The following is a 288,358-nucleotide window of genomic DNA, read 5'->3' on the forward strand; positions in this document are numbered from 1 at the left end:
AATGGTGTTGGGAAAACTGGAAATCCATATGCAACAAAATGAAACTAAATCCTCTCCTCTCACCATGCACAAAAGTTAACTCAAAATGGATCAAAGACCTTGATATCAAATCAGAGACTCTGCGTCTGATAGAAGAAAAAGTTGGCCCTGATCTACATATTGTAGGGTCGGGCTCCAAATTCCTTAATAGGACACCCATAGCACAAGAGTTAATAACAAGAGTCAACAAATGGGACTTACTTAAACTAAAAAGTTTTTTCACAGCAAGAGAAACAATAAGAGAGGTAAATAGGGAGCCTACATCATGGGAACAAATTTTTACTCCTCACACTTCAGATAGAGCCCTAATATCCAGAGTATACAAAGAACTCAAAAAATTAGACAACAAGATAACAAATAACCCAATCAACAAATGGGCCAAGGACCTAAACAGACACTTCTCAGAGGAGGACATACAATCAATCAACAAGTACATGAAAAAATGCTCACCATCTCTAGCAGTCAGAGAAATGCAAATCAAAACCACCCTAAGATACCATTTCACTCCAGTAAGATTGGCAGCCATTATGAAGTCAAACATCAACAAATGCTGGAGAGGATGTGAGGAAAAGGGTACTCTTGTACATTGCTGGTGGGACTGCAAATTGGTTCGGCCACTTTGGAAAGCAGTATGGAGATTCCTGGGAAAGCTGGGAATGGAACCACCATTTGACCCAGCTATTGCCCTTCTCGGACTATTCCCTGAAGACCTTAAAAGAGCGTATTACAGGGATACTGCCACATCAATGTTCATAGCAGCACAATTCACAGTAGCTAGACTGTGGAAACAACCCAGATGCCCTTCAATGGATGAATGGATTAAAAATGTGGCATTTATACACCATGGAGTATTACGCAGCACTAAAAAATGACAAAATCATGGAATTCGCAGGGTAATGGATGGCACTAGAGCAGATTATGCTTAGTGAAGCTAGACAATCCCTAAAAAACAAATACCAAATGTCTTCTTTGATATAATGAGAGCAACTAAGAATAGAGCAGGGAGGAAGAGCAGGAAGAAAAGATTAACATTAAACAGAGACATGAAGGGGGAGGGAGAGGGAGAGGAAAGGGGAATTGCATGGAAATGGAGGGAGACCCTCATTGTTATACAAAATTACATATAAGAGGCTGTGAGGGGAATGGGAAAATAAACAAGGAGAGAAATGAATTACAGTAGATGGGGTAGATAGAGAAGATGGGAGGGGAGGGGAGGGGGGATAGTATAGGATAGGAAAGGTAGCAGAATACAACAGTTACTAGTATGGCATTATGTAAAAATGTGGATGTGTAACTGATATGATTTTGCAATCTGTGTTTGGGGTAAAAATGGGAGTTCATAACTCACTTGAAGCTTATGTATGAAATATGATATGTCAAGAGCTTTGTAATGTTTTGAGCAACCAATAAAAAAATGAAAAAAAAATAATATTGCCATTTGATTTTCTAGCAGCAAACACAACTTATAGCATACTGTAATTAAATACTCTAAGATGTAAAAGAATACTGAGAGGACCAACATGGAATGCTAGCTTTAATAAGGTGAAGAATTAGTACATTCAGTGAAATGTAATGAAGACATATTGAAAACTTACTAACCTATATCCAGAATTATAAGTTAGAAAAATTCCTTAAAAAGAGCTGTGCCCCTTTATCAATACTCCAGTCTCAACAACCTAGAAAATTCCATTGATACCTAAAAAATAATCACCACTGTGGGATCCTATTTCTAACTTCTATCCCAAATCAAATAAATGTACCAAATCTTTCCTAGTAATCTATAGGTGAATTCAAATATCCACTTGGAAAACCATTTGTAGGGCATTTCACCAATTCCCATTTCTACATTTACCCCAAACTCAATTCATGAAAAGGTCTGTACCTGGCCCTTGAGTCAGGCTCTGGACGTTTGAGTCTTATGTGCACTGGGCTAATTTACAAAGAATCAAGACATGCTATACAACAGGTCTGAGCACAAACTCCTACCCATTAAAGCTTACTTAAACGTTCCTTGATCTCATAAGTCTGTCCAATGTAGCAATGTTATCCAGCCAAGAGTAAATTTTTACCAGACCAGATAATTTTTTTTAACTTTATGTCTTTTTCCTAGTTTCCAAATATTCATTCTTGATGCTAGCAAGATCATTTGTGCCCAGGGTGATTTTTTTTCTGGATTTTTTTTTACTTATAATGGATTATTAGGCTCAAGAGATGAGCTCTGGATTTTTTGTCACTTCTCTGAGCATGTGTTTTTTGGCTCCCCAGCCCATCCAGTATATATATAGTATGTCACCACTCATGAATGTTCATGCATTTTTAAAACTATCATATTTATTGAGCTCCTACTATGTGCCAGGCACTGTGCTGGATGCCAATTAAGTTGCCAACATCCCATGAAAACAAATAACATAAATTCAAAAAAAAATACTGAGTTGAGAAACTCAGTAGCCACAGTTGAAAAAGAAAACTGGTATGATCATCTAGAGTACTGAGGTTCTAAATTTGAATCTGCCTTTAAAAAAAAATCTGTCTACATTTTTGTTTTTTATATAAAAATTAGGGAGCAGGACTAAATGAGTAATGCTCCTTCCAGCTCTAAAATTGTAAATTTAGAAATCTATTCAAGATTCCCTGAAACTATTCATTTTTCATAGCATTAAAAAAAAGCTTGCCATTTATCTCATTGCAATTCAATAGGTCCTCCACGAACTATCAATGACCTTCCTGATATAACCCTAATTTATCCAAGAAAATCTTCTACAACTTACCTCTTATATAAGCCATAATTTTTAGACCCATTTGGCTCCCATGTCCTGAAGTCATCCCATAGTCTTGCTTCCAAATAACTTTGTTTCCACTGTTCTCTTGACCTGAAATGGGTTTTTTTTTCCTATCATCTCCACCTATGGAAAGGACCCTCATTTCTGTGTCATTCAAGGAAAATGCTTCCTAATCCATAAACTTTTCCCCACTTGTTGGTTGTGATTGTCTTTATCACTGATTTCCATAGCAATTTTTTACCTCCCTAATGAAACTTGTCCTCTCATGTTCAAGTATCATATTGCTGCTGTCTACTGCCATTGTGTACACGACCAGTGCAGCAATAGTCCCCACTCCACTCCTGAGCTTTGTGCCCTTCTATAGTGAGTGTCTTTCTTAGTGAATGACAACCTAAGAGTCATGACATGCTGGCACATGTTTAATAACTGGTTCTCAAGAGAAAAATTAAATGTTAATAATATGGGAGTAAAACCATAGAATAGTTGGTGTGAGATTTTTTGGCTCAATCAGATGGTTGTTTTTTAATAGTAGGAGAATATTTTCTCAAATTTGTTGCATTATGATGTAATGACTATAGAGACAACACACTTTTAGGCTTCATTTGCATTATCATCATCTTCACTAATATTTTTGGAATCTAGACAATTGACAAAATAATAAATCAAGACCTGATTTGTAGTTTTTGCTGATTTCCATGATGAAAACATGCTCACTGTAGCTACCTTTAAGATTCCATTGTGTTGTCACTGCATATAGAGCTCATGTTTCTAGACCCTACTCAAGCATTGTGTACTCTAAGAAAGATTTTTACTCTAAGAAAGATTTTCTGATCCCAGACCACCATCTCAGCTTTCCAAGCCACCTCTTCGATCTGTCTACAACATAGGACTGATAGGATGTCCTTTATCTTGGGTATAAACTTCAAGGCTCTAAACAATGTACCTTCACTTTATGAAGGCTTGCTCTACACACACATACACACACACACACACACACACACACACACACACACAGAGAGAGAGAGAGAGAGAGAGTTAAATATTAAAGAGATAAACAAGGAGACTTCAAGAAGTAGAAGATAGAGTGATGGTACACAGCCTCTTAACCATCTCTTAGCTCCCCTCTATTAATAGCTGAATGGTAAGCATGTCCTCCCTGCTGTGGGTACCAGGAAAGGTCACTGAGCTCTTGTACAATTGATCAAACAGCAGGGTGCCCCTCTTAAATTTTGAGATGAAATCTACTCCATCTTCAAGAGGTTTGTTCTACATGCCCATCCTCTCAATTGAATGAACTACTAGAAGTAATTACAAGAAAAATGGAGTATCGGGTTAATCTGTGTCCCCCATCTAAAAGTAGCATAGAGTGGAGCTGGTCCCCTTTGTCAGTCCTGCAGTTTTCCCACTCAAATTCATCAGGTCTCTTCTGCCTCTTGATAGATGGTTGCCTGTGTGGTCTGGGCATTAACTCAAGCTTCAACTCTTAAAGTTTTTGCTAACATTCTACTCCATCCTAGTTTTCAGCAGTTGACAGGGAAACTTAAATATTATAATACATTGGTATAATGATTGGATATCATTATGGTATAATGATATAATTACAATATAATAATTGATATTACACTTGGACTAATATAAATAACTTCCCACTTTGTAATTTTCACTCACAGAAATTTATTCTCAGGCACAATGTACCACCTCAGATGATTCTGTAGGTGGAAAATGTAGGATTGCATGCTAATAATAGGTGCATCAAGTTAGCTGAGTGCTAGTGCAGCCCTCAACTACCACTTATAAGTTAACTGAGATGATCTCATCCTTCCCTGCTGCACAAATTTGACCCTTCAGTGTCTTAGAACTTATTCACCTCTCTCTGAACCTTTTGGAGGGATCAAAAAGAAAAGCATTTTTTATGACCAAAAATGAAAAAATAAAAAGAGATCATCTTTCCCTTAGTATATCTACTTCCAAAATTCTTTGTGCTGTTCTGGAAGATCCAGAATAGATATCTAAGATTTTCAAAACTGGAGGTAATTCCTCTGTCTCAAACTATAAAGATTCAAAGGATGTGCAAGACTGGCATGGTTGAAATCAATTAAATTTTTTTATTATTATATCTAATAATTGTACTCACCCCTTTTACTATTAAGTTTCATGTGTTAGCTTTAGCCTTGCATAAGTTACTTATGTGACAGCATTTCTGTCTGGTTTTCAGACAAAATCAGGGAAGTGAGATGCCCACATTTATCCATTTATTGGTGAAGCCAAATTTGGAGGGCTTCCAATTCTTAAACCAAGGTGCTTCCATTTCACTGCAATTCTTTTTTTTTCACAAAAGGTTTGCAATGGTAGGGGAGAGAATTTATGACATTGCAGAATTTTGGAATTGGGAAAGGTACTGGAAAGACATCTGAAATTTATAAGAAGCAACCTTAAAATAAAAGCTGCTATTGAAGCAGTTTAGCATAGATGTCATGCAGATAAATCCTACAATCAGAATACCTGCATCAGAATCCCAACATTTTTACTTATTCTAAGTGTGCCCAAAGACAAAAATACCTCCCAAAAAGCTGCAATGTAGCCAGTGTAGTGACACATACCTTTAATCCTGTGACTGAGGAGGCTGAGACAGGAGGATCACAAGTTCAAAGCTAGCCTCAGCAATGTAGTGAGGACCTGTCTCAAAATAAAAAAAAAAAAAATAGGGCTGGGGATATAGCTCAATGGTTAAGCATCCATGAGTTCAATTCTTGGTATGTTTATGCACATGTACAAAAAGACACACACAAACATCTTCTATGTGATCAGCTGGAAATTGGGGGCTATCAGAGTCTCATCCCTCTGAAAGTTATTATAAGGATATAGTAAAAGGGGATGAGTACAATTATTCGATGTAATAATTGTAATGCATGTGAAGTAAGCAGTAGAGTAAAGCATAATACATAACAAAATCTCACAAGCTATAATATCAGTTAGAAATTTTAAAATAGCATTTAATATGCTATCTAGATAGCAGAACTAGAGCTTTTTCTTGAGAAGAATCAGGGTATTTTGGAAATGATTCTAACTCTGTGATTCTAAAAAGAAGAGCTAGGGGCTGCCACAATCATTTTGTGACTTGCTAGGATAAATTCTAGGTGATGAAATACATATGTATTATGTATAGAAAATTTGTGTCTTGGTTAATACACCCATGAGACTATTGATTTCTGGAGGGCATGGACCCTGTCTTCTTCAGATCATCTGCAATCCTCCCAAAGACCAATACACTGCTTCACACTCAATAAAATAATTTTAATCCCTTATTTATTGAAGGAAAAAACATGAGGTATTTGGAGAGATTTGCCCACAGCAATTGATCTTGGAAAACAAGCAATTAAACCACCAAGCAAAGTCAATGACAGACAGAAACTAAGAAAATAAGCACTGAGAAAAATGGGAAACTGAGGCAGCAACTACCTGGCAAAGAAAATACCTCTAAAAGAACATTTTCACTATAATTTCACAGTGAGCATTAATCTGATATTAAGCACTGTATTTGATCATCTCGATACTCCTGAAAGCAGGAGATTTCTACATACGACAACTCTGAGATTCAGAAAGATAAAAAAGCTGGCTTAGAGGCACACAGTTAATAAGTTAATATAAAAAGGTAAAGCCAAAGTCTTGGATAAAAAAAAAAGCAAAAAAAAAAAAAAAAGCAAACAGTGTTTGGAGAAATGGTCCTGTTTCAAATTTCTGTGTCTGAAAGCAGTTATATTGACAATGATTTTCTGACACTTCTCTATCAAGAAAATAATACTTTTGCATCATCAGCGAGTTTGTTTTTTGATGGAGCTATAGTTGCTAAAATATAATATTTGAATATTTGCTGACTTACTGGCATAAATCTTGAAAACCTGAGCCCATAGCCTCAAGTGTGTGTGCACGTGGGTTTGTGTCTGTGTGTGTTCTCATCTATCATCAGTTTGGCCCACTATTCATCTGGGGGAAAGTAGGTCCTGGGATCAAGTCTTGCTGTGAAAAACCCAGGAGTCCCCCAGCAGAATAATCTGAGCAGTGAGATGTCCAAGTTTCCCATGGAATCTTCTTCTCTCCTTGGTCCCCACAAACCTCTCCTGTCTCTGAAGAATGTGCGTCTCAGTGCTCATCATTCAACAACCCTTAGGAGTCCTCCCAGCAGAGTTGTGTGAAGGTCCGTATTGGTCTGATCTATCTGCCAGTTGTCCTGAAAGTCCCTTAAGATCAACTTCAATTACTTCTCCTTGTGAAAGAGCAGGTGCTTGACAAATATTTACTGATGAATGTATTTGGGCTGGGGAATTGTAATGTAATTTAATAACTGTTTGAGAATAAATATGAAAAAAAAATCCATCGAAATACAGAGAAAGAAAAAATTATTTCTGACTGGAAGAGACAGACCAGACATTACAGCATAGCACTTAACTTAACCCATGATAGATGAGTAGATCACTCCAGAATTACGATAATCATAGTTAGATAAACATAGGACTGGATAGAATTTTAGTGGTAATGTAGTCCAGCAACCCTTTATGTACAGTAAAATCCCATCATAATTTGAAAATATTTCAAAATTTTCTATCGCATAATGTCACTAGGTACATGATTGTGAAATTAATGAAATAAGTGTGGCATATCATTTGATAGTACAATCTGGATCGATCCAGATTCTATTTATGGTTTAGTGCTATGATTGTGGTTATATATTCCAGATTAAAACTGATGGGGTTGGCTGGGACTTTTTAGATAACTAAAGCAATTCTAAGAATAATTTAATTAGATAACACCATTTCCACAAACCTGGTAGGAGATAGTGGACCTGGGAAATATAAACCTATTTCCCCTGATGGGGTTGTCTATTATTTCCCTGTTTAACTTCACTCCCCTGTTCTATCCCAGTGGGCTCCTCCACTCCTTCACCCTTAAAAGATAAAATTTGGAACTGGGAATATAGCTCAGTTGGTAGAGTGCTTGCCTCATAAGAATAAGGCCCTAGGTTCAATCCCCAGAACCACAAAAAGTAAATAAATAAAAATAATAAAATAAAATTTACCCACCTTCTTTTTAGGAAAAAAAATGGACAGAGGAGCCAATTGTCAAATACATTACATGAAAATCACCAGGGGCTCATTATCACAAGATTTTGCTGTATTTGATTTCCTTCTATGGCCTATGAGAGATCAATCAACATATGCTTCTGTGCTCCAGTTGGAAAGCAAACAATCCATCCATGAATACTTTTAATCAACATAAATTTATATCCCAGACAATACACTATTTTAACATAAGTGTGTGTGTGTGTGTGTGTGTCTGTGTGTGTGTGTGTGTGTGTGAGAGAGAGAGAGAGAGAGAATCTAAAAAGATGCTAGAACCTTCAAATTTGGGAAAATACTATATATTTACCAAGTTCATTCCCTGGACTGCTTCAAAGATTATCTTCCTTATTCACTAATTCCTAGTGCCAAGAGAAGTTCTGGGAATGTGATATGCACTGAGAAAAGGTATACCAAATGAATAAGTAACGATCCGCTAAATAAATAAGTAAATGAATGAATGAATGGTTCCAAGTGTTCTTGTCCTATGATGTCCATGTCCTCATATGTCTCTGTCCCTGCTAAAGTATTGGACCCAACACAGAATGAAAACTCCAGGTATTGTCCAGCAAGCACAAAGAGCGAAATTGATTACTACTCTCATCCTGGATGCTAAACATCATGGATGCAACCCAAGACTGACTTATCTTTTTTGAACAATCCTGTTACTATGGATTCATATCGAGTTTATAGTCAGCTAAGACCCCCCTTGAGATTTTTTTTTCACAAATCTGCTGTTAAACTATGTCTCCCCCAATTGAGTTTTCTGGCTGAAGTGCAAGACCTCACATTATTCCCTGTAAGTTTTGTCTTATTGGATTTAGGCCGTTACTTCAGCATCTAAAGACCTCTTTGAGCCTTGATTTTGACCCCTGACATATTAAATATTCAGCCTAGCCTTGTGCCACTTACAAATTTGATCAGCATTCTCACTGTCCTCACACAGGTCTTCAATAAGTAGCTGGACAAGGTCCTGCATAGAGCCCTGAGATTTGCTTCAAGGGACTTTCCTCCAGATTAGTGGTCATTTATCTTGCAGCTGCATTATTGCCTGAAAGCACATGGGAAGACACAGAAAGAGAAATAATATATCATTGGAGTTTAGACAGACCTACTTTGTAACCCCAGCTTATCATTTACTAATTGTGTTCATCCTAGCAAGAGATGTATGTTGAACCAGACTTCAGGGCAGCCAGGCTATTCCAACAGATGCAAACAACAAAAGTAGTGACTCCAAGTTGGGAAACTAAGGCAAACCCAGAGGATAGGGGGGAAAATATTGCTTTGAAATAGAGATAAACTACAAAAGCATTTTTTAACTTTTATGTTTGTATAGAGGTTGCCTAACACTTTTTTTCATCTGCTAGCTGAGCTTTATTAATTGGAGAAAACAACCATTTTAAACAACATAATTTATCTCATAACAAGTATTTACATGCAATTTGGTATATCAAAAGAAGACTGGGATTCTTGGTTCTTCATAAACTTTCTTTGTGACATTGCTTAGGTCATTTAATTAGCCTCTTGGCTCTCCTCTTCTACAAAATAAGGAAATTAGACTAAGTTCCCTGTCATTTCTACTAGGGTGGTGGGAAGGGTGTGTGTAAAAGGGGAAAAGTCTATAGAACCCAAAAGCAATACGTTTCATTCAAGTTCATGCTGATGCCTGTTTTTCCTTCTTTTAATCTCATTGCTATTAGGTTTAAACTCCAAGAAATCTTTCTGCCATTCTATTTTTGGTCCTTGTTAGGAAGAAACATGAAAGAAGAATGTTGGCAGGCCCAGGACCTCACCAGTTATCACAGTATTTAAGAAAAAAAAAACCCAGAGGCTGGTGAAAAAATAATTCTTTGTTTCCTTATAAAATGTAGTAAACTGCTGCAAATATTATTTGATTCTGTTCTAAATACTACCTCTTACAGGAAAAGCTAATACTTGTGTGCTTCAGGTCATGAAGTGATAATGAGTCAAGATGAACAAATTAGAATTATAGTTTTATTTTCTTGCACAGATACTCACTGTTATCTCTATTAGAATCAGAACACATACTGCTCTAAATGGAATTCATATCAGCATTGCGTGTGTCATATTAGGAGACTCAGTTGGACTGGCTGAGAAACATACTAATCAAAAAAAATCCTCCAGGTTATCAGTGATGGAAACCCCACTCAATATAGTTTGAATTAAAGGGAACATATTGGATCATTTGACCAAGAGGGTCAGAAATGGACCCATTTTATCGCGTCTCCCTCAGCCCAACTCACATCTCTGCTTTTTTCTCTACAAATTCGTACAGTCTTTCTCCATCAAGCAAGGGAAAGAGATAGAAATACTACCAAAAGTCCCAGGATTCCCTCATTCCAGCCTTGCAGCTCAAGATAAAAAGATAGTATTTTGACCCAAATAAAATCCCAGGAAGAGCTATGGTTGGTTTTGGACCTTAATCCAGTTATGTACCAGATACTATGATTGATAAGTTCTGACAACATGCTTAACTTGTAACCAGAATATTGACACACTATCTTTGGCAGACCCAAAAGAACCACACAGGGTAGAATAAAGTCAAAGGAAGAAATATCCACAGTTGAAGAAAAAGGAAAAATAGCTGGGCAGAGAAGGAATAAAAGTCCAGTACAAAAAGCCCTTGGAGTCTGCAAATGACCATTTCTCATAGATGACCTGAATCCACTTCATTTTACATAGGAATCTTCTGGTTATTTCTTTGGTTTTCACTGATGATAATAATAGCAAGGATTTCCCATACAAATATTTGTTTCTTCTTAAATTTATACATTATACCTAATACCCAGGGTGTCCTCAGAGGTAGAGCCTTTGGAATACATTTGGTTCATGATGGACAAGCCTTCACTAACGGGGTTAGTGGCCTCATAAAAGAGGCCCAAGAGAAACTCCTCATCCTTCTGCCCTGTGAGGACACAACAGAAAGAAGTTATGAATCAGGAGATAAGCCATAACCAGACAGCAAATCTGCCAGCAACTTGACTTTGACTTCCCAGCCTCCAAAATGGGAAAAAAAATGCATTCTGTTGTTTTTAAACTACCTAGTCTAGGATGTTCTCTTATAACCCTAATAGACTATGGTAGACAATTGGCACTGACAAGTGGAGCAGCTGCTATAACAAAAACCCTAGAATGCAGAAGCAATTTTGGAACCAGATAATGGGTGGAGGCTAGAAGAGTTTTGAGATGCATACTAGAAAAAGATGTTGCTGTCAAGGGGCTGCTGAGAACAGATTCCTGGCTTTGAAAGGAAAGAAGAGAGCAGTAGAGAAGACTCAATCAACTTAGAGAATATCTAAGTAAATAATACTGCACAGAAACATTGGTAGCAGTATGGATGGTGAAGTTCATTTTGATGTGATTGGACAACACATAAAAGACCATCCTTTTTATTAAGAGGACAAAGAATTTGACTGAATTGCTTTGAGCCCAAAAATTTTGTGGAAGGTAGAACTCCCAAGCTATGAAATAGCTGAGGAAATTGGCTGAGGAAATAGCTAAGTGAAGTGTTGAAGGAGTGTCCTGGTTCCTCTTGACTATTTATAGAAAGAAGGCAGAAGAGATAAATGATTTAAACATGTGATTGTTCACCAGAAAGGAAGCAGAACGTCTGAAAAATTGTCTACATATCCATACTGAAAAAAATAAGAAAGGCTGGTCAGGAGAGAAAATGAAAGTTCTGATGAGAGAGTGTTTAATAAGATCGTTCCCACTCCGCCATCTAAACAGAAACTGGGAGCTGATGTCCCAGGCAATGAAAGGATGACCCCAAAGGCAACTGAGACACAATGAAGGCTGACCTTCCCATCATTGAACTAGGGTGAAAAAACCCGAGCAAGCCCAGGACCACCACAGAGGAACCTCCTTAGGACAATGCCCAGAGGAAATTTAGGGCCACTTATCTGTGATTCTAGCTCCGGGAATCCTTGGGCATGTGACGTGGGTGCAGGACCACTGTGGAACTGCAGACACATGGAGAGCTGCTGCAGGGGCAGGGTTCAGGCACAAAGCTACTACATGAAAAAAGGCCTCTCAGAGCCACAGGGATGTGACTCCCACCTCAGTGGTCCAGGAGGGCAGAGCATGGAGCCCAAAAGGATTATTCTTGAGCTTTAGAGTTCAATGTTATTTGCCCCACTGGGTAATGGATCTGTGGTTCTGACTTCTTCCCCCCCCCCCCCGCCCTTTGGAAATGACAATGCCTGTTCTATGTCTGTCACACCATTGTATTTTAGAAGCATTCACCTAAGTTCACAGGTATACAGATGAAGAACAATTTGCCTTGGAATGAATCCCACTTTGACTATCGTGCATACCTGATTTAGACAATATTTGTTGTTTGTATTTGTTCTTAAGACTTTTGGGTTGACGCTGGACTGAGTTAAGATTTGGGGATATTGGAATGGAGTAAATATAGTTTGCATGCAAGAAAGGCATGAATTTGGGGATCCAAGGAAAAAATGCTGTAATTGGAATGTTTGTGTTCTCCACAATTTGTATATTAATATCTAATTCCCAATATAGGGCAATCAGAGGTGGGGCATTTGATAGATGATTAGATTTTAAAGACTGATCCCTCATAAATAAAATAAGAGTCCTTAAAGAAGGGCCCAAACAATGAAATTGACTAAATTATATTGTTATATTATTTACATGTATGTATTCACTATTACATATAATCACCATGCACCAATAAAAAAATTTAAAAGCCCCAGAAAAATCCATCATGGCTTGGGGAGACATAATAATAAGAGGTCATCTATGATCCAGGAGGTAGACCAACACCAGACACTAAATCTGGTGTCTTGAACTCCCCAGCCTCCAAAAGTGTGAGAAGTAAGTTTCTGTTGTTTATAATTTATCAAGTCTACAATATTCTGTTATAGCCACCCAAACAGACTAAGATATCAAAATCTTCAGACTTTCTTTGAGCAGTGCTTAATGCCTATGTGTTCAGGACCACCATGCTAAGTTAGGATGACTAACAAAACAGGAGGCAGATGAGGCTCCACCCTTCAGCCAGCTCACTGTATCTGACAGAGTTTGGGGTCATCGGGGTTGTTTTACACTGACCTTGCTAGCTCTAGAAACTGATGGCCTATTGAACCTGTGACCCCTGCTTTAACCTTCCTTAAATGTGATTTTTTTTTCTTCTATAATGTTAAGGGAAATTCTGTATTGCCTCAATTCAGCTGGACTCCAAGCCCCTTTGTAGTCTCCAGGTCCTAATGATCCTCTAGCATTCAATGCATCATCATCAAAGTATATTCTTTTTTTTTTTCCATGTTCTCATGTGTGGCCCTCTCCCAATTCCATCACTTTTCCAGTAACTTGGCTCTATTTATTTCCTCTATAAGTTGAGTATATTTGGTTTGATGGAAACTATAATGCACACCTATAATCCCAGCTACTCAGGAGATTAAAGCAGGAGGATGGCAAATTTGAAGCCAGCCTCAGAAACTTAGTAAGACTCTGTCTCAAAATAAAAGGAGTTAGGGATGCAGCTTAGTGGTAGAGTGCTCGTCGAGCATGTGCAAAGGCCTGGGTTCAATCATGTGTATCACAAAAAAGAAAAGAAAAAAGAAACCAGAAAGTCATCTAGGCTCCTGTTCATATATTAATTTATGTGCCTAGGGCTAATTTTTAGTAAAACCCAAATTATATAGCTTCAATGGTGTCTTCACAAATGAAAGGACACTATCTTTGACATTGCTTGCCAACATTTGCATTCCTACCACTAGGATTTGATTCCATTGTTTTATGAAATCCATGCTTTGTCCCCTGTTAAGCTGAAAATCTTTAGTTAGAATTGGTTTATCAATCCTCTTCCTAAGGTAGAATTTTAAAACTCTGTCAGGAAAAGAGCAGGCAAGCTCCAGGTAAGCAAGAAGAGGACCAGAGATGCCATCCTGAAGGTCAAAGACACAGGTCCAGAGACATCAAAGAGAGGTCATGTGTCTGGTCTTGCACATCCCCAGTACCTACATTTTTGTTTCTGATTTCTTTTACACTTATGACCCAATCTGCTCTTTTCTTTTTGCTCTTTTTGGATTCCCTGACCTTACCCTAATCTTCTTTAGGACAGATGTCCCTTTTATATCAGATCTGGTGATGCTTCAAAGCATGTGCTTATAGCAGCTTAGGCTAAACAGGAGAAAGCTGAGGCTACTGAAAGGCCAGATTAGAGGAGCCCTGAGAGAGATCAGCATCAGCTCAGTGGTGACAAGCTAATGGAGTTGGCAAAGCTGTGACTGGCAGATTGCCAGCATCTTACCTCCCAGACAAGGATTCCTGGTTTCCTGGATGGTTCTAAATGTTGATAACAGCTCCAGGGCCAGAGAAATGAGAGGCACAGGTCAGGCAAAATGTCATAAACTCTGGACCCCCACTGAAGTGTCTTAAATCATTTGTGATTTTGTTTCTTTGTTTACTTGCCTCTTGCTTATTGTCGTCGTTCTTCTTTTGAAGATGTATCCTAGACTAGTCTCTCAGTATGACAATTGTGGATGACATTCACAGTCGCCATCACTGTTTGCATCATCTGAAAATGTCCAGATGAGTAGACAGCAGCAATGAACAACCAGGCAGACAACTCTCATGAAGATGAATCAAACTATGGTGATCTGATAAGAAGACTTGTGAGATCCATTTTTTTTCCCCCATCCTAAGGGGTAAGAGTGATTACAGCATCTGAAATCGTCAGTGTGATAAAGTAACCAATTGGAAGACCCACTCTTCATGCTTCACCCAAATGCGCTAACTGGGTAAATAGAGAACCATGGCTCATACCAGCAACCATAAATTTAAAGTTCGTATTTCAGGTCTATATCTAAAGAATGACAGAACATCATCTCTCCTGATTCATCTAGCAAGAATACTTCATCCTTTTTCTCCGGATCTAATCAGGAACACTTCTGCCATGTTCATTTTTCTTTATAAGTGAAAAGGCACAGAAGAGATTTAAGCTTTCTCTCCTACACCCTTCTTGATGCAGGGTGGGAGAGGAAGTGGGCTGCATAAGAGCAAAACCTCAAATTCTAGTCTCACCGCAGGTTCTCGGGTTTTCATTGAAATCAATTTCAAATGCTGTACACAAGTGCCATCTAGTGGCCACCAATAAACTAACATGGCTCTTTAAGAATAAACAAGGAAAGACTTAAAAGCCTTTCATGAATAAGCAAATGTGTTTTTATCTTTCTTATTTAAACAGGGCGATTTTTCCATATTTGCATTCTTTTTTAGAGGAAACTATTTCTTCCATCTGTTTCTGTTTGGTCAGGATAGAAGTATCTTGGCTCAATTTCTGTTAAAGTACACTTCGAACCATAAAATGTAGGCTGGGGTTTATTACAAGGAAGCACAGCGAGAATGTGTCCTTTATTGCCAGTCACTACTTTGTGAAATGAAATTGAGTCGGTTCTACTGCCTCTGTTACTCTAGCAAACACCCCAGGGCTCAGTGGTGGCTGGAAGGAGAGGGAGATGTGAGAATGGAGGTTGAAGAAGCCACACCCATCCCTCCATGTGGTTGCTCCAAACTGAAGTCCCTACCATCTGACCCAAACTCACCTTTCTAGCCTTTTTCTCTTGCACCCTGCCAAAAAGTTTTATCTGCACATTAACTTACCTCTTGACTCCTGAATAAGCACAAATTTTAGCCTGTCTTCCTTTTTTTACTCTTGCTCTCTCTCTCTCTCCAATATGGTATTATTCCCCTCCCCTTCCTGCTTATTCAACCCTGCTCACACTGCAAGCTACATTTTATTGTAGCAAGATGATCTGGGTTTTATTGAGACCTGTAGTGATTAGTTTTGCTACATAACAAATCCTCCCCAAACTTAGTGGCTTTAAACTACAAGTTTCTATTACAATTCACAAGTCTGTAGATTAGCTGGGTAGTGAACTCTGCAAGAACACTCGAGATCCAGACTTGGAACCAGCACCTTGTCGCTGACATCTTATGCAGTTGACCAAAGAAAATTAGAAGATCGGTGCAAATTATGAAGAATTAGAATCCATGTTCTGATAGGATAAAGTGTAAAGATACATGGCATAGGGTTTGGATAAGTAAAGAAAAAATGGTTATTTCTGCAATCAATTTACCTCAAGGGCTCAAAGGGTGCTTCATTTCACAATGAGGTGAAAGCCCATCTGCAGAACCTGTTATTAATTCGTCCCTCTCATCAGGAGTTGGAGATCAGGTGAGGTGCTGTACTTAGAATATAACTCACACTCCTGCAATACCAACACAAAGATGAAGGGCAAGGAATGCCTGTCCTTAAACTAAAGTCTAGAAAGATAATTTATTGAGATCCCACCTCTATTTTATTTATTTATTAGTTTTCGTAATGCAGATTGAAACCAGAGGCACTTTACCACTAAGCTACATCCCCAGCCCTTTTTATTTTGTTTTTATTTTGAGAAAGGATCTTGCTGAATTACATGGGGCCTCACTAAGTCGCTGAGATTGGCCTGCAATTTGTAACTCTTCTGCCCCAGCCTCCTGCCCCAGCTTCCCAAGTTGCTGGGATGACAGATATGTTCCACCAGGGCCAGCTGGGGAGACCTCTTAAAGAACTCCATGTGTCTCTCAAATTCTTTCTGTGAAATAGATGTGAACCAAGAGTTGCAGAGAGATCACCTGAATTTGTCTTCGATACTTATCAAAAGGGCAATGAAAATCTAACAATGAGAAGAACATAGGCAAAAAGAAGCAAAATGTGTACCACAGGATGCCTAAAAGCCAAGTGACCAGTTGTAAAAGAAAACCAATTGCTCATTTTGAAAAAGTTGAAGTTCCAAGATCCTTAGATTGGCAGAAGGAGGGATGGATGGGGTTCTAGATAACCACAGAGCACCCCTAAAAGAGAATGCCTTTGGTGCAAAAGCTTACATCACAGAAATACCATCAGTCAAGTAAAAATGTTCTTATTGCCACTGAGTCCTTCACTACCACCACCTGCAGCTCCCTCCATTATAATTTGTGTTAAGGAAGGTGACCTGAGAGCAGCACACTAGGGGGAAGAAAAAGATACCAGCTACCTCACCCTTTGCAAGACACAACTTATCTTGCAGTAGAGTGGTGGAGACTCTGTAATTTCAAGAGAAGTTTTGCCTTTTTTTTTTTTTTCCTCCTAGAAATACCAATAACTGAACTGGAACCACTTTTGCAGCTGCAGATTTGCCAAGAATCAACATGGACCAGGCTTCAGTTTTCATTCAAACTTAAAGACAACTATAGGTTCTGCAGTGCATGTTTGAATGGGTGTTGAAAAATAAGTCAAGTTGTTTAATAATTATGTCTTGTGGCATTGGAAGTTCCAAATGATTCCCTTCTGTTTCCCCCTTAATGCAGCAGATTTAGGTACCCGTTCAACCGTTGTCCTCTCTTTTTTCTCTAAGTTGATTTGGCCTTTGCTCATCAGAAGTCATAAAGTCTATCTGGAGTTAAAGACAATAAACCGGAATAAATTTTTTGACTCACTGTATGACCTCAAGAATGTCCCATAACCTCTCTGAAGCTCTTCCTTATTTTTACAAAAAAAAAAAAAAAATATGATAATAATACCCAAGCCCATCATTATCAAAAATATTAAAGAATTAACACAAATCAAGGGGATTTTTTAAAAATATTTATTATATTAGAAATTAAAAAGCTTTAGCCAGGTGCACTGACACATGCCTTTAATCCCAGTGACTCAGGAGTCTGAGGCAGGAGGATTCCAAGTTCAAGACAAACCTCAGCAACTTGGTGAGCCTTTGTCTCAAAATAAAAAATATAAAGGGCTGAAGGTGTAGCTCAGTGGGGTGCCCATGGGGTCAATCTCCAGCACATCCATACACACAAAATTAAAATTATTTAAAATGTTTTAATTCATTTATAATAATTATTTTATAATAAATGTATTGCATAGTTATATAATAATACATTTGTGTGAAAAATATTGCATTTTTCAAAATAAAATAATTTAAGAAGACAAGTGGCATCATTTGTTTGTTTTTTCCCTTGCTTTTGCAGTGGTTTTTTATATATTTGTATACGTTAGGGTTCTCTAGAGGAACAACCAACAGAATATATATTTATATATAAATATGTATACATACATACACACATACATATGTATGTATATATACACATGTGTGTGTGTGTGTGTGTGTGTATATATATATATATATATATATATATATAATTATTAAAGGAGATTTATTAGATTGGCTAACAAAACAAGAGGTTGAATAACCCCTACAATGGCAATTTGCAGGCTGGAGTGTTGGAGGAACCAGGATCTGCTCAATTCAAGAAGCTGGAGCCTCAGAACTAGAGGGATCAATGAAGTCTCAGACTGAAGGCCTGGGAAGAAATCTGCTTTGAAAGAGTGAAGGGGCTAGAGTCTGATGCCCTCAGGTAGTCACAGCAGCAATCAAGAACTAGCTTGAGAACAATCAAGCTTCCATCTGCAGCTTCTTGTTCTTCCAACATTTTTTTTCACCCAGGTCCCCCACCTACCAGATGGTGCTGTCCACACTTAGTTTAGGTCTCTACCTCAGTTTGCTATCCCACATGCCAATCATTTCTAGAAACAGCCTCATTGATATACCCAGAAGCCTCTTAATCTTAGGCGTATCTTAATCCAATCAAGTCGATAATTCAAATTAACCATTTCAGGATTCAATCTATTGCAATACATGATTTTGCTAATAGAACCTAAAGAAAATTTGGCCTCAAACACATATGAAGTTGAATGAGGGAGGAGTGATTTTATAAAATTTTGGATATCTTAATATTCCATCAAAACTCAACAGGTGTGTAATCTAAGATCATATCAACATTTTTGTTATGTGTTACACAAAAATTTCATTGGTTTACCGTGCAATTCAAGTGGATCTTTCATGCATGCATCATTTTATATCTTTTTACATATTAGTCATTTGAAAAATCTTTACTCATTGAGTTATACAGGTCATTCAAATGTGGCAAATTTGGTTTCATAGTATCAAACAAGTTACATTTGTTAATATCCCTGGTCTCATCAAAAAAATCTTGTACTGGGATGCTATCATGGTCATGTGGCTGCTATAAATGCTCCCTGCAATTATTTATTTATTTATCTATTTATTGATGGATCTATTTATTTATTCAGTACTGGGGATCAAACCCAAGGGCACTTAACTACTGAGCCACATCCCCAGCCCTTTTCATTTTCTATTTTGAAACAGGGTCTTCCTAAGTTACTTAGGGCCTAGCTAAGTGGCTGCAGCTGACCACAAACTTGAGATCCTCCTGCCTCAGCCCCTGAATCTCTGGGATCACAGGCATATAGCTAATTTTTGCTTAAAATCACAAGTGTTTTCATTAGCAACAGCTATATTCATAGCTTCCTTGAGGTGACAGACTCACATTGCTCACATTTGTCAAATTCTCAAGTCTGAATAGTCAAAATTTTTCTGTCAGTTTGATTTCATACAAAATGGTGTCTTCTATTTTAAAAATCTACTAATTAAATGATTGTAAAGGTGTGCTTTCAGTTGGAAAAGGGGTGGTTGTGATTGACCATACTCTTTATGTCTGGGCCAAGTTGACAGTATCCACCTGCAGTCATATACCTCAATAGAAATTTCATTTTGGCCTGAATCATCCAGAAGAGCCATAGTAGTCATGCAAACTGACAAATCCTAACATGATACTGTGATATAATAAGAAATACATATTTGGTTTCTGTCTCTGGCCCAAAGATCTTAAAAGGCTCATAATTTTCTGAATGACAAGAGTCACAGGAACTCCTTTTATTACTACATCTGGTCATAGTTCTTGATTTCTAACACTAGAGTTTCTAAGACTCTTGGAGTCTCTGAAGTGACTAGTGTCTCTTATATGCTAATAAGATAACTGGTGGCTTCCAGTGTCTAGATAGCTGCAGGATGGGGTCTGGCTGTCAGAAAGACCAAGATCTGAGTTGAGGGTTGGAATTATCTGCCTTTACCTCTCAATATCCATGGAAGCCATTATGAATGGTCAATGATTTAAACAATTATGCCTATTCAATAAAGTCTCCACTAAAACTCTCAAACTCCTGGGCTTTGCAAGTTTACAAATGGGTGAACACATTGAGGTAATAGGAGGATGGCAATCCTCGAGAGGGTATGGAAATTCATGATCCTTATTAATTTGCTCCAGGTGTCTCTTTCATTTGGCTCTTCCTGAGTTGTATCCTTTATAATAAATAAGTAATAAATAGTAAGTGAAATATTTTCCTGAATACTATGAGTCATTCTAGAAAATTATCTAGCCCAAGGACAGGGTCATACGAACCTCAAATGAACAGCTAGTTAGTCAGAAGAACAAGAAGCCTGGGATTGCAACTGACTTTTGAAGTGGAGGCAGACTTGTAGGACAGAGCTCTTAGCCTGTGGGATCTGCTGCTAATTCTGATAAATGTCATAATTGAATAATTACAATTGTATATAATTATAATAATTGTTGGACACCCACTTGGTATCCGAGGAGTTGGAGAATTGGTTGTTGGTGTGAAAAAAAAATCCCATATATTTCATCAGAAGTGTTGGGAGTAGAAATGGTTCACCTAGAATTAGAAAACATTTTAAGCATCATCTGGTCGGCTCTAAAAGGAAAATCTGCAGCATCCTTGACATGAGGTCATTCAGCTTCTGATCAAGCACTTCCAGTGATGTGAGTCTCAATAATTCTCTAAGCAGCCCATTCCACCATTCTTGGATAGCTTCAATTATTATGCAGATCTTCATATTACGCCAAAATGATCCTTGGTTCCATGATGCAGAAGAGAATGAATCTATTCTCTCTTCCATATGGCTAACCTTCAAGCACTTAAACTTTAAATTTCTTTGAATTTTAAAGACTACTTTAATCTGTACCTTTTCCACTTCTCTCTCTCTCTCTCTCTCTCTCTCTCTCTCTCTCTCTCACACACACACACACACACACACACACACACACACACACCCTTCTACCATTATGGTAGCTCTTCCTTGAGACAGAACCTAGCTTCTTCACTGCCCTTGTTTACACAATATGGTTTCTAGATCCCTCTCATCCTAGACTTCTTCTTCCTCATGTGCCTCTTAATATTAACACCAGAATGCTATTAAAACATGTTGAATTAAACATTTCTGGAGCAGAATCCATTTCCTCCCTATATACGTGTATTATGCAGCCTATAATTGTATTCACTATTTCACTTGTTTCTGTGTTTGTTTTTAGGAACCACATCAGACTGTGAGCATATGTTGAATTAGTTTTCAAACAAAATCTCCAGGTCTTTTTCCCCATGAACATTAATTTGGCTTATTCAGTACATTTTTTTTAGCCTCAATGAAATAATTTATATACTATAATGATAAATCTTATAAGTTTAGACTTGTTTAGAATTACCTAGATTACATAAATTTTTATCAATGTCAGTGTTGCATCTGTAGCAGAGGATGTTTGCTGACAACCAGAAATCTATTTTCTTCTTCTGGCTCCATGACCAGATTGCCTTTCCCAGCCTCCCTGTATTAAATACTACTATGAAAATTGCTTCTAGCCCACTGAATATGAGTGAAAATGTGTATATTGATTTAGAGAGTGTTTTAGTTCCATTTGTGCTGCTTAAACAAAAAAACTAAGTAATATATAAACAACAGAAATTTATTATCTAATAGTTCTGGAGGCTGGATGCCCAAGTTCAAGGTGTTGGCAGAGTCAGTGGTTAGTAATTACTATTCCCTGATTCCAAGATGCTACCTGGTTGCTGCATCCCACAGAGGGGTTGGATGCTGGGTCCTCACGTGGCAGAAAGCAAGAGGACAGAAAGGCACAAACTCTGCTCCTTCACATAGTAGAAGGTGAAAGGACCAAAGGAACAAATGCTAGGTTCTTAATTTGTAGAAGAGATGAAAGGGCACTAATCCTGCCCATGGGGGCTCCACCCTCAAGATATAGTCCTCTGCTAAAGGGGCCACCTCTTACTACCATCACATTGGCAGTTAAGTTTCAACACATTAATTTTAAGGGAAACATTCAGACCACAGCAGGGAGCTTTAAGGCAGCAGCAGCCTACTCTTGACCATTTCTTTCCCTCCTGAGTCTTGAACCTGGACATGGTGACAGTATTAATGATACTGTTGACAAGAAATTATTGAATATGACAGAGCCATAGGCAGGAGTTGGGCCCTTGAATCTGTGCAGAGAAGAGCTACCTTCTGCCCTAGAATACCTACCATGGAATTACACGAGCAAGAAATAAAAGGTTTGTTAAGCCAATGAAGCTAAGTCTACTTATTACAATAGCTTAACTTACATTAACTAACATAATATTCCACATATTTACGAAAGAGATGAATTAGGATATGCCTTCAGCCACGTGTGGATGTGTCTTCATTCTCACTGATACTTTTTCTATGTTTAGAATAATGGTGGGAAACACAGTATCTACTAATAAAACTAGGCCTTCCATATGTCTAGGCTTCATCTTAGTTGAAGAAACCTATTTTTTTTTCCTAAAAGGTACTTTAAGTGCCTGATTCTGGCCCTTTTGTGCTTTTACCACAAGTAGCTCCTGCCTTGAAGTTCCCTCCATCATCCCTAGGCAGAGTTGTCTCTCATCTCTAACATGCACTAAAGTTTTGCACAACTTCATGGATGCTAATTCCATTAATATTGTTTAGATATTATGTTTTCACTAGACTATGTGGTCCTGAACATAGAGACCTTGTCTTGCTTTCCTGTATATGCTTAGTACTATGTAACAGTATGTGACACATAGTAAATATTAATAATTGATTGAGAATGAATATACAAATAAGTAGATGGATACTTTTATATTTGAACCTATAAGAAAAAGAAATCATCCGGGCACAGTGGTACATGCCTGTAATCACAGTGGCTCAGGAGGCTAAGACAGGAGGATCACGAGTTCAAAATCAGCCTCAGCAAATGTGAGGCACTAAGCAACTCACTGAGACCCTGTCTCTAAATAAAATCTAAAATAGTTCTGGGGATGTGGCTCAGTGGTCGTATGTCCCTGAGTTCAATCCCTGTACCAAAAATTAAAAAAAAAAAAAAGAAAGAAAGAAAAATAAATCATTAAGAGGTAGTGGTCCTAACATCACTAAGTTTCCATTAGTACCAAATAAAACCTAAACCTGTAACTCTAACTTATGAGAACAGAGTAATGAATGATTATCTGGAGGTTGTTTCTAGCATTCTGAAATTTGTGAATTTTTTACAAACATTTTTTTTCAATTTTGGTACTGGGGATTGAACCCAGGGATGCTTAACTACTGAGCCACATTCCCACCACCCCCCATTTTTTTTTTTTAATTTGAGACAAGGTCTTGCTAAGTTGTTTAGAGCCTTGATAAGTTACTGAGGCTGTCCTTGAACTTGCAATCCTCCTGTCTCAGCCTCCCAAGTTGCTAGGATTACAGGAGCGAGTCACTGCATCTGAGTTGCAACCCTATTTTTGCTTTGATTCTCTACAGCCGTCATGGTGTCATAATTATCTATGACAAGTCTATATTCCACATCGCGATGAACAAGCCCCTGAAAACCAAAGCATGTTTTATAAACTTTGCACATTCTCTTAAACTCAAGTAAGATGGAAAGTACTGTCTTCTTATATTTCTTACTTTTGGTTCGATTTATTTAAGACTATTCATGACAGCCAGATGGTCCACACTAGTTTCAGACAATTTATCACAGTGCTCAGCTGTTGCATTAAATTTATTTCTTAAAGGAGAAAAATAATTTACAATTTTAACAGGAAGATAATAGGAGATCCAGACCTATACCATAGCCCAGATGTCAGCTCAGGGATCCCTGTCCTTTAGAATCTATGTCTTTTATGAATGTAAGTGGCCCCAATTCCATTCAGTATACTATGGGAATCCAAAACCCTCACCATATTTTCTCTAAATTCTTGAGCTGATGGGAGTGGATAGGACAGGGAAATGTCCTCTTGGTGACCCATAGCTTGGAAGTTTTATTCCTGCTTCTCAAGTGTACACTCTTCATTCTGTACCCCACCAACCCAAGTATGAAGGCTTGTTAACCTTAAAAAAGTCACATGAGGTTTGGGGAAAAGAGAAAAGAAGCTTATACTACACAACTGCAAACAACCTTGAAATGAATGTTGGCCTTTCCGGTAGGCTTGTTCTTAAATAACTTTTACTTCATTCCACAGCAAATTTTTTCCACAGGCCACTTTTCCCTGTGATGCCTCAGCTCTGTGTCATCTCCCTAACTCCTCCCTCCTCTTTCTCCTTTCTCTTAATTCAATCTCTGGTTAATTCCAACTCAGATCAAGGAAGTCATCTCATTTGCAGCTCGGGTTTCTGCAGAACCAGTAAAGGTCTCACTTTTGTCTCTGAACCTTACTCAGATATTTTCTTTTTTTTTTTTTTTTTTTTTAATTAATTGTTTCCCCAAAGACTAAATAGTTATTAAACTGTAACAGCCTTTGTTTTTGTTTTTTTTTTTTTTTGAATTTTTTAATCTTTATTTTTTAGTTTTCGGCGGGCACAACATCTTTGTTGGTATGTGGTGCTGAGAATCGAACCCGGGCCGCACGCATGCCAGGCGAGCGCGCTACCACTTGAGCCACATCCCCAGCCCAGATATTTTCTTAAATAATGACTTTTCTTTAAGTATAATTCTGGCACCAGCTGTAAGACAATAAAATTTTAAGTCCCATTCACAAATACATGCTGGGGAAGATTTCTCCCAAGTAACTCAGAAAATGTGAATTAAAACAAGATGCCTTGTAAGTATTTTCAACAAGTGGGAAGTGGGAATCGGGAGAAAACTGCTGACATGCAGACCTCAGTCATGTTGTATAGACTTCTCCAAGGCTAGCTGCCACAGGGCATAAGCTGCAGAAACAGCCCTGCCTCCAGACTCCAGAGTCAAATGTTTTCTTCACCACAGATCCTATCACTGCCTCTACCATTGGGTAGTGTTATGATTTGGATTGAGCCAAGGGGCACTCTACCACTGAGCTACATTCCCAGTCTCTTGATTTGAGACAGAGTCTCCCTAACTTGCCCAAGATGGCATCAACTTTGCAATCTTCCCGCCTCAGCCTCCCAAATTGCTGTGATTCTAGACAACTTCCATCACACCCAGTATGTTTGAATCTGAAATGTCCCCCCAAAGCCATATGCTAAAAGCTTGCCCAATGGTCTGCGGCACTATTTACCAGTGGTGGAATTTTTAGGAAGTGGGGTCTAGTGGAAGGAAGCTAGATCTCTGGGGGCATGTCCTTGAAGAAGATACTGGGACCCCAGGTCCTTCTCCTCTCTCTCTCTTTCTTCCTGGCAGCCCTGAACAGACCTCTTCTGTCACTCATTCCTACTGTGATATACTAGTGTTGTCACAGGCCCAGTACAACAGGGTCAAATAATAGTGGACTGAAACTTCTAAAACTATGAGCTAAAATAAACTTTTCCTCCTTTTAAGATGTTTCTCTCAGGTATTTGTCACTGGGATGGAAAGCTGATGAACACACGGAGTAAGTGTATTTTAGACTATTCTTCACATGAAATCAACTCCCATTTGCCTTCCTCTCTTTAGGACTTGCTTTGGTAACAGATCACCTTTCGTGTTCCTTGATTCTATTTCCTGGCTTCATAACCTGCCACTCACTACCTCTGTCCAAGTAAGATTGGGACTCTGAAATTCCAAAGTGTCTAAGATTAAAACTGCAGCATCAGTTTTCAGTATTTTGCTAGACTAGTCTATTGTAATGTTTCCAAATACCAAATTATCATATTTTGTTCTTATATTTTGGAGGGAGAAGGGGAAGAATGGTACTGAGGAATTAAACCCAGAGGTGCTTTACCACTGAGCTACGTTCCCAGCCCTTTTTATTTTGAGCAGGTCTCATTAAGTTACCTAGGGCCTCGATAAATTGCTGAAGCTGGCTTTGAACTTGCGATCTTCCTGCCTCAGGCTCCTGAGTCACTGGGATTTTAGGCCACTGCACCCAGCTGTTTTATATCTTGAACCAAAGTTTTAAATAGCATTTTGGCCATATCTGCCTCCTGTTGAAAATACTTACAACACATCTTGTTTTAATTCACATTTTCTGAGTTATTCAGAAAAAATCTTTATCATTTGAATTCACTGAGAATGAGATGACCTTGGAATAGAATAGTTGAAGGAAGTCAAAAACAAAAACAAACAAAAAAATAAAAACCTAGCAGTAGGTACAGTGCTTAGTAAACCACAGCAAGGAGGAAATGATCAATATTCTATATCTAAGTTGGATCAAACATTGGATAATCAGCATTCATTAACCTGACATAGAACAGTCCACATTTTGTCATAAGACTAACATATTATATGAATTCTATGCAAACATCCCTCTAAACTATATCATACATACTTTAATTTCAAAGTTGGGCATTTAAAGAGGGATTAAAACTGTTTCAACATGATATCACTGTATCCCCTCAAAAAGTTCAAATACACACACATTCCAGATGAGTTGCCTTTATGTTCCAGGCACCTGGTTGTTTCAAATAGCTGGGTGTGTGGCCTCCTGCAGGAGGAACATCTGGGTGATTGACTGAAATCTTCCCTATTCATCCAAAAGTTTTGGCAGCTAGTTGCAGACAGATTGAAAATATTCTCTCGAAACAAGCAAGAGTAGCCTCTGTCAGCTGAATATTGACAGGAACTGTGGTGAGTTGGATTTTTTTTTTTGGTTGTTGTTGTTATGGCTATTGTTTTTTTCCCCAAAATTTCAACTACCATCAAAATGTTATTTTCCAGCTGCTGAGTATCAGTCTTTTATATTCTAACTCAAGACCAATTATATCCAGAATAAAACATTAAAATATTCATTTAGTAAAATTTCAGTCCTGGTTGAGGTATTTAGATTACAGATGAAGTTGTTGAATGCTATACAGGGCAATAAACTTGTGAGTATTGGAGAATTTGACAACTGAAATGATTCCTCATGACTCATTTGCACGTTAGGTACATAAGGAAAATTGGACCTGATCATCTATTGACATTTACCCTTACTGTGTTCCAGACCTACATGCATCCATTTATTTTAATGAACAATGGAATAATGAATTAATAAATTTTCTGAGTTCTAAAGAATAAATGTGGATTTGATTGTCTTAAGATTATCTGACATTCGTCATCACAGGTAATGATGTGAAATGCACCTCTATGGGAACAAGGACCTTTGCCACAGTCTTCTGCAGCCACAAAAGGAAAGCAGAGGAGATGGTAAAATTTAGATAAGAAGTAGGTATGGGGGCTGGGGATGTGGCTCAAGTGGTAGCGCACTTGCCTGGCATGCATGCGGCCCGGGTTCGATCCTCAGCACCACATACCAACAAAGATGTTGTGTCCACCGAGAACTAAAAAATAAATATTAAAAATTCTCTCTCTCTCTCCTCTCTCACTCTCTCTTTAAAAAAAAAAAAAAAGAAGTAGGTATGAACAAAGAAGACAGAGGAGGTCCATGGAAAGCATAATAGCAAAAACACCTGTCCAACCTTGCTGTATGTCTGGGAAGCATTAGTTAAATTATTTCTCACTACCTGTCATAATGCCACCTCCAAGTTTGTGCCTTCACTCATGTGACTACAATGTCACTCCTCCATCCACCAAGTTCGAATCCTCAATTTTTTTTTTTTTTTTTTGGAGGGGGAAGGGGTTGGGGATTGAATTCAGAGGCACTCAACCACTGAGCCGCATCCCCAGCCCTGTTTTGGATTTTATTTAGAGACAGGGTCTCAGTGAGTTGCTTAGTGCCTTGCATTTGCTGAGACTGGCTTTGAACTCGTGATCCTCCTGCCTCAGCCTCCTGAGCCCTGGGATTATAGGCATGTGCCACCACAAGCAGCCAACTCGTCAATCTTTACCTGCTGGATTTTCCAGTTGTGAGTCCTTCAATTTCTAGCTTTCTTTTATCTTCACACCCCTTCCTGATTTCCCTGTGCTGCACAATCATGTCCAGTTTTACCATGCACTTTATATTTTTGTACTTAATAAAGTTCTATAATGATGCTTTTGTGAGCCTTAATATCAACCTTGGATTCTGATAGATATTTTCTTCCACATTCCAAGACTAAGACTTCTCTTACTCTATCCTAGAGTCAAGGCTGTCTGCTTGCTTGCTTCCTCCTTAACTTCTAAATATTCACTTTATTTTCAAAATGATACAAAAGAGAATGCTTAGGGGGAGAAGACAGAATATTATACTAACACTGTTAATGTATACTTAAAATACAAATAAAACACATGTGATAAAAGCACATAGAAATAAAAAGGTATATATTAAGCAAAATAAAGTGGCTATGGAAAGACATGACAGGAGTGGGGAATGGGGCCAACTAATGATGTTATGCTGCAAACTGAGAATGATAATGGTCAACCCTCTGCATCTGAGTTCCTATTATATAAATTCATAAATATATACCTATATACAAGATCAAGTGCTAACAAGTTCCTCCACAGTTTAGAGAAATCAGAATCTTCCTCAAGCACATGTTTCATTGTATATTCCTTGTTAACACAATGAAACAAAAAGGTTGCACATGAATGGTGTCAAACTTTTAAAAGACCACATAAGAAAATATGGACACCTAAAACATCAAAAATAATTGCTGGGCAGCAATTATTCCCATCTTTAAAAAATGTATGCTATTCAATAGGTAACTTGCTGCAAAGTAAACTCAAAATGGAACAGCCTAGCTACATGTGGAAGCATGCTTCAATTAAAATGTTCTTCCTCTGACAAACACTTACCTCATGCCAATATTGCATCAAGCAGCTCTGTTTTGTGTGTCATTGAATCTCAGCGTTTCCAACCCTAATTTACACGTCACATGGCTGAACAATGAATGGCATATGTGTGGTAAAATATATACCAGAGAACTCCAACAGAACTTATTTGAAAGTAAATTAACCAATTTAAAAATATATTTTCTACGTATGTGTTGAAAAGTATTTGGGGATTTTTTTGTTTTGTTTTATGTTGATGTTGACAAGAATGTAAGGCCCTGAAGAGCAGAGATACATAGTGTTCTTTTGGTCTGTGATTCCCAGATTTTCAGGATCTGGTGATGGCAGAGATCAAGCTAATGATTTTAATGATAGTAATAATGTGGAAGGCAGGGTATTTAAGACAGGCAAAATGAAAAATCATATTTTTGAAATGGGCCTTTTAAATTTTTCATTTCCTCCTTTTATTTTCTTCTTCCTCCACTGGCAACAATAAGTGGAGAAATGAATAATTTCAAGCTACACTATTTTCCTTGACACGGAGGATCAGAATGAACACCACCAGTTCTCAACCAAGGTGTCATGACATGCTCATTTGATCTTAACAGGAAGGAAGTACTTAAGGAGTAGTCTTAGTGTGTGATGTAATTAGGTGTTAATAGAGAAAATGCCTTTAAAATGTGATTTTAAACCAGCTTATTTGAGGCTCTATCAGGAGCAATATCAGCACTCACTTTCTTTCAAATTATGTTCGCCAAGAGCAGGAAAAAGAAGATATAACTAGTATGTTGAAACTTGCACATAAATTCCTTCTGTTTGGTCCATACTTCAATCCCAAGGTGACAAACTTTCATATGTCCTCATTTCAAATGGCTTGTCATCTAATAAACAAGGAAAGATCCCGGCATTCAAATCTGTCACAATCTGAATCCAGCAATGTGCTTCCCAGTGGCAGAATTGGCACAAAGTCTTTTGTCAAAAATTCTGAATCCTGAATTTTTGTTTGCAAAATATGGTCACCATAGAAATATACTAAAAATATAATGTTTTCTTATTGTCATATGATATACAAATGGAACCAGAGAACCATTACACAGACATTTAATCAGATACAAATCAGATATACACCAATAATATGGAAACCCAGATCAATTAAAATTCTCCTTCATAATAGCAAGACATTTAAGTCATAATTTCAACATTTTCCCTCTCCAAACTCTTTTTTTTTACCATATCTGTTAACAGAAAGAAAGAGAGAAAAGGAGAGAAGGAAAGAAGGAAGGGAAGGAAGAAGGGAGGGAGGGAGGATGGAAAGAAGGAATGAAGGAAGCAACTGCAAAGGGCATCCAAGCTTCTAAGAATTTAAAAGGCCCAAAGGGGAGACATTTGGTTATATTCGTACCTGCAATAGATTGCCAGTCATTTGGAGTGCACTGAATAAAGAATTGCCATTTTCAATTCACACTGGGAGAGAGAACAGGAAAATTCTATAGGTAAAAAGGAAAATGTCACATTCACACAAAAATACTAAAAATACAAAGTTAAGTGAAGAAAAAAGTGAGAGGGAAGAAAAGGGGAAAAGAAATCTGTGGGTGTCGGGGCAAGACTGAAAGAGCAGGGAGACCAAATTGAGTTTTTAATTTTAAGAGGAGTAGGAATTAAATTCTCCACCAGAAAAATAAATCAAGGGAACTTTTATAGGGTGACTAATACATTAATAACCTACAGAAAGAGCTGAGCTCTCAGGTGAAGCCGGTTCAAGGACAAAAGGGCAAGCTCCCTCTCTCCGGATACTGTCAAGGGAACTCTAATGAATTCACAGGGCAGAATCGTGGAATCTGGATTTCTTAGAGACGCTCATCCACATCCAGAAAGTCTCTTATGTGCATCTCTGAAAGGCCTTATTATTGACTAATGAGCTTGTCTGAATCACCTATTTGCTTTATTATTTGCAAGCAAACATACAATTATGCCTGAGCTAATTTGAGATTCCAACTTTTCATTTTTAACGCTGCTTAGTTAACACAGAAAACCTTTCAGTGTTCATGACAAAAGGTTACTCTTTATTCTTTTGTGCCAGTGAGTTTTTTTCAAAGTATGCTGCGCTGGATGTCATTTTCTCTAGAAACTTCTTTCCCTCCTTCCATTAGTGGAACAGTCTAATTACCGCATAATCAAACAGAAAAGCATACACGGCTGCCTAGCTTCACCACATCCACACAATGGTGCAGAATGCGTCTTAACAGTCCAGTGAACTGTCAGCAGCAAAAGTAATTGGAAATTGGGGGCTATTTCTTCATGTACTGGTAGTGGGAGTTGTTCTTGTGCTTTGTTAATAGGCAAATCACTCTCGGGAGGTTGGGAGTCCAGAGTTAGTTTGTAAAGACTCTTTATAATTTTTTTTTTAAAGTTAAGATTCTGCCTTACTCCCTTCTAAATTTTTTTTTTCAATTACACATTAAATGACTTGGCATTTGAGGTAATGTTATCTAGTGTTAATTCACCTGTTAGGAAATTGCCTCTCTCTAGAACCTGGGGTTAATAGAGTGCAAAAGACCATTCTTATCAAGGGGTGGGAGAAAGGCGATTAATTTACACTATAAATTAAAACATAGAAAATGGAAAGAAAACAGACTCTGAGTTCTGGCCTTGCTCCTAAAAAGCTATTATGTTTTGTTGTTTTTTCTGGTTTTAATTTGTTATTTTTATCCACGTTAGCAGGTCTCTAATCATTCCAGGCAGAACGCACAGCATGGATGAAACTATACATGAAAGAATATGCTTCAGGAAGCAAAATTAATTGACATTGCAGGGAACATATTCACAGAGTCCATGAAGTTACAACTGTGTGGCTTCTATTCACATCACAGTAGAATTATTTGTCTGGTTAATATTTGCAAAAGCACATTTGAAAAGAAAAACTATGCAGTGCTAAGTAGCCTTGTTGACAAGCATTAATCTTCTTTGTCATATTTCACCTTTAATAAAAACAGTGATGATAATAATGATAAAATCCTTTTGTGTCACATTCAGAATCCATTGCAAAGCAATGTAGATCAAAGAACAGCTTCCAACAAGTGAGCCTGGACATAATAGTTTATGAACCAGTATGTGGCTCTTTGTTAAGATCACTTACTATAAATAAAATCTCTGGTGGATTAATAGTAAAATAATAATAATAATAATAGACAACTGAAGATATATGCATAAGTTATTCATTTTCATTTAAGGAGCCAAGTCTTAGTTCTCTATTCCACCCACCTCCAGCAACTAACGGTAACAGCAGATATTGTTAGATGCAAAATTCTAACAATAGAATTTTGAGCTTATCTTTGCTTCCCCAACTTCTAAGCCTCAGAATCTACAATGCTGGGCTAAGCAATTTCCCAAGTGCCTACCCTCAGATGCCTCAAGTTTGACCTAACCACTTCATTTCTCATACTCTAGTGGTACTTACCTTTTCATAGTACTGGGGATTGAACCCAGAGGTGCTTTACCACTGAGCCACACCCAGCCATTTTTATTTTTTTATTTGGATACAGGGTCTTGTTAAGTTGCTTAAAGCCTCACTAAGTTGTTGAGCCTGGCTTTGAACTCTCAAGCCTCCTGAGTTGCTGAGATTACAGGCATGTACCACAGTGCTGAGCTTTCCTCTTCCTGTCTTTCAAGACTCTGACAGAGGAAATCACATGCAATAATTTGACCTAACAATAGCTTACTGTAGAAATCAACTGAGTAATACATGTAACTGATCAAGTGCTCACTACCTACACATTTTGTACCCTTGATCATATTTGCCCAGTATCTTAAGCCCTAGTTTCATCATTTGTAAAAAGAAAAAAATAAAATTGGGTCAATAACTCTCAAGTGACTGGAGAAGTTTAATATAAAGCACCGATCCCACTGCCCCGCACATAGCAGATACTCACTAAATATTAGAGAAAGGATTATTATCCTCAGAACTATACACAGTACCTGTCACATAATGGGAACTAAATATTGGTTTGTTGAATAGAATTAACGAATACAGACAAGTTAAGCCATATTACCATCATTACCTAAAAATACCAGAAAAATCATAATCACATATCAATTACCCTATGCATAAAATGTCACACAAGCATCAACGTGGTTTCCAGAAGAACACATCATTTTAGACTGGTAGAGATACTCCCTATGATTAAGCACAGATCACAGTTAAAAGAGAAATGTGACGTGAATTTCAGTAAGGTGTTAGAGGAGATCCCCATGTTAACACTCAAGGAAGCATGAAACTGTTTCCATCAGTGCTACCTGGGATTGCTTGAATTGCCTTTAGTTAACCATGATTCACTCTTCACCTGACAATTCCCAGTGGTGTCCCTAATGACCCATCATTGGTACCTGTTCTATCCAATATACTTTTTGGAAACAATTACCAAATTTTTACAAAAGTCTACATTCAAAACCATGGTTAAGAAATTTCAATGTACCTCAAAGTATTCGAAATCTGAAGGAAAATTTGAAATGTCCTTGGCAAATTTGAAAAGTTGTTTATGAACAGAGTCAAGTTATGTCCTATTCATTCTCCTGTCTTTCCTATTCCTGTCCCTCTCCCTTCCCTTCATTCTCCTGTGTCTAATCCAATGAACTTCTATTCCTCTTGTTGTGTGTTAGCATCCACATATGAGAGAAACACACCCCCCCTTTTGTGTGTTAGTATACACATCAGAGAAAAACTCTTTTCTTTTAAAATGGAAATTGTAATACCCACTGACATTCCTTAAACCAAAGTATCTGAAATCCAAAATGCTCTAAAATCTGGAATATTTGAATTCCAACATGATGCCACAAGTGGAAAATTCTACACCAGGGCTCATGTGGAATTGTCATCAAAATGCAGGCACTCTAAAAATATTGAATAAAATTACCCCTGTGCTCTGTATATATGGTGTACATGAAATAGAACATGAAGTCTGCGTTTGGATATGGATCCTACTCCCAAACATTTCATTATGCAGATGCAAATACTCCAAAATGTTTTAAATGTAAAAACTGAATTACTTCTGATTGCAAGCATCTCAAATAAGGGGTGCTCCACCTGTACATCTCTGAACATTTCTGTTGAGAATTACAATATAAGCAGCCAGGCATGGTAGCACATGCCTGTAATCTCAGCAGCTCAGGAGGCTAAGAATGGAGGATCGCAAGCTCAAGCCCAGCTTCAGCAGTGGCAAGTCGCTAAGGAATTTAGTGAGACTCTGTCTTTAAATATAATACAAAATAGGGCTGGGAATGTGACTCAGCAATTGAGTGCCCCTGTGTTCACTCCTTTGTATCAAAAATAAATAAATAAATAAATAAAATTACAATATAAGCATTCTGGGCACCTAGCAGTTACTCAGTAAACAATAGTAGCAGACATGTAGGTGGTGGCCCCAGCAGCAGCAGCAAAACAGCAGTCACAATAGACTAGTCTTTGTGGAGTCAGATTTAACTATAGGCTAAATAAGAAAAGCAATTTCATGTTGTGTGGGGAAAAAATCCACAATATTCTGCAATGTGTTTTTATTAAGCATGCAATGGGAGGCAAAAAAAAAAAAACAAATAGCAAATAAACATGAAAAAAGTTCAATTTTATTAGTGACCAGAGAAATGCAAATTAAATCATGAGATAATATCATGCGCCCATTGAAAGGCAAACATTAAAAAGGGTGATACTATATGAGAAAAATGGAGGAAGTGATATTGGGCAAAGGGGAGGGAAGAAAGGGGAGGAGGCATGGGGGCAAGAAAGATGGTGGAATGATACAGACATCATTACCCTAGGTACATGTATGACTGCACATATGGTGCAACGCTACATCGTATACAATCAGAGAAATGAAAAGTTGTGTTGCAATTGTGTACAATGAATCAAAATGCATTCTGCTGTCATTTATACATAATTATAATGAATAAATAAATTAATTAAAAATAAGAGTAACACTAAACAATACCAGTGAGGATGGAAAAGCAGGAGTTGTGATAAGAACTTCAGAGACCAAATTTTCAGCTACTGTGCAGTGACATTTCTCCACTACAGATACTGTCACACCTGAACTTGAGGACTTACTACAGCATTGCTTATAACAGGAAAAAAAAATTGTCTTTCAACAGAATGGATACATAAAAGTGGTATATTCATTAGATGGCATATGATAGAATTTTTAAGTGAATGAATGAAAGCTCTGAGTATCAACATGAATAAATCTTACAAGTTGAAATAAGAAAATACAATGCTGAATAATAAAAAGTATTATACTACTTTGTAATGGTTCTTTAAAGAACAAAAACATGAAATAATGGTAGGTTTTTCTCTGGAATGAGAATAAGAACAGAATTAGACAGGAATGCTGCAGTCTACATTATTTGATCTCTTTCACAAAAAGCTGAAGCAAACACGACAAATGGGTTAGATCTCCTTAACTTGGTGTTATGTATACAGGAAGGCCCATGTAATCACATCACGTAGACAGGTCTCTGGGGCTTAGAGTCACCATCTGTAAAATGAAGTGACTGGACCAGCTAATCACCAAGTTCCTTTCCAGCTGAGAGAATCCATAACTCTGTGATAAGACGAATTTATAATGATGGGGTGAGCCAGTCAAGTTGTTCTCTCTGTTAAAGAAAGAAGAAATCAATTTAAATTTAAGGAGGAATACTACAAAGTCTCCAGTATCAAGACAGTGTGGAACTGGCATAAGGGTAGACATGTAGATCAATGAAATAGAATTGAGAGTCCAGAAATAAACCCTTATGCTTAAGATCAATGGATTTTCAACAAGGGTGCCAAGACCATTCAGTGGAGAAAGACATGAGTCTTTCAACAAATGATACTGGAACAACTGAATGTTCACATGCACAGAAATAAAGTTGGACTAATACTTCATTTATTCATAAAAACTAACTCAAAATAAGCCCCTATACATGACAGAGATAAAATTGTAAACCTTCTAGAAAAAAAAATAGGACTAAATTGTTGTGACCTTGAATTTCTTAGATAGGACACTAGAAGAAAAGATATAAAAGAAAAACAAAATGGATTACATCAAAATTTTAAAATTTCATGATTCAACAGATACAATCAAGAAAGTTAAAAGAGCCCAAGCAGGGGCCTGTAATCCCAGTAATTCAGCAAGCTGAGACAGGAGGATTACAGTTGGAGGCCAGCCTCAGCAATTTATAGAAGCCTTAAGTAACTCAGTGAGACCCTGTCTCAAAATAAAAAGTAAAACGTGTTGGGGATGTGGCTGAGTGGTTAAATATTCCTGGGTTTAATCCTTGGTACAAATAAATAAATAGGTTGGAGAAGTAGCTCAGTGATAGAGCCTCCCTGGGTTCAATCCCCAATGCCAAAAAAAAAAAAAAAAAGAAAGAAAGAAAAAGAAAAAGAAAGAAAGAAAAGGGCAACACTTAGAATGAGAAAAACACTTGTACGTCCTATGTCCTATATCAAAAGTATATAAATAATTTTTACAAGTCAGTAATATAAAAACAAATAACATGAAACTTAAAATGGGCAAAGTTTTTAATAGACATTTCTCCATATGCAAATATAGTACAATTTATATACAGATGAGCAATAAACACAATAAAAGATGCTCAATGTGATTAGTCATTAGGGAAACTCAAAGCAACTATGAGATACTACTAGCATGTCTACAATCAAAAAAGATAAACAATAACTAGTGTTGCCAATGATAGAAACTAGGAACCTCTTACACTGGTGGCAGGAATTTAAACTGATGAAGTCACTTTAGAAAACAGAGTGGTGGCTTCTCAAAAAGTTAAATACAGTGTTGGGGTAGGGGTATAGCTCAGTGGCACAGCACTTGCCTAGCATGCATGACATGTACAAAGCTCAGAGTTCAACCCCCTACTGCAAAAAAAAAAAAAAAAAAAAAAGAAAAAGAAGTTAACATAGTGTTACCATATGACCCAGAAATTCCATACCTGAGTATGTGCCCAAAAGAATTGAATAATACACAAATGCTCATAGCAGCACTAGTCACAAATAGCCAAAGTAGAAACAACCCAAATGTCTATCAACTGTTGAATGGATAGACAAATGTGATGTATCCATGCAATGCAGTATTACTTAGCCATATAAAGTAATAAAGTACTGATACACACTACAACATGAATAAATCTTAAAAACATTATGTTAATTAAAATAATCTCAGCATATAAGGCTATTGCTGTAGACTGAATATTTGTGTCTTTCACCACTCCAAATTTATGCGCTAAAAAACTCACCACCACAGTGATGGTACTAGGAGATACGGACCTTGTGAGGTCATAAGTTCATGCACTGGTGAATGGTATTAATGCTTTTATAAAAGAGGCCCAAGACTACTTGTATCTTCCACCATGGGAAGACACAGATTAAAGATGACATATGTGAACCAGAAGATAGGACTTTACCAGACACCAATCTCCCAGTTCATTGATGCTGGACTTCCCAGTCCCTAGAGCTGTAAGAAATGAATATCTGCTGTTTACACAGTTTATATCTTTGTATGTATATGGTAATGAGAATTAAACCCAGAGGACCTCTATCACTGACCCACACCACCAGCTCTTTTTAATTTTATTTTTGAGACAGGGTCTCACTGAGTTTCCCAAGCTGGCCTCGAACTTGGGATCCTCCTGCCTCAGCCCCCTGAGTAGCTGGATTACAGGTGCGTGCCTTCATGCCTAATTATTTTATAATATTTTGCTATAGCAGCCTGAATGCACTATGATAGTCATATATTGTATGATTCAATTTATATGAAAAGCACAAAATAGATAAACCTATAGCAAAATAGTTTATGATTTTCAGTTAGTAAGGAAAGGGAGTGTGGGGAGGGACTAATAGTGGGTAGAAGATGTCTTTTGAAAATGATTAAGATGTTTAAAATTAGATAGTGGTGTTAGGCACAATGTCACATGCCTATAATTCCAGAAACTTGAAAGTCTGATCCAAAGTTAAAGTCAGCCTGAGCAATTTAGTGAGACCCTGTCTCAAACTAAAAAATAAAATTACTGGGGATGTAGCTTAATGGTAAAATGCCCCTGGGTCCAATCTTCATTCCAAAATATAATAATAATAGTGATAGATGTACAACTCAATATACTAAAACTGAATTGTACACTTTAAAAGGGTATGTGTTGGGCTGGGGCTATAGCTTAAAGGCAGAGTGCTTGCCTAGTATGCATGAGGCACTGGGTTTGATCCCCAGCATCACATAAAAATTAAAAAAATAATAATAATAAAATAAGGGCATTCTGTCCATCTACAACTACAAATTTTTTTTTTAAAAAAGGGTATGTGTTAAGGTATGTCATTGATATCTCAATAAGATGATATTTTAAAATTTAAAGAGGAAAATTTTAGGTTAGGTTTTTATAAAGAATAGCTTGATTACCACAATTATTAGAGTTTCCTTGCAAAGCTATAAGAAAATGTATGGGGTTATTATCATAGAAGGCTTCCAGAAGAGAATGTGTTACAACCTGCCTTGACATCCTTTAACATTTTTTGTCTAAGGGTATGAGATTCATTCATACAATTTTATGAGATTTCTTCTAGTTTTATTCAATAATAAACCTAAAACTTCTATTACCAAATATTGACTTTTCTTCCATTTCCTTCTTGGGATTTATTTCTAAATACAAAATGTATTTTCTTTCTCATGAGATTTGAGGAAAACCTTTTGTGGAAATCCAAGTACCCACCATTATTAAGGAAGAGGTGTTCCATATAGGCGTCTACACAAAGTAACTGAAACTTACCTGCAACCAAGCCCATATTGTGTTTTCCTAAGTCGTACTTCATAGCAATACCTTGAAAATGCTTCTTTGACCACGTATGGTGCCACTCCCTTGTAATCCTGCAACTCAGAAGGCTGAGGCAAGAGGATCACAGGTCTGGAGCCAGCCTCAGCAACTTAGCAAGGCCCTAAGCAGCTTAACACAACCTTGTATCAAAATTAAAAAAATGAAAAGAGCTGAGGATATGGTTCAGTTCCCAATACAAAAAGAAAACGGGAAAAAATGCTTTTCTTCGATGACTTTTGAAGCCAAGAACCACACCCACTTTTTTTTCATGAAGTGGATGGAGTCAGCATTATGATTATGCATTCCCTGAAATTCACTATTTATTATGCACTGACTCTGTACTAGATTGGGTGTCATCTCCTCCCAGGCTGTCAGTTATCACTGACTGCTGCTGTCATTCCAGGATGAGCTCCATGAAAGCTTTCATATGTTTGGGATTGTTTCATGTCTCCCTATCCCTCCACAAATGTTTCAGTCAAACAAATTCTTTCATCTCAGTCCCATTTTTTAAAAGTATTTTTATATAAAAAAATGAAAATAAAGAACCACTGCCTTTATTCCCACAATTCTATTTCACCCACATTTAACTGACAGCTGGGGGATCTTAAGTACCATCAGTAATTCCTCTGTATGTATGGCTTTCGGTGGACTCAAGGCTGAAGGATGGACAGGTCCACATCTTTTTCAGTACCAAGGATATCCAGGGGAATTGTGATGTGTACTAAGATTTGATTTTCATAACATGGGTAAAATACCACTCCCAGCAGCCACATTCTGTGACCAAACTCCCTTCTCCCATCTCCTCCCTTCTCCCATCTCCTCCCTTCTCCCATCTCCTCCCTTCTCCCATCTCCTCCCTTCTCAGTAATATTTTTTCACTAAAGATGGTAAGGGTGATGGGAAAGTATTTTAGGAGATAAGAAGGAAACTGGAAGTCAGGAGTAAGGGTCCTTATCTTGACTTATTTCCTTCAAAGGCTTAAGCAAAAATATGGGAAATTATCATACTATTAGTTTCTTAATCTTTCTTAGATATATAACATAAATTAGGATATTTGTCTGACTGCATCATGTCGCCCAAATAGGGTTCTACTTTTATTCCTGTAGTATCTTTCATCTTGGAAGGGGCTTGACTTCTATTTTTTTATTAAAGGAAAAAAAATATCTGCAGCTAAGCACAGTGGCACACACCTGTAATCTAGTAGTTTGAGAGGCAGAGGCAGGAGGATTGAAAGTTCAAAGCCAGCTTCAGCAACTTAGTGAGGCACTATGCAATTTAGTGAGACCCTGTTTCAAAATAAAATATAAAAAGAGCCAGGGATGTGGCTTAGTGGTTAAGCACCCTGGGGTTCAATCCCTAGTACCAAAAAAAAAAGAAAAGGAAAAAAAACTGCAGATAAAAATTTCCCCCCAACTCGTTCCTTTTCCTTTTTTGTTTTCCGAACATTTCAGTCTTAGACTATTACAAATAAAACTTAAATTGGCATTTGTTATCACAACATAATCTACCAATCCAGACAAATATAGGTTATGAGTCTAAAAGATGGAGCAGATCTCTATGGAAAGGATGTTCAACTTGAGCAATGTCAAGAATGGTTGTTATGTGGAAGAGCATTCTGGGTTGGGATATGCAACTTGAGCAAGAAGAATGAAATGACATCCACATAAGTGGAGAATGAAGTATGTAAAGAATGCATAAAAAACATCAGGGAATATGGCTGGCCTCATAGGATAGGTCCAGACTTACAGAGCCTTTACGATCCACAGAATTACATAAGACCCACTAACTGCAAGTGATAGAAGCCAGTTGAGATAGCTTAAAATAAAGCTGGAAATTATTAAGATGATATGAAAGGGTTTAAAGGAATACAAGTGCAAGAACATCTCCAAAACTCAGAAAAGGTTGAGAATCAGACCTAGGAAAAACAATAGAAGTATTTCCATACTTACCTCTATCCCTTTGACTTCTCTCTCTCTCTCTCTCTCTCTCTCTCTCTCTCTCTCTCTCTCTCTCAACTGGCTTTATCAGTTTCTGTTTATATTTTTTCAATTTCAGATATAGTAGATTAGACAATTGTAAATTTCACTGCCAAATCTACAGAGAGATGAGTGTTGCCCAGGTCAGGCATCCCCCACCAACCCAATCAACTGCACTCCAGGAGGGTGGATCCTGAGGTCCCCATACAGCTGCTGGAAGTTCATACCCAAAAGGAGGTGGCCCATGGGCTCCACTAGCCCTCTGCATTTGTCCACTATGCACTGTAGAAGAATTAGCAAATGATACTTTATACAACAAGAGAAAGGTAAATAATACGATATAAGCTATTTCAGGAAAATTATCTTGATAATACGGAGCAGAATAGTTCAAGATCAAAATAGATCAGAGCAGAGAAGATTTAAAAAGAGATACTGTTGGTCATGGTGGTGCAAGCTGGTAATGCCAGTGGCTGGGGGGCTAAGGCAGGAGAATGACAAGTTCAAAGCAAGCCTCAGCAACCTAGCAAGGCTCTAAGCAACTTAACAAAATCATGTCTCAAAAAATAGAAAAAAAAAGAGATACCATTGAACATGTGTCCTAGTAAAATCAACTTTCATTTTAAAACAAAAATAAGTATCAAGAGAAAATCAGTTAAATCATGTCAACACTAATGATTATTTCTTGTTTGATGTCACTGGACCTAGAAACGGGTGATTGCTCTATTTCTTATCCCATCACAGGAGTATTGAGGGTGACAAAGGATATTTTTAAATGGAGCTGATCCAGTTAGTTTCTCAAATTTTAAAGATAAATACACATACACCTCATAACATTAGTAAATAAAACATTGATGCCTTCTCTCTGGTTATTAATGGGAATTTCCCTTCTCTTTAAACATTTAAGTCAGAAGAGTTTGCTGTTTAACTTTTCAAGCAATGAATAATATATTTTCTCATATTTTTTTTCATTCAGAATTTATGTCCTCTTTGGATTCAATCCTGCAAGGAATGATATTTTAATGAGGTGAAGAGGACCCTCGCTGGATAAGTGAAAAGATTACTCTGAAATTGTAATTCTGTGTCTCTTCGTTTAGAGACCTTGAGCAAAGGATTTAGCCAGTCAGAATCTCTTTTTCCCTATAGAGATAGTCATTTCTAGAGATATTTAACAAATAGGGTTTTAAACAACACCAGTGAGCATTGCCTGGTTCAGGCTTAAGAGCTGGTGACCATGTGTCTCCCCAGTCCTATGCCACTGTGTGGAGTGGCATTCTTAGCTAGGCATCACTGGTTCTACCACAAGGCTGAGCCCAAAGAGAAGAATTCTGCCCTCTTCTGTGCTCCCTCTGTGTGCTCTGCGTTGAAAAGGACATAACAAAATCCAAGGGTGGACATCAAAGAATCTGAACTTGGGTGCAGGTGTTAGCCAACTTACAGGAAGATGATGTTTGGGAAGTTGACCACTACTTATTTACTGATCTGATTCATTGTCCTGTACTGGGGTTATGTTATCTGTAACCACCTATTAGCCAACAGAAAGGTTTCCATACATGATAATAGTCCTTTCCGCCATCTTAATAGTAGGTTTGGTACCCAAATGTTCAAATATATGTTTTCCCACAAGAACCAAACCTTCGTTAGTATAAACAATGACTCTCTTTGACACACTTTTAATGATATCTCTTACCATATGGTCATATTAATGCTGGTCTCCCTTATTGAACTCTGAAATTCTAAAATGAAGGTATTTGTCTCCCCCCCCACCACCATCCTTTTTTTTTTTTTTTTTTTTTTTTGGTCACTCAAATATTTTACATTGACTAACAAAAAACAAATACTCAAAAAAAGAAAGAAAGAAAGAAAAAATGAAGGAAGGAAGGAAGGAAGATAAACAAAAATTTGAAAAGTAATTATGCCGTTTACTTGGGAGGGTTAGGCAGGAGGTTTACAACTTCGAAACCAGCCTGGGCAACCTAGAGAGAGCCTGTCTCAAAACAAAACACACAAAAGGCTGGGGATGTAGCTCAGTGGTAGAATCCTCCTGTCCTGTGTTCAGTCTCTAGTACTGAGAAGAAATAGAAAGGAAAAAAGAAAAGAAAAGTAAACATGCAAATGAGTAGCTTGGAATGAAAGTTCCCAGTGAACCCAAGGACAGGGGTTTTTTGTTGTTTGTTTTTCTATAAACAAACAAACAATAAAACAATAGGCATCATTGAGCAATACAATATGCCTTTCTCTCTAGGCCAGGTGATTTTACTATCCATACCTGTATATCACAGGTGGAGGCTCAGTCTGTGTTGGCCTGCCTAGTATCACACCCCCTGTGTAATAATGCTCTTTAATGTGTAGGTTTATGTCTTTTCACCAAATCTGGGAATATGTTAGCCATTGTTTCTTTGAATAATTTTTCTGTGTCTCCTCTCTTTTGAAGACGCTAATGCTACAAAGGTTAGCTCAGACCCCTGAGACTCTGTTTATTTTTTCAGCCTATTTTTCAGATTAATAGTTAATAATAAGTGATACTCTTTACCCTATCACTACAGAAAAGTAAAACAATGTGTGACTTATAAGAAAATACAGCAGATGCAAAAAGTGGACAAATAATCAATGCAACCATTGCAAGAAAGATAATAAATGTAATACTTTGGGGTATGAATAGAAAGTCATCAGCAGCATGTAGAACCAGCCATTTGATCAAAAGACAAAAATGTCAGACTGTCTTAGGAAAACAACAACAACAACAAACAACCCATGCCTCGAATACACAAGGCCCTGGGTTCAATCCCCAGCACCACAAAATAAATAAATAAATAAATAAAACAAAGGTATTGTGTCCAACTACAAAAAAATAAAATAAAATAAAAAGTTCAATTCATCAAAAAAAAGACAATTCTTTATGCATGTGCACCTGATGTCATGACCTAAAAAGACATAAAGCAAGAATTAAGGACCTAAAAATACAAAAGAAGATCCTTACTTATAATGGAAGATTTTGTTTTATTATTGGGTAAAATGAAAACTGTAATAATCAGTAAATTGACCAAGTTGCCACCTTTCTGAATAAGTGGAACAACACTAGTACCACAGCATTGCCCCCACTGGGACATAAACTCACCTCCAAGCTGGGAAGCCCAGAGTATAGGAGAAAGCATGGAATGCCAAACACTTCTGCCTCTCACTAACTCCTTCTGTTCTGGTTGACGCCAGGTTTGGGGAGGCTAGCGGCAGGAGGGGAACTCTCTTACTCTGCCTCGTTCAGTCTCATCACCAGTGCCTCACTTGGCCCTGGGTTCAACAGTTGGACTGCGGAGGAGTAAAGTACCTGGTGATTGAACCCTCTACCCTGCCATCTCAGTGTCTTGCAGCAGCCTGGTGATGGTAGAGGCTCAGCCTGCCATTGGGCCCTGCTGCTGAGCAGGATCACTGTTTGTTTCATTGTGCAGAGGATGGGGGATCCAACACTCATGGGGTCTCATAGGAGAATTGCAGAACTGGGGCTGGAGTGAAAGATTAGCACCCTGCTCAACCCCACTGAAATTCAAAACCTCAGTGGGCATCTGCATGGGTTTTGTGTGTTGTTCCCAGTTGTTTGGCTAGGGGAAACAGGCTTTTTTGTGCCTGATAGTGGTTCCAGGTTGAAGGCTTCTGCAGGGCCTCATCCTAGGTATATGAGGAACAATAAGGAAATCCAGGAAACTCACTGAGTCTCAAGTCTTGAGGTCCCCAGGCAGTGGCCTCCTTTCTACCTTTCATGTTTTATGTGTTATTGTTTTGTTGTTGGTGCTGAGGATTGAACACAGGGGCACTTTACCACTTTACCACTTTTGAGACGGTCTCACTAAGTTGCCCAGACTCACCTTGAACTTTCTCTTTCCTCAGCCTTCTGAGTCGCTGGGATTACAGGCATGCACCACAATGCCAGCTCAAATCTTCTGTTTGTTCAGTGACATACAAAGTTTCCCAATTGATGTCTATCTTGGCCAGATTCAGAAGTTCCAGGGATAATTCCTTAATTGGGACATCTGAGACATTCCCCAGATTCATAGGAAGGAGCAGGCCCAACTAGCCATCTTCCCAAGCCAACATGTTTGGAGGAATGAATGAATCAGTGAGTTAAAATTTCAGTCATTGCCACTTGATTTACCGAGAAGTTTTATCTCACTCTCATCCACTTTCATGTGATTTAACGTAACCAGTCTTTATTTTCATTTTAAAACAAAAAGACATTTTACTAAAACAACTAGACAAATGAGCATAAAACAATTCTATACTTAATTATAATTTATACATTTCAAAATTTTAAAGAATAAATACTAACTTATTAACCTAATGCTGGTCTTCAAATTTGCTTTTAAGATTTTTTAAAGATTTTTTTAGGTGAAAAATTCTTTTTATCATATTTAGAATCAAAATATCACTTAAAATATTTACATTTTATAGTAAAAAGGATAGCAAAACACAAGGTTGTGTACAAGCTTAAGTATTCAAGTTTCTGAAGAGCTAAAAATGAAAATCATAGCCTACAAAAAAGCTGTAGTATGTAGTAATAAATGCCTTCAATGAGATTAAAGCAATGAAAGTACTCTTTCGACTTCTGATTCTCAGTCAAAAACTGCTCCATTAAATGATTAGTGCAATCTCATTATGAACTTGCTTGGCTTTTTGTTGGTCCTCTACAGTTTCTTTAAAAACAGTGAAAAGTTACAGAGCACACATTACTCTCAAATTAGTCATTATATAAAGGACATTCACTTGAGGCAGTAAATATATTCCATAGTTAACCATATTTACCAATTAAGGAATAACAACTAAAATTTCTAAGCCCTTATTGCATATTAATAAAACAAATCTTTGAATATACAGCAATGTAAAACTTCACAAATATTTAATTCCTATAACTAGGGACAGTTGGTATGAAGAAAGAAAAGCAATATATGCTTATTATGGAAAACTTTAAAATCTAGAAAGATTTAAAGAAAAAAAACTAAAAATATTTTAATCTTACTAATGTTATTATTTTGGAATATTCTGTTTGTCCAGACTGTTTTGTTTATTCTACAGAGGTACATTAATTGCATTCATATAATATAGATATAAAGATATGTATGTGTGTGTGTGTGTGTGTGTGTATATATATATATATATATATATATATATATATATATATATATAGTTTTAAATTCTGCTTTTTTCATTAATCCTGTATCCTGACCATTTTATTATAAGTTGAGAACATTTATTATACTGGTGGCAGGGTTTGCTATCTTAGGGATGACTCTGATTTTACTTGGACAATTCTCTCTGAACATCTAAACAGCTTCTTTATTTTTATTTTTAATACTGCTGCAAAGTGTAATGTTTTGAACAAATGTTTAGAGTTATACAATTATATATAACTTCTTTCAGGAAGATTGTTTGTCTTCCATCTTTATTTTGAAGGACAATCTTATCCCATATTGTTAATGCCCATATTTTGGTGTGTTCAGAAAAGGTGGAGAAGCAGTCAACTTTCTAGTTTTTCTCCAATGTACTTTTCAGTAAATGTAAAATCATATAAATGTGTATAAGCACTTACATTGAAAGTAAAAACTTCATGATTCTAGTACATATTTATATCCTTATTATTATGATATTCCATGGCTTTATTAGAACTTGCAGATTTTTCACTGATCTCCATTATTATACTGAGTGAATCTTACCTGACATGCCTAATTTTCCCACTAAAAGGTGAAGATTTCATTTTATCCTAAAATAATGAACAGCATCTTTAAAATATACCTGAACCTGTGATTGTTGTCATTTTAGTTTGTGGGGGTTGTTGTTTTGCTATTTGCAATGTTAGGTCTTTATCATGAGAAAATACATGCCATATGAATTGTTTATTGTCTAGTAGAAAAAAACACTGTTGAACACACAATTTGTTTGAGAATAGACATAAGCATCATATAAATTAGTGAAATTTTTAAATATCTTTGGCTTTTAAGAATTGCATGAGGTCGGTAGCTGCCACCCCCTCGGGCAGCTACAGCTGTTCCAGCGGCTCCCGGTCGAGCTCAAGAGCCCGGAGCCGTGGCTGCCACGGGCGGTGGGCGGGCGGGGTATCACCAGACCACCAGCGAAGCTGCCCAGCAAGGGGCAGCCCCCGCCGGGCAGTGGCGGAGCGCGGGAGCCGCCAAGGGACCGCCCGCAGCGGAGTGGCGAGGACCCGGGCTGGGCTTTTCTCAACCCAGTTTTTGAGTTGTTTGCATATCCTGAGTATCAATGCCCTATCTGAGAAGCAGACTGCGGCGGAGGAGATAACTTCATTGAAACCTGCGGCTACAGCATCAAATAAATTTATAGGAGTAAACAGTAACTCAGCAGTCAAACAGAACAAGAAGTAACAGGAGCAGCTTCAAAAAGCAAGGAAGAAAAGGAGTACAAACAATGCAGGACAGCCTAAATATTCAGGAGGACCTAGAGTCATCAGAAAAAATGGTCACATAAAGAACTCAAGGAACACCTTAAACAGATGGAATGGAACCTTAAAGAGGATACAAGACAGCAAATTCAAGCAGCAAAAGAACACATTGAGAATGAATTACATAAACAGATAAAAGGAGAAGTTAAGCATCTTTATCAGGAGATAGAGATTATAAAAAATAATCAAACAATAATTCTAGAAATGAAGGAAACGATAAACCAAATTAAAAACTCAATTGAGAGTATCCTTAACAGAGTGGAGCAAGTAGAAGCCAGAACGGCAGATAATGAAGACAAAATATATCATCTTGAAAAGAGTCTAGCCAACTCAGAAAGGCTGGTAAAAAATCACGAGAAAAACATCCAAGAGTTATGGGATAACATAAAAAAACCAAACTTACGAGTCATTGGGATAGAAGGTACAGAGACTCAAACCAAGGGAATGAGTAACCTGCTGAATGAAATAATTTCAGAAAACTTTCCAGAAATAAAAAAGGAAACAGATATACAAATTGAAGATGCATACAGGACACCGAGCACACAAAATCACAGTAGACCAACGCCAAGACACATTGTTATGAAGATATCCAATATACAGAACAAAGAGAAAATATTAAAAGCTACAAGAGAAAGGAGACAGATTACATTCAGGGGTAAACCAATAAGGTTAACAACGGATTTTTCATCACAGACACTGAAAGCAAGAAGGTCATGGAACAATGTATTTCAAACACTGAAAGACAATGGATGCCAACCAAGAATTCTGTATCCAGCAAAATTAAGCTTCAGGTATGACAACAAAATAAAAATCTTTCATGATAAACAAAAGTTAAAAGAATTTGCAGCCAGAAAACCAGCATTGCAAAGCATTTTGAGCAAAACACTACACGAGGAAGAAATGAAAAACAATAACCAAAACCATCAGTGGGAAGTGCCTCAGTAAAGACAGAGGGCGAGGGGAAAGATAATCATGGAGAAACAAACTAATTTTTTTCAAAAAAAGGATAAATAATCAAACATGGATGGAAATACAAACCATATATCAATAGTAACTCTGAATGTTAATGGCTTAAACTCTCCAATAAAGCGACATAGGCTGGTATCATGGATTAAAAAAACAAATCCAACAATATGCTGCCTCCAGGAGGCACATCTGATTGGAAAAGATATACACAGGCTGAAGGTGAAAGGATGGGAAAAAATACACCACGCACACGGTCCTCGTAAGCAAGCAGGGGTGGCCATCCTCATATCGAATAAAATCGACTTCAAGACTAAGTTAATCAAAAGGGATAAAGAAGGACATTATACACTGTTAAAAGGAACCATTCACCAACAAGACATAACAATTATCAATATTTATGCACCAAATAATGGTGCTGCGACATTCATAAAACAAATTCTCCTCAAGTTCAAGAATCAAATAGACCACAACACAATAATTATGGGTGACTTCAACAAACCTCTCTCACCATTGGACAGATCCTCCAAACAAAAGTTGAATAAAGAAACTATAGAACTCAATATCACAATCAATGACCTAGACTTAACTGACATATATAGAATATATCAACCATCATCAAATGGATATACTTTTTTCTCAGCAGCACATGGCTCCTTCTCAAAAATAGACCATATATTATGCCATAGGGCAACCCTCAGTAAATATAAAGGGGTGGAGATAATACCTTGCATTTTATCTGATCATAATGGAAAGAAACTGGAAATCAATGATAAAAGAAGGAAGGAAAAATCCTACATCACATGGAAAATGAACAATCTGTTACTGAATGATCAATGGGTCACAGAAGACATAAAGGAGGAAATCAAAAAATTCTTAGAGATAAATGAAAATACAGACACAACATATCGGAATCTATGGGACACAATGAAAGCAGTTTTAAGAGGAAAATTCATCGCCTGGTGGTCATTCCTCAAAAAAAGAAAAAAACCAACAAATAAATGAGCTCACACTTCATCTCAAAGCCCTAGAAAAGGAAGAGCAAAACAACAGCAAATGTAGCAGAAGGCAAGAAATAATTAAAATCAGAGCGGAAATCAATGAAATGGAAACAAAAGAAACTATTGAAAAAATTAACAAAACTAAAAGTTGGTTCTTCGAAAAAATAAATAAGATTGACAGACCTTTAGCCATGCTAACGAAGAGAAGAAGAGAGAGAACTCAAATTACTAACATACGGGATGAAAAAGGCAATATCACAACAGATGCTACAGAAATACAGAAGACAATTAGAAATTATTTTGAAAACCTATATTCCAATAAAATAGAAGATAGTGAAGACATCGATAAATTTCTTAAGTCATATGATTTGCCCAGACTGAGTCAGGAGGATACACACAATTTGAACAGACCAATATCAATGGATGAAATTGAAGAAGCCATCAAAAGACTACCAACCAAGAAAAGCCCAGGACCGGATGGGTATACAGCGGAGTTTTACAAAACCTTTAAAGAAGAATTAATACCAATAATTTTCAAGTTATTTCAGGAAATAGAAAAAGAGGGAGCTCTTCCAAATTCATTCCATGAGGCCAACATCACCCTGATTCCGAAACCAGACAAAGACACCTCAAAGAAAGAAAACTACAGACCAATATCTCTAATGAACCTAGATGCAAAAATCCTCAATAAAATTCTGGCGAATCGAATACAAAAACACATCAAAAAAATTGTGCACCATGATCAAGTAGGATTCATCCCTGGGATGCAAGGATGGTTCAATATACGAAAATCAATAAATGTTATTCACCACATCAATAGACTTAAAGATAAGAACCATATGATCATCTCGATAGATGCAGAGAAAGCATTCAACAAAGTACAGCATCCCTTTATGTTCAAAACATTAGAAAAACTAGGGATAACAAGAACTTACCTTGACATTGTAAAAGCTATCTATGATAAGCCTCAGGCTAGCATCATTCTGAATGGACAAAAGTTAAAGGCATTCCCTCTAAAGTCTGGAACAAGACAGGGATGCCCTCTATCACCACTTCTATTCAATATAGTTCTCGAAACACTGGCCAGAGCAATTAGACAGACGAAAGAAATTAAAGGCATAAAAATAGGAAAAGAAGAACTTAAATTATCACTATTTGCAGATGACATGATTCTATACCTAGAAGACCCAAAAGGGTCTACAAAGAAACTACTAGAACTAATAAATGAATTCAGCAAAGTGGCAGGATATAAAATCAACACGCATAAATCAAAGGCATTTCTGTATATCAGCGACAAAACTTCTGAAATGGAAATGAGGAAAAACACTCCATTCACAATATCCTCAAAAAAAAAATAAAATACTTGGGAATCAACCTAACAAAAGAGGTGAAAGATTTATACAATGAAAACTACAGAACCCTAAAGAGAGAAGTAGAAGAAGATCTTAGAAGATGGAAAAATATACCCTGTTCATGGATAGGCAGAACTAACATCATCAAAATGGTGATATTACCAAAAGTTCTCTATAGATTTAATGCAATGCCAATCAAAATCCCAACGGCATTTCTTGTAGAAATAGATAAAGCAATCATGAAATTCATATGGAAAAATAAAAGACCCAGAATAGCAAAAGCAATTCTAAGTGGAAGTGTGAATCAGGCGGTATAGCGATACCAGATTTCAAACTATATTACAGAGCAATAGTGACAAAAACAGCATGGTACTGGTACCAAAACAGGCAGGTGGACCAATGGTATAGAATAGAGGACACAGAGACTAATCCACAAAGTTACAACTATCTTATATTTGATAAAGGGGCTAAAAGCATGCAATGGAGGAAGGATAGCATCTTCAACAAATGGTGTTGGGAAAACTGGAAATCCATATGCAACAAAACGAAACTGAATCCCTTTCTCTCGCCATGCACAAAAGTTAACTGAAAATGGATCAAGGAGCTTGATATCAAATCAGAGACTCTGCGTCTGATAGAAGAAAAAGTTGGCTCCGATCTACATATTGTGGGGTCAGGCTCCAAATTCCTTAATAGGACACCCATAGCACAAGAGTTAATAGCAAGAATCAACAAATTGGACTTACTTAAACTAAAAAGTTTTTTCACAGCAAGAGAAACAATAAGAGAGGTAAATAGGGAGCCTACATCCTGGGAACAAATTTTTACTCCTCACACTTCAGATAGAGCCCTAATATCCAGAGTATACAAAGAACTCAAAAAATTAGACAATAAGATAACAAATAACCCAATCAACAAATGGGCCAAGGACCTGAACAGACACTTCTCAGAGGAGGATATACAATCAATCAACAAGTACATGAAAAAATGCTCACCATCTCTAGCAGTCAGAGAAATGCAAATCAAAACCACCCTAAGATACCATCTCACTCCAGTAAGATTGGCAGCCACTATGAAGTCAAACAACAACAAGTGCTGGCGAGGATGTGGGGAAAAGGGTACTCTTGTACATTGCTGGTGGGACTGAAAATTGGTGCGGCCAATTTGGAAAGCAGTTTGGAGATTCCTGGGAAAGCTGGGAATGGAACCACCATTTGACCCTGCTATTGCCCTTCTCGGACTATTCCCTGAAGACCTTAAAAGAGCATGCTACAGGGATACTGCCACATCGATGTTCATAGCAGCACAATTCACAATAGCTAGACTGTGGAACCAACCCAGATGCCCTTCAATAGATGAATGGATAAAAAAATGTGGCATCTATACACAATGGAGTACTATGGAGCAATAAAAAATGACAAAATCATAGAATTTGCAGGGAAATGAATGGCACTAGAGCAGATTATGCTTAGTGAAGCTAGCCAATCCCTAAAAAACAAATACCAAATGCTTCTTTGATATAATGAGAGCAACTATGAACAGAGCAGGGAGGAAGAGCAAGAAGAAAAGATTAACATTAAACAGAGACATGAAGGGGGAGGGAGAGGGAGAGGAAAGGGGAATTGCATGGAAATGAAGGGAGACCCTCATTGCTATACAAAATTACATATAAGAGATTGTGAGGGGAATGGGAAAATAAACAAGGAGAGAAATGAATTACAGTAGATGGGGTAGAGAGAGAAGATGGGAGGGGAGGGGAGGGGGGATAGTAGGGGATAGGAAAGGTAGCAGAATACAACAATTACTAATAGGGCATTATGTAAAATTGTGGATGTGTAACCGACGTGATTCTGCAATCTGCATTTGGGGTAAAATTGGGGGTTCATAACCCACTTCAATCTAATGTATGAAATATGATATGTCAAGAGCTTTGTAATGTTTGTAATGTTTGTAATGTTGGCGGGGATGTGGGGAAAAGGGCACACTTGTACACTGCTGGTGGGGCTGCAAAATGGTGAGGCCAATTTGGAAAGCAGTATGGAGATTCCTGGGAAAGCTGGGAATGGATCCACCATTTGACCCAGCTATCGCACTTCTCGGACTATTCCCAGAGGACCTTAAAAAAGCGCTCTATAGGGATACGGCTGCATCAATGATTATAGCGGCACAATTCACAATAGCTAGACTGTGGAACCAATCTAGATGCCCCTCAATAGATGAATGGATAAAAAAATGTGGCATATATACACAATGGAGTATTATGCAGCACTAAGAAATGACAAAATCATAGAATTTGCAGGGAAATGGATGGCATTAGAACAGATTATGCTAAGTGAAGCCAGCCAAGCCCTAAAAAACAAATGCCAAATGTCTGCTTTGATATAAAGAGAACAACTAAGAACAGAACAGGAAGGAAGAACAGGAGGAAAAGACTATAGTAAACAAAGACGAATGGGGGGAGAGAAACGGGGAGAGAAGGGAAAGCACATGGAAATGGTAGGAGACCTTCAATGATACACAAAATTATAAGAGGTTATGAGGGGCAAGGGGGAGGGAAAAAGAGGGAGAGAATTGAACAACAGCAGGGGAGGTAGAGAGGGAAGATGGGAGGGGAGGGGAGGGGAGGGGGGATAGTAGGGGATAGGAAAGGTAGCAGAATACAACAGTCACTAATATGGCATTATGTAAAAATGTGAATATGTAACAGATGTGATTCTGCAATCTGTGTTTGGGGTGAAAATGGGAGTTCAAAACACAATTTGAGTCAAATGTATGAAAGATGATATATCATGAACTATGTAATGCTTTAAATAATCAATAAAAAAATAACGGGAACAAAAAAAAAGAGCTTTGTAATGTTGTGAACAACCAATAAAAAAAATAAAAATAAAAATAAAAATTAAAAAAAAGAATTGCATGATTTTTTAAGGTGAAACTGTTTAACGGTATAAGGCATAATAATTAAGCTTCAGTAGACATGGGTGCAAAAAAATCACAAAAAAAAATGAAACAAATTGTTTGCATTCAGATTATTTGAAGAAAAGAAACTGGTCGTGGGTAAGTTCATTTTCTAAAATGTTCCATGGTAGAATAAATATTTGAATAAAAGAATTTAAAGATTAAATTTTCTTAAATTGCCCTTTCTTCCTTTAGAAAATAGATACAACATGGCTCCTGGTAACAACAGATCTCTTCTGCAATTGAAATGATAAATAAATGGAGCAGGGCAGAACCCGAGGTGGTTTGGAGTTTGAGCTGGGAGGATTGCATTTGCACTTTCCAAGTTTCCTTTCTTAACTTGTGACTCTGGGGCTGAAATAATGATCTCTTTTTTTCCCTTTAAAATAAATCTTTCCCTGCTTCTCACTACCAGGGGAATATTATGAAAACATTCAGAACTAACATTACAGAACTAACATAGCTAAAAACCGTGCATCAGCATGGTGAAAAGGCCTGTAATCCCAGAGACAGAGAAAAACTCCAAACATTGTCAGCAGTGCAGGGTTCTTTACTGTTGATTCTGAGAAGCAGTAAGTTTGGGGGTTCTTGCTGCTCGTTTAGCAAAAATAAACTTACACAAAGAGAAGGGGGAAAAAAGAAACTGTATAGGAAGCACTTCTTTGTGTCCTTGTGTTATCCTTCACTCCTATATATAAGGACCCTGGGGCTGGTTCTGCAGCTCACTGGCAGAGCAGTTGCCTAGGAAGTGTGAGGCCCTAGGTTCAATTCCCAGCACTGCAAACACACAAACAAAACAAAAATAACACATATCTCATGACCAGGTACTGTTGGGGGCTACCCTGAACAGGAGCTGAGAATGTCCCCTTAGCCTTGAGTAATGGGGGTGTGGAACTGGCAACCCACTGCAAGTGGGCATCACCTTCAAGGAAGTGCAGCTCTGGGAGTAGGCGTCACCCAATGGGACTGGGCTACACCTCTATGTTTGCTGTAATACAATTCCTTGCCCCATTTGGGTGGAATTTTCTAGTGAATGTCTCCCCCTTATATAAAAACAAGGGTTCAGGGTGTGCTCACTCTCTGGCCTCTTCCCTCTTGCCTCCCTTGTTCCCCTTGCCTTCCAGCATGAGAGCTAAGGCCTCAGAGCCATCCTTGAACCCGGAAAAAGGAATTTCTGTGTTTGTGTGGTCTTTTCATTGCCAGCCCAGTTCACCAGAGTGTCTCTGACTCCATCGCCCACAAAGGACATGGGTGATAAGGTACTCTGTTCCACTCTCATAGGGTGACTGCCTATAAGAGAGGAGGATGGGAAGAGGAGGAAGGGCGAAGAATGAGGCACCAAGTGAGAACTGCAAGCTGCTGGGGTGTTGCTTACACCTCCATGCTTCTCACTTCATCCAGAATAGACCAGGAAACAAGCCATAATGGCACAGCTCAGGAGGCTGACCCAGGAGGATTGCAAATTCAAAGCTAATCTGCACAATTTAGTGAGGCTCTAAGCAACTTAGCAAGAGCCTGTCTCAAAAATAAATAAATACCATAATTTTATTTCCTTTTAATGCTGAGTAATATTCCATATGTAAATATACCAAAGTTTCCCTATCCATTCATCTACTGCAGGGCATCTAGGTTGGTTCCATAATTTAACTATTGTGAATTGTGCAGCTGTAAATATTGATATGGCTGTGTCCCTGTAGTATGCTGTTTTTAAGTCCTTTGGGTATAAACCAAGGAGTGGGATAGCTGGGTCAAATGGTGGTTCCATTCCAAGTTTTCCAAGGAATCTCCATACTGTTTTCCAGATTGGTTGCACCAATTTGCAGTCCCACCAGCAATGTATGAGTGTGCCTTTTCCCCTCAGCATTAAAAAAGAATAAAATCATGGCATTTGCTGGTAAATGAATGAAGTTGGAAAATATAATGCTAAGTAAAGTAAGCCAATCCCAAAAACCAAAGGCCAATGTTATCGTTGATATGAGGATGCTGACTTATAATGGCGATGGGGAGGGAGAGTATGGGAGGAATGGAGGAACTTTAGATAGGGCAACGGGGAGGGGAGGGGAAAAGAGGGGACAAGGGGGTAGGAATGATGGTGGAATGAATTAGATATCATTACCCTAAGACACCAGTGGTGTGAAAATATTCTGTGTATAATCAGTGTCTTGAAAAATTGTGCTCTATATATGTAATATGAAATGAATTGCAATATGCCATCATGTATAATAAATTAGAATAATAAAGAAATAGTTTTAGCATATAACTGATTAGAACAAGCAAATTTTAAAAAACAGTTTTAGCATTTTTCATTGCTGTTGTCTATTGAAACAGTCATCCCTTTTCAGACTGTTTTGATTTTTGCTAATATATAGAAATAAAATTAATTTTACTCAAAAAATTAATAAATAAGTAAATAAATAAAAAGAGCTGGGAATGTGAGCACTGCTCAGCTCAATCCTTGTTATCAGAAAACAAAACAACAACAAACAAACAAAACAACAATTAAAAAAAAAAACAGAGAAGACCACAAATGGCAGACATCAGTTTTCTTCTATTTTCTTTTCTAATTGGTGTGGGACTGGACAGGGAATCTTAAACAGCTCATATTAAAAAGGTCAATATCCTCAGGATAGTTATGTCACCCCATGCCTGAACACACAAAATTAAACTAATTGCCACCATATTACCAAGAATTCTCTGGCTCTTTTTTTTTAATTACTTCCACTGTAGTGTGCAAGTCTGCTACGTACTTCCATCATATCCTTGTGGGAAGGAAGTGATAAATTTTTGGTTTGACTGTCTCTTCACTTGATTATAAACTGCTCAAGAATTTCTTTGAATCCCTAAGACCTTACAGAATACCCATGATGTTGTTGGCATTCAACAGGAATTATTATTGCTGATACTTATTGAGCTATACCCAGGAACTCTGTTAAGTGATTTTACATGGATAATACACACAGAGGTCGATTAAGTAATTGGTCCAGGGTCACCAAGTACTTGGGTAAAGTCTAGCCCCTAGAGCAGTCTTCTGACAAGCAATAATTCCTTCCACATATGTCCAATGAATATAGAAAGCTCCCTTGATCTCTCCTCATTGTGATAACCAGCTATTACTACAGGTAACCAATAACTAATAATTTTAATATAAGAAACTTAAAAATGTATCTTTTTACTATCACAAAATATTATTTAACATTTATGTACACTGAAATTTCCTTCCTTCTAGGAAGTTAGAATCCAGGGCACTTACATTATGGGACACACAAATATGTAAAATATATATGTATATATTTTGCACATAATTATATGTGTATATATATATATATATATATGTTTTGTATATAATATAAGTATATATATTGCATGTGTGTGTGTGTGTATACGCAGGGTGCAGTAGCATGCCTGTAATCCCAGTGACTCAGGAGACTGAGGCTGGAGGATCGTGAGTTCAAAGCCAGCTTCAGCAATGGCGAGGCAATAAGCAACTCCGTGAGACTCTGTCTCTAAATAAAATACAAAAAAGGACTGGGGATGTGACTTAGTGGTCAAGTGCTCCTGAGTTCAATCTCTAGTAACCAAAACAAACAAATAAACAAACAAACCATATAACCTTGAGAATAAAAACATTTCACTAATATTTTAGTAGACCATAAAATAATACTTAGTCCCACTTTCCATATTGCACTTAAAAGCTCATATTCATATTCATATACATATATATACATATATATATAAATATGTATGTATATGTGTGTACATGTTTGTAAATAGGCTTTAGTGAGAATTAAATTAGATAAAGTGTAAAAAGTGCTTTTATCGGTCATTACACACATCATCGTACCAAGAGGAAGCAGTCCCTCTGAGGCCGTGTTTAGCATTACAGAGCGCTGAATTCCCAGAGCAGAGCTCTCACCAACTGTCCACATACTTCTAAACAATGTTTATAACTAACCCACCCTAATCTTCACATTTATGTTTGCCTCTAATGGTTCAGGACTCAAGGCCTCACAATATGGTGCCATGCATCTGAGAACACAGCAGAAGCAGGAAAGTCACTCTCCCCTTCCCCTGCTCCTCTACCATAAAGCATGCCATAAAAACCTAGGAAAGTTTTCTGATCTCCTCCTAAAGCAGAGAACAAGATCTTCACATGGGATATGCCTTTCCAACTCAGAGGAAAGGCTCATTCTGAAGGCAAAGGGTCACAGAGAAGAATTTGAACAAATAGCTCTTATGTGTGTTATTATGTGTGTTAGTCAACGTTTCATCACTGTGACCAAAATACCCGACATAAACAATGTGGAGGTGGACAGGTTCATAGTTTCATAGTTTCGGACTATAGTCAACTGAGTCCATTGCTCTAGGTCTGAGCTGAGATAGAACTTCATGAATGGAAGGCTGTGGCACAGGAAAATTGTCAGTTAATGGCAGCCAGGAAGCAGTAGGGGGGAGCAGGGACAAGATACAGTCTCCAAGGGCATGCCCCAGTGACCACCTTTCTCTAACCTTGCCCCGCTTGCCTAGTTCCTACCTCCTCTCAGAGGTCCATTCAAATTATCAATCCATCAAATGATTGATCCACTTGTAAGTGTAGAGGCCCCATGACACAATCACTTCTCAAAAGACCACTTTGGACATTACTGCACTGGGAACCAAGCCTTCAACACATGAGCTTTTGAGGGACATTTCAGATCTAAGCCCTAATGCTAAGTTTCCTCGAATCTATTATCCTTAGATCATTTCTTTTGCTCAATTATAATTCTCCATATCTGTTCTTTTTCCATCAGACCAAACATAAAAATTCATAATTTAAAACATTTCTTCAGGCTAGAGCTATAGGTCAGTGGCAGAGTGCTTGCCTAGCATGTGTGAGGCACTGGGTTCAATCCTTAGCACCATATAAATACAAACAAAGAAATAAAGGCATTCTGTCCATCTACAACTACAAAAAAAATTTAAAAAAACAGTTCTTCAAGATTTTATTTACTTTTAAAGACTCTAGTATCATGTAAAACAGAGACTTTTTAAATATTTTAATATTAAATATGCTTTTTCTTATTAGTAAGTCTGTTGTTCTATAGTTCTCAGCCATAACCCTAGGATGGGAAGAGGAAAGATGTTTTTGGTCAGTTGCTGAGGCACATGTCTGTAATCTAAGCCATTCAGGAGGCTGAACCAGGAGGATCACCAGTTCCAGGCCTGTCTGGGCAACTTAGTGAGATCCTGTCTCAAAATAAAAATAAATAAATAAATAAAAAGGACTGGAGATATAGCTCAATGGTAGAGTGCCCCTAATTCTGGGTTCAATCCCCAATATCACTCTACACGTGAAAGAAAAGTGGCTCAGGGCTGATCAATCACACACACACCTGGAATAAGAAGCTGGTTTATTGTCAGTAGCCTGACAATAATGAGAGACAGGGAGAGACAAATATGTCTCCAGGAAGGTAGGTTTTATCCTTTCTATTTCTTGGGAATAAGAACCGTATTCATAAAGTGAGGATGGGGGAAAAGAAGATGGCTACAATTATGCTAACACGTGTGTGTGTGTGTGTGTGTGTGAGAGAGAGAGTGAGTGTGTGTGTGTGTGTGTGTGTGTGTGTGTGTGTACATATCACTCCTTATTTCTAGAAGTCCAGGTCATCCATCATTACCTGAATTTTCATTTCCATTTGGCCATACCAGCCCAAATCTAACTCAGTTTCCTCTCTTTGTCCTCCCAATCCTTTCACTGGGCCTTCTGGAACTTTAGTATGAAATCAAAGTAGAAACCTTAGCCTTGTGCCTTGTTTCGGAATGGTTCTTAATCTTTGTGTTCTAAGGATGACCGTCTCCTTTTCAGATGGATGCTGTTGTTTTGTAACAGAAGTTCACTTGATGCTTTGACTATATCCCTGTGGCTTTGAAACTTACATTTTTTTTTCTTTTTCCCAATCTTCTTTTCCCTAAACTTCGTCCTGATCTCTCCTCCCTAATCTCATTTTCTCTGAATCACTTCTATAAAAGTCCCCTGTTCCTACAGATGGGCAGAATCACAGCCTTTGGAACAGGAGTCCCCTGTGTTTCTCCTTTGCTAGCAAAGCAATAAACCTTCTGTTTCCTTTTTCTCAAAACTGTGTCCTTGTTATTGGATTGGCATGGGGAAACAAGGACCCAGCTTTTGGCAACAATTTCTTTCTTTCTTTCTTTCTTTCTTTCTTTCTTTCTTTCTTTCTTTCTTTCTTTCTTTCCTTCCTTCAGGAATTGAATCCAGGGATACTTAACCACTGAACGACCTATCCAGCCCTTTTTTGTATTTTATTTACAGACAGGGTCTCACTGAGTTGATTAGGGCCTCGATAAATTGCTGAGTGTCGCGAGCAGCTCCGAAGCTAGAGCGGGCCTTGGTCTCGGAGGTCAACCGCAGGCGGGTCCCCGGCCTGTCCTACCCGGACCAGAATCCCGGCGACGCGAACACACCACACCGACTCACGGAGATGTCTTTCCAATGCTTCGTTTATTCTCACAGCAGTCCACACAGCAGCAGCGGAGCAGAGACCGGACGGACCAATCAGGCGGCTGGTGTCAGTGCCTAACCTGAGAGGTGCTGCCTGTCCTCCGTGCCTTATATTTATACTAAGCCTAACTTGTTTACATCTTATTGGGGTTTTTCCTTTACATCATTTGTTTTCCACTACCTTATCCATACTTAACACACTTCGCACTCATCACTATCTTATCCACACTGCGCACTTGTAACACATTTGCCTAGAGTTAATATTATCTATATCTAACACGCTGTATACTTGTCCCAACATGTTTTTACAACAGAGAAACATGTTTGCCTGAAGCACATTTGCTATAGCTAATGTCAAAGCGTTTTTACTTAAAGCACATTTTACCTAAAGTACCTTAATACCTAATACTAATACCTAATACTTATTAACTAATATTCACTCCACACACTATAGTAACTTAATATCTAATGCTTATTGGCTGATATTCACTCCATATAACATCTAATACTAACATTCACTCCATACAGTCCACCCCCTTGATACTGAGGGTGTTAAAGTACCCGAGAGTATCAATTAGAAAGCATACAATGTCTTGACGTATCACAGCAAAATCCAATCATAGCAAATCTCAGATAATGACAAATCTTAGTCCAAAGTTCACAGCATACAGGATACGGCACGACAGGAGACACCGGTGAACAGTGCTGTAGTCTGGATTGTACGTCACGTGGCAATCTTCTGATTTTTACAACGGCTCCGTGTATAATGACACACTTCGCTGGAACAATTGCGGATTGGTACAGGTGTATCCGTATCCTGTCGTCCACTCTGCCAAAAAGGTTTATCTTCATCTCTCCCCAGGACATATTGCCCTAGAAAATGCTAAAGAACATTCCTTTGTTAGAGGTTAATATTTGGTAGACGAGGGAGGCGCAGATGTTCTATGGTTAGAGTCCATGCATATCTGAACATAGGTTCAACTAGTTGTCTTAAAGCAATGTCCTGTAGGGACCTTGGTTGGAATGGTGGTTGGTTACACAATGGTCGTCTACAAAAAGTTTTCCTATATATGCCATCTGGTCTGTAATTTAAAATAAGAGATGTGTAGCGGTACCATGTCCAGGCACATGTTTCTTTAACATAGTTAAGGTTTTGTGTATGGTTGGCCGAATAATTTGGATAGTGTGAGTCATGGTTAGTTCTCAAAATTTCAGTGAAAAATCCCATAAGGACCTTATTATGTTCTGGGTATTTCTCTAATTTGGATACATCAGCAGCATGTACAGACATATAATAAGTATGGTTCCATACATGATTCAGGAAGCAAATCAAGTTAGGTAAAATACAAGGTGCATTAATAGGGACATGCATCGAACAGCTGGGTCCGGCCCAAACCTTCACCAGGTGTCGCAGCATGTAAAAATTGTCAGGTCCCAATGAGTTATACCCCACATAACTCCAAAAGTCTCGCACATGGTACTGCAGACATAGGCGACAGCAGGAGAAGTGCTTCTCCTCAGCGGAGTTCCCAAGACGTCCACGTCTTCGATTTTTACGCTGTCTCCTGGTCCTTGTATACATGATGCCTAGTTTCTTGTCAGAAAATGCTAGAGAAAATAGAGGGATCATCAGCTGGTTCTACATAATCTATAGGTAATCTGTCTAGTTTTACGTGTATTATAGTCAGTTTCCATGCATAAGTCAACATAGGATCTATTAGTCGCCTTAAGGCTAAATCCTGTAAGCTACGTGGGGAGAACGGCGGTTGGTCGCAAGAGGCATGTCGCCTGCATAGTGTTTTGTTAGATAATATAGAGGGGCGCTTCTGAAGTAGAATCATCGTATTAATATACCAGGTCCATGCATATGTTTCTCTGGCATCGAGAGCATGAGTGAAGCTAACATTAGAACAGATGTCGTGGTTCGTTCTCATAATTTCAGTAAATAAACCCAATAAAACCTTATTGTGTTCAGGATATCGATGTCGAAGTGACACATCCATGGCGTGTACTGGCATATAATACGTATGATTCCATACATGGTTTAAAAATGAGATTAGGTTGGGTAACACACAGGGGTTTGACAGGTCACAATGTAGTTCACAGCTTGGTCCTGCCCATACACGGACCAAGTGTCTTACTGTTTTAAATGTATCTTCTCCTAGTACATTGTACCCTAATATGGACCAAAAGTCCCGTATATGACATTGTATGCACAGTTTACAACGTGCAAAGTGGTTGAGTTCAGCTACTTTCTCACGCAGCTCACGGCGTCTTCGATTACAGCGCTTCTTCATGGTTCTTGTATGCATGTTTCTTAGTTTGTTGTATCACAATCTTTTCTGTTGAGGAGCTGTGGAGTCTGCAACAGATTTTAACACCAAAGAAGAGTAACACAATTATACAAAGATAAAATAGTAATTCCTTAAACCAATGGAAAGGGTTCCATCTCATTATACAAGCAAAATCAGCATGAACAAGTTTCCTAAATAAGCCATCAAGAGAACAATCATAGGCATACTTAAAATCTCTTGGTTGTAAATAACCAGAGTCTACCAGCATCTTAATCTTGTGGGTTTCTCCCTCAAAGGTTTGTAGCAACTGTTTAGTCTTATTATGTACGTTTTCAATGATTTTGCCATGGTTCTCATAATAGGTCTTTAAAATATCAGTAGATTTAAGCATTTGTTCGTAAACTCTTCCTTCGGGAGGCATATTAACGAAAATATTTAGTCCAAAAGTATGGTTACTAATATAGGTGATATGAGTCAGTTTTCTCCTGGTATAATCGATCTGATGTCGGGTTACATTTTTGCTGCTGTATTTATGCCTCTGTACAGTCAAATTATGGTGCTCCACCATCATCACATTGCTGTGTATGTGACAACCAGCTTCCAATGTGATATTAGTGCTGTAGGTTATATTTTTCCATCTCTGCACCACATAATTCACAGGGTGGCAAGTAACAATTCTATAATTGCCTAGGTCCATTAACAAGCTCTGAGGAGTAGCCACTGTAATCTCAGAAGTTAGTGGCTCATCAGAAAGCATGTTATATGCCAGAAAGGTTTGTTTTCCTATTTGCATCACATTATCTTCAGACACATAGAAAGAAGCATTATGCCAAGTAAGCCAATAAAACTTATCATATGGAAAGACCCATTGTCCGTTGTCCAATCTTTGTGGAAAAGCTTTGGTTGGATATCCGATGACAGGTTGGTTAGTAGTAATCTGCCATAGACGCAGTTCACAAGTGCCGGAGTCACAATAAGAATCTGCAGATGGGTCCAAAATGGTTAAGTAGGAGGAAGTCTCCCTTCCCATACCAGTTTGGAAAAGGAGCTTAATATCATCAATTCCAGCTTTTATCATATCTTCAACCTGATCACATTCTTGAGTTTTTTGTAGGGTTTCAATCTGTTTTGAGAGAAATCTGTCTCTGGCTTCGTGGAGAGTTTCAACAGCCTGAATATGTTCTTTTAGTAGTTTTTGCTCCAGTGCTAATACTTGCAGAGTGTCACAGCAGTCCACACAACAGCAGCGGAGCAGAGACCGGACGGACCAATCAGGCGGCTGGTGTCAGTGCCTAACCTGAGAGGTGCTGCCTGTCCTCCGTGCCTTATATTTATACTAAGCCTAACTTGTTTACATCTTATTGGGGTTTTTCCTTTACATCATTTGTTTTCCACTACCTTATCCATACTTAACACACTTCGCACTCATCACTATCTTATCCACACTGCGCACTTGTAACACATTTGCCTAGAGTTAATATTATCTATATCTAACACGCTGTATACTTGTCCCAACATGTTTTTACAACAGAGAAACATGTTTGCCTGAAGCACATTTGCTATAGCTAATGTCAAAGCGTTTTTACTTAAAGCACATTTTACCTAAAGTACCTTAATACCTAATACTAATACCTAATACTTATTAACTAATATTCACTCCACACACTATAGTAACTTAATATCTAATGCTTATTGGCTGATATTCACTCCATATAACATCTAATACTAACATTCACTCCATACACTGAGGCTGGCTTTGAACTGGAAATCCTCCTGCCTCAGCCTTTCAAGCTCCTGGGATTACAGGTGTGCACCACCGTAACTGCCTGTTATTTCTGTTTTCTATTTTATACAATCCATTTAAGGGCCATGAGTGGATTAGTTATATTCTTTTCCCCCATTCCTGCTTCCAACAATCTCTCCTGCATCTCCCTTTAAATGAAGGCCAATGTATCCACTTGGGCATAATAGGTACAGAGAGCATGATATTTTTAGAGGACTAGGAAAATATTTCAATTTCTTTTAAAATTGTAACAATTTTAAAAAGCCCTCATTGCTCTGAGGCTTATTTTTTTAAAGAACATATTTTGTTTTCCTCTCCCATCTCCCCCTCCCTAATAATATTAGGGAGACAGTGTTATCTTTTTCTTCCCCTTTGAACACACCCACTACAGGAAGGAGATGCCTGCTGAGGATCTGGGAAGTGAATATCTCCCAAATTAACAAGTGAATCCTAACATGTCATCAGGGAACTCTGGTACCCCCTACCAGAGCACACCTGGACTGTAATCCTTGAAGAGTTCCTTTAAAAGCCCCCTGTCCCTCCTGATGGGGAGAATCATAGCTTTTGGAACAGGAGTCCCCTGTGTTTCTTCTTTGCTAGCAAAGCAATAAAACCTTTTTTTTTTTCCTTTTTCTCAAAAAACGTCCTTGTTATTGGATTGGCATTGGGGACAAAGACCGAAAGAACTTTTAGTTACAAATTCAGAAGAAAAAAAATGCATATTATTCAACCTGAACTACATTCATCCTATCCTAATACAGTTGTAAAAAACCTGTTAGAATTTTTTTCTCGTGAAGGGAGTGGCTGATGTGCTTAGGGCCAAGGAGTCACAGCTTCTCTTTCTAAGCTTCAGCCATCAGGGTCAACACCTCCATTCCATTACTCACTATTTAAGGAACAGAGATCTGCCTCTACTTATTGAGGACCTGAGTTCCAGGCCATTATTTTTACCACTATCCAGACTGTGTAGTTTCTAGGGTTGGGCCCACTATGTATTAGAAGAATGACTTTGAGAGACCCCCATTTCTAGACTAGTCTCTCCACTGGACTGGAGAAGGGATGTATGTGTGTTCATAAGTGGGTGCAGAATTGAAGGATAAGGATCGGGTGAGGGATGACATTGAAACAGTATTTCCTGTTCATTCAGGATCATCTCAGACACTGGGAAGAGACTGAGCCTGTAAGGGCTTACTTAGTAAGGCCTGATGAGAAGAACAGGAAAAGGCAGAGAAGAGGGTAGCAAAAAAATTGAGGCTGTTCTGCAATCTGTATTTGGGGTAAAAATGGGAGTTCATAACCCACTTGATTCTAATGTATGAAATATGATTTGTCAAGAGCTTTGTAATGTTGTGAACATCCAATAAAAAAGAAAAAAAAATTGAGGCTGAGGACAACACAACCCAGCTTGGGGTTTTCACCATTTACATTTTCTGGCAGGGCTGGATGAGGGAAGGGAGGAACAGATGGCTTCACTCAAGGCCTAGCTGCTACTCTAGGGGCTAGAGGTGTAGCCCAGTGGTACAGTGTTTGCCTCGGTTCAATCCCCAGCACCACCTCCCCCCTCCTCCTTGCAATCCATCCTTGGCTCAGCAGACCACAACCCACTGCCTCTGAAAGCAGCATGTGGGTTTTTCAAGGTGTCTCAACACATCCTATAGGGAAAGCAAATGCTCATCAAAATGGAGGTAGAAAAAAAGTGATCCTGAATCCTTATTTCCCCTGAAGCTTCCTAAGTTCTTGAAGTGCAAAATAGAGAAGAGAGTGCACAACGTGTGCAGGGGGCCCTTGACTGCGCACAAGCCAGCCCGAGAGTGGCAGGCAGCTCATTAGGCAGGAGAAGGAGAAACCTCTGCTTCAAAAGGCAGGAGGCACGTTAGAGCCCTTAGAGCCGCTGATGGGGCACTTGTGTTTGTTTTAGCTTCAGCTGGGTCCTGGGCCTGTTCTGTAGGGAAGAAGGATTGCCTGGGGTCAGAGAATGACCCTGCCCCAGGCATCTCTCTCCATCTCTCAGTCTGTCTTCCCCCTTTGTTAAAATACAGATTTACATTAGGAAGCAGCCCAGCTTCAGAGTGTTGGAGCTGCCTCTGTGCAGATACAATCTCTGACTGATGGAGTTTGGGAAGGAAAAGAAAAACGACTAAAAGAGTTTATGAATTCATTCTGAGATTCTGATCACATCAGGGCCCCCCAGCCCCTGCCTTCTTCAGTATAAAATTGGTCATCTCAGAGATCAGTACTATATATGTGGATGTCTCTCTTTCTCCTAATCTGTGGTCCAATCTCTTAACCTACTGAACCTGCAAAATCAAGTCTCATTACTGCCACCCTGACCTTCTTCCATAAGGCAAAACAGAAATGAAAATGAAAAAAATCCCTGTTTATTTTATTTTGTTGTGTTTTGTTTTTAATTACCACTCATCCCTAAGTCACCGGGAACATTGAACTTATTGGCTCACCATTTTTTATTTATTTATTTATTTATTTTTTTATTATTATTGGCTGGGAATTGAACTCAGGGGCACTTTAGCACTGAGCTACATCTCAAGTTCTTTTTATTTTTATTTTTATTTTTTTATTTTGAGACAGGGTCTTGCAGAGTTGCTTAGAGCCTCACTAAGTTGCTGAGGCTGGCCTCAAACTTGGGATCTTCCTTTATCAGCCTCTCTAGTTGCTGGGATTATAGGCGTATCTCACCTTGTCTGGTTTACTGGCTCACTTTTGAAAAAAAACTTTCCTCAGAGTGTCTTCTGTGGGTTGCTCTGAGGGTATTTAGTTTACTACTGGTCGCACTACTTAAAAGATTAATGATTAATAAATGGGGATTCACGAATGTTCACTGTCACCCACCTAGAAGCAATTACTTCAAAAGATGAACAATTTTAACATCAATACTTTTTTTTAAAAAATTTTTTCTCTTTTTTTTTAAAATTTTTAATATTTATTTTTTAGTTCTCGGCGGACACAACATCTTTGTTGGTATGTGGTGCTGAGGATCGAACCCGGGCCGCACGCATGCCAGGCGAGCGCGCTACCGCTTGAGCCACATCCCCAGCCCAACATCAATACTTTTAAGTGTCAATATCTGTCTGACACTGTTCTGGGATATTTAGTGAACATTAGAAAGCAAATGTTATATTCATGCTGATCAATGAAGGGTAGAAAGGTAAATATATATGTAAAAATAGCAAAAGGGAATAAAAAAAAGGCAGCATGCTAATTAAAAAGCACCAACAGGCATAGTAACACATCACGCACTCAGAGATCAGATCCATGTGTTAAATAATTAAAGCTTATAGTTTGTATGGTAGCACTCACCTGAAATATACCATTTTGTAGTTCTGTTCATCTTACCCAAATAGCATGTAAATCTCAGGTTTCAGTGAAATAAAAAAGGGTGAGGTCTTTTTCCTGTTGAGCTGAGATCATTTTCTTTAAATGAAAGAAAGAATAAATCAATAAACCACAAAAAAATTCTAAATCACCACTTGACTAGTAAGTGTGCTAAAAATTAGCCTTTAAAAAGGAAAATCCCTGGGAGGCTGAGGCAGGAGGACCAGCCTCAGCAATTTAGTGAGGCCAAACAACTCAGTAAAACCCTGTCTCCAAATAAAATATAAAAACGGGGTTGGGGATATGGTTCAGTGGTTGAATGCTCCTGAGTTCAATCCCCAATATCAAAGAAAAAGGAAGGAAGAGGAGGAGAAATCCAGAGTGTCTTTACTTTGCACTGAAAAAAAGAAAAAGTTGAATAGAGTTGAACTAAGGTTGGAAAGGAAAGAATAATCTCACTGAATCCATAAATTGTTCATTAAGTCCTAGATCTTACTCCAGAGCTACTTGAAGGATCTTGGAATATGGAATCAAAAAAAATTAAGGAAATTGATTTTACCTGAGATATTGCAATAAGGAGAATACCCCAGACCTGAGTTTCTCAGCTGGACAGTTTAATCTCAGACTTCTACCAAGAGGAGTAGACAACTTATAGGTGGAGTGATTTTTAACCTTTGGGATTATTTTTATAATCAGGAGTCAGCTGAATAGGAAGTATTTCTTTCTGTGTCTAGCTAATTTGGGAAAGACATGCATTTTAGGTAATCATTTATGAGATAATGGGAATTTGGAAGTCCTATGTCTGGTCTTGTCACAGTTAAAAAGGGTTTAATTAGCAAGTTTTATCAACTCCTAGGGGAAGGGATGGTTCTTGGCAGTAAGCCATTTTCTCAGATCATAAAGAGAGTGTTTTTTTTTTTTTTTTAAACCATCCCTGTTTTCCTAAAATGTGGAGCTCAAACAAGTTCAGTATTGTCATATTGAGTTTAGTGTTAACTAGAACTAAAGTATCTTTTCTCTTTTGTGTTTGCCTAGTATGAAACCTGACTTGGTCTACAATTGTTCATTTGTTAGTGGATCACTCATTGAAGACTTATATTTTCTTTTTTTAATATTTTTTAGTTGTTGATGGACCTTTATTTATTTATATGTGCTCATGGGAATTGAACCCAATGTCTTACATGTGGTAGGCAAGCGCTCTACCACTGAGCTACAACCCCAGCTCTGAAGACTTCTTGTAGCTATGAAAGATAACTTTCAGGAAAAGGCAAAACGATGACTCTAACTCAGATATAAAACGAGTATGTATTAATAAATTCATTTCAATTGTTAATCAATGAGGTAAGGGGAATAAGGCGACTGCTATAACAAGCTAAAAAATGAATTCAAACCAGGCATGGTGAGGCACGTCTGTAATCACAGGGGCTCTGGAGGCTGAGGGAGGAGGATTGCAAGTTCAAGGAAAACCTCAGAAATTTAATGAGGCCCTGAGAAGCTTAGTGATACCTTGTCCCAAAATAAAAAGGGCTGGGGTGTGGCTCAGTGATGAAGCACCCCTTGGTGTAATTCCCAGTACCAAAAAAAAAAAAAAAAAAAAAAAAAAAGAATAAATAAAAGTGAATTCAAAGAATATCATTAATAATTTTAAGTCAGGAATATTGAAATGATATGCAAATTATAGCAAAACTTATTTTTCCAAAGGTATTTAAGGGAAATCAATGGAATTTGGCTATCAGGATTATTTTGCATTGTAAATCATGGTTGTCTTATATTTGCAAAGCATTAAAATAGATCAAGGACAATGAAAGACAAGAATCAGATAACTTGAAAGTGTCACTAAGCAGTGCATAGCTCACTAAAGCACATTTTCTTTCTACATTGTCTTTAAAATAAAGACAAAAACACTTTTTAGAGTTGTCTTCCAGGACCTGGCTCCTACCTCTCACCCCTCTTTCATTGTCTTTCTTCCCTTGTATGGGTTGAATTGTATTTCTCCCATGAAATTTTTTGGGGAGAGGGTACTGGGGATTGAACCCAGGGGCGCTTAACCCTGAGCCACATCCCCAGCCCTTTTTATTTTTTATTTTGATACATGGTCTTGCTAAGTTGTTAGAGTCTTGCTAAATTGCCGAGGCTAGCTTCAAACTTGCCATCCTCCTTCCTCAGTCTCCCGAGCAGCTGGAATGACAGGTGTATGCCACCACACCCAGCTCCCACCAAATATTTATGGTAAAGTCCTAACTCTCAGTTACCTCCTAATGTGAGCTAATTTGAAAATAGGATAATTGTCGTTGTCATTAGTTAAGATGAGGTCATACTGAATTAGGATGTTTCCCTTTTCTGATATAACTGCTGTCCTTTTATTTAAAGGGGAATTTGGACCCCAGCAAAAACAGGAAGAACACCAGGTGAAGGTGAAGGTGAAAATACAAATCAGGGTAATACTTACATAAGCCAAGAAACACATGCTTTTTAAAAAGGCACCAGAAGTTGAAGGAACAACAGGAAAACAGATTCTTCCTCAGAATGCCAGAAAGAACTTGTTGACCCTTTGACTTTGGTCTTTTAGCCTCCAGAACAATAAGGCAATACACTTATTGTTTTAGTTAGCTTTCCTTTGCCTGTGACCAAAATCCCTGATGAGAACAATTTAGAGGAGGTAAAGTTTATTTGGGGCTCATGGTTTCAGAGGCATCCATCTATAGATAGGGACTCCATAGCTCTGGCCCCAGAGCAGGGTAGCGCATCATGGGTGAGGTGGGTGGCAGAGGGAAGCTGCTCCCCTCCTGGCAGCAAGGAAGCCTAGAGGGAGTGGGAGGGGCCACCGGAAGCTGCACCCTTCCAGGGCAGCCCCCACTGCCCCACCTTCTCCAGCCACGCCCCTCCATTCAAACTAAGATGGACTGATTGAGTTACAGATCACATAATTCACTTTATCTACCATCATTTCTGTATTAACACAGGAGCTTCTGAAGGATATTTCACACCCAAACCATAACACTTTCATTGTGGATGCCTCTTGTTTTATGATACACTGTTGCATCTACCATAAAAAAAACTGATATATTCTATTCCACCACATTGTGATTCTTTCAAGCTAAAACTCCCTTGAGGAACCCAGACTCTTTTCTCTGCCCAGAATACTTTTCTTTCTTCCTGACCTTCAATGTTTCTCTCTATGCACCAAGTCATCTTCTACTCATCCTTCAGACCACTGTTTCATTCTTTCTTCCTCTGAAAGGCCTTCCTTGTCTCACCTGCCCATCACAAATGCGGAGTACTGCTCTGATGTGTTCCCTTGAAACACTCTAGTACTTCCCACATTTATCACAGCTAACTATAGATGATTCTGGTTATTTGTTAAGGACATGTGCTATAAACTAATTTTGAGCACTAAATAAGCAAATACTAAACCATTGTTCCTAGGGAAAATTCAGGTTCAGATTCCTGCAAGTCACTGATTACAACATTTTCACTAAATGATGAATATATAACCTTGCTTTGTATGCAAGGTTATATATTCATAAATAAGTTAACAACTTATTTACTGTTAATTAACTAATATTTAACTTTTAGCCAGCAGTACTAAATTAATACCTGAAGGAAGGTTACCTACCACAGGAATTTTTCCCATGACGCACATCACAGCCTTTATACTTAGGAACACTACACAGTGGCCTCTAAGTATTATACTTGGACATCATTTTGAACAGTGAAATTTCCAACAAAAGACACAAAATGCAAAAACAAAACAAAAACTCTAAGTAGATGATAGTGAACATACTTGTTTATTGTAAGAGAACTGAAATAAGTAGATAGAGCTTTGCCTTTTTATCTCTTTTGGTAATATGTGCATTGGGCAATTCAAATTCTTTGCTGCTTATCATGTATCCATGAATAACTGCTAAAGCTTTATATATATTCATTTTGGCATTACATACAAATTGTAGCAAGATAGAAATTAGCAAAATAAATAATACATGACTAATGAAGATCAATTCATCATGTGTTGCATAACAATATTTCCATCAATGATGGACCACATGTATGTTGGTGTTCCCATAAGATAACAGAGCTGAAAATTTCCTATTGCCTTGTAATAGTATTGCCTATGTTATGTTTTAAGGTACCCAAAAGCTCACGTGTGAAACAATGCAAGAAAGTTCAGAGGTGAAATGATTGGGTTCTGAGAGCCTTAACCTAATCTGTGCATTCATCCCCTGATAGGGACAGACTGGATGGTAACTGTAGGCAAGTGGGGTACAGTTGGAGGAGGTGGGTTATTGGAGCCTACCTTTGGAGTATATATTTTGTTCCTGGTGAGCAGAGTGCTCTCCCTCTCTACTTCCTGGTGCAATGTCTGACTGCTTTCTTCCAGCACATCCTTTTGCCATAATGTCCTGCCCTTACCTCAGGCTCCAAGGAATGGAGTCCATTGTCTATGGACTGAGATCTCTGAAACCATGAGCCCTAAATAAACTTTTCCTCCTTTAAAATTGTTCTTGTCAGGTCTCTTGTCACAAAGGTGAAAAAGTTGACTAAAACATGCCCCGTGATATTCTATCCCTCATTAACATTGGGGAACAGCACAATAATCATGTGGTTTGTGGGGACACTCATGTAAATAAACCTTCTGCACCACTCGTCATACAAAATACAGCACATACATATCTGTACAGTACATAATACATGATCATATAAGACTATTTTACTGGTTTATGTACTTACTATGCTATACTTTTTTCATTATTTTGGAATGTCCTCCTTCTACTTACAAAAATTGCTAAATAACAGTATGGTGTTTTCACCAGCAGCAGTCTCACACAGCTCATGTTTCCTGTACCCCTTGATTGCATCATTTTATTTGGTGCTCAATTTAATCTCACTTTATTTTTGCTTATCCTGGTCCTAGAGGTAATAGTCTATCACAAACACACAGACACAGACACACACACACACACACACACACACACACACCCCTTATAGTCAAGTTATATTGTAGGCTATACCATCAACATTTGTGTAATTGTACTCTGTGATGTTTGCACAATGACAAAATTAGTATTACATTTCTAAGAATATATGCATGACTGTGCCTTTCCTATTAGACTACACTCAAAGAGACAAGGGGCTTTATTTATGTAACTATGCTTTTTTCCAGTAGTGTGACTGGTCCATAGTCAGTAAATATAGACAGTCAGTAAATATTTGGGGTTAATTTTTGGCATATTCAATAATAAATACAAAGATAAATTAATTTTATCCCAGCTACTTATATAAGATACCAAAAGCACATGTAGCTAGTGTGGTGGTGCAGGCTCCTGTTTCCCACATCTCTCAGTGACTAGGGAAGCTGAGGCAGGAGGATCAGCTTCAGGAAATTAGATCCTGTCTCAAAATAAAAAAAAAAAAAGATGGCTAAGGATGTAGCTCAAGTAGTAGTGCATCCTGAGTTCAATCCCCAATACTGCAAAAAAAAAAAAAAAAACCATAAAAAACTCAAAATGCATGTGTGTGTGTGTGTGTGTGTGTGTGTGTTCCTATCTACATATATATGCCTATAAGTATAGGGGTTTCAAAGATATATATATAAGTTTGGAATATTTGTGGCTGAAGATCAAAGAAGGCTAAATAGAATGAGTTGATTCTTAAAGTAAGTGGGACAACGAGGAACAGAAGAATTTGGGGGTGAAGATAGAGTGTTAGCAATAGATACATGGGAAGCCTGCCTTGCATAGAGGACTGCAGTTGTTTCAACAAATATTTACTGACTGTCTATTACTAACTATGGACCAGTCACACTACTGGAAAAAAGCAAAGATCCATCCTGAGCCAGGTCTATAATCCCAGCAGCTTGAGAGGCTGAGACAGGAGAATCATAAGTTTGAGGCCAGCCTCAGCAATTTAGTAGAGCCCTGAGTAACTTGAAATGAGATCTTGTTTGGAAATAAAAAGTAGAAAGGGCTAGGGATGTAGCTCAAGGGTAAAACACACTTGAGGTCAATCCCAGTACCTGAAAAGGAGGAGGAGGAGGAAGTGGTGGGGAGGTTGTCAGAAAGTCAACAATGGGAAGCAAAGGGGAAAAAATACAACAAAAGAGGAAGAGATAAAATCTGGAAGATGAAATGTTCCCAGAAAGGAGAAATGGCTTTTACTCCATCAGATGTGATTAGCTATTTAGTTTCGATCAAGGGAAGGATAGACATGATATTAAAGCTTACTGTGAAGTCACCTCTTTTTTTTTTTTTTTTTTGTACTGGTTATTGAACCCAGGGTGCATTCCTACTGAGCTACATCCACTGAGATACATGCCCCGGTGGGTTGTTTTTTTTTTTTTTAATTTTGAGATGAAGTTTCACTAAATTGCTTAGGGTCTTACTAAATTGCTAGGCTAGCCTTGACCTTGTGATTCTCCTGCTTGAGTCTCCCTCACCACTGGGATTACAGGCATGCACCACTGTGCCTGATGTTTTGTTTTTCCTCTTTTTAAGAAGTGAAAGAAGACCCTCCCTAGCTTAGAGATGGCCTTCAAGAAACTCAAAGAGATTTTGAAAATGGATGGAGAAAGGAAGAAGCAAAAAGTAGCCAAATCTGGTCAGAGGTTCCTAGCATGACCTGAACAGAAGTGTTTGTCAGCATCACAGTGGTCCAATCTTTTCTAGGAAATCTTCCTGGAAATTGCAGTGAAGTTCCAACTCCATAGTTATCAGTATGATCCTCAGCATTTACTTTACTTGCTACAAGATTTAATTTCTAAATACATTTCTAAACTAACAGCAATGGGCGGCAGAGATTAGTGCTACTTAAGGCAATTTGAACCTCTCATGAGAAATGCAGACTTCAGAGCCAATTTTGGTGGTGCTCTCTGTAATCACAGTGACTTGGGAGGCTGAGGCAGGAGAACTGCAAGTTTGAGACCAGTCTCATAAATTAGAAAGGCCCTAAGCAAGACCCTTCTTCAGAATAAAAAATAAAAATAAATAAACAGGAGCCCAGGATGTGGCTTAATCCTCACTACCAAAAAAAAAAAAAAAAAAGAAAGAAAAAAGGAAATGAAGACTTCAGGTCTACTGAAAAGGTCCACACCTCCTGAAATGATCTTCACTTTAGTAAGATCCTCTAGCGAACACTGTGCACACTGGTCTAGAGAAGTGCTTTGTTCCCTTCTGAGTTGATTCTCATTATTCCCAGATTCCATCACTACAAATTTACCTGCTGGATAAAATGCATTTGTGACCCACAATCAATACTTACAGCCATTTGTGGGCATGTCCAAAGTGGCAAAAAATTTAAGCATGATGGGCATGTTCACAGCAGAGGTCAAATAAAGCAATGTTATACTTTCGCCTACTCTCATTCTGTAAACAACTGTCCTTTTTGTGTTTGTTTAGTGCCATGTACGTGCATTTTGTGCTGAGTGTTGGTGATTTAATGAAAATGTTGTGGACAGAGGTTCACAGAACTGTAACCCTTTATTTCTCCTAGCAACAATGGCTCAGTATTTGCTAATTCATGGTTCACTATGGCTTTATAGAACATCTCTATCACAAAGAGTGAGTCAACTCTACTGCTACTGGGTAAGGATGAAGGCAAGATGTGAATACAGGATAAGAGAAAATCTACTAGAGCTGGTGTCCTCAAACACTGAGGAAAGAAAAATAGCAATAATTTCAAAACAGCTAAAACTTTGCTGAATTTTTGTGTATTCCTCAAGTTCAGGAAAGCCTCTGTTTTCTCCGAATCACTGAGGAGAGGCCTAGTATAAAATAACACTTTTGTTTTGTCTTGTCATTTGAATTTTTCCTTTTCCCTTATGGAATCTCACCTTAGCCCTGACAAGCATTCTGTCTTCACAGAGGGAGTATTAACTTTCAGAATTCTTAAACTAGTTCAGAGCTGAAATTCAAACAGATTCCCAAGCCAAAAAAAAAAAAAAAAAAAAAAAATCCCCCCACCAATCCCCTTTTCATTTCAAGGTTAATACAGAAGCTTTTGGTTCTTTTTCTCACCAAAAATTCATTCCTACAAAGTGAAGGTCTTACCTTCTTTTTAGGGCTTCTGTCACTGTTTTCTATGCACTTACAGAATCTGGATAGGTGGCAACATACTCATAATGATGCCAGTGATCACAAGGAATTATTTGCATCACTAATTTTCATCTGTGGAGTCACACGCTCTAATTGCCCTTTTTCCTTCTGGCTCAGAGATGCAAATCTGAGTGGTGGGTCAGCAACCTTTTCATGATTAAATATTCATGCATAAACACAATTGCACACAGGGCAAGACTATAAGAAGTACCAAGAAATAACAACAACACCTCTGTTCTGTGGAGCATGTAGATGCAAAAATAAAGAGTGCACACAGAACAGAATGCAGATCAAACATAATGTGGACTGAGGAGATGCTCTGGGCAACAGGTTCCCTGACAATAGTGAGTTCTCAGAAATACCCAAAATCATTATAATCCCACAATATTCATAGAACAAAATAAATTACTCTTTCTGGCCTATGATCTTCTAGGATAGGTTGCTGATGACACAGAAAAAATACACAAAGGGATATCAGGAGTGGTACCATACATAATGGGATAGATATTTTCTCCCTTGTGAGACCATAGGTCAATGTTAGTATAGTGCTTAGTGTAGGTGGCGGTACATTTTAAGTACTCAGTAAACATTTGTTAAATAAATGGATGACCTGCAAGATTCTGAATGGACCCAAATCACCTTCCTCCACAAAGCTAAAGAATAAGTCAAGATGTTTACCTGAGAAAATAATCTGTAGAGAGGCTGACACTGAAGGATGCTAAAAATACTAGTGATTTATTTTCTGTTCCAAAAAGCAAGTTTGGAAATTATTCTGCAATATTCTCTTATAGTTGGATAAAAATAGCATGATTTTGAAAATCAGACACACCTGGCTTTGCCACATATCACCCATTACTCCTATACAAATCACCTAACCTACCTTTCAAAATACTTTTCTGTAAAATAGGGTAATATAAACACATACTTCACTAATTTGTTGAAATAATTCAATAAAAGAATATACATGAGATCATCTAAAATGAAGAGTGATGTTTCAAGTGTTATTTTATTTCCTACTTTCCTAATTTTCACCAAGAACTAAAGTCAACAACAGGGTACAGTGGTATGTTGGTCAATTTTGGCTAGTATAATAAATTACCATAGATTTGGTATCTTAAGCAACTAATGTTTATTTTTCACAGAATCCGAATTCTGGAATCAAGGTGCCAACAGGGTCAGATTCAGGGGAGGCTTTTCCTGCAGGCTGCAGACTGCTGACCTCTCGTTGTAGCCTTACGTGGCAGGACTACAAGAGTTTTCAGGCCTCCTCTTAGAAGTACACCAATTCATTCATAAGGGTTCCACCTTTCTTACTTAATTAACCCCCAAGTCCCTGCTTTCAAATACAATCACACTGGGGGTTAGATACAAAATAAGAATTTGGGGGGGGATACACACTTTCAGTTCACAATAGTTAGTAGATAAAATTAACACAAGCCCCCCTCACAGATGTGCAGTCCAGAGGAACAGTTCCATCAACCAAATTATTATGATAGATACTCTTGAAGAACACAATAAAGAATAGTTTATCTATCTATCTATCTATCTATCTATCTATCTATCTATCTATCTATCTATTTTTGGTACCAGGAATTTAACCCAGGGGTAATTTACTGCTGAGCCACATCCCCAGGCCTTTTCTTTCTTTTTTTTTTTTTTTTAAATTTCTGAGACAAGATCTCACTAAGTTGCTGAGGCTGTCCTTGAACTTGGTGATGCTCTTGCCTTGTCCTCTGAGTTGCCGGAATTACAGGCATGCACCATTTCGCCCAGCCAGGATAGATTTTTGAGTGAGATAACCTAACTAGTGTTGGGGAAAGAAAATAACCTCAAAAGAGGCATCCCTAAAGGAGCAATCTTAGACTTGCAATTCATAGATTAATGATTTGCAGGAATAGAGAAGGAGGATAAAAATTCTCCCAGGGTTCAGCATAACTTTATAAAGGCTCAGATTTGCCAGGAACAGTAATATGCAGCCTGTAATTCCAGCAGCTCCAGAAGCTGAGGCAGAGTGGCAAGTTCAAGGCCAGTTTCAGCAATTTAACTGAGATCCTGTCTCACAAGAAAAAATTTTAAAAGGCATGGAATGTAGGTTGGTGTTAGAGTGCCCCTGGCTTAATCCCCAGTATTGTAAAATAAACCAATGAATTAATAAATGAACTAATTAATAAAAATAAATAAACAAATAAAAGTTCAAACTAGATGGAACTTACGAGTTGCTCATTAGGTTGAGACAAGTACAGAGTGCCTGAAGAAAGCAGTGTGAGAACATAAATTTTTTGTTTTGTTTTGGAGACTGATCCCAGTAGTGCTTTACCACTGAGCTACATTCTTAGCCCCCCGCTGTTTTTTAAAAATCATTAATTTTGAGAGAGGGTCTTCCTAAGTTGCTTAGAGTCTCACTAAATATCTGAGCTGTCCTGGACCTTGAATACTCCTGCCTCAGCCTTCTGAATTGCTGGGATTACAGGTGTGTGCTGCTGTGCCCAAGTTAGACCACTTTTCTTCTAAAAATCTTTTCTATTACATATAGCTGAAAGCATACTGATCTTCTTTTAATTTTTTTTATTCTAATTGGTTATATATGACAGAAGAATGCATTACAATTCATATTGCACATATAGAGCACAATTTTTCATGTCTCTGCTTGTATATAAAGTATATTCACACCATTTGTGTCTTCACACATGTACTTAGGGTAATGATGTCCATCTCATTCCACCATATTTTTTACACTCCTTGCCCTCTTCCCTCCCCTTAATCTCCAAACATACTAATCTAACACAGCATTAAAAGTTATGGTCCACTCCTGTAATTCCAGTGACTCCAGGGACTGTAGCAGGAGGATGGCAAGTTCAAGTCCAGCCTCAGCAACTTTTCAAGACTCTGAGGAATTTAGCGACACCCTGACTTAAAAACAGAAAATAAAATTACCTGGTAATATAGCTCAGTGGTAAAGCACCCCTGAGGTTCAATCCTCTGTACCCTAAAGGAAAAAAGTGAAAACAAAGAAATCAGGCGAAGATGACTCCAGAACAAAAGCTCCAGACTTCATTTTATTACCTCAGCCTTCAGTGTAAGAAAGGAAGGTCCCCCCCACCACCTCCCCAAATGGAGCTCCCTTACCAAAGGATAAAGGGAATTAAAGATTGGGAGGAGACAGCTGGGCTTGGTGGTAGATGCCTATAATCCCAAGGACTTGGAGATTAAAGAAAAAGGATGGCAAGTTCCAGGCCAGCCTCAGCAAATGAGCGAGACCCAAAGCCATTTAGTGAGACTCTGTTTCAAAATAAAAAATCAAAAGGGCGTGGGATGTAGCTCAGTTGTAAAGCACCCCTGGCTCAATCCTCAGTAACCACACCCACCCACACACACACACAAAAAAAAATTCAGAAGGGACAGGTGACCAAAAGTATTGGCAACACCATATGGAAGTCTTGGGTCTTTGTCTTTAAGAGACTGAATATACAGATGATAAAGGCCTGACCTTACACACTCTGACCCACATTCTGCACTAACATAGTTCAAGGAGCTTCATCACAACGCTCATTGCAATCCGCCCCAAATAGTCAGGAGTTCGTACCTGCCAGCTTCCTAACTTTTGTTCCTTCCTCCAATTCAGGACCAACCACAAAATGATAAATATATTCCTCTGACCTTTCACAAATAATGTCCCACTTCTAGTTAATTGGACTCCAGCTTCCTCTTACCTCCAACTAGGGTATGTTGAAAGCCTTCCCTTTTTGCTATAGAGCTTTTACGTTACTTGTTTGCATTTGAGTTTTTACTAACCGCAAACCATGGGGGTGAAATCCAGTGCCACAGCAAGTTCTGAATGAACTGTTTTTCTTCTTCTTCTTCTTCCTTCTTTCCTCTCCTCCCGCTTCTTCTTTTAATTACTGGGGATTGAACCCAGAGACACTCTGCCACTAAGCTAAATCTCCAGGGCTATTTATTTATTTATTTAGAGACATGGTCTCACTAAATTTCCCAGGCTGTCCTTGAATTTGTGATCTTCCTGTCTCAGCCTCTTGTGTCACTGAGATGACAAGCATGTGCCACCATGCTAGACTCTTAAGTTCTTATATGTGTCGGTCTTTGTTTATGGTCACATTCTAAAACAGGAACAGTATAAGAAGATTTTCAGCAAAGAAGTGACATATGAGATTGTCAGAAAGAGGGGATATGAAGCAACTAATTAGGAGGTATATTAGTCAAGGTAGCTAAATGCTTTAATAATTTAATCCTACATCTCATTGCTTTAACGATCTTAGAAAATGCATTTTTTGTTCATATCCTACCCCAACAGGTGTTTGTAGATGGTCTTCCAAGTAGTGATTTGGAGAACCCAATTTTTCTTTTTTTTTCTTTTTTTTTTTTTTTTAAAGAGAGTGAGAGAGAGAGAGAGAGAGAGAGAGAGAGAGAGAATTTCAATATTTATTTTTCAGTTATCGGTGGACACAACATCTTTGTTTGTATGTGGTGCTGAGGATTGAACCCCGGGCCGCACGCACACCAGGCGAGCGCGCTACCGCTTGAGCCACATCCCCAGCCCAGAACCCAATTTTTCTACATTTTGGTTTGCCCAATTTTAAACTTTCAGAGACCACCACTGGAACATATCCATCTGAGTATATAGATATAGAGTCACACAATGTGATAAATTGCACTGAGGTTTTATGGCCAGGTCTGGAAAAGTTATACTTTCGTTTTGCCCAAATTCCATCTCCCAGATTGTATAAGGTCAGGCCTTTATCATCCATCACTACAGCTTATATACCAATGAGGTCAAGAAATGTACTTTTTCTGTATGTCTGAAGGAAAATGAAGGAAGTTCTACATTCACACAATATTGTCTCTATTGAAGGAAGCCATTAGAATAATGTAGGGAAGAAGTGATGGTACTTGGATCAAGGAGAAGGTACTGGAGGTAGAAAAAAGCTGACAAAATTACAAATATTTAGGGGTTAAGTTGATAGTGTATACAAGGGTAAAGGGTTCTGCTATATTAGTTCATTGAAAGTTCTAGAATTGTTAATTCATAGTAGCTTGTGATTAATAGTGGGGATTAGAAGACTTTTAATTGTTCAAATGGAAAAGTCTTGGGCAAGATTAAACACTAAAAAGAAATAAGCAGGAGGAAAAAGATCTAAGGTATGCCTCTAAGTTTCCTAAGAAGATGAAAATTCAGAAGATATTAGAATTCAGAGCACAGGTGTGCTGAAAGCTGGATCCTTGTCTCTGATGCCAATCCAATACCAGGGACATGGTTTTGAGAAAAATGAAAAAGAAGTTTTATTGTTTTGCTAGCAAAGGAGAAACACAGGTAACTCCTGTCCTAAAGGCTGTGATTCTGCCCATCAGTAGGAACAGGGGGCTCTTAAAGAGGTGATGCAGAGAAAATTAGATTAGGTAAGGGACATCAGAAGGAGAAGATCCAAGAAAAGAAGATCAGGGAGGAGAAGGTCAGGAAGAAGAAGGTTAAGGAAAAATTTAAAAAAAACATGTAATTTTCATAGTGATAAGAGATATAGGCAAAGCACGTATATCTCTTATAGGTGAGCCCCTGTTACACAGTTATAGGTAATGGCTTTAAATGAAGGTATTTATGCCAATTTTATTGTAAAAAAGAGAGAAAAAAGAGCAGATTAGTGCATAGACAGATGGCTATGTTTAACTTTTTGAAGGAGGTGGTTGGCAGGGGGAAGTTGTTTGAGTTCTTATTGTTATGGGCCAGGCTATATGGGCAATGACCAAACAGACTCCATTTTACCCTGAGACTCCATATCATGTAATAAATGCTTCTCCCATGGGAAAGCCCCACCTCTGTTCCCAGTAATAGTTACCTAGCATAGCATACTTGGCAACACAAAATCGCAATTCTTATACAATGCAAAATTGTTCTCTTTGGTTTCCATTTTTCTTCAGCGATATACCCTGTCAGATTGTCTAGATGCTAGTAATCATTCTCTAACTTGTACTCAACTAGGGTCATTTTGACCCACTCCCCTTCTGATTGCTTGCACCAACCTGGAAGGTTCCGAGGGAAATACCAATGTACCCATTGCATTGTTCTGCTAACTGCTGGATTCAGCTTCTGTACCCCTGCTTGCTTGCAGCTACCTCAACTCGGATGTGGTTTTTGCCTTTAAATACCCTAAAATGTTAAAGCTGGAGGATGTTTTCTGCAGAGACAACTTGGTCCTGTAGGAAGCAGTCCTGGCCAGTTGGAATAAAGACTCTTCTGTGTGTTTGCTGAGCGACCTGCCCCACAACATTATATCGTAGCTTTTCCCTTCTTGGAGAAGTAGGAGGCAAGATCATGTGCAGAGAATGAGGAAAGCAAGTAGAAAAATCTAAGGATTGAAGATAGGAGAAAACAGTTGTTGCATGGTCATAGAGAATATAAAAAGAGGTTTGATTCAATGAGGAATTTATAATTATACCAGATAGTCCTGTTATGAACTTTGTTCACTAGTGACGTGCTGCCCGGGCACAGGTATGAAGCCCTGCTGTTATGTTGTACTTGCAGAGCTGGTATTTTACCAGCTAAGTGCTGTTAAAAGAGAGGTAAAGAGATAAATCTAACCATGAGTTCCAAACTAAAATGCCCACAGATAAATGTGAACTAGTAAAACAGATCCTGCTTGAGGCAACTGGGAATTTGGGGACTTATGGTAAATGAGAAAATGCATGCCACACTTGAGCCAGAAAGAGTACACAAAAAAGGCAAATTATACTCAGAAGAAAGTTTGTGGAGCACTAAATCAACAAAATAGGAATTAACTCTAGTAGTTAATTAAGGGAATTCTTGTCAACAGTCAGTGAAAATGCTCTTTTATTTATCAGATCTTCAATCTTTTTAATCAGTGACTAAAATAATTCAGAGCTATAAAAACATAATCAAACAAAACGTTTTCAACATAAATATTTTTAAATCTTGACTCAAAATAATATAAATAACAGTAAGATCATTCCAATGCTGTTATCCAGCTATCCTTTCCAAGGTCTGAATATCAGGAGTAATTTCCCATAAGGAAGAGGAGACACCTAGAGCTCTATCCACCACCATGATCCTTGGCACAATCTGATCATATATCCTAGGGAAAAATATGACCTAATTTTATTGCTTCTTTATAGGCTAACATGCTTGATAGTTTTGCCATTCAATTCCAAGTTTTCTTTTCTCATTTGTGGGGCTGGGAGGCAGAGCTTCTTTATATAATTGGGCAAAAGCCAAGGAACACACATGCAAGAAATACTTTTTTTTTTTTCAGGATAACTCATTTTTTAAATCTTTCCCTTTAGTAGAGACATAAAGGTATTTTTGATTTTTTGAAAAGGACTCCTTAGGTCTTGGAGGTTGCTGCACTAGGATGAATCATAGTTATGCATTAAACCTACCTTTTCCACATTGTCCTTTCACAAATGTCCAAGAGTCTAAGATAAAAGTAGGATTTGTCAAGTTTCTCAGCATTATTGTCTTTTCTATTATGTGACTGAATTCTAAAATACTCAGGGTTATAAGAAAACTTATAGGGGAAATTTTAATAAAAAGGATTTTTAGGGGCTGGGGTTCTGGCTCAGGGGTAGAGTGCTCGCCTAGGACATGCGAGGTCCTGGGTTTGATCCTCAGCACCACATAAAAATAAATAAATAAAGATATTGTGTCCAACTTAAATATATATATATATATATATATATATATGATTTATAAAATAGTTTTTATATTACAATATCATATTCATTTGTTCTTGATGGAAGCTCAATAATAGATGGTTGTTTTTAAAGCTCTAAGTGCATTTTTAAAATTACAAGCTAAAAATAATAAATTGGGTCATAGAAACTGGCAAAAACAAACCTGATTATCACTGAACAATTGAAGGAATGGACTACAATCAACCAATTTCTAAATCATTATTAAAATATGCAATTAGAATAATTAAACATGAAATTGAAACAAGATGACAAAGGAAGCACAAAATCAAAACTGTGATTTCAAGGGCAAATTTAGTATGGCATTGTGTAGTCAAGAAATAGGCTATTACATACACAAAAGAATACTGATGTCAATACATTATTTTTCTACAGACAGCCCATTGTTGTTTCTTGTAGTACAAAGTCTGTTCTATAATTATATGTGTATGTTGTATTTATGAATGGGAAGAAAAAATCATTTCATTTTCAGAATAAGATGCCTGAAACTTCCATTTCTCCTATAAACGTAGATTTGCCAACTGGACTATAGAACTGAAATCTACCAATTAACACCTCCCTGACCTGTGGTTGTTCCAGGAAAGGCACTGTCATTTTTGGCTTCTTTTGACTCTTACCATGCTTCTATGACTTAGCAAAACTTTCCTCCTTATTATTGCATTTGCTTATCTTGATGCATTAAAGTATGTAAAAAATTATATTAACATTGCCTAGAATTTCTCAACAATAAATTTTGAATATTGTTAGAAATTCGATCTAGAATTCTCTGAATGAGTGTAAGTACTGATATTTTATTTTCATGCCTTTTTCTGCATTGTTTTTGCAACCCTTTGGGGGAAGGGCAATTAATATTAATTTAATCATTATGAAGTAATGAGAAAAGGACAGAGTTAGGCTTTTAAAACAAAAAGATGCTTTGCAGCTACCTTGAATCCAAAAGACCTTTTGGTGATTGTACTAATGAAGACTTCAGGAGGCCCAAAAAGTGAATTTCCATTTGGAATAGAAGAGTATAGATGTGCTGAATTTCAAAGAACCAGGCCTGTAGGAGTAACCAAAATCTTATGCCATATTCACACTGCAAGCAATAGCTTTTCAGCCAAAAGACATTATCTGTTATATTATTACTTTATATTTTATTTGAGTTCATACATTAAGTAACAATATAATGAAACTAATTTAAGTAAGAACCGTAATTAGATAAGTTAGTTCTTTTCACAATATCAAGATGTTATTGAAGTTTTAGAAACCTGTTTTAGATCAGACCTCACACTCATTGCTGAAATTATGTCATAAGCAGAGCAGTTGTGACAATTTGTTTTACTATTACATGCCTCTGATTATTAGAAATTTCAATTTTTATTTTTTGTTAGAATTACATTTTACGTAAGTTATTAATTTGGATGTAGTTATCTAAGGAACAAATCAAATCTGTTCTTTTTTATAACCTTCAGTTATAAGAGACGATCACATTTTTCTTTTGTCAGCTTGCATCATTTTCTGGCTTCAACAAGTATTTTTGAGAACTTGCTTTAAGCAAAATATTGTGCACTAGGCATTTCCATTCCTTTCCAGGTTAAGTAGTTCCTTGTCTTTCAACCTATCTCTGAAAGTTTTTTTTTTAATCTTTTTTTTTTCTCCGATTCCTCAATATTCTATTTGCCCTAATTTGCACATACTTGGACTACGTCTTTCTTAAAATGAGGCATTTAAAAATAAACATAGAAAATGGAGATTTTCTTTCAATGTCATCAGTAACAATCAATAGTACGAGTTGTTAATTCAGATACATATTAGGCTGCGGGGAGGGGGGCGGAATACAAAATACATAGCACACTATCCTTGTTTTCAGAATATTAAATATTATTGGAAAGGAAGATTACAATTTTATATTATATTAAATATAACTATAAGCATTCTAGGAACTCAGTGCTCAGAAATCTGTGTGCTGCAGGTAGTACTGGAAGTTTCTAAGTACTAACTAGCATTGGGTCTTGAAAGCTACCTATTTTGAATATGAATAAACCTCAGTACTTCGGCCAAGTAGCATAAATCTCAGTAGTATCAAGAATAAAATCCACATTTCTTTGTTCTTTTATCTTTTCTGTACTCTTTGTAACAGAAAAGAGAAAGATCTTGGCCTGAAATTGGACAACAGTGGTCAAATCTACCATTTTTGGAAAGGCCACTGTAATTTAAACTTAAAAAAAAACGTTCTAATTTTTGCGGTCGTTGCCTGTTTGCTATGCGATCAATGAAAGTCGTCCGGAATCAAATTTCCTTTAAAGTGTTTCTAGGTACTGCGCAAACTCAAATGGATTCTGTCTCTTTAAAAAAGGAAAAAGACTTGTAAAGGCAGGAAGACTGGAATGTAACCAGATAGGTTGTGTTTCCAGCATTCTATTTACCCTTAAGCAAGATGGCGAGCGATGGTTTGCACACGCGCAGAGGCAACGTTTGGGAGGGAAGTTCCGGCGCGTTAGTATGCGCTCCGGGCAGTGATTGGTAGCGTGAGAAGGGAGGGCGGAACCGGAAGCACCTGTGTTGTGAAGCTCAAGTGGTTCAATTCTGGCGTCTTTCCTGTGCCTAGCTTCTCGCTGCAGATTCTGCTTTTACTGAGGTTATCATGGGCGAAGCCGAGAAGTTCCACTACATCTACAGTTGTGACCTAGACATCAACGTGCAGCTTAAGATGTAAGAGTACCCGGGAACAGGAGTGGGATTGCTAGGGTGTAGGGACGGGTAGGCAGAGACTTGTAAGAGACGTGGGACGGGGAGAAGATGGTGACTTTCTGAAGACCAGGATTGGGGACATCCCGGCGAACTGTGGCCAAAGAAGTGGAGGAGAGCGGATTGTGAGGGGCCGTGTGGGAGAAAGTTTGAGGACTTGGCTTCTGTAATAGATTGAGAGATAGGGACAAGCTCTAACTTCCACAGTGTTTTCAGTCTTAAAAGCATTTTGCTTTTCAACTTTTTAAAGAGTTATTACTTTCTCATTTTACACATGGACAATCCAAGGTGTAAAGTCATCTTTCCGCCATAAACAAGAGGAATATCTTTATAGAGTAGGGTTTAAGGTTGGAGATGTGGCCCAATGTTAGAAAAGTTTCCCTGCGTGCATGAGGCCTTGGGTTTGATCCCCAAGACTCCCCAAAACAGCAACAGCAACACCAACAAACAGAAGGCTTGGAGGGTAGAATAGAGACCGTAGAAATTATGAAGAGATAGACACTTTAGATGTGATGGTTGTCAATAATATGAGCTCATGTGTGCCATATTAACAGCACTAGAGGTGATAGAAGCATAGATTAAATCTTTGGGCAATCTGACGTTGTTAAGGCAGAGTTGTTGTGAGAAGGTCTCAGATGAGGGTGCCAGTTGCAAAGGGACCATGAAGATATATGAGAAAACATCTTGCAGGAAAAACCCTGGGGTACTGTGTTTTATTTCAAGTAATGGATTTGATACAATAATAAGGAATAGAGTTGGAAATTATGTCCTTAAAAGGTAGAAGTGTAGAGCTATTGTTAAAACTATTATAGATTATTAATTGCAGTATAATTCATAATCAGTAAACATTTATTGTGGGCAATTTTTTTGGGGGGTACTGGGGATTGAACCCAAGGAGCTACATTCCCAGCCTTTTTTATTTTTTATTTTGAAAATTTTTAAATTTCTCAGGGCCTCCCTAAGTTGCTGAGGGAAATCAAATTTTTGATTTTCATGCCTCAGCCTCCTGGGTTGCTGGGGTTACAGGTGTGAGCAACCATGCCTGACATTGTGTATTTTTAATCAGTATTATCAGGTACATATTTGTCAAAGGGCTGAATCATGTGATAAATACATTTTCTTAGGGCCCTTAGAATATGGTTACTTCAGTTATCCAAAATTATTGTAAAGAAAACTTGTCCAAACCTGAGTTCATCATTAGCTTACCTGTCTTAGCTGTAATCTTCCTGTGTTTTCTATTTGGTGATTGTTAGCATGATCGAAATTTGTTAAGACAGGAAACTGAGTGTTAATGATACCCCTTTCTCACAGTTTCTGTTGTGTAATTCAGCAAGATATTTTAAATCTGACTGCTAAACTTCTTTGTTCGATTCTCCTTTTTCTGTCTCAGTGCTCCAGTAGTAGGATACTTATTTTCTTTCTATTTTAATACCAGGTCTTCTGAATTTCCTGAATTTCAGTCTTGCTCCTCTGGTTTGTATGTTTTTATGTTTATGCCAAAAGTATAAATACAGTCTGATCATGTTATTTTCTCACTTAAATTAACAGGTTTTTTTTTCTTTAAAAAAAAAAATTAAACTGGAGATTGAACCTAGGGGTTCTTAATCACTGAAGCATATCCCTAGCCCTTTTTATTTTGAAACAAGGTCTCATTAAGTTGCTTGGGACCTCACTAAGTTGCTGAGGCTGGCTTTCAACTTTTGATCCTCTCCTGCTTCAGCCTCCTGAGAGGCTGGGATTATTTTGAGCCACCACACCTAGCTTACCAGTTCTTAAATGTTTATTTTGTGAATTTGATGGCTACTTCTGTTCACTGTCTAGCTCCTATATTTCATTCAGTTTTATCTTTTGCATTTACCTGTACTAAACAATTTGGCATTTCTTGCCACATACCATATTGCCTGTTTGCATTTGCTTTTGTATGTGTTGTTGTTTGTTTCTTGTTTTTAACAATAAGCAGGTAATTTTTATTAAATGTGATAATGTGCTCTCTGACAGGAGTAACACAGGGGACAAATACAAGACATACCAAAGTTCAACATCATAGGGTTGTTTACATCTGATAATACAAAGAATATTCTGGTTAAATAGTGGCACATAGTAAAATCTGTGTCTTTTAGGATGATGACAATGGTAGTAGTGGTAAAAGCATTCCTAGAGGTGATTATTTTATAACTGAGACCAGAAACAGTTGAATAAATGGAGATTACCCTTCCACACAGATGTATTTTTTTAAATATTTATTTTTTAGAAGTAGTTGGACATAATACCTTTATTTTGTTTATTTTTATGTGATGCTGAGGATCGAACCCAGGGCCTTGCACGTGCTAGATGATCACTCTACCACTGAGCCACAATCCCAGCCCCACACAGATGTATTTTGATGTGAAATTTTTCATAGAGTTGAAACTCTGCCCATTGCCATTTGTACCAACTGGAAATTCTTTTTTTTTCTATTGATTATTAATCCATATTTTTATTTGTTTATTTATTTTTTATTGGTTGTTCAAAACATTACAAAGCTCATGACAGAAATTCTAAGGCTGAGTGAGGTACTTCATCTGGGGAGAGCGTTCCTGGGATTCATGGCAGAGTTCTAAAGTGGTACAGGATATCCCATGAGAGACCAACTATATACTGTTCTTTTTCTTTGAAATGACTTCCTATCTCTTACCCTCCCCTTTCTTCTGTGTTGTTTAGGTTTATTTCAGGCATCTATGTGAGATCCTAGATCCATGCCCCAAAACCAGGTTAGGTGTTTTTGAGGCTTTATTTATCTTCCTGCGAAGGGAAGAATATTGGCTTTGGCCTCCTTGCCCTAGTTTTTGTTCTCTATTGCTTACCTGTTACCTTAGACAATATGTTTGTTCTCATAGTCTCAGTTTTCTCATTTACAAAATAAGAATATGGGTGAAAATAATTAAGAAATATTATGTAAAATGCTTGGACAGTATCTGATATAAACTTGATGTCTAAGAAATGCTTCTTTCTATTTAGTAATATCCTGTGCATATCTTTTATGACTTATAACACTATATATTTTAATTTTAAGAAGTGGTCAGATAATAAGTATCATAAAAAATAAAATATAAGAGAGAATATCCAGTAAAAATAAATTTTTATCCTAGAAGCTATGGCATAACATTTGCTTGTAACACTATATTGTTTATTTTGGGCTTCCATGCCTACTACATTAAATGTTTATTGAAAGAGTAGTTGCATAAGTGGTCAACTTGAATAAAATGAAACTAAGGCAAGGGTTGGTTTCAGGGTTTGAGATGAAAAAGCCTAAAATTGAGAAATATGTTGATGAAGATAGAATAATCTTGGACATATTATGATTTTCAGAAAACTTTATCGTATGTTACAGTATCTTTAATATATAAACCACGAAAATGTTTATTAGTAGTATAAGATTAGTTTGACAGGCATAAGCTTTTCTTAGTATTTCTTGTGCATTTGTATATATGCTTGAAAAATGTATGTCAATAACATTTTTGTTCTTGTGTTTTCAGAGGAAGCTTGGAAGGGAAGAGAGAACAAAAGAGTTATAAAGCTGTCCTAGAAGATCCGATGTTAAAATTTTCGGGGCTATACCAAGAGACATGCTCTGATCTTTATGTTACTTGTCAAGTTTTTGCAGAAGGGAAGCCTCTGGCCTTGCCAGTGAGAACATCTTACAAGGCATTTAGTACAAGATGGAAGTAAGTTGTGTTTTTATTTTTCTTTTGTTTGTTTTGGCATAGGGTAGATTACAGACTGTTGTCTCCTTCCTTTCTAGGTGATGCATGATGCAAGTGGGAACAATTTAATAGGAATTACAGAGCTTCCTTCCCCATCCTCCCAGTACTGAGGATTGAACTGAGCTACATTCTCAGTCTTTTTTTTTTTTTTAATACATTTTTTTTTTTTTTTTTTAGTTGTAGATGGACACAATAAGTACCTTTATTTTATGTGGTGCTGAGGATCGAACCCAGTGACTCACATGTGCGAGGCAAGCGCTCGAACACTGAGCCACAACCCCAGCCTCACCATTCTCAGCTCTTTTTACTTTTTTTTTTTTGGACTCAGGATTTTGCTAAGTTGCTGAGGCTGGTCTGAAACTTGCACTGTGGCTGCCTCAGTCTCCTGAAGAGCTGGGATTTGAGGTGTGTGCCATTATACCTAGTGCAGGGATTTCTTAATTGTATATATAGATACATTGATTAGAAAGTTTAAGTCAGTAATATACTCAGAAAAATATATGTTAAGTACTATAATTGCAACTGAAGTGTGAGTGAATTTATTTTTGTATTAAATATATTGACACTTTTGAGGAGCACTGCATTGAATTTTAACATGAACCAAACAGAACATATCTGTAGTGTCTTTAAATTCTCTTCATTGTTCTGCTCCCTTGAACACATAAACATTTCTAGGTAGTCTGAACTATTCAGCTTGCTGTTTGGAGGTCAGATCTTAGAAGGAAGTCTGTTAATCATCTGTTTAGATAAGATTTTTATTATGGATTCTGGTTGTTTCAGATAAGTAGGTTGTGTGTGTGTGTGTGTGTGTGTGTAGGTATATAAATATTATGTGTATTTAATACTTTTTATTCAGAGAATTTCAACTGTTTTCAAAAGTAGAGAATACTACAATGAATTTCTAATCCCCATCATTAAATTACTAATTCCTAACTCATAAAAAAATCTTGTATTTCTATCATTATTTTGACAGAAATTCCAAACATCATCCTATCTGGGTTTTTTTTTTTTTGGTACTGGGAATTGAACTCAGAGGTGCTTAATCACTCAGCCACATCTCCAGTTCCTTTTTATTTTCTATTTTGAGACATGGTCTTGCTAAGTTGCGTAGAGCTTCACTAAGTTGCTGAGGCTGGCCTTGTACTTGCCCTCCTTCTGTTTTGGCCTCTCAAGTTGCTGGGGATGATAGACATGCACCACTGCTCCTGGCTTACGTCTTTTTAAAAATATTACTACAGTACCATCATTACACGTAGAACAATGAACCACAATTCCTTAATGTAGAATGAATTTACATCTAGAAGTTCAACAACTGTGGTGAATCCAATTTTTCTTTTTAACATTTTTTTTTATGGACACAATATCTTTATTTTTGTTTTATATATTTGTCTTCCACTTCCGGGCTTCCATGCCTACTACATTAAACGTTTATTGAAAGAGTAGTTGCATAAATGGTGTGTGTATGTATGTATATATATGTATGTATATATATATATATATATATATATATATATATATATATATATTTGTTTTGTTTTAGTTGTAGATGGACACAGTACCTTTATTTTATTTATTTTTATGTGGTGCTGACAATCAAACCCAGTGCCTCACACTTACAAGGCGAGTGCTGTCCCACTGATCCAGAACCCCAGCCCATCTTTACTTATATTTTTTTTTAAATAGTGAAATTACTTAGTAAAATAAGATGTCTGAGATGAATCATAAATGGCCTTTTGAAATTAAAAGGTATAAGATAGCTGTACAGAAAATAGATTGAGAAAATTACTTTTTATTGGGTACATAACATGAAGATAGGCTTTTAAAAAACTTGGAGATTAAGGGAAAACATTGCAGATTTTATATAAATTGCTCATTAATATTTGAAAATTGAGTTTATTACCAATATCAAAAAAGAATTGCCCTGTTAAAGTGAATGGAGGCAAAAACTTTGCCTAGCTATCATTCTTTATACAAACTTTTATAAAAGAAATATTGTATGAAAAAGAAAATAGGCCATAAAAGGATCTTTTGCCATCTGAACTTTTTCATTTCTATAGTTCATATAATATTTTGAGGTAATATGAGATCCCAGATGATAAGAGATCCCATAGAGAAGGAAACCTATTCTTTCTTTAATTATACTTAAGGTAAATTCTCACTTTTATCTATAAATTGCAAGCTAATTTTTTTGTGTATTATTCTGTAATCAGGTGTTTTAAATTTTTAAAAATATTTATATTGTACCTTGTCCCATATAAGACTTTCAGTGGCTTTAGGGAGACATATAATAACAACCTAATTTAATTTAAAAAGTACAAAATTAGGTTTAGAAATTTATTAATCAGACTAGAGAGTGACACAGTGGTGTGAAGGTCCACTATGAGGATTGCAACATCCAGATTTAGGTTTTATGATGTTGAGAAGGATTAAGAATTAAGAAAGGAATGACATGGGAAAGAAGAGAACAAAATGGTGTTTAAAATAGCTTTTTGGTGTCTGACTAGATCTTTTCATATTTTGTAGAATATTTAGAGCAGTTTTCAAACTTTTCAACTATAGGCCCATTTTCTTCAAAAGTACTATTGTGCAGAAACTAAATATGTCAAACAGATTAAAGTGCAGTTACTTTGATTTATAGAGATTTTGGGGGCCAGGAAAATAGCCAGAGTTTGAGATGAATGATCATTTGGTCTTAGGTATTGTCTTCTAGAAATTAAATGTCAGACATAGAGGTGAGACATTTCATAGTTCATTTTGAATATTCACTGGTTTTTCTTTTTAATTTCTTTCTTTTACTCATTCTGGTGATTGAATCCAGGGATGCTTCACCATTGAGCTACATCCCCAGGCCTTTCTATTTTTTATTTTTGAGATGGGTTTCCCTTGGTTGCCGAGTCTGGTCCTAAACTTGCAATTCTCCTTCCTCAGTCTCCTAAATTGCCAGGTTACTGGGATTACAGACTGGACCACTATGTTCAGCTTTATTTAGTTTTAGCCAGAGTTTGTTAACTTCTTGGTTATTGGCAACAGGTTGTCCTGTTTAATATTTTCCTTTTTAGCCTATTCTACCATGTGGGTAGTAATTACATTAATTTATTCAAGTGTATCTATAGAGATAATGGCTTTCTTAAGCATGCAGTTTATTTTTTTTCAGAACGTTATTGAAGAAAATGATTTTAATAATTTTTTGCTTCTTCTTGAAACTGATGGTTATCTCCAACTTTCTTGGAGGTTCTTACATTTATATGGTGCATGACAGTGATGTGTTCCTTAAGCTTTTGCAAATTCTGTTCCTTTTTTACCCAATCAAATGTATTTGACCTAAACTAAGATAAGCTCCTTTGAGGATAATTTTGAGTAAACAGAGAAATAGACTTTTGTGTGTCTTCTGAGTATTTTTTTTCATAATTTGTATAGTATTCTTTCCAGATTTTAAAAGCTGTCTGCTGCTTAAGGGAGTAGAAATTATGAATCCATTTTAAATACAGGAGAAAGTTTACAAAAATGAATAAGAAAAAAGAACTGTTGTTATGTATTAAGAACAAACATTTCTTTCTTTGTGAGATAATATGTACAGACATGCTTTGAAAGCATAAAGCACTAATTTCTAAGTGGTATCGGTATTAATGAAATAACTTGAACAAAAAAAAAACTTTGTGTAAGACTTTACATATCTATAAAACAAACTTGTAATTTTTCATTTTATAAAGGTAGTAGATGCTGCACTGTGACATGTGGTTTGGTTGTTTTGGTTGCTTTATTATATTCAGGACTGCTTTGGATATGAGTACTTTTGATTATTTTATCTTCATAATGTAAAAATCTGTTCTAGAGAATGGTTAAAGAAAATTTCAGTTGAAAAAAGTTCTAACACGTTGAAAAGTTTTCCTGTACCTTTTCAAAACATTTTCTTTGTACTTTAGTAGTGTTGTCTTAGTTTTCTTTTATGGTACTGGGAATTGAACCCAGAGCTTTACACGTACTAGACAAGTGCTGTACTACTGAGCTACCTCCCCAGCCTCTGAGTTTTGTGATTAATGCATTTAGCAGTGTTATTTATCATTATCTATATTTTAAAAAAAATGTCTTGAAGTAATTGAGGTGACTGCCTCTTTATCTTCTGGAGTACTGACCTAGTTTTTGGAACCTTTTCTCTGTACAAAGCTTCTTGTATGGTTCATAAATTTGTAAATTTGTATGGTTTGTAAATACAGATTTGTGTGTATGTGTGTGTATGTATGTAGGTGTGTATGTATGTATTTATGACAACATTATTTCTGTAGCTGGAATGAATGGCTCAAACTGCCTGTGAAATACCCTGACCTGCCCAGGAATGCCCAAGTGGCCCTGACCATATGGGATGTGTATGGACCAGGGAAAGCAGTGCCTGTAGGAGGAACAACTGTTTCACTCTTTGGAAAATATGGGTAAGTATTCTATTTAATTAATCTATAGAAATATTTTAGCTCTCTGTCTCATTTCTTTTCTGGAGGGTTTAAATTATTTATGCCAAATGCTTCCCTGTGTGAAAACCAGGTACATAGGATTTCATCTTCCTTGATAGAGAATTTCATGTGTTTCCTATATGATATACAGAAAGGTTAATTAGAAACCATTTATATTACTCTACTGTTAGCTACTGGTAATGTGATTATTATTTTTTTTTTTTTCTGGGACCGAGGATTAAACTCAAGGGTGCATAGCCACTGAGCCACATCTACAGCCCTTTTTATTGTTTATTTCAAAACAGGGTCTTGCCAAGTTTCCTAGGGCCTCACTGAGTTGCTGAGGTTGGCTTTGAGCTTGCTGTCGTCTTGCCTTAGCTTCCTAAGCTGCTGGAATTATAGGCGTATGCCGCTGTGCCTGACTGGTTATGTGATTTCTAATAGAAAATAGAAGTTATTGGGAAATAAAACTTTGCGTTTAGGCATTTACTTGGCATTTACTATGACTTCTTTGTTATAGAGTTTTCCTGTTTTGTAATAATTATGACAAGAAGACATAAAGGCTTTTAAATTTTTAAGTATTAATTTGCTATGGATGATAATGATTGTAACAGAAAAGTTGATAATTTTTTTTAAAAACTTATAGCCAATATAAGTAACAACAACTCATAATCTTAAAAGTCTCTGTTTTTTTAATCTGGTACCAGGGATTGAACCCAGTGGCATTTAACCACTGAGCCATATCCACAGACCATTTTATTTTTTATTTTGAGATAGGGTCTTGATAAGTTGCTGAGTCTAGCCTCTATCTCTTTGTCCTACCTCAGCCTCCTGAGCCACTGGAATTACAAGTGTGTTCTAATGAACAGCCCCCCCCCCCCCCCCCCCCAGTACTGGGGATTAAACCCAGGGCTTCACACATGCTAGGCAAATGCTCTACCACTGAACTACACCCCCAGCTCTTTATCCCTTTTTCCCTTGGATAGATCACTTTTCTTTCTTTCTTTTTTTTTTTTTTAATTGGTATCATTCTGGGTTTTTTTTTTTTTTTTTTTTTTGCATTTTATAGATTGGAATTTTTCTCAAGAACTTTGTTCATCATCCCATATTTAGTTACATGGGTATATGGTTCATATAAAAGATGTAGACAAATGGTTGAACTTACTTTCTCATTTACAAGTTTTAAGAATAATGAGTTGGTACCCTAGTAACCTTTTTATGGTGAGTGACGTGGCGGGGGTGGGGGTGGGGAACCTAGATATTGTACCCAGAGATGCTCTACTGCTGAGCTACATCTTCAGACCTTGTTGTTTTTTATTTTGAAACAGAGTCTTGCTAAATTGTTTAGGGCCTGGCTAACTTGCTGAGGCTGGCTTCGAACTTGGGATCCTCTGACCTTAGCCTCCAGATCCCTGGGATTATAGGTGTGTGTCACCATGCCTGGCTTTACCCTTATAACCTGAAAAGGTGATGATGATGGCTTTTTGTGTTTGTCATGAACTTTTTTCACCTTAAACATTTTGGATATTGGTTTAGTCCATTGCTTTCTTTATAGTGTTTAAAGTGTTCAGTTGGTCTATAGTAACCTGTTCAAGTAGCCCCCATGTCCTTTCAATAGTATAGTAGTGGTCATTAGTAGCTTCTTTGTTTTTCGATAGATAGGCTAGTCCAGACTCATTGAGTAATTTTCTATTCCAGACCTGGAAACTGAAAGAAGTTTTGATTCCTTTCAGGGAAAAATGCTGTGGACTTTAATTGTCTATTTTATCAGATGTCTTCATTTTTACTCATTTTAAAGTTTTCCATTTTCTTATTTTGTACATCAGTAAATACAAATGGGGACAATCATATTATGATGGTTCTTGACTGTTTTATGTAAGTTGCTTTTTATGCCCTTTGCCCATTTTCAATAGAGATAATTCACATACCATAAAAATCTTTGCATTTTTTTTGTTGTCATTTTTGTGTTGGTATAAGAACCATTGTAGATGCATGAAATTAGTCATTTGTGTGTTATATTGTAAATTACTGTTTTTGTCTCTTAGGTTTATTCTTTTTAATTATTCTGTATTTGATTGCTATTTATGAATCTTAAATTCCTATGTTGAATTTATCAGGTTAGTTTTCTTTTCAATATGTGAATTTCATGTTTTAGAAAGTCCTTTCCCAGAGGGGAGGAGTAGGGAGGATAGGAAGGGCAGCAGAATCGAATAGACAATATGATTGATATATGTATATTCCATGTATGTATTACATATCAAAATTCATTCTACTGTCATGTATGACTAAAAAAAATAAATAAAAATTAAAACAAACAAACAAACAGAAAAAAGAAAGTCCTTTCCCAGTTAAGGTTTGTGTTTGTTTATTTGTCTGTCTTCTGCTCTGCTTTATTCCTTCATATTTTAACCTGATTAATCTAAAATTGTGTTTCTGAAAGGAATGATAGATAGTGCAAAAAATAAGCTTTTAAAAAATAAAAAAATCAAAAGAAATGGTTTATATAATTTGTCCCAATGCTCTTTAGTTCATCAACTATTTTTTTGATTGAATATATAAATTCAGTTCATTATGTACCAAAATTTTCTTTTTTTTAATGGTTGCCTGGAATATTTTATTGGGCTCTGGTAGGAGGAGGGTGGCCAATATTCAATGTAGTAGAAGGTAGTTTGGGGTAATAGGGAACCCTGGAGCCTCCTCTGGGTCTGGATTTATCTGTGGACCTTGACAATTTCTTAACCTCTTTGGGAAATTTTCTTCAACTGCTTCCTTTGGGATAGGAGATTGAAAATGAATTTGGGCACTGGTCTTGCTAATTCTGGAGTCTGAGAAGTTCAAGGGCATGGCACCTAGTGGTGAGGACCTTACTATTGTATCTTCCCATTGTAGATGGTTTCAGAGGTTCAGTACATGATTAGGTAACTCCACAGCTCTGGACCCAAGGTGAAGTAGAACACCATGGTGGAATGGGACAAAGCTGTTCAGTTTATGGAAGAGAGAGCACTGAAGTCTTAAGAGCAGCGAGATATAGTATATTGTATAGTGGTAAGAAAAATAAGTTGTAGAAATAGATTATTTGGCTTCAGATTCTAACTTCTGTGTCTAATATCTGTGTATCCTTGGGTAAGTTATTTAATCACTCTGTGTCTCGGTTTGTAAATTTAAATACCAGTATCTACTTTTTAGTTTTTGATGGTTAAATTACTAAGTGGATTTAATGGGTTCAATAAATATATTTCTACATTCTAAGTTACATAATATGTATATTATTTAATAAATGTTGTTATAATGGGCTCATTAAAATTAGTTATCATTACTTTTGGAATGATATTGTAAAATATATAATATTAAATAGAGATAGTCATCATTAGTCTTCCTTTTAAAATATATCTGGATAGTCTCCATATTTGTTTTTCCGGGTAAATTTTAATATTTTCTCTATTTAGAAATTAAACTCATTGTTATTTTGTTTGGAAATCTTAGTGTAATTTTATGTTAATTAAGGAGAGGATTAATGTACTTATAATATTGATTTTTTTCTATCTAGGAATAGGGTGTGTAAGAATGGCTTCAACTCATGAATAATTTCTAGATGTAATTGCATTAAGAATACCTTGATTGCTTATTAATGGGTATGTATTTTAGTTCAGTGTAGCTGTTAAAGAGATATTTGTTATTGAAATCCACACAGAAATAATACTTGAAACATAATTAGAATCATTGCAACTTCTGGTTTTTAAATGTATTTTTAATAATATTGTATGTTACAGCAAAATGGACGTATTATTAAATTAGTGTTGTTTTTCTGGAGTGATTACTCCTTTTTATTTTTCTCTACTCGGAAGGGTTTGTTTGCCACAGAGAGAAAAAAATGTAAAACACTTTATTAGTCTTAGTGGCTAAATGATTTTGAGAAATAGCAGACCTCTAGTTTTTTCTTTCTGAGTTCTTTACAAGTGATTTACCCTCTGGAATGTCTGCTGGAGGGTTGTCATAAAAACCCCTATTCTAACACTTGTGTACATTTTACATGAACTTAGGATCTAATTTCAAGGAGATTTTCTGGCTAAATTACAGAAGTGCAACAAAATGACCTGCCTGAAGCTAAATAAATGATTTCTCAGGTTGACATACACTATTACACTTGTCTTTTGGCAAGTTTTTGAAATGTACATTTTATCAGTAGTAGTCAATCTATATACAAGAATCATCTTGAAAGCTTACTAGAGAAGTGCCTTCTTCAGTCTCACTAGTTCAATAAGTCTGAGGTCCCAAGAGGTTCTGTGAATGGTAGGTTGTGGACCACATTTTGAGAAACACTGTTTTTCTTTGTCTTAGTAGTCTATTTGTACAACTTATACATACAGTTCTTTTCCTTCTTTTTCATTTACTCCTTCCCTCTTCATTTGTAATTCTATGCATTATCTCAGGAGAGTAAAATGTCCATTACATTCCATCCAAATCAAGCTGGAAATGTGCCTGAATGACAGATCAATAGTACTTATTTTGCTTAAAAAGGTTATTGAGGGCTGGGGATGTGGCTCAAGCGGTAGCGCGCTCGCCTCGCATGCGTGCGGCCCGGGTTCGATCCTCAGCACCACATACCAACAAAGATGTTGTGTCCGCCGAGAACTAAAAAATAAATATTAAAAATTCTCTCTCTCTCCCCTCTCTCTCCTCTCTCACTCTCTCTTTAAAAAAAATTAAAAAAAAAAAAAAAGGTTATTGAACCCCAAAGATTTTTATAAAGGTAGTAGCAGTAATTGGAACTTAAATTTATTGGTTTTTTTTTTTGGGGGGGGTGTCATTAACTAAGATAAGACTTTGAATCTTGTAAAGCCATCAGTTTTCTCTTAACTCTACCTTAAAAACAGTTCATGCTGTTCTTCCATGTCCTGAACACACCAGATCTCAGATACAAGGGAAATGTGTTAGAGAGCCATATTGATTATGTGCAATCATTTTACTTAGACCTGGTTTCTCAAACTTGAGCCATTTCCTCATCACTTTAAGAATGTCAGTCTAATCTCTACTAAGTATACTCTTCTCTACTTGATAGTATTATTTAACCTAGCTTATTTTTTTTACTTCCATTTATATTAAAGGGAGAACTTGATATTCTTGCTATGTGGTATTAGTAAAATACTATGAGAATAACTAAGTTATTAAATTTTAGAAATTGAAGCAAAAAACCTAATGAAAACAAATGATATTAAAATAATAATAGGGCTGGAGCTGTGGCTCAGCGGTAGAGTGCTTGCCTAGCACGCGTAAGGGACTGAGTTCGATCCTCAGCACCACATAAAAATAAATAAAATAAATTGATCTTAAAAAAATAGTGTTAATATATTTGATTTGCAAACTATGCATGGAATATCTGCAAAGAAAGAAGTTCCTTTGTTAGAATGATTCTGTTTGTGCCTAGTCAGTTGTAAGAGAATATTCATTTCACAGTTATTTGAGGTAAAGATGAGATTTTATGTCAACATTTTCTTTAATAATCCAACCAACTAATATATGGTTGTAGGTCAGTTATTCAAATGATAACATTAGATTTTAATCTAGGTCTTTTTGGATACCTTGAGCAGTAAGGAAGGAGTAGAGACATGCTAGATCGCCAGCTCCTGTTCTCCACTAGGCTGGCACTTATATTGACCTAACCTTCAGAAGAAGGAATTCTAAGGAACCCTATATAAGAAAGACAATTCCTTCTTCCCTGTGTCCTGGGGCTTTACTCTGAAGGTGAGCGTGGTTGTAGTAGAGAAGAACCAGGTGTCACCTGGCAGGCCTATTACTTCTGGTACAGGTTTGAATTGTGGAAGAATATGATCTTCTCAATGTTTCAAATACTTCAGTAGTGTACAGACATCTACTTGTCCTGCTGGGCCACAGCTGCTTCTCTGCATGGCACAGCTGACACCCAGGGAGATAAAATAATATGAGTCTTCTGAGTGGTCTCAGTAGGAAGCCTGGGCTAATTTTCTCAACCTTTCATCAGAAGTAATATTATATGGTTGAGCATGATGCTGGAGGCTGGAGACAAGAGGAGTGCAAATTTGAGGCCCACATAGGCAATTTAGCAAGACCCTGTCTCAAAATAACAAATAAGTGTTGGGGGTGTAGCTCAGTGGTAGAGTGCCCTGGATTTAATTCCCATTAACTAACACACACACACACACACACACACACACACACACACACACACACGTCATATCTTGTGCTGGCACTGTTCTCATGGCTGAAAAAAAAAATGATACCACCACAACTTCCTCAGATGTTTCTTGTGCAGTGTAATAACACTATTTGCCCCTCACCTTTTTTCCTTAAAAGATTTTAGCACACACATAATAGCTTGGAAAAGTGGTCCTCAAAGTATCTAAAATAATGTTATAGTATTGCTAATCTTGTGTCTACCAACTCTTGCTATTTGCTACTATCTGCTTTGTATACTTGAGTCAGTGTGAACCAGAACTTCTTGGAGAGGTCTAATGAATTATTGAAAGACTGATTCTTTAGCCTAAGTCTACAGTAGCTTATTGTTCTTAATTTGAACGTCTAGCCTGTGAGATTTCTAAGTAGCTTAAGAATGGATCGATCATTAGGCTGAATTGGCAAAGAACAATAAACAAGCTGCAGATTTCTCTTGCAGATGTTTTTTCCAAATGTGAATTCTGAAGTCAAGGCAGTTAGTGCTGTAGTGGCTTGTCACTCCAGGCTGGAACAGCAGCAGTAGCTGTTGCTGGGGCCTGTGCTGGAGTTGAGAGAGGGCCTGCTGTGCTGTGTCTATTGACTTGTCTATTTGGCTTAATTTCCCAAGTGGACATCATGCTCTGAGTATCTTCTGTCTTGCCACCTGGAGGCTGTATAACTCTGCAAGGTTCCATTAATGTCAAAAGAAAGTAATATGCTCACTTGATCATTTAAGTCACTTGACTTCCCCCTACCTTCTACATCCCTTTCCTTAAGGCACCTCAGTTATTTAGTAAACTGACTTCCTGCCAATTATGCTTGTTTTTGATTTAGTTCAAGCCAACCAAAATTTCACTGACTGATGGGGAAAAGGAAGGGAAGCCATTGGCTACTTCTGATGATATTTAAGAATATTCATTTAAAGTGTATTGTTACCTCAGCTGTACCCAGTTCCTTAGAGCTTGCTGTTAAGAAGATCTGCTTATGTTGAATGTTTATCTCAGTTAAAAGAGAAAGAAAATTAAGTTTATAAATAAAGACATGTATATATACTTTTTTGTAATAATTTTTTAAATGTTTGACCTAAATAAATATTGGGAGATTCTCCACAACTAGACAGTACATTTTCAATTGGGCCTTTAAGGTAAGATGTAAAAAAAATATAGTTGCTTAGAGCTAGCAATTTTATTGCCAATTTGAGAAACCTTTTTAACAGATATGGTCATTAATCTTCTTGTAATCATAGACTTGTTGCTTTTTTTTTTCTTAAGTTTATTTATTTGCAGTATTAGGGATTGAAACTGGGGGCACTCTACTGCTGAACTATCCCCCCAGCCACTTTTAATTTTCAATTTTTTATTTTGAGACAGGGTCTCACTAAGTTGCCAAGGGTGGCCTTAAACTTGTGATCCACTAGCCTCAATCTCCCAAATCTCTGGTATTATAGGCAAGTACCACCAAGCCTGACTATCTTTTTTATAGTTCCCAATCTAAATGTTTATGGTATCATCACTATGCATATTATAATACATATTATAAAAATTCTATAAAGCCTATCATTATCATTAGTCAGAACATGATAATGGTAAAAAATTATGTAAGATTTTTTAAGTAGACTTTTTTTTTGTACTGGATATTGGGCACTTAACCACTGGGCCACGTCCCCATCCCATTTTTTTGTATTTTATTTAGAGACAGGGTCCACTGAGTTGCTTAGGGCCTCACCATGTTGATGAAGCTGGCTTTGAACTCAAGATCCTCCTGCCTCAGCCTCTCAAGCTGCTGGAATTAAGTAGACAATTTTTTTTGAAGACTGAAAAAGAATCAGAATATTTTATTCTTCAAAAAATTACTAAATGTGAAATTGTAAAATGCTTTAGATTTCCTATTCTTTTATACAAACTCCTAGTCTTTTTCTTTCCTTTGGAGTTGTCAATTTGTTTTTTTTCAGTTTTGGTGAAGATGCTGTTTGAGTAGACTTTATATTTTAAAGACCTTGATCAAAAACACTCATAAAAAGAGAGCACACTTAACTCATGGCCATCTTTAACCCCTCATGAGAAACAAACTTAGAAACTTTTGACAGTAGCATAATTAAAACACATTATTGTCTAAAGCTCTTCATGAGTTGATGCACCTTTGCTTTAGGTTTTCATAATAGCTTTTTGAAGGAAACTTGATGAGAGGGCATGTGTTCTTTCACTTTAAATCAGGATAACCAGACTTAGCTGAATCATGACTATATACTAAATTTCTAATTGTAAACATTGGAAAGTTTTTTTTTTTTTTCCATGAACTTACTATAGTATTTCCTTTAGAATGTCCCTCTTTTTTCTTTTTCTAAATTTTTAAGAATGCCCCTCTTATGGAAAAGAAGACAGGAGGAAAATCATCCTGTACAATGAAGAGGATTGTAGTAGCAAACCTTTATGGAGTACTTACTATGTGCCAGTCGCTATTCTAGATACTTTTTGCTAATAATGATTTTTAAAAAGTTTTACAACAACCCTGTGAGATATAGTATTTTTTATCAGTCCCATATTACACATGAGAAAATCTGAGGTTACTGTGAAGTTATTATTTTAACTTATCAAAGGACACTCACGTCATAGATGGCATAACTGGGATTCACATGCAGGCATGCTAAATTATCACTGGCAGAACACAGTTATGCTTTACAAATTTTTATTTCAGTCATTGTCATTGTAATATTTTTCTCTTTGGGGTAGAAATCTGGTCTCTTCTTTCTAAGAGCTTCACTAAAGTGATGAAGCATGCATGCTTCCTTCCTTTTCTCCTTCCACTTTGTCTGTAGATTTTTCTGTAATAGTTCTGATTGCTTGGAGGAGAAAAGAATGTTACATGGATTTTAGTTGCTTAGTGCATTGCTATCCAATCCACTGGGGGCTTAAAGCTTGGCAATAAAGGCATGCATGTCTTTGCATAGAATTTTCTTTGTTTTTAGGAATGTAAAATTTCTTGTAATTAACTGCATTAATTTACTTCTATCTGGAATGCTATCTTTTTCACTAGCATGTTTCGCCAAGGGATGCATGACTTGAAAGTATGGCCTAATGTAGAAGCGGATGGATCAGAACCCACAAAAACTCCTGGCAGAACAAGCAGTACTCTCTCAGAAGATCAGATGAGCCGTCTTGCCAAGGTATAAAAAAAGATTTTTGAAACAGTGAAGTACTCTGAATGATGTCTGTTATAGTATATCATGACATCATGAATTATGATGAATTATTATATGCTTTTATTTAAACTTTTTAGTAATATTTTTATTGAGATAATTCACATACCATAAAATTTACTATTGAGAAGTGTGCAGTTCATTGAGTTGTGTAATCATCATTGCTGTATAATTTTGGAACATTTTAATCACCTAAAAGAAACCATGTACTCTTTAGCAATCACTCTTCATTTGCTTCTCCCTGTGGCTGCTGACAACTGCTAATCTACTTTCTGTTTTCATCCGTCTTGCCTATTCTGGACATTGCCTATAAATGGAATCATACATTATGTGGCCTTTTGTCTGAACTCTTACCAGATTTGAAAATGTGATTCTTTTGCTATTTTAAATGACTCCCTACTTTTTCCAGTGACATAGCTTTAAAGATGAAAGTTTTAAATATTAGTGATACTTAGGATTTTGGGAAACGAAGACTTGTTATATAGCTAGCTAATTTAAAAGGGCATCATCCATCCTTTTTGTAAGTGGATTGAGTTTTCATTTTTTTCTTTCAAGACAGTTTTAATGTGCAAAATTAGACTCAGTTCTGTTTAATAAAATAAATTTTTTTTTTTTTTTTTTTTTTTTTTGGTAAATCCCCTTTTACAAAGCACTGTGTTAGATTCTATTTAAAGATCCTTTTACTAGTTTGGCGTAGTGGCATATGCCTGTAATCCCAGGGGCTCTAGAGGCTGAGGCATGAGGATTTTTAGTTCAAAGCTAGCCTCAGCAAAAGTGAGGCAGTAAGCAACTCAATGAGATCCCGTCTTTAAATAAAATACAAAATAAGACTGGGGAATGTTGCTCTGTGGTTGAGTGCCCCTGAGTTCAATACCTGGTATCCAAAAAAAAAAAAAAAGATCTTTTTACCAATCTTGTTAAGACTTTCTTTTAATTTTTACATGTATTTTTTTTCTTTGAATTTAATTAGCAGGAATAACTAATGTCTGGAGAAAGTTTTGATGTCAACTATTAACATCCTATTGCTTCTCCTAATAATAATCTAATAGTCATGATTATGAGGAATACTTGTTTAGGCTTGGCTTTTTTCTTTAACAAAATTTTTTGTTATGATGTCCATTTGGTATATTATTGTTTTAAGAAAATGTGATATGTTTTGCATCCTAATAAGTATATTGATGAGTATACTATTGTCAACCTCCTTTCTCTATGTTTAAATAAATAAAATTTAATATTCACTTCAATAACTTACTTTAGATCTTGTTTACATTTTACATGACATATAGGAAAGTTCATAAGCTTTTTGTGTATACTTTCTCTTTTAAGTGTTTATTTTATCAATGAACTTTTATATGAGCTAATATTTGTAACTTTTACAAACCTTGAGTAGTTAATAGACATTTTACTAGGTTCAGATCATTTGTTGGTCATTAAAAAGTGAAAAAGGTTAAATCTTAAATGTAGAGCAACGTGGACTATATTGAAGAAACAGAAGGTCTTTAATTTTCTTTTGCAGGCTACATTATGATTTATAGTATGTATGAAATTCTAAATTTGAGTAGTAATGGGAAGAGTCAAATATATAAAGCTGTATATAATGCAATTTATCCACTTTATTTATTATTTCAAATTATTTGCACTTTTGTTCACATGTTCCTAATTTTTTTTTCCTAATTATATTTGATGGAAGGCTCAAAATTTATTTTTTATAACTGACATTTTCCAAACATTAGTATATGCAGTATAATCATCTGAATTTGTTCAAGTTAGACTTCTGGTTTTCTAATATACCATTATGTTAGATATTTCTCATTTTTACCTTCTGAATTTTATAGTAGAAAAAAGGTGAGACTTACTTGATCATTATCAAGTATGTGTCCATGTGTTCATGATTGAAATAGTAACCCTTAAGCGATGTATTGGTTCATATTTATGCTTTTTTTTTTTTTACATTTTTTTAAATTTATTGTTGGTCGTTCAAAACATTACAAAGTTCTTAATATATCATATTTCACAATTTGATTCAAGTGGGTTATGATCTCCCATTTTTACCCCGTATACCGATTGCTGTTATCACATCAGTTGCACTTCCATTGATTTACATATTGCCATTCTAGTGACTGATGTATTCTGCTGTTTATCCTATTCTCTACTATCCCCCTTCCGCCCCCCTCCCCTCCCCTCCCCTTTTCTCTCTCTACCCCCTCTAATGTAAATCATTTCTTCACTTGTATTATTTTTCTCTTACCCCTCCTTTCCTCTTATATGTAATTGTGTATGACCCTGAGGCTCACCTTCCAATTCCATGCGATTTCCCTTCTCTCTCCCTTTCCCTCCCACCTATCATCCCTGTTTAATGTTAATCTTCTTCTCAAGCTCTTCGTCCCTACCCTGTCCTTGGTTACTCCCTTTATATCAAAGAAGTCATTTGGCATTTGTTTTTTAAGGATTGGCTAGCTTCGCTTAGCATAATCTGCTCTAATGCCATCCATTTCCCTCCAAATTCTATGATTTTGTCATTTCTTAATGCAGAGTAATACTCCATTGTGTATAAATGCCACATTTTTTTTATCCATTCATCTATTGAAGGGCATCTAGGTTGGTTCCACAATCTTGCTATCGTGAATTGTGCTGCTATGAACATCGATGTAGCAGTGTCCCTGTAGCATGCTCTTATTAGGTCTTTAGGGAATAGACCGAGAAGGGGAATAGCTGGGTCAAATGGTAGTTCCATTCCCAGCTTTCCAAGAAATCTCCATACTGCTTTCCAAATTGGCTGCACCAATTTGCAGTCCCACCAACAATGAACAAGTGTACCCTTTTCCCCGCATCCTCGCCAGCACTTGTTGTTGTTGGACTTCCTAATGGCTGCCAATCTTACTGGAGTGAGATGGTATCTTAGGGTGGTTTTGATTTGCATTTCTCTGACTGCTAGCGATGGTGAGCATTTTTTCATGTACTTGTCCATACTCATATCAAACAAAATAGATTTCAAGCCAAAGTTAATCAAAAGGGATAAAGAAGGACACTGCATACTGCTCAAGGGAACCATACACCAACAAGACATAACAATCATAAATATATATGCCCCAAATAATGGTGCAGCTACGTTCATCAAGCAAACTCTTCTCAAGTTCAAGAGTCTAATAGACCACCATACAATAATCATGGGAGACTTCAACACACCTCTCTCACCACTGGACAGATCTTCCAAACAAAAGTTAAATAAGGAAACTATAGAACTCAATAACACAATTAACAACCTAGACTTAATTGACATATATAGAATATACCACCCAACATCAAGTAGTTACACTTTTTTCTCAGCAGCACATGGATCCTTCTCAAAAACAGATCATATATTATGTCACAGGGCAACTCTTAGACAATATAAAGGAGTAGAGATAATACCATGCATCTTATCTGACCATAATGGAATGAAACTGAAAATCAACGATAAAAGAAGGAAGGAAAAATCATGCATCACTTGGAGAATGAACAATAGGTTACTGAATGATCAATGGGTTATAGAAAACATTAAGGAGGAAATTAAAAACTTCTTAGAGTTAAATGAAAACACAGACACAACATATCGGAATCTATGGGACACATTGAAAGCAATTCTAAGAGGAAAATTCATTGCTTGGAGCTCATTCCTTAAAAAAAGAAAAAACCAACAAATAAATGATCTCATACTTCATCTCAAAATCCTAGAAAAAGAAGAGCAAAACAATAGCAAAAGAAGTAGAAGGCAAGAAATAATTAAAATCAGAGCGGAAATTAATGAAATCGAAACGAAAGAAACAATTGAAAAAATTGACAAAACCAAAAGTTGGTTCTTTGAAAAAATAAATAAAATCGACAGACCCTTAGCCATGCTAACAAAGAGAAGAAGAGAGAGAACCCAAATTACTAGCATACGGGATGAAAAAGGCATTATCACAACAGACACTTCAGAAATACAGAAGATAATCAGAAATTATTTTGAATCCTTATACTCCAATAAAATAGAAGATAGTGAAGGCATCGATAAATTTCTTAAGTCATATGATCTGCCCAGATTGAGTCAGGAAGATATGGACGACCTAAACAGACCAATAACAATAGAGGAAATAGAAGAAACCATCAAAAGACTACCAACTAAGAAAAGCCCAGGTCCGGATGGGTATACAGCAGAGTTTTACAAAACCTTTAAAGAGGAACTAACACCAATACTTTTCAAGCTATTCCAGGAAATAGAAAAAGAGGGAGAACTTCCAAATACATTCTACCAGGCCAACATCACCCTGATGCCTAAACCAGACAGAGACACTTCAAAGAAAGAAAACTACAGAGCAATATCTCTAATGAATCTAGATGCAAAAATCCTCAATAAAATTCTGGCGAATTGGATTCAAAATCATATCAAAAAAATTATACACCATGATCAAGTAGGATTCATCCCTGGGATGCAAGGCTGGTTCAATATACGGAAATCAATAAATGTTATTCACCACATCAATAGACTTAAAAATAAGAACCATATGATCATCTCGATAGATGCAGAAAAAGCATTTGACAAAGTACAGCATCCCTTTATGTTCAAAACTCTAGAAAAATTAGGGATAACAGGATCATACCTCAACATTGTAAAAGCAATCTATGATAAGCCACAGGCCAGCATCATTCTGAATGGAGAAAAATTGAAGGCATTCCATCTAAGATCTGGTACAAGACAGGGATGCCCTCTCTCACCACTTCTGTTCAACATAGTCCTCGAAACACTGGCCAGAGCAATTAGACAGACGAAAGAAATTAAAGGCATAAAAATAGGAAAAGAAGAACTTAAATTATCACTATTTGCAGATGATATGATTCTATACCTAACAGACCCAAAAGGGTCCACAAAGAAACTATTAGAGCTAATAAATGAATTCAGCAAAGTGGCAGGATATAAAATCAACACGCATAAATCAAATGCATTCTTGTATATCAGCGACAAATCCTCTGAAACGGAAATGAGGAAAACTACTCCATTCACAATATCCCCCCAAAAAATAAAATACTTGGGAATTAACCTAACAAAAGAGGTGAAAGACCTATACAATGAAAACTACAGAACCCTAACGAGAGATATAGAAGAAGACCTCAGAAGATGGAAAAATATTCCTTGTTCATGGATAGGCAGAACTAACATCATCAAAATTATTACCAAAAGTTCTCTATAAGTTCAATGCTATCCCAATCAAAATCCCAACAGCATTTCTTGTAGAAATAGATAAAACAATCATGAAATTCATATGGAATAATAAAAGACCCAGAATAGCAAAAACAATGCTAAGCAGGAAGTGTGAATCAGGCGGTATAGCGATACCAGACTTCAAACTATACTACAGAGCAATAGTAACAAAAACAGCATGGTACTGGTACCAAAACAGGCGGGTGGACCAATGGTACAGAATAGAGAACACAGAGACTAATCCACAAAGTTACAACTATCTTATATTTGATAAAGGGGCTAAAAGCATGCAATGGAGGAAGGATAGCATCTTCAACAAATGGTGCTGGGAAAACTGGAAATCCATTTGCATCAAAATGAAACTGAATCCCTTTCTCTCGCCATGCACAAAAGTTAACTCAAAATGGATTAAGGAGCTTGATATTAAATCAGAGACACGGCGTCTGATAGAAGAAAAAGTTGGCTATGATCTACATACTGTGGGGTCGCGCTCCAAATTCCTCAATAGGACACCCATAGCGCAAGAGTTAACAACTAGAATAAACAAATGGGACTTACTCAAACTAAAAAGTTTTTTCTCAGCAAAAGAAACAATAAGAAAGATAAACAGGGAGCCTACATCCTGGGAACAAATCTTTACTCCACACACTTCAGATAGAGCCCTAATATCCAGAGTATACAAGGAACTCAAAAAATTAGATAATAAGATAACAAACAACCCAATCAACAAATGGGCCAAGGACCTGAACATATTTATGCTTTTAGTTACCTGTACACATTGGCAACTCTACAAATGATCACTGAGCATAAATAGAGCTAAATGAGGTAATGGGAAGAGGCCTTCTTAATTTTTTTTAATATTTTATTTTTTAGTTGTAGTTGGACAAATACCTTTATTTTATTTACTTATTTATTCTTATGTGGTGTCGAGGATCAAACCCAGGTCCTCGCACATGCTAGTCGAGCTCTCTACTGCTGGCCACAGCCTCAGCCCCCTTCTTAATATTTTTATTAATTGTTACCAATAATCATCAAAATCTTTTGGAGTTTATCAAGTTGGGCTCCACTTTTTCAAGAGATATTTATTGAAATTCATGTGCTACCTGTTTTGCCCAGAATGGTTTATCCATTTTCAGATAAGTCTTTATTAGTGTGTAAATCTTTATAATGGGTATAAAATTTAATGAAAATAAGCTTTTTATAGTTTTATTGATGGTAACTGAAGCCTAGCACTTGTCTCCCCTTTGTTCCTTAGTAGATTGTGCTGTAAAAGATAAACTTCTGAATGGAGTGGAGACTTTAGAGCTTACTAAGTGCTGACAGCTTGTGTTAGTATTAACTTATGTTCCCCAAAGGCTAAATAGAAACCATCCAAGCTGTAATTACTTAAGAGAAAAAAATGGATCCTGTTTTTAGCATTGTTAAGGAATTGCTCCTTCTTTGAAGAAAACTCTTTATTTCTTGGTGCTTTGGGCTAATATATTCCATTTTTCTCAATACAACAGCCGGTTGTGCTTTTGAGGTTTTTAGCACCTTTTATATCCGTGCTGCTATTGAAGAACTGTTTAAAAACAATGTCTTAGTGTTATGGTTTGGACAGGAGGTGTCCCCCCAAATTTCCTGTGTTAATACAGATATATTCAAAGGTAAAGTGATCATATTCTGAGAGCTGTAACCTAATAAATTCATCCTGGTTTGAGTGGGTTGACTGGGTGGTAACTATAGAGGCATGGCTAAAGGAGAAAAGCCACTAGGGGCATGTCCTGAAGATTTCATCTTCCTTGGGCCTCTTTCCTCTCTTCCTGCTTCCTAGCTTCCATGAATATAGCAGTGCTTCCACCATGATGTGTTTCCTCACCTTGGGCCCACAGCAGTGGAGTAAGCCAGCCCTGAACTAAACCTCTGAGCTGTAAGCCAAATACATTTTCTCTCCTCTAAGTTGTTCTTGTCAGGTATTTTTGGTCACAGTGATGCAAAGCTGACTAACACACTTAGGTTTGATGATGGTGGAAGCTTGAACACTAAACATCAGTTTACATGGAAGAAATATGGTGTTATGAGTCAGAGTTTTGGCTATCCTACCAACCCAGGGAAGATGGTTTCTGAGATTATAAAATCATAAGTTTAGAATGTTTGAGCATGTACACCTATCATTCCAGTGGCTTGGGAGACTGAGGCAAGAGAATCTCAAGTTTCAAGCTAGCCTCAGCAACTTAGTGAGGTCCTACGCAACTTAGCAAGACCTTGTCTCAGAATTAAAAAAAAAAAAAAAAAAATTAATAAAAAGGACTCAGTGGTTAAGCGTTTCTGGGCCCAATCTCTGGTACCAGACAAACAAACAAAAAGAAATGTAGAATGGTTGATTTCTCATGTAGCTCTTCACATTCTATTATTTTAAAAGTTCCAACATGGCAAGTAATTGGAATGGTTTATCTCCTTGAAATTTATATTTACTATCTTAGTAGAGAACAAAACTATGATTATTAGTTTGCAGTTGTGGAGGTGTTATGATCATGTCATTTCTTTTCTTCAAAACACTTGAGTGTTTTCCAGTACTTGTCTAATGTGAATGATATTGCAGTGCTCTTAGACTTTGTTGTCATTTGATTAGTTCTTAAATGTTTCAGTCAGACTTCCTTAGAAATAGCTTTTTCTTCAACCAAAGGAAGGTTCATTTGCCTTGAAAACAGTGAAAATGTGCTTTCATACTTATTATGATTTTAACTTGATAGTTTACCAGATACTTTGGTATTGTTTTCTTAAAATTGTGCCACAGTAATAAGTGCACACACTTTCCTCCTCTATTGCTCTTATTTTTCTGATTACACATTGAAAAATATTTGTTCAGTTAGCTTGACACTGTCTTTGTAAGAACATTTTTGACATTGTCTTTAGTGCAACTTTTGAAATGAGGAGGAGTTTGTATGTTCCACTCTTTATTTTAATACAAAAGAAACATTACTGCCATTTTAAGTAAAAAATGAGTATTTAAATACATGAAGTTTAAGTGGTTAGAACTGAATGATTTATTTTTTGTTACATTTTGATTTTCCAGCCAGTGAATTTACTATGAGTATATATAATTGTTGAGAAGACATTTGGTTTAAGAGTAAAAGGTATACATAAATCTTAATAATAGCAAAGCATAGTTACTCTGCATTGCACCCCTGAGCCTAAATAAATAGCTTAGTGACAATTTTCAAACTACAATATGGGAAAGTTTATTAAGTTTTAGACTGCTTCCGTCTTGGTTGCCTAGGGGTAATGGGACAAGAGGACTGTGAAATGAAGATTAACTATTTAAATGGCCTGTGAAAAGATGTTATTAGATAATTATTAAGCAAAGAACCTCAACTCCAGGCTGGACTTAGTATTCTTACTCTGATTTATTTCTCAGCTATGGAAGTTGAATTCTAACTACAACATGAATAACTTGAAGTTTTAGAAACTGCTTTCCAAGTGTGACATTTTTTCAGAAGTTAAATTCTTTTGAAATGATTAAAATGGAATTAACTTATCTAGTAATTTTATGAATATGCCTATTTTTCTTTGAGAAAAAATGAGTATGAGAAAAGGAAACAAAACTGAATAGTGCTCAATTTAGGTCTTGTTTATTACAACTTGGATTTCTTAGACTTCGAACAGAATGAAGTGAATGTTGAAAATACATAATTCTCCCCTCCCCCCATCTTGATCATTTTCTTCTTTACTGTCTGTAAATTTCCCTAATTTGTTTTTACTAACAAGGTATCTTTCTGTTGTAATAGATTTGTGAAAATATTAAAAGGTCAGGCATCTTGGGCATTTGCTAAGCTTTCATTGTCCATGACCCAGTCTTTTAATTGATTGTGGGCTTTAACTTGAGTCAGTTTGCATGTTGTTCCCATCTATTTCATTTTCAACTTGTCATATTATGAGAATTTTATGACTAGGATGCATATCCACCTGGGGTTTTGGATGTGACTACCAAGCTTTAGTGTTTGATTTATATTTGAATCCATGTCTTTGGACATGAAAGGTTAGTGCAAAAGCATGCTTCTCTACTGTCTCCTTTTCATTTTAGCAGCTCTGCTTGATGCCTTTGGAATGTGCTTTAGTTTCTGTCAAATTGATTAAGAGGAGGCAAAGAGAAAATAACAAGTAGATGAAAAATGCTTTGTGGTCCGTGTGACACAGATAGGTTTGAGAATGTTGAGGAGAGTGTATTGCTGCAGTGAAGACGTGTTGGTTTTCTAGGCTGACCCTTGAGTGCCTGCCTGGGCTCACTGTGGTTCAGGGTCTGAATCTTAGCTTTGTTGAATTATTGCAATAGGAATCCAAGCTGGATTTTATTAGTTCATCCATGAATAATTAGTTTTTTGAGACAAAAAAAATCATTTCAAGGTTTTTGTTTATTTTGTTTATTTTGTACTAGGAATTGAACTCCAGGACACTTAACCACTAAGCTACATTTTCAGTTCTTTTTTTTTTTTTTTTATTTTGAGACGGAGTCTTGCTAAGTTGCTGAGTCTGGCCTGAAACTTAGATGGATGTATAATGTTCTTTTCCCTTTAATAATTATGTAACCCAGTGTTTGTAGAATATAACAGGAAGTTCCTAAAAGTATGTTTAATAGAGTCTCCTTGTTAGGACTTTTCTGGAAAAGTTGATATTTTTTAAAGAAATATCTCTGTATGTTAACTTTCACTTGGTTAGATATTTCATGCAGAGAAAGTGTCCTTTTTCTATAGTGTAAATACTTAGTGATTTATATCATAGTTGAAGTATCTTGATAATCTGTAGTTTTTCACTTTTCCATTAATTCATTTATAAATTATCACAATTTATGATTTGAACAGTATATACAGTGCTATATTAAACTAAGTGTAGCATTTTAGGAATGTGAATCTAATCTGTAATCCACATCTAGGTAAAAAAGTACATATAAGGTAAATACAGTGTTTTGCTCTCTGGGTTTTTTTGGTCTATGTGTGTCACTTTTACATTTTATTCATAGTCTAAAACAGTTAAAAGATTAGACTATGTAATGAATACATGATGAATAATTTAACAACAAATTATGGTAATGGCTGAAATTATTCAGGGCCAGCAAACTTGTTCAGTGGTACCACTAACATTAGCAAAAAACCTTTTAAATATAGTTTTTTTTTTTTTTGTCTTTGTGTGTGTGTGTGTGTGTGTGTGTGTTGCTGGGGATTGAATCCTGGGTCTGATGCATGCAAGGCAAGCACTCTACCAACTGAGCTATATCCGCAGTCTTAAATATAGGCTTTTATATGAATAATATTTTAACATTTATAAATGTGCCTTATTTGCTGTCATTATGCATTGTCATTCTTTTGTGTTATAACAAGGGTTTGCCCATATCTTGTACATTTATTCCTCATGCTGCATGGTAGCATCTTTTTTATTAGTCATTTGGTTTATGGTTTAAGACTGTCAACACTTTTGGATTTGTTTTAAAATTAATGGTATAAAGTAGACTAAATTAGTTTTTGCCAGTGTAAGATTGAACCCTAAAACAGTATTGATTTATGTTCTAAAAAATCTATTGTTTGTTTTTACAGCTGTAGTTCCTGCCAGAAAAGTAGAAAGTTAACATGCTTTTAAAACTAGATTAATCTCTGAGAAGTTTAACTAAATGAAACTTTTATGAGGCAAATACTGTTCTTCTTGAATGATAAGATTTATGTATAAAACTTGAAAGTAAAGTTGAGGAATTGTGACTGAGACTTCATTAATCAGAAAGATAGAACCAGAAGAAACCCCTTTGTTTGCTAAGAATTATATAGCCATGTGCAAGCTCTGAAATGTACACACTTGTATGTACACCACTTCTTTTAATCTCAATCATTCAAATGAATTCTTATATACAACTACTATATTTTGTCCCAAAATATAAATTGTGTGTGTGTGTGTGTGTGTGTGTGTGTAGATTACATTTGATTTAATACAGATAGGACTCATCATCTTATGTTTTTTGAAGAATTTACTTTTTAATAATAGAAATCGATGAGCCATAGTATATCCTATGAATATATTAGTAGATCAATAATGATATTTTGTTCTAGTTTTACTGTTTTGCTCAGTTCTATTATAGGCTCAGGGCAGTATTAAAATTGATAAGAGTTCAGTTGTGATCTTTTACTTGAGGGGAGTTAGAGAAAGAAAATATGAGATAGTTGAAAAAATCCAATTCAGCATAATTGTGCTAAAAAAAAATCTGTATATGTTACTACCCAGTATTATTATTAGCAAAATCGCTGTTATTCACATATGCTCTGTGAATTTGACAAGCCACATTGGTTTTGTTTATGTATTTCTTTTCTTTTTCTTTGGGAGGGGAGTGGAGGTACTACAGATTGAATATAGAGGCGCTTTACCACTGAGCTACATACCTAGCCCTTTTTATTTTCTATTTTGTGACAGTCTCGCTAAGTTGCTAAGGCTGGTCTTGAGTTTGTAATCCTCCTGCCTAAACCTTCCTAGTTGCTGGGATTACCAGCATGCACCACTGCAGCAGGCTGTTTATTTTTAGTAAGTATCAGAGAAGTGGAAAAAAAAGTAAAGTTTTGTTAATTTTCTTTGCTTAGAATCTCCAGGAAAATGTGTACATATGTGTGGGTTTGTGTGTGTGTGTATGGCTGTGTGGCTTAAGAATTATATTTGTTGTGTAGCTATTTTTTTGGAAAGTTTCTTTATCTTTCTATTGTCTCAAAGTTTCTTGACATAAGTTTTGATACCTAAAGCATATAAATATCCACTTATAAAGAGTTTTTATTAAGCACATACTGAAAAATTTTAACACTGATTTATATAGTTCTTTAGTTAGACCTAATGGAAAAACCTTTGAAAAAATAACTTGAGATAGAACAATTCTATTAATTCTTGGATTTGATTTCAGATGATCAGATTAAGTTAATCAGATACGTCTTTATTCTTTGAATTTAAGTATTGTGAAGGAAAATCATTTTAATTCACATCATCTTAAAATTTTAATTTACATCATCTTAAGATGATATTTTTTGATTCTTTATGTATTTTTTAAAATTTGTATTTTTATACATGTTAATCTTTAGTGATTTTTCTTAACATATTTATCTACAAATGTTTTTAAACAGCATTTGGTTTTAAGTAGCTTTTGTTAATATTTCTTATTACAAAGATAATATAAATTTTCTATAAACATAAAATATGTTTATAGAGGCTCTGTGGGAATCTTACCCCAGTCTACCACCCAGAGATAACATCATTAATATTTTAGTTTACATGTTTCCAATAAATACATGAATGTATGGATATGTGTTGATTTTTAAATTGGGATTGGTGTGTGTGTGTGTGTGTGTGTGTGTGTGTGTGTCTGTGTTCAAAAGAATCCTTTGTTTACACTTGTAGTGTCTCATAGTTGTTCTAGGTCATTTAAGGTACTTCTACAACCTATTTTGTAAGAATTTGAAAAATTCGTATACTGTGAATATGCCATAATTTATTTCATCAATGCTCTGTGGTTGGAAATTCAAAATATTTACAATTCTGTTCTGTTACTATGGTATTGTCCACTTTAAATTTTCTCCTTGTTTGAAAAGTGAGTCTTGGTTCTTTTGAATTATTTTTAGATGACTTAAATAATTTGCTTATATCTTGTATTTCCAATTGGACAGTAACAAAATATGTGTAAATACATAAATTAAGATCAACATTTAGGGAACATCTGTGGATTCTTTTGTTGGATCAGTTATATTTATCTTATAGTATTAAATTTCTTATACAATCATATAATAAGAAACAAAGTATCTGTGAAATTGAGCAATGTTAGTATTGTGTGACAAATATGTATTTAGTGATGTTTATTGTAAAGATGAAGTGGGTATATGAATGTGGAAAAAAACTGACAAAGCAGTTACAAAGCAGAAATTAGTTCTCTCGTATTTCCTTTTGCGTAAATGTCTTATTTCCTTCTGTCTTTCTCCCCTTTTGCCTATTCTCAGATTAATGGGATGACTTGAAACAGATGAGCATGTTTTTTCAGTGCTTCTTAACTCTTTTTTCTCCCTCTTTTGGCTTAAATTGTAAAATTCTAGATCCTGATGAACCTCAAGAAAGCTAATTCTTAGTGTAACATCTGATATTAATATAGATCTGCTTACCCTCCACTTTGAAGAGAACTTGATTTATTCAGTAAATTGTTAGTGAAGGCTTACTATTTTTGGTCTCAGATGCCTAGGCAGATCAGGTTTGCTGATTTGCTGACAACCAAGCTATTTCTTCTGCGTGGAAGGTGTTATCCTGTTTGTTTGGCTGATTCCTTACCTTTCAAGTCTCTGGTTAAATTTTATCTAAGGGAGAGACCTCAGCACACATCCCCCTCACTATTACTTTTGATTTATAGTTACAACTCTAAGCAGTTAACCATATAAACACTTAACGTCTGAATCTCCTCACTCTTCCCACATTACAGTTCTTTTAATAAAGATGCTATACTTACCTCCAGGGCAGAAAATTTTATAAGAGGTCATTACTTCAATAAAGTAACACATTTATGTTAACTCTAAAATTCTAGCAAAAACTGATCAAGGGCAGGAATCATGTTTTTTCTCCTTCCTCCTTTCAAATATCTTTCTCTTTTCCCAACTCTAACCTCTTGGGCAGAATTCAGAAGTTTACAAATATTTATTATTCCATCCTGTTTGTCACCTTTCCAGATAAAATTTCTTTCAAATTTTCATTAAACCATGAGTGCTAGGTTTTACTGTCCTTTCATAGCTTTAGCATGAAAAAAGCTCTGTGTACTTTGCCATTTTTAAAGTCTGTATACTTGCTCGTTTTAAAACAGTGCAATAAGGCAAGTAAAAATAAGCAGCAGTGACCTCTGAGAGTTATGGTTCCCCTGGAGGACTGTCTGTTCCCAAGGATCACTGTTTAACATTCCTTTTCCCTGCTGTTTTTAGTCCAGATACAGTGTGGCAAGTTGGCCTACTTGTAGATTTGTCTGTGATACTTTTATTAAACACCCACTGATATGAGACATCTTCCTCAAGCACATATTTCTATCTTTCCATCAAATTTGATAATACATGATTAGTACTCCAAAAAGTTTTCTGGGCATGTTATTTGGTTCTTGGGGTTTCTTTTATTTAAATAGCTTTTATAACCCCTTGCTGTTTAATTCTTGGAGAAGTTAGGGCCCAATAATTGTGTCATTATTTTTGTGACAGTAGGCTTTTCTTTCAAACTCTATATGACTTCTTGTAAATTCTTTAGAAACCTGTGTGTTCCTTAAAAAAGAGTGAATGACACTTTTACTGTTTTCTTGACCTATCTCCTTACTAGAATGGGCACCCTAGTGAGGATGATTTCCTCATAAGCAATTTAAAACAGATTGTACTACTTTTATCCTGCCGTTTAACAGAATGCAGATTTTTCCTCCTTGGAAATAATGTAGGTTACTGACATTTCAGACCCAAAAATGAAACATAAATTATTATGTCAGTAACTAATTTTACCTATGTTTTTAAAGTTTATTTTTGGTCTTCAATATCTGTAGAAGTTCTGAGATTGGGGATATTTAAATAGAAGCTGTTTTAGACTGGTGAAAACTATCCAAGTCTGAATACATTGTTATCAGCATCAGTAAGAGATGAAGTGATATAGGTTTTGGGCGAATTAGAATAGTTGCTTAGAATTTTAGTAGTGCTTTATAGTTTTATAAATCTATACAATTTTAAAATATTTTCCACTTAATTATTCACAGTTATTAAGTATTTCATTAAGCCCCTAAAAAGAAAAGTTTTTTTAGTCCTAAGAACCAAAAGAGATTGTGTGGCTGGATTATTTTGAAGTATGAGGGAGATTATTTGAAGAAGGCAGAGACTGATCATTTTGTAGTTGTCACAGCTGATTCTAGACTTTACCTATTGTCTATAGTTCAGCTAAGAGCAGACTTTGCCATTTTTAAACTCTGTTCAATTGCAAAGGAGCAAGTATACAATCAATTGTATTTTGTGTTTGGACTAATAAGTCTTGTACTAGCTAGTCTCTAACTAGCTGTCAATGAAGCATGCCTTCTGATACTTTACAGTCAATCTTGTTTAGCCTTGAGACTTATTTTCATTGATATAGTACTGCAAAAGTGACGCTGTGCTGCTCTAGGTTAGACACCTAGGCAGCTTTTGTTTTTGCACTTCTTGAGGACACCTAGCTACTATGCTATTCTTTTGTGGTAACCATGTTGAAAAACCACTGAAGATGGAACACCACCGAGAGAGAACAAATAGGGAAGGAGTGTGGCCCCACCACCCTCATATCCCAGCTAAGCCCACCCTTTTCAATATCAAGGTATCAGACAGGTGAGTGCAGCCATCTTGAATGCTCCAACCCCAGTCACCAAATTACTGCTCTCCTGAGCAATTGTAAGTAAGATCAAGAGGGTCTCTCATTTTGTAATTTCTCATGACTTATGGAGAAATACAAAATGAATACTATTATAAGTCACTAACTTTTGGGGTGGTTTGTTCTTTAGTAATAGATACACATAACAGGTGGCTAGAACTTTTCTTCTAGCCACCTGTTATGTATATCTATTACTAAAGGGTAATAACTGTGCAGTTCTCTAGAAATTATAAAACTAATTTAAATAGAGAAATATCTAGTATTTCTGCTCCTAATCTTAAAGTCGAATGCAGGAAATACATGCGTAAGTAGTCATCATAGAGTAAATAGTACCTATGATTTTGTACTTACTTGAGCTCTCAACACTGTTTTACCCTACTGAGTATATAGATTTTCCTTATTCTTTCTAATTTTAGCATTTTGTAGTGTGTGTATATCATGGTTTACTTAACATTTCCCACTGTTAGTGGATATTTGCGTTCTTCCATGTGTGTGTGTGTGTGTTTTTTTTGTTTTTTTTTTTGTATTAAAAATGAGAACAAGGGCTGGGATTGTGGCTCAGCGGTAGAGCGCTCGCCTAGCACGGGCAGGACCTAGGTTCAATTCTCAGCACCACATTTAAAAAAAAAAAAAAGGCATTGTGTTGTGTCCTTCTACAAAAAAAAAAAAAAGAACAAATGTGAATGTTTCCAGGATGATTTCAACTTGCCCTCCATAATGGCTTTATCAGTTTTAGTGCTGCCATACTGATCAGACATTTCTGATTTGTCTGAGTAATTAAAAAAGGAGAGAAAAGGCCTCACTACATTTTCCACAACTAAACTTTATTGCCAGTTCTTTCCACATAATAAATTACTGGGAGAAGAACTATTGTATTATGAATATGGAACTACTGTTCAACAAATGAGAGAAATTAGTTGAACTAAAGTTTCTTAGTAATAGTGCATGAATATAGAGAATGAGTGGCAAAGACTGATAGAAGGAAAATGGGCCTTTTTATTTTTATGTACTGGGTCTTGAACCTAGGGGAGCTTTACTACCAATTCTTTCTTAAATTTTTATTTATTTTTTAAAAATTTTGATATAGGGTCTCCCTAAGTTGCTGAAACTGGCCTAAAACTTCTGATCCTCCTGCCTCAGCCTCCTGAATCACTGAGATTACAGGTGTGAATTGCTGTGCCCAACTGAAAATGGGCTTTGAAAACCTTGGATTTAAGTTCTAGCTCTGCCACTTCATAGTAGTAATTAACAAGCATTTGTAAACTAGGGTCAAAACTATCTTCTTAGAAGAGTGATTATAATAAGTGCCCAAAATTTGGATGTAAATGTTATTTTTTCCTTCTTTCTTTATTATATAAACTCATTTTACTGATTTATACTATTAACTTTGTTCTTACAAGGGAAGGATGTAACGTTGCTTTTTATAAATTTATTTATCTTGAAAACCAGTTTGGAACATGTTGCCAAGTGAGTAAGAATATAAACCTTTAATGAACTACAAGGAATAGTCATTATGGATGCTATTGTCATGACTACCTGTCATGTTTTATATACATTATCTTACTTAAATTTGGAGAATAGGAATAGAATATAATACTTTCAACTTATTGTTGCAGGTTCAAAATGATAGAGTTTGAAAATGGAGTGTTATGTTTGGAACCCAGGTATCTGGCTTGCAGTCTAGTACTCTTTCTTTTAGTACACATTGCCTGATCATCTTTGATTCCCTCATTGTCCATTTCTTGGGCTCTTTCATATTGCTAGCATATTTATCTAATGCTCTACCATTAATTACTCAACAACATATTTACTCCCTGCTTTGTGACAGTAATTAGCCTAAGCACTTATTGATACCTTTTTTATGCATGTTCATTCAGAGACTACCTTAGATAAAAATTTTTTTGAGTTTATTTGTAAAAATGCTGTTGATATTATTTATGTATTAAAATGAACCTCAGTGGGGCTGGGGTTGTAGCTCAGTGGTTGAACACTTGCCTAGCATGTGTGAGGCACTGGGTTCAATTCTCAGCACCACATAGAAACAAATAAATAAATAAAAATAAAGGTCCATCAACAACTGAAAAAAAATATTTTAAAAAAATGAACTTCAGGGAATAGTCCGAGAAGTGCAATAGCTGGGTCAAATGGTGGTTCCATTCCCAGCTTTCCCAGGAATCTCCATACTGCTTTCCAAATTGGCCTCACCATTTTGCAGCCCCACCAGCAGTGTACAAGTGTACCTTTTTCCCCACATCCCCGCCAACACTTGTTGTTGTTTGACTTCATAATGGCTGCCAATCTTACTGGAGTGAGATGGTATCTTAGGGTGGTTTTGATTTGCATTTCTCTGATTGCTAGAGATGGTGAGCATTTTTTCATGAACTTGTTGATTGATTGTATGTCCTCCTCTGAGAAGTGTCTGTTGAGGTCCTTGGCCCATTTGTTAATTGGGTTATTTGTTATCTTATTATTTAATTTTTTGAGTTCTTTGTACATTCTGGATATTAGGGCTCTATCAGAGGTGAAAAGAGCGCACTATAGGGATACGGCTGCATCAATGATTATAGCGGCACAATTCACAATAGCTAGACTGTGGAACCAACCTAGATGCCCTTCAATAGATGAATGGATAAAGAAAATGTGGCATCTATACACAATGGAATATTATGCAGCACTAAGAAATGACAAAATCATAGAATTTGCAGGGAAATGGATGGCATTAGAGCAGATTATGCTAAGTGAAGCTAGCCAAGCCCTAAAAAACAAATGCCAAATGTCTGCTTTGATATAAAGAGAACAACTAAGAACAGAACAGGAAGGAAGAGCATGTGGAAAAGACTACAGATAACAAAGACGAATGGGGGGAGAGAAACGGAGAGAGAAGGGAAAGCATATGGAAATGGTAGGAGACCTTCAAGGATACATAAAATTACAAGAGGCTATGAGGGGCAAGGGGGAGGGAAAAAAAGGGAGAGAATTGAACAACAGCAGGGGAGATAGAGAGGGAAGATGGGAGGGGAGGGGAGGGGAGGGGTGATAGTAGGGGTTAGGAAAGGTAGCAGAATACAACAGACACTAATATGGCATTATGTAAAAATGTGAATATGTAACAGATGTGATTCTGCAATCTATATTTGGGGTGAAAATGGGAGTTCAAAACACAATTTGAGTCTAATGTATGAAAGATGATATATCATGAGCTATGTAATGCTTTAAATAATCAATAAAAAATTAAAAAAAAAAAAGTTATGTAAAAAAAAAAAAAATGAACTTCATACTTTTTGTGTGCAGTTACTGTTTTCATTTCCAAAATAGTATATCCTTGTAATTGTGGTGAGAGTGTAGGAAGATAATGAATATTGATGCTGAAAATTTTAGTTCTGTGAGAGAGATAATAATTGGTGGTAGTGTTGTCCTTATAAGAATATTGTCATGACATGGCCAATGAAGAGGAAGATAACAGATATAGATAACCTATTATATGAAACTTTGATATCCAGTTGTGCTTTATGCTATGAATTTGTTTAGAAAGAAAGGTTTTGATACATTAAACGAAGCTGGGGTTTCTAATACAAAGCTAGTTCTAATACAAAAACTAATTCTAATTTGAGGCTTTGGAACTTATTGTGAATTCTCTGTGGATTTGAATAGTTGATATATTGTTATATAATTTATGAAACTAAGGGTAGATTGGTATGTAAGATCTCATTGTACTCTACCAACAGCAACTCTAGGTATTTAAATATTTTTACATTGTTTCCTAAAATAAAAACATGCATGTATATGTATGTGCCTAAAGTTTTAATTTATACATGCTAGAGAAATATGTGTCTGTGACTGCCATTTTTATAATGTTTGTTAGATTAAAAATGTGGACAAAAGAAAAAGAGGTTTACATACTCTTTCTTAGAGGAGTTGTTATTATAATTTCTTCTCTCTATAATAGTAAAAATGGTAAAAATGTAAGAAATGTCTGTAATTTAGCATAATAAGCGTTGCAAGATTGTGGAACTTTTATATTTTTAAATTTTTTAATGGCTTTTCTTTAAAATTTTTTTCATGCCAAGTTTTTTATCACAACGGTTACATAAGGATTCTGATGTGTGTAAGAACATTTCATATGTCTAATTGATATTACAGGTTGAGTATCCCTGTTCTGAAATGCTTGAAACCAGAAGTATTTTGGATTTTGGAATTTTTCCATGTACATAATGAGATACCTTATGAATGAGGCCCACATATAAACAGAAAATTCATTTATTTTTTATATACACCTTTCTATATATAGACTTAAAATAATTCATTATTTGTAGTGCGCCTTTGTTTTGACCATGACCCCACTTGAGGTTAGGTTTAGAATTTTCCACTTGTGTCATGTCGACAAAGTTTTGGAGTTTGGAACATTACAGATCTGGATTTTCAGATTAGGGATGCTTAACCTATATCATTTTTTATTGTCCTTTCTTTAAAATCTATGTTAAGGTTTTCTCCATTATATTTTTTTCTGCAGCTCACCAAAGCTCATCGACAGGGACACATGGTAAAAGTAGATTGGCTGGACAGATTGACATTTAGAGAAATAGAAATGATAAATGAGGTGGGTTATATACATCTTTTTTATTTCAGAACATTATTTCTACATCAGTTTTTTGAGAAGAATTGTTTATAGTCAAGTATCTAACACATGTGGGGTGATTGGGCTTAAATGTTTATAGATGTGAATTCTGTGTTAGTAGAAGACTTGGCATATTGCCTTTCTTCAATTCTAATATATGCTGAATCATGAAATAGTAATTTATATTGTAAATATATTAAATATCATATAAATTTAAATCTGTTGAGTTTTGCTGCCTCACTTGTGTGTTCTCTCTAATGGCAGCTCATGTTTAAGTTCAAGTCAATGTTGGATAAATCTTCCTTTCAGCCCACTGCTTATTTACTCATTTCCGTTACTACATATCATCTTAAGAAGTCTTCTCTCCAGTTGATGTTATTGTTTCTTTTGTTTCTACATATAGGACTCTGCACCCTTGATAAAGTTATGTGGTTTATGTTTTCCGTCACTTTGTTAATTGTGCCAGTTTTATGACATTATCTTTAAAAGATAACTTCAGTGAGAGTCTTTCTGAATGCTATTTAAGAAAGCTTTCCTTTTTTCTAGATTTGTTTTACAATACCAGATGCTTGGCCTGATTCTTTAGACAAATATAGAGAATAAAAATAACAATTATATTAATCAAATTAGGAAAGAAGAATATCACTGTCTGGCTCATAATGACCACCATAGTCCACAAGTGACTTAATTTATATTCTCTGAACAGTTCTCAGCAGGTAGAAAGCTTTTAATTTTACAATGAACCATTGCTCTTTTTAAAAATGAATTTAGTGGTGATTAATATTTATGTTCATTTGGACTATTGGTTGTCTTTTCTAAATTTATTCATAATCTGTTCTCATGTACAGAAAACTTTACCTTTTCAATTTTTATAATTCTACATTCCAAAAGAAAGTACACCAAAATACTTACTGACTTTCTCTGTATTTCAGTTTCAGTGCATAGAGATGTAGAAAATATGGTGTTGCCCATCCTTTCTCATCTTCTGCATCCCCTTTTTTTAAGAGAGACAATCATTACCATTACCACAATAGACTATGATGTGCTGAACGATTTACATAACCTCTTTAAACCTTTATGATTTTGTGTATTTCATTTAAAGCCATTTATAAAGCTGGTTTAGATAGGACTAATAACTCTTTTAGACTCCATTTTTTTTTTCACTTCATTGTCATACTGTTTGCCTATTTTTTTTTTAATAAAGGGGACATATTGACATGAAGAATAAACTTTTTTTATGTTGAAATAAGGAGTAATTATTGCCCAGTGTTGATAAAATTACAAATGAAGGATTGGCAATGTAGTCCAAGTTGGTAAAATGCTTGCCAGCATGTCGGAAGTCCTGGGTTTCATCCCCCAGCACCACCAAAAACCCGCCCCCCAAAACACTTTACAAATGACAAGTTGTCTTAAGACAATTTGTAAATTATGAAAAACTTCTAAAAGTTATACTTGGTAAGGTCAAATGGCCTCCTTCTTAGTTATGTACTTTTATTTTTTCTTTTACCTGTTCTTAAAATTTATTAGTTCCTATAGTTGGATTAGTCTCAGTTTAAGGGTGGATTGTTCTTTTTCCAACATTGTTAGAAATACAAAATACCTTTGCTTTTTAAATAAAACAATTGTCATGTAGATATATATGGAATGTTTTCAAGACTTTATATTGTAAAATCTGAACTACTGAATAAATCAAAAAAGTTTTATTAAATTTGAGGAGGGAATTGTGAGTGAGTAATATATACTACTGGGTAAAATAATAGTGATACATATAAAACAGGACATGCATATAATGAAGAAAAATTTGTTACATCTTAAATTGTACTTGATTTATGCATTATTTTTGAATTGGGAAAAACAATGCATACTAATTTTTAAGAAAATGTTGAAAGTGATCATTTTTCATAAATTTGTTTTTTCAGAGTGAAAAACGAAGTTCTAATTTCATGTATTTGATGGTTGAATTTCGATGTGTCAAGTGTGATGATAAGGAGTATGGAATTGTTTATTATGAAAAGGTATTTTCCTTGGAACCTGTTTGTGGTTTCTGAAGAAGGGGGGAGGGGAAACATTAAAAAAATCACTGTTGTTCCTGCTGAGATGAATTATTTTGTTGCAGGATAGCAGCAGACAGCTGTCAGCAGCAGCTGTTTATGTATACACAAATCAAATCATATAGCTACAATAAGATTACAAAAGCCAATCATTCATGTAATGCAGTTCTGGGTTAAAAAATTCAATAAGTATGCAAGTAATTAAAAACTTTTTGATTAATTGTTTTACAAATTTGCAAGTAGAACTAAAAAATGGCTTTATTTAAAGTTATTATTCATTTGAAAAGTAAAAGGGGGAAATCATAGTTTTAAAGTCAAGGCAAGGTTTATTGTTTAAATATATATGTAATATGTTGGAATTCTATATGTTCTATATGTAGCCCTAAATGAGTGTACTTATGAAAGACTTTAAATGTGCATTTAGATATATAATATTTGCAAAATTTAAAAACTCATGTTGCCATTGGGCTGATTTAATAACAAATAACACAGTTATGGGTTTGTCATGGTCTGTTATGAAAAGGAAAATAGTTTTTTGTTTGACATGTATTAGGTACTTGAAAAATATGTACTCTGAAGAAGCTTCATTTAAATACTACAGAAATAATCAAATGTTTAATTTGCAACCATTTAAACCAGGTATCTTTTATTATGTTGGAAATAGTAGACAAGTCACAGGAAATGAGAACTGACTTTTGATACATAGCATAATTAATATTTATTGTAGCATATAACCTAGTTTGCATAAAGTATCTTTGTTTATTTGAAGTGGCACTTTGAATTACACTTACATATTTGTTAATACCGTAACAAATGATTTTTACATATATGTACTTTTTTTTTTTTTTTGGTACAGTGTATTGAGCCCAAGGAGGGCTTTTCTACTGAAATACATCCTTAGTCCTTTGTATTTTTTATTTGAGGGTGTTGCTGAGTTGCTTAGGGCCCCACTAAATTGCTGAGTATGCCCCTTAACTTGGCAATCCTCTCGCCTCATCTTCTCGACTTGCTGGAATTATAGGTGTGTGCCATGGTGTGTGTGTGTGTGTGTGTGTGTGTGTGTGTGTGTGTGTGTGTGTCACACTTATTAAACTGTATATTGCTCTTTGAAATTTTTTCATAATAGAAGATTTGTGTTTATTTAGTTTATGATTACTTTTATAGTTATTTTTCAAGTTAATATTTATGTCTTTCTTTTAGTTTGTATCCTTTTTTTTCACTTTGTTGCAGATTAGGAAAAGTTAACAGTTTTTGGTCTTTTAAAAATGATACTGCCTGGTAGAAAACAGAACATAGGAAGATAGATTATATAACACTGTTTAGTGATTTATTAGAAAAGTATGTCCAAAAAAAAAAGGGCTTTTTTTTTGTCACCAGTACATTTTAATAAAATTGTATTTTATATTTTATACTACATATAATATCATGAAAAGCAGTATTTTCTGCTTATATGGAGCTTACATTGCAAAAACATGCTAATGGAGGGTGAAGGATCTTTTGAAAGACAGCTTTGATAATAGATGAAATAATAACAGAATAGAAATTAGAAGAATTTCAAGTATTTTTGAAAAGGTTCTTGACCCCTTTCTACTGCTTCCAGAAAATTGGTTGTAAATTAATGCCTGTCTGCCCACCCTGTCATATTTCCACTTAGTGTAAAGATTGCTGGGCCAGTGTATTGAATCTAATGGAAATAGACTTTCTTGTCACCTGTCTTTTGTGACAGATAGCCCTAGTGAAGATTACTTGTCACAGTTGGGCTGATAAATGTGTTTTCTGGTTTTGTGACTGAGAACAAGCCTGTTAAACAACAGCTGTGGGAATTTGTGGTTTTCTGTAAGACTCAATTACTGAACTAAAGTTAAGTCACAATAGTTCCCCTCTTGCAGTCTCTCCTGATTTTGTTGAATGTACCTAAAATTGAAAACTTACTAGCATTTGGAAATTGACAGAAAAGTTTGATGCTGGTATAGAATCATGAGGAAATGAATTCCAACCTTAATTAGTTTAGCCTTTTCCAGTATATTTGACAGTGACATTTATTATGCTAAATTACCTCCATGCCTGAATAGGATAAAAATAAAAGCCAGCATTCTTCAAAAATAACACCAACAAAATGAGACAGCTTTATTTCTTAAGAATTGATTGATTGATTTTTATTATTTAAGTTTACATTGTGTTGTTCCTCTGAGGAGCAGTATTTCTGTATCTCTAGCTATGTATAAATTTGAGTAACATTAACCCCACACTTAAAATTCCATTCCTTTCAGTGAATCTCAGTTGTGATCCCTTGAAAAGTTAATAGCATTTATGTGGTTTTTGGAAATGGTGAAACACATCAGTTGTGCCACACTTTAATTGTGCTCTGTAATTTCATTTTTCCAAGTTTGAGTATTAGGACTTTTATTTTTGATGAACTGTCATAATAAATTCTTTAAAAAATAAAGCAATAAAAACATTTGCTAATTTTCATATCTCCATATCTCTGCAAATGTTATTTTTATTAGATTTTATTTTTTCCCAAAATATCAGTAACCAGGGCTGGGGATGTGGCTCAAGCGGTAGCGCGCTCGCCTGGCATGCGTGCGACCCGGGTTCGATCCTCAGCACCACATACCAACAAAGATGTTGTGTCTGCCGAGAAGTAAAAAATAAATATTAAAAATTCTCTCTCTCTCTCTCTCTCTCTCTCTCTCTCTCTCTCTCTCTCTCTCTCTCTCCTCTCTCACTCTCTCTTAAAAAAAAATCAGTAACCAAAGATATGAAAATATATTTTCTAATATAGGTAAAAAAAGAGAAGGATTACTATTACTATTGTTGTTATTGTTATTATTTTTGGTACCAGGGAATGAACCCATGGGCGCTTTATAACTGAGCCACATCCCCAGCCCCCCCCCCCCTTTTTTTTTTTTCAAAATAAACCATTTCTTTATAATAATTACCTCAGGTGTTTCATAATAGCAGCACAAAATTAACACAAGCACCAACTTCATCAATTTTCTTCAAGAATGATACAAAGAACTGAGTACCAAAGAGGAAAATTTCTTAGTGACAACAGCTATGCTTACCATGAAACACTATCATCAAAGCTGATATCATTCTTTAGGTATACACTGGGGAAAGACAGCACTTTTTTTTTTAATATTAACTCAAAGCACAACAGAGTAGATAATTCCAAAAAAAGACTATGATAACTACCTCTTTGGAAAACATATTACTTATATGATATTCACAAAACTAAATTGGCTGATGTAAAATGGAAATCAAGAAAATTAAATCACCATATAATAAAGGGACAATGGATTTTTAAATCAATCATGAAAAATTCTCCCAATGAAGAACAGACAGCATATAATTTTCCTTTGAGAAATTCACAGTAATATTTCCTTAATATGCTGATAGACTTATCAAGCTTCTTGAATAAAAATTGATTTACAGTACAGTGGGGATTTTTCCAGTTGGAATGGGAAGAAGGTTAGATGTAAGAGTGCTTTGAAATGTAGAATGTTCCTAAGCATTATTCCTGCAAGAGCATGGCGTGAAATTAAATTAGGCCCTTAGAATATTAGGCAAAATAATTTGATTATAATCCATTTTATAAGTTGAATTCTTATATTTAAAAGGCTTAATTGTGATACATAATTTTTCAAAATATGAAATAGAACTTGTCTAACCTTCAGAAACATAATCTAGGTTTAGTTGTCCACTAAATTGTCTCCAACCTAACCTGCTTCCCAGTTTTCTTATTATTTTAAACCAGTACCAGTCACCTTTGGAAATTTCTTCAGATAAAACCAATTCACTCTCATACTATGTAAACCTTTTAAATGCAAAAAGCTTCATTTTGCAATCTCCCACTGGAAATTTAATTCATAGATGGTTTTCTCTTTGATTTGCTAATGGCACGGCAAGACTAGAATCTGGGGCCAAGTCATCTTTAATGCGTGCACTTAAATATTTCTTTTTTTTTATTGGTTGTTCAAAACATTATATAGTTCTTGATATATCATATTTCACACTTTGATTCAAGTGGGTTATGAACTCCCATTTTTACCCCGTATACAGATTGCAGAGTCACATCAGTTATACTTCCACTGATTTACATATTGACATACTCATGTCTGTTGTATTCTGCTGCCTTTCCTATCCTCTACTATCCCCCCTCCCCTCCCCTCCCCTCTTCTCTCTCTACCCCCTCTACTGTAATTCATTTCTCCCCCTTGTATTATTTTTCCCTTTCCCCTCACTTTCTCTTGTATGTAATTTTGTATAACCCTAAGGGTCTCCTTCCATTTCCAAGCAATTTCCCTTCTCTCTCCCTGTCCCTCCCACCTCTCATCCCTGTTTAATGTTAGTCATCTTCTCATGCTCTTCTTCCCTACTCTGTTCTTAGTTACTCTCCTTATATCAAAGAAGACATTTGGCATTTGTTTTTTAGGGATTGGCTAGCTTCACTTAGCATAATCTGCTCTAATGCCATCCATTTCCCTCCAAATTCTATAATTTTGTCATTTTTTAATGCAGAGTAATACTCCATTGTGTATAAATGCCACATTTTTTTTTTTTTATCCATTTGTCTATTGAAGGGCATCTAGGTTGCTTCCACAGTCTTGCTATTGTGAATTGTACTGCTATGAACATCGATGAGAGACAGGGTCTCCCTGAGTTGTTTAGGGCCTCATTCAGTTGCTGAGTGAGGCTGGTTTTGAATTTGGGATTCTCCTGCTTTAGCCTCCTGAGCCACTGGGATATAGGCAGGCACCACTGGGCCTGGCAGGATAAGGATTTTTTTGTAGGAAAGAATGATGCTTATTGAATAGAATTAAAATATAGTATATAGCATTATGTTTTGCTTTTTAGCATTTGACTAAAGTTCTTTTCTTTTTTCATTTCTTACACTATAATCCAGGATGGTGATGAGTCATCTCCAATTTTAACAAGCTTTGAATTAGTGAAAGTTCCTGACCCTCAGATGTCTATGGTAATTCTGCTGTGTAATTTTTTAATGGAAGTACTTTTCTCCCTAATGATTATGACTTAGACCCATAAAGTGCATTTTTCTTTTGAAAAAGTAATATATATCCACTTCAATTAGCTAGAAGTGATTTATAAGTCTACTTTAGCTACTAGGATCAGATATCAAATGGAAATTTCACAAGGTACACTGACATCTTAAAAACAAGGTCAGGATAATATAGAGTTAGGAATCCCTTTTAAAAGAGGTGGGGAATGTTGTTAGAGTGGGAACTTATTAGAATAGGTATTTGAAAGATGGTCATTATACAGAAGAAAAATTTGTATAATTAGGATCTGACAGCTGCGATTAATGGATGAGCATATTTGGAAGATAGATTTTGTTGTAAAATAAGGAAGATAGTTGTAGCAACTAGAACTACTGATATATAAAGAGCTCTAAAAAGTTGAAGAACAAATGATCAAAATCAGAAGTTAGGAAAAAGACATGAACAGACAATTCACACACCTGCAGTCAACTAATAAAATAAATGTGTTAAGAAATCAAAGGAAATATAAAAACACATATATTAAGCAATAATAATGTGGTTAAAACTAATGATGTTGACCATGAGTAAAACAGTCAACACCAGAAGTTTTAAGAAGCTGACATGGCATGTGCATATTTTGACACTAGTAGAGCTTAAGTCATTCATAGTTTTCCACTCTTGAAATGGGTACATATTATTTAAAGATATATAAGGGACTAAAGTTGTACTAAAATAAAATGTTAAGTATTATAAAATGATTTTAAGTAAGCAACCATTTTATATTTCTGACTAGATAGCTATCGAGTTTTCTTTTTTGTGAAGTTTACATTCTCAGTATTTTAAAATAATTTATAGGAGAATTTAGTTGAGAGCAAACACCACAAGCTTGCCCGGAGTTTAAGAAGTGGACCTTCTGACCATGATCTCAAGCCCAATGCTGCCACGAGAGATCAGCTAAATGTAAGACACTTATAAAATATGAATATAAAAATAGTTTGATGGGTATTTCAGTGGCAACTGATGGTACATTAGTTTAACAATGACTTAGATACACATCTTTTCCATGTTGATCAGCCCTATATAATGTCAACACTTTTCATGTCTGCATTTAAACAAAATTATGTGGGGGCTTTTAGTAAATGTATTCACTCTAGAAATAGCTACAAATAGTTTTTACTTTCACAATGTAGCATTGTTAGAACATGACTCTAAGACATTGCTTGAGAGACAAGATGATGTGTAAATGTGCATTGTTGTAGGTATTGAGTTGATAAGAGTTTGCTTTGCTTTTTGTTCTTCCTTTTTTTGTGATGGGGCATCATTTATTTTGCTTTTAGTTGAAGTAAATGAACTTTGTAGTTATATACTTACATATGAAGTATGACATTTTCATCTTCTTTTTCTCCTTACATCCTGGATGGATAACTATGACAAATTTAAGTGTTGCTTGGCTGAATGTACCTTCTTGCTTGTATAGTGATTGTATTATTGAAATATTTAATAAATGAAAAATATTAAATGGAAATATATAGGAAGTACATACTTGACAAAGAAGTTCTTTTTCTGCTTTTTTATAGATTATTGTGAGTTATCCACCAACCAAACAACTTACATATGAAGAACAAGATCTTGTTTGGAAGTTTAGATATTATCTTACCAATCAAGAAAAAGTGAGTCTCTTAAATATTGTCAAAATTTTTTAGGAATGATCAAGATGAGGTAAAAGTGCAATCAAAATGCAGTTATTATCAACTTATAATTATTACAGAGAAATATATCTGATATTCCATTGGGGGAGAAAAATAAAGAGGTAGCACAGGGCATGTTTATGTTTGTTGATGCATAGACAATATCTGAATGGTTTTTGAAGTCAGTCTCTTGGATTCAGTTTCTGAAAACAACAACTTGTATATGTTAGAAAGAAGTAAATTACTTTTTGTTATTATTCTAGTAGAGACAGCTTTCTTTCACAGGTGAGATAATATAAATGAATAACCTAGCAGAGTGCCTGGTATGTTCTTTGTGTAGAGTGAATATTATTGTTTTAAAATCTCATTGTTCTTACCTCTTTGAATTTGGACTAATAGGAAAATGTTTACACTATTAAAAGAACTATAGAATTCTGGAGTTGTGGCTAGAGGGAAAATAAGAACATAAATGAAAAGGTAGAACTTGAGTTAGTGAAGTGGCAAGCAGAATAGAGGTTCGGTGATTTGAGATGTTTGATTTCCATAGTGAAACCATGGAGTGGATAGTTTCTGGAGAAAGAAGTGATGAAGTCATCAGCCCTAAGTTTGAGTCTAGAGATTTGGTTTTGAATCTTCTTAGCATTACCAAGAAGCTTTTTTAATTTGGGCAAATTATTTCACCTTTTTAAGCTTTAGTTTCCTCATGTTAAATATGAGATTATTAATTGGTAGTATGAATTTTATGTCTCTTTTGGTTCTTAGTATCGTCTGTAATGCTTTGTGACAAATGGCCAAGTATTAACTTTTGAAGTATAAAAATAATAACCAGCATTTATTTGAACAGTTACTGTATGCCAGGGATCTTTTAAATTCCATAATAACCCCACAATGTGCACAATGCTGACACTGTTCTACAGATGAAGAAACTTGTTCTTTAGAGAGATTGAGGAATGTTTGAAGAATCTCAAAGCTTATACATGGTGCCTCTAGATGTGCTTGATGAGATAGAAGAGAAGGGAGTTAGTGAAGACAAGAAAGGAGAATTTGTAGAGAAAACGTTTCCAACATTATGTGCAAGATTTCCTTAGCAGGAATGCTGAAGAGCATTAGGAGCAGAGCAGAGAAGCTTTAGAAAAAATAATATCTGTCAGGAAGCTGTTACATAATTATGTGAAGATGAATTAATATGTTTTACAGTCTCATGAGATGGTTTTTAGCTACTTTGTTTTAACTTATTTTTCTGAACTCATTTTCCTTTCTTTAGCTTCTGAAGTAAAGATAAAAATCTGGTTACAGCTGATCTTGACTCTTGATCTTTTCTTTTTATCATTCATTGATACCATGGGAAATTCTTTGTAGATGATTCATATTTATTCTCCTTTATATCCATAGTAAGAACGAGAGAGGAATTTGAGATTTACTATAGCTTTGAGTGTTATTTTCTTCGTCACTGAAGGAACGGAAATATTCATCAACAAAAACACAGGTTTCTGATTTCATTTTATAAAGATTAAGTTAGTATCATGATACTGTGTTAAATGAAGAGTAACCTTGGTCACAGAAATTGCGTCTTGAATGCAGCACAGTGTTGTCTAAAACACACAGAAGATATTGAATTAAACCTGTTAGGATGTATAGGTTCAAGAATCATAGAATAGATTTACAGAGCAGAACTTTCTTAGAAAAGCTTGCAAGAAAAATTGTTTGTTTAAACAAGTAGTCACTTCCCACTGAAATTCAATTACTTCTAGATATGTGCAAGAGAAATAAAATGCTCAAGTGATATAAAGTGTGTGACAAGTTTCATTTAACTAGTTGATTTCAAGTTTTCGAAAGGTGGTGATAAAACTTCAATTCTTAGGACATATTACAGGATTCCTAATGATGCCTAGAGTAGAGTGAAAGATATTTTTTAATTTTGGGGAAGAACTTTTGAGTAAACCAAATGTATATTGGCCTTGAAGTGACCAGAGGAATTATTTACACAGCCACATTTGTATCCTTGTAATAATTTAAAATGGGTTTTGTAGAAAACAAATAGCCCCACAAACCACTCCTTAATTCATTTACACAAAGACATTCTTTTAATGTTAGGTTCTCATAAATTGTGATTTAGCATTTGGGCCCAGCAGCTAAAGAGCTTTCCTAGAGAAAAGGCAGTGCTCAGAAAAGAAATTGGAGAAAATTGGTTCTTACAAGGTTTTCCTTTTTTTTTTTTTTTAACTAAATTTGGTCTTTCTACCTATTTTTTTCTATATGGCTTGTCTTGAATATTCTGGATAAAATCCTCTACTCTGGACATGATGTTGTCCATAAAGTTTACATTAATAAATTGATCTAATAAAATTATTTCCAGTTGTAGTCCACAGTAGATAGGAAGTGACTTATTTTTTTTGTAGACCCCAAAATGTAAATGTTGTGATATTTTTAAAGCTATTTTTCATAGTAGCTTTTCTTTAAAAAGTGTTGGTTGAAAATAATTGTTACATTAACTTCATGATCTTGATTATGCCTTGGAGAAGAAGCTATAGGAAGAGTCACATATAGTGAAGATAATGGTGATGCACTTGCTTGTTCTTAGGAGACTTCTTCTGAGAAAGTGACTATAGGACAGTAATCATATCTGTGTCTATTAATAAGAAGTTGATGCAGAACCATAGCTGAAGTTCAACAAGCATTTATTCACTTTTTGCCTAGCATTGTACAAGGATCTAGGTATTATGTCCACATATTATATAAATGAAATTTGTTTTAGGCAAAGGATGTTTTCACATTAATATGGAGAAGTATGGGGATAGTAATTAAGGGTGACTCTTTTAGTAAAAATGAAGGTGATTGTTGTAGTGGAAATATTAAATGTAACAGGATCGTTATGGTGTGGTGTGAGGAAAGATTGTACTTAAATTTGAGCATACTCTGATGACATTATTTACTTGGTGATCATTTTTTCATGGAGAAGCTAACAATGAGTAAGGCAGTCTGTTCAGAAAACAATAGTTAGTATGAAAGGTTATTTAAAGAAAAGAAGGCACCAGATTGTTTTGGTTCTTGAGTTTAGCCCTTGGGAATTGGATTTTATAGCCAACAGGAAACTACTAATGTCTTAAGTGATATTTTAGAAAGATGAATTTAAGCACTTTGGAGTAAAGCCGACAAGTTATTAAAAAGACATAATTAGGGCTGGGGATATAGCTCAGTTGGTAGAGTGCTTGCCTTGCATGCACAAGGCCCTGGGTTCAATCCTCAGCACCATTAAAAATAAAAAGAAAGGAAGGAAGGGAGGGAGGGAGGGAGGGAGGAAGGAAGGAAGGAAGGATTAAGAGGCTCATGTACTGATTTATAGAGCAATGGTGAAGGGCAAGGGATTGGGAGGAAAATGTACAACTAAGTTGACTTGGAGACAAGTTGTAGAGGTTAGGCCCAAGTATCAGAAATAAGGAAATAGGGTATGTGGAAAGACAGATGAGGATATGTTTTCAGTTTTGAATATTTTGAATTGGAAGTATTGGAAGAAGAACAAAGTAGAAACTTCTAATAATTGAGTTGGGTAGCAGTTAAACCTAAAAATATATATATATATATGGTAAATATAGTATTTTTGGCATTGGTGAATTGTGATTCTGGTAGTAGGAGATAATAGGTAATTCTAAGATCCAGAGGAGAGATTATCAGAATTATTAATATGAAATATTATAATAAATGCAGTAAAATGAACATTTGATACTAGACTTAACATACAAAATAGAATAACAATAAGTGAAAATAAAATGATGAACATTTTTCAAAGTATTTATTATATGGAAGCCACTGTTCTAAATGTTTTACTTTCATTAACTTATTTAATCTTCATCATAACCTAATGAGATAGGTTCCTTAAAAGTTAAATTATGTGATTCACCTAATATACTGACATATTCAGGAATTAGGATTTGAACCCAGACACCCTGGCTCAAATAAAATTGCATTTAAATCCTGTATCTTTACATAGATGAATAAAGCATTTTTAAAAGAGCAGGCCTAGGATAAATTTTCGTCATTATTCTTGTCTTCAAATTATTATTCTTCCTTATTTTTCTTTTTCTTGTTCCCTTCTTCATTTCCTTACCTCTTGGTTTATTGTTTGTAACAGTTATCATTATAAAGTTGTGATTTTTTTTGTGTGTGTGTGTACAGTGTGGTTAATTCCTTGGCAGCAGTGTGCACTAAATCTTATTAATAAATATATAAACTGGAAAAAATCTAGGAATTAGATTGTTTTTGTTGTTGAATCAAGTTCATTGGCATGTTGTAAGATAATACCTACCTATTCATTCCTCTTAAGACTGTTGATGTACTACGAAATGGAAAAGCTTTCACTGTAGTTACTCTAAGAAGTATTGCTTTGTTTCCACATTCAGTCTATAAATACATTTCCAAGGTGAAAAATAAATGCATGGAATTAGTTGGGATGGTAATCTGTGTTTCCTATTGAGAGGGTGCGTTATTCTGAATTGCTTACAGGAGGTACAGAGGAAATGGACAGCTATCCTCGGAGAATGCTGACCCTAGTTGTAGAGATAAGAAAGTTTACAAAAACTTTTGGCAGTTACAAAAACATCATTTAAATTGTAATCTTAAATCTGAGCCAGAGACTAAAGGAAAAACTGAAAGTTGCTGAAAACTTTCTGGAAAAGCTGAGTACAAGCTGACTTTAAAGGTGATAATACTGTTTTAGAAAATAACTTAAGAAAAAATTGTAGACAGGGAGAATTATCATAAGATGGGTTAACTTGACTGATGCGTAGAAGAGTAATGAGAGTTTAGTGAATAGAGACTTGGATTGTGGTGGGCGGTATCAGTGGAGTATTTTAAGAAACAGCTAAGAGTTTTTTTTTTTTTTTCATCTATTTATGTATTTATTTACTTAATTTACTTACTTACAAACTAGAGTGTCTTCATCATCAGTGTGGCATTCATCTGCAGACAGTAGAAGGGCTGTCCATATGTGTGGGATTAAGTTTATTCTCATTATCTCCAGAAAATGAACAGAAACAATGGGAAGAAATTATATAAAAACATTTTTGGGGGGTCTTTTGGTCCATTATTGTAAAAGCAAACAAAAAGCTTTAGCTGTCTATAAATGTAATGGCTACTTCGTACTTTGAAATGTATTCACTGGAATTAAGTAAATAAATGTTGGATTTCTTTTTGGCATAGATGTCATAGGTTAAATTTCTGCTGACAGTAGTTTCTGCTAGGATCACTTATAGTTTTTTTTCCTTTATTTTTTTTGTACCAGGGATTGAACTCAGGGGCATTTAACCACTGAGCCACATTCCATCCCTTTTTTATATTTTATGTAGAGACAGGGTTCTGGCTAAGTTGCTTAGGGCCTTTCTAAGTTGCTGAGGCTGACTTTGAACTCCTTATTGTCCTGCCTCAGCCTCCTGAGCCACTGGATTACAGGTATGCACCATTGCACCTGGCACTCATAGCTTTAAGTGTCTAACTTTTTGTGTGAAATAGACTGGTATTGAGGCTCTTTGATGGCTTGTCATACTCTGGGTATATGATATAATGAGAATCAAACTGAGTGGAAATTCAGGACTAATTGACAGGAAATGGTAATAGATGTATAAAATCAGTGTAAGTGATGGAATGGCTCCTAGGGTCAGGGCTTGGCTAATTAGAGAATGGTAGGTACCATCTGGTGGGAGAAACTTGGAGCTGATTCTGAATTCTAGGTCTAGCTCATTCACATTTTGAGGTGATGGGTGCACCTTTTATCTTTGCCAAAGTTACATATAATTTAAAGAACGGACAAGATAATCTCCTTAGTGCCTTTTTAAAATTTTTCATTTAGTGAAATCAAGAATAAGTATAGGGATGGTCACAAAGATTTATTTTATGTCATACTAAATTGTATTTTGTTGTCCATGTGGACATTTTTGAAAACCTAACTAATAAAATGATTTTATTTAGGCAGAGCAGAAATTTAAAATTTTAAAGTTATTTTTGCTTAAGAGATAATTCACAGATAAATTCGTAGTGGAAGAAAAATATGAAGAAAACACTTGGTGTTCTTCCAAGAAAGTATCACCAGAAAGGAGACTTGGCTATAAGTAGAAAACAAGTATACCCTTTTTCTAAAAGAGCAGGCAGTATTTATGCAACCATGAGTGATACCTCCTTAGCTGACAGTCTTGTGAAAACTTCAGTGCTGCCTATCTAAAGAAGTAAGCTTCCAAAAAGATGCTTCAGTCTGTTGAATCAGACTATCTCTTGCTGCATTTGTACTTATCCATTTTGATGCTTTTTTTTTTTTTTGAGATTTTGTTGGATTGCATGTCATTTTTTTTTTCAAGTAGTTACTTCTCAGAGAGACATTTATTCTTGTTTCAGTCCCTATGGGTGGGAATGTAGGAAAGCCAGTGATCATACCCAAGGGAGATGATTGAGAGTGAGACTAGTGGTGGGAGTGTCTACCTTGCTTGTTTGCTGTATTTTGTGACACACTGTTGATACTGCCTAATAACCCTTGATTTTTCTTAACCCACGCAATAGGATGTTATTTCTAATTTTAAAATCTTTTCTGATTTTAGGCTTTGACAAAATTCTTGAAATGTGTTAATTGGGATCTACCTCAGGAGGCCAAACAGGCATTGGAACTTCTGGGAAAATGGAAGCCAATGGATGTAGAAGATTCCTTGGAACTGTTGTCTTCTCATTACACCAATCCAACAGTGAGGCGTTATGCTGTGGCCCGGCTCCGACAGGCTGATGATGAGGTGTGTTATTATTCATTACTTCTGTCTTGACTAGGTACATTTTCAACTAGAGCCTAAGTATAGACTATATATGTGTGTATATATGTATGTATATATGTATGTGTGTATGGGTGGGGCACAGTGTAAGCACTTGTGAGCACATGCACAGAGATTTTTTAGAAGGGTAGAGGATATACTGGGTGTGTTTTCAGAAGTAAAATTAAAATATTCCTCCAAGGACTCCTCTGTGAAATGAAAATTTACTTCCTGATCTGTTACGTGATAGGACAATCTCTCCCAAGGCACCTACCTGGCAGCAGAGCTTGTATTGCTCTGTCTGGAAAAAGGAATTCTAATGAAAAATGGTTTAATGTAGCACCGGCTAGGGAATAATTCAGATCCCCTCTATCAGTCAGTATACAACAAGCCACATTTAATTGTGGCTTTGAAAAACTTTGGGGCCTTTAAAGTACAAAGATGCATAGTCATCTTAACTCTCCTTCAATTCCTCCTTTAAACTTTAAGCTACTTACAGTTATGTGTACATGTGAATATTTATACACATGTGAGGCCATTACAAGGGAAGAAACACTAGTTAACACAGAGCATTGCTGGAGTTTGAGTGTTAGCAATTCCCAATTTCTAGTTTATTTATTTATTTATTTATTGTTGGTACTGGGGATTGAATTTAGGGGCACTTAACCACTGGGCCACATCCCTAGCCCTATTTTGTATTTTTATTAGAGACAGGGTCTCACTGAATTGCTTAGCGCCTTGCTGTTGCTGAGGCTGACTTTGAACTCAGGATCCTTGTCTTAGCCTTCTGAGATGCTGGGATTACAAGTGTGTGCCACCGTGCCCCACCTGAGTGTTTTCAATTTCTAGTGAAGTAAACTAGTCCATCAGATTTTCTTTTTATAGGGTGAATGCACCCTGAAACGTAACCTAATAATTTATGATAAGGCTTATGGGGCATGAAATAACTCCTCCTCTGAAAAAAAAAAATCTGTGTGTGTGTGTGTGTGTGTGTGTGTGTGTGTGTGTGTGTGTGTATGAATGCTGATCACATGGAACAACTATTGTCAATGATCTCTAGAAAAACAAAAATAGTGAAATCATTTTGAATTAGTAATGGCTTCTGAATTTCAAGAAGCAAATGAACCATTATTAATGTCTAATTCTATGTAGGTATTTAATTAAAGTAAATTTCAAACAATAACATAAATAATATAGTGAACCCTCCCATATAATTCATCCTTCTTTACCAGTTGTCATCTATAGAGCCACTTATTTTGTGATGCCCTCTTACTTCTGACCAATTGACTACAAATTAGGGGTTCTTGGGATCCTCTCTTGGGTTGGATATTTTATTGTCCTGACTTGTAAAACTCAGGGAAACATTACTTCCTTTTGCTTATGTATTACTAAGGATGCTTTAAAGGATACAAATGAGCAGACAGATGAAGGATACAAATGACCAGACATTGTGGGAAGACCTGAGCACAGGAACTTTAGTTCCCAAGTGGTTGGGATACCGCATCCTCCTGCTATCTAGACACATTCTTGTTCACCAATCTGGAAGCTTTTTAAATCCTGTTATTTTTAATTTTTATGGGTTCATCATTATAAGGTATAATTGATGAAATCACTGGCCATTGGTGATTAAGTCATTAAGTCATTTTCCCCATATCCTAGAGGTTTCAACCTTCCAATCACATGGCCACTTTGTCTGGCAGGCTGCTACCATCTGCAGTGACTTTCCAAAAGTTACCTTATTAAAATTAACTCAGGTGTGGTTTAAAGGGGCCTGATAGTCTCCTTTCACCTGTGTGACTCTTTATCAGTTAGGAATTATTAGTTTTAGGGGATCTGACTAGGAACCAGAGATGTAGACCAAATATATTTCTTTGATATAACAGTGTCCTATGTAGCTTCTAATATATTCTTATTAATTATAATAATATGCGTGTATATTATCTGCACTGTCACTTAAAGATAATATAAATAGGATTATACTATTAAAAACTTTATTATTAAATGGAAAGTTTATCTTGGATGTTTTCTTATTATATGTAATTCCCACCTATAAAGTGTGGAAGAATCAATAAACAATTATCTATGAAATGGTGAAGGATGTTTAATCTCTTAAAAAATATATTGTGTTCTGGATTTTATAGGCAACTATTGTAGGGAATAAAAAAACAAAACAAAACAAAACATTTTTCCTCCTAGATTTTTGGCTAGAGATCTAGCCAAAGAAAATTAACAAGATAAATCTGCAAATTTATTAAACAACGTTAAATGACACGGGAACCTTCGTAATTAAATAAAAACCTGAGAAAACGATAAAACCTGAGCATTTTTATAGTAGGTTTAATGAAAGGGGGAAAGTCACAGAAAATGTTATAGAACAAAAGGAAGAAAAGCCAAGAGTAGTAAATGGAGAAAGAAGAGCATGTTTATTGAGAGAGCTCTCCAGTGTCCCTTTGTCTTAAGATAAACGTGCCTCCAGGTGTAGGAAGGGCTCTTTTCACCTTAGGGTCTTAGGGACAGTTCAGAAGAAGCCAAAGAGTCATTTCTGCCCCTGCTTTTTCTCAAACTTAAAATATATGGATTTGACTCAAATATTCAGTTGAAATATTTGAATGCTGAGGCACTATATTTGATGTATTCTGAAACCTGTAGATCTACCTTATTCTTTTTGAACAATAGCATAATATTGCACTATGAGTTTATTTTATAATTTTAATTTAAACATTGAGCTTCTTCATATAGGTAGGCAGGCAGTTATTTTCAGTCTTTTAATATAAGTGTGTGTGTATGTATGAATTGTTTGCATTGGAATTATTGGGTCAAAAGATACAATTTTACCATCTTGCTGATAACCCTCTATAAGTCTTCTATTTTTGTGCCTGTATCATACTTTTAAAACTACACCAGCTTTGTAGTACTTTAAATGTATGATTAGATATTCTTTCCTTCTCTTACTTTTTAAAAATTTTCTTTATAGTTTTTGGATATTGCTTTCCATAAAATTTAGAATGGTTTTGTCATTTTCTTATACCATTTTACCAGAGTCTTGAGTTGAATTAGAAAAATATTTTATCTTAATGATATCAAATTCTCTTTTTTAGCTACATAAGATTTTTTTATTCATGCACATCAGGAATCATTTACAGTTATAAATGGCCTCATCCCTTTTTAATCTTTTATTTCGCTTCTCTTTAATTACATATGTGATATAATATTTGTTTTATTTTAGTCACTTAATCCATTTCTCTTAATGATTCTAAAAGACCAGGTAGGGTTCTCATATTTCTTAGATGTAGAACCATGCTGTCCAAAAAATATCCTTTTTTCAAAAATATGTTATTTTTCTTTCATTGCATCAAATGTGCTAATAATAATGATGAATAAAAATAGTGATATTGAATAATGAATTATAAAAATGATAGCTGTTGGTCATTTTATGGGAATACTTTAATATTTTACTCTCTAATGTGTATTTCTTACTGGTTTTAGTCAAATACTCTTATTTATGTTGAAAATTTCTTTTTGTCTGTGCTTATGAGTATGTTTAAATAAAAAATGGCTTTATTATCATTTTTTTGGCACTTGTTCATATGGTCTCTGACCTTTAAATTGTTAGTCTATTTCCTAAAAGGTTTTTTCTTTTTTTAAATTTCCTAAAGTTTTATGAAGCATATACTTGTAAAATAAATTTTTAACACCTTTTTAAATTTAATTTGATAATATTCAATTCTACTTTTAATAAGTCCTCTTACTGTTGTTTTGTTCATAGTGAAGTTCTGCATTAGAATTTAATGAGGAAGTAGCCTGGTGCGGTGGTGCATGCCTATAATCCCAGCACTCCAGTGGCTGAGATGGGAAGATCCTGAGTTCAAAGCCAGTCTCAGCAACTTAGTGAGGCCGTAAGCAATTTGATTTGAGTAAAATCAAAGCAAAAAATTAAAAAAAAAAAAATTAGGTTTCCATCTCAGGCAATTCAGTAAAAATTTCCCAGGAGTCATAACATTTTATCAAGGCAGAGATCACCATTTTTCTAAAGAACAAGTTAATTCTAATACTTCAGAGTGTGAATACAAAGCTTCACATCAAAATCACCCACTGTCTTCCCATTCCTTATTGAATATAGAGTAACTCTTCATATAGGCATTTTCAGTTAGTGACATGGGTTCTAATTTTGCCTTTATAATAGCTACATACCCATGCTCTTTTGAAAGTGAAATATTTTCTGTTTTCCCTATACTTTTCAATCTCTTTGCTTTTGCTTATATTGCTCTATCTACTTGGAATATAAGCTTCAAACTATGAAAATTTTAAACTTCTATCAGTGTTGATCTCAGATGTTACTTGCTCATTAAATTATTATTGTTTTTTTTTTATTTTTTGTTTTTGTTGTTGGTAGTGGTACCAGGGATTGAACTCAGGAGTGCTTAACCACCACCCAGCCCTTTTTTATATTTCATTAGAAAAAGGGTCCCATTGAGTTGAGTAAAATCAAAGCAAAAAATTAAAAAAAAATTGTCCTTCATACTCGGAAGAATTTTATATTTTTCAAGATGTGATTATGTAACAAGAAAGTAGGCTTTATATTTAACTAATGACATCAGTTCATTTTATTTTAATATTAATGAGAAAAGATTATGAAACAAATTCTTGGAAAATTTGAAGTTGCTTATGTAGTAATTTCTATTTATTTATTTATTTTTAAAGAGAGAGAATTTTTTTTTTTAATATTTATTTTCAGTTTCTGTGGACACAACATCTTTATTTTTATGTGGTGCTAAGGATTGAACCCAGCGCCCCACGCATGTTAGGCGAGCACATTACCACTTGAGCCACATCTCTAGCCCTGTAGTAATTTTTAAAGTTGCATTTATCTAATCTGCTAGGAAAAAGAATCTTTAAATTTCTTAGTTCACATAAACCATCTACAGTTTTGTTTTATTTTATGCTTTTCTGATGCTACTTACTGTGTGCCTAATCCTCTTCTGTAGCTTTCTTTTGTTAACTGATTTAATGCTCATGACTCTTTCTCCTGTTTTTATTATGTTCATTTTATAGCTAAGAATGCAGTGAGGCACCAAGAGGTTAATTATCCTAGTAATATACCAAAGGTGACACAGCTGAAAAATAGTAGATAAAAGTAAAATGTTAGCTTGACATTTAGGAATAAATTGTGTCTCTAATTATTTTTTATCTAATATTAGCTTTTTTTTTTTTTGGTTTATTTTTCAGGATTTGTTGATGTACTTACTGCAGCTGGTTCAGGCTCTCAAATATGAAAATTTTGATGACATAAAGAATGGATTGGAACCTACCAAAAAGGATAGTCAGGGCTCAGTATCAGAGAATTTGTCGAATTCTGGAATAAATTCTGCAGAAATAGATAGGTATGGATATTCATGGAGGATGTGCTTTAAAATTTGATCATTTTCTCCCTGGTCAAGTTGTTGCCTTCTTAACTTTTTTCCCAGATATACCAAACCCAAACTCTATTGCTTTTGTGGATTATGGCATATACATTCATTGAGCACAAAATACTGTTTTATAGAGCAGATTTTTGCAAGCTATTAAGTCGGAATACCTTAGTTAAAATCTCAATTCTGCCATTTAGCAAACTTGTTTAAGTTACATTTTTTGTGGCCCCACTTTTCATAATAAAATTTAGTATAGCATTAGTAACTGATCATAAAAGGTTGTGTGAAGATTAAATGAATTAAGACATAAAGCATTTAAAAGATGGTCTTCCATATAGTGTTCAGTAAGTGTCAGCGACTATTACGATTCTTGTTAAAATATGTTCATTTGAGCAGGTTAGTTGGCTCAAGTAGTTTAATGAAATGTATTTTTTAATTAGTTGTCTTCATCTTTTTTGGTATATTAAACAGCATGTTATTTGGACTGAAAGTCAGCTATTAAAAATGGTAACAACTAAAAAGTCCCATCTGTGTACCTGACCCAGTGCCAAGTGTCAACTGTGTACCTGACCCAGTGTCACCTTATTATGACAGTCTCTGAGGTTGATATTTATATCCTTAATTTAGAGATGAAGGATATAATGTTAAGTAAATTGCTCAGGCTTATGTCTTACAAATTGTCATTGACTCCCAAATTCTTCAGCTTTGCCACTTCTTTTTTATAAAATTTTAAAAATGTGAAATAAATGGGATATTCTGTTGAAATAAAAAAGTGAGGTAGAAATGATATAAAATGTAAAGGTGAGGAAACTAATGAATAAACTAGATTTAGAATTCAGATTTCCTGAATCAGTTCAGTTATTTAATTTATTTTATTGTCCCAAGATTGGAAATCTGAATTTTTCTTCATGTATTTGATACTGCTATGCTCTATCTTCTGTGTGTGTACAAAGAGCTGGAAAACAGGAAAACACTAATTCTGTTTCCCATTACTGCTAAATATTTCTATAGTTTTAAGAGAAGAAACCCCTATGTTTACACCCACTGTAGATTGGAGCCCTTCAGTCTCAAGTCATTCTTACTTGCCTGATCTTTACTTATGCCACCTTTGCTTGTGCCACCATGAAAGACAAACTAGTAAAGGTCTTTTCAAGATTTTATGAGAGGATGCAAACTGTAAACCAATATTTCCCTAATTGTGGTTGGCTAGGCACTTATTCTATGTGATTTTTAAGAAGATCAAAGTGGTGGGATGATCTTGTGGTCAAATATGATTGGAGAAGGCAGGTTTAATGTTAAATGGTCTTAAACAAAAATACAACCAAGTCAAACAAAGCAAAATATAACCCTGTAGTATTTACGAAAACCTCTGCAAACATGCAGACTTGCACATAAATCTCCAAGATACTGTTACCTATAATCTTTGACCTTGGAGGTTTTTTCCCCTGGAATATAATGTGATTCTAGCGTTGCACGAAAGAAAACTTTAGGAAGTGATGCATTAACCAGCCACAATCAAAGTGAATTCTTAAAAAAAAAAAAAAAAGTGTTTTATCTTAGAGTATGTTTCATTGATCTCTCCTAATACTTTTTCAGCTCACAAATTATAACCAGCCCACTTCCTCCAGTGTCTTCCCCTCCTCCTGCATCTAAAACAAAAGAAGTTTCGGATGGTGAAAATCTGGAGGTGAGTACAAAGCTTTTCAAGCTTGCTATAGGAGAGATCCTACCAAATAAACATCTTACGTTGGTCTTCAAAACCTTTATTTTGTTTAATCTAAGTATTATAACTTTGTTAAATAACTTATTTTATGATATATGTTTATGACTTTTCCCCTCAGTATAATGTGCTGGATAATATTCAATTCATTTTATTGGTGCTTTGGGCATATAAATAGATTCATATGCAATGTGAAAATAAACTAGGCTTAAATATTTTATTAGGGAAACCGAATATTTATGGTTAATGCATTTATGAACAGGATTGCAATTGTCAGTGTGATTACATTGTAGAAATGTACAACTTTGGCACTAGGGATACTATACTGAGTGTCTGCTTTTAATTCTACAGGTAGGTGGACTCATTTTCGATGTAAAACAGTTCTCTTTCTTAGGCTAGTACTACTCTGAAAGGTTTATTTGGAAGTGCATTCTAAAAGCTGATCTAGAACATATTGTTAAATTTGTCCCCATAACTTTTAGGAAGCATTTGTACTCCAGAAGCTGAAAACAAATACTTCATTAATATTTAACAATCTAAATATTAGAAAGTTCAGTTTGTTTCTTAATACGTGTGTGTGTATACACACACATATATATAGCTTTCAGTCAGATTTTAAAAGCTAATGATTTAATAAATCATTTGTTTTAACTATTAGTGAGAGAGATTTGAATGTTACGTACAAACATAACAGACCATATTTAACTGTAAAAAAAACTTTAAATCAAAAAGATCATAGAATCCTTAGGTGATCTCTTTAGGAAACCTTTCTGCAAAGGGCTCTTTTGCTCTTTGAAAGCTAAGAAATTGATTCAATTGTTTAGTCATTCACACATAATTTTGGTTCTTTTTTTATGAACCAGAAACTGTTCTAGATGCTAATATTAATGAAGCAGAAACATAACAGTTACCATCTTTGTTGCCATGGAGCTTATACTCTAATGTTACTGTGCAGAATAATCAATAATATCTTCATGTAGAAGAAAAAGTGCCTATTTTTAAAGGAGAAAATAAATCAGAGGATGATAGGGAATGTTGGTAGTATAAGGTGGTTGTAGTTTCACAAAGATTTCTCAGGAAAGGCTTCCCGGAAGGAGTGACATCTGTGGAAAATAAGCACAGGAGGGAACAATGACATGGATTTTAGGGAAGTACATTTTAAAAAGAGGTCACGGCAAGTAGAGATGCCTTAAGACCAGTCCTTAAATGTTTGAGTACCAACAGAGGCCAGCTTGTTTGGGGGATGAGGGTAAGTGATCAAGGCAGAAGACTCGTTCTGAGAGAGAACTAGATGATCAGTTTTGTATGGCCTATAAGCCATTGAACCAAATGAGTTTTACTTGGAAGCTATTGAAATAATTCAGAAGAGACAGGTTAGAGGTATGAACCAGGATGGTCAACATTGGAAGTGCAATGAAGTGATTGAATTTTCAAAACTATGTTCAAAATATCATTTATTATACTACCTTTCATTCAAAACTTTTAGGTTAAAAAATTTAAAAAGTGTTCATGTATTTGTGTATGACTCTTTTGAATGATGAACCTATATGTTGTTGCTCAATGAACAATTCACTTTAACCTTTTCTTGAATGATAGTTCAGGTAATCCAAGCTGTATATCACAGAGCAATAGGAATTATTTTGATAGATATTTCCCTCCCTTTTCTCTATCCCAGTAAAGTAATAGCATTGTATAAGCAGTTTTCACCTTGAAATTGTAATTAAACAACCTGACATACCAACCATCTTTTCTCCTCCCTGACACTTTGGCATAGTCTCATGTTCTTCTGTGTTTCTCTCATGGAGGTTTAGAAGACCATTTTGTAAATCTGGCCACATATTTTAAAAAAGATAACTCAAAAAAAGATATTTTAAAAATGATGACTCAGTTCTCATTGTTTAAGGATGGTCATATTTCATAAATTCAAATAATTTTTATTTGAAAAGAAGGTATGTACCTCATCTGTTGGATGCAGCATTGTACATACGCCACAGAGTAAATTTGTTGTGTTATTGAAATCTTGTACCCTTTCCTAAAGTTTTTTTCTCTCTATCTATGAAAACACTAGGGAAAAAAATTCCCCTGAATAATAGAATTATCACTTTTTCTGTGTTTGCTTTAAATATTTTAAAGGTTTTTTACTAAGAGCATTCAAATAATTCAAAACTTCTGTCACTATTTAGTAATCTTCTGTGTAATGTTCCCCCTCCCTAAAATCTGTTTTATGAAATGTTAAAAGAGTGTTATCATGATTAGTATTCTGTGGTCAATTTTTTGATATTTTAAATATTTTTGTGACCTTATGTTTAATTTATTTATTTGGTAATGGGAATTGAACCCAGCAGTGCTTAACCACTGAGCCTTATCCCCAGTTCTTTTTTATATTTTTATTTAGAGACAGGGTCTTGCTAATTTGCTTAGGGCCTTGCTCATTTGCTGGGGCTGGCTTTGAACTTATGATCCTCCTTCCTCAGTTTTTGAGCTGCTGGGATTATAGGTGTGTCCCACCACACTCAGCATGACCTTATATTTTAAACATATCTTAAAAACATCTATGGCTAAATATTGCTTTTTAAATTCAGTTTTAACTTAAAAAAAAAAAAAAACACCAGCGAGTGAACCCAGGGATGATTAGCTACTGAGTTATATCCCTAGCCCTTTTGATTTTTTATTTTGAGAAAGGACCTTGCTGAGGGCCTCATTAAGTTGTGGAGGCTGGCTTTGAACTTATGACCCTCCTATCTCAGCCTCTGAATTGCTGGAATTACAGGCATGTGCTACCTTGTCCACCTAGCATTCTCTTTTTAACTGGATCTTTTATCCTATTTGTTTTTATTGTGATTATTGCTCTATTTACATGCATTTAATCAGTTATGTAGAACTTTCTATTCTGTCTCCTATATATTTAAAAAAAAAATTTTCTTGACAGTCTTTGGCTAAATCTCTCTTACCATCCTCTACCTCAACCCTAGTTTGTAAATCATATTGTTGATATCAATTATTTTATTGGTTATGCTGGATATTTTACTTGTGTTTTTAATTTTTAGTTTAGCATAATCAGTATTCTTCTCCAGAACAGTACATACCCCTTCTCTACTTATATGTCCTTTTATTCCCAATGATTATTTAGTTTTATTTTTAATCTCTAAATTAAGTAATATTGTTGTTGTTGTTATTATTGTATATACTCAATTAATATTTAACAATATTTACTTCAAAGGATACTTAGGTTCTTATGCACCATTCCTTCTGGTATCTGTTACCTGCAACATGAGATGATTTTGTTTTCCTAAAGTATTTTTTATTTAAATTGTTTAAAAATTTTATTTATTTTTTTTTCCAAATAATGTTTTTTTTATTTTTTATTTTTTTTTTATTGATTATTTAAAGCATTACATAGTTCATGATATATCATCTTTCATACATTTGACTCAAATTGTGTTTTGAACTCCCATTTTCACCCCAAATACAGATTGCAGAATCACATCTGTTACATATTCACATTTTTACATAATGCCATATTAGTGACTGTTGTATTCTGCTACCTTTCCTATCCCCTACTATCCCCCCTCTCCTCCCCTCCCCTCCCATCTTCCCTCTCTACCTCCCCTGCTGTTGTTCAATTCTCTCCCTCTTTTTCCTTCCCCCTTGCCCCTCATAACCTCTTATAATTTTATGTATCATTGAAGGTCTCCTACCATTTCCATGTGCTTTCCCTTCTCTCCCCGTTTCTCTCCCCCCATTCGTCTTTGTTTACTGTAGTCTTTTCCTCATGCTCTTCCTTCCTGTTCTGTTCTTAGTTGTTCTCATTATATCAAAGCAGACATTTGGCATTTGTTTTTTAGGGATTGGCTAGCTTCACTTAGCATAATCTGTTCTAATGCCATCCATTTCCCTGCAAATTCTATGATTTTGTCATTTCTTAGTGCTGCATAATACTCCATTGTGTATACATGCCACATTTTTTTTATCCATTCATCTATTGAGGGGCATCTAGGTTGGTTCCACAGTCTAGCTATTGTGAATTGTGCCGCTATAATCATTGATGCAGCCGTATCTCTATAGAGCGCTCTTTTAAGGTCCTCAGGGAATAGTCCGAGAAGGGCGATAGCTGGGTCAAATGGTGGATCCATTCCCAGCTTTCCCAGGAATCTCCATACTGCTTTCCAAATTGGCCTCACCATTTTGCAGCCCCACCAGCAGTGTACAAGTGTGCCCTTTTCCCCACATCCCCGCCAACACTTATTGTTGTTTGACTTCATAATGGCTGCCAATCTTACTGGAGTGAAATGGTATCTTAGGGTGGTTTTGATTTGCATTTCTCTGATTGCTAGAGATGGTGAGCATTTTTTCATGTACTTGTTGATTGATTGTATGTCCTCCTCTGAGAAGTGTCTGTTGAGGTCCTTGGCCCATTTGTTAATTGGGTTATTTGTTATCTTATTGTTTAATTTTTTGAGTTCTTTGTACATTCTGGATATTAGGGCTCTATCGGAGGTGTGGGGGGTAAAAATTTGTTCCCAGGATGTAGGCTCTCTATTTACCTCTTTTATTGTTTCTCTTGCTGAGAAAAAACTTTTTAGTTTAAGTAAGTCCCATTTGTTTATTCTTGTTGTTAACTCTTGGGCTATGGGTGTCCTATTAAGGAATTTGGAGCCCGACCCCACAATATGTAAATCGTATCCAACTTTTTCTTCTATCAGACACAGTGTCTCTGATTTGATATCTAGCTCCCTGATCCATTTTGAGTTAATTTTTGTGGATGGCGAGAGAAAGGGATTCAATTTCATTTTGTTGCATATGGATTTCCAATTTTCCCAGCACCATTTGTTGAAGATGCTATCCTTCCTCCATTGCATGCTTTTAGCCCCTTTATCAAATATAAGATAGTTGTAACTTTGTGGATTAGTCTCTGTGTCTTCTATTCTGTACCATTGGTCCACCTGCCTGTTTTGGTACCAGTACCATGCTGTTTTTCTTACTATTGCTTTGTAGTACAGTTTGACCTCCGGTATCGCTATACCTCCAGATTCACACTTCCTGCTTAGAATTGCTTTTGCTATTCTGGGTCTTTTGTTTTTCCATATGAATTTCATGATTGCTTTGTCTATTTCTTCAAGATATGCCATTGGAATTTTGATTGGCATCGCATTAAACCTGTAGAGAACTTTGGGTAATATCGCCATTTTGATGAAGTTAGTTCTGCCTATCCATGAACAGGGTACATTTTTCCATCTTCTGAGATGATCTTCTATCTCTCTCTTTAGGGTTCTGTAGTTTTCATTGTATAGATCTTTCACCTCTTTTGTTAGGTTGATTCCCAAGTATCTTATTTTCTTTGAGGATATTGTGAATGGAGTGGTTTTCCTTATTTCCATTTCAGAGGTTTTGTTGCTGATATATAGGAATGCCTTTGATTTATGCGTGTTGATTTTATAACCTGCCACTTTGCTGAATTCATTTATTAACTCTAGCAGCTTCTTTGTAGACTCTTTTGGGTCTGTTAAGTATATTATCATGTTATCCGCAAATAGTGATAGTTTAATTTCTTCTTTTCCTATTTTTATGCCTTTAATTTCTTTCGTCTGTCTAATTGCTCTGGCTAGTACTTCGAGAACTAAGTTGAATAGAAGTGGTGATAGAGGGCATCCCTGTCTTGTTCCAGATTTTAGAGGAAATGCCTTCAGTTTTTCTCCGTTCAGGATGATGCTAGCCTGAGGTTTAGCATAAATAGCTTTTACAATGTTGAGGTAAGTTCCTGTTATCCCTAGTTTTTCTAATGTTTTGAACATAAAGGGATGCTGTACTTTGTCAAATGCTTTTTCTGCATCCATCGAGATGATCATGTGGTTCTTGTCTTTAAGTCTATTGATGTGGTGAATAGCATTTATTGATTTCCGTATATTGAACCATCCTTGCATCCCAGGAATGAATCCTACTTGATCATGGTGCACAAGTTTTCTGATATGTTTTTGTATTCGATTCGCCAGAATTTTATTGAGAATTTTTGCATCCAAGTTCATTAGAGATATTGGTCTGTAGTTTTCTTTCTTTGAAGTATCTTTGTCTGGTTTTGGGATCAAAGTGATGTTGGCCTCATAGAATGAATTTGGAAGAGCTCCTTTTTCTATTTCTTCAAATAGCTTGAAAAGTATTGGTATTAATTCTTCTTTGAAGGTTTTGTAGAACTCCGCTGTATACCCATCCGGTCCAGGGCTTTTCTTGGTTGGTAGTCTTTTGATGGCTTCTTCTATTTCTTCTTTTGTTATTGGTCTGTTTAAATTGTGTGTGTCTTCCTGTCTCAATCTGGGCAAATCATATGCCTTAAGAAATTTATCGATATCTTCATTATCTTCTATTTTATTGGAATATAGGGTTTCAAAATACTTTCTAATTATCTTCTGTATTTCTGTAGTGTCTGTTGTGATATTGCCTTTTTCATCCCGTATGTTAGTAATTTGAGTTCTCTCTCTTCTTCTTTTTGTTAGCATGGCTAAAGGCTTGTCTATCTTATTTATTTTTTCAAAGAACCAACTTTTAGTTTTATCAATTTTTTCAATGGTTTCTTTTGTTTCAATTTCGTTGATTTCTGCTCTAATTTTAATTATTTCTTGTCTTCTACTACATTTGCTGTTGTTTTGCTCTTCCTTTTCTAGGTTTTTGAGGTGTTGCGTGAGTTCATTTATTTGTTGTTTTTTTCTTTTTTTGAGGTAAGAACTCCAAGAAATGAATTTCCCACTTAAAACTGCTTTCATTGTGTCCCATAGATTCCGGTATGTTGTGTCTGTGTTATCATTTGATTCTAAGAATTTTTTCATCTCCTCCTTTATGTCTTCTATAACCCATTGATCATTCAATAACTTATTGTTCATTTTCCATGTTATGTAGGATTTTTCCTTCCTTCTTTTATCATTGATTTCCAATTTCATTCCATTATGATCAGATATGGTGCATGGTATTATCTCCACACCTTTATATTTACTAAGAGTTGCCTTATGGCATAATACATGGTCTATCTTTGAGTAGGATCCATGTGCTGCTGAGAAGAATGTATACCCACTTGATGATGGTTGATATATTCTATATATGTCGGTTAAGTCTAGGCTATTGATTGTGCTGTTGAGTTCTATAGTTTCTTTATTCAGCTTTTGTCTAGAGGATCTGTCTAGTGGCGAGAGCGGTGTGTTGAAGTCACCCATAATTATTGTGTTGTGGTCTATTTGACTCTTGAATTTGAGGAGAGTTTGTTTTATGAACGTTGCAGCTCCATTGTTTGGTGCATACAAATTGATGATTGTTATGTCTTGTTGGTGGATGGTTCCTTTTAACAGTATATAGTGACCTTCTTTATCCTTCTTGATTAACTTAGGTTTGAAGTTGATTTTATTCGATATGAGTATGGCCACTCCTGCTTGCTTCCGAGGGCCATGTGAGTGGTATGATTTTTCCCAACCTTTTACTTTCAGCCTGTGTATGTCTTTTCCTATCATATGAGTCTCCTGAAGGCAGCATATTGTTGGATTTGTTTTCTTGATCCAGGTTACTAGCCTATGTCTCTTAATTGGTGAGTTTAGGCCATTAACATTTAAGGTTACAATTGAGATATGATTTGTACTTCCAGTCATGCTTCTTTATTTATTTATTTTAGTTTGGCTAGTTTTGCTTTTTGGTTATTCTTCTCCCCCTTTACTGAGATACCTCCTGCTGTTAGTTTTGGGCACTATTTTTCCATTCCTCTTCTTGTAGTGTTTTGTTCAAAATGCTTTGCAGAGCTGGTTTTCTTGCTGCAAATTCTTTTAGCTTTTGTTTATCGTGAAAGATTTTAATTTCATTGTCAAATTTGAAGCTCAATTTTGCTGGATATAGTATTCTTGGTTGGAATCCATTATTTTTCAGCGTTTGAAATACATTATTCCAGGATCTTCTCGCTTTCAAAGTTTGTGATGAGAAATCGGTCGTTAACCTAATTGGTTTACCCCTGAATGTAATCTGCCTCTTTTCTCTCCTTGTTCTGTACGTTGGCTATCTTCATAATTATATGTCTTGGAGTTGGTCTATTATGGTTTTGAATGTTTGGGGTCCTGTAGGCTTCCAGGATTTGGCAATCCATTCCATCTTTCATCTCTGGGAAGTTTTCTAGAATTATTTCATTTAATATGCTGTCCATTCCTTTGGTTTGAAACTCTGTGCCTTCTTCTATCCCTATGACTCTCAGATTTGGTTTTTTTATGACATCCCATATCTCTTGAATAGATTGCTCGTGGGATTTAAGCATCTTTTCTGTGTTGACTATATTCTTTTCAAGTTGATAAACCTTGTCTTCATTATCTGATGTTCTGACTTCTACTTGATCAGGTCTATTTGTAATATTCTCATTTGAGTTTTTAATTTGGTTTATAGTTTCCTGTAATTCTAGGATTATTGTTTGATTTTTTTTTTAAGATCTCTATCTCCTGGTAGAGCTCGTTCTTTGCCATTTGAATTTGTTTGTTTAATTCATTTTCAAAATATACTTTTATTTCTTGGACTTGCTGTCTTATGTCTTCTCTAATATTCCTTTCCATTCGAGTTAGGTATGCCTTGAGTTCTTTCGCTATCCCTGTTTCTGATGTTTCTATGTCCTCCTGTAGAATTGGGTTGTCTTGCATTGTTTGTAATTTTTTTTTCCCTTGTTTTCTCATGTTGTCCACGTTACTTTCCAGCTCTTTTTGATTGTCGTGTTTCTGCTCTCTTCTATAGATTTGTTTTGTTTCTTTATTACTCTGATGTCTCTCCTTTGTGTTGTTAAACTATGCCTGCTAACTTGGATTCCGCTGAGAAGGAATTCCGACGTCCGAGCTCCAGTGACGACACTACTCTGCTATGACGGGCCCCAGTCTCCTTGCCGGGGTGCCCTAATGGGGGGGTGTGACTGGACTGTCTCTGTTTGGTTTCAGCTCCCTGTCGCGGCAGGCGGGCAGTCTCCAGCCGCCCAGTATCACAGGCCGCGAGCAGGTGATCAGTCGCCAGCGGGTGGGCGTTCTCCTACCGCCCAGTTACGCGGGCAGTGGGTGAGCTGTCGCCGGCGGGCCTGCAGTTTACAGCTGCTCAGTCGTGAGGGCCTTGCCTCTAGTCTCCTGGTTTCTCCTGCTAGTCTTGGTTTCTCCTGCTACACCAGATTTCCCCTGAGTGATGGTTCTCGGCAGTTCAAACTGTACTCTGGGCCTGCCGTTTGTTGGGTGTGGAGGGTGGCTATTGGGAACCCCGGCACTCTATTGTTTTGTTTCCCTTGTGGTGAATAGAACTGTACCGCTTCCTTCCCCGTCTGAAATCCCGTACTCAGCCCGGGGGTCAGTGCGGGCTAGGCTGGCGGGATTCCACTTTGTGGCAACCACTTATCTCCCTGCTTGCTAGTTAATCCCTTGTCTGCAGCGCCACGCCTCTGTAGCCGCAGGGCAGGCCGCGCGAATCACACAGCCTGGATCTCCGGGGTCACACCATTGTCTTTTGGGATCCCCGGCTCTCTATGGTTTTGATTTTTTCTGTTTATTTACCCCTCCTCCGGCGCTGGCTAGACAGGTTTTGTTTTAGCTGCTGATGGGAGGGGGGGTTGAAGGTCAGGTGCCTCTAATTCTCCCTTAGTCTTTATGCAGGCTCACTGTGATACTCCCTTCCCCTGAAAGTCTAGGAGAGAATTTATGCGAAATCCCCCTATGTATGGGGGCTGAACTGAGTGACACACACCTGTCTTGTTGTTGCAGTCTGTCGGAGAGTGGCAGTGGATACTTCAGCTCTCCAAGATGGTGGCCGCTGGTTGCCTTAGTGGAGTGTCCCTTGTGGGGGAAGGGACTGTACCGCTTCCTTCCCCGTCTGCAATCCCGAACTCAGCCCGGGGGTCAGTGCCTGCTTGGCAGTTGGGATACCACCATGTCCCAGGCCCTTATCTCCCTGCTTACTATTTAATCCCTTCTCTGTGGCGCCACGCCTCCTGTAGCCGCGGGGCAGGCCGCCCTAATCAGACAGCCTGGATCTCCGGGGTCACACCATTGGCTTTTGGGGTCCCCGGCACTGTGGCGCCACGCCTTCTGTAGCCACGGGGCAGGCCGCCAGAATCAGACAGCCTGGATCTCCGGGGTCACACCGTTGGCTTTTGGGATCCCCGGCACTCTATGGTTTTGATTTTTTCTGCTTGCCCCTCCCCCAGCGCTGGCTAGACAGGTTTTGTTTTTTGTTTAAAAATTTTAAAGCATTGGTTATCCAAATCGAGTTTAAAAAGCTACATCACATATGTAAAATGCTTCATAGTTGTTAAAAATTTAATTCTTCCCTATTTATTCTCTTGTGAATAATTTTATAGAAAAAGCATAGTGTCAAATGAAACATGTTTTCTATTTAAATATATACATCATTATATAAAAATGTGACATCCTTGTAACATAGTCAGAAGATAATCTTGAAGCCTGCAATCTGCCTTTTGAACTCATTCATGCATTCAACTTTGATTATAGCTTTCTGCTTGAGGATTTTCCTTATTGAAAATTTTTTTGGTGGGGGGGCACATTCAGACTCTAAAATTGGAGATACGATCCTTACCACTCACAACTGAAAGCATTGACACATCCACCTGTGACAACTACCTCTGATTTCTGTAGCTATTAAGTACCACTACTGCATTGATAACGTCTAATCCATTAATTCCTGTCCTTTTTCTTGTTCATCAGCCCTCTTCAGTGTTTGCTTTCCTCTTAATATACTTGTAGCCCATGGCTCATCATTTTAGTCATTCTCTTATTAGTGCTTTCATTTCCTTTGGCAAAATCTCAATTTTTGCTAAGCCTCATTAGTTACTTAATTTCTCTGTGCTTGAATACCACTATTTAAAAATGCATAGCTTTGCATATTAGTATCACTGTACATTTATGATACATTCACAAACCTCAGATGGGATTTAATGCAGTTGCCATCTTACATTTCTCTAGGTGATGATGAATCTCCCTGCCTTTTAGTGACTCTTTTGTACTTTACTCTTCATTTCCTACTACCCTGTCTTTCTCTCAATCTCCAGGTAACAATTCTGTTTCATAATTAAAGGAAACTAATAGACCACTTAATAAATAGACTTGAATTCGTCATTTTTTCCTTCTTTCTTCTTACACAGAAGAAACAGTTTCCTTTAAAGATATGCTTCTTATTTTTTTTAAAGAATTTAACCTTTATTTATTTGTTTATATTGTTTATTTGTTTTAATGTGGTGTTGAGGATTGAATCCAGGGCCTTACCCATCCTAGGCAAGCACTCTATCATGAGCTACAACCTCAGCCAGCTCTTTTATTTTTCTGATAGAAATATCCAAATATGTATTAGAATCCCCATCTTAAAAATCCAGAAAAGCAAAATAAAATAATTTTCTTTTGACATATCTCATAAATAACACTTATTTTCTTACTTTCACAATCAAGATTCCCAAAGTTGTTTTTGTATACTCATCTTTTCCTTCTTTTCCAATCTTTAAGCTACATCATTTTGGCTTTTGCTTAAAACTCACTGTAGTAAATCACTGAATGACTTTAATGTGGCTGCACATGTTTTCAGTTCCATTGAGTGTTTTCCAAATAATCCCTTCTTGAAAAACTAGCATCTCATGTTTTTAATGATACCAAACATTCCTTGTCACCTTGCTGTTTCTTTTCAGTTTCCTTCATCAACACACTCTCCTCTGCTTGATGTCTTAATGTTCCTTAGGATCCTATATTTTCAGTTTACACTTACTCAGATTAACATTTCGCTCAGCTCTTTCATTTAAGTTTCAAATTATATATTCAAGTACTTAGTTGATCTCCACTGTATATATATTTTTAAACATTTTGTTTTAGTTGTAGTTGGACACAATACCTGTATTTTGATTTAATGTGGTGCTGTGGATTGAACCCAGTGCCCCACATGTGCTGGGCAAGTGCTGTACCGCTGAGCCACAACCCCATCCCCTTCGCTATATATTTGTCAGACATTTCAAACAATATTTCAAAATACCTGTCTCTTCAATTCTTAGCCTGCTTCTTATATGAAATTTCCTTCTGCAACATAATAAATCAGCCTGTTTGCTAGATTCAGAAATTTGGGAGTTATCATTCTTTCCTACTTCCTCTTCATTAGCAAATCCTATTAATTATATTTACAAAATAGTTCTTAAACTTGTCTTGTTCCATTGTGTGTCTGTCTGTCTGTCTCTCTCTCTCTCTCTCTCTCTCTCTCTACTTTTCTAGAGTACTATAATAGCATCCTAACTGATCTCAGGTCTGTACTTCTTTGAGCAACCAGAGTCATGTTCATAAACTGTAAATCAGATCATCCCACTCTCCTTTTAAGATCTTTCATTGGGTATCCATTACTTTTCAAGTAAAATCCATACTCAGTAATATGACTTTAATCATCTTGCATTGTCTATCTTTTCAGCCTCTTCATTTAATTTTCACTATATTTCAGCAACATTGGGCCCTTTTAAAATTCCTTGAACAAACCAAGTTCAGGGCCTTTGTATATAGTATCATCCTGATTTTGTTTAAATGTGATGTCCTCATCATTAACTTTTATGCCCTCTTATTCTTAATTATTTCTGTGACCATTATTTTTTATGTCTTTCTCCTTTCAGAAGTTCCAGAAGGACCAGGGACTCTGAACCATGATGCTAACTTGTTTTATGTTGTCTGATTTAGAATAAATATTGGATGGATGGATGGATAGATGGGTTGATGGATGGAGGAGGGGAATGAGGAAGGAATGAAAGAAATGGATAAAAGAAAATCTGAACCATGATTTAAGACACATAGCTGAAAGCTCATATGCCAATGTATGCTCTTTTATCCCCTGTCCCTGTTGATAGCAGATGGTAATATGTATACATTTCTTTTTATTCTTTTAGCAAGATCTTTGTACCTTCTTGATATCAAGAGCCTGCAAAAACTCAACACTGGCTAATTATTTATACTGGTATGTGAAAATAATTTTGTTTCTCATCCCTTTTAAGAACTATTTTTCACCATGCTGTACATAAAGACAATTTTAAATTAAGATGTGAACAACCATTAAAAGCCTAGATAGAATATTTATATTTATGTGCATTTCTTTATGGCTATGTTTATGGAAATGTTTGTTAACATCACTGCTTCTCTTCCTTTTACTATGTTTTCAAGAGCTAAGATATAGTTGGGTGATCTAATGCTACTGCTTCTTTTCTTTTTTCATAATTTTTTTTCTGTTTGCCTTTTGTGCTATTTAAATAATATATGATACTTTATATAATTTTTAAGAGTGTGTTTTCACATTATTTACCAAAACATTTGAATCATGCAAAAATAAAAAAACTGGAATTCAAAGTTACCTTATTTCATCTTAAAGATAAGAATGTATGCCATAAAGAGGTATACCATAACTGAACTTGGTATGCCCTCATCTAGAATGAGATCATTTATCTATTACTTTGCCATTTTTGGCATATTCTCAGTGAGCTTGTCTTATTTTTCACTGTGTAGTTGAATAGGGCAAGTATAGCTATCTCTGTGTTACCTAAGAACAGTATCCTCAGTGAGTGGAAGGAAAGAGAAACTGAGTTACAGAAAAGGTGACTTCCTGCGACACAATTACCATAAAGCATGGCTCCATCTATAAGTTATAGAATTTTGAAGGGTAGAAGACAAGTAGCTTAAAGCACCATGAGAAGTATTTAGATTCAATAAAAGAAAGCATTAGGATTAAACACCAGGTAAAAGAGTTATATCCAGCTTTACAGAGCAAACAGAGGAGAGCCAGCCGGATCAGCTCTACCTGAAGCCTTCTTTACATTTGACAAAATACTTAACACTTTTTAAACTTCTTGACATAGTTTTTGGCTTGACTATAAAAATGATCTATTATCTAATCTTACTGTTTAATTTGTAGCCTTAACTTAAAAAGCTCGTTATTTTAAAATAACAACAAGGCATTCTGCTTTTCATGAGCAAATTAAACAAAATACTAGTGTGTTTTAGCCTCATTTTGGAGAAACTGTCCTATGGGTTGAATCAGTCCTTAACTCCATTCTCCTATACTCTGAAAATAATATCCTGGATACCACCCTGTAGCCAAGAAATAGATAACCAAATCAGAGCCCTCTGGTAACTGAAAAGGTGCTTTTATCTACATTAACAATATTTACTTAAGACTTTTTGGTTTTCTTTACCACACAAAAGAATCAGTATCAACAATTTTAATTAAATCAGTCATTTTCTCCTTCTGTGGAAATTGCCTGTGGATGGTTTGGAACCCGTGATTTATTTTGCCCCTGTGTTGACCTTTAGTAGTGGGAAGAAAAATAGTTCCGTGCTTTTGCTTTAGCAGTTTAATATAATATTCATAAAAGTACATTTCCCTCACATTAAATCTTAGTATTCCATTGAAGATATATCTACAGAATATTTTGGCTAGTTGTTAATCACCATTTTTCCTTAGAAGTGTTTACTCAGAATTTCTCATATTACCAAATTTCTGTTTCTTTTTAATATAACATTTTGCTTCTTAATGTTCTATATACCAGTTTGAATTGTAATGTGTATGTCTGTTCACTGGTATTACAGAAAATATTTCCTCTTGAAAATCTATTTAATAGGTAAAGGAAACTAGAGGAAAAAATGAGTAGGCCATGTTGCTGAGTTTTTGAGTATTTCTATGTTAAGTGTTTTAAAATTAAGATTTATGTGTTTTTTTAAATTCATTACTGAGAATTTCTTTATAGATATTTTGTCCCCTTGTAATGTTCATGGAAAGTTTTTTTCTGGCTCAGAATTTATAGTCTAAAGTAGTCACTATTATAAAAACTAGGTGTATATACTAATTATGTGATTTTGAAATTACATATATTCTTTGGATTTGACTGTAGAACAGATTTTATTGTAAAATTTTAATTAGTTTTGATAGAATCTTTGATCTCTTTTTTCAAGTAGGACAGCTTGCAAATCATTCTAAAAGAAGCTGAACATGAGGAAACTTATTAGATGAATAATTTCCAATAAGGTAGCTGTTTCTGTTCAGAAAGAACACTTTGTTTTCTCTGTAGATAATAAACAAAGTGCAGCCTCAGTTTCCAGTCTTATAAACATTCCATCAAACTTAGATTTGATATGTGTTTTCCCACTATATCTCTGATTCATTGAAACAATTGCAGGTGTTCCTTCTCTAAGGAGTAATTGTTCTTACCATATTTATAGTCTGCATATTATATATTCAGAAATACTCATGGAGAAAAAAGTCTTTCATGTGGATTCTTGACTTTAGTAGGCACTGCTTCGGGGAATGTAGGATAACACTTGGAAAAAAATTCCAATGGTTGGTTTGGAATGATCATTCTTTTCCTTTGAACATGGACAGAATAATATAAAATGTTAATCAAATGTAAGAATTGAAATACCTTTCACTAAGCTTACCTCTTATAACAAATGTATTAAAATATAAATTTAATTGGATGTGTTATTTCCTTTTAAATATTTTGGATTTCTTTTTTTATTTGTTCCCTTTGCAGTGATTTAAGTAGGATTCCTGCTGTATCTAAGTCCTTAGGGGCCGATAGTTTTACAGACAATCCTTTTAAAATGAATAGTGTCAACCTTTTAAGCCACAGAGGGGAGTTATAGTCTCCAATCTGTAAAATGTTGGGCATCAGAATCTATAAATCGTTCCAGTTTTTTATTTTTATAGTCATTCCAGTGTGTTGAAATTGAAAGTAAACTTTGGATGCTTTGACATGTTTTCTATAACTTTTAAGACCTTTCAAGGTAATAAAGGTTATTTACTCTACAAAATGAAATTGCCAGGAAACAGGTAGCCCACTGATGTCATCTTAAAGTGAGTACCTAGACAATTTTGTCTGCATTTCTACTTTAAGATGACAGCCTCCATGGGAATACCTTTGAGTGCTTTGTAGAATCTAGTTTATTGGCGTGAACAGTGACTCAGTGTGTTCTAGTCTTGATCTAACCTTGTCTTTGATATTTGTTGATGTCACTGTCATTTTAGATGGGCTTTTTCTTTGCAGGAGAACTTTGACTTGAATAATATGAGATGTGTTTGATATTTGACCATTATTGTGAAGATTAACATATACCCTTAATCACAGGAAATAGCTACAACCATAGTCTTTATTTGGTGGTCAAAAAGACCTGAACACAACAGTTAGTCCTATATATTATGATCATCTCTGTGCTCATTTGTAAATGAGTTTGCAGTATAGATACACAGGAAGAGAAATTGAATATACAAAGGTGATAAAGACAGTCAAGAACTTAAATCAATGTGATGAAGATAATTTAAAGAAGAGAAAATTAGGATGACTGAATTAAGCAATGAGTAGTTTTTAGATTGGAAATTTCAGGTTATTTGCTGTTAGATTCTAGAGAGGGCTCGATAGTATAGAACCATTGTAAAAGGCATTTAATAGGAAAAACCCAGTGTCTGCTGAATAATTTAGTATATGTATTTAAGGCAGGGGACTGTGAGTTAAGTTTGGCTCTATGTGTATAGCCTGCAAATTTTACAAAAATTGTCAAAATGAGTTTTAGATAAGGATTGGGTTATATGGTTTGGCTGCAGTCCTGCTTCTCCTTCTTTTCTTAGAAACTTGTTTCCTGCCTGACTTTGAGAAAACTTGAGTTTGTGAATCCTGTTATATGAAAATTTCCATTCCAAATGCTTAGTTTTTTTTGTTTTTTTTTCAGCATGAGGTATGAACCTAAGAGTGCTTTACCCTGAGCTACAATCATTAGTCATTTTTTATTTCTTATTTTGAGATACAGTTTGCTGACTTACTGAGGTTGGCATCAAACCTCCTGCCTCAGCCTCCTGAGTTGCTGGGTTTCAATTGTGTGCCTCCTTGCCCAGGGCTCTACAAATGCCTGAAATATTGATAGTACTCTCTATAGGGGTAGTTAGTTTGATAAAGTCAGTGTTGTACATGTTCTGTTAAAAATAGCAGGCAATATCTTGAAAATCATTGTAGTTGAATATGAAGGCAAGTCACATAATATAATGCAAAATTAGACCTTAAGTGTATATTCAGCCTTGAGAATTATCAATGGCTAAATCTATGAGATTGGGGTAATTTCTTCAGTCAACAATAAAATGAACATCTGTGTGAGCTAGGCATGGAAGTGCTGAGAGTTTAGTGAAAAATAATACAGGAACTCTAAGGAACTTCTAGATGGCTGAATATATTCTTTCCTAGAAATGGTAAAATAGATAATAAAAAGCATCTATGAATTGACATGTGAGAACTGCTATCACTTAAGGAAGTTTAAAAGTTTCACATGGATTTTTAAAATAAACAGTGTAAAATTCAATTTAGTAGAGTAGAAAGAATTTTTGCCTGTGGGCCCAAAGTCCCGAGTTCTGATCTCAGCTGTACAATCACATAATTATGTCATCCTTGCCAAGACAAAACCTCTCTAAATTTCATTATTGAGAAAGGAAGAAAGTTGATCTAGATTTATGTTTTTCTTATTTTTTTAATTTGTTCATTTTAGATATACATGTAGAGTATATTTTGACACATATATACATGGAGTACAACCCATTCCAATTAGGATACCATTCTTTTTCTTTTTGTCAGTTGTTGATTGACCTTTATTTATTTACTTATATGTGGTGCTGAGAATTGAACCCAGTGCCTCACACACGCGAGGCAAGTGCTCTATCAAGTGAGCCACAACCTCAGCCCTACTGTCTTTCTTATTCCCATCACTCCTCCCTTCCCTTCATTCCCTTTTGTCTTATCCAATGAACTTCTATTCATCCCCTCCCTACCTTTCCTTGCTGTGGGTTAGTATCCACATAGGGAGAACATTCAGCTTTTGGATTTTTAGTACTGGCTTATTTCACTTAGCATGATAGTCTTCAGTTCCATCCATTTACCAGCAAATGCCATAATTTCATTCTTGGTTTTGGCCAAGTAATATTCATTATGTGTATACATCACATTTTCTTTATTCATTCATCTGTTGAAGGGCACCTAAGTTGGTTCCACAGGTTGGCTATGGTGAATTGAGCTGCTATAAACATTAATGTGGCTTCATCACTGTAGTGTGCTGATTTTAAGTCCTTTGGGTATAAACTGAGGAGTGGGGATAGCTGGTCAAATGGTTTCATTCCAAGTTTTCTGAGGAATCTCCATACTGCTTTCCAGAGTGGTTGTACCAATTTGCAGTCCCACCAGCAATGTATGAATCTTTTTCTTCACATCCTTGCCAAAATTTATTGTTACTTATATTTTTAGTAATTGCCATTCTGACTGGAGTGAGAACTATTTGTCATGAGCTATTGAAAGCAATGTTAAAACTTACAATGTAGCCTTTAGTGTTTAAAGAAAAATGAAATAGAATTGAATCAGTATTAAATATTAGCAAATGTCAAAACTGTTCATAGGGTATTGCTCTCATTTTTATGTAGCTATGTACACACAAAGCAGTGTTTACCAAGTTGTGATATTAAATGTAATTCACTCTGGTTTCTTTTTTTTCTCATCAGAACATTTGAAAACACATGATTAATGAGCTGTGACTCAGATCTTGGGTTATACAATTTCTTTTAATTGTATAAGGAGTTTATGCTTAAGAAAACCTTGAAGATATTAATCTTTCAAATATGTTAATGAGAGAGGTAGCACTAGTGTTTTTCAGAATAGCAAAGCTTTTTTTAACTCCAGAAATATTATGCTGTTACTTGAGTAACTTTTTTTCTTGAGTTACTTGGTAGATATATGAACTTAGATAATTTCAGAGGATATTGATACTTTAAGTACCTCATAAAGTAATAGGAAAAATGGCTTGTTTGGTTAGAAAAATTTTTAGAAAATTTACAGTACTGCAGAAATCAAGACATTATTTTTTTAGTTTATGTAATGGTTTGCATACTACCCTTTAATTTTTCACTTTTTAGAGAATGATGATAAAATACATTTCTTTATTCACATTTAATATTTTTTTTCAAATATGTATCTGTTTTTTTTTTAATTTTTTTTTAATTTTATTGTTGGTTGTTCAAAACATTACATAGTTCTTAATATACCATATTTCACAGATTGATTCAAGTGGGTTATGAACTCCCATTTTTACCCCGTATACAGATTGCTGTGTCACATCAGTTACATTTCCATTGATTTACAAATTGCCTTTCTTATGTATCTGTTTTAATGGAATGATATATTTACAATATGAATCCAAGTTTTATTTCACATCATATGAGTAACTTCAGTAATTTTAAAGGTATGTCATAGTTGAATGTGAAGATCAAGATACTCAGCAGAGAGATCCAAAGACCCATGAGATGTACTTGAATGTAATGAGAAGATTCAGCCAAGCATTATTAAAGGTAACCATTCAAATGGGCCAGATCTGGTCTATTACCTGTATTATTATGTCCTGTGAATCATTTTTACATTTTTTAAGTGGTTGAAAACAAGTCCAAAGAAGAGCAATACTTTGTGATACATGAAAGGTATTTTAAATTAAAATTTCAATGTTTATATGCAAGTTATTTGGAACATAGTCATTCCCATTCATTATGTATTGTCTGTGCCTGTTTCTGCACTACAGTAGCAGTTGAATATTTGGAATGAAAACTTTGTTGCCAAAAAGGCCTAAAATATGTATTTTTTGACACTTTACAGAAATTTGGTGACCAATTTTAATGAAATAAACCTCTACATGGAAAAAAATAAAATAAAAGCTTTGCTTTTTAATTTTCCTTTGTGTTTTTCTTATATAACTTAAGTACATCCTCAGAAATCTAGAAATATTCGTATTGTACATATTGTACATATTCCCTATACAACTGAAGTGTTTGCTTCATCAACAGTTTGTAGAGAAATATAAGGCCATGTTTTGCTTGGTTTCTTTTGATCATAAAGCAATATTCAAGATCAACCAGCAGAGGGTGCAAGTCAGTGAAAAGAAAACATTGTTCTGTAATATGGTTGCTACAGAAAATTTTACTTCATAGCGTCTTTTACCTGCTGTTTCATGTTTTGAGTTCTTAAAATTTAAATTACATCTTATTAAACACTTTGAGACTCAGTTTGTATATAATTCTCAGAGCTTAGAGCATCTTAGTATTAAACTGATTGGCTAATAAGCTGTTGGTCTTCTAATCTCACTTTTGTCACTTACAATTTTTGCCACCTTGTGAAGGCATTTCAGTTTCTCTGAACTTAAATTTTCTCATCTTTTATAAGGGGATGATAACATTTCCCCAACGCTCTTATCAGGGCAGAGGAAGATGAAAGGAGAGTAGATTTTTACAGTATTTTATGAGCTGACAATTATTACATAATTACATAAGACTTTATAGTTTCTTGTTTTTAATTACCTAATGTTTTCCTGAACAAGCATGTATTTTGATACTATTTGGGTATATCTCCCTGACAATCTCCCCCCCCACCTCCCCACCCCATACTGGGATTGAACCCACAGCCATGTTATCACTGAGCTACATCTTTATAGCCTTTTTATTTTGAGGTAGGGTCTTACTAAGTGCTGAGGCTGGCTTTGAACTACCTCAGCTACTATACTCAGCGCCTTCCCTCTCTTCTGTAAGTAGATTTTTTAGTTTTTTGAAGGTAGTATCTTAGTTGCTCCTGTATATGTATGCCTAACACATTTCTAAAGATACCATCATATTTCAGTTATTTATTGAATCAGTCAATGAAAGCATTTTGGGGTGAACAAATTCTGTCTTGACACACGGTTATTTGTGGGGGAAAAATGTTTTGTTTTAGACCAGTGTTCACTGAAAACAGATAATTTTCAACTGCAAACAGTTTGCTGATGTTTACCTACTATATCAGATTTTTCATTATATTTAATCAAAATAATTAATGTTTTTCAGTTTCTCTTTGTGTTGAAGTTTATAGCTATTAGAAGAGAAAAAAATATTATCCATGCTGTTAAAGAAACCCTGATCATCATGCGATATAGAACTAATTTTCCTTTGCTTTGATTCCCTTCAGGGGGATAAGTCTGTCAGAGTTATGCGTTCTTTGCTGGCTGCACAGCAGACATTTGTAGATCGGTTGGTGCATCTAATGAAAGCAGTCCAGCGTGAAAGTGGAAATCGCAAGAAAAAGGTAAATGCTTTCTGTTTATGTCCAAAAGTGGTGTGGCATCGTAAAATAGTGAGTTTTGACCATTCTCTCATTGGGTCAGTAGATTATATGAATTTCTTATGATGTAATTACAGGAACATTTATAAACACTGATTGTGTATGGGTTCCTGTTTTTTGAGTTTACGCATGTCAAAGCATTTAAACCAAATTCTGTAAATTAGGTATTATCCTAATTGTGAAGAAAATTAAGCATAGAGAGGTTAAATAATTTGTCCATGTCACACAACCAGTAAGTGGTAAGATTTATGATTTGTACCTGTGCATTTTGGACCCATATTTTTATGCATACTTTACTGGTTCTCATTTTAGAATATATTTGATATGTAAAGTATGTCTAGAAATCTTTAGTGTAGAATTCTTAGAAACAACTAGTGTAGAATTCTTAGAAACAACTTGCTCAAGGTTGCGGAACAGATTGTTAAATAGTTACAACACTGGCTTCATGTCTGTTCTCTTGGCCAGTGTATTAATCTTTGAACCATGAAGCCTCCACTTGATAAGTAGAATAGATGAGTATCTATTCTTCACAAGTCATTTTCTGATCAGTACCTTAAATCATATGAAGGATTTATTTGGTATCTTCTTTTTCTCCTGATCCCATTAGATAATAGGATAATAGGCAGGGTTTTCTTCTTCTTTTCTTTTTCTTTCTTTCTTTTTTTTTTTTTTTTTTTGTTGTTGTTGTTGTAGATGGACACAGTACCTTTATTTTATTTATTTACTTTTATGTGGTGCTGAAGATTGAACCCAGTGACTCACCAATGCTAGGCAGTCTCTCTACCACTGAGCCACAACCACAGCCCCAGGTCTTTCTGCTTGATCTTTGCAAAATAACACAATACAGCTTATCTACTGTTATTCTCTAGACTTGAAAGAGAGAATTTGAAAAAGGATAAGATGAAGAATTGAATTAGAAATTCAAAGGCAATGGACCATGTTTAAAGAAATGCAAAGATATAAGCAAGGAAATATTATTTACCTAGTTAGGGAGGGGATATAAAATGAAGGGAAAACATGTTTTATTCAGTTGCTGTTTTTTGTTGTTGTTGAGAAGAATCAGAAACCATGGTTAAATAAATAAATCCATACTTGCTACTCACCCTGGGTTAGAAGTATTGTGATCTCTAGTATTCACCATGGGGGGGGGGGGGAGCTGCACCTTTGATGTGTGCACTTTGGGGCATTTTGTTTTAGCATCAGTACTCTGTTTTTAATGAGTCTGTAGCAGGCAAAAGTTGAAAAGAGCAGTCAGGACACTATTGTAATAATCAAGATGAGAAAAGAAATGACTATGTTCCTGGAATGATAGCAGTATGAGAAGAATCTATATTTTTACCTTTATTATCTTGTCTTCTGGTTATTTTATTGTTTACCAGCACATGAACTAGAAATCGGTTATGATAGAATAACTCAAAAGTCAGATTAACTGACATTTCTTCATATAAGTATATTTGACTATCCACTTCACTATGGAGCAGATTTTTGATTTTTATAAGGCATGTATTGGAATTCATGCCAGTTTTCAGTTGATTCTAATTGGAACTTGTCATCATCAGAAGGAGATTTGGAGTATTACTGGAAGGAAATAATTTTATGTCAATCCTTAAAACTTTTTTTTTTTTTTTTTAATTTCTGTATATCCCTGACTCCAGAATTCTTTTTTGGTATAGGCTTCTTGCATTACAGTTGAAGTGCTTTGTGTTAGTGGGATTGGCAAGTTAAGTTTTCCTCTTTAAAGTACAAGCTCATCTGTTTAAAGAATGCAAGACTCTCTCAGCTTTTCAAAGGATAGATTGTTTCTTAAAAACTGAATAAAAGGGCTTTTAACAACTTGAAAGCTGTTTTACCATGACTTGATTTCTCAGTTTCTAAGGGCCTGGCTCAGTTCAATTTGCATATGAACTGAAGAAACTGAATGATGATGATATCTTAAAAAAAAGTTAGATTACCTTCAGTAAAAAGTAGAAGGTAGGGACAGATCAAGTTCCAAGTTAGTTAAAATTTCTTTCTTATATTCAAAAAATGCATTGGGGCATTATAATGAAAATTTCAGTCATGCAAAATTTAGTCATGCAAAATTAAATTTCAAATAAAATTTAGGTTTTCTCTGGCTTCATAAATCCTTTGGAAATAGAAGTCAAATCTTTTAAATCCATCTTGAGGCAAATTAAATGTATTCTTGAGACTAGTCTTTTATTTTTTAACATTTTTTAATTGTAGTTGGACATAATACCTTTATTTTATTTATTTATTTTTATGTAGTGCTGAGGATTGAACCCAGCACACCTTGCACATGCTAGGCGAGTGCTCTACCACTGAGCCACAACCCCAGCCCCCAGGGACTACTCTTTTAAAGGATACTGCTAAGGCTAGGATAAAGCTCAGTTATAGCCACCCTCCCACCCCCACCTCCAAAAAGAAAAATAAAAACATGCTGCTGCTTTTGTTACATGGATTATTTATAAGTGTTTCTCTCTCACACACATATGTACTATCTGCTTTATGTTAGTCTTCATATATTTTGTAATGCTCTGCAAAAATCTTAATATCAGTTATTCTATCTTTATGTTTTACGAACTGCTTTTTTTAACCAAATTAATTCCTTCTAATTCATTTTCCTAGAATGAGAGATTACAGGCATTACTTGGAGACAACGAAAAGATGAATTTGTCAGATGTGGAACTCATCCCTTTGCCTTTAGAACCCCAGGTGAAAATTAGAGGAATAATCCCAGAAACAGCTACACTATTTAAGGTAATTATGAGGTATCTTTAATGTATATGATTAGAATCTAATTCTTTAAAACACGACACCACCTTGGAAAATTAGTACATTACTAGGAATATTTCTAATTCTGTTTGATTTAGGAAGTACCAGAGGGAAAAAAGGACCTTTCATTTATCACTGCAGTTTCATTGAAGATCTTCTGTGTTATGAGTACATGAGCATTTTTTACAAACAAAACGTATAAACAAACAAAACGTATAAAATATATATCTCTATTTAAAACTTTTTTTAAACTACTTAATTATTGTAATTCAGAGCCACAACTACTTTTCTCCCTTAAGGCTATTTTTTTTTTTTAATAAACAAATTGTAAAACTTACATGAAAGTTCAGATTGTTAGGTATGAGGCCCAGTTATCCCACCACCACCTTTTTTTTTTTTCAACATTTCTCAACACAATATTTGTTCCTGTGAACATTAAACTTCTTCATTTTCTTTTCTTCTGTTTTTTGATGCCAGCGATTAAACCCTTGGGCACCTGCCTAAACAATGAGTCACATCCCTAGCCCTGTTTATTTTTTATTTTGAAACAGGTTCTCGTAAAGTTGATTCGGGCCTTGCCAAGTTGCTGAGGCTGGCTTTTGAACTTACCATCCTCCTGCCTCAAGTCTTCAGAGCTGCTGGAATTACAGACTGCACCTCCATGCCTGGCTTGTTTTTAGTTCTTAGTAGCACATTCAGCTTTCTTTAGGTCTGGCCATCAGTTGCACAGGTAGAAATAGAATGCAGCTGCCTTTCTTATCATACTACAAAGGACTGAGCATCATACCTGCCAAGCAGTACTATCTGAGGGGCATCATACAGAAAGATCTCTGTGAGACATGGTGTTTTAGGTTTTGTGAATCCAGTGATGGAAGTTCATAAGTTGCATTGAACATTACTTTGCATAATATAAGAAACAGATCATAGAGCAACAACTTGTGTAGATGAAAAAGGATGTAGTTACAGTACAAAATAGTTCACAGTTTTTGAAAAGGTGTGTTGTCAAGGCAACTTATTGGCAGCCTAGGTTACACAACTGAAACATAAGTTTCATAAAACAGTACTTAATCTTACTGCATGTTATAGAATGATAGTGTCTATCAAAAATATTTTCTAATTGCTTTAACATTTAAATGTTTCTTACAACCCATTTTTAAAAATTTGAATAATCATTAATAGATTGCAACTTACAGTTTGAAAACACAGGTATAGGAGATGCAATGCAAATATTTCTTACTTCATGCTTACATTCCATGGAGGACTCAAGAATAGAAAGTTATGCATAAGGCAGTATACTTTTAACAACTAGTATTTCGCTGGTTGTTAAATAGCGAACTCCCAAGAACTCCCAAGCAAGACCAGTTTCTCTAAGCACTAATTAAAAAGAGTGAATTAAAAAGGTACTTTTACCCTTGTTTTCAAGCAGGGTAGAAAAGTATGTCTAAGACAGAGCAAGAGTTTTAATAATAGAATATAAGAATGTACATCTGCCATTATTGGTAGTGGATTCTAAGCCTGTGTTATTTTTAATTATAGAATATTACAATTTTGTTTTATGCGTATAAAGTAAATAATCAAAATATGGGGAATCTTTTTGATAAGAATATACAGTCCTGTTATTGTTTTCTAGCCTTAAGCTTATGGAATTCTTAAACATAGTCAATTGAAGTTTATAAATACTGGTCTTCAGACAGTTTCTGTGTATAACTGTTTAGATGTGTAGAGTAACTAGCTATATAATATATCTCTGTATAGAGTTATTACATAACTCGAAGTAATTCTTAATTGGGGACATGGATGCCTTTGAGAATCTTGAAAAAGTGATGGATTATGTTCTTTCAGTAGTCCATCTGCTTATTCTATTCACACATTGAAAATATTGCATATAGTTGCAGGGAACCCATGGATTCCTGTTGTACTTTTATAACTTTTATAAACTTCTGAAAATTCTTTTGTGTAATATATTTTTTTAATATTTATTTTTTAGTTGTAGGTGGACAGGTTTGAACCCAATACCTCACATGCACTAGGCAGACACTCTACCATTGAGCCACAACCCCAGCCCTTTGTGTAATATTTTTTTTTTTTTTAGAGAGAGTGAGAGAGAGAGAGAGAGAGAGAGAGAGAGAGAGAGAGAGAATTTTTAATATTTATTTTTTTTTAGTTCTCGGCGGACACAACATCTTTGTTGGTATGTGGTGCTGAGGATCGAACCCGGGTCGCACGCATGCCAGGCGAGCGCGCTACCGCTTGAGCCACATCCCCAGCCCCATGTGTAATATTTTTAAAGGAGTTTTTGTAGTTCTTGGTCTAAGAACCAAAGTTGGATCATTATGGAGAATGGTTCACTTAAGGCACTGGGAGTAATGGTAGTTATACTATGGTCATCATCGCCTTCCTTCAGATTTTAGATGAAATTGAAATTTCATATTTACCTTTGAATCTGAAAAAAAAATAAATTACATCAAAGATCCTTTTACCTGTCATATTTAGGAAGATCACTTCCAACAATTATTCTTGAGCTTTTGTAAATTAGGGCTTAAGGTAATAAGTACATTTTGATAGTGGTGATAAAATGATTCTCTAAATTTAAGTTAATTTAAGGTTCAGAATTTTAGTACACTAGAATATTTATGCTCTGAGCTTAACATTCTTTGAAGCATTTTTTCATGCCTTTTTTCTCATCATGTTATAGAAAAGTTTTTTTTTTTTTTTGTGTGTGTGTGTGTGTGTGTGTGTGTGTGTGGTGCTGGCAATCTAACCCAGGGCCTCATGCATGCTAGGCAAGTGCTCTATTACTGAGCCATATCCCCAGCCCCTATAGGAAAGTTTTCAAACAGTGCAAAGTTAAAGGGGTTTTTCAGTACGTGACTGTGTATCTACCACTTCCATTACTTCCATTCTGTCATTAATATTTTGCTTTGTCTGCTTTGCCATGGGTCTTCATCCCTTTGTGTGAAGCTTTTTATGCTGTTTTCTTGGTTTACGTAAATTAGAGTTATTGCCATTTGTTTTCTTTTGTGACACATCTATTTTCTGTATATTATTATGAATTTCTCCAAATTTACATCTTATAAAATATTTTCTATCCATGGTCAAAATCCATAGGATCTCTCTTTCTCAGAGCAGTTTTCTGACCATGTATCCCCAAAGTAATAATCTCAGGATTTTGAGAACTCAAAATTTTGAGATTTTGAGTCTCACAGTATATAATTGCTATTAAAAACCATGGCTGTGGGGCTGGAGTTGTGGCTCAGTGGCAGAGCACTTGCCTCACACATGTGAGGCACTGGGTTTGATCCTCAACACCACATAAAAATAAACAAACAAAATATATTGTGTTCATCTATAACTAATAATAAATAAATATATATTAAAAATGGCCATGTTCTTTTCATCTGATAAATTTTTGTTTTATACTGTTTTACTTTATTTACTCCATTATATCTCTAAAAATAAAAATAATGGTAGTAGACACACATGGAATGTCTGCTTTATATTAGGCCTAGTGTGAGACCCTTCTCATCAACAGTTTCTGATTGTCATAGCAGAGGAAATGCTATCTTTGTTTTATAAACTATTCATAGGACTGTTTGGCTGGTACCTGGCAAAGCCTGGATTCAGAGCCAGGATTGTTTAATTGCAAAGCTTGTGCTTTTTCCACCATGTGATTTGCCTATTTGCTGGTTCATTGTTATCTACATGGTACCCTCATGTATCTTACTGACAACTCATGTTGTTTCTTTAGGTCTTGTTCACCTATTTTTAAATTATGTGCCAGAACTTTCTTCTGGCTATAGTAAATCTTTATGCATTAATTTACATTCAATTTGAAAACAGTACATTTCTTTTCCAGAGTGCCCTTATGCCTGCACAGTTGTTCTTTAAGACAGAAGATGGAGGCAAATATCCCGTAATATTTAAGCATGGAGATGATTTACGCCAAGATCAACTCATTCTTCAAATCATTTCACTTATGGACAAGGTGAGCATAACTTTATATTGATAGGGGACATGTTTTTATTTTAGAAAACTATGGTTAAGTATATATACTGCTTATGGAAACAAAAGTGTTTGTATTATTCAGTTACAGTCCTAAAAATCTTTTAGTAATCTCCACTTATCCTTGAACAAATAAAATTGTTTTTCTGCACTTCAGAATTATTCTTGTGATGAGTGTGAAGCTTCATATGCGCCATAAAACCTTTTTTCCAAATTTAAATTCTCACATTGTAAGCTTTAGTAATTTCTATAATGTCTATTATATCTTTTTTTAAAAAAAGGAAACATCCCATTATTGTCTTGGCTTTCAAAGGAATGTTGGCCTCATTTTAAAAAATTTTTATATTGTAAAGTACTTTATGTCCATAAAGGAGAACCCTACTGTTTATTAAAAACTCATCATAGAGAGTGAATAAAAAATTCATCACATCATCAAAAATCAGTGAATTTATTTCGATGATTTAAGTTTAATTAACTTAGTTAATCTTACATTAAGGTTATATCTTTATTATATTAAATGACTCTAATAGTTGTCCACAAAACTGTTTCCTAATAATTTTTACATTTGTTTAAAGTATTTTATCTTTTGATTTAAAGCTGTTACGGAAAGAAAATCTGGATTTGAAATTGACACCTTATAAGGTATTAGCCACGAGTACAAAACATGGTGAGTTTATTTTACATAAGGATTGTTTACTTTGATGTCTAATGAGTACTCTTTAAGCTGAAAATTCTGAAGAATGTTAAAGATTAAACTTACTTTTGTAGCACTGCAGGCCAGTTGGGCCATCTTTCCTTCTCTGCTTCCTCCTTTTTTTCTCTTTCCCTTCTGTCTCTTCCTTCCATTCCTCCTTCTCTTCTTTCCTCTCTTGCATCACTTCCCTTTTCTTTAGTCCTTCCTACTTTCCTTTTATTCTTGTCCCTCTGTTTCTCCCCCTCTCTCTTCCCTCTGTTCCCTCACTCCCTATATCTGTTGTGCATGCACACATGCTCTCACTTTGTATTTTTACCTCTTGAAATTATAAAAACATCACCTTTGGAGAAAATTTAACACCTCTGTTATGTATTTCTTTGCATTTAAACTGATTATAATCCACAGATGTTTATTGCATTGTAATCTGTTCAGAATAATCCTTTGAGAAAGGCTTTGCACTGTGCTCTACTTATAAAAGCTATTCAGCAAATTATGTTGTCAGTTGAATTCTGTTTTATATATTTTGACTATGTGTGCTTGCACATTCACATACAAACATGGATACATGTATATAGCATGTAAATATTTTTAAAATAGAATAACCTTTGGAAGTTTGATGGCAAATTCCCTAAGAATGCTTGACTAATGCTTTTTGTAAATTCCATACTCTTGTGCTTTATATCTGCAGTTACCTTGAAAAAATAAAATAATTGTTTTAAGTTTTTGCCCTTCCCTTGGCTACTTCCAAGACTATTTGGTGATTTTATTATTCTCATTTTCCTTCAAATTGATTTTTATAGAAGTGCAAATGTGCTTCTTTACTATCCTGCATAGGTTTATTTGGTAGTTTTCATTTGCTCTTGGGACAAAGACCAAAAGGCTTTACCTAGATTTAAATTCTTCAGTTGTAGGACTCCCTGTACCTGTCTCAAGCCTCTTCATTTGTCACTGTCCTCTTGCTTTCTTGAGCCAAAATGGCTACATTTAAAAAAAAAAAAAAATTTTTTTTTTTAGTTGTTTGTGGACTGAGTGCCTTTGTTTTTATGTGGTGCTACGATCGAACCCAGTGCTTCACACTTGTAAGGCAAGTGCTCTACCACTGAGCCACAGCTCCAGCCCCCCAAATGGCTACATTTTGTTTTCTCTAATGCCCCATGCTCTTTTTGCTCTTGGGACCTTCACATATGCTATGACCGCTATCTGACACAGCTTTTCCTACATAGCTTTATCTACTAACTTTATTGTTGAAATAATAAAAACATGATTCAATTGCCAGATGTCCTTTGATTCTTCTGTAACTTAAGTCTTCCTGAACTTTCAGGCCATGCTTTCATTCATAGTGTTTAAGATATGTAGGTAGGATCAAGCATGTATTTTTGCTTACTTGACAGCTCATGCTCCATAGTAAAAAAACAACAAATACTTCTTAAGCAAATTACTGTGTACTGTTGTACATTTGTGATATGAGAATAAATAAAACACTTCTTGCTCTAAAGGTGTGTGATCTGTGTGTAAATTGTTAGAAGACTCAAAACCAGATCATGACTCTTTCTAGTTTTAAAATAATGTTTCCCATTCGTCTTTCATTTTTTTCATGTATTGGTTGTTATATGTTCCTATTGTTGTTCCAAGATTTACCAGACTTTTTTCATTTTTATTATCTCACATACTGTTCCCTCCTGATTTGTCTTGGTAGTTTGAGGTTCTTGGGAGGTACTTCTTCCCAAGTCATTTCCAGTAAATGACAGAAGATGGAGTGTTAGACAAAAGGAGCCACTGGACATATACAAATTGGCTTAGGTGATAATATTCCAGAATTCTAAGAATGCTCTTAAATTCATACTGTTTTTGATTACTATCTCTTATCCAGCCATGGAAAGAAGAAAATTTTGATGATAGATTTAAGAAGGTTTGTCTGTTGCTTTGTGTTCTTTTGTTCAATAATAGAAATTTGCCTAGACAAATAAGCAGATTAATTAGCATAAAAATTTTCCTGGTAGTTAGTGTTGTCAATGCCACAATAAACTGAATATAGCGTTCACGAACCTTTTTAAGTTGTTCAGATGTAGAGTGTATCCATTACAAAAGAAGTTTATTCTTAGTAGAACCTTTATTTCTATTATCTAAAAGGTATTATGGATACAGTATGTTTGTTCATTTCTGTGTAGGTTTCATGCAGTTTATCCAGTCAGTTCCTGTTGCTGAAGTTCTTGATACTGAGGGAAGCATTCAGGTATAGGACCAATTTTAAATATTTATAAAACTCATGTATATATTCTTCATAATGAAAATTTAAGTCTTCATGGAAAATATATGGAATTAAATGAAAGTCTCCCTTTATCACTTTCTTTATACAGGTTTTTTTCTTTAGAAGTGAGCATTATTTGTAGTTGGAAATTCTTCCATGTCAGTGTATTCAGTTGGTCAGTTTTATGAGTAATGCATGCCATACAAAATACAAGATTAGAATTAAAATTAAAACTATGTTAAAGTTTATGATTGCCTTATATTTCAAAGTGAGGATATACTATCATTTATGTAACATTTAATTGATGGACATTTTGCTTATTTCCAATTTTTGTTATTTAGAAAGTATCCTAGAGACATTCTTACTCATACATCTTTTGTACAATTATGCTTATAGCACTGCAATTGAAAAACTTTTTAAAATATTTTTCTATTGAAGAAATTTATATGCTCAGTAGGTTCCCTCAACAGAAAAGTTGGAGGCCTGTGGGAATTTCTCCACTTTTTTTGTGTGTGTATGTATTTTTTCTATGACATTCTTATATTATATCCTTTCACTATAACAAACCTTAGGTGTAGTGCAAATAAATGTTGAATCTGTGGGTCCTATAGCAAATCAAGTTGTTAGTGGTCTTGAAGTCATTATTTCGTAAAGTTATCAATTAAGTATATTATTCTGAAAGTAGGATTAGTTTTTATTTTATTTATTTATTTATTTTTGGTACCGGGGAGTGAACTCAGGGGTACTCAGCCACTGAGCTACATCCCCAGCCCAGTTTTGTATTTTATTAGAGACAGGATCTCAGTGAGTTGCTTAGTACCTCACTGTTGCTGAGACTGGCTTTGAACTCATGATCCTCCTGTCTCAGCCTCCTGAGCCACTGGGATTACAGGTGTGCACCACAATGCCTGGTCAGGATTATTTTTGTAAAGGAGGAGAGTGTGTATACTGGTTCTAGACTACATTTATGATCTCTGTAAATAGTTTGGGTGGGTCATAGGGTATTGTTACCTTCACCTGTAGTTTATATTTAAAAGACTGATTTTTTCCTAAAATAATTATTCCTTTTCTGTTTCTCATTGCCATGTATCCCTGCCTAATCTTAGTATTATCAGATTTCTAGCTCTTGGTATCCAGTTGTGGTTTTAATTTGTAATTCCCTGATTATCTGCAAGGTTTAACATTTAAAAATCTATATGAAGGACATGAAGCACTTGCCATCTTTTGTCCATGTTCCTATTGAGTTGTTTGTAGTTTTCCTATTGGTTTATAGGAATTCTTTATATATTCCAGATAAAAATACTTGGTTAAATATTCATAGTGTTCAAAAAACTGAAAACAGGATAAATCTATTTTTTAACAGTTATTTTAATTATACTTTGAAATAAAATGTTGTGTTTTTCTTTAACATTTGAAAGTAAAGAAATAGGTCAAGTGGATAATCTTAAAAAGGAAAAAAGAAAGAAAGACATTAAGTATCGTTTTTCCAAACGTTGTCAGACTCTTTGTACACTCCATTGCATTTATTGAACCACCATTATTGTTTGGTTCAGTAAGCATCTAATTGTATTTTGACTAAATTTTGGACTAGAAACTTATTGGTCATTTTTTATAATTTCAAAATGCCTAATTTGTTTAAATATATTGAATTCTTAAACGGGTAAATAATGTCTTTTCAGAACTTTTTTAGAAAATATGCACCAAGTGAGAATGGACCAAATGGGATCAGTGCTGAAGTCATGGACACTTACGTTAAAAGCTGTGGTAAGTTTTTCAGGTTAGCTTTCCATTTATGTGTTTGAGTAATAAAGCTAGCCATCTGATGAAATTACAAGTTACCTCTTCCTGGAACCTGTCAGTTTTCCCCTAGGTTTATCCTATTTTTGAATAATGACAGTAGGCAGGCTATGGGGAAAGTATTAGTTAGAAATAATTGTGCTTTCAATAAAAACTTTGGATAAAAAGTGAGCTCAGCTAAGAGTGCTTTAGATAAAAACTGAGCTCAGCCAAAAGTGCTCTGTAAAAATAGTATTTCTCACAGTATTTTGGAGTCAGTACTCTTGGTTCATTCCTAGAAGTAGTAGCATGCTATAAGGATTAATTTATATTTTTCTGTCATTTTTGCTATCTTTATAAACCTTATGTTCTTGTATATTTTATCTCTTAAGTTGTTTGTTTATAACTAAATTGTTTAAGGGAAGATAAAGAACCTGATACTAGATTTCAACCCTGAATGATATATGGTATAAAATGGTCATAACTGTTTTTTATAAATATTATATTTAGTTTTATATTTATGCCTATACATAAGCAAACAAAGCTGGAAGGAGGAAGGCTTTTTGAATATTTGACAGCTATATTTAAAATTGAATTTTTTTATGTTTTCAGAAATTGCTTTTTTGGGGGGAGAGAGAGAATTTTTTTTTAATATTTATTTTTTGGTGAACACAACATCTTTATTTTATTTTTATGTGGTGCTGAGGATCAAACCCAGCGCCCCGCGCATGCCAGGCGAGTGCGTTACCTCTTGAGCCACATCTCTAGCCCTAGAAATTGCTTTTTGATATGTAGTATTTTTTTTTATTTTTCCCAACATTCCTATGAGCTAGTATTTCAGAATTTTTTGGTCCTCAGTAACTTAAATCAAATGAAACTTAATATTTTTAAAATTTGAACAAGATAATTTTCTGTCATTATTAGGTGGTCTAATCTTCTTTTTACATAGGAGCTAAAATAAACATGTTTTTGTAAATACTATTATATAACAACATTGTAGTTTTGAAAAAGCTGTTATAATTTATATATTTGCAGGTTATATTATTGTTAGGGTACTAATGTGAAGTTAATAAGTGCCCTTACCACTCGAGTGTATTACATTTTCTGTCTTTGGCACATCAAGGTTGTTTCTCTATAATTTAAAACAAAACAAAAACAAAACTATTTACTTTTAATTTAGATAGCACAATTTTAAATTATGGTGCAATTGACAGTTTATTATAATTCTTTTTCAATGTCAGCTAACATGTTCAATTTGAACTGAAATGCTAGATATGTTATAATTGAGATTCTTGAAACTTGGTTTAACTTTTTGATGGGAATACTATTTATAATTTGTCAAAATTCTACAAGATTTCTTTCTATTGTAAATGATAATTTCTTTTGTGTTTCAAATCATAGATTTTTATTTATTTATTTAATTGCTACTGGGAATTGAACCCATGGTTGCTTAACCACTGAGCCACATTCCCAGCTCTTTTTTATATTTTATTTAGAGATTAGGGTCTCATTGAGTTGCTTAGGGCCTTGCTAAATGCTGAGTCTGGCTTTGAACTTGTGATCCTCCTGCCCCAGCTTCCTGTGCTGCTGGAATTACAGTCGTGTGCTACTGTGCCCAGCAAGTCATAGACTTTTTAAATAGAGCCAAAGGAAATTACAAATTTGAAAATTTAGGGAGAAACTAGATATGAAAAAGCAAGTTGAAATTAAAGTAGCACACATTGTTTTCATATTTATTCAGTGGGATACATAACCTGATTTAATGTTTTTCATAAATTTTTTATCTCATTTTAGCTGGATATTGTGTGATTACATATATACTTGGAGTCGGAGACAGGCATCTGGATAACCTTTTGTTAACAAAAACAGGTAACAGAATGGCTACTAGCACACACATTTTATATGCCAATGATTTTTACTCTAGTATTTACTTACTAACAAAATAAGTTGCATAAGTTAAAATAAAGCATAGTATATTTTAAAAATTGGTACCTTGGAAGAACATTTAGGGAAACTCCCATCCCTTGTAACAGTTGCTTTAGTAATAATCCTGCAGATGGATGCTCATCCAGTCTCTATTTCTGAACTTGCAGTGTCTCTGTGAAAAGCCCATAATGTATGTGAGCTGTTTAGTTTCTTCCTGTGTAGCTCTAATAAAAATGCTTTCTTTTAAAAAATATGCTTCACTCTAAAATAACATCCACCTCTAATAATCATTCTTAGCCCCCTTCTTTCTGATAACTTTAGTCTTTGCAAATAGTATTTAAACTAAACTAAAAGTTCTCTGTGTAAATCCATTTGTTTAACCCAAATTGAAATATCCAGCTGCTTTCTTGAAATCCTGATTATATATAGACAATTATAAACGTTGTCCTCTTCTGTATTATAACTTCCTAAAATCTCCTCTTACCTCATTTTCCAATCTCAATAAATAAATAGCAATATTATCCATCCATGTTTAAGCCTTAAAATCAAATCTTAATACCCCTCTTGACTTCATCTCACTTAACAAACCTACTAGGAAATCTTACTTATACTTCACTTCTAGAATAGATCATGAAGTTGCCCACTGTCTGCATTTCTACTCTTCTGTCCTACTTGAAGCCACCAACATATTTTTCTCAATTTGAATAACATCTGAATTCTTTACTATAATTCTGTGGCTTGCCTGTTTTTATAATCTGAATGTCAGATCAGACTCACAGCAGGTACCTTTGTTTCTCCTCTTTTTTGGAAAGTTCTTTTCTTTGATCTTTGCAGGACTGACATTGATTATCAGCCTTGCTCTAATAGTATTTCCTTAGAAAGCCCCTTACTTCTTCTCTAATAACATATATGCCTTATCCTCTATTATTCTCTCTGTATGACTTGTTTTCTTTATATCACCTATCACTAACTTAAGGAATTTTTTTTAATCCAAAGAATATTTATTGAGCAACTATTAGATGCTGAAGATAGCAATATAAATAGGACAGAAATTCTTGTATTTAGAGAGCTCATGACTGATAGATATCCCTTTCTGGGTGCAAGTTCTGTTACAACAGAGACCTTGTCTATTCATGATTCTACCATGCCTCTAGAACCTTGAACACCATGTATTTAAAGTGTTTGGCAAAGCAGTATTGAATGAATGAATGAATATCTCATCTCTTCTAAGTAGCTTTTCTTCTTTGGGTCAGATAATCCAAGTTTCAGCCTTCAGTAGTAAATAGATTTCCAAATTGCTTTTTAAATTGATCTCTCATATAAAGTTTTTTATTTATTTATTTTTTTAGTATTCCTTTGTGTTATGGTAGCCAGAATTTAATGTCACTCATCAAATGTAGCCTAGTTACATGATAACCCTATTAATTCACATAATCTAGCATTTCATGTATTCATTTAAAATTATTACATGTGAAGAGTCATCTCCACATGTTATGTGGAGTTTGCATTTGTGATGTCATATCTGTCCGGACCAGGCAGTCCCTTTAATGACCAAGACCAAAGGAGCATAACCAGGTGGTTATGGAGATTCTCAACTAATTTACCAAAGGATATTTTTAAACACATTACAGTATGTTTGGAGAGAATTGTAATTTGGAAGGTATTTTCATACAGTATTTTTGTTTTGTTTTTCATTAGTTCTTTTTTGGTTGAATCTTTTAGCCACCAAGAATCAAGCTACCAAAATGATTCTCTTTATTTCTAGAATGTAGTTATTTTATATCCACAATAGGATTTTCTCTTGAGTAGAAATCTTTACCTCTAAAATATTTAGGGATCCTGCTTATTTCTTTTGAAAATTGTTAATCAAATTTTCAATAATAGACCATTTCTTGTTGGATTTGGGGAAGTGCTTTCTCTCCTGTTTGGTCAGAGTAATTTTAAGAGCAAGATTTGGAAAGAGGAGTCTACTTAGTGTACCTTCTCTGTTATTTCATTTTTGAAATTTTAGTTATAAAATTTCAGAAACAGAAGTTTTAAGCTTATTACATGAGGTTTCCACTAGAGGGTGCTCCAAATTTGCCTTTAAAAAACAAAAACTTCCTTTAAAATGTAGCTAGATAAGAGGCACATTCTTTTTATTTCTTTTAGTTCAGTTTACTTAGCTGCTCTGTAATTATTTTACCCAATTATATTATGTGGTAGCATCTTAAGTCTTCCTTACTAAGGAAAAAGTTTTCAAATTCTCAGTTTAGTTTGAACAAAATTAAGACAGAAAAATAAAAGAGTAATGTATCCCTCAACTTCTAAAAATTTACTTTTAAAATTTCTGTTGTTGTCTTTTACTGATTATATTTCAAAGCAATTTCAAGTTATATTAGTTATATATATGATATAAATACACATAAATATTAAAATGTATAGCTTGGACAAAGTGAAATTTGAATGTGGCTCATTGCACAAAATATATTTCAGTGCCCTTAAAAATAACTCATATTACTATAAAGTATCTTTCATTGTTTATTTGGGGTACATTATGCATTTAACACAGATTTTAGAGCATAATGAAAATTTAGAAGTTTGGATTGTCCAGTCTCTCAATCACTGATGGAGCATTTTTTAATTTATCAAGCAACATTTCTCTCGTTCTTCAAAATAAAATACTTTTGTCTACAGTTGTCGTTTGCCAGCATGGAAAGGTTTGGAGTGTGACTCTGCTTTGGATGAAACTGGTTGTGAATAGTTAACTAGAGTTCCTTTGTATCATCCACATCCTGTACCCTGCCATGAGAGACAGACCAGAGAAGGGAGATATCCAGATTTCATTTCACTGATATCTTTTTGAGAACTTGACCTTTTCAAGCTGTTCTGTCCTGTGAATATAGATGAGCCAGAAAAGGATGCAGCTAAGAGCTCTAGGCATGTGCAAAAGAAAATGATTCACTGCGTGTGGAAAATATAAAAATATACAAAGGTAATACACTAAAATGCAAACTATGAGTCTAAATTTAGATTTCCCAGAAATTTCTATTGCCCTTGCTTTATTTAGTTTTGGATGCTTTTAGCTTGGTGGACATTTCTTTAGCTTGTGCAGTAGAGGGCGCTGTGTGCCCACGGTGAAAGTAAAAGCAAGGAAATTCCTTTGTCCATGTACTGCCATGTGGTCAATCATAACATGGTTTTCTTGAAACAGATTTGGAGTGCATAATAGTTCATGTATTAGTGCATCACTATAACATTCTCTGGGAAATAAGTTGCAAATTTAAACTATAGAGAGGGATTGAAAAAATAGGTCCCCCCCCCCCCCCCGAATTGTTCTTAGAAAAAGCTTAAAAGAAGTTTCTTCAGGGAAATTGAATTTAGTAGGATCCTAATGAAATACCGTTCGAGTTTATCCCAACCGTGTTGGGATAAAAAAGAAAGATTTTTGTATTTATTTTTGAGAACTTGAGGGGGGAAAAGTTCAGTATAATATTAAAAATATTCATTGTTCATGTTAAATATACTTTATAATAGAGTTAATATGCAAATAAACAGGGAAATGGGATCTTTACTAAACGGAAAATTAGTTGAGATTCTAAGGATGGCCCCTCTGCTCTTGAGTTTTCCATCTGGAAGAGGTGGAATGTATTTTTATCTGTCTTGGAACTTTACAGTAATAGGCTTTTGAGCCTTTCTCAGAAAGCTCAAAATAAAGAACAATCATTTTGATCTCCTATCATGATTTTCTTTGTCTTTTCTTAATTTTATGTGAAATTGAGTAACTTTTTTTTTTTTAATTCTGAGAAAAAGTTTCACAAAACAATGTGTTAAAGCTCTAAAGTCAAATTTTGGGAGATTTGGGGTAAAGTACTTCATATCTCCCTCTTGATTTAAATGTAGGAATACTAAAATCTTGTCCTTGGTGGTAGTATGAGGGTTGAATGAGGTTATATAATAGAGTTCTACTTGGTACTGAGCGCAGAGCACACTCCTTAAGGGCTAGCTGTTAGGTATTGTTTGTTTATTTTACCACCATGAGATAAGGGTGTCTGTCATTCTTTCTTTAGCTTATGTAGTTATTTGAACTCATAAATTGAGAAAAAAGAAAATCATTAATATGTTTTAAAAATTTCTTTCTCCTACCCTTTAAAATCCAAACTTCTTTAAGGTACTTCCTTATTCTCTTTTGAGTAATACTTTAACAATGTAGGAGGGTTTATAAGAGAAACAGTTAATGTGATTATTGATTTAATGTTATTCTTTCTATATTTTAAAGTAAACCTTTGTATTTTAAAACTGATATTTACTATGCTTGTTTTATTTTTTCCTCGGGTATAATATAGTTTATAATATTTAAAACATTCTTACATAGAAAGATCTTCATTGCTCTTCAGATAGGGATGCCTCTTTGGCTATTTGCATTTTCAATTATTGAATTAAATATATTAAATATACCATAAAGTATAAGACCACACACTTAATGTGCTTTCTTACTTTCTGGGATGTAAAGGAAAGGAATTCAAAAAGTCTGAAGTATTTAGTAGGCAAATACTTTTAAAATGAATACAGAAACTAGGTTTTTCATGTCATTTTTATCCTTTGAGGTTTCTATGTAAACATTTCTTTTTTAACGTTACTATTAATTACTTATTTCACTGGTTTATTCATAGTCAACATATGCATAAGAGAATCAGTCACAGATACATGTTATCCACACTTTGTCTTTATCGATCATCCCTTCAGATGTTTAACAATTAGGACTTGTATTCATATTTTATCATTTTCTTTTAGACATTAAAATGTCTTCTTTGAAAATTGCTTGGATATTCAGTATCAAAAAAATCAGTCTTAGCCCTATCACGAGAAAGATGAAAATGGTTTCTATAAAAGTACCTTTTTTCCCCCAAAGTTTGTGTTAGAAGGACTGTTTTTGTTTGTTTCTCTTAAAAAGGAATAAAAAAAAATAAGGTGCAATACCATGTATTACTAAGGAGGTAGAAGTTTCCTCATGAACAAAGTATCCAAGGCTAAGTCATGAAAAAAGTGTTGGGCTTGTATGGAATGCAGAGAAAGAAAAGCACACACTGTAGCAAAACTGAAATAAGCATTGTTGTTGGACTATTGTTTAGGCTTATTTAGTAATTTGGGGAAATCAGTTTACTTTCTTTCGAATCATCTTTTATGTGGCAAACTTTAATCCAGGCATTGGAGTAAAACTATATTTGTAATATTAAAATTTTAAATACACATTTTTATATCAGATGATGCATTCTTTAATGCTAGGTAAATACTGTGTTGCTTTGCAATGAATAACTTTTAGTGAGGCAAAATTTTAATGGCTGTATGGCACTAAATGTTGTGCCGTAGAGTAGTAACCATAAACTAGATTAATAAAAAGTTAATGCTTTCGAAATGCCATTTTAAACAAAACGTGTCAAATGTTAAGGTAATAAGGTTGTACAACATACCATATCTATTAGTCTTGACTATGAGTTTTAAATCATTTAGGTTATTAATCCTATTAGGATTTCTCTACAATAATCTAATTGAAATTGTGAATTGTATTGTATTAGTCAGTATAAATTAGACCAGAAGTCCCCAAACTTCAGTTTGTATCACAGTCTCCTAAGGAGTTTGGTAAGATTCAGATTGCTGGGTTGCAGCCTTAGAGTTTTTGAAACTACTTAGAATATGTGGTAGGGCTTAAGAATTTGTTTTTGTAGCAAAGAAAACTACCCATAGTTATCTGAAAAAGCTATTAAGATTATCTTTCCTTTTAAAAATACTTATCTGTTTGAGACTATATTCACTTTTTTTAAGTGCAGTCAAAACAACATAATAGAATTTTTAAAAAAAGCAAATATGAGAATTCAGCTCATAATATCTCCTATTAAGGTAGAATATAAGACGGTGCCTGCTTTTTATTTTTAAAGATATTTTTTACAAAAAGCAAATTGTTAAAATGTAATAAACATTTTTACATGTTTTTAAGGACTCAGTTTTAATGTTAAATATAATAAATATTGATAGGTATAACCCACAAAAAAAAAAAAAAAACTTTGTAAGGGTCCTCAATTTTAAGTGGATAAAAGGGGTCTGAGACAAATATCTTAGAATTGCTCATTGGAGGCTGCTTTTTTTTTTTTTTTTTTTTTTAAATTTTCAGTGGGTGCCGGCTACTTTAGACATTCAAATGGTTGTCCAAAAAATAGGAATAACGCAGGGAATACATTTTTATTGCCTTGAAGACTGTAGGAAAGATGAAAATACATAACATTTTAAATTGTATATTTTTGAATAGAACTAGACTATATAGTCAGGTACACTGTCCAAGTAGGTATTGTTTCTCCTGGTTCATTAGCTTAAGTTTGTATTTATAAGAATGCCTTCTTAACAGTTGAATGTGAAATAACAATATTGGAAATGTAAAATAAAGTTCTACCATTAAATATTTTTTTGGGGGGATTGAATCCAGGGCCTTTTAATTTTTTAGAATTTTATTTAGAGATAGGGTCTCATTGAGTGGCTTAGCGTCTCACTAATTTGCTGAGGCTACCTTATGAACTCGTGATCTTTCTGCTTTAGCTTCCCAAATCTCTGGGATTACAGGTGTGTGCCAGGCACCCAACCTTAAAATATTTTTAATTTCAGTAGTGTCTATTCTCTTTAATTCCAGAACCTCAAATGTCTTGAATCAATTTTAGAAATAAGTTCCTGTCACTTATTTAAATAACAGGAAAATTTGATTAGCACCCTCATTCCATATGTAAAGTTGGTGACAATGGGAGATAATTATAGTCAGTGATTGCTTTGTTTTATATATATAATTTACTTCTTCATGGTTTAAGGTGATAGATTACAATAAGATCTCACTTCTTAAATTGCTTAATATGTTTTATATCATAGAGCACATTTTTAAGACCCTTACAAGTTTTGTTTACAGATATTAACTTTTAAAAGCACATTTTCTTTGGTATGTATGAGGATGCATTTTCTTAAAACATTAGTAGCTTCTTTTCAAAATACATGGGTCTTTGAACTTGCAAAGCATAACAGTGACTTTATTGATAGATACTGAATCTTTTATGCCTTATGATTGAGCCATAATCCTGTTATTTGAGAGTTTTCTTACAAGAAGGATAGAAAAATACCCTTCATTTATAAGCAATGGTGCATAGGCAACATTGAAATTCCAGTAGTGGCTTGTAGTGAAATAAAAAACATTGGACTAGATTTCCTGTTAAAAGCATGACACCCATTAAGGAATCCATGTGTTACATACTGCAGTTTTGTACCAAAGACTGATCATATTGGTCATCTGCTCAAGTACTGAGAATCATTAGGAATTGCATGGGTAACAAAAATGTTATTTAAATAATTATATAAAGCAAAGAGAGTTTATCTATATTTAGAATGCTATTAACTTCTCAGTCTTTTTAGCTCTTGAAGGGTAAAATGGTCTGTGACCAAAAGGTAAAAATAGTTAGAACTCCAGAATGAGAATGAAGCGCTAAGAGAAGTGTTTGCCATAGTTGGACAGAGAGTGTCTGGTTAGTTAACGGCTGTGAAATCCTTCACAGAAGTAGACCATAGACTTCACCACCACATAGTAAATTAAATTGATAGCATACCCCTTGGACCTTAAGAAACTAGGAGATGTCGCTTTTTCAGTGAGTTATCAAATTCCTGTCCTGAAACTGTTCTTCATATTTTTTGAATCATGGTCTTAATTTCCCTTAAGAATTTGGTGAAGTATATGGCTCTCCCCAAATTTTGATTTCATTGTATTTAGAGACTACTGAAGCCCATTTGGGGATTTTGAAAGGGAGTCTCCTCTTTTTGTCTCTTCTTTAATTTTTTTTTTTTTATGATAGGCATTTTGCACATGCTAAGCATTCACTCTATCAACTTAGTTAAACCTCCAGCCCCTGAAAGGAGTTTTTTAGTAGTGAGTGATACATAGGTCTCTTAAATGGATATGAAACTCCCAACAGTGACATTTGATAATTTTATCAGGTACTACATAAAACCTGATGTTACTTTTTTGTGTATCTACTTTCACATAACTGTAAAGTAAAATCAGATTTATAAATTAAATCAATAGTATAAACTGATAAAATTTAATTTCAGCAACATTAATGTGACAGATGATACGCTTTTGAAACTAAATTGTCATTCACAGTGTGAATATTATGCAGATAGTGTAGAGTGAGTTTGAGGCAGTTCTATTCCTATCATTCTCTTATGTGTTTCACAGTCACCTAATGACAGTAATGATAACTCAGGCAAAGTCATAGGGAGAAAGGTATCACTAACATCTTAGTGATAGAATCAATTTGTAAAAATACTTTGCAAGATGGAAAATTGTTCAGAAATTTAGGAAATGCAATTGAACAAGGAAAGTTATTGGATGGTAGCTTTGAGGGGAGAAATATTCAAGTTCCTTAAATAAAAATGGAGAGTTAAGTTCCCACATGAAACAGGTTGTAATATATTACAAGACAGAAAGAAGTAGGTTGTCCTAGAGAAATTTTTTGGTTAGCTTTTAAAGTGAATTAATTTAATGAATGCCTATCATGTGCCAGAAACTTCCGAGGCTGGGCACTCAGCAATGCACTAAACATACCTAAGTCCTAAATCTCTGCCTTAGAAAAGCTTAAATGTATGATCCATGAGGTTACTTTTTGTGTTAAAATGTGTCCATACTTTATATCTACTTGTAAATTACAAGATGTTTTATGAATTCTGTGGTGAATCATCCTCTAAAGTGAATTACCATGTTCTTGCATGCCTGCTGTATGAATTTAATGACTACTGTAGGTTTTTTCTTAACGGCAATTACAGCTGTGTTTAGTGCTTGGCAGACATGAATGCTGTGTTTGGTTTCCTAGTCTGAAGCTAATTAGTGACACAGATTAGTTGAAAATGGTTCTGAAAAAAAAAATAGTTGAAAAGGAAGCCAAAAAAATTTGGGGTTTTTTTAAGTTTTTTTTATTTGTATACTTTTTTCTTTTTTTCTTAATTTGTTTTAATTAGTTATACATGACAGTAGAATGCACTTATATACGTTGATACAATTTCTCATTTTTCTGAGTATTCATATTGTAGAATCACATTGGTCATACAGTCACTTATAATTTGAGATTGGGGGATTTTTTTTTTCTTTTTTTTGAGTAGTCATAAAGAAAAGATTCATCTCAAGAATACTCAAATAGAAGTAATGGTCTTCCACACATTAAGAGCAGTTCATTTTAACTTATTGTGATAGGAAATTTGCTCCCTAGATTCTTATCTTTGCTGATACCTTAAAATGTTGTTCAGACTTTGACATAATAAATACCAGAATAAAAGACATTCTGGAAAAGTAGGATTTAAATTTTTGAATTAAATTACTGTGGACTGATTTTGAGTTTAATTTTATCAGAACAAATGTGAATTAAAATGGACTAAAATTTACTCTGAAGGGTGCTCTCAAATCTGGAAGTACTTTTTTTTTCTTTTAATTAGGAGACTCTGTTTATACCAATTGTATGGCATATCTTCCGGGTTTTAAAAGTAATTCTGGAAACAAATAAAGTTTTTTATTTACATCCAGGTAAACTCTTCCACATAGACTTTGGTTATATTTTGGGTCGAGATCCAAAGCCTCTTCCTCCTCCAATGAAGCTGAATAAAGAAATGGTAGAAGGAATGGGGGGCACACAGAGTGAGCAGTACCAGGAGTTCCGGAAACAGTGTTACACAGCTTTTCTCCACCTTAGAAGGTAAGTGGATTTGCTTGATATAGAGAATTTTAGTATTATTATAGATCACATGAACAAGTTATTCAAATGCATCATTAGCATCACTTTCTTTTTCAAATGACTAGAAACAGTATTTTTTAAAGTATTTGTTTAGTTGTGGATGGACATGATAACTTTATTTTGTTTGTTTTTTTTTTTTTAATTTTTTTTTTTAAAGATAGAGTGAGAGAGGGGGGGAGAGAGAGAGAGAGAGAGAGAGAGAGAGAGAGAGAGAGAGAATTTTTAATATTTATTTTTTAGTTCTCGGTGGACACAGCATCTTTGTTGGTATGTGGTGCTGAGAATCGAACCCGGGCCGCACGCATGCCAGGCGAGCGCGCTACCGCTTGGGCCACATCCCCAGCCCCTATTTTGTTTGTTTACTTATTTATTTATTTTTATGTGGTGCTGAGGATCGAACCCAGTGCCTCACATGAGCTAGGCAAGTGCTTTACCAGTGAGCTGCAAGTGCGTTACCACTGAGCTATAATCCCAGCCCCCAGTATTTCTTAATTTATATTTTGACATCTATTTTGATAAAGTCTGATATCAAAGGCGAAAGATATACAATTTCTTGCTTTCCCACTAATTATCACATTACCAAATCTGGCCAACTAGGAAGTTGGCATTATGCAAGTGTAGGAAAACAGGGAGCTTTCAAGGTCAGGGGCATGACCTCATCTTACTGAACATGCTTTGCCAATTTTGACAGTACTAGGATAGAAAGAAGGTTAGAGACACTTCATACCTTTCAGATCTCCTTGAAGGCAGTCCTGGATTGTTTCAGTCATCATGCTTGAGTCTGAAGAATGAAGACTTTAACTTATTTAGAGTGATATTAGTTCAGTCAATTTGGATCTTTACCACCTTTATCAGTTTGAATTCTGAATGCTCTTCAGGAACATTTAGAATTTTGTTTATTGATTGAAGCGTGAATGTTATATATGATTTCCTCTTTTTTTAATGCCTCATCACTCATTCTGCTATAAAAATGTTGATTTTTTTTCTCTATCCCTTCTTTTTTCTTCAGTGTCACGCTCTGCTTTCTTGATTCTGATTTGCGTAAGACTGAATAAGGAATCATCAGGGAAAAAATGTCATGTTTATTAAATTCAGGACATGGTTCTTATGATTAGTTAAAAATGACAGGATTGTTTGACTCCAGAGGTATTTTAACCTAACTGTGGAAAAATGAATTTTTTTAGTTCAACAGAAAATTCCAGTGTGGGAGACATGCCCACATACTCTCCAGGTGAAAATTTAATCATTAGGAAGAGAGTTGCTTGTGCATGTAGCTTCGTTACAGTTTTGTTTTTGTTTGTTTTTCTTTGTAATCTCAGTTACTCGTGTTGGACTTGAAACATAGGCAGTCAGTGTATGTTTCTTGAATGAGAATTCTCAGTATTTTAAGAAAACCCCCAAAATCTTGGCTTTGAGGTCAAATTCCTGAGTGATTTTGATGCTGCTAGTCTCAGAAGAATAGCAGTACTATATTAATCAGGTTTCACTTTTTGCAAGGGCTAAATGCACTTACTTTATAAACTCTTTCATGTGTCACAAACTTTACACCATGCATTTTACAAATAGCTGGTTTATTTATACTTTGGGTGGCAGAATAACTCAGTTTTACTCTCCAGCAATGCTTGAGATGATTAGTGTTCTTTTGATCTGCTTGGTGATGCAATAACACTTTCAGAGAGAAGAGACTTCCACTTAAATATCTGGGGTTTGTAATTTAAAATAGTCAAAGCCTGTAGAAAACTAGATGGAACCATGGTGATTTCAGTGAAGAGGCAGACAGGATGTTATGGAATGATAGCTAGAGAGTGTCAAAGGTGTTCTATCTTCCTGAAAGCAGAAGGAAAACAATGTGCTTTATAAACTGTCATTGATAATGGATTAGTAACAATTCAGTAGAATGAGAAAACAGAAGCAAATTATTAATCTGGAGATGAAGTTAACTTTCTTTTTTTTTTAATATTTATTTATTTTTTTTAGTTATTGGCGGACACAGCATCTTTGTATGTGGTGCTGAGGATCGAACCCGTGCCGCCGTATGCATGCCAGGCGAGAGCGCTACCGCTTGAGCCACATCCCCAGCCCCTAACTTTCTTAAATACAAAGAAAAATCACAAAGAGATTAATCTTAATAATCTTGTGCTAGATTTTCATGAGAATTGTTCTTTTCTTTTTAAAATTTTCCTGTCATTTAAGATCAGGTAAACTCTAATATTTTGATAAACGCTGCCCCACCCTCCACCAGTACTGGTGATTTAACTCTGGGTCTCTCACATGCCAAGCAAATGTTCTACTCCTGAGTTATATCCTGGGTCCTTTTTTTTTTTTTTTAAATTTTAAGACAGTGTCTTGCTAAGTTGCCTGGCCTTGAACTTGGATCATCCTCCCTCAGCCTCCCAAGTAACTACAAGTATAGGTGTGCCCCATCCACCTGGCTAATACTTATTTTTTAGAGTATGGTTTATTTATTTAAAAACCTTTCTTTTGGACTAAGAAAATTATATAGTTGGGTTGGAAATACCATTAGAGTCAAATGATCCTGTCATTTTTCCAGAGGTGGGGGTTGGGGGTTGGGGATTGAACTCAGGGGCACTAGACCACTAAGCCTCATCCTCAGACCTATTTTGTAGTATTTATTTAGAGACAGGGTCTCACTGAGTTGCTTAGTGCCTCACTTTGCTGAGGTTGCCTTTGAACTCACGATCCTCCTGCCTTAGCCTCCCAAGCTACTGGGATTATAGGTCTGTACCACCATGCCTGGCAGATACTGTTATTTTTAACTAATCATCAGACATGTCCTGAATTTAACAAACATGACTTTACTTTTTTTTTTCTTACTAAAATTTTTATTAACTTTATGTATTTTTTTTCTCTTCATAAAAAGCCTTTGGGGGCTTGGGGTTGTAGTTCATTGATAGAGCGCTTGCCTAGCATGTGAGAGGCACTGGGTTCAATCCTCAGCACCATGTGAAAATAAATAAATAAAAAATATAGGTGTTGTGTCTATGTACAACTAAAAAAATATTTTTTAAAAAAGCCTTTGGAATATAAGAATTTAACCAGATGGTCAAAAGTTTGTTGGGATGCCTTTTGAACTAAGTCTATGAATGTTTACAGTTGTGTAGAGGAGAGAACACATTTAATGGTGTGGTGATTTTCATTCAACAGAATATTTTACCATCTCTTATAAATTAGTACATATTGCACTAGTTTTGAATTCTCATGGCAACAATTCTAATGCTGAAACATTTTTAAATCTTATGTGTTCAAAGAGAATATAGCTTTTCTTCCTAACCCATGTTTATGCAAATAGCATGATAGACACTAATGATGCAAAGATGGCTTTGCATTTTTACCTCAAAAGGGGTAAAAACATCCAATGCAGAAATTAGGAATTCACTTAACTATATCAAGTAAGACTCTTATATTGTCTCAAAGAATGTTTGATGAATCATTGCACATCAGTGAATTTGTTGGTCTCTCCACCTTTCTCCATTAACTATAGTGTTTCTACTTCTTGGAGTAGTATACTTATTAAATATTTTTACATAATTCAGCTAATGTTTGTCCCATGCAAAATGATTAATTATAGGAGAATTAGACCTCAAATGTAGTGAACGATCTATACATCATGTAATTAAATGTACTTTTTGACACTAAAGGTTTTTCCTGAAAAATTTAAGCCATCTGTATTTAACTAGTGGGTAGCATAATGATTGATATAAAATAGATAAGAAATAGGGTATGTTTTCCTTGAACACTATAACAGACCTATTCCTTTTATAACCTTAGTCTATGTCTAGACTCAATTTTGCATAATTTCCTACCCTATCATATTTTAACTTTAATCTTTTGTCTTTGAATACTGATTTTAATGATTTCTTGTATTCCTTAGTCATATTTTGCTGAGTAGAAGATTAAATGACTGTCCTACTTAAATACATACTTTGTATTTTATTTTTTAAAAATATTTTTTTAGGGGCTGGGGATGTGGCTCAAGCGGTAGCGCGCTCGCCTGGCATGCGTGCGGCCCGGGTTCGATCCTCAGCACCACATACCAACAAAGATGTTGTGTCTGCCGAGAACTAAAAAAATAAATATTAAAAATTCTCTCTCTCTCTCTCTCTCTCACTCTCTCTCCTCTCTCACTCTCTCTTTAAAAAAAAAAATATTTTTTTAGTTGGACATGATACCTTTATTTTATTTATTTTTTTTTTTTATGTGGTGTTGAGGATCGAACCCAGTGCTCGCATAAGCTAGGCAAGCCCTCTACCACTGAGCCCCAGCCCCAGCCCCCATACTTTTTATTTTAGATATTCTTTCTTAAGTAGAAAATGCAAGTTAATGACAACAGCCATAAAAGAAACGCACATTATGCTAAAGTCACGTGTTTTAACATAGGTCTTCACTGTTCATTAAATTACTTGTGGTTCTGGGGTATTGAGGAGAGAACAGTTCAGGTCCTCCTCAGAATTAATTGACCCGGGATGAGGATCAGGCCTTAATATGTTTAAAAAACCCTAAGGTGAATCTACTGGGCAGCCAGGTTTGAGAACTTCTGATATATCACTTTAAAAATTGATTCTTATATTTCCTTCCTGTGTATGGTAGATTCCTAAGGATTTCCCCATAAAAAGATGGGAAGAAACTATAAAATAACAAAGCAGAGCATGAATAATCAAGGGTTAGTTGAGAGAGCATCATCTTCTTCTTCTTCTTTTTTTTTTTTAAATAGCATAGTACGAAATGGCTAGCTGTACTCTACTACCACCTCCATTGTGGCCCTCTCAAATGGATCTTTATTTTCTTAAGAGAAGGGCTTGGTGCCCCTTTTGCTCCCTGTTAATATTTTCAACCCATTTCTTCATTTGGAAAGCATTGACAGAACCTTTTATTAAAGATGACACTGTCAGATACATCTACTGTGTCCATCTGCCTACCTCTGCAGCACTGTCGTTGTGTGAAAACTTTCATTGTCATCTTCATGACTCCTGCTGTGGCTTCAGCATCCACATAGGGCTAGTCTTTTGGGGCTTGTCTTTCTCATTTATAGAGTCTGCCTTGGCCACTCTCTTTAATCAATATTAGAAAACTTTTCTCTCTAAAATCTTAATCCCTAATTTCATACTCTAAGCAAAACTTTGTTTCTTTTTAGTTTTTTTTTTTTTAATCCTTTTTATTCTTTTTCTAAGACAGGGTGTCACTATGTTGCCCAGACTGGCATTAAACTCTTCGGCTCAAGCCACTCTCTCCCCCTTAGCCACTTGAATAGCTTGGACTGTAGACACGTGCCACTGTTCCCTATTTCTCAGCATATTTTTAGATGAGCCTTGCTTTCTGTAATTCTTCTACTTCACTGATGATGTTGTCTCATTAGTCTACCACCACTGTATAATCTACCTCATGATGTCTTTTTGTTTCCCTTTCCCCCTAAATTTTATTGCCTAAGAATACAGTCACTCTTACTGTCCTTCCCTCTAAATCCCATCTGGCAATTTTATCTAGTGCTGTTTCTTCATCTGCCAAAATCCCAGCTCTGTTCATGTGTCCAGAGGGACAATTCTATGCCACTGAAGAAAATCCCAACAATAATCATGTTCTCACCACTGGGTTTTAAATCACTGGTTGTCAGTTTGGGGCTATTTTGAACTCCCTTTACCCTGGAGGGCACATTTTGATAATGTCTGGAGACATTTTTAGTAATCACAGCTGGATTAGTGCCACTGGCATTGAGTGGGAGAGGCCAGGATTATTGCTGAACATGACTTTGCTGTCTTTCTTCATGCTCCTTCATAGCAAAACTGCGTTTTCTCTCCACTAACCTCCTTTGTAGCCCCTTTTATTTCTTCTGCCTTCTGCATAAGGCTTTCATTTCTATTATGCTAGTAATACTTTTATCAAAGTGAATTATTACTTATACCAAATACAGTAGCCATTTTTGTTTCCTAGCAACTTTTGACACAATTGACCTCCTTGTTCCTTAGATTTGTTGTAATCCACTTCTCTGTTTTTGTTTTGCCTACTGCACAGTCCTGTTTCTTCACTGATTTATTCTTCCTTTTGCCTTACATTCTGCATATTGAACTGTATAGAAGTTTTATTAACTTTATAGAGGGTTTAGTGTTAGATCTTTTCTTTCCACTGAAGTCTTTCTTTACCCATTTTAATCCAGTCCAATGAATTTTAAGCATGAATCCCCTGCTGATGGCTTCCAGCTCATACAATCAGCCCTGGTAACCCCTTGATGTTTATCTGGCAGCCTATCTTGACCTTTGTCCTAAGACTTGTGGACATCTTAAACTCAGTGTGTATAAAATGAAATTCTTGATTTCTTAACTAAAATCCTGTTTTTCCTCCATTCAGACTTTCCTGTTTTGATGAGTAACTCTCAGTTACTTAAGCTAACTCCTTGGCAACATTCTTTTCCTCTGTCTTCTCACCCTACCTCCGTTGAACTAAGCAGTAGTATGGTCTACTATATCCCCAAAATATAGTCCAGTAGCCTGTATGTTGTGTCTTTTTCACCTGGAAGTTTTTGTTATGGTTTCCCTACCTCCGTTCATACTCCCCACAAGATGACCAGGGTGAGATTTTTTTAAAACGCATATCAGAGTATATCACTTACTTTTCAAACTCAATTGCTTCTCAGTGCATTTGGAGTAAAACATAGTTCTTTAGGATGCTCCTTTTCCCCAACCCTATCAATTTCTGACCCATTTCCCTGAGTGGTTTTCCTTTTAAAAATCATTTTACCTATAAACCAGACACAGAAGTATCTTTATCAATTTATCATGTGAGACTCCACCCTCCTCCACAGTTTAAATTTCATGAATGTGAGAATCTTGTTTATTCAGTATACTACTATATACCTAGTGCCTAAAATAATATATATTGTGTTTGTTGGGTAAATGAATAAAATTGTATGAGCAGAAATGGGATATCTGCAGTATGCTTTTATCAGTTCCCACAGGAAATCAGTAATTTAAAGGTAGTTTAAAGCTGTTTAGTTGTTATTATAACTTTTAAAAGTATAAGTGGATTAGGACCAATTTGATTACAAAACTACATCAAGTTAGAAGTTTTCATTTTAGTCCCTCTTGATTTTCATAGGCAATATAAAATTCAGAAATAATGATAAAATAGGTAATTTAAAAAACCATACATAGATAGCCAGATTGTATTCAAGTTCAAGTACTAAACAGTTGTAACAGCTCGTGCATTTTTTATTATAGAGAGGTAGGTGACTAGGATAAAGATGTTGCATACTGAGGCCTGGGGTTGTAGCTCAGCGGAGGAGCACTTGCCCAGCATGTATGAAGCCCTGGGTTTGATCCTCAGCACCACTAAAAATAAAGGTATTGTGTCCAACTACAACTAAAAATTAAGTATTAAAAAAAAAAGATACTACATACTGAGACTCCGACCTCTGTCCCCTAGAGAAGACAAAGCAAGGCACTTGTATTGATGCTTTCTCTGAAAATAGCTGCTAAAAACTGCTGCAGTCTTGGCTGGGCACAGAGTCACAAGCCAGTCAAGCAGGAACAAAACTTTATTTTGAAAAAGCCGCCGCAGGCAAGCCAAACTTGGTCCTCCCACGCGGGCGTCTGCCGGAACCGCGCGCCTCCCGGAGCCAGGGTCCCGGACCTTCCCCGGAATTTCCTCCTACTATCTTTCCCCAACCAATGGGAACTCTCCAGCAGTCCGGTAACTAGAGTCCTGTAGCAAGCCAAGGTGAACAGCAGGAACCCAATTTGCATATGAATGTAAATCTTAGCATAATAATACCTCAGTGGCTAGTTGGCGTCACTTTACAACCAAAGGTGCCATTTATATTTTGTTTGTGGTGAAAAAAAAAAAAAAAAAAAAACACCTTGGTTAATCATTGCCGCAGATGTAAGAATAGCCAAGCTGGAGCTCTGGATGTCAGCTGTTATGAATTTGAGTCAAATCATCTTCTTTTTCTGTAGAAATTGTTTTAGTTAATCTCTCTGGAATCCAAATCGGTTGCTGTTCATCCTGTGGGAAAACACAGATAGCACCCCGATTCCATACTATGACTGGATCGGGGCCTTTCCATTGTCCTGTTAGAATATCTTTCCAAAGTACCTTAGGCTTATGTACATTTTTGGGGTACAAGTGTCTTTCCGCAGCACTAAGTCCCGATGAATCTAAATTTAAAAAGTTTAGAGTAAAAAGGGTTATTTTAAGTTTATCTTTGGGGGATATATACCCTTTTTTAATTCCCTCCTTTTGTTTTAATAAGTACATTTTAATAGTTTGATGAGCTCTTTCAACTATGCCTTGTCCTTGTGGATTGTATGGAATTCCTGTTATGTGAGTAATACCAAATGATGAGCAAAATTGTTTAAAAGAGGTGGAAGTATAACCAGGACCGTTGTCCGTTTTTAACTGTTTTGGAACACCCACAGTGGCAAAATTTTGTAAGCAATGAGCTATAACATTTTTAGTTTTTTCTCCGGCATGAAGGGAGCCCATCAAAAATCCGGAAGAGGTATCAACTGTAACATGTAAATATTTTAATTTTCCAAATTCTGGCAAGTGTGTGACGTCCATCTGCCAAATATGGTTAGGTATCAGTCCTCTAGGATTGACTCCAAGATTAACTTGTGGTAAAAATGTCACACAATTTTGACATTGTTTTATTATATGTTTGGCTTGTTCTTTAGTTATTTTAAAACGTTTTTGTAAAGTATTAGCATTGACATGGAACCTTTTATGAAAATTTATAGCTTCTTCTATTGTAGAGAAAATATGTATGTCATGTGTAGATTTATTTGCTAGTTCATTGCCCATACTAAGGGCTCCAGGCAATCCTGTATGTGCCCTGATATGACCTATAAAGAATGGATCTTTTCGGTCCCAGATTAGACTTTGTATAGCAGAAAACAAAGAGAAAACAGTAGAAGAAGGTGAAATCCTACCAGCATCTTCAAGGGATATTATAGCATTAATTATATACTGACTATCAGAAAATAAATTAAATACAGAATCTTTAAACATCATAAAAGCTTGTAATACTGCATTAAGCTCTACCTTTTGAGCTGATTGTTTGGGAACTAAAAATGTAAAAGTTTGATCAGGAGTAACTACTGCTGCTGTACCATTGTTTGACCCATCAGTGAATATATTTGGAGCATTTATGATAGGGGTTTTTCTTGTCATTTTTGGAAAAACTACAGGATGCTTAGACCAAAAAGACAACAAAGGATTAGATGGTAAGTGATTATCAAATGAAACACTAGTTTTACACATGATTATTGCCCAAGTATTTAACTCATTAGCTAACTCATCAATTTGATCCATAGTATATGGAGTGATAATTTTATTGGGAGAAATCCCAAATACTCCCTTAGCTGCTTTTATTCCTTTGAGTATTAATTGTCCTACAGCCTCAGGATATCTAGTAAGAATAGTGTTAGGAGAATAAGATAAATGTATCCACAATAATGGACCTTCCTGCCAAAATACTCCTGTAGGAATATTTTTTGTTGGTAGTACAATAAATAATAAAGGCAAACTTATATCAATTCTATCCAAATGCATATTTTCCATATACGTTTCAATGATTTTTAATGTTTTTCTTGCTTCAGGCGTTAACATGCGGGGTGAATTTGGATCTGATGGACCTTTTAGAATATCAAATAAAGGTCCTAACTCTCCTGTTGGTATGCCTAGATAAGGCTTTATCCAATTTATGTCTCCCAATAACTTTTGAAAGTCATTAAGTGATTTGAGTTGATTTACTCGTATTTGAATTTTTGGTGGACGGACCATGGTTGAGGATAATAGAACTCCTAAATAATTAATTGGAAGATTTAATTGTACTTTATCTATTGCTATCTCTAGATTATAATTTTACAATAAGTTTGTAAGTGTGGCATAACATTCTAGTAATGTGTTTTTATCTTTATGTGCCAATAACACATCATCCATATAGTGAAATATTTGTAGTTCAGGATTTTGGTTTCTAAGTGGCTGGATTGCTTTATTAACATAAATTTGACACATAGTTGGGCTGTTAGCCATCCCTTGAGGGAGTACTTTCCATTCATATCTCTGATCAGGACCTTCATGATTCAGTGCAGGGATAGTAAATGCAAAATGTGGATTATCCTCGGGATGAATTGGAATTGAAAAGAAACAATCTTTAATATCTATAGCTAAAACATGCCAGGTTTTTGGTAAAGCAGACAATTGAGGAATCCCTGATTGAGCAGGTCCCATAATAACCATCTCATTATTAATGGCTCTTAAATCTTGTAATAATCTCCATTTACCAGATTTCTTTTTAATGACAAAAATGGGAGTATTATGGGGAGATACGGAAGGTTGTATATGTCCTTCCGCTAATTGTTGTCTGACCAAGTCATGGGCTACTTGTATCTTTTCTTTAGTCAGGGGCCACTGAGGAACCCACACTGGTCTTTCTGATTTCCAAGTAATTTTGATTGTCTCAGTGGCCCTTTCTGAAAACCCAATTCATGTCTATTTATTTCTTGATCTATTTGAATAGGTGCTGTTATACCTTGTTCTTGTTCTTTTAATCTTTTTTCTTTCCTAAAGCCTTGTTTAGCCCTAGTAGTGGGCGCATTAGGATTGATGTTATTTGTTAATGTCAATCCTAATTGATCTAGGACATTTCGTCCCCATAAATTTACGGGAAGATGATCCAATACATAGGGCTGTATAGTTCCTTCACATCCTTCAGGATCCCTCCAATCTAATACCATAGCACTTCTATGGGGATTAGTCGCCACTCCTAGGCTTCGAAGCGTTTGAGTGGCTTGTTGTAATGGCCAATGTTTTGGCCATTCTTGACGAGAGATGACACTAAGGTTAGCTCCTGTGTCCAGCAGCCCATTAAAGTTATGTCCTTGTATATTTAATTTTAGCATTGGGCGAGAATCTAAATTCAAAGACAGCATAGCCCAATCTACACCTGTGGAGCCTAATCCCTTGGAACCTCTTTCTACATTACGACTGGAAAATTTATCATGCAGGCTGGGTATTATTAATAACTGTGCTATTCTATCTCCTGGTGAAATTACTGATATACCTCTTGGAGAACTAGCTATAATTTTTATTTCACCCTCATAATCGGGATCAATTACCCCAGGACTTATCGTAAGTCCTTTTAGTGTAGAAGAACTGCGTCCCAATAATAAGCCTACTGTTCCCTGGGGAAGAGGTCCTTTTACTCCTGTGGGAATGATTTGAACTCCCATCTCTGGAGTTAGTACTGCTCTGGCAGAGGAGCAGATGTCCAGCCCTGCGCTCCCTCTAGTTTGTCTGATGAGGGATTTAATGGATAATGCGTCCTGGGCACTACCTTGATGGTGCTGTTGGGTTCCTCCATTGCCCCATATATTTGTGGTTTTGGGCCCCGGGGTATTGGGCCCTTTAGTCCGTTTTTTGGCAACGGAGCCTGATACCTTTCTCCATGATATCGTGGGTAAACACTTGGTCTTTGTCCGTTTTTTGATAACGGAATACCCTCTATGGTGGTTTGAGAACGGCATTCATTAGCCCAATGTTTCCCTCTATGGCATCGTGGGCAAATACCCGGTATTCTATTCCTTTGATACCCTGCTTTGTTAAACCCTCCTCTTATGGGGCAACTCCTTTTAAAATGTCCTGTTTGATTACAATTATAGCATGTTTTTGGCCTGGCATTTAAAGCCTGTTGTACTGCTGCTAAGACTTGCCCTTGTTCATTAATGTCTCTACATAATTTAATATATGTGTTTAAATCTTCATGTCTCCATGGTCTAATGACCTCTCTGCAGCAACGATTTGCTTGGTCATAAGCCAGTTGTTTTATAAATGGCATTACCTGTTCTGTATTACCAAATATCCTAGAGGCTGACTGAATAAGTCTATCTACAAATTCAGCGTAAGGTTCATTAGTTCCTTGTATTACCTTAGATAATTGACCTTGTAAGTCTCTATGCCCCTGTAAAGTTTTCCATGCCCTAACTGCATCTACAGCAATCTGTGCGTATACGCCAGGGTCATATTCAATTTGCTGTCTTTGACCCTCATAAGGTCCCTTCCCCAAAAGCATTTCTATATTTCTTTGAGGATAACCAGCTTCTGCATTTCGCCTAGCTGTCTCCATGCAAAATTCCTCATTGGCAACTTTCCATAATAAATATTGTCCTCCGTTTAGCACAGATCGACACATGTTAGCCCAATCTGCTGGTGTCATGTCCAAGTTGGTAACAGATTCGACCATGCTTATTGTGAAGGGAGCTTGCGGCCCATAGGTCGTTACAGCCTCCTTTAATTGCTTTATTGTTTTGAAATCTAAAGCACGGTGAATTCGTTGCCTTCCTGCCTGCTCAAGTACAGGGCATGCTAATCTTTGGGGTCTTGCCTCAGAATTCCGTCCATCAACTACGGGAGTTGAGGGCCGCTCAGCGGTAGATGGAGCTGTTGGTTGAGTTATGCCCTCTGGTGATAGAACGGAGTTAGTAGCAACCTCCTGTTGTAATTCTCCACCTGATGGCTGCTTTTCCTCTAAGCTTGGTTTCTTTAAATTTTCCTCTGTCTGACTAGCTTGAGAGACCTTCTCTTTTGCTTGACTTAGCGTTTTTTTCTACCATAGTCTGGACCTCTAACAATTTACTTAGCAGTTTTTCGGTTTGTTTTTTACTGGATTCTAATCTACTATAAAGGTAACGTAACCCAATAAGATAGGATAAAACAAAGCCAAAACAGAATGAAACAAAAACGGAACAGACAATGGTTGTATCAATTTTCTCTTTCTCAGGGCCGAATAACTTCAAACCTTGAGCCAACCATTTTTCCCAGTTCGCCTGAGAAAATTCTAGGGCTAGGGAGCTTGAAATGAAAACAAAATAAATCAAAACAAGAACACATTGTTTTTCTAAATGTTCACCCATTCTGTTGCCTTCCCTCAGGGGCGAGCAGTTTTATTTACCTCTAAGTTTCAGGCGTTCCCCGTACGGGCCACCAAATGCTGCAGTCTTGGCTGGGCACAGAGTCACGAGCCAGTCAAGCAGGAACAAAACTTTATTTTGAAAAAGCCGCCGCAGGCAAGCCAAACTTGGTCCTCCCACGCGGGCGTCTGCCGGAACCGCGCGCCTCCCGGAGCCAGGGTCCCGGACCTTCCCCGGAATTTCCTCCTACTATCTTTCCCCAACCAATGGGAACTCTCCAGCAGTCCGGTAACTAGAGTCCTGTAGCAAGCCAAGGTGAACAGCAGGAGCCCAATTTGCATATGAATGTAAATCTTAGCATAATAATACCTCAGTGGCTAGTTGGCGTCACTTTACAACCAAAGGTGCCATTTATATTTTGTTTGTGGCTCCTAGCAAAAAACTTCATTGCTTAAAACCAAAACTTCTTGTGCTCATGTCTATCCTCACTTTCAAACTTGAATTCCTTTTTATCACAAGCAAGCTAATAAGAAGGGCCTACCTAGGACATAAATGCTCCAGGAGAGAGTGTTGTAGAGCAGGAGCCAGGGTGTGTCCAGAGCAGACTGAGACTTCTCTAAGGCTCCACATGTGCATTTGGAATAAGTAGCATCCTTTCTCCTTGTTCAAGGGAAAATGAAGAGTTTGAGAATTAGTAAAGTCTTAGTTTTTGTTAGAGGCAAGCATATTAAAAAATATTAGATATCTTGACCAGTTTCAAAGCAGTAGACTACTAACCAATTATGTTCAAACCACTACTAACTACTTATATTCAAACTAACTACTTATATTCAAACCAATCACTGTAGTTCCTGAAATTATGATTCATACCCCTGGATACTAATGTGTGACTCATGGAATGAAATTATTTCCCTCTCATTCATTTTTTTTTTTTTTTATTGGATGTTCACAACATTACAAAGCTCATGACAAATCATATTTCATAGATTAGAATCGATTGGGTTATGAACTCCCATTTTTACCCCAAATACAGATTGCAGAATCACATCGGCTACACATCACATTTTTACATACTGCCATATTAGTGACTGTTGTATTCTGCTACCTTTACTATCCTCTAATATCCCCCCTCCCCTTCCCTCCCATCTTCTCTCTCTACCCCATCTATTGAAATTCATTTCCCTCCATGTTTGTTATCCCATTCCCCTCATAAACTCTTATATATAATTTTGTATAACAATGAGGGTCTCCCTCCATTTCCTTGTGATTTCCCCCTTTTTTTTTTCTCCCTTTCCCTCCCGTCTCATGTCTCTGTTTAATGCTATTCTTTTCTTCCTGCTCAGCCTCACTGTTCTGCTCTTAGTTGCTCTCATTATATCAAAGAAGACATTTGGTATTTGTTTTTTAGGGATTGGCTAGCTTCACTAAGCATAATCTGATCTAGTGCCATCCATTTCCCTGCAAATTCCGTGATTTTGTCATTTTTTAGTGCTGCGTAATACTCCATGGTATATAAATGCCACATTTTTTTTATCCATTCATCTATTGAAGGGCATCTGGGTTGATTCCACAGTCTAGCAATTGTGAATTGTGCTGCTATGAACATCGATGTGGCAGTATCCCTGTAGTGTGCTCTTTTAAGGTCCTCAGGAAATAGTCCGAGTAGGGCAATAGCTGGGTCAAATGGTGGTTCCAATCCCAGCTTTCCCAGGAATCTCCATACTGCTTTCCAAATTGGCCGCACCCGTTTGCAGTCTCACCAGCAGTGTACAAGAGTACCCTTTTCCCCACATCCTCGCCAGCACTCATTGTTGTTTGACTTCATCATGGCTGCCAATCTTACTGGAGTGAGATGGTATCTTAGGGTGGTTTTGATTTGCATTTCCTTGACTGCTAGAGATGGTGAGCATTTTTTCATGTACTTGTTGATTGTTTGTATGTCCTCCTCTGTGAAGTGTTTGTTCATGTCCTTGGCCCATTTGTTGATTGGGTTGTTTGTTTTCTTATTGTCTAATTTTTTGAGTTCTTTGTATACTCTGGATATTAGGGCTCTATCTGAAGTGTGAGGAGTAAAAATTTGTTCCCAGGATGTAGGCTCCCTATTTACCTCTCTTATTGTTTCTCTTGCTGAGAAAAAACTTTTCAGTTTAAGAAAGTCCCATTTGTTGATTCTAGTTGTTAACTCTTGTGCTATGGGTGTCCTATTAAGGAATTTTGAGCCCGTCCCCACAATCTGTAGAACGGAGCCAACTTTTTCTTCTATCAGACGGAGAGTCTCTGATTTGATATCTAGCTCCTTTATCCACTTTGAGTTGACTTTTGTGCGTGGCGAGAAGAGGGGATTTAGTTTCATTTTGTTGCATATGGATTTCCAGTTTTCCCAACACCATTTGTTGAAGAAGCTATCCTTTCTCCATTGCATGTTTTTAGCTCCTTTATCAAATATAAGATAGTTGTAGCTTTGTGGATTAGTCTCTGTGTCCTCTATTCTGTACCATTGGTCCACCCGCCTGTTCTGGTACCAGTACCATGCTGTTTTTATTACTATTGCTCTGTGATATAGTTTGAAGTCTGGTATCGCTATACCACCTGATTCACACTTCCTGCTTAGAATTGTTTTTGCTATTCTGGGTCTTTTGTTTTTCCATATGAATTTCATGATTGCTTTATCTATTTCTACAAGAAATGCCATTGGGATTTTTATTGGCATTGCATTGAACCTATAGAGAACTTTTGGTAATATCGCCATTTTGATGATGTTAGTTCTGCCTAACCATGAACAGGGTATATTTTTCCATCTTCTAAGATCCTCTTCTATTTCTTTCTTTAGGGTTCTGTAGTTTTCATTGTATAGGTCCTTCACCTCTTTTGTTAGGTTGATTCCCAAGTACTTTATTTTTTTTGAGGATATTGTGAATGGAGTGTTTTTCCTCATTTCCGTTTCAGAAGTTTTGTCGCTGATATACAGAAATGCCTTTGATTTATGTGTGTTGATTTTATATCCTGCCACTTTGCTGAATTCATTTATTAGTTCTAGTAGTTTTTTTGTAGACCCTTTTGGGTCTTCTAGGTATAGAATCATGTCATCCGCAAATAGTGATAATTTAAGTTCTTCTTTTCCAATTTTTATGCCTTTAATTTCTTTCGTTTGTCTAATTGCTCTGGCCAGTGTTTCGAGAACTATGTTGAATAGAAGTGGTGATAGGGGGCATCCCTGTCTTGTTCCAGATTTTAGAGGGAATGCCTTCAATTTTTCTCCATTCAGAATGATGCTAGCCTGAGGTTTGGCATAGATAGCTTTTACAATGTCGAGGTAAGTTCCTGTTATCCCTATTTTTTCTAACGTTTTGAACATAAAGGGATGCTGTACTTTGTCAAATGCTTTTTCTGCGTCTATTGAGATGATCATATGGTTCTTCTCTTTAAGCCTATTGATGTGGTGAATAACATTTATTGATTTCCGTATATTGAACCATCCTTGCATCCCAGGGATGAATCCTACTTGATCATGGTGCACAATTTTTTTGATATGCCTTTGTATCCGATTCGCCAGAATTTTATTGAGGATTTTTGCATCTAGGTTCATTAGAGATATTGGTCTGTAATTTTCTTTCTTTGAGGCGTCTTTGTCTGGTTTCGGAATCAGGGTGATGTTGGCCTCATAGAATGAATTTGGAAGAGCTCCCTCTTTTTCTATTTCCTGAAATAACTTGAAAAGTACTGGTATTAATTCTTCTTTAAAGGTTTTGTAGAACTCCACTGTATACCCATCCGGTCCTGGGCTTTTCTTGGTTGGAAGTTTTTTAATTGCTTCTTCTATTTCATCTATTGATATTGGTCTGTTTAGGTTGTAAGTTTCCTCCTGGCTCAGTCTGGGCAAATCATATGACTTAAGGAATTTATCGATGTCTTCACTTTCTTCTATTTTATTGGAATATAGGTTTTCAAAATAATTTCTAATTGTTTTCTGTATTTCTGAAGCGTCTGTTGTAATATTCCCTTTTTCATCCCGTATGTTAGTGATTTGAGTTCTCTCTCTTCTTCTCTTCGTTAGTATGGCTAGGGGTCTGTCGATCTTGTTTATTTTTTCAAAAAACCAACTTTTTGTTTTGTTAATTTTTTCAATAGTTTCTTTTGTTTCAATTTCATTGATTTCTGCTCTGATTTTAATTAGTTCTTGCCTTCTGCTACATTTGCTATTGTTTTGCTCTTCCTTTTCTAGGGCTTTGAGATGAAGTGTGAGCTCATTTATTTGTTGGTTTTTCCTTTTTTTGAGGAATGACCTCCAGGCTATGAATTTCCCTCTTAAAACTGCTTTCATTGTGTCCCATAGATTCCGATATGTTGTGTCTGTATTTTCATTTATCTCTAAGAATTTTTTGATTTCCTCCTTTATGTCTTCTATAACCCATTGATCATTTAGTAACGTATTGTTCATTGTCCATGTGATGTAGGATTTTTCCTTCCTTCTTTTATCATTGATTTCCAGTTTCATTCCATTATGATCTGATAAAGTGCATGGTATTATCTCAACCCCTTTATATTTACTGAGGGTTGCCCTATGGCATAATATATGATCTATTTTTGAGAAGGTTCCATGTGCTGCTGAGAAAAAAGTATATCCACTTGATGATGGTTGATATATTCTATATATGTCAGTTAAGTCTAGTTTATTGATTGTGATATTGAGGTCAATAGTTTCTTTATTCAACTTTTGTTTGGAGGATCTGTCCAATGGTGAGAGAGGTGTGTTGAAGTCACCCATGATTATTGTGTTGTGGTCTATTTGATTCTTGAACTTGAGGAGAGTTTGTTTTATGAATGTCGCAGCACCATTATTTGGTGCATAAATATTGATAATTGTTATGTCTTGTTGGTGAATGGTTCCTTTTAACAGTATATAAGTCCTTCCTTATCCCTTTTGATTAACTTAGTCTTGAAGTCGATTTTATTCGATATGAGAATGGCCACACCTGCTTGCTTACGAGGACCGTGTGCTTGGTATATTTTTTCCGAACCTTTTACCTTGAGCCTGTGTATGTCTTTTCCAATCAGATGTGTCTCCTGGAGGCAGCATATCATTGGATTTGTTTTTTTAATCCATGTTACCAGCCTATGTCGCTTTATTGGCGAGTTTAAGCCATTAACGTTTAGAGTTACTATTGATATATGGTTTGTACTTCCTGCCATGTTGATTATTTATCTCTTTTTTTTTCCCCTAATTTAGTTTGTTTCTCCATGATTAGCTTTCCTCCCATCCTCTGTCTTTACTGAGGCACTTCCCGCTGATGGTTTTGGTTATTGTTTTCCATTTCTTCCTCGTGTAGAGTTTTGCTCAAGACGCTTTGCAATGCTGGTTTTCTGGCTACAAATTCTTTTAGCTTTTGTTTATCATGGAAGATTTTTATTTCGTTGTCGTATCTGAAGCTTAATTTTGCTGGATACAGGATTCTTGGTTGGCATCCATTGTCTTTCAGTGTTTGAAATACATTGTTCCAGGATCTTCTCGCTTTCAGCGTCTGTGATGAAAAATCCGTTGTCAACCTTATTGGTTTACCCCTAAATGTAATCTGCCTCTTTTCTCTTGTAGCTTTTAATATTTTCTCTTTGTTCTGTATATTGGATAGCTTCATAACAATGTGTCTTGGCGTTGGTCTATTGTGATTTTGTGTGCTCGGTGTCCTGTATGCATCTACAATTTGTATATCTGTTTCCTTTTTTATTTCTGGAAAGTTTTCTGTAATTATTTCCTTCAGTACGTTACCCATTCCCTTGGCATGAATCTCTGTGCCCTCCTCTATCCCGATGACTCGTAAGTTTGGTTTTTTTATGTTATCCCAAATCTCTTGGATGTTTTTCTCGTGATTTTTTACCAGCCTATCTGAGTTGGCTAGACTCTTTTCAAGGTGATATATTTTGTCTTCATTATCTGACGTTCTGGCTTCTACTTGCTCCACTCTGTTAGTGATACTCTCGATTGAGTTTTTTATTTGGTTTATCGTTTCCTTCATTTCTAGAATTGTTGTTTGATTTTTTTTTATAATCTGTATCTCCTGATAAAGATGCTTAACTTCTTCTTTTATCTGTTTTTGTAATTCATTTTCAATGTGATCTTTAAGGTTCCTTTCCATCTGTCTAAGATGTTCCTTGAGTTCTTTATATGGCCATTTTTCTGATGACTCCAGGTCCTCCTGAATATTTAGGCTGTCTTTGATTGTTTGTACTCCTTTTCTTCCTTGCTTTTTTATGCTCATGATACTTCTTGTTCTGTTTGACTGTTGAGTTACTGTTTACTCTTATAAGTTTATTTGATGCTTGGGGGGAGAGGTATTAGAAGGGAAGGGAAGAAGTCACTAAAGAGAGTAAGTGTAGGCAGGTGGAGTTCAAGAGAGGGGGAATAAGAAAGTTGAAAAGAAATGAAAAGACAAAAGAAAAAAAAAGTGAGAAGAGAGAGAGAAAAAACGAAAAAATAAAAATTTAAAACAAACGAAAAAATTATAATGGTAATAAAAAATGGAAATTGAAGTTTAAAAAAATAATAGTAATATTAATAGAATAAGAAAAATTAACAAAAAAAAATTGAAACCATTAGTAAGAAAGTTAAAGAACACAACAACGTCAACTACAAAAAGTGAGAATAAAAAAAATACTAGTAATAATCATTAAAAAAAAAATACTAATAATAAAGGCAGTCATAAAGCTCGATTGACTTCTCTTCCAATGGGTGGAGCTATGCCCACTGGGCCAGGCTTCTCCTCTTGATAGGTGGGAGCCAATCACTGTGCCTCAGCTCTTCTTCCCAGACTGTGCGGGTCTCCAGTCCTGGATGCCTGGGTCCTTCTCTTGTGGTTCCTCAATCCAGGCCCCACTCGCCTGTGATGCTTACCACATTACTGTCTACACGTTGGGTCTGCTGCTCCTGGGAGCCCTGTTTTCATGGATGTCTGGGCACACCCTTTCTGTTTGCCTCCCTCAGGCCCTAAGTTTGTAGGGTTTGGGGCTGAGGACCCCCAGCGAATTTGTTTGCCCTCAGGTAGCAACTCCCCTGGTAGGTGGTGCAAGGGACCTCTGTTGTCAGCCCTGTTGGGGGCGATAGCTGGGATTTCTGTGCCGCTAAACCCACGTCACTCCTGATTCCCTGGGTCTGGCTATGTTGCTCTGTTTTTTTTTTTTTTTTTACCTCTGTGAGATCAGGTGGGCCAACTAGTTATTTCAGCTGGGTCGTTAGTGCTGAGTCACGTGAAGCAGGCGATCTGGGCTTAAACGCAGCAGATACGTGTTCAGTGTGTGTTTTCTGAGGGGCCCAAAGTGTACGCCCTAGCTCCACGTCAGCTCAGCATTGCCTAGTGATCCTGAGCAAATAGGCTTTAGATAGCAGCGCCGCCGCGGCCTCCGCTGTTCCTCGGCCCGGTGCCTAGCTCCCGGGGCCCAAGCGGCTGCCGCCTCGGCTCTCTAACCGCCTCCTCCAGAGCACGGGTCCTCTCGCAGGGGGATGCCGAACGACCCAGCCTTCGGAGGACAGGGCTCGGCACGCAGCCCAGTTCTAGTCTCTAGATGCGGCAGCTAGACCGTGTAGACAGGGCCCTCAAGACAGCATGCCGAAAGCAAATGGCAGCTCCCGCGGAGTGGATTTTCAGCCCCGAAACCCCAGCCCAGCCAACAATTTCAGTCCACTAATTCTCCCTGTATAGACAATATTAAAAAAAAAAAAAAAAAAGGGGGCGGGGGTGTACTGAGCTTTCTTAGCCTCAGGTACTTAGGATCCACTGCTGATTACCCATTCAGCTTCTCTGCGGGGAGCGAAGTGGAAGAGGAAGCAGATGAGCGCAAAGCGCCCGTGGCTCTGAGCAAAAAAGCGTCCGGGAGCCAAGCGTCTCTTTTTGAATCTCTGTTTTTACTGCTGTTTGGCCGGGTGTTCCACTACAGACTAATGGTGAAAGGAGCTCTAACAAGCTGCGCAAAGACTCTATCAAAGCCTCTACTTTGAGCTCCAGGCTCAGCACTTCAGCCACCCCCGTACGCAGCCCAGTTTGCTATTTCATAGAGGCTTGGTTAGATTCCCTTCACGTCGCCTCCTGGGCTGGGCGGGCAGGGGGCTGTTTTATGTGCGGGCGGGGGACCCTTCTCGCCCGCCAGGTCCCGCCGCCGGGGGCCGTTTGCAGAACCGGGCGGGCGGCGCCGGCCGCCGTTTGGCGGCGGCTTGCAGCGGGACTGGTCCTCTGCACCGTGTGGCCAAGATTCACTCGTCTGGGACAAACTGTCACCTCTGATAAACTTACTAATTTCCGGCAGGTCTCTTTTCAGCGGAATTTTGCTCGAAGTTCATCAGTAGGTAGAATCTGGGTGTATTAATGGATCTTTTGATCCCGTTACTTTGGAGATACTGAACGTGCTGCTTCCTCGCCGGCCGCCATCTTAGGTCTCTCCCCTCTCATTCATTTTGCCATGATACAATGAGGTAATCTTAGGAGAGCCAATAGTTATCATCTAACAAAAACAGATCTTCAGTATTATAAAGTACTAATTAAATAGGATTAGCATGCCTCTCAGGTACTGTCTAAAATGAATGTACTTCCTTAACAATGAAAAGAATGTCATTATTAGACAGTTACTCTAAAATTCTACTTTATAGTGACCTAGAAATGGTATTGTATGAACACCCAAAGATAAGATTGTTTTCAAGGCTTGTTTGTTATTGAGACAGCTAATGAAAAGTCTGAAGTAGTATTAATCATTATAAAGATCCGAATACCACTATTTACAGAAATGTTCTTAATATGGTAAAGAAATGCCAGATTCTAATTCATCGCTGTGTTTTTCTTTTTTTCTTGGTCTCCTTTAGGTATTCAAATCTGATTTTGAACTTGTTTTCTTTGATGGTTGATGCAAACATTCCAGATATTGCTCTTGAACCAGATAAAACTGTGAAAAAGGTAATTTTTGTACATCTTCAGATATCATGTTTAGTTTACTTTTCATATATAAAAAAAGTTTAGGGTCTTAGCAACTCACTTCCCCTTATTGTCTCAGCCTGTGAATTATTAAGTAATATAAACAAACTAAGAGGCCTTTTGTATAATTTTTTTTCAAATTTTAGAATGCGCTAGTCTCTCAAGTTGTCTGAATCCAGTTTGTTCTGCTCCCTGCCTTGTTCCTGCCCAAGTCTCAGGAAGAGGATACCATATCTAGAGAGATAGTTTATTACTACAATCCTTGCTTGCTCTTTGTTCCTTTAACATTTAAAATAAGACTAATGGCACTCCCAAGAGAAAAATGCAGAGACTATAATATCATATAGGAGAAAACAGCCACTTTTTTTTCCTTTCCATCCATACCTTGGATTATGTTTTTGTTTATTTGTTTTGTTACTGTGTCAGAGGGGTAGAGACTTCTTTAACTCGGCCTGAAAAGAGAACAGTATTTATGTATGATGTATCATATTGCATTCTACTGTCATGTATAGCTAATTAAAACCAATTTTAAAATTATATAAAAAAAGAGAAAGGACATCAAAAAAGGAAAGCCATCATGTAGTCAGTTTTCCACAGGTATTTTATCTTGAATTCTAGCAAGAGATGGGAGGAACGGCAGTGGAGTTGAAGGTTCTTATCTGAATTAATTTCTCATTATCTAAATCATTGAAAGGAAAGCAATAAATAAAGCATACTATTTATCCAAAGGTAACATAAGATGATCTTAGATATCAATATGATATGATTTTCAACTTACAGAAGTATAAAAATCTCTGAGTGTTGGCACTCTCAGAGGTGGAATTGATCTGGTGTTTGTAAAATTATAAAAAGCACCTTAATGCTCTAATTTCTAATATATCTGACTTTGAACAATATTAGGTACCTCTGACTGAACCAAATGAGAGTAATCTTTCCTAATTTTATACATGATTAGCAAACAATGAGGAATTTTAATATAAATATTTTATTATTAAACCATTTTGGAAAAGTATACTTTTATCAAAATTCTTTTTCTCTTTCTTTTTTCTTCTCAATAGCACATTGACTTTTCCCATTTATTCATTTTTTTCAGCCAGCACTATTCAATAAAATTTAATTTTTTCTTCAGCAAAAAATAGATTATTTACCACACTACTTTTTGGCATGTCCTATTTTTTAATCATTGAATTTCTTTTTATTGACTAAAGCTCATCTATCAGGAAATATTGGTTGATGAAAATTTCTTTAGCTGTGATCAATGACTCTTCTATTTCAAATGTTGCTTTTTTTGTTGTTTCAATCTATTATATTCAGGATCTATTTGCTGTTTATTTTAAATCCATTTATCTGATGTCTGTCATATGTTCACTTTTCCTTGACTACAGAATGTTCAAAAGTCATTTATGAAAGTTCTAGCAGTATTTGTCAAATTGAGTGAGGCAGTTTGTTTGGCTAGTTAAGCAGTTTACTCCTGCTTCTTATTAGATCCATCTCTATTTTAGGAAGTCCCGAGAGTTCCCTGTTGTTACCAGCTATCTTTATAATATTGTGTTTTAAAACATAAAGCAATTCATTTCATGATAAAAGCAAAGAACAAAAGCATCATATTTAGTCATTTTTATTTTAGACTAGAGTTCTCTAGTTGTTTATTATGGTTTCAGTTAAGTAAATATTTTAAAAAAGCATTTGAGCATATTGTTTCTTAAAAGAGTATTATAAGTTTTTTTTAATTTTCTGATGTTTTATCAATAATGTGAAGTCATCACTTTCAATGTGAACTTGGAATTTAAGTAATATAATATTGAAAAATTGGGATTGGCTAAAATTTATGTTTAATATTGGTTGATATTTTTCAAGAAATAGATTTTTATACTTTGATGATTATGATTACTAACACTATTTCATAGTGTTACTAGTTGGAAAATTTTCACAGTGGACTCAAATCAAAGCCAGCTAGAGAAACAAAGTAGTGTTTGTTTTCAAAGAAGTAGATTATTCATATTATTTGAGTGATCATAACAACATGACAATGATACTTTTTTGTCTCCATAACTTAATATAGTATCAATTTTTTTCAGCTTTTTGGAAACAGGTTATGTGACATTTTTGTTAATCAGAATTATTTATTTTTTTGAAAATATGGCTGTCCAAAAATGTGAGATGGATTTGATGAGATTTAATAACAAAATATGGCATTTCAGAAAATAGCAGAAACAGGAAAGTCTCTCTCTGACATCCTACCATTCTGTGCTAAAGCAGGTGGTAAAAGAATTCTCTGGCCAAAAATAGTTCATAGGACCACCATTTCAGAGTGGGCCTATTCTAAACCTGTGAAAAAGAAATGTCACACAATGATGCCAAGAAAAACCTGAACAGAGATTCAGCTTCCTTCATTTTGTTTCCATTTGATCATACCCTTTTTTGTTTGTCTAATCATATTTCTATACAACTATTCCATTTTGTATCATATTTAAGATAAGATATATACAGTTTTTTTCTGTTTCTTAGTATCTTCATATTCTGCAGGCTCTTGTGTTGCATAAAGCATTATATTACATATTATAAGTAAAATTATATTCCTTTGTTAATATTTTAGGGCGGGTGTGGGGGGGCCACTGGTAGTTTAACCCAAGGGCATTTTACCACTGAGCTATATTCCCAGAGTTTTTTTATTTTTGAGACAGGGTCTTGCAAAGTTTCCCAGGCTGCCTCAGCCTCCACCATAACTGGGATTATAGGCCTATGCCACCACACCAAGCTAATATGTTTTTTTATGTAGACATCACAGCCATGAAACTTGTGATGGGTGAGAAATCTTTTCCCCCACTACAGGATCAAAATTTTACACATAAAGTTATAAGTCAAAAGTGTTAATTGAGTGGTTATTATACTTTAGTGTGTCATGCAGTGCATAGTTCTGTAAGAAGCTTACTTAAAAAATTATTTTAATTCTTTAAAGCTAATCATTTATAGCAAAGGTATCTAATAAAAATAATACATACTGTTAAAAACAAAGTATTGTGCTGCTAGTGTAACTAAAGCTTAGTGGATAGAATAATTTTCAGCAATGAGCAAATCAATCTTATTAGTATAGTATGTAAATATAATGTTTATGATTCCTACAAATATTAGCAAGTATTCATATGAAATATTTGTCATGCAAAAATAGAGATGTTTATGTAACAAGTGCCCATTACTCACCAGTCATTTATAACAAATGTTAACATTTTACCTATTTACATTAGATCATGTTTTATTAATGAATGAAAATGCTATACTCAGTATTAAGTTGTGCCCATTCACATTTTTTAATAAGGGTAATCATACTTTCATACTTTGGGCATCATTTTCCTATGAATGTATTCTGTACTTTATTCATTTACTCTAGTATTTTTTTGCTCTCTATTGTCTGTGAAGCACTGTCATAGTGTGTTTGTCATAGAAAAAAAATATATGATAAAAATGTCCCTGACTTTCAGGGAGCTTATCTTCTAGTTAATGAAACAGACAAGAAATCAGTAAGTAAATACATCTACTATTAGGTAAAGGTCAATGTTGTAGGGAAACTAAAAAGGATGAATTTTGAGTTGGAAACGACATTGGAAATTTTAGATTTGGTAGCCAGGAGAAGATATGAACTCTTTGGAGAAAATTCAGAGATATTTTATAATCCTGTGGTCTAGAGGTAAGACTTCTTTTAAACTTCTATAACACTGGGATGAAGGAACCTTAGAACATTTGATATTCAAAAAAATATGTATTCTCTACCAATTATTAACTTTCCTTACTAGGGTTAGGGTAACTGAAAGAAAACAGTACCTTCAAGGAGTTTTAGATGTCTGCTTTTTAATATATGACTCTTTAGGAAAATAAACAAAGCAATAAATAGAAGACCGAGTGCAGTGAATAAGCATATAAACATGATTGCTGAACTGCCAGTGCTTTTTGATTCATGGTTCCTTTAATAATTAAAAAAAAAGATTTTAAATTATGGTAACAAGTTTATTCAGAGTAATTTTAGGTAACTATTTTGTTTTGAAGAATTAAATGGTATGTTTCTCTAAATTTATGTCTTACTAAACTTTAAAACAAAGGATTTAAATATAAGCAGCTACAAAACAGCTGAGGATCTATTTCAAATGACCTGTAAAATTAAATCACCTTTGATGCCTATAAGATTAACAAGTATACAAATCATAGTGCCTACTCTGATGGAATTTTGGCAATGTAAGTGTTTTGGATTTTTTTTGTTGTTGTTTTTCTTTTTCCTTTATAGTAATATGTCATGTTTTACTTCAAACAATTTCAGCATTCTCTTTTAGCAGTAGTTGGATGGTACTTCAGTTTTTATCATTTTTTGAAAAAACTACTCTTTTTAAATTCTTGTTTTTATTCAAGTAAAGGATTTTTGTTTAATTTTAATGATGCTCAGTTAATAAATGAATTCAGCAAGAAAATAATGTTTACATTGAAACTTTTCCTTTCATCCTAATGAATCAGATTTGTTCCTTTGTTGTAATCACTTTGTGATTAAATTATTTTAAATTGGTTCAGGAAAAACTTTCTAATTCTAATTTTTTGAATAAGAAGAATTTTATGATTCTGCTTTTCTTATTTTAATGAAAGTTGTTATTTTAGAGATGCTAAACACTAAATTATTTTAAACAAAGATTTTTTTTTCTATGTTAATGTTTAGTCTTTTAAATGTTGTATTTTGAGTTATGTAAGGGTAAAGATTAGTTATAACACTGTGTTTCTTATGCAGGCCTATATAGCTTAGTCTTGTGCTGAGGGTTTTGTTTCAGAATAGCATTGTACACCTAAGAATGTAGGTGCCCAAAGAGTGTAAGTTAATTTTAATTTTTGTGCCAAAGGAGTCTTATTAAGGAAGTTAGGGCCTAATCCCACATGATGGAGATCAGGGCCTACTTTTTCTTCTGTTAGACATAGGGTCTCTGGTTTTATTCCTAAATCCTTGATCCATTTTGAGTTGAGTTTTGTGCATGGTGAGAGACAGGGGTTTAATTTCATTTTGTTGCATATGGATTCCCAGTTTTCCCAGCATCATTTGTTGAAGAAGCTACCTTTTCTTTAGTGCATGTTTTCGGCTCCTTTGTCTAATATAAGATAATTGTAATTTTGTGGGTTTGTCTCTGTCCTATATTCGGTACCATTGTTCTACCAGTCTGTTTTGGTGCCAATACCATGCTGTTTTTGTTAATATTGCGCTATAGTATAGTTTGTGGTATTGTGATGCCACCTGCTTCACTCTTCTTGGTAAGGATTGCTTTAGTTATTCTGGGTCTCTTATTTTTCCAGATGAATTTCATGATTGCTTTTTCTATTTCTATGAGGAATGTCATTGGGATTTTGATCAGAATTGCATTAAATCTGTATAGTGCTTTTGGAAATATGGTCATTTTGATAATATTAATTCTGCCTATCCAAGAGCAAGGTAGATCTTTCTATCTTCTAAGGTCTTCTTTGACTTTTTTCTTTAGGGTTCTAAAATTTTCATTATATAGATCTTTCACTTCTTTCATTAAGTTGATTCCTAAGTATTTTTTACTAAAAAGTTTCTTCTCAGCAAAAGAAACAATCTGTGAGGTGAATAGAGAGCCTATATCTTGGGAGCAAATCTTTACCCCTCACACATCAGATAAAGCACTAATCTCTAGGGTATATAAAGAACTCAAAAATATAAGCATCAAACAAATAACCCAATCAATAAATGGCCCAAGGACCTGAACAGACACTTCTCAGAAGATGATTTACAGTCAGTTAACAAATATATGAAAAAATGTTCATCATCACTAGCAATTAGAGAAATGCAAATCAAAACCACTCTAAGATTTCATCTCACTTCAGTCAGAATGGCAGCTATTATGCATACAAACAACAATAAGTGTTGGCAAGGATGTGGAGAAAAGGGTACACTCATACACTGCTGGTGGGACTGCAAATTGGTGCAGCCAATATGGAAAGCAGTACAGAGATTTCTTGGAAAATTGGGAATGGAACCACCATATGACCCAGCTGTCCCTCTTCTCGGTCTATACCCAAAGGACTTAAAAATAACATACTACCGGGACACAGCCACATCAATGTTTATAGCAGCACAATTCACAATAGCTAAACTCAGGAACCAACCTAGATCCCCTTCAATTGATGAATGGATTAAAAAAATGTGGCATATATACACAATGGAATTTTACTCAGCAATTAAAGAAATAAAATCATGGCATTTGCAGGTAAATGGATGGAATTAGAGAAGATAATGCTAAGTGAAGTTAGCCATCCCCAAAAACCAAATACCGAATGTTTTCTTTGGTATAAGGAGGCTGATTCATAGTGGGACAAGGAGAGGGAGCATGGGAGGAATGGACAAACTCTAGTTAGGGCAGAGGGGTTGTAGGGTAAGGAAGGAGGCATGGGGTTATAAATGGTGGTGGAATGTGATGATTATTATTATCCAGAGTACATATATGAAGACATATTGGTGTGAATATACTTTGTATACAACCAGAGATATGAAAAATTGTGTTTATATGTGTAATAAGGATTACAACACATTCCGCTGTCATATATAAAAAATAGTGTACATTGAAATGATATTAGAGATAAAATTTAATGTGAGGTGATAATTGGAATGTTAAAGTCTGGGGGTGTAACTCAGTGGTAGAGCACTTGCCTGGCATAGGCAAGGCCTGGGTTTGATCCCCAGCACCTTGGGAGGGGAGTAGATAATTGGAATGTTAGGGGTGTGTGTGTGTGTGTGTGTGTGTGTAGAAAGTGTACATTTGTTTATTTCCATATGGTGCAGAAACTTTAGGCTAACCTATGACTCTTCTATTGTTTCAATTCATAACTAATAAATTCTTCCTTAAAAGTAAGATTGCCTTTTGCCCCTTGACAGCCCTATTGGTGTACAAAGCAAATGGCTCCTGACCTCTTCCAGAGTTTGGTCTGGCAATAGAATAAAGTAACAGATCAGAGATGGAATAAGGTGTCCTACCTTCTTCACATTTAGATAGTTGTTAATTATGGTACTCAGAATAACAACCTGGAATGTAAAGGTATCTTTGTTGCCAGGAATGAGAAATCTAAAAAATAGTATCAGCCACCAGAGATGTTTTTAGAAGAGCAGATTTAGTCACCCAGGCTTTTGTTTCCTTAACAATAGTTTCTTTCATAATAGCATGTTAAACCCTCAGGGACAGATTAGAATAATATAGTTTTAAATTAGCCTAACAAATTTAAGGAAATGTATTACTTATTTCTGTTTTGTAATCATTAAATGTGTATACATTTTAATAGAAAACTAAGCTGTCCAGTTTTCAGTTTTTAAATGGATCCAAATTGAGGTTCATGAAGCTAATTGGAAGAAAAATTAATATGACAAATTTCTGCTTTGAAAATAGAGAAGTCATATAACTTGGTTATGTGCTCAGTGGCAATTATAACCTTTCCAGTGAACATCAGCAACTGATAATTTCACTGACATCTAAGGGACTAGTAAACTTCAGGAATATTCTGTGCCGATTGCTGAAAGTAGGCATCCCCAGCTGTCTATTGGTTACAGTGGATGCCTCTGCTGTGAAATGCCCATGGCTTTCTTTAAAAGTCATGCTGCCAAGGACTAGTTTTTAGTAAATCTTCTTTCAGATGTGAAGTGTAAAGCTATAATGAAAACATGTTCTCTGTAATTAAAAGATAGTAAGTGTACAATTGATCTCTGAAATTGGGATTTAAATACTCAGGAGACTTGCCTATTTTTGCTTACTGTCTACTTGACTAGTGAGTATGTGTGTCATTATTTATAGCTGCTCTAAAATCCTTTCACTTGAATGATAAAGTATGTTTTTAGAACATGTAGGTTTTGCTTATTATATATTTTTGTGAGAAATATAGAAATATGTACCTTTTTTTCCATAAAGTTATTCTAATATATCTCTTTATTCATTATGTTATCATTTGATTATGGATGGAACAAAAACAAGAGTTTGTAGGTAATTCAATTGATGATATGACTGATAATCCAAGGGGATAAATAATTACCTGTCCAGCACAATTTCTGAGGTTACCCTTTTGTGTTGGATATGGAAAGTAGGAATGCCTTTTGGTAAGTTAAAAAAAAAATCAATTACTATAGGCTTGATATAAGGAAGGTTTTTCCAGATTAAACCTCTCCCTTTGTTCTATACATAAGTTATACAACCATGTACTTAGGTGTGAAATTCAATACTAATTATTGTTAGCAAAGAAAATGCTGGTGGAGACTGTCTTTGGAAGATTGTAGCTCTTCAAATGAACATGATGTAATCCTCTATGTCTAGTGTAATTTAAAGGTTTTGATCTGTGGAACACAAAAAGACATGAGAGAAATTTAATCAGAGTGAAAGAAAATATATAGAAAACCCAACACAGATACAAACGTAGGTGACTCTGAAGAGCAAAACTAAAATGAAAAAATGTAGTCAGGTGTTGCTTAATGACAGAAAGTGTTCTGAGAAGGGCACCATTTGGTGGTTTCATCATTGTTTAAACATAATTTATCTTACACCAGCCTGGATGGGCAGCCTACTCACTATACACTTAGGCTATGTGACACAAGTATATATAGTATTGCCTGTTGCCACTAGAGACATGATGAACAAAATCCACAAGGTTAAATCTAACAAAGAGAAAATAATGTTACCAAGAGATGTGGTAAACAGAAGATGTTTGAAACTACTTCTTATACAATAAGATGTGTTGTTTTGTGTAAGAGTTTCTTTTTCTTTCTTTTGTTGTTAGGAAGTAGAACATGTAGGTTTTGATAGTTAATTATGGTACTCAACTCAAAATAATAATAAAAATTATAGCAGATACATAAACTAGTAGCATATTGATTTATTTTGAAGTATTATTACTATACATAATTTTGTGTGCTATACTTGTATACAAGTGGCAATACCAAAAGTTTTTTTTACACCAGCATCACCACAAGCATGAGTAATGCTTTGCACTGTGATTTAGACCTCTATGGTATTACTAGGTGTGAGGGCTTTTTCAGTTCCATTATAAATCTTAGGGGATCACCATCATGGATGTGGTCCATAATTGACTGAAACCTTATGAGTGGCCATGTTTTGGCTCACCTGTTCTTTTAGATTCATTAGAGCAGCTTGTAATGGTAATAGTAAAATGGGCTCCTCAAAACATAATTAGCCACTGCTGAAATTTTATTACTGACTTAATGACTATCAGAGCTGTTTTGTTTTCTGCAAATGGTTGGTGATTGAAATGATTCTAGTGTGGCGTGAGATTGTAAGTGGATCATTAGGACTGAGGGGGGTGGTTGCATTACAGTAAAAGCTGTGAACAAATATTAAGTTATTTCTCTTAATAATCTGACATATCCCCAATGCACTAAGCATTAGAGTACCCTATTTGAAAGACATTGATCCAGATAATAATTTTAAAATGCAGTAAAAAAACAAACAAAAAACCATGAGTGTTCTTTGGAAGCATAAGGAGTATCTACCTTTTAAAGATAAAGAGCAAAGGTGAGATTTTTAAGTTGGTAACCTTTTGCTTGAAAGTACTTTCCAGATTGTTTTGAGTGTAGGCATACTGATGAAGTATAAGAGGACAGTGTTTGGTGCTTGTGTGATAGGCAGGAAGTTAGGAAAGAAATTCTGGAAAAGTGACCGTCACAGAAGTAAGCTCATTGTTGTTCCAATCTCCATACAAAATCTTCCCAAATCCTGACAGAATATGGAACTTTACAAAACTAAAGGTTCCATCAGTTGGAAAAGCAGCATCTAGAAACTTCAAAAAACAGAAGTCTACACTGCACTGTTTTTAGTTTAGCCAGTAGCCACTTACTAGAATGAATCGTCTTAGGAATGCAACAGAATTTACAGTCTCTATAACATACCATTTGGTATGTCTAGTATTCTGATAAAAAACAATCCCTAGCTATGTGAAAAACAATTATGACACAAAGTCAATGAAAAGAAAGCAGTCAGTAGAAACTCTGAGATGACTGACCCACATGTCACAACCATTAGAAAACTGCTTTAAATCAGCTATTATGAATGTGTTCAAGGACAAGGTAAAATATATAATGACTTAGCATATAGAGATCTCAACAGAGAAAAGGTAGAAATTAAATTCTAGAACTGTACACTAGCTAAAATGAAAATTAGTTGGATAGCCTTAACAGCAGATTGGATATGACATTAGAAGAATGACTTGGAGAGCTTTAAGATAAATCAATGGAAATTATGTAATCTGAAGAATAGAAAGAATGTAGTGCAATAAAAATGATTAGAATTAGCCAGGTATGGTAGCACACTTATGAAATTCCAGCAACTTGGAAGGCTGAGGCAGGAGGATTGCCAAGTTCAAGGCTAGCCTTAGCAACCTGATGAGCCAGATCTGGAGACATAGCTCAATTGTAGAGTGCCCCTGGGTTCAATCTCTGGGACTAAAAAGAAAAAGGAAAAAAAAAAATGAAAACCTTAAAAACTTAGAAGACAATAACAGTAGTCTAACATAGTAGTAAATGTGATACCAAATAGAAAAAAAAATTTTTTTTTTAGTTGTAGTTGGACACAATAACTTTATTTTATTTATTTTTATGTGGTACTGAGGATCGAACCCAGTGCCTTGCATGTGCCAGGTGAGCGCTCTAACGCTAAGCCACAACCCCAACCCTTAGACCTTTTTTTTTTTTGTACTGGGGATTGAACCCAGGGCCACTTAACCACTGAGCTACATCCCCAGCTCTCTTTATATTTTATTTAGAGACAGGGTTTTGCTGAGTTACTTTGTGCCTTCCTAAGTCTCTGAGGCTGTCTTTGAACTTGTTATCCTCCTGCCTTAGCCTCCCAGTTCACTGGGGTTACAGGTATATGCCACCTCGCCTGGTTCCAGTTAGTAGTTTTAGATCCTTTTTTTTTTTTAATTATACCTCTTTAAAGAGAATGTTTTCATAATTAGTTTTAAGAGCATTTTCTTTTCATGCAGTATATTTTTTTCTCAGGCTCTGTAATTTTTTATGTTCTTAACACACATGCTGTCTCTTAAGTAGAAATCATGAAAACAAAGGATTAAGCTAAAATAACATGGTTGTCATTATCTGGGATCTAGAAATGAAAGAATTGGGTTATTGAATATAAACCCTTATACACACTTCCATCAAATTACCCTTCACTTTTTATACCTACTTTTATTTCTTTATTCTGAGGCTGCAGAGCTGTCAAATTATATGGTGTATACTAGTCTAGTGCACTAAGCTATGACTATAGGTTTTTGGTATATCTTTTATCTTCCTAGCTTTCTAGTAGTTAGATCCTGTACTTAAAAGGAAATACTCAATATGGATTGCATTTTTTTTTTAATTTCTGGTACTGAGGTTGAACCCAGGGTTTTATGCATACTAGGCAAGCATTCTACCCCTGAGCTATATCCACATCCCTTTTTACTTTATTTTGAAACAGGGTCTCACTAAGTTATCTAGGCTGGCCTTGAACTTGTGATCCTCCTGCCTTGGCCTCCTGAGTAACTGGAAATATTAAATGTAAACCATAGTGCCTTGCTGTAGATCACATTGTACCCACTTGGAAATCCCATTTACTCCTGATATGCTCTTCAGAAGTAGATGTGCATCATTTATAATAGGGGAACAGAGTAAGATGTGATGGTTATTTGTAGTGATGTGAGATTGACTATAAGCATGCATCACTTATGGTGAATTAAGGACCCTGTTTTGGCTTTATAAATTCTCTTCATTTCTTTACCTCGTAGATGGAGATATTATCTGTTTTGAGGCCATGAAGGAGTCAGATGAAATGTTGCATATGTAGTACTTTGCCTAAAGTTTTGTACAAAGTTGTTCAGGAACTTTGGCTTTTAATATTGAGATCATCACTTAAATACATACAGATACATATACATAAACTGATTTTTCTAGTAGTTAAAGCTATTGAAGATCAATTATAACTTTAAATATGAACTAAAAGAAAAAATTCCCTAGTCTTTGGAAACTACAGATCATTGAAGTACTTCTTTGCAGGGCTGTTGGCAACTGCAATAAAAAAGGAGACATTTTAGAAGATCTGGTTTAGTTTATTTTGCCAGGGATTAACATAGTTCCTATGAACTATGGTAATGAAAGTGGGGAGAATGTTAAAGACTGGCCTTGATATATCCATTCCACAGTGAACGACAGAGATAAAGTGAAGGAAATAATTAATTAATGTGTTGCAATTTGAATCACAAAGTTGTTCTACATCTGATTTTTGTAAAAAAAAAAAAAGTATAAGTTGAATTAAAAGAATTATTTTTCCTATTTTTGAAAGGAATAATTTCCAGTAAATTTCCATACGCATTAAGAATGATACTCAGAGTTCCTTTTATAAGCTATGAATCTCTTATTTGGCATAGAAATAACTCCTGATATATTTTAATAATATTTGTATCAGTTTGAGTCTGTCTGTTCAAAAATATATATGTTTTTCTTCATTAAAAAGACTAATAGACTATTATCTTGTAGGTTCAGGATAAATTTCGTCTAGACCTGTCAGATGAAGAGGCGGTACATTACATGCAGAGTTTGATTGATGAAAGCGTCCATGCTCTGTTTGCTGCAGTGGTAGAACAAATTCACAAGTTTGCCCAGGTAAGTTCTCTGAGGGCAGTGCATTTGTCTCCCTCAAGAGTCTTTGGAGAGCCTTATTTTTTGCCTCCCGATTGGCATCTTCTCTGTTGTTTTGTCAAGCCTCAATGGCATCTTGCCATCCAGTTGAAGCGACTATATTCCATGCATTATCAACTTCAAAGCATTTATTTTTCTTAGCATGGACTAAATTTGGGGGAACCTACATAGATACCATTTCTTGAGAATGATTTTGGGTATGGTAGAAGCTTTGGCAAATGAGACTTAGGTATTTGTTGAGTTTTTTGGGGCGAGTAGTGGTGAGGTTATTAGAGATTGAACTCAGGGGCAGTTGACTACTGAGCCACATCCCCAGCCCTATTTTGTATTTTATTTAGAGACAGGGTATCACTGAGTTGCTTAGTGCCTTGCTTTTGCTGAGGCTGGCTTTGAACTAGCTATCCTCCTGCCTCAGCCTCTCAAGCCTCTGGGATTACAGGCCTGTGCCACCATGCTCAGCCTCTGTTGGATTTTGATAAACATTGAAATACTAATTAAAGAGTTTAGAATCCATGGAAAGCAATCCACATCACACACCATAAAGGTCTCGCAATACTTAACTGTTAGCAATATGTGAATATATGTATATAAATATAAAAGGGAAGATCTTTAAATAGTAGCCTGTTGTGATGATATTCAGATTTAATGTCTGCCTTATTTATGAATTTCATAGTGCAAATGATCTGAAAATGGTTAACAAAATAGAAAAATTAGACTGCTTTCCTTGTGAATGCCTTCCTGACTTCATACATTCACTAAATAATGTTTCTAATCACCCAAGCTTAAAGCCTGTCTATGATATCACCACCAGTCGGTGCCCAGTAGATTTGTCATTTCTTTTTTTTTTTTTTTTTTTTGCTACCTGGGCTTAAATCCAGGGGCACTTAACCACTGAGCCATGTCCCCAACCTTTTTTTACTTCTTTGAATTTTGAGACAGTTGCTTTGGGCCTTGCTAAGATACTGAGGTTGGCCTCAAACTTGCATTTCTCCTGCCTCAACCTCCCTAGCCACTAGAGGTACAGGCATGTGCCACCATTTCTGGTGATTCAAGTCTTTTTGAGCTTTCCTATGTTTATTCTTTTCTTTTGGTGGGAGGTATTGAACCTCAGAGGCACTCAACCACTGAGCCCCATCCCCAGCTCTGTTTTGTATTTTTATTTAGAGACGATCTCATTGAGTTGCTTAGCACCTCACCATTGCTGAGGCTGGCTTCAAATTCATGATCTTCCTATCTCAACCGCATGAGCTTGGGATTACAGACACGCACCACCATGCCCAACTTTTATGTTTATTCTTATAAATATTCCAGTCAGATACATTTTGACGAAATAATATTTCACTTTGCTTTTTAAAATTTAAATATGCTTAGTATTTTCCCCATTGCCTGATGGTGAAGTCCAATCTTTAGCAGTTCAAAACCTTCCAGAATGCTGTATTCTGAGCTACTTTCCCAGTTCTTTTTCTCTGACTATCTTGTTTTATTTCACCTTACTAGCCACTTTGCTACTGCTATTTCGTTAGCTCAGAATGTCTATCATCTTAATAATGCATCTGCTATAAGCTTCTGCCCACCAAAATTCAACCTACCCTCCAAAAGCTATTTATTTTAATGCCACTCTGATTCATCTTTCTCTGAATTTTCCTAGTACTTTTTATCTCAAGAGTTGTACTTGCGTTTTGCTTTCTATATTTGGATTGCCTTTTAACTCCTAAAATGCAAAATTCATGAAGGCTGATCTTCTGTCACATAGTAGTACATGATTTGTATACTCGAAAAATATCAAATGAACATAAAGGAATTTCTTCTTCTAAATGTTAGCTTATCCTAACACCTATTTGGACTACATTTTTATTACAAGTGTTGCACCTCTGTATTATTCTAACCAATCATTTATTGAGATTAAAACACAACTCGGATAGTAGTAGTGAAGTGACTTAAGTCAACCATGTAACCAGTTGTGGATATGAATCTACATATAGCATAATAGAGTTCGCCAGTAGCAGATTGTCAGTCTGTATCTAGCATAGCAGAGTGTGTTAAGAGGTATATTGGAAAAAGCCCAAAAGGGTACAGTGGCTTATCCAATATCAAGTGCCTAACAAGGGGCAGAACTAAAACGGATTCCCTCATCCAGGTTTTGTTGTTTGTGATGCAGGAGAGTATAGGAAAGCAAAAGTGGTAGGCCTCTTAATGAGTCATAAGCACACTCCAGATTCATAGGGAGAAGAAATAGTTTAACTTCTTGATGGGAGAAGAGGATAGCATATGCAGAGAGAGAATGAATTAAGTGTGGTATCTTTAATTCAAAATGCCACATTTGGCACTTTGAATTAAGTGTAGCATTTTAACATGCCTTACCTTGAGTTTGAGTCTTCAAGTTCTGTTAAATTTGTTACGTACTTTATTTTAGTGGTTTGGTTTTTAAATTTTATTGTTAATTTTATAGAAGATATCTATTTTTCTATCTGGATTTAAGAATAAAAGGGCCATTTTTCTTCATTCTCTGTATTAAAGATAGAGAAGATAAAGAGCCTGATTTCAAAAAAAAAAAAAAAGAAAAGAAAAAGAAAGAAAGGAAGAAAGATAAAGAGGGCTGTACTGTTACTTGGGGGAGGAATAATAGAGGGATCTTGGTTTGCCTATGTCTCTGGGCCTCAACCATATAAATGTGTTTTAGTCATCATATTATAGATCAGAAGACTCTACTAAATAAAAAGTTGTTTCTTATCACATTCAGGTCTTCTTTACTAGAATTCCATATTCTTAGAGATGAGTTTTAAAATGCTCATGCTGTTGTTTAGACTTTCTTGTGCCAATACTATTTTACAACTGAAATAATATTAAAATAAAATAAGAGTAACCTAAGTATATTTGTATCATTGGAACTTGCTTAAGCTTAAAAGTCTATGTGGGATAGTAAGTTAAGGTCTTAGCTTCATACAAGTCTTTTTAAATTATAAAATAATAGGGGCACAACTCTCTCATCTAATTTCAAGAGAAGTTTATTTTCTCTTTAAAACACACACACACACACACACACACACACACATAATGTTTAAGTATTAATAAATTACATGCACATTCAAATTCTTGTCCAACATCCAGGTTTTGTCATAGTATTTATAATAATAATTCAAAATTGCTAATTGATTTGTAATTTTTGTGCATTTCAGTTCATTGTTATGGATTATTAATCCTAAAGTTTTAAAAATGGGGATAGGTTGATATACGTTAACAAAAGTTATAGTTATTTTAGCATAAAAGAAATTATATGCCAAGAGAAGAATAAAAATTGCCTGATACTACTATTATTTGAAATGCTGAAAAGGCTTATTTTCTTTCCTCAGGCAATTTCTTAGGAAGTATAGAGATTAAACACTGTAATATTCATTGCCTAGCAGCACCCATCTATTAGTGGTAGAAATTTTAAACCAAAAAAAACAACTTATTTGGGTCATTGTCTTTGAAATTACATTATCAGAACTTCACTCTTTTAAATTTTTTTAAAGTTTTATTTATATAACAGCGGAATGCATTACAATTCTTTTTACACATATAGAGCACAATTTTTCATACCTCTGGTTGTATATAAAGTATATTCACACCAATTTGTGTCTTCATATATGACTTTGGATAATAATGATCATCACATTCCACCATCATTTATAACCCCATGCCCCTTCCCTTCCTCTCCAACCCCTCTGTCCTATCTAGAATTCCTCTATTCCTCCTATGCTCCCTTTCCCTATCCCACTATGAATCAGCCTCCTTACATCAGAGGAAACATTGAACATTTGGTTATTTGGGATTAGCTAACTTCACTTAGCTAATCTTCTAATCTTAGTTTATCTTCTCTAACTCCATCCATTTACCTGCAAATGCCAGAACTTCACTCTTTAAATGAAATGGTCTTTAAAGGGCCTTATAGTCTTGTCTGCATCGGAAAGGTAGAGGTTACCTAGTTTGTGTCACTTAAAGCAATAAAATAGGTTTTTCAGTGGCAGTCTCTCACATTCCAGTGTGTTTCCTCCATTTCTGCTTTTCCCTGTTCACTGACTGATAGTGAGCCTGGGCTGTGGTTTCCATTTATCTTAATACACCTTGAATCTAACTTATTGAATCTGTACAGATTAGAGCTAGAGATACTTTTTTTTTTTTTTTTTTTGGTAAACTAACTAAAGCAGTAAGAACAGTTTGAGTTCAGAAAGTTTACCTAATTTCCAAATCAACGTAGTAGAAACACATCACTGCCATCCATTTAACAAGAAGTTTTACTTCCACCTATGGTGTTCAAGGGGGGAAAGCACAGGATGGAGCAACCAAGGACACATTAATTAACAACTTTATAACTCCCTGTAGGGAGAGGCAATTCCTGGGACAGGTTACCTTACCAACAGTTTTGTTTTGCTTTTTGGGGAGTGTGTTCTTAGGGAGGAGGAAGGGCTCTGAAGGAATTAACATTTCAGTCCCTCAGTGGGTAGTCTCCAGCTTCCTGGACTCATTCAAAGCATGTCTTTAAATTGGCCTCCTTGATCAACCTGACTCAATCTACCTATCTCCTAACTGCCTAATTCTGGCTTCAATACAGATCTGTTTTGTACCGTCTCATGTCTCATATCTGTTTCTAATTTATTTGGTTATCTTAGGAGGAATTAAAAATAATAATAACAGCTAAGAAACAATAATAGTCAAAATATCAGTAGCCTGTTGCACATTTAAATGTCCTGAGAAATAGATAAAGTGTATTCTCTGTATCACCTTATTTAATTCCCACTCTTTTAAAGTAGGTTTATCACCAGAACTGTTTTACAGGTGAGAAAAACAAGCAAAAAGGTGACAATTTCCTGGTTCAAACCCAAACCTGTGATATTGAAAATATATGTTAGTCACTAAATAATGTTTTTCTTGATAATACATCTAAGCTTTAATTTGTTATACATGAATAGATTTTATTGTGAATAATGTTTTTAAAGACATGCTTGTAAATTTTAATGTTTTTTTCTTTTCTTTCCTTATTCATTCATCTTTTTATCAAAATGGAAAAAAATTGAATGTTCTAATAGCCAAGAAAATATAATATACAGTGGAGTCACCAGTACCAGTTAATCTGAGAAAAATGATAAAATGGTATAACGTTTATTTTTTACACTGGCCACAACCAGTCTTGAATTTCACTGACCCCATGTCCCATCTTTGATCTATAGTCAGCACTGCTACATAGTACCCATTCATCACATGACAAGTGTTAAAGCCATCCAAGTGGTTAATTATTGTAATAGCAGTAGCAGATATTAGAGTTCTTAATAATTTTCATCTAAAATGTGCTGAAGTTTATTTTTTATGCAAACAAATTTAGTTTCCTTATCTTCTCTAAGGAAGACTTAAAACACTTAAGACACGCCCTTGTTTGATTCATTAACTATTTCTAGCAAAGTTGTTTTATAGTCATTGTTTTTTTTAACACCTGTCTTTTATGTGTGTTAAACACTTAAATAAAAATTATTCAAATGAAGATGGAGTTGAATATTTGGATCCAGCTCTGCTACATAGTATTACTGATTCTTTTCCATGGATACAGATATTTTAATATATTGTAGAAAAACATTAGAGGCCATCTGTTCAGAATCATTCTTTCCCTCACACATAAAAACGTACATATACACATATGCAGTTTTTATTTGCTTCCCAAGTGCTTCCAGCTTAGACTTCTAGCTTGTCAGTGTAGATATTTTCACTTTGGCTTTTACCTGCATTTTCAACCTTTATCATTGTCTAACAGCCTTCAGAAAGAACCTTTGTAGCTCTGATTATCTGTCTGTTGTGACACTTCCTTAGACCTGATAACCCTGCAGTCCCACCAGCATTGTACTCTTTGTGCTTTTCCAGAGTGTGTTGCCCACCCATTTACCCTCCTTTTGAGTGCGTGTACATATTTTATGGTTCTTCCTGTGTATACAGATTTGGTCTTCATGGTTTAGTCTGAAGCATCTTAGGTATCTTCCACAGAACCTAAACCAGGTACCAAATAAATGTATATGGTTTTATACTCCGATATTGCCTTTAATGAAAATACTTAAGTTGCTTTTGAAATTACAAATGACAGTTGTAAAAGTAAATCTTGCCAATATTCTTTCTAGAATTGCTACTATAAATTGTACGAGATTAAAATCAGTCAACATCTTCGTATTTTTCACATTTTTACATATGCACGGGTATGTGTATACATGTCAGTGAGATTTTCTCCCCCTTCACTTTTTTTTTTGAGCAGAATAATGAGGTACAGTTCATAGACACAACAAAAGGGTGCATGGGGTGTGAATCACTGTTTCTTCACTCAGACCAAGAAATCTTTGTTTCTTTGCTTTCTACTTGATATCCTAATATTGAACATATTGCCATATTTACCCCAAATCAACTGTTCACTTGGCTGCTTTTCTTATTTCAGGACTACTTCCTTTGGTTTGGCTTCCAGATAATTTGTGGAATGAAGTGGCTGAACTCTGTAATAAGCTACAGATTGTTAGAGCCTGTCTAAATTATGTGGCATCAAGAAGTGAGGACACTAGTTATAATATGAATCATCTGATCACCACACAATCCATTTTTTTTCTCATATAGTAATTGGGTCATCTTGAGCTTACAGTCAGCAAACAGCTCCTCCCTCAAGTATTTAAGTTAAGCCTCAGGAACCCTGTACACTGTGGTCAATTAAAATCCTCTGTAAAAGCTTTTAGCAAAGTAAATTATTCACTTTTTATATTAATAGAAATATTTTTGTAAGTATAGACTTCTGTTTATCTTTCTTCATGAACAGTAAATAAATTATTTTCAATTTGTTTGTTTTTAATTTTTGTAGTATTGGAGAAAATGAAACTGAGTTTGCCCCATGAAGATGTATGACTCAGTAAGAAAACCACATTAGAAGCATCCCGTATATAATGAAGACTTCAGAATAACAAAAAATGAAGAGAGCACTTCTTAAATGTTATACAATGTCTGAATTCTGTTTCCTTAAATGTCACTGCTTAAATATGATCTTAAAGAACTTGTTAAAATATTGTATATATTTTTTTCTAATATGTGCTTGTTAATAAGAAGTGAGGATCTTATTCCAGAATTATGTACATAATTTGAGAAATTTCATGTTGAAATAGTAAAAAACATTTTAACCTATGAGTTTAAAATGTCTTTTTTATCTCATATTTTGCATTAGGACAGAGTTATATGAATTAGGATTAATTTCTGTTTCTAGAAGTTGTTTATTTTTTCTTCTTTCTCCTTTTCTCTCTCTTTCATTCACCTCTCCTGTTCTACCATTTCTGTTTATTTGGTTTTCTATAATTTGCATAAAATTTTATTTAAAAATTAAAGTTTTACACATTATAGCTCGTTCTTTATCCTTGAAGAACTGATTGTAGAAAACCTCTATTTTCCAGGGTGGAGCGGGTGGGATCCCACCAACTCCAGTGGTGCTGATAATGTGTGGGTTCAAGCATCGGCCCTGTGTTCTCCATCCCTTGTCCCTTCTCACTATTGCTGTAGGCAGTACAAGAAGCTTTGGAAGGCCACCAAGCTGTGTACAAGGATATGCTGAGGAGTCATTGCAGTTCCTGGGGAACGTTGCTGAAGCCTATAGATGGGGCAGTTAGAGGTGTGGGAAAAAGAAATTTATACTTCAAAGTGATACTCATTTTCTCTATTTATAAATGTTGTGTTTTGGGGAGCCATGTTGTCTTTTGTTTCATTTTTAGATACAGCTCACAATTGTAAGTTGTAATGATGTAAAGTAGAATGTGGAAGTATAGTTATCTGTAAACTGGACAGAAGGTAATATGATGCAGATTTTCATATTGAGCATAAGAGATTACACATTCATGTAAGACAGTGTGATCTTTCTGCAATAAATTCTTTTTTGATGCAAGCTGAATTTTCAAAGGTTTTTAAGACAGCTCACCTAGACTTGTTAATGTAATGCATCCTTTCTGATTGAATTAAAATAAGTTTTGGTCTTTTAGGACTTGAAGTTCCTCTAATCTGAGCACCATAATAATGTTTTCATATAGAAGTTACATAGTCATACAACTTTGTCTTGGAAGAAAAAGAATATTTCGTTTTTTTTGTGCTGAATAAATATTAAAGTATCAAATGGCAAGAAAGACGAAGGTTAAATTATAGCACAGTTTCTGAGAATTGCATTAATTATGATATTTATTTGTCACAAAATTCTCCTTGAGCTTGCCTCTTTAGAATGAGGTTACGAGCTGGAAAGCAGGCATATAATTAAGAGACATCCTACAGGTGTATGGAATATGATTTGTGCATAACGTACATGCAGATTTTAAAAAATGGTAAAAGACAAAAAGCCTTTTATACATCTTGAAAAGAGTTTATACTTAAACTAATTGGTAAGTTCCATCCTCTCCTTTGTTTCTTTTCTTCACATATTTATATATATATATATTTTGGCCTGGAAGCTTTCACACCTACCATACTTGTCCTTTTGGTCTCTTTTCTACTGGGACCTCCTCCAAAAGTTTTCTCCTAATAGCCCTGTTGAAAAAGATCTCTACTTCTGGACTTCTGAAATTTTTGTTTTTAATTGCTATTTAGTAAAGTTGGACATTATTGTTATACTTGCATCTTCTATTTCAGGGAATTGCAGACTTTTCTTTAAAGGGACAACATGATAAATATCTTCCTCTTTGAGAGGTACATGATCTCTTGATCTCAGTAGGAGCAGTTCATCTCTGCTGTTATAATATGATGGAAATGCAGCTTCGGAAGCATGTAAACAATGGGGCATGGCCAGAATGGATCTGGCCATAATTTGCAGACCCTGTTTTATTTAATTCATTGCTAGGCAAAATTGTATCATTTTATTGATTTAAACTCCATAACACAGTGTAGATACTATGATATGTCCCCAATAGGGCTCAGTAAGTAAATTTTGCATTAATACGAAATTCAGAATCTAAACACTGACAACAAGTAAGGAAGATTGATCAAGAGTAACCTTTTTTTTTTTTTTTCATGCAAACTTAAAAAGAAAAATAAGCATTGTGGCCTCCACATCCCTCAAAAGGGAAGAGTAGGAACCTTGCAGTAATCAAGGTTCTCTAGAATTTTAATTATTATCAGACAGATGTTGCCAGGGTCCTCACCTCTGTGGGTAGGATGTGTTTCTTGCCTAGGTTTTAGTTCTGCTCCCTGGGGGAGTAATTCTCCAGTCCATATTGTTTTAAGCAATAAAAATATGGATTGATGAGTCAATTTTTTTTTTCTGATGTGGGCTTACCACCTTTAGCCAAAACATTCTCAGCAAAACTGTAGCAATTGTCTTTCTTTTATGGAGATGCTTCTTTCTTACTTAACACCGTTTTGACTGGAAAGCTGTATTCTCCCTTAGATTCTTGATTAAAGATCCCCTTTAAATCGAAAGATCTAGGTTTGTTGTTTTTTTTTTAAAAAACTATTTCATTTATAATACTGCAGCTCTACTTGGTATTTAGTCAAGAAGAAAAATGAAAACATGTCCACATGAAAGATTTAACATAAAAATGTTCTTGGCATGATTCATGATAGCCTCAAAAAGTGGGACAACTTAAAACTATCAATTGGTAAATGGCTAAAAATTAATGTGAAGATTGATCAAGTGTTATTTAGGAAAAGGGACCAAACCACTGATAGACACTATGACAATCTGGAAGAATCTCAAAAATAAAGACACACCAGACACAAAAGAAACACATATTGTTAAGTTGCTTTCTAAAATGGGAATCTCAAGGCAGGATGCAGATCAGAGAATGCAGGTGGTTGAGGGTGGGAATGGAATAGACTGGAAAGGGGTGTTCAGGGAACTTTAAAGGATCAGGGGAATTTTTCTAAAAGTGGATTTGGGTAATGGTTGCACAATTCTACATTGGCTAAAAGTCATGGTGAATATGTTGAATGTGTTTTATGGGCACTTAAAAGTAGAGCCAGTTTTTTTAAAAATTTGACATTCTATCCAGCCCGGAGCAGGCAGATGTGGAGAACTGGTCGGGCTCTACCTCTGCATGGGCATGTTCTGCAGGTCCCCTTGCCCTGGCTGCAGCTTCAGTCTGGACTCTTCTGGATCTTCACCTGCTTCCCCTGGCTATTTCCCTGCCCTCTTTGCCCTGACATCCTACATGCTTCCACATTTTACAGCATGGCTAAACACAATGTTAAGGACCCACCTAGCCAAGCCCAGGAAGGAGAGGAATCTACCCTCCCGCAGCTGTCAAGATCATAAATAGTTGACTAGTCCCAGCACTCAATAGCAAATCTAATTACTCAGAGGAATCAGGATCTATAATGGAAGTGTGATGCATTATTTAAGCCTCAATATGAGATGTAGAGTTAACAATTCAGAAACTTTTGAGATTGCAAAATAGAGCAAAAAGCAGAAATATAACAGGCCAAACTTAAAAAAAGTTGGACATGATGGCACACGCTCATTATCGCAGCAATCTGGCTGGCAAGTTTGAGGCCATCCTGGGCAATTCAGTAAAACCCTGTCTCAAAATTTTTAAAAAAAGGATGGATTGGATGTTGCTCAATGGTAGAGTTCCCCTGGCTTCGGTCCCCAGGACCACAAACAAACAAGAAACTACTGGGTTTGAGTTGACTATTTTAAAGAATGTTTCCTTCATTTGGTGATGAAGAAGCATGTAAACTTGTTCTAAAATATTAGCAAGATGTTGAACTGAGTTTTTCAGATCTTGGAGAGCCACTAAGTTTTCCAGTTTCAGGTTGGATCTGGTGAATGTTTTAACATGAAGTGCTAACAAAGACTTGAACAGGATTTAACCCAAATCCTGACATTTCTCAAGGATTTGAAATTTAGAGGTGCATAGAATGTTAAGTAGGTTGGAACAAAGGAAAGAGTATCAGGTGCAAAACCATTTAGAAGAAATGCAGTGTGTAAATGGAAAAATTCCAGGTGACTCAGTAATGGCCGTGGTTGGTTCTTTAATTTTTTTCAGTCCTGAAGTTCCTGCACAAGGATCCCTGAATAAAAAAGAAAAGGCTTTTCTTGCTGAGGACTTTAAAATAATTCAGATTATACATGAGGATATAATCACCAAATCAATATTTTAGGAGTCTGATAATAAATATGAGAGAATACTTGATGAAGATGGGGAGGAAAACATGGCAAAAATTCTTAATGAATATGAGGGATATCTGGTGTACTTAAACTATAAGCGATAATGTATAACCTTGTGTTTAAAGGTTTAAAGCCAACAGCTTTTTAGAGGGTGTGTGTGTGTGTGTGTGTGTCTGTGTGTGTGTGTTTTGGTGGAAATAGTTTTACAACATGCCAAGGAAGATCTTCCTTAGCTTTTAATTGTTTTGTTTTCTGTATGTGGTATGAAGAATGCTGTACATTCCATCAGGCATATTTAGTTGGCTCCTATATATATAGTTTGCATGATTTTTTTTTATTTTTAGAGAGGAATTTTTATTATCATCATTCAATCATATTAATTATACAAATAAGTGGATTTCACTTATTTCCATGCTCACATATATTATAGTTTGACTGTATCCACCCTCTCTACTAACCTCTTGTCCTCTCTTCCCCCTTCCCTCTGCCCCTTTCCCTAACAGTTGAAGTACTTTTGACAAGTACCTTGGACTACAACTGCAAAGATTATTTAAACTATTAACTGAGACATTTGCATATATATTTTGTTTGGGGTCATTTGAAGGTCTTTTCTGCTAGAGCTGGAGGCATCTTTATTCTGCTAAAGCAATGTAGTGACTTACTAAACTAAGGTAGTTTCCTTTTTTAATTTGCTTAATCGATTACTTGTCCACATTTGTGAATTTCCATTAAAGTGACAGTTAATGTTAACTTGGCTTTATTATGGTTTCTTAATGTGACAGTAATCTATAATTAAACTGTCATTGTGAGATATTTATTACTATAGTATTAATATAATATTCTCAAACATTTGTATAATATTATACTTTGTAAGGTGCCAAGCACATTTTTATTAGGATATAACCCATCCTATATTTTATTGAAATTTCATTTTTTTCTTTTCAAATAACATTCAGCAAGGTTTATTCATGTTCTTTTATTGCTCTGAAATGTCAAAACTAAAATGAAGAGATATTCATTTTTGTTAAAGATGTGTTATAGTAGTTCAATTAAATAGACAACTTCTAGCTTGTCAGACTAGGGATAAGAATAGCATATGTAATTAAATCTGAGAAATTTGCTGATGTACTTTTTATTGTTCCACAAACAATTGAGTAGCAATAGCATTTTACCTCCTTTATAGTCTCTTACCTAATAGAAACCCAAATAATAATGAAATGATAAAAAAAAAGAAAGTGATGGGGACACACAAACTAAACAGTTATCCATGCAGACCTTCATAGCTAAATGTTTATAGCAGTCCTGTTCGCAATAACTAAAAAGTGGAAGCAACCCAAATTTCCACTAACTGACGAATGCAGAAACACCTGTGGTATATAATACAATGGAAAGTATTAGTTAATTAAAAAAATGAAGTCCAGATATTTGAACTTTGGAAACATGCCAAGTGAAAGAAGGCAGAAAAGACATTGTGTATAAGCAATGTTCAGAGTAAGCAATTTATAGAGACAAAAATGGATTAGTAGTTGCCAAAGGATGGGGAGGAAGAGGGAATAGGGAGTGAGTGCTAGTGTGTATAGAATTTCCTTTTGGGTTTATGAAAATATTACAAAGTAAAATAATGGTAATGGTTGTATTACTCTGTATTATCATATGTGAATCATATTTCAGTAAAACGTTTATTTAAAAAATTGGTAAGGTAACCTAGGGAGAAAGGTGCAGAAGGTACACAAGTCTGATATGTGAGAAATTTTAGTGCTTCGAGTTTGGGTGGGGAGAAGGAATAGGCAAAGAATGGAATGGCCAGAAAAGTAGGAAAAATGTATCGGTATGTGGTGACTCAGGTCAATTAGGAATGTTTGACAAAAAAATGTGGTCAGCAGAAATGTTACCAAGAACCTGAGAAGTTGAGAACCAACAGATAACCATTGGTTTGGCAAAGTAACATTAGCTTTATCTCCTATCTTCCTTCTCCTTGAAGGAAGATGGATGGCAATGTCAACTTATGTGGAATAGAGCAGAGATAGAGCAGACAAGTGGGTTGTAGTAAGGGTACGCGGCTCCACCTGAAGGATTGGAGGCAGTAATTATGGACATCTCTTTTCTGCCTATTGCATGAGCAGATAGGGGACAGCTAGTAGAGGATATTAGACAAAGGGAGTGTGTGTGTGTGTGTATACATTTTAAACATAGAAGATACTATAGCCATCACAAATAATTCGAGGAGAACAGTAAGTAAAGGAGGGTAATTCCCAAGAAGATGAAGGGCATGCCACTCCAAGCAGAGAAATTTATCTTAAATAGAAGAGAGGGATTCTTCCATTGTAAAAGGAGGGTAGTTAGCATGGTTCCCTTTCCCAGAGTGTGCAAGTTGCTTAGAGGTAAGAAACAGGTTCACTCAACATGACATGGGAAACTCCAAAAGTTGCCTGGAATGATGAAAAACTGTCTCTTCGTTCAAATGTTTAACCAGTGTGGCTGGTCCTCTTCTGTTTTTCAGCCAGTAGGTAACAGCTCTGCTGAGGGGCTCAGCCAATCCAATTTCTTGGCATATACGTAATTGAATTTAGCAGTGAAATGACATATTCTTGATTCTACTTTTCTAATGATCTTATTTTGCAAGCCCATTCCTGCCCACTGTGATAAGAATGATAGGAGTTATGAAAGTCTTCATGTACATTACTCCTGTTCCTACATTCTAACTTTCTTTTGGGCTTCAAAAACATGTTGATGTTGCATTTCATGGGGGTTTTATGATAGAGAGGACAACTTCTTATATGCTTTTCTTTCTCACTATTTCCTAAAGTTAACTCTCACAGATATCTCAGTTACATATATTCTGCTTAGTTGAGAACACTTAATTGTGATTGAAAATGAATGTTGCCATTGAAATGCATCAGATACTAAAGCATTCCACTGGTTGTATAAAACATCTTTACTATGTCAGAGGAATTTTCATTTGTTTAAAGTCATAAGCAGCAGAGTGAGAAAGAAAAAGAAGAGTCACTTTAATCCCTGTTCTATATATGACTGAAGTACCTTCCTGGTCTTTCCAGTTACATCAGAAAATATATATATATTTTCTTTTTGCTTAGGCTAAATTGAATGGAGTTTCTACCACCCTACCTGAAAGACTCCTAACTAATGTAATTGGAAACTAGACCCAGATCAGGGAAAAAAAAAATCAAACTCCAAGCATAGTGTATAGTAGTCTCCTAATTATTATTATTAGTCATTTTTATTCATTTACTGAGCACTTGCCACTGCAGAACACTTCAACTTAGGATAGTTAAAACAAAAATGAAAATGGAAAAAAAAAAAAGGAAGTAGCAGAGCAAATCAGAACATGGTAAGTCTGAAATCACCCTCAAGTTGCATGTGTATGGAAGGGGGAAATCTGGAGAAGGCCTACTGGAGCAAGGGGGAGCCACCTACGACATTGAAGTCTCAAGTACTTTGAGCTGAAAGCAATTTAGATTTGGTGTAAAAAAAATAAAAATAAAAAATCTCTTTTTAGCCAGGATTTTCTAGTATTGGTAACTGTGGTACCCATAGGGTAGTTTTTATAACTTTTTAATAGGCTTTAAGCATTTTCTTTCTTTTCAGGTTTGTGTGGTTTTATTCTTTTTTTTTTAATTTTTATTTCTGATTTGGTATTATTTGTTTTTTAAAATTTTTTTAATATTTATTTTTTAGTTTTCAGCGGACACAACATCTTTTGTTTGTATGTGGTGCTGAGAATTGAACCCGGGCTGCACACATGCCAGGCGAGCACGCTACCTCTTGAGCCACATCCCCAGCCCATTGGTATTATTTGTAATGGGGTAAAGTTGGCTCAATCTTTCCAACAACTGATAAATTTATTGAATCAATTAAAAGTAGTTTACAGAACATAACAGATAGCATAATCCCATTTTAATAGAAAATAATATCATGCACATAAAGAAAGGTCAAAAAGGAGATACATGCCAGTGTACTATTAGCAGGTGACTGGCCTATGGGCAGGATGGATATTCTTCATATTACTGTCCCTGTCCGTTTTCAGATGTTTTAATAATGAGTGTACATAACTTTTGTAATAAGCAACTAATAATAAGAGAATCCTAAGCATTAAAAAATACAATTAAAAAATAACTAAAAATAACCAATGCTATAAGTCAGAAGGACTGGGTAATGGAGGGGTCGGGGACATCTTGCTGGGAATGAGCAATAGCACAGGAGAAACCTGCAACTTAGGACAAAGTATCTTGTATGGGGGGTTGGGAAGAATGAGAAACAATGAGCAGAGGCTTCCTGGTAGTCGCAGCTTTGGTCATCAGTTATTTTAAACTCAGGATGAACTGTATTTTGAAAGGAAATTTCAAATGAGATATCAGTAGAAATGCACAACTTTGGGGTAAGAAAGTGAAATTATTGAAAATCCAGATTTAAAAATATACACATAGCTGATTTTTAAATTCGGCCTCAGTTCTGATGGACCCAATGCTCTGGTGACGGGTTAGCACACTCTGGCAGGGGAGACTTCATCAGGTCCACAGGAAAAGAGGTAAAATGAGGAATATGTTCCCCATCAGATGAAGACCACTGCCTTTGTTACTCTGTTTTCATCTTTGAGAAAAATACAAAACACAAAGATAATTTTCAGCCAGTCATCTAGAATGAGTTTTGAAAAACAGAAGTGACATTGAAAGAGGAGGAGGAAAGGCCAAGGATCATCAGGTATCCAGATACTAGCTGCCCTCTCCAGGAACCTGAGAAATGAGTGGGCTGAATATGACTGATAGAAGGGATCAGAAAGCAAGAGATAGCAGAATCTGTATTATCTAGCCTGCTTAATGTTGCTGCATAAGAAAAAAGATTCTAGATAGTTATTTTGAACTTGCTTCTTAGAAGGTTCAAACAGAGGAAAAAAACAAGATACTAGTGACAACTGTTTGTGGACTGAATCAGAACAAAGTAACTAATCACAGAAGAATTGAAGTCTTTACAACATAGTTCTGTGAATTTTTTTTTTCTTAAAGGAAAGCTAAAATTTTGAAACATTGGCACCATCTTTATTTATTTTTATTTTTAAATTTGTTTTTATCATATTTAATAAATATAAAAGGTATAAGGACAGATACAATGCACAACTAGTCATCATTTCCAAACTCAAGAAATAAAGCATTTCTAATATAGCTCAAGCCCCTTGCAAACCCAACTCTGGTTTCATTTCCCTCTCTGCTTTGTAGAGCTAATCAATATCCTAATTTTAGTATTCTTTTTATTCCCATGAGTTTTTTTTTTTTTTTTTTTTTTGGAGGGGTAGTACTAGGTTTCTTTCTTTCTTTCTTTTCTTTTCTTTTTTTTTTTTTTTTTTTTGAGGAGGTACCCTGGATTGAACCCAGGGACACTCAAACATTGAGCCACATCCCCAGCCCTATTTTGTATTATATTTAGATACAGTGTCTCACTGAGTTGCTTAGTGCCTCACTGTTGCTAAGGCTGGCTTTGAACTTGTGATCCTCCTGCCTCAGCCTCCTGTGATTGGCACCATCTTTAAATCAATATCTTTTGGCACTGATGATTATATACATTTTGTTCCAAAAATCTTTGACTTACCAATCAATGCCATAGTTTCACAAATTATTTACTTTGGGGTCACTTCTCTAGTCATGGGCTAGGAAGAACAGAGGAGCACTTATTTACAGGGAAAGTAGAATTTCAGATTCAAGAATTTGTAGTGATAGTTTTATAAGATTACACAAATCTGAAATATACAGTAATATTTTAGCAGCACATGATGCAGACAGAGCACAGCTTTGCTAAGTTAGTGAGTCAACAAAGCTGGCATCTCTTAACTGTGATGAGACCCCAGACTTCCTTGCCTGGCTGCTCGCACACCCTCTCATTTTCCAAAACTCAGTTCTGTGTAGGCCTTAGCTTTTGTGCCTGCCCTTGGGAGCCATTGTATGTGCCCCCTCTGGTGCTTCTTCGGACATTACTTTTGCTAGCACTGTTTTCATTGAGAAACACCTATGTCAGGCCCACTCTGTAAGCCCAGCTTACTATGGTCATGACTTTATTATGGAAAACTAAGAATTCAAAGAAAAATGGGCCATAACTCAGACCATCTGGTTTACAAGAGTTTCCACATCAAAAACCCTCCCTCTGTTCTAGGTATCTACTGTCTCCGGAAGTCTGGACTCGGAATTGTACTCCAAACCCCAAACACCTACTCTGCTGGCAAGAGCCCCCTTGTATGAAGGCCAGGCTCCTGAGTACATTGTTAAACTGCTGCTGTTTGTGGGGCTGTTTTTGTTGGTTGTTTTTTAGCAGGGCTTCACACTTCTTTTTTCATCAGGATGGGTGAGGAGTTCCCTCTGCCCTCTTTCAGGTCACTGCATTCAGTCCCATCCTGTTCCTTCTCACCCTTGGCTCTGTGCATCAGGTCTGGAAAAGCCAAAGTTCAAGTCATAGAGGTCACCCCTTCCTTCTCCCCAGTAAACCTAATCAGTAAACATGATTCAAACCTTCCATCTAGTAGTTTGCATTTATAACTTTGTGGTCCATAGTCCCTCAGCGGCCCCATCATGGCACTCTCTATGAACATTGTTCCCATTCTTAGCAGCCAAAGCACACACCTGAATCCCAGCTATTTGGAAGGGTGAAGCCAAAGGATGGCAAATCAAGGTCATCGTAAGTGAGTAATTAGCGAGACCCTGTCTCAAAAAGGGATGGGGATATAGATTGCCCCTACGTTCATTCCTCAGTCCTGGAACTATGTGGTCCAAATTCAATCATACATTCCCCTCCCTCTTCAATTCCTGAGCATGTGTGAGCCACCTTAAGGTGGCAAGTAGGGTAATGGAACATTTGCTTCCCTATAGGCTTCTGCTGCATTAGAGGCTATAATCATGAGCAAAAGAAGGCACAATGTGAATCAAGACTTTCTTAGATACCTGGTAATATGTATCTAGCATCTTATCCTCAAAGACCTTACAATCTGCTATTGCAATACCAACCATTTAGAAAGACTAGCAAATTGCACAACACACACAGGAATTAGGAGAAAGGGAACCCTAACAGGGGAAAAGAGAAAGCAGGAAAGCCTCCTAAACAGAGGTGGACTTTGACAAAGTCTTAAAGAAGCAATAAATCTCAGCGGTAAAGGAGCTTAATATGGTCATGGCTTTATTATGGAAAACTAAGAATTCAAAGAAAAATGGCCCATAACTCAGACCATCTGGTTTACAAGAGTTTCCACATTAAAAACCCTCCCCCTGTTCTAGGTATCTACTATCTACTTCATTTCAAAGGAATTTTAAGAGACTTCAAACCTATGGCATTCACAGATCTCTGAGCATTCTGGGGTTACTGATGTACTTCCAGTCTCCCAGACACCATCCAACTGGGCCAATGAGAAGACGAGGACTCCATGCCCTGAGTGGCTTTGGAGTGGCTCTGCCTCCCATTGCGCATAACTCTGGGCCTTCCTTTCTGAGCTTCAATTTTTTCTCTTGAAACAGTGGAATAAAATGTATGGCCTCTGGTTTTCCATCTTAATCTGAAGTTCATTGAATCAAAAAGAACACATATTCTTAATTTTTATCCTTTTAAATGAATAAGGAGCACTTGTTTTAAAATCAGGAAAAAGAAAAAAAAAGGAAATTGAAAGAAAACCAGAAAAAAAAGGAAGGGTGAAGAGAAACTAAACTACTAAAAGTCTACATTAGGTTTATTGCAAGGAGTTGACTTACATTGCTGAAGGGGCTGGTGAACTAAGTCCAAAATGTGTAGGGCAGGCCACCAGGAAGGGCAGGCTAGAAATCTTGTTTCAAAAATTTCTCTTCTGAGAACCTCAGTTCTGCTTTCAAAGATACATGATTGAATCAGGTCCATCCAATTATCTAGGATAAGCTCCATTTCCTAGAGTCAGCTGATTGAGAACCTTATCACATCCACAAACACTTTCAGAGCAACATCAAGCACATGTTTGACAGAATGATGGAATTACTGCCTATACAGTCTCATGTCAAGCTGACCATCACAGTGCTCATCAGCGAAAAGCTCCCATTCGATAGTAATTTCTGAGGGCACAATTCCCCTGGTGTGGAGAGTATCTTTCTGTTGTCACCTTAATCATTAGCTTCTCAGAGGCTTTCAAGGGTGTTGGCCAATCTCTGTTCCTACCTGTTCTACCTTCATCTGCTTGACATGGCACTCTTCGGTATTTCTCCTATCTCTCTAATAGCTCCTTCTGAGTCTCCTCCTCCTCTGCCAGACCTTTTCTTCCTTCTCTACACTCTATCCTGACATAATTCCATCCCTTCTTCTGCTATTGAATACCATCTATGTAACAGTGACTTCTCCAACTATATCTCTATCTCAAAATTCCAGACTCATGGACAACTGCTGACATTCCTCATCACCACCTCCGGGATCTCAAAATTAACACATTATCCAGTGGAGCCCCCTGTCTCCCACGACCAAGCTGGTTCTTCTCTAGTCTTTTCCATCATGGTAGACGGCACCACTGTCCACCATTTTTTTATGCCAGAGATCATCCTCAATTTGATTCTTTGCTCTTTTCATTCATTATACTCACACTAACCCCAAAGTCAAAGTCCTAGTTTCTTTTTGTATATATATATATAGTTGTAGATGAACACACAGTAATATCTTTATTTATTTTTATGTGGGGCTGAGGATCAAACATGGTGCCTCACACATGTGAGGCAAGTGCTTTACCACTGAGCTACAGCCCCAGCCACCAAAATACATCCTACACTACCACACTGGTGGCTACCCTACAGTTTTGCCACTCTGATAAACTATGGCAGACGTAGGTCTCCTATCTCTCTAGGGCTCCTTCTGAGTCTCCTCCTTTTAAAACAATGTTGTCACCACCAGGAGGATTGCAATGGACTTCAAAAGAATCTTTTATTTTTGCCTTCCTCCAGTCTGTTCTCCAGCAAGCACTTCTGGTGGCTTTAAGAAGATGTTAATCAGGTCACATCACTGTGCTTAAAAGCATTTCCAGCTTTGCCACACACTTAGACTAAAGTGGTTCATTCCATGACCTACCAGGGCCTCAGCATCCAGGCCCCCCTGGCCTCTGTAAGTTCATCTATTTCCTCCCTTTGTTCCCCAATCACACTGGGATCACCTCCCTCTATGTGCCTGACTCCTTCCTACCTCAGTGCCGTTTCCACATGCTCTCCTCTCTGCCAGACTTGCTCTTCCTTGGCTCTTTGCATGGCTGTTTTCCCAACCTCCAAGTCTCAGGCACAGTTTCACCCTCTCAGAGGCAACTTTTCTGACAAACCTATAGTAATAGGTTTCCTTCACTCTTCCTGGTTCCTTTGCTCTCTTGTTTTCCATTGCAGAGCTTTCCTCAGGCTGGTATATGTGGTAATCTGCTCGTTGGGCTTGTTTCTTGACTGTGCTGTTGTGCCCTTGCTCATTTTCAATTATCTTGCAGGGCTACTGTAGGGAATTTGAAATTTAACTATGAAAATAAAGGATAAGCACACATTAATAATTAAGAAATTAAGAATGGTATTAGCATGGGTTCTAGGAATTACAGCTTTGAGTCAATGCCAAGTTGATGTTAATCCCTTCTGGAAGCAATGATTACAGTCTCTGGACTTCCCTTTATCTAGTATTTGTGCAGAAAAGTAGAATCCACTTTTCATGCTTACCTTAGTTCTAGTAATTAAGTTTTTCTGAATATTTCACAAGTGCTTTCAGGTGGCTAGAAGTCTGATCTGCTTTTGCTGTCTCTATAGATCACAAAAGGGAAGGACATGACTAGGGAGCAGTGTTGCCCCAGCCCTGCAGCTTCTTTGCTGTGTGACTTGGGGTCTATTAGTGCAAGCTCTAAGTGGCAATACTGCGCAAGCAGAATTCTTGGGTGCAACCAGGAAAGCCACTTCATTTGTCCCCCTCAACTCCTTCAGACTTGATCTGTGGTTAATTCCTCTGCTGCTCTGAGATGGAAATTTGATGAATCTCATGGGTTTTCATGTTTAGGTAATAAAGTTTCCTGACATTGTTTTAAGCACAGAGCACACTTTGAATTTTAATACTTGGTCACAATCCCAGCTCCGCCCAGAATTATAGAAGCTCCCCTTCCCACAGGCGGACAGGATGTAGGCAGGAGCCCTGTGACTGGTGAAGGGGATGGAGGGGCCATCATCTGACTTCTTTGTACGCCTGTCATATACCATCTTTCTGAGGTAGATTTCCCACCCTTCAAAGGTAGAGAAGTGGTGAAGGAGAGGTAAGGGACCTGGAAGGCACCAGGTGAACAGCTCTACTCAGGGATAGCTTTGATGTTAGCATCCAGTGTGTGCCAGAGGCTCTCTCTCCAGAAGGCTTTTCAGGGGTCTCTGTTAAGGATATCACCCATGACTTCTCCCAAGGCACTGCCCTGCCCTTCTGTTTTCTTGACAGTTTACATCACAGATGCTTTCCTGGACCTGTTACCCTTCCTGGCAGATTTTTTTTGCATGGGATCTAACTTGGCTGCAGGCCAACTCTTTCTCCCATGACATTTGATCCATGAGAAATTTGTATGTATTTTTTGGACCAAACAGAGCAGTGACTCCTTTACTTACCCTCGGAAGCCACATACCAACCTTCTATCATCCCATGGGTTTGCAAGACTGAACCAGTTTATTGAGCACTCTCTTGTCTACTAGAGACCCACAGAGTTCTTACCTGGAGCCTCTTCTCTTTAGCACTTAGTTACAGGGATGGGCTGCTGGGGAAGCTGAACCACAGGAGAAACTGAGTGAGAAAAGAAAAGCTGGGCTCAGATCTCTTCTTCCTTTCAGTCCTAAATAAATATCCTTGATCTAAGTGTTTCTTCTCTCCCCTTTTCAATAGACTATAGTTTTCAAAGCTGACCACTCCAGAGACCTTCTAGACATGTAAAATGAAGATAATAACAGGTCCTATCTCCTAGGGTTGTGTGAAGGTTAAATGACTGGAGGTGTGAAAGCACAACAGATCTTGGCACACAGTAATTGCCATGTAAGTATCAGCTATTATCATAATTATGATGCCATGCAGATGAACTTCCTCATTCCTCCTTCTAGTTCCATGGGCTTTCAGCACGGATGTGTGGGTGGAGAAGCAAAAAAGATTCATTTTGAACAGAAGGCCAGGAACTGAGAGTAGGGCACTTAAGTATTTTAGGTTTATTAACTTGCCAGAAAGAAGCAAATTAAAAACAAATACTCCTGAAATTTTTTTGAGCAAGACTTCAGGAAGGGGCGATGTTAAATAGCTGGATAGTGAAATATTAACATTATGCATTTGGCCAAATTGAAAGAGGCCATAGATGGAGTATACTACTTGTTAAATATGGGCAGTAATTAATCCTCAATAGGAATTAAGATGTCCAATCATTAGCACACAGGCGCTCAATATCTACCTATCAGCCCTAAGGTCCTTGTCCATTTCAGGCATCAAGCTGCCATTGTGCTCTTGTTCTTAAGGCTACAGAAAGGTGCAGAGCTTGGGTACCCAACATGAGTCCCACTGGGCGGCACATGCTCAGTGAGTCTTTGCTGAACACCCTATACTATAACCTGTGTGGTACAGTCATCCATTCCCTGAGGGTCCACCATCTTTGAGAAGTCCTAGCTTCTCCAAATTTTACTAAATGAACTCATTCTTTATAAAAGAAAAATATCCCCTCCAACCTGAACCAATAAGCACTATAATCAATATTTCTCTATTTTAATTGTTTTCTCCACTGACTGGCAGACCTGCGTTCTCATCAGCTCTGTGGGCCTCGCTGGCAGAGTTTCAGAAGCCTTGCAGATCAGCTCAGCTCCTCTTTGCTTTGTCAGGTCACACTGATGGTGTCTCCTCTCTCCCAATAGCTGCATGTAAAACACAGGATGTTGTACATGTTTTAATTTAGCCACATTGATCTTATTGATGTCTTGTCACATGCTCTGGAGCCTGAAGCCTCATCAGCCACACAGGACAGATCAGAGATGGGCCCTCTGGTCTTTTGACCCTGATTTTCTTTATTTTTATTCTCCTTTCTTTCTTGGCGTTGTAGAATGATGTGGCGAAGGGGAGCCTAAGGAGGGAGAGGGAAAGGAACAAAGAGGAGGGAGTTAAGAGGTCAGTGCTCACAGACACACAAGAACAAAGAATTGCAAATGGGGACCTCTCTGCACAGCCACCTTCACTGTGGAAAGTCAATACCAAGCCATTCTTCATCTCTCAGGTCAGAAATCAGCTCAGAGCCAGCTTGGATCAAGTGAGAGTTGACTTGTCATTCACTTGTCAGTCTCTTCCCAGGGCCAGCCCCAGGCAGCCACCTCAGAGAGGACTTCCCACTGCCTTCTGGGATTTGACACCCAAATTATTTATTAAGAAGACAAAAGGACTAATTGATGAAGGCTATGGTCAGACAGCAGTAGGTAGCCATGGGCAGCTGCTGCAGATAGATTCTTTGCTTGGTGTTATGGTTTAAATATGAGGTGTCCCCAAAAGTCTCATTTGTAAGACAATGAATGCAAGGAACTTCAAAAGTGAAATGACTATGTTAGAAGAGTCTTAACTTAATCAGTAACCTGCTTGAATGGATTAACTGGGTGATGACCGTAGGGTGTGGCTGGAGGAGGCAGGTTATGGGGTTGTGACTTTGAGGTATATATGTCTCTGATGAGCAGAGCTTAGTCTCTTTCCTTCCTGATTGTCATGTCCTGAGCTGCTTTCCTTCTCCACAAACCTTCCACCATGATGCTCTGCCTCACCTTGGGCATGGAGCAATGACGTTCGTTGGAGACCTCTGGAGGCATGAGCCCCAAATAAACTTTTCCTCCTCTGCAATTGTTCTTGTCAGGTATTTGGTGGCAGTGATGAAAAAGCTGACTAAAACACTTGGCAAATATGAGGCCAGGTTTATCATGTTTTTTATTTTGATAGGATTTTTTTTTTTTTGCTGTTTTTATTTAACATATCCAAAGATGGTATGTGCCCTAATTGTATTTTCAGAACAACTTTTGACAGTTCAGGTAATCTGTTGGTTTTTAAAATTCAAGTCATGGTGTTTTGGAGGTTTCTACAATATTTGAATTTGGTTTTCATGTGAAGGCAGGCTGGGGTTGGGGAGTATATGAATAATATATGCAATTTGTAACCATCTGTAAAAGCTGAAAATAAAATAGATTGTGTGTGCATGTATATGTGCGTGTGTGTGTGTGTGCGTGTGTATGTATTTGGGGGAAGGGGTAGCCTCAGTATTTGCATTCTGTATTTGGAATTTAGAGTTTTAAGTGAAACTTGGTGTCTTTATCTGACCTGTCAACATTATAGATGATACTGTATATTTATAAAGATATTTGCATATCTTTTATCAGATGAATGCTCTTAGTTGATTTAGTATTCCAGCTTCTATTTGGAAAATAATATTTAAAACTAAGATGAAAAGCTTAGGGCAATTGACTCAATGCTAGTTCTAGGGGTCCCCTTGCACTTGGGATCTGTGATCTTTTAGGGTCAATGCTGCACATGGTCATATTAGTGAAATAGGAGGCTTCCCTATTCCTTTCTCTTTTGTTACCTCCCATCTACAGATTGACTGCCCCTCCAGATCCCCAAAGGTTTATTCTGGGTTTTGCTGTCCATAGAAGATGCACTCTCCCTTCTATAGTGTTATAAATGAAATTCTTGAAGGACTAAAGTGTCCAACATTAAAAAGAGTATAGTTATTTTTAAAAATCCACAAAACAAAAGGAAACTAGGCGACAGCTAGTTTTTCACTGTGAGCTCCAGACTCAAGATATGAAGGCTTGTTCCACCTCATTTGAAATGCCCTCCCACCGTGAAACTGCAGTCTCTCTCTTCTCTAATGATGGATGGGGCTGGGACTTCAGGCAATAGGAAAGGAAGAGAGGTTGTTTGTTTGTTTGTTTTGGTTAGGCAAGCTTACTAATACTTTTGAGGATGACCCTCTGCACTACCTCATCTAGAAGGATGGAGTAGTGGAGTAGAACTGACTTGGAATCAGAAAGAATTCACTTTAATCCAGCCTAGAAATTTGTCTACTGTGTGATCTTTGCAAGGTACTTAATGTAAGAGTAAGAGAAATTGAAGTTAAAGTGTAAAAGACCGGGCATTGTAAAGTTTCTAAGCTGCAAGGTCTGAGTTAAAAAGTGAAGGACCAGGTATTGTTAAATTCCTCTGCTACCCCCAAAACCTGAAATTCCTGTGGCTGTTAGGACAATACCCGAACTGCCCAGTAAATATTCCTCCTGATCCTCTGGTTGTTTAATAACTTAGGACCCTGTGTAACCCGGCACGTAGGCATTCAAGGCCCAAAACCAATCAGTTTGAATGTGTACCCCGCTTAGGAGTGACCAATCACCCCCCCCCCCGCCCTGTTCCCGCCAATGAATGTACTAATCAAGTCTAAGAATTGTTGTTTGATTTTCCCGCGGTGTATGGTGATTTGTTAAAGGAAACTATGATGTGTGTAAAGTCCCCACCCTCCCCAAAAAATGTACTTAAGCACTGCTCAACCCCCGCCCGGGGCTCTGGGCTGCTCTGTCTTCCTGAGTAGGCACGGAGCCCCAGCATGCTGGATCAATAAATCCCCTTCTGCCAATTGCATGAGTGGTCTCTTGGTGGTCTCTTCCTCCGACGCTTCACCGGTCCCTTACACTTAATATCTCTGATTCCTAGTTTCATCTTCTATAAAATGAAAAAAAAAAACATTGAAGAACTGAAAATTTGAGACGTGCTTATACTGTTCCTGGTTTACAGGAAATAATGGAGACATGGTATTCCTGATCATTAACATTCTTGCTTTCTTCATTTGGAGTACAAAGAAAACCCAGATAAGAGGATAGTTCAGGTTTACACATAGTTTGGCTTGGGGTTAATAAAATCAACCTTAATTCACATAAGCGTGATTTCTCTATTATTGAATGGCAAGTTGATTCAATCAAGTTTGGGTTCTTACATGAGGTAAAGCCTTCCTCTCTCCAAACATTAAAAACAAATGTCATTGAGTTCTTATGTTGTGCCAGGCACAGCTGACACTGTTCATGAGAATGAGCTCAGTTCAGGAAAACTGATTAGTTTTCTCAAAAAGAAAGAGAAATTCCACAAGATGTTGTGGAAGAACTCTTGTTATGCTCGAATTTGGGACCCCCAAAAGACCACCAGAGACCAGGATCGATGTAAACAGCAAAGAGGTGTTTATTGCAAGCTAGCTCAGTCCTCTGCACGCGCACACACATAGCAACTGGTGACGCTGAGAGGCCCCGAGTCCAGGGTTTGCCCCAGTTTTATACATTCTTTGGAGAAGGCAGGGACCCCCGCATACATCATAGCATCTCTTAGCAAATCATCACACACTGTGGGAAAATCAAGTAACAACTCTAAAACATGATTAGCACATTCACTGGCGGGAACAAGTTGGGTAGGGGTGATTGGTTACTACAAGAGGGGGATTCATTTGAACTGATTGGTTTAAGCCAAGACGGGTGTTAGTGCTGAACTACATGGTTTCCCAACACCATAAACTACTGGGAGGGTCATCTGGCATCCTAGGAACTTCCCTGTCTCATGCTGATTGGTGGCTGCTAGGGGGCTGCTATGGATCCCCACCTAGCCTGACTGAGTCAGGGACACCTAGTGCAGCAGATCTCTCCTGTTATTTGTAGATAAACAACTTAGCAGGATGGGAATGTGCCTAGGAGTGCTCTGTGGGTCTTTCCAAGGACAAAGGTCATTTCCCTTCCTTAGACAGGCTTTGCTCTGAGATAGAGGCTGGTTTTTCACTCTTGACTCTGGGCAGTTTACTGACTCATTTGCAGGAGACAATTGTCTATGGGTCTAACTAGTTTCTGCATAGCATAGGCACCAACTCTCTTTGTTCCTACTCTTGATCTTTATTTTTCAGATGGAGAAACTGTGGTCCAAGTGTTAGGTCAGCTTAACTAGGGTCACACCTGTGATTAGTGTCAGTGATTGGACTGAAAGATCTTCAAGTTTTTTTCACTCTCAACTGAAAAAGAAAAAGTATGTCCTCTGAGGCAGTTTTTCCCACTTGAAATGTAATACTTAAAGAGGGGACAATGAATGGGTATAGATGGAGTAGGGGACTGAGAAGCAGAGACTGGGAAAATGTTCTCTTCACATTTTATAGCCACCATTTAAATTGTTATATATACAAAGGGTGCTTGGGGAAAGCTATAAAATAATTAATAGTGCATGGGAGGAACATTTATATTTCAATTGTCTACATTTAAGAAACACTTTGCATATCTGTTCAAGGCTTCCAATCATGCTCTTGAATATGAATGAGAGAGGAGGAAACAAAGGAGACCCAGAGGCTAGAGAAAAGCAATTAGAGGGCCTCAGACAGGGCACATCAATCCCTGCAGAATCCCAGGCATGACCTTGTTGTCAAGCAGCAGAAGTCTAAGTCCGGTTTTGTCTGGTTCCTTACTGAGAATGGGGTCCCTTTTGTGGCCTCCTCTGAGATTTACCTGCGCTTACATCAGAACGGCGCCCATAATTTTCCTTCATAATGGGCTTGTGTGGGCCACATGCAATAAAGGTTATTGGGCTCTAACCAGTCACTTCATAAACTTTCAGATGCACTAATTAGTTTTATATGTGTCATGATCCTAGAAGGAGAGAAAACCAATAGCTTTCAGCCAAATTTATCTACACTCACAGGGACTTGAGAATTCTGCTTTTTCCTAGAGCAGAAATTCACTTGCCTCTTTCAAGAGCATCTATGAACAATAAAGACCTGAGAGTTTGCATTACTTCATTTCTTTTTACCTCTTTAACTAAGATAGGCAGAACAGTCACTATAAGGAGATTGGCAGAGCAGTCATTATCATCCTTAGTTTTATACATGAAGCAGCTGAGGCAGAGGAAGCAGCTGAGGCAGAGGTGGAATGATTTTCTTTGAAGTCTTTTAGCCAATGGTTGGTAAAATGGAAACTAAGAACATCTTATTTCCACTAGATGGCGCTGCCCACTAAGCTAGAGGCTGGAGCCAGGCGCTGCTCTGTCAATGGTCCACAGAGCTTGCTCAGTGCAGGTTTCCCCATTAAATAACTAAAAGCAGCAGCCCACATTATACATGCAAGGGTCTTCCATGACGTCTCGGTTCAACCCTAGTTTAGTGCCTTCAGTGTCATTGTACCTATATGAACGTGGCCTTTCTCCAAGAATATGCTCTTTTCTAGAGGACTGGTGTTTTGCAGGCAGCATTTATATATTTCTGAAGATTGGATTGTTTAAAAACTTTGGCACAATTAAAATGGATATAGATATCAAGAAAAGAAATTCTACATCCCAGACAAAATATGGATATATAGAAACAAGGCTAAGTAGTTGAAAACAATACCATTGAGAGAAAAAACATACCATTTGGATAAGGTTTTCATAGTAATAATTCAGAATAAATAAGAGCAATATTACCTTAAAATTTCATTTTCTCTGTTTTTCAGGCATGCAAGGAATAATGTTAATACTATGCAGAATTCCAGTTTCTGTGTGCCTAGTTAATATGCTCTTTCTAGTCCAAATATTTTAAAATATTATTAATAAATATAAACAAATATTGGTTGTGTTCTGAGTATAGTCTGTGTTACTGCATAGTTCTGTCTTGGTTACCGTTGATAGTTGCTTTTTAAAATTCTTATTTTGTATATATAGTAGAATTATATTTTAGAGCAGTTTTAGGTTTACAGAAAAATTGGCCAGCAAGTAAAGGGTATTCTCATTTCCTTCTTCTCCCTCCAGGTTCCTCTGTTATTAATATCTTGCATTTGTGTGGTATATTAATTAAAATTGGTGAAACAATATCAAGACACATTGTTATTAACTAAAATTCATAGTTTCGGGTTCACTCTTTGCATTGCACACTTTTGGGGTTTTAGCCAATCCACCATTACAGAATCAATACAGAATAATTTCACCACTCTACGTGTTCTCTGTGCTCCATCCATTCATTCCTCATTCTCCCAGGCCCAACCCCTGGGAATCACTGACCTTTTTTACACTGTTGTCTGTAGTTTTGCCTTTCCCAGAATGCCATGTAATTAAAATCAAAGAGTATTTAGGCTTTTAGGGACTGGCTTCTTTCTCTTGGCAATTGGATTTAAAATTTTCTTATGTCTTTTTGTGGCATCTAAAAAAAATTGCTGAATGAAGACCCATCAAGTGGGCATACCACAGTTTGTTTATCCACTCACTATGGAAAAACGTCTTCTTGCTTCTGATTTTGGGCACTATAAATAAAACTGCTGTAACCATTTAAGTGCAGGTTTTTACGTGGGCATAAGTTTCCGATTCCTTTTGATAAATGCACAGGAGCAGGATTCCTAGATTATATTTTCAGTTTGGTTAAGAAGTTGCCAAATTGCCTTCCAAAGTGACTTTGCCATTTTGCATTCCCATCAGTATGAAGGAGAGTTCTTGTAGCTCCACATCTCCACCAGTATTCAGTGTTGTCAGTGTTCTGGATTTTGGCCATTCTCATAGGCATATAGTAGTATCTCACTGCTTTTTAAATTTTCATTTCCCCAACGACATCTGATGTTGAATGTCCTCTCCTATGCTTATTTGCTATCTGCATATCTTCTTTGTGAGGGGTCTATATGATCTTGCTCATCTTTTAAATTCGGTTGTTATTTTATTGTCTGGATTCAAATCTTTTTTGTATTTTTTTGGATACATGTCCTTTAGTAGCTATGTCTTTTGCAAATACTTCCTTCCCGTGTGTGGCTTGTCTTTTAATCCTCTTAGAAAGACTTGCTTTTAAGACCTATTTTAAAACTAACAAGAAAATTTGATTTCTTATCTTTCTTCCTACAGCTTCTTCACGGTAAACAGCCTCTGGATTTCAAGGCAGGCTGTGCCTCAAACAGGGAGAACAGTTTCCTCTCTTAGCATCAACTTGCTTACATGTAAATACAAAGAAGTTGGGTTGGATTATTTGTAAAGTTGCTTGTAGGCTGATGCTTCTATTTGATGGATGAAAATTACAAACATGGATTTTTTAGAAGCTGAATTTCTCTGCATGGATGCTATTATGGGGGATTTTTCTGATTCTTCATATATACTGATGTCAGAAATGAAGAGTTTGTTGTTTAAATTCTGTTCTATTCAATCTTATCTTAATATAGTCATAATTCTGTAAGGTCAATAGCAAGATTGATTTTGGAATACTACACAGTAAAATGCAAAAAAAAAAAAAAAGAAAATAATGAAAAAGAATACAAGTTGGTGAGTTTGGAGAAGGAGGAACAAAGGATGACTAGAAATTTTGAGGCAGTCAATAAAACTGCTAGGAATTATTGTGGAATCCGCCTTACAGATAATGTTTGACATTTTGGATAGAAAAGAATGACACTGACCTCCTGTCCTACACACCAGAGAATTAGGGTGGCTAAACACAAGGACTTATAGAATAAATGGAAACAGTACTTAGAAGTTCAAGGATGAGAGACTGAATCATGGGGATGGTTCACCAGTATACTCAGTATATTTTGATCTCAATTGACATTGAGTGTCCTCCAGGATTTGGAATTAGCTTACCTTAGAGCTTGTGTCCTGTTTTTTCCTCTATGTGGGAGGCATCCGCGACCTTCATCGCCTGATCCTGTGTCATCTCCACCCTCCCTTCCTGATTCCATCTCAGCAGACCAGTTTTCATTTACATGAGATTCTCAGGTTTTCTTTCTGTCCTTGTTTGCTTCTTGGGTATCTTTTCTGATACATTCCTACCCTGGATGAGGCTCTTGTCCCACAAACATCCTCACTCGTTTCTGTAAGAGCTAGAGGACAAGAACTGTTTCCAAAATTCTTCCTCTCCCAGATTTTTGCAGGCCTGGTAACTGTCATTAAAATCCAAATATCTCTCCCCTGAGTGAAACTTTCATGATCCCTCAAACAAAAGTCGACTTTGTTACCCTTTTTGTCATACTCCAACTAACCTCCATTTCTGCCTTCCACTACAGTTTTATTTATTTATTTTTTGTGGTGCTGGGGATTGAACCAGGGCCTTGTGCATCCAAGGCAAGCACTCTACCACCTGAGCTATATACCCAGCCCCTTCCATTACGATTTTAAAAAACAACTGTAACTTCTACTGGTAAGTTTTACATATGAATTTTGTCTACTAGTGGTTGCCATTACATTTTAACCTAAGAATTATACAAATAAACCAGGATCTTTCTTTTGGAATCCTGGGCCTCCTGCATGCTAGGCAAATGTTCTTCCATAGAGTTACATCCCTAGCCCAATTAATATCTTTTCTCCTCTAAAATATTCACCAAGTTTAATCACCATTACCTTTTCATTTATTTTATTAAAATTTTCAATACATATTTATGATTTTTTGCTCATTGCTTTCTGCATTAAACTTCTTCTGGGTTTAATTTCCATCTTATAAAAGTATGTCTCTTATATAGTTATTTCATTAAGGATTCGTAAGTAGTTAACACTTCCTTTTTTGTATTTCTGGAAATATTTTTATTCTGCACTTTGGTCTTGAATAATCATTTAGCTTTCTGTTGCAATCTATTCTGACAGTTATTTTCACACTACTTTGAAGATGTCAGTCTTTTGTCTTCTTCCATTTATTATTGCTTATAAGAATACATATCACTGTAATGGTTTGATTCTAGGATTCTAGAAATGCTCCCTGAAAAGGTTTTGTTTTGCAAGTGTGGTCCCCAAATGCAGCAAGGTTCAGAAGTGGGGCTTTTAAGCAATGATTAGAACTGTAACCTCATGCCTGGATTAATCCACTTGATGGAGTAATAAATTGGATGGATTACTGGGTGGTAACTGTAGCAGGTGGGGCGAAGCTGGAGGAAGTCAGTCACTAGGAGTGTGCCCTTGGAGATTATTTGTTGTCCCTGATTCTTGTTTTTTCTCTCTCTTTTTCCCTACTGCCATTAGCTGGGCTGTTTTCTCCTACCATACCCTCCACCATGATGTTCTGCCTCATCTTAGGCCAAGAAGGATGGAGTTAGTCAACTGTGGGCTGAACCTCCGAAACCATGAGACCCAAACAAACTTTAAGTTTGTTCTTTTTTTTAATATTTAATTTTTTAGTTGTAGATGGACACAATATCTTCATTTTTATTTTTATGTGGTGCTGAGGATGGAACCCAGTGCCTCCACATGGTAGGCAAGTGCTCTACCTCTGAGCCACAACCCCCGCCCTTAAGTTTGTTGTTGTCAGGTATTACAGTCACAGGACAGAAAGTTGACTGACATAATTATCAATCTAATTATCTCTTTTTAGGATTTTTTTTCTGGTAGCAATGGTAATTTCTCTTAGATTCTTTAGTTTTATTCAGAAGTGTGTGATATAAATTCATTTCATTGGTCTTACTTAGAAATCATTGTGCTTCTTAAATCTTGGAATTCAGATCTTTCATTGATTTCCACCTCCATCTATTATTTCCCTTCTTCTGCTCTCAATGTGCTTTATTTATTGTTCTGATTCTAGTGTCTTAAGGTGGGAAGTTAATGTCATTAATGAGGATATTTTTTCTCTAATATAGATGATTGGTGCTATAAATTTCTTTCTAGGAGAAATGTTATAATTGGAAGAATTGTTAGAGATCAAAACTCGTATTGTATATATGGAGAAAGGAAACTGAGGGTACAGAGAGAATTGGCCAATGTAGGACATGGTAATAAAATAAAAAACAGTGAAATTGCTAAGAAGGTATTATTTTTGTGTGTGTTACAGATTGAAAAACTCAGGCTAATAGGAGGTAAATGATTTATTCAGTGTTACATGAAGTGATAGTGATGGGATCATTTGTTAATGAAGAGAGAGAGAGAGAGAGAGAGAGAGAGAGAGAGAGAGAGTGTGTGTGTGTGTGTGTGTGCACATTTGCATGCTTCTAGTTCTTTTTTGAAGATCTAGTTCTTATTCACTGGTCCTAGACCTCAGACCCCTTCTGAAGTAGCCCTGGAGTAACTTATGAAGTCTAAGAACTATCCGGTTCATAGGATTCTGAGAACGTGTATGCCACAATACTACTATATATAGCTAGGATGAGGACATCTCCTCTCTAGTTCTAGAATAGTATCTTTGAAAACTATCCACATCAAAAAAGAGAAAATCTTTTCCTACCTCCACATTTCATATCACCCATCAGTTTCACCTCCTCGGTACAATGCAGCCATCTGTATCATGTGACTTGAGGAGAGAAAATTATCCTGAAAGGTTCATAGCTGCAAGCTGGGGCTTTTCCAGAGTGTTTGACCAAAGTATCAGCAGGGGCTTCCCCCTCATGTCCAACATCTATCGACTTGGAAAATATTGAAATGTAACAGCAATTTATGATATATCAACTATGTTGGAGGTGGGCAGAGATGAAAGCACAAATTCCAAAAGAAAAGAATTACAGGTTATAATTAGTTGTCTCTGCTTAATAGGTTGAAAATTGTATTGGCAGAACATGACAAAAACTACTAATTACATTGGTTTGATTCCAGAACCCTGATGTTTGAGCAGAGACCCTAGAATTCTCCTAATTTTCACTGTAGCCACTACATTCATCATTTTACCCTATTCAGGGTTGATGTCAGTAGGCAAATGGTTTGAAAAAACAGGATATAGCAAAGAAAAATTTTTGAACAATGAAGTGATTTGTAAATATCAACTCTTGGTTCCTTTTGTTCAAGGATTCAAAGTTTTGATATTGTTGAAAGGAACAAAATTTGTAAGATTGCTTCTTAGAATTCTTGTCAGTAGTTTTTTTTTAATTGTAGTTGGACACAATACTTTTATTTTATTTACTTATTTTATGGGGTGCTGAGGATCGAACTCAGGGCCTCCAACATTCTAGGTGAGCACTCTACCTCTGAGCCACAACTCCAGCCCATTGTTTCTAGATTTTATTGGCCACAGTATTCAATCATTGACTTCCTGTATGTCTAATTCAGTGTCAGTTCATGTTCATTTTGATATAAGTGTCAGCAATCAGGGGGCTCTCATTTTCACATACAAAGACATTTGAAACAATTGGTGTTGGCATACAGCCTTTAGACTACACTACCAATTCAGAGAGGACAACAAGATGCAGAGCTGTGGTAACCGTGACATAACCCAACAGTATGTCCTGTGGAATGCCTGTGGCTTTGTGTACCATTTAGAGAAGGGTATTCCATTTAGAGAGGAATATTGGCTTTTTTGTTCTAACATTATTTTAAAATTTCATCAAAGTAATATATGCAGTTATTTTGAGAAGTAAAATAGTTTCCAAAGTCTACCCCCAATTTCTTTCTCCTAAAGCAAACATTTAAGACTCTTAGCTTTTCCTTCTGGATTTAATATTTTCTTTCTAAATAATACGTGTGGCAAATTATGTTTTTCACAATATCTGCAATAAGGTCTCCATCTCCTGTGCTTTTCTTGAAGTGTAACATTGAATGCCTCCCATTGAGAGTTGGTGTCCACATTTCTTCACTTTGAATTAATGTGGGCTTATGACATGGTAAACTTTGTGAATTTGTGATTTCAGTGACCAAGTCATAAACAATGATTCATCCTTCTAGGACAATTGACTTTAGAGATATAAGCTCCCATGTAAGAAGTTTGAGGCCACCATACACTAAGGAAATCCATAAAAAGTATGGAAAAGCCAACAGTTTAGTATTCTAGCCAACATCCCCAACTGAGGTCCCAGACTACTGGCAGAATCAACTCCATTCATGTGAAAGATAATAATAAAGGATGGTTGTTGTCTTAAGCTGAGTTTTGGATGATTGAACTATTCATCTATATTGATATCTTTTATTTTTTTTTAATTTTTTTTCCTATGTGAATGCCTTTAGTTTCCTCTCCCAGTACCAGGGAGATTATTCTTTTTTTTTTTTTATTGGTTGTTTAAAACATTACAAAGCTCACGACATTTCATCTTCCATACATTTGATTCAAGTGGGTTATGAACTCCCATTTTTTACCCCAAATACAAGTTGCAGAATCACATCAGTTACATATCCACATTTGGTGCGGCCAATATGGAAAGCAGTATGGAGATTCCTAGGAAAGCTGGGAATGGAACCACCATTTGACCCAGCTATGGCCCTTCTCGGTCTATTCCCTGAAGACCTTAAAAGAGCATACTATAGGGATACTGCCACATCAATGATCATAGCAGCACAATTCACAATAGCTAGACTTTGGAATCAACCTAGATGCCCTTCAATAGATGAATGGATTAAAAAACTGTGGCATTTATACATATTGCTATCTTTTAATCTGTTAATTTTAAACAAAATCTGTTGTCTTTTATGGTAAATTGAAAATAAAGATCTCTATTTCTTCTTATCCTTCTGATATTGTTTTATAAATTTTGGTTAAATCAATCACTGAGCTTATATTCTTATGCCTGTAGTATACTTTTATCGTTCCCTTTCTTACTCATTATATATCTTTTTAAGTGATTGAGTAATTGCCTGGATTTTTAATCTGCCTAATTTTCTTGAACTAAATTGTTTCCCTCTCCTTGCAAGGAACTTCAGAACAGTTTTGGAAAAAGCCAATTATAGGAGGTAATTTAATAATTTCAATTTTTTTCTTGGAGTCATCTCACCTGCAAACTTTCATTTTCCTTGTATCTGGGCTTATTGTTCTCTAAGTATTTTGCCCATAGGTCATCCCAGGATTTCTTAAACTAGCCTTTTAGAAAAGTTCTTTGATTTTCATCCATTTGGATTTCCTGTGTTCTAGAGTTCCTGTTTTCTTCTTTGGTTTAATTCTTTATTTTGGTGGAACACAGTCTCCATGTTGAAAAGATGATCCCATAGCAGAGAGGACACGATAATGACAACCTTGAATAATCCTGTCTCTGTAATCCAGGGTGGAACAGAATTGTGAAAATATGGGGGACCTTTCATATCTGAAAATATCTTTTTAGAATTCGGTGCTTAAAAATATCAAAGTTCCTCTGCAACATCTTTATGTACATTTTAATGGAAATTTCCAGCTTCGGGGAAAACACTGAAGTGCTTTAGTAGACATGTGTTTCTGGAAAGAAGTTTAACTTGGATGGGAACTGGGCCCTAATAGGAAGCTGAAAGAAGGATGAGGAAAGTAGCTGAACATATTTATGACAATCATGTGTAAAATAAATTTAGGGACATTGGAACCCTTGCACATTGCTGATAAGAAAGCAAAATGGTTCAGTCATTATGGAAAATAGTTTGGCCCCACAGTAGTCAAAGACTAAAAGCAATCCATGTCCATCAACAGATGAATGGATAAACAAGAGGTGCAATATGTATATAATGGAATCTTATTCAACTCTCAAAGGAAGTGAAGTACTCATATATGCTACAGTGTGGATGGACCTTGAACCTCCCACTCAACAAAAAGAAGCCAGAAACAAAGGTTTGATTCCATTTAGATGAAATAGAATAGATAAATCCAAAGGAATAAAAAACAGATTGGTGGTTGCCTGGTGTTAGGTTGAGGGGAAAATAAAAAATGATTGCTTATTGGGCATGGGGTTTTTATTTTGGACTGTCAAAAATATTTTGGAACTAGATAGAGGTAATGTTTGGACAATATTGTGAGTATTCTAAATGTCATTCAATTATTCACTTCAAAATGGCTCCTTTCATGAGATGTGAATTTCACAAGCTTAACTTAATTAAGGAAAGAAGAAAAGGGAGCATCTGCCCTCTAATAGTGATCCTGTAGAAAGAACTACTATATTCTAGGCTGTGGGATGGGAAAATAAAATAAGTACATTTTTAAGGACTGCATATAAAGTAAAATTTTTTAAGAAGTGGGCACCACTGCGGGTACATATGGGTCTCTTTTGACTTTCTAAAACACAGTTTTCCTTGTTGAATGCTTTTCTATAATATAATACTTTGGAAAGGAAGGTGTTCTAGACAGGTTCATTCTGGCCAGCTTAGTAGATTCTGAGCCACAAAAACACATTGTGATAATAATTGAAAAAATTTGTGATCAAATGAGAGAATACCTGAGGGGAAAAAAATGACATTAAAAATTAAGCACAAGGAATATTTAGGGATTTATACAATTTGAAGTAATATTTGCCAAATGATTTTTTTAATCCTTATAATTAAAAGCAAAATAGGAGATGGAACCCAGGAGGTGGTGAGTAAGAGCCTCAGCTTGGTGGGTCTCCCTTTGGCCAGCAACGGCTCTCCACTCGCCGAGTACATTTATGTGCACAAGTGAGCATGGCCCTTCTAGAAGCAGCAGGAGTAGAGCTTGCCAAGGATCCAGCAGCTCGGCCCCTATTAAGCCGTAGCCCTGGAGCCTCCCAGTTTTATTTTATTGTTTCTGGGATGCGAGTGTTGTGCAGTTCTTAGGCAACTTTCTTTCCAAGCAATTAAGTCCTCCATATCCCCATCTCAGAAGCCACAAAAAGGAAGTAAATAAGAAGGGGAGGCAGCGGCTTGGTGGGGGCTTCTGGGTTATTTATTACTTTAATAAATCTGAGCTCCTCCCAGCCCGCCTCAGACTCCTGTTTCTGGAAAGCTCCTGAGGATAAACGATCGCTTAATTGTAGAGTTTGTGGGCCGAGGTGGGTACCAAGCACAGTTTATTGTGCAGGAAAGGCTGTTAAGTAAGACAATATGATAGTACCCTGGCCAATAAGTCATTAGGCAGAAATTAAAAGCAGAAAACTTCCAAGTGTCTTCTCTCTAACTTGTATTAACCTCTTAAAGGAAGAGTCGGATGTGTGCGTAACTGAAGGGAAAGGACAGCTGGTTGGAGAAGGTTTTGACACAGAGGAGGAGAGGAGAAGGGCTGGTTTTGGCATTGTCCCTTATGCCCTGCTGTCTTGAGGACACAGTCCTAACCCACTCAATCCAGAAAGCAGCTGCCTTGCTTGGAGAGGGGAAAGCTACCAAATACCTGGCAGTGTATAATCGTCTGTTATCTTACCAGAACTTTATTCCATCCTTGATATGGGGCACATTGTTGTGTCCACATGAAATTATGGCCAGGGCTTCTGAGTCTTGCTTGGGTTCCTGGCCACCCTGACCCCAGCTGTTGTGTTTTATTGGGAGCAGAAACTGTGACCTCATGGAATAATCTCAGACTCGAGCTTGAATTCATTGTCAGTGTAGTGTTGTTATCTTTTGGACCAGAGTAAGATTTCTTCCCTCTAGGGTTAAGGAATAAGGAAACCAAAGAACTTTGAATATTGGCCCATTATATGATCACTGCTTGTGACAGTGTGAAAGAAATTCAGGGCAAGCAAATAAAAAACAAAGACCATTTAACTTGCTTTTCCTTCTACTTCTATTTAACTTGTTTTTCCTTCTACTTCTATTGACGTGCTCTCTTTGCATATACACTAACCCCCTCTTATGTATGATTTTGCTTTCTGAGTTTTCCGTTACCCAGCCTGCCATGGTTAGAAAAGATTGTTTTGACTTTTTTAATAGAGACTGCATTCAAATAACTTTTGTTACAATGTATTGTTATACTTGCTCTCTGCAATTATTAGTTATTCCTGTTAATATCTTACTATGCCTAATTTATCAATAAAACTTTATCATAATCATTTATGTTTAGGAAAAATTAGCACCTATAAGGTTTGATACTATCTGCAGTTCAGAATCCACTGGGGGCATGGAACATATCCTGAAGATAAGGAGGGATGACTATATCCTCTCACTCTGTAAGCTCTTTTTATTAGACTGGTTTCATAGCAGTTTAAAGTTGACAAAATAAATTAAACACAAGGTATGAGGATTTCCTGCATACGTCTTTGTCCCCACAATTATATAACCTCCTCTGCAATCAACAGCCCCCAACAGAGCAGTCCATTTATTAATTGATGGGCCTGCATTGATGCCCCCTTATCACCAAGTCCTTGGTTTGCATTAGGTTTCACTCTTGGTAAAGTACATTGTATAGCTTTGGACTAGAGGGCGGCAAAACTTTTCCTCTACCCTGTTTGTGTCTCTGGCTTGGACTGAGAATTAAATTGACAAAAGATAGATGAACAGGAGAAAAGTATACAGCTTTTTACATGTACACAGGATCTGGCACAGAAAAATATAAAACTAAAGTAGCAAAACATAAGTGTTCATATAGTAGGTTGGACAAAAAGTAGCAATTGTGGAAAAATAACAAAAAAGGTAGGGGAGGCCAAAGGAGGAGAGAAGTTATTTTAACCATGTCTGTCTGTACAGATTTTTTTTGTCAGCTTTTATTCCCATCTCGGGTGACAGAATTCTTCTCTTTTTTTTTTCTGATCAGGGAGAGCACCATTCATATCTAAGTTTCCACCTGTCTCTGGGGTTAAGAATGTTCTCTTTTACTGGGATGGGATGCGCAGAGTGACTTTTTTATCTTTTGTTTTTCAAGTGACTGTTGCTAAAAATAATTCTTATGCAAAAATGACATATTTGGGGGTGACAGAATCTGGCATCTTTCAAGACAAATCAGTACATACAGGCACTATCACGTAATTACACAAGATAGTTTCACTAGCTTAAAAATCTTCCATGTTCCACCTTCCTTGCTAACTCCTGGCACTTGCTGATCTTTGTCAATCTTCATAGTTTTGACTTTTCCAGAAGGTCTCATGGTTGGAATCATACAGTCTGTATTCTTTGCAGCTTGACTTCTTTTGCTTCGTAATATGCATTTCAAATTCCTCCATGTCTTTTCATGGCTTGATAGCTCATTTCTTTTTAGTGCTGAATAACATTTTATTATCTGGGTGTACCTGTTTATTTTTCCATTCACCTACTATGTTACTGGCAAGTTTGGATGTCTATGAATAAAGCTGCTGTAAACATCTCTGTGCAGGATTTGGGGTGGACCTATGTTTTTGGCCCCTTTGGGTCAACCCTCAGGGGCCACATCTATTTGATCATATAAAACTATGAACTCAAAATTTGTGTCCCCCTCAAACTCTTATGTTGGAGCACTAGTCCTCAGTACATTAGTGTTCACAGGTGAGATCTCTGCGAAATAATTAGGTCATAAGGTGGTGCCCTCACAAATGAGATCATTATAGGAAATGATGCATGAGAAATGATCTTTCTCTCTCTCTGTTAAGGATACAGCAAGATGGCAATGGTCTGTGAACTAGAAGAAGGGCTCTCACCCAGAACCCAATTATGCTGGCACTATGATTTTGGACTTCCAGCTCCTATAAGTGTGAGAATAATGTTTTGCTATTCAAGACACTAGTCTATGGCATTCTTTAAAAAAAAAAAAAACCTCAAACTGATGAAGCCAAAGGTTAAGAGGTATTTTGTGGGAAATAACCAAACTCTGCCGAAGTGCCATGCCACCAGGGGTGAATGAGAGTATCTGATGCTACATATCCTCACCTGCATTTGGTCTTGTGAGTAAGTGGTCTAAGTTTTCCCATGTAGTGGAATCTCATTGTCACCTCATCTCTTTTGGCATCTCTATTTCTAAATGTTGCTCTCCTTGTTCCTCCTTGTAGATAGTTATAAACTGATTTCTGATTCCTCCTGTCTTAATGCCCCTCTTTCCTGGTTTCTCCACCCTTTCATTTTGACCTCTTTCATTCCTGTCTAATTTATTCATATTCCTCCTTTCCACTCTTTTCTCATCGCTTATCTTTTTCCTACCTTCCCCCCTTTCTTCTGTTTCAAAGTACATAAACATGAAATTGAAGAGTAATATATATTTTGAGTATGTATTGGTTGTATTGAATATATTAGTTAGCTCTTAATGAAAAATAGCCAGTGTTGACCACTTTATATTTCTCTCAGGGAAACAGAACCAAATAAATCAAATTCCTTTTTGTATGTAGCTCATGATTTATTTTTGTCTATGGAGTCAGTAAATCTCAAAAGTGATTTCCTTTTGATTTCCTACTCCATTATTAGTCTGTAACCTACAAGGATTTTTAGTAAATGGAAAAAAAATTGATTCTCAGCATATTTCTAATCCTGTAAAATATTGAATGCTCAATCCTATATTGTTCAGATTGAAACTGAATCTTTTTTTTTCCTCTTCAGCAATCCATAGCTGAGTGTTGTATTTTCCTAATAATGCACTTAAGTGGAGAATTGAAGGATGACCTTGTCATACCAACTGTTCCTCCAGTTTTAATGATGTTTGTTTCCTCTGTTTTTCTCTACCTATGTTCTGTCATTGTTAAGGAAAATTATCCAAACCTTAGAAACAAGGCAGAATGATCCTGTGTGTCATTTGATGTCACACAAGAGGGTTTTATAACAAATCCACTCAAAGGTCACCTCACATGTGGAAGAAGATAATTTTGTTTAGTTTATTATTTATTATTAAATTTGGACTCAGACTCTGTAAAGTTGGATGCGGAATTGTGGGTAGTTGATATGTTGCAAATGATTTTATTGGGTAAAACAGGTACCTCCAAAGGCTATGGTTTTATTGCTATGTCAGACATTAATCAGTTTTCAATCTTGTCCTTTTATCCCACTGACATATATCAGTTTCTCAAATTTATTTTTCAAATCAGCATTCACCAGGCCAGTTCCTTCCCTTTGATCCATATTTCTACTCATATAAAATGAACTGTTTGAAAAACTCTCTGTTTCCTTCGCACTGAGGTCAAGTGACAAGTGAGGACTGTCCCTTATTACTTTGGCAACATTCATCATGTCTTTCAGAGTTTTGGTAATTGATTTAAGTGAGCTAATATCCCTATATTTTTTTTTTAAAAGAGTGTACAATTTTGGAGGCAGAACCTCTGTGGCACACTTCCTTTATACCCAATTCTTATCTGTGAAAAGAGAGACAGCCTCCTTAAACCTTTATTGGATTGAACAGGATTGGACTGCATCTGTCTCCATTGTCTTCAGCCTTAGGCTGCTAACAATAGCCTGCATGGAAAGAAAGCTTTTGCTCACACAGAATATCAGTTATTGTAGATCTCCATTATGGTCTCTTGGGAGCATTTACGCTGGCTAGTGTCCATCTCTGGGCCCAATTTTGAAACCTTTCCCGGAGTCTCTCCGTTAGCAGCAGAGAAAGTTTGAGTCATCTTCCTAATGCCGGTGAAATGTCACCCTCGTTCCACCTTAAGCCATTGCACCATTCCTTCCCTATCTAGAAATTGTACCTACCATGGGCTAGGCTCTGCCTGGGAATTAGATATAATGTAACATTTTCGCCCTTCTTTTTTGGTTGTTTTCATATGTTGAAATTAATGTGTCATTGCAAAGATTCTAAACAGATGGGGAAAGGTCAAGGTTTCTTTGTTGCTAAGTGTGTTTCCATGGCTACAGCAATATGTGTGCATTATCAGAAAGCATCATTTGTTTGGCTGCTGGTGGCTCATTAGAGGAAGGAGAAGCCCCGCCTTGATGGTTCTGGGTGGTTTATTTCTGTTTTACTTTTCATCTTGCTGTGAGAAACACAGTGATAGGTTGAAACACAAATAAAACTGGTGGCTATAGGTGAAGAATACCAATAACAGGTTCACACTTGCATATAAATAACCCACCAAACACTTAACACCAAAGACATTGAGACAACTGAACCCAGATGAAATAAGTTCTGAGTAAAATGAAGCAGGTTCTAACAAGTAAACACCTGGGTTCTGCTTGTCTCCTGGCCTCACGAGTTTGTATATGACCTGCCCTGTCTCTTCTCCTATTTCCTGGAACAAGCTTCCAGTATCTAGGGGATGTTGGGGAGACCCATTTCATTTGGGGGTTCCTGGGACTCCCATACCTGTTATTTTTGTCAGCTCTACAGTGATTCTGCTCTAATGCAATCTGGGTCTGCAGCAGAGATGTTGTGAAGAGGAACCCTTTGGATCAGGCATCATTAGGACTAGGGGAATTGACCAAGAGGACCCCTAGGAAGGTGATCTGTAAAGAAAATGATGTGAATGTATGTTAAACTGAGATTTAATTCAAGCAGAATTCAAGAGATTCTGATCAGGCTAAAATGTGGGTGTGTGTCAATGAGTATAGTCAGAACATGTCAGGTTGTCTGTTTGGTTTGAGTGGGACTCCAGTTAGTAGCTCAAGATTTGGGACAAAGACCCAGGGACCAGGAAGAGAAATTTACAAGGCAGACTTTAAAGGACCTCATATAAGGAAGACTGGATTTCAAATCAATACTTTAACCACAATGAGCACATGAAATGGACACATGGATCTCATCCAGACTAAATGACAACAAAGGTAATTCCAAATTCCAGTGGCTCCAGGCTCCTGGATTTGCTGTCCACTTCAGCAAAGTGCTGTCCACCTCAGTAAGGACTCACGTAAGTTCTGTCAAAAGCCTGGGATTTATTTGTGCCTGCATTTCCAGCATGCAGGACCGGAGCTCTTTCATACCAGGGTTCAGTAATGCGTGACTCCAGAGGGCTGTGCCTAAGGGACATGAAGTTTTTGCCTGGAGCTGTGAGAGACTAGCAGAGCAAGGAGCTGAGAACTTCTACCATCACTGTCAAGAGCACATCCCCAGTCTGTATCTTGGTCTCTCTGGAGGACACTTTTCAAGATAAAATTTTGGTGAGCTAAGAGGAGTATTAGAGTCCCAAGAATGGGGCTATTTACAACTAATTTTTCATGCCTTAGGACTGTCTTCTCTCTTTTCTGGGCTTCCTTTTCCTTTTTGGTCCAATTTAGGGCTGAGCTTAATGATCTTCTAGTGCTTTTTTTTTATTGGTTGTTCAAAACATTACATAGTTCTTGATATATCATATTTCACTCTTTGATTCAAGTGGGTTATAAACTCCCATTTTTACCCCGTATACAGATTGCAAAGTCACATCAGTTACACTTCCACTGATTTACATATTGACATACTCATGTCTGTTGTATTTTGCTGCCTTTCCTATCCTCTACTATCCCCCCTCCCCTCCCCTCCCCTCCCCTCTTCTCTCTCTACCCCCTCTACTGTAATTCATTTCTCCCCCTTGTATTATTTTTCCCTTTCCCCTCATTTCCTCTTGTGTGTAATTTTGTATAACCCTAAGGGTCTCCTTCCATTTCCAAGCAATTTCCCTTCTCTCTCCCTGTCCCTCCCACCTCTCATCCCTGTTTAATGTTAGTCATCTTCTCATGCTCTTCTTCCCTACTCTGTTCTTAGTTACTTTCCTTATATCAAAGAAGACATTTGGCATTTGTTTTTTAGGGATTGGCTAGCTTCACTTAGCATAATCTGCTCTAATGCCATCCATTTCCCTCCAAATTTGTACACTAAAGCATCAACAGTAGAATATTGCTGTCTTTATCCATTTGTGCTGCTATCACATCATATTGGAGACTAGATAATTTTTAAATAATTGAAAAAAATATTTTTTAGTTTTAGAGGCTAGGAAGTCGAAAATCAAGGCCATATGAAGTTCAATGTTGGTGAAGGGTCTGGTCTCCCCTTCTAAGATGGCACTTTGTGTCTGCATCCTCTGAAGGGGATGAACACTGAGTTCTTACATGGTGGAAGGAATGGAAGAGTAAAGGCTGAACTAGTCCCCCCACCCCTGAGTCCTTTCATGAGATGCAAATCAATTGACAATACAGATATCATATATATATATATATATATATATATATATATATATATATATATGAGACACTAATCCATTTAGCAACTTAATCTCTTCCCCAAACCCTCTTTTCTTACTACTACCACAATGACGATTAAGTTTTAACACGAATTTTGATGGCTTCACACATTGAAACTAGAGCAGTTGCTTGGTGTTGAATTTTATTTTTTTCTGTGCTTGGAATGCAACCCAGGACACCTTGCATGTCAGACCTTCTATCACTGAGCCACATCTCCAGCCCTTGATATCAGAATTTTGAAATACAAGAAATCATCTTTGTTTAATAGCATCAACTGATAGTATAAAAGAGCCCACCTACATCTGATGGTGGAGAAACATGTATCTCCTGCTGCTAGTTGAGCCTGGGCCGTCACGATTTCATTCAGTCCTGGTTTATTTCTGCAGCCAACTAACCAGTCTTTTTACTTCTTCTATATCCAGCTTACTGCTGTCGGAATTATTCTTCCTAACAGTATCATTTGTCTTTTTGGAAGACTTTCTTCTGTGCCCCGCCTCCTGCAGGATAAAGAATACACTCATTAGCTCTCTATTGAAAGCCATGCATGAGCCATCTTTATTTTCCCTGGCCACTGACATAAAACAGATTGGCTGGGCTGCTTGTACTCCCCCTGTCTGGCCATGTTTTCTCCCTGCATGCTCATGCTTTTCTGTGCCCTTGTGTCCACATACTGGTACCTCGCTCTGAGGTGTGATTTACATCTCCCGTATTACCTGGCTAACTTTTTGCTCTTTGACACAGCAGCAGCACCCTAGAATGCTTCTGTCGATATGATATGGAATGTGCCACTTTACACTGCCTTTGTCTATCTAGGGGGGCAATTAATAGCTCAGCACATTCAGCCTCCCCATTCTGGGCAACTATGTGGGAATGAGCTGACTATAGATCTCTGTTCAGGCTATTTCTTCTTTGGGAATTTTCTTTTTCCATTAAGTCTCTCTTCCCGCTATGCCTCCCCAACTCTGCTGCATTTGGGGGATGGTGAGCTACTTTCTAATCTTTCATGAACCTGCATGTGCATCTGCTCTGTTGGGAAACCTCACATGGTTCTCTTCTTCCATTTAGCTTCATAAGAGTTGGAGGGAAGTAACCGGAAATTCACAGTTGGACCCTGAGATCCTAGCCCAGCCTCTTAGAACGCGGTTGTGGAGTGAGTATTGTTCATTTGTATTTCCAAGAATAATTTCTTTTGATAAAACTAGAATATTATAAAAGGAGGGCAACTAATATGAACCTTTTAAAAAATTCATTAAAGGACTGTGGAGTCATACAAAGAGAACGTGGTCGAGATCAGAGATTGAAGGCCAAGGACATGGGTCTCAAACTAATATTTTTTATTTAAACTGAATGATGTTTTCACTGTTACAGAGTGAAATAATTGCCAGAGCCCCCTGCTGATGGACCTAGAACTCTATCATCCATGTGGGATCAAAGCCTTTAATATGGTGCCTCCAGTTCTCCCTAAGTCTCTACTGCTCTCTTCCCTGTGAGTTGGCAAAGCCAGCTGCTTCCTGTTTGTGAGGAGAAGCCTGATGCTTATTGAGTTCCAGGTGCTAAGGATTCATTTTCTTCACATAATTTTTCATAAATCCCTTTGCTCTGCTTATTTATTACTTTTTTTTTCTTGTGGCACTGGGGATTGAACCCAGGGGTTCTCTTCCATTGAGCTACATCTCCAGTCTTTTTTAATTTTTATTTTGTGACAGTGTACTACTAAGTTGCTCAGGTTGGCCTGGAACTCTCAGTTCTCCTGCCTCAGCTTCGGAGTAGCTGGGATTGCTGGCATGTGCACCATACCCAGCTTGTTTATTATCTTTTTTGAATTTTTGTTGCATGCTTTGTAAATTCTTTGGTGGAGAGTATATATCTTTGATCATTATTTGTATCAACCTGTAAGTAAGAGAAGCTGGGCTCAAATTCTTATTTTCTGCCTCTGATTCTATGGCATTTCCATTCACCATACTAGCTAATGTAGGGAAGGGGAGGGGTACACCCTCTTGGACATGAGTTTTCACATTCATAGCACATATTTGAAATATTCCTTCCCCCCCCCCCCCCCACTACCCTTTAGAAATTCCCTTCTTCTCCCAGGAAACTAACAAGCAACCAAACAACATCTTTGGCCCAATTTGTTCTTCATAAAACCAGAGAAGCATGACTTCTCTATCAGAAAGTGTAATTATTTTTCATTTCTGTTCACAGCTCTGTCTCAAAAGTAACTTGAATTTCAGGAAGAGTGCTTTTGATACAATGTGCTTTTAGTAATCCCAAGCTCTACCAGGGGAGAAATGACAAGGGAAGAAAGGGGTTCTATGGGAAATACACACTCGACATGTTTTCTTGGATGAAACTTCTGCTGTGAGCAGTGATTTATTTTGTGAAATTGAAGTGTTGAGGGAAAGAATAAGTAGACGGTCACTTGTTTAGAGAAGCTTGAGAGAGGAGAAAAATCCTAGCATGATGGAGTCATAGATTTAAAAGGTCAAAAACTATTAGAGCATCTCCTAGAATTATGTTTTCCAAAATACTGTTTATAACCTTTTAGTCAGGCATGAAATTGATTCAACATCAGCATAAAAAAAGAGAAGAAAATAGAACCACAATAATAAAGTCCAAAGCAACAATAAGATTAGATATTGTTTCATGAAAATTCTGTTTCTCTCTCTCTCACACACACACACTGGTTTCATATGTATTTTGTTCTTTTTTTTTTATTGGTTGTTCACAACATTACAAAGCTCTTGACATATCATATTTCATACATTAGATTGATGTGGGTTATGAACTCCCAATTTTTACCCCAAATGCAGATTGCAGGATCACATTGGTTACACATCCACAACTTTACATAACGCCCTAATAGTAATTGTTGTATTCTGCTACCTTTCCTATCCCCTACTATCCCCCCTCCCCTCCCCTCCCAACTTCTCTCTCTACCCCATCTACTGTAATTCATTTCTCTCTTTGTTTATTTTCCCATTCCCCTCACAACCTCTTATATGTAATTTTGTTTAGCAATGAGGGTCTCCCTTCATTTCCATGCAATTTCCCTTTTCTCTCCCTTTCCCTCCCATCTCAAGTCTCTGTTTAATGTTAATCTTTTCTTCTTATTCTTCCTCCCTGCTCTGTTCATAGTTGCTCTCATTATATCAAAGAAGACATTTGGTATTTGTTTTTTAGGGTTTGGCTAGCTTCACTAAGCATAATCTGCTCTAGTGCCATCCATTTCCCTGAAAATTCTATGATTTTGTCATTTTTTATTGCTGCATAGTACTTCATTGTGTATAGATGCCACATTTTTTTTTATCCATTCATCTATTGAAGGGCATCTGGGTTGGTTCCACAGTCTAGCTATTGTGAATTGTGCTGCTATGAACATCGATGTGGCAGTGTCCCTGTAGCATGCTCTTTTAAGGTCTTCAGGGAATAGTCCGAGAAGGGCAATAGCAGGGTCAAATGGTGGTTCCATTCCCAGCTTTCCAAGGAATCTCCAAACTGCTTTCCAAATTGGCCGCACCAGTTTGCAGTCCCACCAGCAATGTACAAGTGTACCCTTTTCTCCACATCCTCGCCACCACTTGTTGTTGTTTGACTTCATAGTGGCTGCCAATCTTACTGGAGTGAGATGGTATCTTAGGGTGGTTTTGATTTGCATTTCTCTGACTGCCAGAGATGGAGAGCATTTTTTCATGTACTTGTTGATTGATTGTATATCCTCCTCTGAGAAGTGTCTGTTCAGGTCCTTGGCCCATTTGTTGATTGGGTTATTTGTTATCTTATTGTCTAATTTTTTGAGTTCTTTGTATACTCTGGATATTAGGGCTCTATCTGAAGTGTGAGGCGTAAAAATTTGTTCCCAGGATGTAGGCTCCCTATTTACCTCTCTTATTGTTTCTTTTGCTGAGAAAAAACTTTTAAGTTTAATTAAGTCCCATTTGTTGATTCTAGTTGTTAACTCTTGTGCTATGGGTGTCCTATTAAGGAATTTGGAGCCCGACCCCACAATCTGTAGATCGGAGCCAACTTTATCTTCTATCAGACACAGAGTTTCTGATTTGATATCAAGCTCCTTGATCCATTTTGAGTTAACTTTTGTGCATGGCGAGAGAAAGGGATTCAGTTTCATTTTGTTGCATATGGATATCCAGTTTTCCCAACACCATTTGTTGAAGATGCTATCCTTCCTCCATTGCATGCTTATAGCCCCTTTATCAAATATAAGATAGTTGTAACTTTGTGGATTAGTCTCTGTATCCTCTATTTTATACCATTGGTCCACCCGCCTGTTTTGATACCAGTACCATGCTGTTTTTGTCGCTCTGTAATATAGTTTGAAATCTGGTATCGCTATACCGCCTGATTCACACTTTCTGCTTAGAATTGCTTTTGCTATTCTGGGTCTTTTATTTTTCCATATGAATTTCATGATTGCTTTATCTATTTCTACAAGAAATGCCGTTGGGATTTTGATTGGCATTGCATTAAATCTATAGAGAACTTTTGGTAATATCACCATTTTGATGATGTTAGTTCTGCCTATCCATGAACAGGGTATATTTTTCCATCTTCTAAGATCTTCTTCTACTTCTCTCTTTAGGGTTCTGTAGTTTTCATTGTATAAATCTTTCACCTCTTTTGTTAGGTTGATTCCCAAGTATTTTATTTTTTTTGAGGATATTGTGAATGGAGTGTTTTTCCTCATTTCCATTTCAGAAGTTATGTCCCTGATATACAGAAATGCCTTTGATTTATGCGTGTTGATTTTATGTCCTGCCACTTTGCTGAATTCATTTATTAGTTCTAGTAGTTTCTTTGTAGACCCTTTTGGGTCTTCTAGGTATAGAATCATGTCATCTGCAAATAGTGATAATTTAAGTTCTTCTTTTCCAATTTTTATGCCTTTAATTTCTTTCGTCTGTCTAATTGCTCTGGCCAGTGTTTCGAGAACTATATTGAATAGAAGTGGAGATAGAGGGCATCCCTGTCTTGTTCCGGATTTTAGAGGGAATGCCTTCAACTTTTGTCCATTCAGAATGATGCTAGCCTGAGGCTTAGCATAGATAGCTTTTACAATGTCAAGGTAAGTTCCTGTTATCCCTAGTTTTTCTAGAGTTTTGAACATAAAGGGATGCTGTACTTTGTCGAATGCTTTCTCTGCATCTATCGAGATGATCATATGGTTCTTATCTTTAAGTCTATTGATGTGGTGAATAACATTTATTGATTTCCGTATGTTGAACCATCCTTGCATCCCAGGGATGAATCCTACTTGATCATGGTGCACTATTTTTTTGATGTGTTTTTGTATTCAATTCGCCAGAATTTTATTGAGGATTTTTGCATCTAGGTTCATTAGAGATATTGGTCTGTAGTTTTCTTTCTTTGAGGTGTCTTTGTCTAGTTTCGGGATCAGGGTGATGTTGGCCTCATAGAATGAATTTGGAAGAGCTCCCTCTTTTTCTATTTCCTGAAATAACTTGAAAAGTATTGGTATTAATTCTTCTTTAAAGGTTTTGTAAAACTCCGCTGTATACCCATCCGTTCCTGGGCTTTTCTTGGTTGGTAGTCTTTTGATGGCTTCTTCAATTTCATCCATTGATATTGGTCTGTTCAGATTGTGTGTATCCTTCTGACTCAGTCTGGGCAAATCATATGACTTAAGAAATTTATCGATGTCTTCACTATCCTCTATATTATTGGAATATAGGTTTTCAAAATAATTTCTAATTGTCTTCTGTATTTCTGTAGCATCTGTTGTGATATTGCCTTTTTCATCCCGTATGTTAGTAATTTGAGTTCTCTCTCTTCTTCTCTTCGTTAGCATGGCTAATGGTCTGTCGATCTTATTTATTTTTTCGAAGAACCAACTTTTAGTTTTGTTAATTTTTTCAATAGTTTCTTTTGTTTCAATTTCATTAATTTCTGCTCTGATTTTAATTATTTCTTGCCTTCTGCTACATTTGCTGTTGTTTTGCTCTTCCTTTTCTAGGGCTTTGAGTTGGAGTGTGAGCTCATTTATTTGTTGGTTTCTTCTTTTTTTGAGGAATGACCACCAGGCGATGAACTTTCCTCTTAAAACTGCTTTCATTGTGTCCCATAGATTCCAATATGTTGTGTCTGTATTTTCGTTTATCTCTAAGAATTTTTTGATTTCCTCCTTTATGTCTTCTGTAACCCATTGATCATTCAGTAGCATATTGTTCATTTTCCATGTGATGTAGGATTTTTCCTTCCTTCTTTTATCATTGATTTCCAGTTTCATTCCATTATGATCAGATAAAATGCATGGTATTATTTCCACCCCTTTATATTTACTGAGGGTTGCCCTATGGCATAATATATGGTCTATTTTTGAGAAGGATCCATGTGCTGCTGAGAAAAAAGTATATCCATTTGATGATGGTTGATATATTCTATACAAGTCAGTTAAGTCTAGGTTATTGATTGTGGTATTGAATTGTATAGTTTCTTTATTTAACTTTTGTTTGGAGGATCTGTCCAAAGGTGAGAGAGGTGTGTTGAAGTCTCCCATAATTATTGTGCTGTGGTCTATTTGATTCTTGAATTTGAGGAGAATTTGTTTTATGAATGTCGGAGCACCATTATTTGGTGCGTAAATATTGATAATTGTTATGTCTTGTTGGTGAATGGTTCCTTTTAACAGTATATAATGACCTTCTTTATCCCTTTTGATTAACTTAGTCTTGAAGTCGATTTTATTCGATATGAGGATGGCCACCCCTGCTTGCTTGCGAGGACCGTGTGCGTGGTATATTTTTTCCCATCCTTTCACCTTCAGCCTGTGTATGTCTTTTCCAATCAGATGTGTCTCCTGGAGGCAGCATATTGTTGGATTTGTTTTTTTAATCCATGAGACCAGCCTATGTCGCTTTATTGGAGAGTTTAAGCCATTAACATTCAGAGTTACTATTGATATGTGGTTTGAACTTCCATCCATGTTTGATTGTTTATCCTTTTTTTAAAAAAAAATTTTGTTTGTTTCTCCATGATTGTCTTTCCCCTCACCCTCTGTCTTTACTGAGGCACTTCCCACTGATGGTTTTGGTTATTGTCTTTCATTTCTTATTCTTGTAGTGTTTTGCTCAAAATGCTTTGCAATGCTGGTTTTCTGGCTGCAAATTCTTTTAACTTTTGTTTATCATGAAAGATTTTTATTTCGTTGTCATACCTGAAGCTTAATTTTGCTGGATACAGAATTTTTGGTTGGCATCCATTGTCTTTCAGTGTTTGAAATACATTGTTCCATGACCTTCTTGCTTTCAGTGTCTGTGATGAAAAATCCATGGTTAACCGTATTGGTTTACCCCTAAATGTAATCTGTCTCCTTTCTCTTGTAGCTTTTAATATTTTCTCTTTGTTCTGTATATTGGATATCTTCATAACAATGTGTCTTGGCATTGGTCTACTGTGATTTTGTGTGCTCGGTGTCCTGTATGCATCTTCAATTTGTATATCTGTTTCCTTTTTTATTTCTGGAAAGTTTTCTGTAATTATTTCATTCAGCAGTTTTCTCATTCCCTTGGTTTGAATCTCTGTACCTTCTTCTATCCTGATGACTCATAAGTTTGGTTTCTTCATGTTATCCCATAACTCTTGGATGTTTTTCTCATGATTTTTTACCAGCCTATCTGAGTTGGCTAGACTCTTTTCAAGATGGTATATTTTGTCTTCATTATCTGACGTTCTGGTTTCTACTTGCTCCACTCTGTTAGTGATACTCTCAATTGAGTTTTTAATTTGGTTTATCGTTTCCTTCATTTCTAGAATTATTGTTTGATTATTTTTTATAATCTCTATCTCCTGATAAAGATGCTTAACTTCTTCTTTTATCTGTTTATGAAATGCATTCTCAATGTGTTCTTTAGCTGCTTGAATTTGCTGTCTTGTATCCTCTTTAAGGTTCCATTCCATCTGTCTTAGGTGTTCCTTGAGTTCTTTATATGACCATTTTTCTGATGGCTCTAGGTCCTCCTGAATATTTAGGCTGTCCTGCATTGTTTGTACTCCTTTTCTTCCTTGTTTTTTGAAGCTGCTCATGTTGCTTCTTGTTCTGTTTGACTGCTGAGTTACTGTTTACTCCTATAGATTAATTTGATGCTTGGGAGGAAAGGTATTTGAAGGGAAGGGAAGAAGTCTCTAAAAAGAATGAGAGTAGGCAGGTAAAATTCAAGGAAAAAAGGGGGGATAAGAAAAATGAAAAGACTAAAGAAGAAAAAGAATAGGAACTAAAAAAGAAAAAAAATTAAAAAAATAAAATAATAATAATAATTAAAAAATTTTAAATTAAAATTAGTAGAAAAAAAATTAAAAAAATATTTTGTAAAAAAAATTAATAAAACAACAAGAGAGAAAAAATGAAAATGAAAGAAAAACCCAAATCAAAAAAAAGAGAAAAGAAAAAGAGAAAAAAAAATTAAAAAAAAATAAAAATAAAATTAAAAAAAAAAAAAACTAATAAATGCCGTCTTAGAGTTTGATTAACTTCTCTTCCAGTAGATGGCGCTGTGCCCACCAGGTCAAGTTTCTCCTGTCAATACGCGGGAACCAATCACTGTGTAGCAGCTCCTCCCAGACTGGGCGAGTCTCCAATCCTGAGTGTCTAGGGCCTCCTCTTGGGTCTAGTCACTTCCCACTTTTTCTCTAGCCAGGCCCCTCTCACCACAATACTGGCTACATGCCAAGTCTGCTGCTCCCGGGAGCCCTGTTTTCATGAATGACTGGGCACACTCTTCCAGTTTGCCATTCCCTCAGACCCTAAGTTTGTAGAGTTTGGGGCTGAGAATCCTCAGCGGATTTTACTTGCCCTCCGGTATCCACTTCCCCGTAGCTGGTGCAAGAGACCTCAGCAGTCAGCCCTGGTGGGAGCCGTAGTTCCGCTCCGCTGGTCCCGCACCACCTCTGATTCCCTCGGGCTGGCTGTAGCACTCACGGGAGAGCTGGGAGGGGCCCTTACGGGAGAGCTGGGAGGGGCCCTTAAGGTTTTCCCGATGTGTGGAGAGGCAAGGCTATGGGATCACACACCTGTTTCCACGAAGTTATCTCCTCCGCAGCAGTCTGATGACGTCGTTTCCCTTTGCCGGGCGACCAATTCAACGGGTGGGTCCTTCTCTCCCAAGCCCCGTTTCAAACCTGTGGCCACTACTTATGAAGGCTCGGTAGGCATTTACCTTCGTATGATGAGAAGGGCTGACCAGTTGTTTCAGCCGGATGAATTAATGCCGAGTCATAGCTGTTTGTCTGCGGGAAGCAGGTGACCGGGAGTTTGAATTCAGCGGGTCAGAGCTCAGTGTGTGTTCTCGGATCACTTGGATTTTAAATTGTCACTCATCTTATCAGCTGTTTCATATAATTCGGCAGCTCATTCGCGCGGTGAAGAGTCTGCTCTATGGTGCTCCGCGGGAGGCGGCGGCGGCGGCAGCGGCAGCAGCGGCCTTCGGGACCCCCGGGGAGGGGGTGCGGGTTGGGGGAGGGGAGGCGGCGCCTCAGGGCCGCGCGGTCCGGGTGCCGGACACGCAGGAGAGCGGGCGGGGTGGGGGAAAGAAATTGAGATCTAAATTTAGAGACTGAGCTTGGGAGGAGAGACAGCTGGGGAGAAAGAAGCAAGGCGGAGAGGCGGAACGGGGAAGGAGATGGGGCCGATAGAGCCGTGCAGCTGGGGCTGCAGCCTTACTGCTCACGCTGAAGTCGTGATGGACTCCCTTCACCTTGGCTGGATTAGTGGCGGATTCACTCCACCTAGGCCCCTTTCTTGACACGGTGCTGGGTTTTTGTCGACAGATCTCCTTTAATGATCTTTACCTCATCTTTTCAGACGCGGCGGGGCGGGGCCCAGAGCGGCTTACTCACTTCCCGCCGCCATCTTCCGATGATCTACCCATCTTTGGTTTTTTGATCAGCAGCCTTTTTCTGAGCACCTTCCTTCTTTTTCTTTTCTTCATGCTTTTTCTTTTTCTTTTCTTCCATCAAACGCTCCTCTTCTTGTGTTTCTTGTTCTTTCTCCCTGGGCTCCGTCCCCAGTGGCGGCTCCGCGGGGCTCCGGCGGTGCGAGCCTGGCGGCGGCGAAAACACACTCGGCCGCCCAGGGACCTCGGGGGCGCTCTCATATGTATTTTGTACAATCATTACACTAAACCTAAGGCTTTTTAAGGACAGGAAAATGCCTGTTTTCCTTATCACAGCATGTCCTCGGTATAGCACAGTCCTGGCCCAAACAAATATTCCATAAATATTTGTTGAATAACTAATCTTTTAACCCTGTTATCTTAGTTATAATACAGTGGCCCAGAGAAATGAAACTTTTTTTCTAAAGTCATTAAGCTGATGAGGGACATAATTTGGAGTTCTTATTCTTTGTCTTCATCCTTCAAAAATATATTTTTAATTATTGGTACAATTATTATTGCATTGGTGACAATCTATTTTTCCTTAATTTTTACATGACATTTTCCCTTAAAACATGAATCTCCTTGTAGGTGTTTGATCCTTTCCTATATCCCTAATCTTTCCCGTGTCTACCCATTATCCCTGCTTTTCTTCATCAAGGAATAACTGACCCTGTCTTCAAATCATTAGTCATCATCTCATTCATCTGTGTGCCTAGACTTCTGGTCAGAGCCTATTCCATTTGGCTTCTGTCCTATTGTATAGCTTTCAAACTCCATGACTCAGACATGGGAATCATTAACTTATATATTTTACTTAGCTGTGATCACATCACACTGATAATTCTGCATTCTTCTTCTTTTTTTTTTCTACTGACATTTTGAAAGATAACATGTTTAATGATGCCAGAATGCCTTTAGAAAGAGAGACCCAGAAAGACGGTGGCTTTTCAGAAGACTCAAAGTTGAGCAGCCTCTACATGCTAATTGTACAAAAGCAATTGAGTTCTAAAAACCACTGTTTCCTGTGGCAAAGGAGATGCATCTTTATATTGGGCTATAGACTCTCATTGGCCATTGTGTGTCAGAGTGGTTTGCAGTAAAACCCAGCAACCTTTATTCCTGATGGATGATATTCAATACGATGGTGTGGATCAGGCTGGATCCTCCATGCCCTCTCCAGTGTCTTACTGAAAGATGGAAGTAGGGGATGGATTCTCGTCGATGACAGGTTGGAGTGGTGATGCATGCTGGGGCAGTGATGCACTGTTGCATACCTTGATCCTGTTGGAGAGCGTGGTAACTTCTTCTTGCCCTGATAATTATATAAGTAACATAAGAACTGGGAGTGACTGAGTGACTTAGATGGCTTAAAGAACAAAGGGTTTTTTATTCTAGAATGAAAAAAAATGGTTTACACTCAGGAAGAAGACACATTATAATTTTTTTTAAAGGTATTGGATTAGAAGACTTGAGTTTAGTTCCTGGCTCTATCTCCAGGAGCCTGTTTATTTGGGACCAGCCACTTTTTATGTTTGAACCTAAGTTTCCGCATCTGCAAAATGAAGTTGGTTCTAAACCTTGGGCCAACTTCAGAATAATCTATAGATTTTTAATAAACAAATTGCCATGTTAGTTCCACTAGTAGGGATTTTAATTGGAAGACAGTGAGGTCCAGAATTAGACATGAAAACAATGTTCCTCATTGTTGTAAAGTGCAGTAAGGGCTAGATGACCTCAGTCTTTCAATGACAATAGTCATAGCATTACTAGGTATTAAGCAGAATACTATTTTAGTTGTGGCAGAAATACAACTCAACTCAATAAGGGAAAAAAAAGACAATGGTTTCTTACTGCAGGTCTCCCTTTCTCAACAACTTTGAACTTTATTTCATTCTTTGATTTGATATTATGTGTTCTGTAATGCAATTTGGATTTCTATATGAGCTAAGGCAAATTAGCAGCCCTGAGTTTGCTCATTTCAGATTATTCAGTGGAAAAAAAGAGCTGCTTTCTATTAATATCTGTACCTCAATTCCAGATAAATGCTGTTCAGCCTTGCTTTCCCCCTGTCTGTGAGTTGGGTTATTTGACTGACAGTCCCACTATATGGTGGTCAGCACAGTGTTCCACTCAGACCTCCTTTTCAGAGTACCTGCTGTAAGGGCACAGTTGATTGACAGTCTTCAACTGCCACACCTAGTGATGAATTGTATCATTTGCACCAGGCTGTTTCCAGCCTATGACCAGCACAGTGGGTGTTCCCAAACCTAGCCATTGCTGCCTGCGGAGGGACTCCCCCGAGGAGCTATAAGGAGTTTAGAGACTCCCCACTGGCCCGGTTGAGACCCCTTTATAGCAGCATTAGAGTCCGAGATCCTTCCTATCCATTTCTCCTTGCATAGGTATCAAACTCACATTATGGTCTCAGTGAAGCTTCTCCCTCTTATTTCTTCTTTCTCCCTCTTCATCTTCTACAGGTATTTGCTCCAGTAAATCTCTTGCTTTCTATTCCTGGCTTGGTGTCTTCTTCCGGAGGATTTGAGCTGACGCAGACTAAAACCACAGGGAGTGGGGATGAGACTCTTCTCCTGAGAAAGGAATGTCGGGTGTTCCAATAAAATACATACCCACTATACTATGCAGCTTTGGGACCCTGTCTAATATGGGTCACTCTACAGAGCAAGGGCCAAGGTATGGAGTGGTGAGGCAGGTTCCAAACTCTTAGATGTTCTCTAGGGGACAGATATTTGCAAGGGTAACTGAAATCACTAAGGGTCAAAACAAAGGCATGGTGTCTGACTATTGAGGAGTTTATTAAGAGTAATTAATCTAAGTGCACAGAGTTGTTACATGTGTCATTTTGAGCTCCCTGTAGACATTAGAATAGAGTCATTTGTTTTATTAATATTGCACTTCTCATTTGATGTCTCCAGGGCCCATTTTGCTTATATTTTTAAAATTAAAAAACACAAGAAGTATAGCCTCTGTTTAATCACCATTGGGAACTGATAAAAGCTACTGCTACTACTACTTCTACACTACTCTCTCTCTCTCTCTCTCTCTCTCTCTCTCTCTCTCTCTGTCTCTCTCTCTCTCACACACACACACACACACACACATATGCACACAATTCAGATTTGATTTTTGGTTGTTTTAAAAAATTCTTTTTTCTTTTTCTTTCTTTTTCTTTTATTTTTTTGATGATGGAGATTGAACACAGGACACTTTACCATTGAGGTACATCTTCAGACCTTTTTATTTAAAAATTTTGAGTCTGATTAAGTTGCACAGGGGAGCCTCAAACTTGTGATCCTCCTGCCTCAGCCTCCCAAGTCACTGAGATTATAGGAAGGGACTCCTGCATATGGCTTTAACAATGCTACTTTTTAAGGGGGAACTTCATCAGGATCAAGGCATGAGAAGCTTTAGTGGAGGGAAAGCAGAATTCCGTTACTCCTTAAGCATTATTCTCAAGATATCCACCTTGGAATGCCCTTGCTTACATTCATTCTTTCCTTGAGGAAAGTTATTTAAGGGCCTGTTGTCAACATGCTAGTATTCCTTAGAGGGTTACTCTTACACGAGATCATCCTTTGTAAGCTCTTCCGTGTGAAGTACTCACCAGCTGAGAGCTTGCTGAGAGTGGGGTGAGAAAGAGGGAGCACCATGTCTGTGAATTTGGGGGCAAGGAAGAGAGATGGCTGGGGCATGAGGTGATGTCTTATGGGCTGGCTTGGAAGGCCACCAGAGTCAGTAGGGTGAGCTGTCGGGCTACTGGGCATCAGTGGAGAAACCGGGTTAGAAAATGGGGAGACTGAAGAAGAAATGAGGAAGGATGAAGACAGAGGTTTTTTACTTTCTGATTCTGCCAAGGGCCTGGCTTGGACTGTCTCCCGGTGCAGGAAAATGTGTGAGAGGTACAGTGACATCCTGAGAGAACAGGTGGTCACAACCTCCCCTGCATCTCTCTAGCCAGAAGGAGGTTAACGTCCAACCCCTGGTGAGTCTCACTCGATTCATCAGGCAGAGCGGGATGATCAGAGGATACGTGCCAACCCTCCTGCCTGGCCAAGCTGTGAGACCAACTGTTCCTTATTTTCTAATCATTGAGCTGCTTCTGGACTTTCCTTCTTTATTTAGGAAATGGATCCAAATTCCTTTCCTCTGGACTTGCTTGATTCCCAAGACTGAAGTGAAGCCAGAATTGGCTGTTAGCTATTCTCTCAGCCCCACATTTAGTAATAACCACACCACACATTTATGGGTCCACTTCTTGTTTTCAAGGGCTCCTGATTTGATATTAGTACAAATCTCTACATTGAATTAGGCAGGTGTTACCACCTGTTTGACCGATATCAGTCAGGAGATCTGAAGAAATTGACAGAGAGCTAGTGTCAATGCCAGGAGTCTGACTTCAGCCTCTTCATCTGTGGTCCCAGTTTGGAAAGATAACCCAGTCCTGCTTCCTATTAGGCAAAGCCTAAACTCCTAGGGAATTTTCATCTTCAGTTCTTCATTCTACAAATAAAGGAAAGCTGACATGAATATGATAGGGACCAAGGCCACCCACTTGATGGGGAAAAGTAGTAACTTGTAGGAGCAGATGGCTGTGCCTATGATTTAATAGGAGGAACATGAGAAACAGGAACACGAGAAACATCCATAAGAAAACCTGGATTTTTATCCTGACTTTCCAATGAATCAACTCTGTAATATTTTTAAATTCACTTATTCTCTCGGAGGTTTGCTCTCCTCTTCTTTTACCCAGAAATTAACACTGCCATGTGTATTCTGTAGGGCTGTTAAGACAATTCAGTGAAACTGTGAAATAAAACTGCTGTTAAAGTCATAAAACATAATTTGAATAGAAAGGTGTTTTTTTGCGTTTTAATTATTTGTACACAGACAGACCAAATATCTATTAGAAGAATAAGTGAAGAAATGCATGGATTATTTGGCTCTTTAGAACACTCTACATCTTCAAGAGCTCTTGGAATCTTTAAATTTCTCTGATGCTGTCTTCTTATATCATTCCTTCTTGATTAAGGGAAAATTGTCTTTTTCCCTGTTCCCTTAAGTGGTATCAATCTGCTAGGTACAACCTTGACCGCAAAGGTATGTATATAGTCACCAAGAACTATTCATTAACCCTAAAATCAGCAATGACAGCCCCTGCCCAAGCCCAAAACACTGGTAGGTCTTCCTGAACCTAATGACTTCTACCTGCCCTGCTCTTCTTTCCTCCACCAACAAGGAAATTTGTTGTCACCAAGTTTGTCAATAATAAAACTCATGGACACAACAGGGGAACACAATTATTCAAAGAACCTGAGAGCTAAGAGGGTCCTGGGAGGCCATCTTAATCACCTTCCTTATTCTATAGTTGCAGCTGCTGTGTTTCAGGGGAATGGAGAGCTTGCATGGTGCTTACACACCTAGAAAGTACAAGAACCACAGGATTCAAGGCTTTGGATTTCTTTATGATTTATAATTCTGAAAGAAGTCTGCATAAAAGGAAAGCTGAAGGAACCCTCAGGATTTTCTGAACTTGGGGCTACTTTTAGATGGAAGTGAAATTTTCAAAAGGTCTGTCTATGGTATCCATACCTCCCAAATTTGAAGTCCTCTCTGAAAAGTTCCTCATCCTAGCCACAGTGCCCCCTAGTGCTACATCCTCCTGAAGCTAAACTGTTCAATACTTCATTATTTTCCTGATTTACACTGTAGAGGACTTGAGATTTCATGACTACCTTCATATTGCTTGACCAGTTTTTAATGTTCAGTTTCATAAGAGGGTAAATTTAATTGATGACTTAGCTAGCAATTTTACTGAGGAAACTCCTACATTAATAATCCCAGTTACGATGAGTAATGTTTGGACAACCTGGGGCAAACTGGGACAAATTTCAGTGGCCATATTGCTAGTTTCCAAAGATTTGAGGCTTTCAGGGTGTAAGATAGCACAAGAAAGATAGCAAATTGTTTTTTAAGGAAGTTTTGGTCTCCAATATCAATTGCACTTTCAGAAAATTTGTGAAAGTACAGATGTCAAACAGATCATCCCCTCTGAAGTAACCAGGCATGGTCAACGGTTCAAGGGCAGCCCTTTCATCCTTGCACTAAGGGTGACTTGGACAACATCTTTGATAATTCATTAGATAATTTTGATTTTTACTTTTACAACACAACTCCTGGCTTATACTAAAGTATGTATGTGGCACCAAGAACATAATAAATTCAGAGATAATAGATTGTTACTTTGGAAATGGGGAATTTTAAGAAGCCCAAGGGAAGGCTCCAAGTCATAACCAGATAGTTGGCCTTTGTTATGGGTAAGTGTGACTTTGATATAGTTCTTATATGTATAGAAGAGAATATAAATTATAAAATGCTTTCATATTTATGATATCTCTGTAGCATCGTTTCTTTCATAAACTTATTCAATAAAATTTTCTTTTGTTCTTTTGTTTGTATGTACCTGGCACTCTAAGTAGAGATTGTACTTATCAGGTGAAGGCTATTACTAAGGTAAGCAGAGATGGGTGTGGTGGTGCATGCCTGTTATCCTGGCCACTCAGGAGGCTAAGGCAGGAGGATTGCAAGTTCAAGGCCAGCTTTAACAACTTAGCAAGGTCCTAAGCAACTTAGTGAGACCCTGCCTCCAAATAAAAAATAAAAAGGGCTGGGACCTTAGCTCATTAGTAAAGCATCCTTTCATTCAATCCCCAGTACAAAACCAACCAACCAAACAACCAACCAACCAATCCCCAAACCAAAACAACAAAAAACTAAGGTAAGTAAGCTTGTATTTATAGCTAAGACTTACAGTGAGGATGAGGACGTTTTCAAAGAAAGCACTTCAAAATTGTAAGGTGGACATACCAGAGACAGACCTTCTGAAATTTAAATTTCTATCTAAGGGTAATGATATGGTTTGAAAGTGATTTGTTTTTATCAGAACTCACGTTGAGACTAGTTCCCCAAAGTGATGGTGAGGAAGTAGTGGGGACTTTACAGAGGTCAAGTAGGTCATGGGGTCACCACCCTCATGAAGGGATTGATGCTGGGCTCGAGAAGGGGTTTGGATATCACAGGAGAGGATTAGTTCTTGCAGAAGTGAATTTTTATGCAAGAGCAAACTTTGTCCCTCCCAGTCTCTTGCTTCCTCTCTTACCATATGAATTCTCCTTCACGTGTTCCTCAGGTGAGGCTGTTTGCTATATTATTACACAGCCCAGGGACCATCTCAAGATGCCAGCACCATACTTTCTGGACTCTCCAGCCACTAGCATTTTGAGCCAAATAATCAATTTTCTATATACATTATCCAGCATCAGATATTCTGTTATAGCAACAAAATGGTCTAAGATATATCTTTTTTTTTTCAGAGTTGGGGATCAAACCCAGGGCTTTGTACAGACAAATGATATATTAATTTTTTTTGTGTGTGTGTGTGTGTGTGTGTGTGTGTGTGTATGTGTAGCTGGGTATCTAACCCAGGGCCCTGGCATGCTAAGCAAAAGTACTCTACCACTGAACTTCACCTCCCAGCCCTGCAGATGAACTTTCTGAGACATGTTGTGTGTGTCTCCTGATTTCTGTGACAGGCTCCATTTCTTCAGAGTCATAGTATGTTCTCCTACTGTGAAATAGACCAATAGATGCAAAAAGACCGGGTTTGGATTTGAATATTATAAAGTAATCATGTAAAGTAGAAAGCACTGAATTTTTCATTTTTTACCTGTCACGTCCTTCTCATTGTCTTGTGTCCATACCATACTGGTTGGCAATTATTTGGACTTCTCACCTGATTATGACCCTGTTCCACTTCAGGCAACTTTGTCTTTGATGAACTAGGTGCTCAGCATTGGGAACAGTGTTGACTGGAACTGCTTCCGCCCCTTTGGTTCAGATGTATTTTATTGATTGATGCCTTTGTGTGTGCCCTGGAGCCCAGCCTCATCCATGCCAGGCCCTGGAGATGGTCAGAGGAGTAGCATGGAGAAAACAGTGTGCGTGCCTCATTTTCCTCATTTCTAAGATTCTAAAAACTGATCTCTAAAGGGTAAAGTTTAATTCACAGAGTCTTTCTGAGGACCAATCCTTAATAAAATGAGTAGCAGTACCAAGTAAATGATAACTCTTGAGAGAAATAACAGATGGTGTTTTGTGTTTTGTACAGGGAGATGCAGGGAGATGTGGAAGGTGGTTACTGCCTGTAGCACCCGGTGGCACACATACGCCATCTATCAGCCTGTCAAGTGGGAGTTGGTGGTGTTCCTCATTCTGGGACCCTTGGCCTCCTGGAAAGGGTTTGACGCTTGGTGTTTAAAGAAAAGATAGCTGAGAAGACAAGGGCCTATATAGATACTGAAGAAAAAGTACAGAAAATATATCCTATGGAAGTTCTCAGAAATGAAGAATTTCAGTTATATGGAGGTAGGATGTTGCGGCTTTGGCGTAGCCTTAATTTAAGGGAGAAATTTCTGAAATTAGAACTAATAACCATGGAATGAATTATATGATTATCACAAATAGAAGTAAATTTTCTCACCCTGAAGTATTCAAAGGAAGACTGGAGAAATCACCCATCAGATCTCCATAGGAAATTCTGCTGAAAGACTGAGGAAGGTATTTCAGGGAAGTATCCTGGATTTGACTATATCAGAGATTAATT

At 36.2% G+C, this 288,358-nt stretch overlaps 1 protein-coding gene across 2 annotated transcripts; it reads left to right on the plus strand.

The window, feature by feature from the left end:
* Nucleotides 1-85,513: 85,513 nt before the first annotated feature.
* PIK3C3 (phosphatidylinositol 3-kinase catalytic subunit type 3) lies at nucleotides 85,514-233,014 on the plus strand. 2 transcript variants are annotated; one of them, XM_081262762.1, is made up of 25 exons: nucleotides 85,514-85,670; nucleotides 89,222-89,410; nucleotides 93,733-93,876; nucleotides 103,117-103,246; nucleotides 123,397-123,483; nucleotides 125,421-125,516; nucleotides 130,462-130,533; nucleotides 131,411-131,515; nucleotides 132,133-132,225; nucleotides 138,825-139,010; nucleotides 144,252-144,406; nucleotides 146,030-146,120; nucleotides 159,052-159,119; nucleotides 165,416-165,521; nucleotides 167,158-167,274; nucleotides 169,936-170,067; nucleotides 173,939-174,067; nucleotides 174,682-174,751; nucleotides 176,947-177,011; nucleotides 178,706-178,790; nucleotides 180,597-180,671; nucleotides 190,306-190,474; nucleotides 212,276-212,366; nucleotides 224,929-225,054; nucleotides 231,950-233,014. In XM_081262762.1, the coding sequence occupies exons 1-25, from the start codon at nucleotides 85,603-85,605 to the stop codon at nucleotides 231,962-231,964; spliced, it is 2,664 nt and encodes an 887-aa protein (XP_081118888.1). In that variant the 5' UTR covers nucleotides 85,514-85,602; the 3' UTR covers nucleotides 231,965-233,014. The 2 variants fall into 2 exon arrangements, with proteins under 2 accessions (XP_081118888.1, XP_081118889.1); XM_081262763.1 differs by lacking the exons at nucleotides 85,514-85,670; nucleotides 103,117-103,246 and having other exon boundaries at nucleotides 89,272-89,410.
* The last annotated feature ends 55,344 nt before the right edge of the window (nucleotides 233,015-288,358 follow it).

This window comes from Spermophilus citellus, assembly GCF_964194105.1.
Source record: "Spermophilus citellus genome assembly, chromosome: 12".
NCBI classification, from domain to species: domain Eukaryota; kingdom Metazoa; phylum Chordata; class Mammalia; order Rodentia; family Sciuridae; genus Spermophilus; species Spermophilus citellus.

Excerpts from the sequence above, each read along its gene's own strand:
- PIK3C3 (XM_081262762.1), top strand. The coding sequence starts at position 85,603 with ATGGGCGAAGCCGAGAAGTTCCACTACATCTACAGTTGTGACCTAGAC. Across the intron at positions 125,517-130,461 it reads GAATTGTTTATTATGAAAAG|GATGGTGATGAGTCATCTCC; the intron begins GTATTTTCCTTG and ends ACTATAATCCAG. Across the intron at positions 146,121-159,051 it reads CGGATGGTGAAAATCTGGAG|CAAGATCTTTGTACCTTCTT; the intron begins GTGAGTACAAAG and ends TTATTCTTTTAG.